The sequence below is a fragment of the Neodiprion fabricii genome, chromosome 1 (genome assembly GCF_021155785.1).
Source record: "Neodiprion fabricii isolate iyNeoFabr1 chromosome 1, iyNeoFabr1.1, whole genome shotgun sequence".
Classification (NCBI taxonomy): domain Eukaryota; kingdom Metazoa; phylum Arthropoda; class Insecta; order Hymenoptera; family Diprionidae; genus Neodiprion; species Neodiprion fabricii.
This window is the reverse complement of record NC_060239.1, coordinates 37,806,054-38,043,091: the sequence shown is the minus strand read 5'-3', so window position 1 is coordinate 38,043,091 and position 237,038 is coordinate 37,806,054. Positions and strand designations below refer to the sequence as shown.

Sequence of the window (237,038 nt, the reverse complement as noted above, 5' to 3'; positions counted from 1 at the left end):
GAACGATCCGAATGTCGACAGATTCAAATTTAAATCCGGCTCGGTTCCGGGCGAAGAAAATACAATAGAAACGCAACTCCGATGTAATCTGTCGTTAGGTATACATTTTATATGCATTATGGTACTTTCGTCATGATGTGTAATCACGAAATCAATATTACATCTTCGACCAGCTACTGTTGAAAATTTTCTTTGATTGTATTTTTACAAGGCAAATCGGCGTCTTGCAGAATTTTATACAAATTTCAAAGTTTGTGATATAAGTATATGTATTATATGTATTAAGTATTTATACAAAGCCTGTGCACCGGTTTTTAAGGCGACATGTTTGAATTTTTTTTCTGATTTCAATGTAAAGTAATGCTGCTTGTTACATAAAAAAAGGCGGCTGAACAGGAACGCGTGTAATTCGCGATCAAGTATAATCGGTCTTCTTTTGTCGCATCGAACAAATAAATAGAATCAACACCTTCTGCAATTCGGATTTCCGGTCATAACCCATGAAAACCGTGAACAAAACTGACTTCCACATAGTTTATTTAAAAGTTTTCTCTATTCCTTGTAAACAATAAACGATCCACTTCCAATTAGTTTAGAAAAAAACCCGTTGAATTTTTAATCTCCACTCGTTCGGCATCGGCTTAACGGTAATACAACGTTTCCAATGCTCCTAATTTCTTCCAGAACTTTCCAAGTGCAACACGAATATTTTAATTTCTTGTTGCTTTATGGTCCATTGTTGTTTCACTTCAAATTATAACTAATAGGATCAATTTCGACCAGCGTATATCATATATATATATATATATATATATATATATATATATATATATATATATATATATATATGTAATATGATGCAATGACGAATAAGCGGATTTGCAGAGCGGATCTGTTGCGAACAATGATATATCCGAGTTGATAATTAAATCAATTCGAATGATGAATAGGATAATAAATATACCTCTAAGTCACGTGCATATGTGTTCAACAATGTACAAGGATAACATATGTATGAGAACACGTTCGTGCGAGATAAAATTAAACGATAAAGAACCAAAAATTGTTAATCATATCTCGCATAATGCGAGTATCATACACGCACTCTTACATAAATTCTGTAATTTGTATGTGAGGTTTACTCTGTATAATTATAAAACGAAAAGTAAACATAATATATAAATACATATATATATATGTATATATATATATACATATATATATATATGTATATATATATATATATATACATATAGTATGTTATATATATAATAAAACTTTCACATCAAGTTTTCGGCCTATGTATAAATATATACGTACAGAGCGCGCATTTTGGGATCGAAATTGAATCCACAATACTGGAGAAGAAATTTAAACATTCGGGGGAATATGTTTATATCGAGTTATAACGTCGTAACTAATATGTATATGTGGCATTACAGCACACATGCATGTATAGCGCGTGTCTATACCAGTCGACGCGTTGAAATAATCTATCAATTTCTATATTACTCGTATATAAATTATATTCAAAGACGGTTTTACATGAATCTTAGTGTGTACGATCACTTACGTGGCGGGTATTCGGTAACGATATACGTATATGAACGAGAAACAGGGGGAGGGGGGAGATACAGCGAGAACGAAAAGATGCAAGAACCATATTTTACCGATGTTGTAATTGTACATGCACGTAAAAACGTACGATATTCCATGCCAAAAATATACCGCATAACACAAAATACACGCGCTATGATAGCGATAGATACGTACATAGAACTGTAACTAATTATCGGTATGTATGCGAATGTATAATAGTCAACGAAACACAAAAACAAAAAAAAGAAAAAAGAAACGTATAATATAAATTAAAATCAAAACGAATCATTTCATACACATGCGATTCAAATCCTCTGCTCCATTTTGTGCGCGCGAAAATTACGTGACACACAACGAGACTGCACAATAAAAGATTAATTCTAATAACATTAGACATGTATTATAATAATTGTTATAATTACGACAGTACATATTAAATATATATGGTGATAATTAATACGATCTTGCCGCGCTTCTCAAGTGCTTTTTGTAATAACGAATTAAACTACACCGAATCGACATTGAACGCTGTTATATATTTTCAATAAAAATACTGCAATTCTGTAATTCGAATATATACAGCTTAATCCACCGATGCTCTATTGTTGATGGAAAATTTTTTCACGGGATGATGGGCAATCCCTTCACACGACGTGTAAAATATACTGTCAATATTTTATGTTCCTTTTAAATTAATTACTCGGGAATGAGAGCGGGCAAGAGAACGATACATCAAATCCGATTTATACATCTTTGTGCACAGAGTGTGTCATTATACGCCTAAGGACGACGTAAATTATATAACCATTTGCGAGTTGTTAATGTAACAACGTTGAAGATAATTGAAATTATAAAGTAATAAAATGAAAATCGTTTGTCGCGTCCTATGAATATATTATTATATAATATACAGACAATGCCGAACAATGTAAAATGTGTATAATTGCGACGGTTGTAATTTTGTTGCACGCATACGTACACACACGTATACATATGTGTGCACATGTACGTACGCGTGTGTGGCTGTAGGTGTATGGATGTGTGTGCGTGAGTGAGCGAGTGTGTACATATATGTACAATATGCTTCCTTCATCGACGAACTACTAATATATCTATACACATTATAGTGCGCAGAATTATAAAATAACAAAAAAAGTTGTCAAGTCATATTAGGTATAAAAGTATGCGAAAATGTGAAGTAGAATATAAGATACGCGGATGAAGATTAGATATAAACATATGCGATTTAAATTGAATTTAATTAAACTTAAATTATATACACGTATGTAATGAATAAATTTTAAACAAAAATTTAGACATGACAAAACCAAAGAAACTCGACTGTAGCACGAAGTGACGTGAAATAAAGATTCGACAGCCGCAGCTGCAGGGGTTATAAGTGTGTTGAGAGAATTAATCAGTCGCGTCCTTAAACGATATAAATAACAATAATATTAATTAACATGATAAATAATTATTAACTAAATGACTATATAGTAGTCTAATCATTATTTATAATTACGCAATTATATAAATATATATATATATATATATATATATATATATATACACACACACATACATACATTGCGCATTTAATAATAACAAAGTTATTATTATTCCATTCTATATATTATGTGTATACTACGTTTATTTAAGAAATTTTTGTTCGCAAAGTCACGCGATTGTTACCCAATTTTTTTTCTCACTTGGTTCAATTAAACTTGCACCAATTTTTGGTGACAAAAATATATACATACATTATACATTATAAATATAAACGTACATCTTACATGTATAGCTATAATGTAACTATATGAAATCCATACCTATTAGTATAACGGTTTTGGTTAATTGGCATCCCTACCTAGTAAATAAGCTATACATATAAATACCAAATACGAACGACATACTGTGTGTACCTACTTGATTATCAATAATGAACTGCAATTCGCAATCGTGTGGTTCATCCATTCGCCTGTCTTTATATATAACATATACGTAAGGAACGTACGTAAGGTATGATGGGTATAAATCGGGTGCTTGGGATTTTCCTAGAGAGCAGCGCACACGGCAGACACAGAAATACATAGGACAGCACTATGTATGATTAAAATTTATATGACAGAGGTGTTTCCTTGGTGTGGTTTATATTACATAATATATATAAACGATGAAAACGAAGATACGGCGGATATCGCACTGTATAAATGCTACCGCGCATTTATGCAACGGTCCTTTCAATGGGTCACACATATTTTAATATATGTAATATAGGTATACTGGTATACATATACATACATATAGCAAATCCAAAGCTTTCGGGTAAAAGCTCAATCGAGACATACTATATATAATATATACGTATATAATTGTCGTCAGGTCTTGTAGAAATAAAAGATTCAACAACTTTTTCCTAACTATCAATTCTGCACCAAGTTGGCATACATATCTAGGTATACGGAATTTCTTGGCTGTTGCATAACGCGTCGTATGAAATTCGAATACTTCGAGGTAATGCGGAAAAAGAATCGACTAGATTGCTTGTTTCTCGGTTAGCCCTAGAACGGTATTTTTTTTTTTACCTGTTCAAGTAACGGAGGGTGAAAAAAACACCCCAATCTTGAGGATTCCAAATCTTTGGTACATCGTATCGTTAAGAGTCCTATAGGGTCTCATTTTCTTCTCTTTTTTTAATAAAGAATCACGCGTGGCGAAAAACTTTTTGCCCAAGTACCAAAAAAGTGACCGAAAATCAGTAAACGAAATATGCAAACATTTACACATACATAAATTTACATTATCGTGAGGTGTTTTTTCACCCGACGTTACCGTTCTAGGGTTAAATTAATTTCTCGAACGCAAGCAAGCAGGTGCAAGTAAAAAGGTCGACAAACTTGTGAATTAGTAGCCGTTTATCCCCCTTCTTATAATTGAAACAATTAATAGAAAATTGTACACATCGTCGACGTTGTCGCGAATATACTCCACGCTTAGTCCAGACTATCCAAGATCCACGCTATGGATACGTCCACTTTGCGGCGACACAGGCTGAATCTCTGTGGGGCGGTCGGCCAGGAGGGCGGAGGGGCGGGGAGGGGGGTGTAGATTTTACCCATTTCTTCATCTCCCCGAGCTGCCATGATCGCGCTTCGCGTCGTATACCTATAAAGAAACACACGCCTATGCCTTTTATACAATCCCACGTACGCACATCGCATGGTGCGTGATCGGATTGCCGATGCATCGACCGTCATACTCGGTGCATGAGTGTAGTAATAAATTCTGCAGCTAGCCGTATACACGCGTAATAGGTATATATACCTATATGTACAGGCGAAAAGGAGTATTGGAAACTGCACTGCAGGAAGGACAAGAAAAAAGGGAGGAGGAAGAAGAAAGTAACGTATAAAAAAAAAAAAAAAAACAAAAAACCAAAAAAAAACCAAACAACGACGACGCTACCTGATATAAAACGAAAGAAAAAAGACGACAGAAAATGTTGGAACTATGAAACGGAAAAATACGCAACGAACGACGAGTGCGCGGTGCAGGACCGGGAATGAAAAGTGTAAAGGAAAAGGAAGAAGAAGAAGAAGAAATAAGTAAAAATGAATATACTCGCTTAAATAAAAATCGATCGAATAAATAAAACCGCTCGCGGTATCACGGCCACGCCCTGCGGTCGCCCTGGATGTTACATATAATGCGGATCTCAGCTCTCGCGTCTTCGCGCTCTCTATACGTGCATATTCTGTACACGCATGTATACGTATACATATGTACACCATGGTGACGCGTGTATGTATAATATACGTATATATACATACCTACATAGGCGAGCCCGGGGATATAACATGTGAGAAGAGATACTTTACAGTCGCTCGGAAGCTGTACGGTGAGGGGAAAATGGGGGGGCAGCTAATTCCTCCCCCCCCCCCCCGCCCACCTCCCCGTGGCTACCTCTTCCTCCACGCCCTCATCGTCTCAATCGCCCCTCTGACCCTAGTCAAAGGGGACGGCGACCCGGTTTCACCGTACACCGCGTATGTGTGTGATATAAATACGAACGACGCGCGATATGCGCTTTTTAAAAACTCAGAAGTTGATTCGTCGACGCGTCGATGGACCGAGGTATCATCTCGCACGCAAATATATACGTTATAACTATGTATTTACATACATGTACTGTATATACATGTGTATATGTAGCTGTACGTACACTTGGGGACAGTGAATCTGAGATTGTTAATTTTTTCCCCTAGACTGTTATGTTGGCAACACGGAGAAACCTGCGGTGCCATAGTCGGCCGAGCGCGAAACAAACTCGATCTCAGTAAACGTAACGTAACCCATACCGTCGAATCTAACCTTAGAATACCGTGGGGATGACGAATTGTTAGAATGACACGTGTTCTAAGGTTAGGTTCGACGGTGATGGGTTACGTTATATTTATTGAGATTGAGTTTGTTTCGCGCTTGGTCCACTGTGGCGCTGTAGGTTTCGCTGTGCTGCCAACATAACTGTCTAGTGTAAAAAATAAGCCGTGTCAGATTCATTGTCCCCAAGTGTACATACATACGTTTGATGTATAATTGATATTGGTAACCATGTGCACGCGCATCTGCACGCGTGCATACCCGTGTGCAGACAGCATTATATGTATACACCTGTACGCAGGTAAGTACAGATTTTATTGAGGCACCGTCCTTCCTTTGCGTGGCATTGCACATGCGTGATGCACCTTGATGATGCGTATGTGGAGAGTAACATCGTTCCACGGGGATGTGCGTTTGTCGAATATGCATATTTTATATGCGTTATGGGTGTGTATTGGTAAGTATCTAAGAAGAATCTGCGGGAGACGTTATTAACGAGAGTAAGAAATCGAATAATATTATATCTGCATGTAGATATTCCTGTACTTACGGCAGACTTGTCGCGTACAGGTCATGCATGCCTGTTGTAATGTGCATGCGTGCTTCGTGCAAGGCAATTATGAGTAACAATTACTTAACTTTTCATTTTTACACTACGATGGGTAAATTTGTTAATAGAAAAAACAAAATAATAAAAAAAAATCACCGACTTATCGATACGATTTTGTTCTATTTACGCAGTTTCTTCGTAATTTGATTTGTAAATATTATATTTAACTTTAAACGTGATTTTTTTCATTTCGTCACAAAATATTAATATTACTTACATCAAAAATCTATAATGGTGCAATCGTGAAATGAGACCCTTGCACCAGTTTATTTTGTGCTAATTTACCATAGTTTAAATTACCCTGTATTCAGGACGTTCAGGGTGCATTCTAGCAATCGTGAACAATGATAGACAAAAATCGAACGGTAAAATGTAATCTCGGTTGCTGTAAACAGGCGTATTTCGGTCATATAACCAGCCGAATTGCATAAATGCAGGCGGATTTAATCTGTATCCTGTGCAGCCCGGTTTTTTTTTTTTTTAGTTTTTTTTTCCCTCTAACGTACCCTTCGAAGACTTAGTTTTTAGTCACAAACGAAGCCTCGTGAAACCGGAACTCGGTGCCAAAATTCTAAAACATGACTCATCCGGTTTGAATTTTTGAAACACTCTAACCGAAATATCTTGAAAACTGTACAAGCTGTGAAACTATTTTTGGTTTCATTTTGTAGATAGTTGAATTATCTTTAAAAAAGGTCGGGACTACCACACACCCTGCTGTTCATCTGGTACTCGATAAAAAAGTTTAAAGTCGATAATCGTCTTCACTCATTTATACGATGTATAATTGTACAATGTATATAAACAATGAACTTGTATAGTTTTCGAGATATCTCGATTAGCGTGTTTGAAAAAATTCAAACCGGATGAGTCATCTTTTAGAATTTTTGTACAGACTTCCGGTTTCACGAGGGCTTTCTTTGAAACTAAAAACAAAGTTTTCGAAGGGTACGTATGAATAAAAAATGAAAAAGTTTTATTATTATTGTCGCCTATTATTGTGGTTCTGACATTAATTCACCGATCAATACCGATTTCACCAACCCGGTGCACGTCAGTCTGGTTTTACATGTTGGGTATACGGTATGTACCAACACGTATTTATGCTACATACATACAAGTGCTGGGCGTAGCTCTTCAATCTGTCGTTGCAGTTTTTCCAAGAGTATTACGCGAGTCAACAACCCTCCGGCAAAACGGCAATCCGTATCAGTTCATCGCTGCCCGGCGTCGAGGAAGCGTCGACATATCCTTCCTCTCTCTCTCTCTTCTCTCGTTATCTTTTCAAGTACGCATCCGCGTATGTGTGATGCGTGTGCATATATATATATATATGTGTGTGTGTGTGAGCCGCATGCAGGTATGCACATACACTGTTGTAGAGAAAGCGATAGAGAAGAAAGAGAGACGAGAGCGCGGAGAAGAGAGAAAGATAGGGCGTGGAAAGTGTGGGTAGAAACTGTGCGATGTGTGAACATTACACATATACACGCTTCCGTCCACACACGGTGGGATACGCGTACGGATACATATGGAGCATTCCCTGAGACTCTGCAAGCTGTACAACTACCGCGGAGAAAAATAATAATTCATTGTTCAACCGTGATTATTCGATTGGGTTAGAGGAAATAATTTTGTTTTATTTGACTCGATGGTAAAATTGTCTGATTATTTATGAGAATCAGTAAGTACAATTACTCTCTGCTGTCGGTAAAAGTTTCATTGATTTTATAAAACAATTTTGTGAAATGGTATTTGTAGATTTATGTAATTTTTTTGGCAACGTTGTATGATGTGACAATTTCATCAAATTACTAACACTAACGCTTCAATTTCATCAGGAAGTTATTCACTATATATGTATATGCGTACTTTGTTGAAGTATAATGAGAAATTTTTTTTCAAGTTGAACGAAGCTTGTTCGATTTCGATAAAATTAAAAATCATTTTATAAAATCGTATTACAATTACGTCTTCGAACGGTTTGAGAAATACTTTTCTCAGGACGTAAACAGAATTGTGACTGGCTGAAAATCATATATTGAATTCTGATTTCAATTTTGTCCAATATCGACTATCGATTATTCCTTTTACAATTTCCTTAAAATACGACTATACAAGGTAAGTATTCCAATTACCGACCCTGTCGCAATTATTGATCGTTTTTTGTTGCATCCGTTTGATCCTCAGTTCTAAAATTACCAAAAAATAAATTTTTAGCGTCTAACCCTCTAGCAATTGGTTTTAACAATAAATAAATTCACAATTTCTTCCGTCAACTTGTAATTTTTAAAAATAAAAGGGTCAATAATCGGCTCTAACCGCGTCGATAACTGGTGCACTCACCTCGACCGTTTTCGTGAAATGTTCAGATTTTTCTCAGAGTGCGGAATCGCCCTTAGCCGATACGCGCAGCGCGAGTATCATAACGCCAAGGAACCGCCGGTGATCTGCAGACGCGTGGACTCTGGAAGCTACTTCGGTGTAACGCGTGCATGTCTGCGAAGGTGCACAAAGAGCCGAGGAAAGATGCAAGCATTCGGTACAGGCATCTTAGGCGACATACGCATGTCGAGGTCCGGCAGTGAAAGAAACGAATGTCAAAGGATGATTGGTCATGGCTGTGGCCAATGGCTCCTCGGCTTCTTGTCGCCGCCTTCCGCTCGTCCAAGCCGATCGCGTATTTCGCTGCAGCGGCGTCGTCGCCGAATGCAACGCGCGTTGCACTCACACACGCCTGTCGCCAACGTCACCTTTCCTACCGCGGATAAATTTCTTTACGCGAGGATCGATTCCAGACGACGAGCCCCGCTCTTTTGGTCCCTCCGGTTCTTCGCAGAGACGCGTTACAAGCCATGCTCTTTACCTAACTATACGTGACCTTCATCCCCGATCGCGAACGATAAACGATTGCCTGTTGCCTTCAGGTTGGAGCGTTTCTTGGAGTAAGTTGCGTCTTCCGCATGTGAGGTTGAGTGTATTTCTGGAGCCTGAAACTTTTTACCGTTTGTTCGTGCATCTGACGATGAGATGATGAGACTGATGGAAAATTTGCGGTCAGGTTGAGGCTTTGAAAATTTTTTCACCGTAGCTAAATCTTGAAATGAAATATTCCATCTTATCACGTAGTTATTTGATATTCGATCATTTTGCGGCGTGGATAAATTACAAAAATAGAATCTTTATTCGTCGACTCGACATTCGCGTGATTGTTAATAATTTGAGACAAGATCGTTCAAGTAATACTGCAAAATCGTACTAAAGTTATGACGAGGTCTGAATAGAGATCGTTGATAAATTTATATCATACGCAAAAATTCTATAAAATAAACGACATTTCTCAACAATAAGCGAATGAATCAACGGTGTTATAAAAAAGAATATTTTCTATACTGCAGTATAAACACGATTGAGATACTGCAGTTTTAATTACAATTTTAAAATTCATATTTCTTCGATTCACCATATATGTATAATTTTAGCGAACCGCTGCAGTTCAAAGGTAATAATCGACCCCCAGTATTTTCCCTATGATCTTAAAGAACCTGTTTGCGAAAACCATAGTGTAAAGACAATCCACATTATCAGGAAATTGAATATTTTCGTTGACTCTGCAGAAATGTGCGTTTCTACAATCAATGTAGCGGACAATATTTGACGTAACGTTTTGCAAAGACCTTGATATCGAAGAACTCTACTGTTAAATCAAATCAACGCTGATAATGCATCGACACGCGTCGGGGGGCGTTCGTTAGGTTCGCATTTCATGGGCGGCCACGTGTGTAAACCATTTCATGATTTCCTCTGGTTCCGATCACTCTTAATTATACGACTCCGTGTTACCGTCCAAGATTTTCCCGTCATGTTGACGAAACGGCTGTTTTTGGGGATCGTTATTTTCGCCGTACACACGGCAAAAATTTCGGGTGAGTTCCACAAGCGATAATTATACGATTATGCTTTCTGATATCTGAATAATTTGTTTATGATGTTAACTATGACGACGTCGTCTTTGTTTCGAACACCTTTCGACTTCATCCGGAATCCACGCATCTCAGTCGACGCCTCTTCGGACTGTAGCAGTGTTAGAAAGGGTGAACCGGCTACTGTGCAATTGAAAAGATGTCTGCTGCGTAATTACGATCCGTTTATTCGTCCTTCCGGAGTTTCAACCAACGGAACTACGGTGGTGTCGATTGCTTTGACTCCAAAACACATTGATTTCGTGAGCTTTCCCTGCGGTCAACTACTTTATACGAAATAACTAAAAGTTTGAGTGCAGTCGTCGTTACACATCGCGATTATATCACACAGTTTGTTATATATTCCAGGTGGATCGTAAAAATATTCTAATATTTCATACTTGGATAAGACTAGTAAGTTGTTAAAGTCTAACGAGAATTTAATACCTAAAATCAACATAAAAAGTACGTCGAGGTCTGTTCGTAATCTTTCAGAGTTGGTCTGACGGCAATTTAAGTTGGACAAGTGGAAAGCGAGGCATCGACAGACTTCACATTGACAGCGATGAAATTTGGATGCCACCCTTAACTATGTACTCCTCGTAGGTTGACGAGTAACAATCAGACTTAGCACTAACTCAACGAGTATGTATTAACGTACGGTTAATTCTTCATCCGTCGTTTTTCAACACAGGGCGGAAGTTGGTTACGAGCACATGGAAATACCACCAACGGATTGTGTGCTGTTGTCCAGTGGAGATTTCCACTGTGTAGTAGAGATGAATTACGTGTCGCACTGTGTCGCGGACTATCGGCACTGGCCCTTCGACAAACACAACTGCTCAATTATACTTGGTTCGTGGTTTGAAAGCCATGATGAAATAAAGTATCACGTCAAGGACAAAAAGGTATAAGATCGACACATTTTTAATTCTTTAATTCGGTCATTTCATAATTCAAAATCGCTGAATACCTGTAAAAAGTTCAGTTCATATGGGTAACAAATTGATAATACACTTTCAGAATTGCCGGGAAAATTCTCAATGCGTTCATTCTCGACGTAAAATTAGGTTAGTTAGTGTAGTAAATTAGGTTAATAAATATTTTCATTCCACTTTTGGCAGACAGTTTTTGGCGGACTGATGACTTTAGATTTCACCCCGAACCCCGAGTGGAAACTTGTGTCCTTTGGTATTATCGAAAATATGACGCCACGCATATCTCATGATATAACGATTCCTTCGATCGTGTACAATGTCATCATCGAACGATACTCAGCCTACATGCAGACCACCATCCTCGCCCCTGCAGTTCGTGAGTATAAATCGCGCGCGGTTCTGGTTAGAAATATTTCATCTCCAATCACGAAATAAAGCCCAATTCCATTCCAGTCTTAATCATCCTGACCTTGGCGGTACTCTGGTTAGATCCAACGTCCGTCGAACGATTGTTATTGGCAGCTCTCAACTTGATCTGTCATTTATTGTGTATGTTAAACCTGAGTGAGAAAGTGCCCTTCAACGGTTCATCTTTGCCCTCGATATGTAAGCTACAATTTATTACCGCCTCTACTCGCACGCTGAAAATAAGTTTAACTGACTAATTTTCATATTTTTTTTTAAATTTCCCGAGTTTATTGAAATTTAGTGAAAAACAACAAGATTCCTTGCGATTCCGAATAAATATGCTGCGGCGGACACGACAGCGGTTCTAATACAAATCAATTTCAGTGGTATTCCATCAAAATTCGATGATCATCGCAAGCGTGACCCTTTTTCTGACGGTCGTGCTGCGTCAGATGTTGGAAATATCGGGCACCGCTTCAGCGTTGTTGGCATCGACGGAATCGATAATTTTTAAAAGCAGGGCTGCTCGGTTGGCTGAGGCGAAGAATTCGAATCCATCGGACTCTGCGACGGTTGAAGCAGAAAACGATGACGTCGGATTGGTTGACGCGGATGGTCCGCAAGCTGAAAATGATCCCGGAAGCTCCAACGCCTGGCAACGCCTGATCACTTTTATAGATCGGTTGGCGTTTGCCGGTGCTTTTATCACCTACGTTGTTATGATATGGGTTCTCACACCGAGGAATGACATCAATACCGATGCCCCTGATTTTCCTGTACAGTCATAAAAAATTCTTGGAACTAACCCAGCAAGTCATTTTGCTTGACAAGAATCGTATGTAAAGTTTTTAAATAAAAAAGTACACGAAATTTGTATCACGCCAAACTTATTCATTGAAATTTTGATGTGCATAATTCAGAGTGCCGATCGTAAGTAAAGACCTCTACAACACGTTCGCGGAATACTATTCATACAGTAAATAAAATGAAACGAGACAGGTACGTAGATTTGTAAATATTTATTTTTAAATTAAAAGATTACTCGCCTTTGGTGCCCTCTGGTGGCGAAAATGTGTCAAAAGCAAACCTGGTTCGATCCCTTTGTGCAGATCAGCGACAATCCCAAACTACTGTACCAGTAGTCAAGATAGTCGATTTTTGGTGTTTTCGATGACACGTCAGACAACTTTTTTGTTAACAACAAACTTCGGGCTTCAACCGCATAACGGATTTTTGAATTGCGGTTCAGCGAGTTCATGATGATACGGTGAAAATTTACATTACCAATGATAGTGACCGTTGATGCATCTGCACATGGGTGAATGTTGCATATCCAGTTTCACCAACTCAAATTATAAAGCATTCGATGAGCTTATCGTAAGCAACTTTTGGGGGCGTTTGTTTGCGTCAAATTACAAAGGCGTCTGTGTTCGACCATTCGAGGCTTGTGTGTCGCTTTGTTCATTCATCTGATGTCACTATTCTGCTTCGCGCAACTTCCGCGGTCTCCTCTGTCATGGAGCTGAAATTTCTGATCTTGGTGCTCGCCCTTCTCGCCGTTTACACCACGAAATTCTCCGGTGAGTTCCAAACGACGTATCGTTACGTTACAAACCGTGTGTTTTTATGGTGAAACATAAACATTTACTTCGTCGAACCCGTGATTTGTGACAGCTGACGCAGCCCCAGACTACTGTAACAATAGTACGCAGGGTGTTTCGGCCACTTCACGAATTAGGAAAAATTTGCTCTGCAACTACGATCGCACTGTTCGTGCCAGACTTTATGATGACAGAACCAGAGTCGCTCTCTCTCTGTTCCCAAAATTCATCAATTTCGTAAGATATAGTCCCTAAAGTCATCACGTTAATTCATGAGTAGATCTTTGTGGTTTGATAAAGTCCGGCCGTCCCAACTGATACACGTATAATCCCTATTCTTGCAGGACGAAGATTCAAATACTATGATATTTCACGCTTGGTTGGGAATGGTAAGTGTCGATACGTGCATGACGACTGGGTGATAATAATTAGTCCATGTGTTAAAATGGTGTCTAAATTTTGCCACAGATAGGAAAAAAGAACAATATCAATCTAACTGTTTTAGTCATGGCCAAGCCCAAATCTGATGTGGCGCGGTAACAACCCACGCCTACTTCACGTTACGAGCGACGAAATTTGGGTCCCACCAATAGCTCATTACAACTCGTAAGACTCATCTCGCAAAGTTGATATGAATTCGTTTAAATTTCGATTGCAATCTCTTTTTAAACCTTTCGCTTTACGTACTTCTGCAGTGCGGGAGGGAGCAGGAGCCCCAATGGAATACCGAAAACTGACTGTTTTCTGAGTAACTATGGGTACATAGGTTGCGTAGCAGATTTGAAGTACGTTTCTAATTGCGTCACGGATTACCGGAACTGGCCCTTCGACAGGCACAACTGTACAATTGTTCTTGCTTCGTGGACTTACAAAGAGGAGGAAATAAAGTACTTGGCTATTGATCACAAGGTAACATAATTGCATATCCGTAATCGTTGAGTGCTCGTGATTGTTTTCTTCAGTTTTGACTTACGTACATACCGATTATGAATCTCTTCCTCATTTTCTTCGGTTCGAAAAGCATCACTTTCCGGCTATAGGCATGTTCGATTTCACACCCAACGCCCAGTGGAAGATGCTGTCGTTTCAGTACACTCAGAGAGAGGATGGAATCGCCGAGGGGTACACATTTCCAACGATCATATACACCGTCGTTATTGAACGGAACTCAGCTTCCATGGGAACCGCCATTTTCGCTCCTGTAATTCGTGAGTAATTATAATTTATTACCGTTATATATTTAAATTTTATCTCAAATGACGATGGATCGAAACTCGCACGCGTTCTCGTAACATCCAACGCTGCAATGTCTCTAATTCCCACAGTGTTGGTCATCCTGACGTTAACGGTGCTCTGGCTGGACCCAATTTCCGTTGAGCGATCGGTAGTGTCAGTCCTCAACTTGATTTGCAATTTAATCTGTGTCATGAACTTGAACGAGCAGGTCCCATTCAACGGTTCGACGACACCCTCCATATGTAAGCTTTACACACAAATCTTAACATCATTGGTACAATAGACTGAGAAAAACAACGCTGGAACATTGCATTGACACTGTATTTTCAACCGGGTCGACTGTACATACATTTCGTCGTACTAAATTTTAAAAATAGAAGCAGTTACGGTAATGGCTACATTTTTATGGCACTTCCCGTTACCGAAAAACACATAGTCGTCCTGACTACGTTACACGGTCTGTTGTCTTGAATTCTTACCGACACAACGTTTAGATACGAATCGTATAATTATCCCTTTCGTTGTAGTTCACGTTACGAGTATACCTTTCCGACGGAACAGTTAACAATGTAATACTGACGATTTTCAGTGGTATTTCATCAGGGTTCCATAGTTATTGCCAGCGTTGCTCTACTCCTCACGATTCTTCTGCGCCAAATGAAGAAAACGTCGGTTTCCCCTCCTGACTGGTTGACATTCGCTATCGCTTCAATCCTGGCGAGCAGGGCTGGCCAATTGATCGTACTGACAACTTTGGACCCGAAAGCTGTTGCCACTGTCAGAGCAGACGAAGATAATATTGGATTGGCGACCTCGAATGATTCTTCGATTAAAATTGAGACCGGCAATAAAGTTTGGCGGCATTTAGCCGTTCTATTAGACCGACTGGCTTTTGCCACTGTCTTACTTACATATCTCATTATGATAACTGTTCTCATACCTAGGAACGACGTTTTCGAGGTACCCGATGTACCTTCACTTTATTTCATGCCTTAGCGAAGTACCTTGTTTTTTATAATAAGATAGCAGCGAGTCAAACAGGTTTAAATTTTCGCGACAATAAACTTGATCCGAATAATTTTCAATCGACATAATTTCATGATATTTATATTGGGTATCGAAAAAAAAATATACCATTTGATTATTTCTTTAATTAGATGTTATGGATGATAAAATATTCAAGATTTTCAAATTTTTGCTCACGCATTGCTGAAATTGCCGTGACTCTGAGCCGACGATAGGTGATTTTAAAAATCTAATGAGAAGTGTATAAAACATTCACCACCTAAAGTCTAAGACCAACAAGCATGATTTTAATCCTCGTATTGGAAGAAATGTTTCTATACCGGACGAATTGATGCTTGCCAATGCAATACGTCGAGACTGGGAATGTTTGTGAAGGTAATCGTGATGTATTTATTTGTCAGAAGATTCTACAGACCATCGATCACAGAATGTAATTAAAAAAAAAATACATAGACATGTAACAGCTGGTTCTGTACAATTTACCAACGTCGTATCGCCTTACGTATCTTGAGAGAACTCTTGCAGAACGTTAAGAGTTAGATTTAGCTTGTGCGAGGTGATCAATGGAAACGTTGACAAATAATCCATTTAACGTTTTTCTTTGATCTCAAATGACCTACATGTCCAGGAATCTCTACATAAAAACTTGAGGTCAATATCTGTTCTACATATCAATGGAAACCACTGTGTCACTTGGAAATGATTATTTCTTGTTTTTCATCAACGTGTCGTTGTTTGTGAAAAGAGCTGTAATATGGTGTCCCAGCTTCAGATTCATAGACATAAGCGCTGTTTGGCGTTACCGATGAAGTGTAAGTACAACGTTATTCTCGTTGATATTGACTAAAGATTGCATGTACCGATAAACGAACAATTTTGAGGCCATTAAATGAAGTTTAACACACATAGATGTGTGCGATGAAAGTTATCCGCAAAGCACTGCACATGTTGTTCTCACATTAACGCATAATCCCGCGTCTCTGGTTCCAATGAATCAAAACAGCTGTCGATAAGATCAATCGGTGTTCGTCCTTGGGGGCGTTTGTCAGTGTCCGATTTCACCGCACCGTCTGCAACACCATTTTGACGACTGCGCATGGTTCTGTGAATTAAACTATCGTAGTGGTTCAGTCTCGAGTTGCCTGAGCACGCTGGTCTGCCATGCATACAAAACTGCTAGTCTTGGGGCTCACCCTCTTTGCGATTTCCACCACAAAGTTCTCCGGTGAGTTTTGATCATTGGATATTTGCTTACTGTCAATAAGATTCGGTATTTTTTATGATAGATATTTCTTTTGTGTTTCCAATTCATTCCGAACGTGTTTCTCTTTTGCCTAAAACCCCTGCCAGTTGACGCAGCTCTGGACTGTGATAACAAAGTGGACAATGCCCAGGTCACTTTGCGCCTCCGACAAGACTTGTTCTGCAATTACGATCCCGTAATTCGTCCGATATACATGGATGGATTGAAATCGCTGGTGTTAATCAGTTTACATCCAAGATACATCGATTTTGTAAGACATCATATTTATAGATATATATGCGTATAAAAGTGTTGGAAATTATACGCTTGTATATTTAGTGATTGTAGAAGTTTAATGTTTTTATCATATTTGTTACGTTTCAGGATGACAGCACAAATACCTTCACGCTGCAGGCTTGGTTGGAATTGGTATGTTTTTGAAGCGCTTATTCTTCATGCGGGATTTTTGGAACCGATAGGAAATTTAAATTTGCTAATGGCGAGAATAAGTAAAAATAAGAAAGAATATCTTTCAGTATTGGTGGGATGAAAATCTGGCATGGTATTCGAAACGTTATGCCCGTGACGTGACTGCACTGAAGGTTTCTAGCGATGAAATTTGGAAACCGCCGATAAGTCTCTACAATTCGTAAGACTGATTTCGAACGATTAATGTACAAACCAAGATGAATTCAAACTCTATTTTCGTTGTAAGCCTACAACTACCTTATTTTCATACAGTGCAGACGTTGGCTATAACAGAGAGAACATAATACCAAAAACTAGATGTATTCTCAATTTATTTGGGCATATGGTCTGTCGACCGTTGGTGAAGTTCGTCTCACATTGCGCTTCGGACTACCGATACTGGCCGTTTGACAGGCATAATTGTACAATGTTTGTTGGTTCTTGGATCTACAAAGAGAAGGACATCCGGATCATTCAAGGTCTGGATCAGGTAACACTATCGTACATCTTCCATAATTATTCAGGTATGTCCGCACTGAAGCATGTAACAATTTCGCAAGTCTATGGGAGGCGATAAGTATTCGTATTTGATAGTTCGATCCAGAACCACCTTTTCGAAGTACCAGATGCAAGGTTTTTGTGAAATTAGTATTTCTTACATCACGATTTCTGCCTTTTCAGACCTTCAACTTGACGGAATCGACATTCTATGATTTCATACCCAACAACGAGTGGAAGATGCTGTCCATTGACAGTTCATCGAGAGTGGACGGGTTTCCAAAGTTCAATTACACGTTTCCAACGATAGTGTACAGCGTAATAATTGAACGACACTCAACCTTTATGCAGACCACAATCCTTGCCCCTGCAGTTCGTGAGTATATAACACCCTAAACGGTCTATGAGGACGCACAGATCTGGACATGACTCGAAATTTTAATTCTAGTACTGATCATCATGACACTGACTGTGCTCTGGTTAGATCCAGATGCCATTGAACGGTTGGTACTGGCTATCCTCAACTTGATCTGTCATTTGATCTGCGTTATGGACGTGAATTGGAAAGTGCCTAGCAACGGTTTGACGACACCCTTGATATGTAAGCAGAAAATCATTAATCTGTCGTGTACCTGGGTAATCGATGCCTAAAAGAAATGGCATCGAAGAGAAACATTACGAAGTTGATGCGGTCGACTGCTTATACAAAGAAACAAAAATCGCATTCCTCTTTACGTACAGTAGTTTATCACGTTTACGAAACGTTGCTTTCTTTGAACTTGGAACTACACCCGCCTTTCCACCAACCGAATGCCAATTGATTACGAATGATTTTCAGTGGTATTCCATCACAGTTCCATGGTTATCGCCAGTTTCGCCCTTTTCATGACGGTCGCCTTGCGTCAGTTGAAGGAATTCTCGATAACCGCCCCTGATTGGGTGGTATCCGTATCTTCTACAATGACCAAAATTGGCTGGTCCTTCCCGATGACAAGTTTGAACCCGGAAGCTGCCGCACCACTCGAAACAGAGGAAAACGGTGTCGGATCGGAGACCTCGAATGGATCCTCGGTTAAATTTGATTCCAAAAGCTCTGACGCATGGCGATATCTAGCCACCTTACTGAATCGACTGGCTTTTGCCTTCGTGCTTTTAGCGTATATAATCATGATACATGTCCTCGTACCCAAGGACGACATTAACGGGGTCCCCGATGCTCTTCCTCGCTTGAAAAACTTTCCACTCTAGTAACTACGTCTTTGAGTAGAATTAGTATAATTACAAACAACAAACCTATGAAAAATTTCTTCATTTAGTTCTGTATATACAAGAAAGTTAGACGGATGCCTTTTTGCATGTGTACTTTTGGGAATCACGTTATAATAATGGATAATAAATATTTGACCTGAATCAATAAAGCAGAACCTCGATACCCTTTTATTAATTTATCACGGAATCAAGCCGCGACTTTACAAGTTATCGGTCAATTTATTTCAATAATACGATTAATCCAAACCACAGCTACATGCTGTTTCGAGATAATTTATTTCTCACACATTTCCCGTACTTCCGTCTTGTTTTAAAAAAAGTCTAAACGTAGCCTAAGCTTCGGATCACCTTCACGTGTAACGTAAGTCTTGTCGACGTGGTAAATACCAAGTTCTAAAATTATAACGAGCATATTGCGTGACACGTTCGTGATATACATTCATTCGTATCTTCTTATAATTCACGTCACATTACCGCGACGACTGTGATGTTACAACGATGAATCTCTATCGGCAAAGCATTTCCAGATCTGGATATATCCGCGTATCCAGTCTCACGGAATCAAATCGGCGAATAGATAAGCTCGTCGCAGCCAGCCCTGGGGGCGTATATAAGTTTCGTATTTCATGGGCGTCCGCGTGTTACCGTTTCTCTCGTATTTCAGAATCAGTTTATTAAACTATTCTCGCAGTTGAGCTCCGCGCGTTTCTTCCGCCATGAATTCGCCGTTGCCCGTCCTTGGATTCGTCTTCCTCGTCGTTTCTACGTCGAAATTCTGGGGTGAGTTACCAGCGTTGACAAACATTTTCCCTGGTCCGTTAGAGTATTTCAAACGCCTTTTTCTTTCGTCTGGAATCCCTGCCAGTTGAGGCAAACGGCGACTGTAACAGCGAGGCGCCAGGAATCTCGGCCGCTTCGCGTCTACGAAGGCATTTGTTATGCAATTATGACAAAACCGTTCGTCCGATCGTCAATGACAGCTCGACCACCAAGGTGCACGTCACCCTCTTTCCGCAATCCATCGACTTCGTAAGTCGTATTTAATGGCGTTTCAAATTACGCATGATTATTAATTTTCTCCACCGTTAACGAATCTCGCTCATAATACTCACGTTAAATAATCTTTGCCGTTGCAGTACGATCGTGAAAATACCCTGAGGTTTCACGCTTGGATGTCATTGGTGAGTGACGGAACATTTTCCAGAATGTGGAAAACAAAGAATTTGATTTTTATTTGGAAATAATCCTCAACTTCGCTGTTATCGCGGCTCTTGTCGGTGTCCGTAAATTTTACATCTAGTTCAATTTAACAAAGGCTGTTTTACGGACAAAATTTAAAAAAAAAAAATTACGGTAAAATGTCAATTAACAATGCTTTTTTCTCTAGGAATGGAGGGATGAACATCTCAATTGGACGATGAAGGATTATAAAGATATGACATTCGTCCAAGTCACCAGTGATGAAATTTGGGTGCCGCCAATATCGATTTACAACTCGTAAGTTCTAATACCACATAATTTTTCCTCGATCGGTAAAACATGCACCTGTATAACAGTATCCTGTACATGACTCGGCGAACTTCGATTACCTTTGCTAAACCCTTTTATTTATAATTGCATAGCGTCGAGCTTGGCGCCGACGGAATGCAGACAACAAACTGCTTGGTACATTACATGGGTGTGGTAGTATGTGTCCCGATGGTCCAATATTTGACAAGTTGCGTTTCGGACTACCGGGACTGGCCGTTCGACAGGCACAATTGTACAATTCTTCTCGGTTCCTGGACGTACAAAGGAGAGGAAATATCTTATCGCATCTGGGATCCGACGGTATGTACATTTCTTGCATGCACGGCGTTGGCACAATCTCGTCCTATTGTTTGTATTGAAGAGAACACAAAAAGAAAATACCGATTTTCGACAGATGTTCTCCCACCCAGCGGTAGAATTATTTCAATTCGTACCCAACTCTGAGTGGAGATTGCTGTCGATCACCTCTATTACGAGAATCGACGGATTTCCGGAAGTCAATTTCACATTTCCAACGATAAGCTATAGCTTGATCATTGAACGACACTCGACCATGATGCAGACGACTATAATCACACCGGCAGTTCGTAAGTACGAATGGAATTATCGTCGTGTAAATATGCGGTCCAAATAGAATAACCGTACCGGTTTGGGTGACGTTAGTATCTACCAGTTGTGGCTACATTCGTTCTGAGTAATCTCTGTCACAAGTGGTACGGAAGTGTTCAGTTTCATCCACGTAAACACTGATTTTCGAATAACAAAAGTCAAATTAATAAATACTCACAGACTCTTACAAAGATGGCCACAAACGATGCATCTATCTTACGTAACACGTGTGTAATTTCATTCTAGTACTAATCATAGTGACCTTAACGGTACTCTGGTTGCATCCAAACTCCCCGGAACGATTGATAGCGGCAGTCCTCAACCTGATCTGCCATTTAATCTGCATCTGGGACGTGAATGAGCAAGTGCCTTTCAACGGTTCGAGCACGCCCTCGATACGTAAGCATCGAATCAATTTACGTATATTTTCGGTTAAGGATGGATTGGCTATACATTCTCATATCAATATTGAATACTTTAAGATAAGAGGAAAATCGGGAAAACAATAATGCCAACAATAATGCCGAAAAGCGATCAATAACTTGTTTAAACAAAACATTGTTCAGCAAATTTTTTTCGTTGTCGTGTCAAATCAATTCGTTGACTTTTCTAAATACGCATGAATTTTTAAAGAATTTTCTCATTATTTTGAAACTTGCGTTTTCAAAAATTTTCAATTTCGAAAAATGGAGGAAAATCATGAATTTTGGCTACGTCTTCGCAAAAACGTTGTAAATTACAATTAAGAAGTTTCCGGAACATTGAACAAATAGTTTCGTAAATACAGTCTTTATAAATCTTCGAAAACGGAAATTTCAAAATGCTGAAAGAATTCTTTCAAAAATCAAGAAATCCATTTCTCATCGCAAAGAAAAACAAAAAAAAAAAACAGAAAAACATTCGCTCAAAATTTGTTAAACAATGTTTTGTTTTAAACAATTGATTGCTAAATTTTGAGCATTTAATTTCCTTGCCGTCATTATTATTGTTGATTTTGTTCCGATTCTTATCCTATCACAAAGTATTCGATATTATCGTTGATACTCACTTTTCGTTCAGAATGTGTAGCCGGTGCGTCCTTAAGTTGAACGTATCTCAATAACGGACGGAACTATAGCGCCGACAATTTTCAGTCTACTTCCATCAAAGCTCGATGATCATCGCGAGCTTCGCCCTTTTTCTGACCGTCTTCCTGCGCCAGCTTGGAGAAACATCGATCGCCACGCCTGCCTGGTTGGATTCGACGACATCCGCGATCCTGACAAGCAGGACCGGCCAGTTGATCCTGCTGACCGCTTTCAGACCTAAAGCTTCCGGGACACTCGGAGCAGAGGAGGTCAATGTCGGATCGACGGACGCGAAGTTTATCTCGCACAACGTCAACTCCGGGAGGTCAACCGGGTGGCAACAGCTCTCCACTATCCTAGACCGACTGTCTTTTCTAATTGTGTTTTGGACTTACGTCATCATGATATGCGTTCTGGCACCTAAAAACGACATTCTGAGCGTTCCCGAAATCGTACGTTACTGAACATTCTTCAAAACCAGGAAACCATCTTGTTATCCATTCTCGAGGGGTTAACGTATACTGGAAATAAGATGAAGAGAAAAATTTTGTACCGAAGATAACTTGGTAAAATTTACACACCCATGTTTAATCACGACGTCGAAACTGATCCTCTCAATTTATTTATTCGTACTTGTATGATTCGTTATTCGTACCGTTTGTTCAAGAATCATCGTCGGTAGTCTTATCTGAAATATAGGGTGATTGCGAAAATTTGAAAAGGATTTGATCTCGGTGAAAAATTCGTTAAACTTTGTGAAAATTCAATGTAAGCCTGCGACAGAAAAAAAAACTCTCGATTTTCTGCACGCCTGCAGTCAAGGGCTGAAATATTTCACTCACGCATGTTTGTACAATACAATTATACGCAACTATACACAATAAAGTCGTATTCACATAAATTCCGAGGTACTGATAAATGTGATCGGTAGTAAATTTGCACGATGGTAGACCGATCGCCTTCCGGATCTCCGATATCATTGAACCAAACCATCGGAAAATGACCATAATAAAAAAACAATTTTTAGCATTTTTTAAATTTGCAAACATACCGGTAGCATAAAAATAATTAATCTCATCATATTCAAACGATATTTAATTTGCGTATCGACCAATGTATAGACAATGGTACAAAGTTATACATGACGATATTACGCTGATTAGTCTCAGTATTATCCCACTGATATTTCATGGATCTACGTGAACTTCGAAAGTTCTGGCACGAGATCGTTACAAAATTTTGAACAACGTGCTATGTTCGGTTTTGTATCGTGCGTATGCCTGTTACGCGTAACACATGTCCAACGTGAACCAAGAGAAGTGTGCACGTCTGCATAGAAGAAGCAACGACAAAGAGAGGAAGATGAAAGACTCGGGTGAGCTGAAGTGAGCGCACACCTTAACATCCTGTCAACTGAATACTAGAGAGCGAGAGAGAGAGAGGGTGTATAAAGCCTGCAAGTGCGTGGGATAACGTTGATGGCACAGGTCTCGCCCACATACGGTGAACAGCTAACATTAAGCGTGGCACACACGGTGAGTGAATATAAAATTAAGGTGGGTAAGTAAATCTGTGCGAGCGATGCAACCGCGTAAAGTGTCGTATTTGAGACGGGTGTTCAGATTCGACGCGTCTTCAGGTCACCGCTCAGTCCTTAACTATTTTCATTTTTCGCCAGGATCGAAAAATATAGTTCCAGGTAAAAAATGAAAATTAGTTTTCTAGCTGTTACTATAAAGTCTAGTATCAGGTACTATTCTTTCTCATCACGATCGCTGTTGCTATATTTTCTTGCAACTGATGCGAAAATTTAACGATTTTGCAACGATAAATTGACGTTAAAGCCTTGTTTAACTAAAAAAGTAGAATAAACCGAACAAACCGATTTTGCGTTGCAATAACCAAAAAAGGATCGACGGTTAAGCGTACCTCGTTTTTCCTAATTCCAACGATATTCAAACAGCTTTTTTTTAACGATACCTGTTTTACTGAATTTTTCTAGTTACCGTAACAAAATGAAATTTTTCCCAGCGTATATGATTGCCGAGAGATCAATGCCTTTTATAAGTACAGAATAATATTATTACGGGTCGAGCAAACATCGTTATTTTCAATCTCGCATCTACGTATAATAAGATAATTAACACCGTTTGCATTTCATTCGTTTGTATAACGACACCTGGTGTGTGCAACGTTATAATCTAGGTTTATAACAAACTGCGCGTATACATATACACATAGTGGTAAAAGAAAGAAGAAAAAAAAGTTTGTTTACGGTTATAAAAACCAGTCGTATTGTAGAATATATTTATTAAATAGTATACCTATGTATAACTGATACGGGTATTTACTTCCTGGCGGTAGAACGGAAGCTCTTCTGTCCCGTCGTTTAATTTCCCGGATTACACAACGCCGAAACTATCGCCGCGTAGGCGATGCAGGAACATCTCGACAGGTTATATTTGTGTTTAATGACGTGGGAATAATACTCGTACCCGAAGTTTCTCTTCGAATCTCGATTGCGATCGATTTCAAAAAATTTCCAAATCCCCACGCGTCGGCAACGCGCATGTAACAGAGATAAATCAGTCTATTGCGATGTAGAAATGATTACACAATGCAAAAAGTTTCGTTTTACGATTGCCGAGGGGTTTTATTGTACACGTACACGTACCTTGTACGCAAATTTTTTCCACGTCAAGACGACCGTTATACCAAGGCTGTCCATTATACATATAAAGCTTCCCGTGAGAAAAGAAAGAAGATGAATGAAAAAAAAATGCGCAATATCCGTTGGCCAACGATTTTGAATTCCGGTTTTTTCGCACCCCTATCCCGTAACGCGCTGCCTTACCAAGGTGAAACTGGACGTTATAAATCCCCGATCGTACAATGAAATTATGCCCACGGACACGGTGCTTGACAACGCGACTCACGAGGATACGGCGTCGAAGACGTTTCGTCACCGACGTCGCACGCACCCCGTCCTCATGTATAAACATAAAACCACCGTCAACGTCGTAGAAAAACCGTCTTTCCGAGTGACCAGTTGCTGCCGTGCTCACGAGTTACGGACGTCGCGAACGCACACAATTAGGATCGGAACCGTCCGGGGATTCCCCCGATCAGGTTTTCGTTCCCACCGCCTGCGAGAGGATACGCGCGTTTCCGAGACGCACAATGCCGTCGAAGGGGTGGAAAACGCCTGGACAACGGCCGGCGGTGGGACGTCCGATCATCCCCTGCGGGAGGCAGAGGAAATGCGAAAAGCGTCTGGAAGTCGCGAGGTTCACACGAGGCCGTTTCGGACCTCTCGGACCTCCGGACAGCGCGGCTTGTCCTTTTTCGTTTCAAACGACGACGGGGAAAAACCGGATCTCGCGGCCGGCGAGGGGCTGCGGAAGGGTTGACCGCTCGAACCGCCGGTCTCCTCCGGATGACCCCGGAATCCGGAAACTGGCCAAACCGGATCTGTCGGTCACTCGGTCCGGCTGCTACCTCCCTCCCTGTCTCATTATCATTATCGTCCTCATTGTTGTCGCGCATCGGACCCGTTTCGACCGGTCACTGCCGGGCCTAACGAAACATCGAAACACCGACGGGGCGACAGGTCCGCCCTTAAGCTGCGACGCGGTCTCGGACCTTGCGATTCGTGTGAGAACTCCGAGTTAACCGAGCTCTCAGACCGGCTCGAAGATCTGTTATCTAACTTGCGTCGTAGTTTGATTTCGATTTTTTTTTTTTTTTCTTTTCCGACGCAGAACCGATTCGACGTCGTAACGAGCCGATATTTCAAATACGAGAAGCCACTTACGTCGAATAATTTATTTCTCGTAATCGTTATTCGCATTCGTTCGTACGCTAATTAAACTTGACTGTACTTGTGATCTGAAGAATCTGCACTTTTGAAGATTTATTTTATATTTAACTCGATGGGCTGTTTGTGTACTTTACGAAATCCCCTGAAAATTTAACGAAACCGTTCGAAACCCAAATCATTTACAATTCAACCGGAAATCGTTCGAATCACTTGAACATCACGAAAAGTCACGATGGAATTAGTTGTTCGAAATCGTCGAATATCTTCGAAATTGATATGATTTGAAATCGCATGATATCGAGTGAAATTATTGAAACCTCGCAGTCATTTGTCGTGAAAATTGAGTAAAAAAATTGACAACGTGGTTGAAATTTGTTGGTGAAAAAAATATCTGTTCATTTTAGGTAATCAAGCTTGTATGATTCATTGCCTTCTATATCTGGTTGTTAAACCTGTTTTCATATTTGGATTATTTCAATTCGTCATATTTACAGTTTTACAGCCGTACAAACAATTCTTTTTATGCAAATTCTCGAAGGTCGTCCTTAATATTCAGGTTTTATGTTACTCGCTCTTTCACCGGACCCGATCAGGATTTTTCTTTTCTTCTCATTTTCGCAACTTGTATCTTTTGCTTTTTATCATACTACACACACGCATACTTTTTTCGGTTTCTTTTGTTTTATTCAAATCGCGGTGAATCCCGTCGAAGTATCCTTTAAGATCCTAAAAATATCCCAGCGATGACCACAACGCTGTCCCCGGTCAATCCGACCTCCGGCTTATCTCGTCGATCCTTTTTTTTCTTTTTTTTTCTTTCATCTCTCTCGAAGTCCTGCGAACGAGCGCAGCTTTCGCGATCCTCCGCCGTGAAATAAATGCGACACTGCCGTTTTCCCTCCCTGATCGTCCGAGGCGTATATTTATATATCCTCGCCATTCCTTTCGGCATAAACATTCCTAAGTACTCGGATATACCGCGGATTTCAAGCTGCTGCTGGATTATGAATAATAAATTGCCGCTCGCCGTATCAAGGCAAAAATAACCACGCAATCGTTTTTGCAGTTTCTCCTTTGAGCATTGTTTCTTCTGACGTTTTAAAAAATATTCTTTCCGGAATTCGTGCGAAACGTTGGGATATTTTTTTATTTTTTTTTCATTCTCACCGATACTCTTACTTTCCACACAATTATTTTCCCGACATTCCTCCATCGGTGCACCTGTAATTTAATACCCGCATTCGAATGAATCGTCGCGATTATTGAGCGGAACTTCTTCTCGATACAGAAACGCAAAAGAGTCGTATTGATAGTAATGCGAAATAAAAATACAGACGAAACGGAAAAATTAAATTCGACAACGGCTTAGATTTATAAACCGTAATTAAGTCGAACTTACGTCTGATGCCAAATCCCAATCACCCAATAATCTGTTACATTCTTACATGGTATACTATTGCACACATGAATATTATACCTATACACACACACACACACGCACACACACACCTGTGAAGCGGCATAAGAAATAACGGCGAGAAAGTTCGCATCTTTGAATAATCGTTTATTACTTTTCCTCGTCTCGTAGCGTATGTAATATTATTATCTTACCGTTCCATTCTCAACTAGCAAAAAAAAAAAAAAAAATATGGCGATAATTGTGGCACTTTGTAATGATCGACTCACAAAGTTTATTATTCCGTTAACCAATTTACTGTATACCTGCAGACTGACTGTATAAATATAACGTGCAATAATTATTCCTAGCAATTCTACAGTATGGTTGACTCGTCGAAGCAAAAACTGTGCTTATGTGTAAAACAACAAGGTACATTGAATTTTTTTCTTTTCTTCTACCATTTTTCGAATTCCCTTATTCATCTTCTAATTCAAATTCGAACGTAGATAAGCTGTGAAAATTGTATCACAATTATATAAATTTGACAAATTCACATGAAATCAATGCAAAGTATCAATTATGGGGTGATTAGTCGGCCTATCCGGCAATAAATGTGCCTGTCTACGTAACGATGGAATAGTCGGGAATCGCCTGTAGCAATACTAAGCATACCGATCGTTGCGTGCAGGGTTGTTTGAGTTGTGCAGCGGAACTTTGGCATCTTTCAATTGGCACTCGCAGCGTCCTAAACAACGTCTAAACAACGAGCAGTTATTATTCCTGGGGTGAAAACGAACGGACAGAATGGAGGCGGGCGGTCTTTGAAAATGAATGATTTAAACACGAAACAATCATGCTGGATGGTCTGAATAATAGTTATTCATTTCAGTAACGTTCTTTTCGGGAAGCGAATGTTTGTTTATAATGTGTAATATGATGAAATATGTTTCAATTAATGAACCATACAGTGCGGATTTAGATTTCATTCAAGTTTTTTCAAATTTTTATCAGAACCATTACCAATAAATCCATTTCGAGTAATCGTGTGACATGATTTTTTCTTCATGCATTCAGGGAAATCGTTATAAAATCATTTTGCAATTAACACAATCTTTCGGATAATTGCGGTAAACTGGATTTTGTGACAAAATGTGAAAAATATTTGTTCTGTGTGTAAAGTAATTCGAGTCATATCTTATTCTTTTTTCTTTGGGTTTAGAACGTTAACCCTGAACACAATTTTTTTTCTGTCGAAACCAAAAATTCAAGGAGAAAAACATATTTTCCTTATGTTACTGGGGAAAATTTCATTTGTTCCAGTAACTAGGAAAATTCAGTAAAACAGGTCTCGTTAAAAAAACTGTTTGAATATTGTTGGAATTACGAAAAATGAGGTGCGCGTAAACATTTTGCGCTATCGTCGATCCTTTTTTGGTAATTGCAACGCAAAATCAGTTTCTTCGGTTTACTCTACCTTTTTTAGTTAAACAAGGCTTTAACGTTAATTTATCGTTGCACGAGCGTTAAATTTTCGCAACAGTTACAAGAAAATATAGCAACAGCGATCGTAATGAGAAAGAATAGAGTAACGGATACCAGACTTTATAGTAACAGCTATAAAACTAATTTTCATTTTCTACTTGGAACTATATTTTTCGATTCTGGTAAAAAATGAAAATAGTCAAAAACCGAGCGGTAACCGGAACTAAAAATTTCTCTCGGTGTAAAGACACGCAAGATTAACATTCCAATTTCCGTCCCTTCTTGCACCGTTATTTTCCATCCAATATTCACGTATCAATTATTTATTAAAATTCGATTCCTCGGCAGAAGTGTCAAGCTCGTAAGCAGCCGTGGATAATTTACACTTCTGACCGTCGTTGCTGGATTCGTTACAGCGTGCAGGCTTCGTGTCTCTGCACTCTGCATCAGGGTGGAGCTGGGCGAGGTTGGTTATGATTTATGCGAAATCGGATTGGTCCCAACTCTGCGCCGTTCTCCACGGCGAGTCGAATGGGCCCGTTTAGGTGTCGCCGAGCTCCCGCAAGCCGCACGACGACGCCTCGCAGCGTCCATAGAATATGCGCCTGTACCTCCACGAGGATCGTAATTAACGCCGATTAATAACTCTAATAACTCGAGCGCGCGATGCGAGAGCCCGTGTATTATACGTGTAATATTCCGGACGGACGGGAAAATTGTTGTAGGTATGTACCTATAGGTACCTAATCGGGCGCTTCACGCATCGCGGAACACGGGATTCGTGCTTGCAGATACAGAGATATACCAACTGATATGCGATTACAGAGAACCACCGCCATTTTTACCATACGATTACATACGCTCAGGATATTTCATATTCTATTTCTATTATGTACGGGGCATTCCACGCCGACTCACCAAACGGTTGATCGTGACATTTTTTTATTTTACCAAGGATGTTCAAATTTTTTTAATCACTCGTCTTGACCCTGTAAATTTTTGAATCCATTTTAAAAATACCGAAATTGATTGTTACGAAACAAGAACGAAAATTTGTAGTTTCCGAAATTAAGCATTTTCATGCAAGATTCAATGTCAGATCTCATTATTTTTTTCTATTTTTATACCTGTTAAAAATCTATTACAATACACATCGCGTCTCTGATTTCATTATTGATTTTTTAAACTGTTTCTCCAGTTTTGTAAAACACAATCACGATTTGTTTAAAAATTTTATAGTAGATTTTGAACAGGTATGAATATAGAGGAAACGATTAAAAAAGTAGGAAAAATGATTGAAAAAAAAAAATAGATATCAACGAGGTCTCACTGTGAACCTTGCGTGAAAATACTTCATTTTGGAAACCAAATATTTTTTTTTCTTGTTCCATAAAACTGAATTTCCGTGTTTTTCCGATGGGTTTAAAAAATCATAAGGTAAACACGAGCGATTACAAAGGTTTGAAAATTTTTATGGAATCGTTTCAGGGGCCGTACTAACGTAGGGAAAATCCTTGGTGAAATTAAAAAATGTTGTGGTCAACCGTTTATTGAGTCGGTGTGGAATGCCCCATATGCAGAATATACGGAGTGATTACCTACCGGCCGAATGGTTCGTCGTCTGTTAAAATGTAAAGCGCATGCGCTGAAATTCGAGAGCAAATTTTGGCAAGAGCAGCCAACCGTCATGAACGTAACCTCAAAAATTTGCAAGATATTCGCTGGCATCTTAATTTATGACGGTTGGTCGCCCTGACAAAACAACTGCTCTCGAAGTTTAGCGCATGCGCGTTACATTGTAAGGGAATTGCGGATATTACAAAAGTTCAGCTTTTTAACCTCGAATTACTTTGCTTTCTTTATACATGCGGTGACATGTATACTTGGATTATTTTCCCACCATTAAAAATGGGAAAATTTTTTTACTTTCAACGGTATAAATAGTTGTGTATTGTGTACGTGCATCAACGTAATTACGTTCTCACGATATCATCCGTTAGGCGCGCGTTTTTCTGAAAAATTCTGTCTTTGAAATTTTTATCCGCGTATTCTACCATTGATACTGTTGATGTATAATTATTATAATTTCAGCTGCGTCGATTCTTCGTAGTATAATATTATACTATCATTGTTGCGTAACATCTGCCTTATTCCTTACGTTTGCAAATCTACATAAATTGATTTATAATCATGCGTTTATAACGTATAATATTAAAGTTTTACACCCAGGGGCTAAGATAACATATTTCACACTGTTACGTTTTTTTAACAATTTTTTACCTTGCGATTTCTTCTTCGTATTCTTATTTTTTTTTTTTTTTTTGTACAACATACATACGTCTTCCTTCTTTCTCTTAACGTATATCAATACGATGTACGTCTGAAATAATTGTCATATACAATCGTAAACGGTGTACGAGTTCGATAATTTATTTACCGTACTGCCTTTCGATATTATAATCATGTATAATACAATTTGTTTGAGGTCGTGCAGTTGAAACGACGCGTCGTTATAACGCTATCCACACAAGACCGAAAATTATATACTTGTAAAGAATATATGCGTGTAACATACGGACAGATTCCAAAGTCTATGATCACGCTTATTCGTACACACGTATATGTATACACTGGATATATACGCATGATGGATGTATGCAATATCTCGCATACCTTTGTCATTATATTATAGTTTCACTGGAGGCAACTATTAGCGGGTAATTATTACAACCGTGTCCGGAACTTTCGTATGGGGTTATGTAAAATATGTTATATATTTCACCTATACACGTAAGCACTATTTCCGTATAAAGTATACCCCTAAAGTTCAACCTGCGCGTAAAATGCCCGACACGTGAACACGCAGTCTGTGTATGAAAATCCTCCTCCGTCATGTCAGATGCACGGTTCACCATCAACTTTTCCGTACACGTATATCTATGTATAATGTAAATAAAAATATCACGACGCGAATGTATAAACGTGTATTTTCTCTACCGCTCTTATAATGTCGCGGAAATCGGCGGAAGATATCAATTTATAAATTACGTTCATTCGACCAATGAATATCGAAGTTATATAATACTCGATAAGGGTTTGGTAAAAAGAGAAAAGGAAAAAAGGTTTTTTTATCAATTACTTATGGTACAAGGTGCACCGAGATTAAAAAAATTACCGTGTTTGAATTACTAGATCATTGTACCCTAATCTTATTGTTAAACTTGTAAAATATAGGCAGATATTTGTTTAATTCGAGTACAAATACCTGCTGAAATGAAAAATCGGTGAATTCGGTTTTACGAATTGAAATTCTGATTACAGTTTACACGTGTGCTCTAAAATGAATATTTCTCAGACGAAGAGGCACCGTGAATACGGAATTGTTCATTCAATTTTTAAACTACACTTATCTATAAAATTTTTACAATATTACAAACAATATCTATAGATAAAAAAAAGTTTTTCATGAAGGACTTGGGATGGAAATCGGCGAGTGATTTAATTTTGTCGAAAATTTTAAGGATCCATTTACAAGGATGCGATGGGTTGTACAATATTCATTCAATGGGAGAAATTTTTAGTTCCTGTTACCGCTCAGTCCTCGACTATTTTCATTTTTTACCGCAATCGAAAAACATAGTTCTAGGTCGAAAATGAAAATTAGTTTTCCAGCCGTTACCGAAAAGTCTAGTATCCGTTACTATTCTTTCTCATTACGATCGCTGTTGCTATATTTCCTCGTAACTGTTGCGAAAATTTAATGCTCGTGCAACGATAAATTGACGTCAAAGCCTTATTTAACTAAAAAAGTAGAGTAAACCTCGCAAACTGATTTTGCGCTGCAATAACCAAAAAAGGATCGACGATAGCGCAAAATGGTGGGGCGTACCTCGTTTTTCGTCATACCAACAATATTCAAACAGTTTTTTTTAACGATACCTGTTTTACTGAATTTTCCTAGTTACTGTAACGAATGAAATTTGTCTCAGTGTTGTAACATGATACGATATGCAAGCTTCCATGTTGACGCAGCACCGAGAAGTCGATGGGTCAAGGCCAAACCGCTTCAAGCTCGAGTGTGTCGGGTTAGGTTGGGTTAGGTTAGGTTAGAAGTGTACCAAAAAACGGTCCGGTGCAAAGGGCCAAAGAATTAACAGCCGTATGCGAGCATACACGGATGAGGCTTTGCAGGATTTGGAGCAAACATCAACCGGTTTGGCGCCTTTCTACGTACACACGTGCCAATGCATATATATACATGTATACCTACACGTATGCTACGTACCGCGGTGTACGTAATATACGCGAAATTGCGCAACGGTGATCGGTTCGTAAATTGAGGTGAAAAAGAAAAAAAGAAAAAAAGAAAACGCACAACCGAGTGCGTGAATAAAGAAGGGAAAAGTGAGGCGCCGCTCTTACGCCGAATTGAGAATTCAAACGCCAACCCGGACAATAAAAGCTAAGCCGATATAACGGCAATATCTCTTTTCCTCCCCGTCTATGAACATCCATCCCGATTCGGTCCGACTGTCCGTCTGTCTGTCTGTCTGTTTTCTATAGAGCGTTGAACAGGCTGCATTGTGAGAAGGTGTGTAAGGCGTATAATGGTGGGACGAGGAAGATGGCGGGGAAGGGGAGGAGGGTGGGTAGCGTGAAAGGCCTCGGTTTCGAGGAGATCAGACGTTGGCTTTTCGACAAAGCCACGCCGATGCACCTCGGAAGGTGTCGGTCGTCTAGCTTTTAGACGAGATCTATTTCGGCGGTCGGCGCAGCAGCGTTACGCAGGTATAATAACACAGAGAGCGGACGGTTGCGAGGGTGGATTTCGGGGACGTTGCGTGCACCGTTAAACTTCGACAGGTGCAACGCGTTGCCACCCCGCCATGCACCATGGACGAAGAATTTCAATGGGGTGAGGCCTATACACGGCGTTTCGACTCCGCACCGGATCAACGCCGTGACTGTAAGACCGCGCAAGGGGATAGGATCCTGATGCTGCAGGTCCGTTGATCCCCGGGGATTTTTCGGATCTAGGTATGCCGTGAGGCACCTTGTATAACCTACGCGACCATGTGGACCACGGGGGCTGCGGGTAGTATAGCCGACGAAAATAAAGAAACACGCCGACTGCGGCGACGCCGCTGATCTATAGACGCGCACTGACGCAGACCGGGGAATCCGCGCCTGCGTGGTGTTGAGGCCCCTTTCAGGCCCAGGTAACCTCACCCTGTCGAAACCAGGGGTGCGGACCCCGATGACTCTGGGACCGGATAATGCGAACACGGTGCATGATTACGGGTTTTGTAGTTTCGTTGCGAGGCGATCGTGTCGATGGATTCGATCGCTGAAACGATATTGCATTTTCAGTTTTATCGAGAGAGGGTTATTCATGAATACAAGCGTTGGGTTGGGGAGTTTTAGGCAAATCAAGGAAATTTTCGTCACGGTAGTTTCACATCAGCGAGAACGTTTTTCGTTATAGATCAAATTTTTTATCCAACACATTGGGACTTGTTGGAGTGACAATTTTTTTTTCGGCTGGTGAAATTCTTGGTGTGATTTTATTAACGCTACAATTTGCTGGCTAGGGGATTTTTTTTTGTTTTTTAACAATCGGATCGCGAGGAACTAAACGAAGTAATTGAAAATATTATATGTATATACGCGGATATTAGTCCGAGTCTGAATAGTGTGATTTTCATTAATTTTAAATCATTCGTCGTGATTTTTTCCAGTGATTGTGCTTGACCTAAGAATTTCGGTAAAATTGCCTAGAATTCGATGAGAAATTATTGAAAATCGAGAAAAATCACTAAAAATGAATCGTGTGGATGAATTAAAATTCTGCACTTGATTTTAAAGTAAATGGCTCGTCGTTTCTGTTTCATCGTTTTTACGACTCTCCTTCCTCCGACACTTTGAAACAAATACTTTGAGAATACGACACATTGCACGTTATGCGAACCCGCAGCTTTTGGTCGGTTTATTCATCGTGCTTATTTACTTTTTATTTACGTCTTGTCAGACGCGTTTATCAGACAAGCAATTTTGTTAGTCAGTTACAAAAGCTGCAGCCTACCTGTAGCTCGCTTCGCGTGTTACGTCGTGTCATTTAAATCTTTTCCCATACCTTGCACTCTCCGGTCCCCGGAAGAAGAAGAAGAAGAAGAACAAGAAGAATAAGAACAAGACGAAGGTATAAGTATGAAGTGGAGCATCATGGGCGGAGATAAATGAGTGCGTAGGCTGACATTGCGTAATATATTACAGCTCTGCCTCAGAGTGCAGTAGTTGTGTGTTGTACGCACATGTTATAACAGTCGTTGCATTTTTTCCATACAATCGAAACGTGACACGTTACCTAAAGTCGAAATTTGAGAAAATTGAAACGGATCGTTTCACTTGTCTCGTCTTTTACAAGTCGTGCGGATAAACGGTTCTTGTGTCATTGTGTCATTCCACAACAACGGCTTGTCACCATTTCGCTCATTGTCAATACCACGAGGCGTTTCCACAACGAAAGGAGTATACAGTGCAGAGCTGCAACGAACCTTCTTTGACAGATCTCATTCGACACCTGTTTGACACTGAGACACTTGCAATTCGCGTGGTTTCGTATACTTATCCTCATTGCCAGACAAGTAAGAAATAAACTTTTGCCCGATGGTTAATCGTGCTCATACATTTGACCAAGTGGGCGTATAAATTGGCATCCTCAGTTTTGACGTACACTAATAACTACACTTGAATTAATATTAATAGCCCATCGTGTAACTCACCTGTCAGTATATGTATAGTGAATACATTCTTATCCTTGTATAATAATATTAATAATACTACAGCGAAAGGTCAAAACAGTTTGCAGCGAGACGTGTCGTCTTTGGAAGAATACAATACACGTCGAAAGTTCACAAACATACGTACCCACGTAGCAGTTGGTTCAAGTAAACTAATACGCCTGCGTTTAGATGTCATGTTTTTCGACATTAGGCAGCGAGACCAATGAAACAACCGTCGATTTTCCCAATATCAAGTAGGTACCGATGCATCTGCATCCGCGCTATACATCCCGCACATGTTTAGACGTCCTACGCCACTGCAGAAGAGGATAATACGGGTTACATGTGTGTAACTTAGGTCTACATGTGGTGTTCGAATTTCGAAGAGTGAAAAAAATGAAAAAGGAAGCTGGAAAGAGCGATGGGATAGGCCGAGCGAACGGAGAAGAAGAAGAAGAAGAAGAAGAAGAAGAAGAAGAAGAAAGATGTCTGACCGTGTGTCCGTGCACCCATGCACATAGATACCTGCGTTTCATCCAAGCGTATGGTGTGGCATCCACGTGTATGTTCCAGAGTGCTTCCTCCACCTCCCTCTCTGGACCGCGGGGTGAAATACGCGTGTATGGCTGACACCGAGGTCCGGATTCGCGTGAATATCATACGTGTACCGGCCCGTCTCGCAGGTGTGTGAACGGTTAGTCGATGTTTTATAGATGATAAAACCGCGACAGTGTACGGATGTGTGGAAGCATGTGTGTACAGCCATAACCGCAGTCCGCGGAGCCAGCTTATGGCATGTGAGAGAGAAACGCTATCTTTATTGATTTGTTTACGCCAGGCCAAGGCCGAGTCCAAAATTAGAAAGACTTGAAGACTGTTGGACGCGCCGAGGTTTCGGGATCAATATGCAACCATCCTTTACTCAAGTTCTTTGTTTAATATACATATACACGTATAGCAAACGTTGTGTACACAATATCGTGTTCGAGTATCGGTTCACACTTTACATCGATTAGCATTCGCACACTTTTCAATTAGTTACACACTGGGGAAAATTTTACTTGTTAGAGTAACTTGAAAAATTCAGTCAAACGGGTACCGTTAAAAAAACTGATTGAATATTGTTGGAATTACGGAAAGACGAGCGTACGCCTAACCATTTTGCGCCATCGTCGATCCTTTTTTGGCTATTGCAACGCAAAATCAGTTTCTGAGGTGTACTCTACTTTTTTAGTTAAATAAGGCTTTAACGTCAATTTATCCTTGCACGAGCATTAAATTTTCGCATCAGTTGCAAGAAAATATAGCAACAGCGATCGTAATGAGAAATAATAGTAACGGATACTAGTCTTTTCGGTAAAAGCCAGAAAACTAATTTTCCCGCAATGCTGATTGTTACTGTTTGTTTCTTTTTTTTTTTTGTCATGACAGGACATTTTGATCCCAGTGCGCGTACAACGGTCCAAATTACATACCGATCGACGTATGATCGGTTCGTATGTATAACATAGACGTATTTCAGTAGTGTAGTTATAGAAATGACTTTGCCGCGGACTGTTACAATTCCGGCGTTTATACGGCTACCGCACGGACTCTCAGTATCACAATCATAATAATATCTTATCGTCGGACTCTTACATTAGACACGTGACCTGAATGCCCGAGGCCATTATTCGGACTCTAATTTTGACTCGTACAATCTTGAGTTCCATCTGAAGTAGGTGAGTAAATACGTATAAGAATATAGATGCAAAGTCGCACTGTGGTAGGTACGTACATGCACGCGTATAAGATCTATCATTAATGTCATTACAGTGGAGTTATAATACCAATCGATGCAAGCGTAGGTACACAACTGCGGCGGGTCAACGTGTTGAGACGACGCGTACACGTAATTCGCATGCGGGTGTGTACGAGGTACGTACGTATAAGGTACGTGGGTACCTACCGAAATAGGTATAAGGTATGAGAATTAAGAAGGAGCGCGTAGCTAGACGGAAGGAATACGCTTGAATGAAACGGGGCCTCTTCTAACCGGTTGAGAACCATTCAAAGAGCGCGGCTCCGAGTAACGAAGACAGTCTTACAGGTATACCTACCTCGTCTTGATAGTGTGAGGCGGGCGGCCATGAAGAGACTTCGATGCCCGGTTCGGCCGCGTAAGCGAGAGCTCTCCGTATCTCAGCCAACGGCGAAGCCAGAGATCGAGCGTCGAGCTCTCCGAGCCCGCGATGCGACGCGACGCGACGCGACGACTGCGTCCAATTTTCTTTCTTTTATCTCCTTTGCTTTTTATCCCTCTCTCTCTCTCTCTCTCTCTCTCTCTCTCTCTCTCTATCGCGTTTCGTTTCTTTAAGCGTACATACACGCGTTCGTACGTACGTGCAATAAGCGCCATTTCCTTCCCTCCGTCTCTGTCTTTTTTTATTCATCGAAACCCTGCAAGCGTCGGCTTAGCGGCTCTGCAGCCTCTCAGAGTATATATTATACGTATATATAAATATATATATATATATATGTATATTATTATACCTTTACGTACAACTGCGCCAGCTCTCGACGCTGATCGGCGCCGCCTCGGGCTGCCCGATGCAATATATACATATTATTAATATATACATATCAAATATCTGTGCGATAGGCTGCACACACGTGCAGCGTATAACCTCACAAGCAAATTGTTCGCGATTGTAGTTGAGCTACATGTACATATGTACACATATACCGATTATTGCATACGCGTGCAATTGAAAATCTTCTATAAAAATGGAACATACAATTCTACGCGAATTACAACACATCTACAATATCGCGTACCTATACAGGGTTTACGTAGGCATTATAGATATACGTGTGATACGAAGTTGTGTTACAGTCCGCAGCGTCGGATCGGAGGAGCTGTACCTACTCTGCAGCCTCCGGTATTTATCTCTATATCCTCTCTGCCCCTTGGGTGCGCACCTATGTGTAAAAGTGTTTTTATTTGTATGTTTTTTTTTCCTCTTTCCTTCCATCGCGTCGTTTTTGTTTCTCTTATTCAATTTTATTTCTGTTTTAATATTACACGTACACGTGTATATACATACATATATACACATATATATATAGGTATACCGTATACCTCGTATCGTTTACTTTTTTTATATTATACATGTATACGTATTACACGCACACACAGTCGCGAGGCACGGTTGCGCGCGTATTAGGTTATACATCTCGCTTCGTCTTTTAATTTTGTCCGACGTCGTGCGTTCTTATTTTTACTCTTTCGATAACCCTTCCCCCCCCCCCGCCCCCCCTATCGCCCCCGTCCCGCCGTCGTCTCCCCCGCCTTTTTATCCCCCCACTCCGCCTCTCACCCCACCCACTATATAGCTGCTATACGGTGAACGTCTCGCGCGCAAGGAAGAAAATTTCTACCGCCCGCGCGCGCTAGCGTGCGCGTGTGTGTGTCTGTAGTAACGATGTGTAATACACGCGTATAGGTGCGTATTGTAACGCACATGGATTCGAGGTATCTTCGTCTACGGTCGGCGGAGCTGTACCACGCGGTTATCCTCGTCAAGAGATGTGAGCCGCGGTGCCGAGATGAGAGACGGAGGATACAATAAAATAATGCCCCTTTGGTCCCCGCGACGGTCGGTTGTCTTCTCTCCCTCTCCCTCTCTCTCTCTCTCTTTATCTCCTCCTCCTCCTCCTCCTCCTCCTTCAACGATCGGAGCGGACCGACCGTTCGTTCGTTAGCTCGACGACTCTCGACGCCCGCGTCTTTGGATATCCTTACCAGTTTCCTCCTCGATATCCGCACCGCGGCGGCATGCATCGCACGCAGGCGTTTCGTACCCGTCATCTTGCGCCGTTTCACGACCGCCGTCCACCGCCTGCTTCAAGCCCGACCTCAGCGTTTTCGTCCTGCGGCTCACGGGGATCCGCAGCTCTCTGTATTGGTGAACGCGTGAACCTCCGTCTCTCCCGCCACTCCGTTCTGCCCATCGCACGCACTCCTCCGAGTTCCTCTCCTCCTCGTCGGGCGCGGCTGCCGGGCTACCTGAACGCTGCCGCTGCCGCTGCCGCTGCTGTTGCAGCGCGTCGATTCTCGTCTCCGCCGCAGCCTCCGGGCCCGATTCTCTCTCACTCTCCGTTCTCCCTCTCTCTCTCTGTTTTCCTCTTTTTCTCTCTTTCTCCTTCTCGACCTGCGCGGAGGGGTGAGTGGGAGAAACACCGCGACGGGATTAATGCCTAGAGGTAGGAAGGAGGGCGGCGGCGGCGGCGGAGCGAGAGGAGCGAGTCGCGGGGTGGCGGTAGCGGGCGGGGGGGAGGAGGTGGAGAGGAGAGGAGAGGAGAGGAGAGGGCCGGGATGCTGGGCGGCCATATTGCCTCTCCCGAGAGAAGAGACTCCGGCGAGGTCCTCCGAGCAGCGTTCCTTCGGTTATACGTGTTCCCTGTGTAGCCACCAGCTCACGATCAGCGGCCCCAACTTTGGTGTGGAATATACAAGCCCAGGCTGGCCTCCGCAGTCCGGCAGGACGCTGGTAGTCACACATCCACTCATCCAGCCTCTGGATCATCGTCTGACTCGCTCCTCCGTTAACGGGCGAACATTGTTAAAAACGCGCCAGGATTAAATATACGCGTTGTATACACTTGATCGACGCGAAAATACCTAATCACGCGGTTCCCTGCACGTCTAATATACACAGATCGTATATACAACATCATTGTATCGAACCATCCTACGCGTGCAACCGCGCGTGCCTGTGTGTGTGTACGTGTGTATGTGTATGTGCGTGTGTGTGTGTATACATACATATATATGTATATGTATGTAGGTATAATGCCTTGTGTCATCTGTGTACATTTATAACTGTCTCTAAACTTGTCCGCGCGTGCGTCGCCGATCAATCGATGTATAAACACCTCGTCTACGTTATACCGTACGCTGTACGCATCGACGTATCTCGTACATGCAATTCCTGCGGTATGCATACACGTGGACTATAGCTACGCGTGTGTGTGTGTGTGTGTTATTCGTATAAGAACCGCGCGTGCATTATTGTATATATATATATACATGTACGGTTTTAATGCCTGCAGTGGAAGAAAGGAATAAATTATACCTGTGTTAAAAGTGTCGTTTGATTTTGAAGGGGTATAATCGTCGTAACGACGACGACAACAGCAACAACAACAACAACAACAACAGCATCGTTAATAAAGATAACAATAACAATAATAATAATAAAAGAAACGAGGTAACAAAAAAAGAAAAAAAAAAGGAACTAAACTATAATGTTCTTATTGTTCTTGTTGTTCTTTATGCCGCAGCAGTACTGTACCTCGTTCAATTTTGACACGTAAAGAAACAAGAAAAAATAAAAACAAACAAACAAACAACAATCTCGCGGCGGGAGTAATAATTGTGTTGAAGTGACATATGCGTAGAGAGAGAGGGAGAGATAGAGAGAGGAAAGTTGGATCTGCAACGCCTCGTGCAATATACGCGTATTATACATATATAGATGTATACCAGTAAGCGTGCGGCAGAGTTATCGCACGCGTGAAACGCGGACAGCTGATAATAATTGGGCCTTACTGCGAAATTGAACGCGGGGCCGCGAAAGGTGCGCGACGATATTGCACTTGAGTGCAGTGCGGCGGCAGCAGCAGCAGCAGCCTGGATGAACGATTAAGAACGGGCCCGGTATAGCTAAGCGTGAGAGAAGAAACCGCGGAGATGTGATCCAGAGACTGGGAGATAGCCGGTAGTTTGTAGTTCACCTATCCCACGAACATGCAGCCTCCCGTCTGCATCAGCATCCCAGCCGAGAGGAATCACACCTTCGATCTTAACTAAATGCAACCCAAACGAGTGAGTAGCTTTACACCTTGTACCGTACATTGTAATTTTATATTGCATATCCTGCGACGCATTGAAACTAGCGTAGGTAATATTTTAACGAAGATCAGTAATTGTATAGCCGCGGACTTACGGAGCGACGATCCAGCGCCCTCTTCGATTCACATCACACGTTATTATTGTTTCTGTCCATAGCATGTTACAAAAATATGATGCGTAGTTTTACTCTTCCACCTTGTATCCAGATACTAACATCGTACACTGATACCTGCAGCCTCTCGGTCACGTACGTTCATTTTTTTTTTTTTTTTTTTCAAATAAATTCCAACTCTCTATCACCAGCTAATTATCCCGGACTCGGATACACCGCGTCTCTTTATCCGTTCCTCGGTCCGATCACGTGACACCTTTACCATCGCACAACATCGAGGAAGAATCGAACGTACCAGATACGGCTGAAGATCGATCGAATTCCACGCGCGCAATTAGACGACCAGTAGTATGTTTGTACACACATATACGTATACATGCATACATATATGTATATATACATATACATATGACGGTAAATCGCGAGAGGTAGAAAAGTCAGGTCCGAAGGATGCTCGCAAACTTTTTGGCACTGTGCGGTAGTCGTTTTACGCGGGGAGGGTCCGACACTCGGTGGTACCAGGAGCAATTGGTGACACTGCACTGTTGGTAAACGCGAGCGGGCAAGTCCGGAGCTTCTGGTTCTTCGGCACACTGTCCATCCTCCGTTTGTTGAGCTGCCGCTGGTTGAGAGGCAACGACGTCGGCCGCGGTCGCGGTCGCGGTGGCGAGGGCGTACCTGAGCTCCGGTACCTATACTTGAAATACAAACAGGCGCAAGAGGTGGGCCCACAACCTGACGCAGGGTCCCTTTCGGAATCAGGTTAGACCGGCCTAACCTGCTCCTCGCTCGCACGCGGCTTTGTATAATCTATGGTGCTGCAACACCACCCGCCACTCGGTCCCCCTCCGATCTTTTTCTCGTTCTCTCTTCCTCGATCGGTAGCATTTAACAGTTCGCACCGCGATCCTAGGCTCCTCGTCGATCTCGTCTCGCCCTCTCTCTTTCCCTCCGCATCAGCCGATCTTCACCGGCAGTCAATATCCTCCTCGCCTTCCTTCCTCATTGTCCCGATCGGTGGGCCGCAGGTGCATACCTGATTCCCGGTCGACCCACGTCCTCCTCTACCTGCACCGACGGGTCCCCGTGCCCGGTCCCCCCCCGCCCCGCGTGAGTTGTTACCGATTTTCGGAGTAGGCCAAACGAAACCTGCGGAGGTGAAACCTGTTGGGTCCGAGACCAGTTCCGAGGCTGCAGGAAGAAGAAGATCGTGTAACTCGAATTATATGGATCGGGAGGGGAAAAAGACGAGATCGGACGATCGCTGACGAGTCCTTGTAATACCTACGATGTGTCTTGCCAACCGAGTGAACCCAGGTCAATGTCTCTTTTCCTTGTTCTCTTTCCGCAGATCTCTTCCTCCAACGTGCCATACATTCTTCAGCAGCCTGTGATACAAGACTTGAAACGAAAGAAAGAAAAAGAAAAAAAAAACGAAAAAATTACACACCGGACACACGTCTGCGCAGCCTGGTGATCTGCGGGACGGACGTTTCACTGTAGCCGTAAGAAAAGTAACGACATATCGATGCAGCGGAAATTTTGTTAACCAACCACCGAGGCATCGTCACTCCCTGAATTAAATTATATACGTATAGTATACCCGTTGTACCTGAAGGAGTCGAGGAGAAACGAAGACTTGAGAATAAAGGAAATGTCGACGTGCGCGGACGAACCGGACCCGGGCTCCATCCACATCCAGGAGGCCTTGTCTCCGGTCAGTTGAACACTATTTTTACCCTTGTACTATTTTTGAACGACGTCGACCGCGAATCTGAGCCCTCCTCTTATCCTCCGATCTTCACCGACGGCTCTTCGAAAGGAAATATGTTCATTTCGACGATTGGTTGCAGTATAGGTTTGCAGATGAAGTCAGGCACACCGATCGAAAACGGTTTTTTCTGAACTCGGTATGATTAAGAAATTGATAGATGTTAAAACCTCGATCCAAAGAAAGAAACGCTACTCAACGTATCAGCATGACGTTTTGCCTTTTCACGGTTTTCCTCATTATCCAGTGAATACGTAATACGTATAAAAGTACACACGCATGCCACGGGTATGAAGAATATTATTTACATGCAACGCTACTCGGCGCACTGCGTGATTGACGGTTGGTAAGGTGTATGACTATGTACCTATATATATGCATACCAACGTGCATAATAACTTGAGGAATTTTATCAACGGTTGTACATCGCGGTGGAGATAAAGCTTACGCGTATTGAAATAACATACGTATTACAGACCTGTACGATACATCTTATACGTGCAGATATCTCGGGACGAGGATCGTTAAGATCAAAGTTCGATCGGTTTTTTCTTTTTTATCGTCGATTAAAATCTCACAGTTGCAAGTCTAAGAAGCAATTAACATTTAACGCGGAAACTAACGTCAGTTTTATTTACCCTCTGCTCACCTCCCGCTCACACAACGTATATTGCAATATGCTTTCAACGAGCCGCATTATCCATACAATAACTGCAGAGATTAATTACCGCCCCGATGAATCGAAGTAGGATAAAAATTCCGACGATTCAGGACGGCGGCAAACACGCGGCGTTGATCTGGGACAAACACCTTACCCTTACAGTTTAATCCGCAAACCAATGGACTGACCGAACACTTGTCTCTTCCTCAGGTCGAGGGTCCCGTCTCACCGGCATCCTCATCTCTGAGCAACCATAATCAAAACGATAATGACCAAGTACTGCTAGCGACGATGCAGCCGGTGAACGTCCTGGACCTTCACGAGCCGTCGCAGCACCCTCTTCACCACAAGTTTCACCGTCACCATCACCATCACCATCAGCAGCAACAGCAGCATCACCATCCGCACCACGCGCACCACCAGCAGCACCACCACCACAGCCATCATCACCACCAGCACCAGCAGGATCAGGATCAGGACACGCGGGGCGAAGAAGACGATGACCGGGTGACTCCAGAGGCGGCTGGAACGGTAGTAGCGCCGCCATCGAACCTCGGTGAGCACAAGATGATCGACCTGATATACAACGACGGTCAGAAGACCGTCATGTACACCCACGACAAGGAGATCATCTACGAGAACGAGGCGGACAGGGTCCAGGTCGTCGAGTATCCGCCCCCGCCGCCCTCTCCGCCGACGAACTCCAGGTCGCGAGCCGCAGCCCTCCACCTCCATCACTATCCTCAGCTGCAGCTCCAGCAGCACGAGGACGCCATCATGACACGTGGCACACCCTGCACTTCCGCTGCCTCTGGATCAAACTGCGCGACTACAACCACCGTCCTCGTTTTGTCGGAACTCGTTGCCGCCGATCCCGGAGCCGCGCAGCTCGCCCTTGGCAATGCCGCATCCCTTCGCGCAGGGTGAGTAGCATGCTTTGGTTTACATTTACGCTGTCGAAGAGCGAAGAGTAGTTTTATTTATATCGACGATGCATGGAAAGCGGGTCAAGAACCGTTCAACATTTTTTTTCAACATATTATTGTGCGTGGAAGGTCTGGTCTGTGAAATTTCGGACCAAAATGAAAAACCAAACGTAAGAGGACGTTAAAAGTACAGAAAGCTCGAGACGCTTTATATCTGCTTGTATACCTACTTGTGACAATTGTTTATCGACTTTCTACTGACAATGAGAGGGAACTTCGAAACTTGGCAGATTGAGCTTTCGATTGCGCGTGCGCGAGTTATTTCGTCTATTCAAGCACGCTGGCCAACCTAAGATTCAGATGTCAAACTTCGCTGGGTTTTATTGGAGGTTATGTAGGCGATGCGAATGTTTTTTGGTTCAGCAGATGCCAAATCGTTGAATTAGCGATTCGGGAAAGTTTTGCAAACTCTCGCTACGCGTCAATGTAGTGGCATGATTTCGATTCACTACTTAATTGGATTGCGCTCTGTTTCGAGTAAGTTGGCTCCCCTGCCTTGCAGACGAAAATATTATCGCGGTAAGATTTTATCGATCGAGCATCGAGTTCAATTAATTTGTTCATGTGCGTTTCACTATTTCCAATCAGTGGATTTTAACGTTCGCGTTTTCTAAAATTCGATACGGTGGCTCATCGCATTTCTGTAAAGCCGTTCAACTTTTTTACCCCAAACCATTTTATCCAAGTGAAAAATGAGATTGAGCACTGAATTTAGGCAAATCGCAGCTGTTTTTTTTTTCTCTTTTTTGTACCACATCGACTTGTTTCCTTTCAACTTTTATTTTCCTTTGCGTTACGAGGGGGGATGTTGCTTTCGTGAAATTCAACATAATTTATACCAGGTGTATATTTCATGATCGTATTGTATTTATTCGTCCATTTTCTTTTTTTTTTCCGTCACTTTATTTATTTCGCTTTCGTTTGGCACTTAGTCGGCCATACAATAGATGCGGCCCACGCATATAGTATCGGATCAAGCGTACAACAGTTTCTAAATATAGAAAAGGCTCGCAATATTTTCTCTTGAAAAAATATTCCTGTTCGTTCTCTGGGCCTTTCGCAGAATACTGACTTTACAATACAACGGACGCTTGCAATACACGAAGAGCTAAATCATTGTCGAAGTGGAGGAAACTTGATATGAAATTGTTATTGAAAGTCTTTTATCTGTCGGTCAATCCTCAATTAAACCTGCATAACAATGTGTATTCAATCATGGCACAAAAACCGCAATAAACGTCAGACCATTGAGAGGTATAAATAATTGTCAGGGGAATTGGCCCGAGTATTTTTTGACGGTAATTGTGTATATAACGTATATGCGTGTATATGCACCTTGGAATATTTGAATGCAAATTTTTTTGAAATCGGAGAGTGAAGAATAGTCTGCCGGATGGCTGCATGTACGACGGACTTCAATAATTTTTTATCGCCATCGATCGAGACCCATAATATTATGCGCAAAACAGCCCGGCCGGACTCTCTCTTTTCCTCCGAGTCTCTCATGCTCAATTTTTATTCCCCACCTCTTTGTTTCTCTCTTAACCCCCTTCTCTCACTCTCTCCGTCTCGGATTGCGCGTGTAAATGCCTGAATGGCTTTGAGTGAACCGTGATTAATTGAGTGCAAATTAAACTCGGACACGCGCAAGGTCAGAATTATGAAAGCAAAAAGCATAACACCCCGCATGCTCCAACTGTAATACCCAGTTCTCTCGCATAATTAATACCTGTATTTTAATTGGGATCGCGGCCTTCTCAATCTCGAATTTACTAGGAAAAATTTCGCCAACTGTCCCCTATCGCTTTTACGCAATACCATCCGACAGCGAATTCGACGCTTGCGTTATAACGTAAAACGAATTTATACGCGTACCCTAGCTTGCTTATTCGATTATCACCCACTGGAATTACAGTATAAGAGACACACGTGTTTAACGGGATTCTCCAAAAATACAAAAATAAATAAAATGCCAGTCATCGGGTCCTACAGAAATTCGGAAATATTTCATCTTCCGTTCGATCTATAGGCTGCAAAATGCGGTATGATTAATTCCAAGTGTGTAATACATCGGTGCATCGGATGTTTCCATAGCGCGGGAATTTCGGTGAACGTTGTGAATATCACAAGATGAAATTTTTATTGCGTGCGTTAAAGCCGCGACGATGAATTATTACCGTCTGCGCGATGTTATTGAATTATTGCATTATACGTGTTTGTCGTTGAGTCGAGACATTCGCCACATGTACCACATATTACGAACATTCATATATAGGTACAGGTATAATAATCCTGATGCAGCGCGATGCGCGCACTTTATAATGGGTATGAAAATGGAAATCGAGTGATGTAGACGCTGGGTGATAATTGATGTGCGTTTAACCGTTATAAGCTGCTTGACGCGCTACCTTGCTCTTTCGAGTATTGATAAAAATTGGTAATAATTAATCGTGATTTAACACATACGTCCACGGCATCCTGCGCCGTCGAAGGTATGACGCGTACGTATAAAGTGTAAGGTACGCATTCGACTCGCTATCAGTTATAAATACATTCACGTGGGTGTATGTTATACGTATGTATATATGTATATATATATATATATACGTACGAAGTTATAGGTATACGCATACGTGTGTATATGTATATATATATAATTATATACATACGGTATCGCTATGCGTCGATTTATACGTAGGCAGGGAACACACCTTGGTCAAATCTCTGGCTAGGTGATGGTGAATGTCGGTGTAGGGTATAAGCCACAAGAGAGGTACGTAGAATTCCGCCAAGCGATTCCCGATTGCCGATCATTAAAGTGAGACGGAGACACGGCCGATAAAGAGAGAGAAAGAGAGACCTTGGAGTCTCGAAAACAACTGGATTTTATTAATCTCGCTGTTGTTTGCTGTTTGTATTTTAATTGTATACTATATGTATACCATTCGCTTTGTTATTTATTATTACTCATATTTATTTATGCGATTACATAGTCATTATTATTACCTGATACGTGATCTACGGTAAGGTTAGAAATACATTGAAATTGAAACGTGAGAAAACAAAGGTTTGTAAACAGGCGTTAATTGAATGTATAATCAACTTAAACATTGTTGAAAAATTCCTCGTGATTTCTGAAAAAATAGATTAAATAAACAAAAAAACTCATCGAAGCACTAAATTTCAACCGTAAACAACTCTTTGTTACCAACGTCAGAGAAATGAAAATTTATACTGTTTCTTTTTTTTGTTTTTTTTTTTTTACCACATTGTTTAATCTCTTTTATTATCCTTTTCTGGTTAGATGTAACAATATAGAGACTTTTCGACCCGATTACGCGTCCCAGGCCTCCCTGAATCTATAAACGAAACGTATAAAGCATGTGATCCAAGATGGCGCAGAGCCGAAGAGTTCCATCGGATGCGGTGCGCGTCCCGATTGAAAGTATCGGATAAATATCAGCGGGAATGCGCCTTACGCAGTAAATACGTATCAAACGTCCGTCTGTACGCCTTTATACCTATCCGCGATATTGTGGACGCGTGTTTTTCTTTCCCGTCGCAGCGTGCGTTGTTCGCACAAAAGGGGGCAGAGCTGCCTGCCTTTACGTCCCGCAGTGCGTTCTGTATGAGAAAAACCTGCAGCCGAGTGGTGAATTCATTGGAAGAACGCTGAGCTGCGTTAAGACGAAGAACGAGAATGAGAGGGGAAAGAGGAGAGAAGGAAAGAAATAGAGAGAGAGAGATAGAGAGAGAGAGAGAGAGAGACGTGACGATGGCCAGGGAACGGAGAAGTGCAGGACGACTTACGGAGAAGGAAACGGACAATCAATTTGTATTTACCAAGTGATTGGGAAGGCGATCGTCAATTAGACACGTGCGTCGTACCAAGGTATAGTTATGCCTATACCTATACCCTATTCCCCCCTTACTGCAACCATATACTGCACCAAGGTCTAGGGCGATACTTGGGTTAGGTTAGCATCCTGAGCTGCGCCGCTCTTGTTTGATGTGCCCGTAAAGTCAGCGTCGAAGAAAAAAGTCAGTTGATTCGAGTAAAATCAAATCTACTATGTCGAATCGGGTTTCCTTCGGATGGGGGTCAAAACTTGGAAGGATCAATATTTAGAATGGCCGATATGCGAGATAAAATAACGAAGGATGAATTGTTAGAAATCTTGATTTTCGATAGCGTCACTTGTTGGAATGACTACTTACGTTATTTTATTTTCGCATGTTTGAAATTTCGATATATCGTACATTCCGGATATCGATACTTCCAAGTTACAAGTTCAAGTCTTAGCATTAACTTAAACGCAGCTGTTGTAAAAGAGAAGTCTAGTAACACCGAGAATGCCAACAACATCGGGAACTGTTTTTTAGATCGTCTACATTCTTCACACGCATTTCAATTACAAGGGAAATCAAATTGGAGAAGCATTATACATATAGGGTAGATGGACCGGTTTTGGTCACTGCGGTACAACACCAGTTGTGCCCATATTCATTACGTATAATCTGAGGTCATGGTCACGACTGGTTACAGAGAAGTGCTTTGATCTAACTGAACACTAATTTGTAAAAAATAAATTTTTACCAAGTGACAAATACTTCTGGCTAAAACTTTTACGATATAAATTTGATTTTAGTCACGAATCAAATAGTCGAAGTGATTTAAAGGTTTCCACAAATGTTGTGTCCACCCCTGTTTCTTTCCATTTTCGGCGCTCGCATTCATTGGATTATAGAGTAATCGACGTTCTTCCGACTAAGATTTTCTCTCCTTTCCAAACGGGATCGGAGCTCCACGCCCCGAAACTGCAAACCGATTTCCCCTCTTTTCCCGACTGGCGCCTGTCGTTTCGGACATCTCGTTTAAGTACCATGCAAATTCGATAAAGCTGAGGGTTTTCGTTCGAAAGCTGGAGGCAGGATAGCAACGGTTTGTCAGATCCGACGAATACAGCGTAGGTACTTTACACGTATAACGTCGGCGAGACAGAAGGCAAGACAAGATGGCCGCCGGTCCGCAGCCACCGCGGTCCAGCCCAAGGAAGACGCTGGACGCCGTTCGGTTCGGTTCCACGCCTCGTCTCTCCCGTTTCATAATTCCTCCTCTCTCTCTCTCTCTCTGGGTCTGCCTTTTTTTTCCTCTTCGTCTTCCTCTCTGCGTGCACCGCTCCTCGAAGCGTCTGTACACACAACGAGTCGCGGGGTCACACGTTTGGGTCTTCTTCGGTGGAACGTGAGGCGAGCTTTTCGTAATGAGAGACTGTCGGGAAAGTCCAGGATGCACCGAATAGATGGAAAGTATTTTCTACAAGTATGTCGTGAAAATTGTTAAGAGGCACGAGGCCTCACCCGTATAAAATTGTGATTTCGGGTCTGATATAATTTTAATTTAGTTGGTTATAAACACGTTGAACAATATTCCAAAGGGTGTAGGTACTTTGTGAGCCAAACATTCACTTGCTTACAAATAATTAGGTTTAAGCGAACGTATCGGAATTCCATACAATCACTAACATCGGAGCATTGGTTCTTTGATTCAATTGCTTTTACTATCGAATATTTGAGGATCTTTGAATCCCCAAAATATTCGGTTGGTTCGATCAAAGTTCACTCTAGTCGAGAAAGTCTTCTTCGAGTCAGGTGAATATTTGTCCTTATAAAGCGTTTACTGGTTAGAAGAAAAAGAACAATTGAATCAAATAACCCCTGCATTGATCTTGTTGAATTTGTCAGATTCCAGTGTCTTGTATAGTACTTACTTTTAAAATAGCAAAATTCAATTGGCATCTTTGAAAGCTGAATTACTTTGATTTCCATTCGTTTCGTGGTTAATTGATCTAAAAAACTACGCGATGATTGGGGTGTAGAAAAAATGGTGTCTACGATGTACCCTCAAGGCAATATCTACCTGTACCAACTTGCATGGTTCATAAAAGTCAATGTGTACATCGAAAAAAAGTCAGCTGCGTTGCTGCAGACGTTAGAAAAGCCTAATGACGTGATGCATTATACGTAGACACGATACCCGTGTTCACAAGTTAGTAAATGATAATGCATCCTGATGTATGTGGGTACCTTGTACAACAGAGACGAGTCTGGAAGTATAAGCGTTGCATGGTTTATGCATAGAAACTTCTTATTTATAAAACCTTCGTTAAGTCAACGGTATTATTTGATATATCGTGAGAATGTGACTGACATTGTATCGGGACTAGATTCGGTGTTGAGATCCTAGAAATTTCCAGATTCACCTGTCATACACTCCCCGCGTATAAATCGGAGAGCAGTGATCAATCGCTGTGGAAACTCGTCGAACTATTTACGCGTACTTCGACAGCTAATGGTCTGCACTCCGAAGGCGTGTGCAGTTGGCGATAGAAGTCGTTCTAACGTTGTTTCTTTCTATTATGCACACGCCTCGAAGGTACTTACAACCGTGGCTGGCTCTACCTATTTGGAAAAAGAAAGTCGATTGCGAATTCCGTTCCGATTCCACTCCGCGAACCATGCGGAGAGTCAGTCGCGATTTTCACTCGACCGACCGATCGTCTGATTTAATTTTGCCCGAGGGTGATACCTTAATTTATTGTACCGAGTATTACGCCTCGATCGGTCGATCCGATAAGAAGCGTCAAGTCTCCCTGTAATGGGGGAGAAAATGTTCAAGATCTTTTGTTTAAAAAACCATCGATCATTTCGAAACTGCAGCTAATTTTGACAACGCTCGAATGTCGAAGATGACGTGACTCGTCGTTCGATGGGATGAGGCGCTGTTAAAAAGACATAAATATCATACTAATTCGCTTAACCGTAAAACTAGAACTGGAACTTGAACTTGATCGTAAATTGCACAATTATTGTTCTTACAACGCCGAAGGCTCAGACCAATTAGAATCTTACGGAGGGAAAAAGAAACTGTGCCACTCTTTGTTAAATACTGTACCTACTCATTCCACGTGAAATTGTTCGCTTCTTTTTATTCGTTTCGAATGAATGATCACGATGATAAAAAGTTTACTTCACGACAGATGACAGAAACATTCGGAAAAAAGTTTTACAATTCTTTTGTTAACGTAGTCGGGAGAAATTGAGGTAGAAAGAAAAATAAATTTTTGACTTCACACCTCAGGATGCCCCCTGCAACGGAGTTCAGAGTATCTCGGTATGTATTCTCGAGATGCAGTCTTGGCGAAATTAACATGATGTGAATTGATGAATGTAATGAAATGCAAATATCTACGTTACACGTACACGTTTATGATAATACGCAATGTATACAGACAGCGTTCAGTGACTCATCCCAAAGACTGTCGTTATTCTGAAAGGTCGTACTGTTTACGACATTGAAATCTCTCTCTTCCTATTTCCACCAACATTTCTATTTGCAATACGTACGATTCGGCGTTGAATTGAAACACGTAAAATCGACGCATCCGAAACCTTAAGGAAATCAAATCCCGAGTCTGATGAATCGTCGAGTCCGCCGGCTTATCACGAAACTCTCACTGCTCGGTGCCACTGCGCGTCGCTGACCGGGATAAATGAAAGGTGTAAAATCGGTGTCTGCGGTTTCGGTCAAAACAACTCGAGACCCAGACTGCAGAGTTGTCCGCCGGTGGACCAGAACCATTGAAAAACGCTGTGTCACCTGCAGCCAGTCTGTAATACCTGCTCCATGCTCGGTACACGGATACATACACGTTCACACACGACTCCGGAAAGACTTCTTCTCGACACTTGGACCTGCCTCAACCCACGTTTAGGCCGTTGTACACCAGCCTAACCTACGCCAACTCTTGTCCGATGAATTTCGTGCACCTAGACCACGATCGTCGGAGTCTGGACCATTGGACCAAGTCGCCTCAAGTCGAGCATCGTCCACCAACACCGGCTTCGGTGTTACCCCGCAGGACTGGGTCATTCGAGCGTATTACCCACGCCAGAGTTTTTGTCGGCTCGTCTCGGATCTCCTATTATAAAGCGGTCGAAACTATTGCCGCAAAAGAGAGAGAGAGAGAAAGAAAGATGGAAAGAGGATGCTCGGGATGCTGGCTCGTTATGATCGTACTTTTTTCTATAATCTCGACTAAACTCTGTTTAGCCGTGACCGACGCCCACTGCAGGTTTTACAGAGCTGTAGACTCGGGTTTCACTTCTCATCTCTTCTCCGCGTCCGATCCACCATTGTAAGTTGAAATACCGGGCTTGAGGTTATTCCTAAGCTGCTGATGCAGTTGTTATGATTCAACATTCAAGCATCTGCAGTTCAGGGGTCGCACGGATTGCCCTCAAACTTGACATAACGGTGGAGTTAAGCTTCAAAGGTGTCGCGTTGACCGTGAAAATAGTAGAAATACCGTGTTGTGGGTTAGACAAATCGTGGATCAAGGTCGAGGACCCGCGAAATCATGCGTAGGTACCTACCGTGATTATAACATCTTTTTTGGATTTCACTTCCTACATTCCCATCTAAATTCACTAAAGTCATTTCACAATGTCGGATTACTTTGCCGATCGGAAATTTCGTAAGATGCCGTAAGATACGAAAATGTACCGATCAAAAGATAGGTTTGAAATTCAAAGATTCCGAAGATGATGAATACAGCCAGTGTACGTTTTTTCGTGTCACTGTTTCTCGCGATGACAGATTCGTACAGTAATTCCGTGTCACGACTCTCGGATACCTGAGAACACCGTTTTAATGGACCTAGTATAATATATGGTAATTTCGAGAAGGAAACGAAGAGGGAAAAAACATAATAATACGCTCTGTCGTAGCTGTGTTTAATACGTAAAGGCTTCTAATATTTTACGTCTGAATAAAAGCTTTCATTACTTCCTTTACGAGTTCTTATCTAGATATCTCGTGTCCAATCAGTTTCAATTAAATCTAGAAACTCACGGCCGAACGTTCGATCAGGAAGTAATTATACCGAAAGGTCGGACGATATATTTTCGATTTATACGACCCTACGGCTTCGCGCAACCTTGAGCCGGCACTGCGTGCATCTTCTCCGGGGTTACCAAATTATACCTAATCGACAGCACGGTTGTTCCCGGATACGCGAGACTCGACTCCTATTCGTGGATCCTCGTTCCTTGAACATACGGAAACTGGTACCTAGCCCGTGAAAAATGTCCATTTGTCAGTCCGCCCCGCGTGTGTGGCCGTTTAGTAACGCACCTGTAGCTGCAACGGGTGTCGCTGAGTTTATAGATATAATTTATGTATAATACCAGTGTCCAGGTTTGAACGTCTCATTGTAAGTTGCGGTCGTATTCGTGGTCGGGTTCAAACCGGGCTTCAAACAGATCGCCGGCAGTTCAGGGTAGCTACGAGTCTCCGGCACCGGTTGCAGGTCGTCCAGATTCCATGGAAGGTCGTTTGCGTAGCCATGGAACGACGCGAAGGCGGCGGCGGCGGCGGTTCGGCTGCGGTGCCGCGGGGGAGACGCGCACCATAAACGTGAAACGTCTGAACTAAACTAGCCGAGTCGCAGCCGCTCCGCCGATGGAAGGAAGCAGCTTTCTTCCTGCGCCTATATAAGCGCACCCAGGCTTACACGTCTTCGTTGTGAAATGAATTATATATACTCGTACGCGCGTGTCGAGGCTCGGCTGCAGATATAACTCCGGATTCTAGTCTACAGCCCCGCCGGCCAGCTCGGGGAATCCCGTCCACGCGACAAGACTCTTTAAGAAAATAAGGAAAGCCCCTGAATAATTCGTTGACTCCGCGCAGCAGCGGCAGCGGAAAGCAACCGGTTCGATTCTTTTTTACTTTACTTATTCAGTCGCTCATTTTTGCTCCTCTTCTGTTTGTGTAGACGAGCGCGTTTCTAAACAGAAATTCTGATTCGGCGAGTCTTGTTGGAAAATGGAGCGGGAAATCTCACTTCGCGTTTATAAAACTCGCTGCAACTTTTTCACGAGTGAAAATCCCTGCTTTTCTCATCGGATTAGAATCTCGGCTGTTGATAGAGAGACTTGCACTCGTTACTTTATGAAAAAACTCGATACATCCCGCGATTCTTACGTTCAATCGCTGAATACATGTCACGGTGAACAAACATGGCGTCCGCGGTATCGATTGTCTTCTTCGACTTCTACGGAAGTCAAAGTTTGCAAATGGAATTTTAAAAAAATTGTTGCCTGAAAATTACCTAGATTCTTGTCTCTTCCGTATATCATTGTATAAAATCCTTCTCCTGACAGCATGACACATTGGTTTCGAAGAATGAGAGTGGAAACGGGTAGGAGCAAACTTGGCCGAGTGTACGGCTCGTGTACCTATGTAAACAGGCCGGTGTACACAAACGATTATTACAAAGTAGTAAAGTATATACAATAAAGGCGTTCGTAGCGAGCACTGAAGCCATATATCTGTCCCACGATCAGCTTCGAATATAACCCCGTCTCGTGACGGCGACGGAAGGGACGGGGAGCGAGTCGGTCCAGTACATAAGGTACCTATACATACATATATATATATATATACGTATGTATACCCAGCGAGCAGAGATACGGCGAGGTCCGATACCCAGGTAAATGGAGCTGTGCGAGTGGCCAAGAAGCGTGTGTTAGGCTCTCTCGCATGAATGCGGCGGAGCGAGCGACGAGCCGGCGGGAGAGTGTTAATCGTAAAAGACAAATACGCATGCGCGTCGCGCCTCTCGCACCCATGCCTTCTATCCGCGTATACGTGCACGCGATAATGCTCCAAGTCGCGACTTTGTGTGGAGGATTATACGCGTTCACGTTGGAGAACATAAGCCGAAGAGTCAAGAGGAGGCCCACTGATCGGGCTGGGTGACCGCCCGACTGGTTATCCGCGCGACCCGCGCCAGAGAAAGCTCTGTCGAAGCCTCCCATGTGGCCGGGTTCTCCACCTATGTAAACCTTTTCGTGTGTGAGTATGTTCGCGTCTTATACAGGGTGTCTCTCGCGTTGTATTGCGGGTGAAATTTTGCACTTTAGAATACGGTGGGTGAGCGGAACGGAAATTTACTTCTGGCCGCCATGTTTAATCTTTGGTGACTCTTAAAAGCCGGAAATCCCGACCGCGGATGACCGTTGTAGAAAATCGAAGGTTGCATGATTCTCTATCAGTCGCTAATCTACTAATTCGATCGCTAAGTCGGACGGCTTTAGTCGAAAACAGTTTTAATCGAGCGTCAAAGACGCGAGGTGAGACTAGGGAATTTTTCAACAACTGTACTCGTGTCTCTTATAGATTTATTTGTTATTTATTTTGACAAGCCATTTCTACGATTCTTCTACCGAACTTTTCATCTTAGATAATATCGTTACGAGTATCGAGATATTTCTGTCTCCATGTGACTCAAGCCTCGAAAAATAACTTTTTTTTTTAAGGTTAACGGTCAGAACTTGCAATTGGTTAGGCACCATGCAGCTATTGCAAAGTGTTCCTGAATGTTAATGCTTACGGGTCTGCTTGTGGAACTGTCCGCAAACACTCGCGCGTTTTTAACAGACTGTTACATACACGCGGTTTATTCAGATATTTTTATCTCGCACACACCAGTGTAACTACCTTCACTTTTCCGCGAGGAAATTATCGGAGCGCCGTTCCGTACACTTTTCCTTGAATCATTATAATATATGTGGGTAGAAACATTGCACTGCACAAATACGAGGATACGGCCCAATCGTTTGAGGAGCGAGGTACGATTTTAAGAAAAATTCAACACACAAGGAAATTAAGAACGAGAGTAAATTCACACAATGGAGTATAGAAATTACATATATTCCGCGACGATATGTCCGTATCGAATGATTTTCCTTGTATCCGTGACGCATAAAAAATGGGCGAGGCTTTTTCATTTAGAAAAACAAAGATTGACCTCGCTAACCACGGTACGTAAGTATATACAGATACGTATACACGTACAGGAACGATAAAAAAAAAAAAAAAAGTGAAACCCAAGAAAAAAGGAAATCAAGCGAGAAAATCGTTGCGCGAATTTAATTGAAACTGTTTATACAGCCACGTCAACGTGTACATCAATTATACCTGAGAAAAAAGTTCACAGTCAACATTTGGTGAACAAAAACTGTTTAACCGACTCGGCGAAAATAGATTTATATTTTTGTCCCTTCACCTGATAATTGTAACAAGTAATATCAAATCAGCGAGAGGAAGTCACGAATAACTCTAGTGCCGATTAAACAATATTAACACCGTCGTAAAATATTCTCGCATCGCGTCGTCCGGAGAACCGTTCTTTTTTTTTTCTCATATCAATGCCAATGCGGTATTAATGTTTTTCGATACTAGTGCGCGAAGGTGGCAATGCCCGCACAAGCGTGAAGGCGCAGCACGAGCCCTAAGACGAGTCGAAGGGCGAGTGTGGCGCATTTACGCGAGATAGGCATTGCCAACTTTCGCACGTGTATCGAACTCTATTTTTTGCTACACCTGTAATGGAAAGTCCGACATACACGATTATATTTACACGAAACCACGGCACGATGTCTGTTCAGTGACGATGTCGAGCACGGCAAGGAGCGACAAACTATTCCGTTGGTGGCGCTAGTGCAGCTGTTTGCGAAACGCGCAACTGTGGATAAAAGCGCGGCCGTCTTTTTCGCACACCGCTAGCAATGTGCGAAGGTTTTTTTCTCACACCGCTAGCAATGCGCGAAAGTTTTTCCCGCACATGTGTATAAAAGACTACTTTCGGTGCTTGTAAATGGTGCATAAAAATCAACTTTCCATGCAGGTGTTGCAAAAACGAATATGCAATGCATGTGCTTAAACGTCAACCGGTGTTCAGACGTTGTGCCGTACAAACACGCCCACCCGAATCACCGAACGAGACACCCTGTAGACACAAAATTGTCTGTGCGGTATCTCTATCTGCCTACCTACCTACCTTCGTGCTTCTACCTACCTACCTACCTACCTGTCACATCCGGATATCTGAGTACGCACCTACACGACTCCCCCCTCCCCCTTCTTCCCTTCGACAGACACACACACACACACACACGCACACACACGAGCGCGTGCACACGTCTATTTCTAACGTACAAACCCGCTAATGGGCCAACTGAAACGTTAAATATCTCTAATTAATTTAAACTCCAGAAAATCTACAAAAAAAAAAAAAAAGAGAGAAAGAAAAAGCGAAGGAAAAGAAAAAAAAATCACACACACGCACACCATTCGTCGCAGGTGTGTAAGGGCGTAGAAAAAATGACATGGAAAAAAAAGCATATATATATATATGCCGAAATTACCCCCCCCCCCCCCCCGCAGCGTGCATACGACATAAATCATTCCATTAAACACCCCGCGAGAAACTAGAGACATAGTGCGAAAGGAGAATAAGGGGGGGGGGATACGATAATTCGACATATTGTCCCACGCTGCATCCGGCGATTCTATGCTTGACGGTGATTTTTTCCACTCGCTGTTTTTCGTTTTTTAAACATATTTCTTACCTTTTTTTTTTTTTTTTTATCTTACTCGTTCTTCGCCTTCGTTCGATTTTCTCTGTCCTCCTCTTACACGATCCTCGTGTACTCCCGTATATATCAGCGTATTTTTTTGCTCTCTCTCTCTCTCTTTCTCTTTCTCCCTCTCGATTTTTGTTTCTTGCTTGTTGTCTCGAATCACGTCGAGTCCGCGTGTGTCCTCCAGCGATTGGCGCCGCAGGGGGGTGAGGAGGAGGGAGGTGTGGAGGGGAGGAATCTCTCTGGCCTTTCGTCGTGTTCGCATACATACGATACATTTATATCTATATATATATATATACACGTATATTATATACATTATATGGTCAAGAATCGTTATTTTTTATCGTATAATACTTATACACACATGTGTAGATATAATGCAGACATATTATATTATACAGACGTGATGTTGGTGCGTATCAAGGTACTCGAACATTTCGCAATATTACAAGCGATTTTGACGAAAAGTATTAAATTTGTACGGTTTACAGATTGCAATATTATAATTATCCATGCGTCGGTAATGTGGAGATTTTTATTATACTTATATACCTATATTCACAATTAGATAACTTTTGTCTAGGAGTATTGTATTACTAATAACAAGTCGACTCGCGTTTTTTCTGAACATTCGATTAGAAACCTCTTTATGTATAAAAGTTTAATACTTAAACATACGTAATATATCGTAATATATATTAATTAATTTTTATAAACGGTCAAGTCCATCGAGTATGGGGGTGATTCCGTTTATCGATTTTCTGTTTCGGTTTCGAGTAGCGCAGTTCTGATCATTTGTTCGAGCGACTGTATGCAAACCTTGAGATTTTATTAAACCGTTAGGCAACGTTTGAAACTAAATAGACGTGTATCACTATCATCTATAATTGTTTTAGGCAGCTCGATGCTTGTATTCTTCAGAGGTATATTAGGTAACGAGGTAAAAGGCAAATTCGGGGAAAACTGACGTGATTTACAACAGGCCTTAAATTTTTAGAATTATTCAAAGAACGACTCGTATCGTATAAATGCGCATAAATCGGAACATAAATTTAGGATAGGTATATAATTATAACGATCAGACGATATTAGCCGATGAATATTTTTACATAACGAGCAAAAATATTCAACCTGTTTTTTTCTTTACCTCGTGAAACATTGTATACGTATTTGTTTTCACTTGATTATTTATTTAATATTTTTTCGCCACTCTCTTTCAACAATTAGCCAAAAAACGAAACGGAGCTATAACGACTACCGTCGATTCCTCTCTGCGGATGAAAAAAAATTCGGTGCACCGCAGATTCAAGGTTTACAATATAAACATACGCCGCATCGTACAATTCTAAATGATCGGTGTGTTAAATAAATAATCTGTTGAAAAAAAAAAAAAATTTAAAGAAATATAATCACAACAATATCTTCAACTCAAATCAATCTAAATCCTAGCCTGATTAACCAACACCGCGTTGCAATTCCAAAGCTGTTTATCGGTATATAACCGTGGCATCGGAGAGGTCGGAGAGGGACGAGGGGAGGGGCGCGTTTTAAAGCGAGAAACGCGCTACGTATAAACGTCAATCAACATAACCTATCGCACCGTTTCCATACTGCAGAAGTAAAGAGAGTGCGGTAAAAAGCTTCGTTGTATACCGGCTCACGCGGAGCAAAGAGAGGAAGAGAGAGGCGGCAGGGGGGATAAAAAGGGAAAGAGATCGCGGGGCAGACGCAGGGCGTGGTCCAGCCTTGCTCTCTCTCTCTCTTTCTCTCTCTCTCGCTCTCTCTCTCTCTCTTTCTCTCTCTCTGCACCTACGGCGCGACTTGTCTCCTCTCCGGGTGTTGGTGCGTCGGGACTTGTGGTGTACATGAGCATACGTATCGTTAAACGATGCACCAACTAACCAATACAGCAAATCCTTGCTCCACGCGCATCGTTCGAGTGAAATCTGCACGCTTCTATATCACTTCTGCACTGCCGCTTGCCGCAGGAATTATATACGTATGTTGCACATACACTTGTACGTGTATATATGTACCTATGTACGATATTGACGATGCAGAATCCGTTTATTCTACGTACGGGGTGACGGTAAGGTCTAAGACTGTTTTATCTTTCTACACATTGAGAAAAATTTCATTTGTTATAGTAGGTTGAAAAATTCGGTAAAACAGGTATCGTTGAGAAAACTGTTTGACTATTGTTGGAACTACGAACGACGAGGTACGCCTAACTTTTTTGGTTATTGCAACGCAAAATCAGTTTGTGAGGTTTACTCTACTTTTTTAGTTAAATAAGACTTTAACGTCAATTTATTCTTGCAGAAGCGTTAAATTTTCGCAACAGTTGCGAGAAAATATAGCAACAGTGATGGTAATGAGAAAGAATAGTAACGGATACTAGACTTTCTGGTAACAGCTAAAAAACTAATTTTCATTTTCTACATAGAACTATATTTTTCGATTGTGATAAAAAATGAAAATAGCCAAGTACCGAGCGGTAACCGGAACTAAAAATTTCTCTCAGTGTACGTAAAAGCGCTTATTTTACATTGCCAATTTATTATTTTCGAAAATTTATGCCCGTCCTTAACTATTTTCATTTTTCACTGCTGACCGGGAAATAAAATGGTTCACGATACAAAGTGAAAACTAGACTCGTGGCTATCTTTTTCTTACAATTGGTAGCACGAAAGGGTTTCAGTATATTTCAATGCAAAAACGACGGTTTTTTCGCAAATTTATCATTGGTATGTTCTCATTTCGCATGATTATTGCAAGCCAGGACTTCCGTTTAATTTAAGAATATAATGAGTAAAATCGAAACGAAAATCGGCAAGCACGAATCGGAGTTTCGCCGATCGTGAAAGAAGAAGGTCGCTGCAGGCTGTCGTTTCGCTAAAGAAGGTCACACTGGATCTTATGTTGCATTTTGCGAAAGCGACGTTAAGGGATCTTGGTTCGCGTAAAATTTAACTGCTGAAATACCGAACGGCACTGACTAGAATCCCGAGATTTTTATTGCTCAACAATAATAAACCGCGCAATATTGTAGAGAAAAAATTAACTATTCATAGAATTATTCTATCGGATTTCGTGTGCCATAGAATAGTATACTTCGATGAATATATACACAAGCTCTGCTCGAAATTCTTCACTGTAAAAATCGGTTCATTCGTTTCTTCTTTTGCAATGGTTAACTAATTGCATTTTCGACTGACTTCAATAGTAACTAAATTAACAAATCGTCGACAACGAGGAACGAGGCGAGGAATTTGAATTGCCAAAAAAAAAAAAAAAAAATAAAAAGAAAAAAAATCCCAATATTTCTTTCACGCTATGCTTCGAGACGCGATAAGGAGCTCGCTGTGACATTGAGACACGAGCTGTCTCCGAGAAATGCCTTCAGGCGTAATCGCAAATATCAAGACGTGGTCGGGAATCCGCAGCACGAGAAGGTCTCACAAAAGGATCGAAGCCGATGGGAACGTGCGAATTTCTCGAGCTCACTTTCTGCGAAGCGAAATAATCGGGAAAGGCCGGTAAGATCGTATAACAATCAACGGACCCAGCGAACTTTTCCTCTACGTCGGAAAGGTTGTATAAATTTGGTTTAAGAAGGAAAAGCCAAAAATAGCACGGGGAAGAAATATTTAATAAGAATTCGCATCAATTACGACCGAACATCGTCAATCGTATTTCATTGTTTTCTTTTTTTTTTTTTTTTTTTTTTTTTTTACGAACGTATTCACAGCATTCAGGCGTCATGCATTACGCAGATTGAATTTTTCCTGCTTCCCAGTTTCCTGGAACTCGATCGGAATTTAGTAAACTTCTTTCATCACCGTTTGATTTGAGAAGCCTGAAACGACGTTCAGGAATTTGAGGATTAGGGAAGAAATAATGAGCAAAATCAAAACATGAAGTTTGAAGTCAAAATTTAAAGGGATCTTAAACTTTTGAGCTCCACCAATATATTTATCAAATTTTACCATAGACTTAAAAAGTTCGGTAAATTGATGTAATAGTACCAAAAATATTTACAAATTTAGTTATAAGGCAATATGTCGTAACATCAAATCGATTTAGGATCAGCCGTAAGTTTTATTTTCAACGTTCACACGAAAAGAAAACACGTGTAAAATATAAAAAATAAATCAATAAAAAAAAAAAATGACGGTCATTGCAGTGCCAGCAGCATATTCTACGGTAGAACCCGTGCAGAATTTATGGTGAAATTTGGAATGCCAATTGGAAACGGACTCCTAATCTTTTACTGACAACAACTATTCTGTTTCATCTATTTCTGTTTTCAAATAAATTATTGTATATATTATAATCTATTCCAGAGATAAAAACAGATGTGGCATACTTTATAAGGCATATTTCGCATTGACAAAACTTCACAATCAGTTTTACCGTAATCGTTCAAATTGGGGAAGCGAGAAGAATGAAAGAAAAAAAAAATTAGACGTTTCACAGTGATTTTCAAAATATATAAATCTAATTTTATCGCGCGATAAAACGGTTAAATTACGTCCAAAATACACAGCATTCTATAACGTAAAATAATTAAAAATGACAAACGAGAAAACCATCTCGTAAGCCAAGAACAAATATCCGTCAACGACAATTAGTGACATTCATTGTCGGTACGTGTACTCGACGATACTTCCAGCGATATTCAAAGAATTGATTTGTATAAAAATCATAAAAATTAACCCAAAAAAAAAAAAGTATCCTCCGTTTTAACGCTTCTCCCTGATCATTATTACAAGACGACCTTCCCGAGACAAGGAAGGTCAGAAATTCGAGCGTCCCTTCTTCCCATAGAGCTTAAAGCTTAAAGGAGGAGCAGGACGACGGTCAAGGGATGATACATAGGGTCAACCATTGCATGGCCGTCTCATACCTACATACCTATATTCCATTATCGAGCTTCCCCCCCCCCCCCCCCCTCCTCTCTCTTTATTTTTACCATGTAACGGGGTACACCGGCATGTAGATTCTCCCCTTCCGGTGGCGTTGCGGAGGGTAAAAGAGCGGCCCGGTATATGGCATAAGCATGGTGACCATCAGGGGAGGCAGAAGCGCAAATATCATCACATGACGCGGAGTACTTGTGCCCTCCAGGTGCAGCTTTGTGCGTGCGCACATAATGCCACCTAAATTATGCTAATCCGTTCGAGGCCTCGGAAATTTCCGTTGATATTTCTTAGACATTATTTACCATATTGTGCGAATTCAATTTTTGAGTTTAGACGATTTTTCTATAGTCGAAAACTCGTTTCAATTCTTCGGTTCGAGCTTCGATGTATTAGGTGTAATGATGCAGAGTATAATAATTTTGCAAACGTTAAAAAAAATCGTTTGAATATTATTGGAACTGCGAAAAACGAGGTACGCCTAACTTTTTTGGTTATTGCAACGCAAAATCAGTTTCTGAGGTTTACTCTACTTTTTTAGTTAAACAAGGCTTTAACGTCAACAGCAATTGTAATGAGAAAGAACAGTAACGGATACTAGACTTTCCGGTAACAGCTGGAAAACTAATTTTCATTTGTTATCTAGAACGATATTTTGTCGATTGTGGTAAAAAATGAAAATAGTTGAGGACCGAGCGGTAACGGGAACTAAAAATTTTTCTCAGTGGAGTTTCATCCTTTCCGGGGAGTAAAAACTATCCTTATTCGAAAAATCACTTGTCCACGTACGTTGACACGTAACAATCTTTCTTAGGCGGAGAAAATATTGCACGCATCGAGGTACGCCTGGAATATCGGCGTGCAGTTGCTTCAATCATTGCCTCTATCGGATATAAATATAAATAACCTCATGTAACGCTTGTACGTATGAGAGATGCGTGGGTGTTCGTAAGTAATGATTCCTATCGATATATTATACCGTTATACGAGGTAATAAATTTGTGTGATGCGAAGGAAGAAATATATCAAGTTTATTATACGGTATGTTATTCAATATGTATATCCATGAATATGTGTAGGTATATTAAAGAAAGGAAGAAAGAAAAAAAAAAAAACATGAGAATAAATTAGTAATATTCGGACACTCTTTAAAATAAATTTCACCATTAGATATCACCAAATTTTTTTTTCCGTCTTTGATTTATAGAAATCGGTATGTATACATATAATATATGTAGGTACGCTGGTATTCGCCGAGGATTCCATCGTTGCGGATTTTTTTCAAATCTCTCATGATTCTTGTAATCATTCATGCGATATGAATGTCTTATAACCTGTAGTTGTACGGGGTGAAAAAATTTAAAACAGTCAGGTGTTCACTTATATCAATATTTAATATGCGCGTGACAATATATCATTCGATCGAATTACAAATCTGTGATTGAGAGTTAAAAAGCAAACGGAAGAAAAAAAACATCGACGTACATCGGTGTATTTTGTTTTACGTTTTTTGCAAATATACGAACGCAAATATAATCCTTATAGGTATGCATATATCTGTAATAAAAGGATCGAAATATTATACAAGATCGAAAATAAAGTTGGTATGTGAAAAAGACAACTCTTATACTTTGCAATCATACGCGCGCCACAGTCGTTATACAAAAATTGACGGGCAAAAAAAGGTGGAGTAAAAAACTCGTAAGAAATCACGAAGTTGATGGACATAAGCATGTAATAATATTACCGATATACGTACGTTATATCAATGATTTTTTTACCCCAGTTGAATATACTTGTAATAATGATATTACTATTTTATGTATAAATATATAGGTAAAAAGTATAATGTACATAATACATATTTCGCTTATTGATTTATACAAGAATATCATGTAACACGTAATGTGTCGTACATTTTTCAACAATCTTGCATTATTGTGACGTATAGCTCAACATATTTATCCCAAGTGGAAGTCTATTCCACGCTTAGTTGAACATTTGATTTTCTTGGAAAATATTGCGTTTTCATTCATAAATCTTATACCTCTATTACGCTATTATACCTGATAGAATTTTTTCTCCGGAGTTTTATTTACGTTCATCTACGTCCGTTTTGCCATATCTGGCATATTTAACGCTGAACGGGTTTACAAAGCGCATTTTTCACCACGTTATCATCCAGTTCGCTTGGACATACATCCACTTTGTACACACACGTCGTATGTATCACGTATACACGATCGAATAGAATCCACGCAACTAAGAGTGACCAAAAATAAACGATTTTCGATTAAATTGATTAGTTTTTCACGATTAATCGAATATAATCGATTATTTTTCCTCAGAATCGGTATTTGCTTGTTACTCTCACGAACGACGCAATACATCAATTTATGTGATTAAAGTATCAATTATTATCGTTGCCTTACTTACCAAGTACCTATTTGATGTAACGAGTGAAAGATGAATGAATATTTTCACCTAAAATTGAAAAATATTTTCAACGAATCACTGAATTATCAAAAAACTTTTCCGCTGTTAAGACCACATACTGAAATTTATGAAATTTAAAAAAAATACGAAACAATCGATTAATCGATTAATTTTCACCGATTCAATCGAGGCTCGTTCGATTATTTTTTTTTTTTTTTGACACGATTAATCGATGCATCGATTATTTTTAAGTCAATTGGCATTATTAACGCAACAGGTTGCCAATCGACGAATGGATCAGAGTCTGCATTGAGCGCGTCAAGCGCCTGCAGCGAGCTGAAAAGACAGAGAGAATGAACGAGAGAGAGAGAGAGAGGGATTGACAAAGATGTAAAGGGCAAGGTCGTCCAATTGACTTGCCCAGGTTCTCCTACGTCAGGCAAATTGCAATCGTACAGTGTATCGAGATTATTTTGAGAGGATGCCTCACGGCGAAAATACACGGATTCAAGCACGACGTTCGGTATAATTGCCGTCTGAAATGCGTCATTTTCTTTTATGTCCATTTTGTTTTTTATTTTATTTTATTTCATTTTTTTAATGTCATTCAACGATCGACCGCAACTTTAGAGAAATCAAAGATATCCAGTTTTACGGCGAGATGACTAAATTTTTGAAAATTTCTCATCGAAGTCTCCAAAATTCTTTACCAAAATTAAAGATACGTATACTTGAATTCACAGAGACACGAGTTTGAGGTTTATAAAAGAATTTTCACGAAAAATTTTACCGTACAACATTTTTACGTATACATATACAAAATTAAGTATACCGTCAATTTTCAATAATCAATCAAACATAATCAACGTCGTGTAATGTTTATCCGCGCTATTTACGCGTGCACTGAACTTTTTCGAGAGTCGAACGAGAAAAAAAAGGAAGGAAAAAAACCAAAATTTTCGGTTATCAGCAAATAATCACTACATTTTTAACATTGAGTGTCGGCGTTGACGTTCACGTTGTATACCCATTTTGAAAGGAGTTATACGCATAAACATGCCTGATCATATCTGATAATCTAATGGCAAAAATGTTAATCAGCAAATATGTCGGGTTAAGTCGAAATAGGCACTATTAAGAACGCACGGGCCTTGTTTGTATATTCATTGTCAGTGTGTGATGTAAATATATATTGCAAATAGGTTCGGTATTTTTTTTTTTTTTTTTTTCGTCGTTTTTATGTCTCTCACTTTAGAGCGCGTTCAAATCGCGCTGCAGCGTCTATAGTTTTTATATTATCCTAGAATTACGTGGTTCCTCCGAGTATTATTACCATTTTAGAAACATTAAACGCCGAGTTTTATTGAACACTAAGCGGTGACAGTGTATCGTTCGCCTTTCCAGTGAGATTCGAAAATTACAGCAAAAACACGAGTTCTCAAACCGAATTGCGATTCTCGTCGAACTGCAGTCTCGATAAACTATATTATAGCTACGTTTAATAATATCGTTCGACAATTTTAAATCGATTGCACGCGAACGGAAGTGCCGATTGGAGAGGTCGACGTACTTCTTTTGCACATAAAGAAAAAAGAGAGTGTGAGAAAAACAAAAAAAAAAAAAATCACCGTAGTTATTCACCATCGTGAATGTATGTATGTATCAAGCTTGTGCAATTTTTTAAAAATTTTTTTATTTTATTGATACTCAAAACGAGGCGGCTTATCTGATCGGGATAGCGAATTTATTTTGTAATTTATTTCGACATTTAAAATGTTAGATAGACTAAAGTGCCAATTATATTCGCAGTATTTTTTTATTCACTTATAACGTTAGCTTGGTTCGTAACCTCAAAATCAATGCCCCCAGATAATTATTAAATTTTTTTATATGTATGTAGAAAGAAAAAACATGCAAAAGTGAGTAATAAAAATAACACGAACAAAGCACAAAAAGGAGAAAAAATAATTTTCGAACGACTCTTGGTGTAATGATTCCACTCGTATATACACATAAAATGTTAGATATTTTTTCCTGTTTCTGTACTTGGTTAGTTTTGATTTTATCAGTCACTCTTGCATACCCATTTTTTTCAAAGCCAAGTAATTTCCATCGAAAAAATATAAGTCCGATTTGAAATTTCGCTAGAAAATATAATTCGTTCCGTAGATAATGAACGGTGAATTTTCGTTACTTTCTGTCAACAAAAAGAGTCAATCACTCGATGAACCGTTGAAAATTTGAAAAAGCATTCATCCGATCATCACCAATTGTCAAAAATATAAAAAGTTTCGTTGATTAAAGTAAACAAGAATACTTCTGATATCTCAATTGCAAGTGCAATATCAAAATTGCTTACATAAATAACATACAACACGTAGATACCTGTAAAAAAAAAAAAAAAAAAATCACCGCACTGCATCCGTCCCGCAGCTTTTCTCCGGACGCGATGAGATGACGCAGAGAATAAAAAGAAAGGCTAACAGTAATAGAAAAAGGTTATACAGACTAAAAGGTGAAGTAGATGGGGCAGGGCGGAGGGGGGGATTAGATTGGATTGGATATCAAAGCGTTCTAAGAGCACCCGGGCTTGCAGGTAGATGCACGCATAGACGCAGAGCGAAGATAGATTCCTCCTCTATCGATGTATGGAGCGTGTAAATGGGTACGTAGCGCGACAAACGCATTGCGCACACATTCAGCTCAGCGCGGCGCAACGTAACGCAGCGCAGCGTATTGCGCGCACACGCGCGATGCGAGATTCACACAACGAGCGCAGGCGCGCGCGCGCGCGCTGACACGTACGGGCGAAAATGTCGGTGGCGCAGCGCGGAGGGAGGAGGAGGAGGAGGGAGGGGGGGGAGGGGGGGGATTTTGACGGCAGTGGTAGGGGACTGATATGAGGGTTGGCATGGAGGGGGTGAGTAGGGGGGAAAAATGGGCGTGTCTCCGGAACGTACACGCACTTATACACGGTGGCACGTCTCTAATAGGAGCACACGTACCACGACACGTACGATCGGCGATGAAACACGGAGGAACGTCGTGCACGTACATTTACTAAGGTGTGTGTCACGCCGACTACTCACAGTCTCGACCGCGCGCGGACAAGATGTAAGTTCAGAAACTGGAAGGTGCCACTTCTGCACAGTCCAATACAAGACACCGAACCGGAAAGTTCGTCGAAAATATTTAAACCTAAAACACTTTGGAGACGCGACGGTGAGACGCTTGTTTTGTCGCCCCCTCCCCCTCGGGAATTAAACTGGCGATTTTTTACAACGGGTAAGGTATTCGCTCGTAAATGTGGTTTCGTACGGTGTCCAGGACATTAACGGTCGACCGAAATCTCAGTCAACTATTAACAGCAGTGCCGGGTGTTCCATGTCGTGTGCTTGATTTTTGCACAACCCCCGGACCTTGGGTTACAAATCCAAAAAGTGCCTAAATAGCAATGACATTTGACTAAGACGAGGGATGAAACCAATGAGGATTATCGAAGACCTCGAAATTAAACTAAAAACGGATATCGTTCTTTGGCATTTTATTTATTATTAATCCGAGGTTTTATTTTTCTCATTTCTTGGTCGGTTATTGAGATTGGAATCGGTGCCGATGAACGACCGAAACCACGTAACAGGGCGAGTGAAAAAACTATTCACCCCATGTGTTTGCATGTGTCCGATAAGCAAATCCGCAGAGAATAACTAAAGCAGCAAAAACTGATGAACCACTTGCCGTGCAATCCTGCACAAGGATTCGCGAGTGTGTAGTTTGCGTGTTTGAAAAGCGCGGGAGGATATCAACACGGACTGTAAAAATTTTCCCACAACGTGCTGGTGAAGCGGAAAAGCTGTGGCGATAAGAATCTGCAATATCCTGGTGGGTGATAACCCCCGGAGTGCATACTATTCAGGGATCATTTGATTCGGTTTTACATCGTGTTATTTTATTTTTCGCGTCGTTCGAGTGATAGTTTTTCGACTCGAGTTCAGTGCCGCCCCGCAAACCCTTTCCAATCACCCTCCGCTTATCGTACATCGGAAAGGATCAATCACCGGAAGTTCACATGCGTCGACAACAGCATCACCACCAAGAAGGAACTTAGGTAAATTGTCCTTGTATATTTTCCCGCTGGTGCAGATCGGAAGACATAACATTTCAATGTCCGTATATAAATCATAAAGACTTTTCTCTAAAAGCAGGGTGAAAATACATGAAAATTAGAAATTATACGTATGTATAATATTCGGTGATTTGCAGTAGATAAATCTGAAATTCGAATTCCGTCTTTTACGTCGACCGGAACACACCTCATTTCTAGATTTTTACCATCAGGGGGTTAAAGTTTGGGTACATATGGTAAGTGTACCACGTTTAAACCCAATTAGTGACCCTTTTATTTTCCACAATTATAAACTGTCGGCACAAATTGTGAATTTCTCGATCACTAAAACGAATTGCTAGAGAGTTAGACACTACAAATTTATTCTTTGGTGATTCTAAAACTAACTATCGAGCAGATGCATTCAAAAAAGGTCGACAATTGGGACAGGGTCGATATAACTGTTACACTTACCTTAATCAAGCCCTGGTGAAAATCGAAGTCTCGAATCGAAGAGATAAAACAGTCCAATGTCAAATGTCCCACAGTACGAAATAGTCCGCACGTTGTACCCAGTCCAGCATCGGCAGGAGGACGAGTGTTTTACATGCTTGTGCATAAAGCAACCTTACGAGAAGGGACAGACAAACATATTTGACGGGGGGTCAGTCGGAAATATTCCCATGGGCATCCCTCATTACGGGGCAAGGGACACTAGTTCCATTATACGGGGCTATCTTCGCCGAACAACAACCCTTTATGCTAAGTGAGACTTTCCTCCGATGACCCCTTCGGCCATTCGCAAAGACTGGACGGTCAGACACCGAGGGACCTCGACAGACCTGCGAATCGCGCTCTGCATGTGCTCTGGACATATGTAGGTACTCTTCGTATGGGAGATTTCGATGCGCCTAACCGTTATGTCCGTGCTCACTCGCACCCGTCGTCCGAGCCGAATTTCTATAAGTCCAGCTCTTGGGGTGCGAAACGAGGGGTCACTTTCTGCGCTTGGAAGCCTGAAACACTCGGGAAAGAGTCGGCGATCATTACGGGCTCATTTTGCTTCCAGACGAATTTTGAAAACATGGTCAAGGCGAACGGGTTACTGACATGGTCAAGGAGACGAAAACGCATCTGGGAGACCATCAGGTGTCGTCCTGTTAAGTGTATTCAAATGGTCGTTTACCGGTTCGCGAGCGGTCAGTCACTGGTGCATTCACCCTAATCCTTGATCACTCCTGTTGTAAACTCGATGACAGAATTTTTGGTCCGCGTGCGTTGGATTTCGATGGAATTGACCGAACAATTATTCACTCGATCGTTTAGGCCAATCAGAGTTTTGAGTAAGTCTTAAGAGTTTTGTCGGAGGACTCCGAAGCTACGACTCGATCCTGGATATAAATCGAAAAAGCTGTAAGGGGGCTGAAGACGGCGCAAATTTCTAAATGGCTGGATCACGTGGCCGAGGCTGTACCTACCTATAATGTTCGCCATTTGGTACGGTGTAATGATTGTACAGAATGGAAACTCTGAGGCGATAAATAAAAATTGAATGAGCGCGGGAAATAATTGGCTCGCAAATCTCGCGGGCACATTCGACTCCTCTGCACGAATCCAAGCACGCCAATAATGGAGACTCTCTTTCTCTCTTTCTCTCTCTAAGGGCGCGGGGCCACGCCGCAGGGGTTTATTAATTGCTCAAAAGTCAAGTATACAGTGGGTAATGGTCTGGTTCCCCATGGCGCATTGTTCTTGGGGTGTTAATACGAAGTTATATTCGCGTTCGCTGCATGCCCTCCATATTCACCAGCGCTGCAGGTGTTAAAATACGCCCGCGGGTTTTCGTATCGCAAGTTTTCTCGGCCAAGCTTATTACCCAACTTACATAAGCAATTCATGGGAAGAAAAAGGAAGAAGCAGTTGGATTCAGAAATATTTATGTTCACTGTCTTGCAGCGAAAAACCATCCGCTGGAAGTTTTAATCGGACTAGAAGCTTTGAATTAAGTATTATTTATTCCTAATGTGCGGGATTCTTTGTTTCGATTTTGTGTTCATTTTATTCAAGACCAAAAACTTCGAAACACTGTATTTTATATTATATCCAAAGAATCCACGAGGGAGGTTATATATATCCTCTATAAATCATACGTATAATATTCGCGCGTTTCTTTTTTTTCATCTACCATGTCAATTTTTGTTTGGTTGCTATCGGATTTTTCTCATTTTCTTAATTTTAATGCAACATGTATAAATCCTGTTTTGCCTGCTGATTTTTATTATTTATTATGTATATTTACACGGATATATATATATATATATATATATATATATGTGTGTGTGTGTACATGTGCATTTATGAAACAGTGTAAAACGCAATTTAATGTGTTCTTTTTTCTATAGACGTCGGCACGATTGATTTATTTACTAATTATTGTAGACAAAATAAAAGACTGAGACACACCGTGTGTATATTTAATATGTATTCGATGTATCTGCACCAGCTGCGGTGATATTTATTACATATTATTCATTAGGATATAGATATATACGTGTGTGGGCACATTTGATATACATGTTGAAATCAAAATAAAAGGAGACAAAAAACACCACCAAATGTCTGATATCACAGCGATCGGTACGCGGTGATAATGACTATGGTATATATATATATATAAAATACATACACGCTGTATAATAAGATACCGAAACAAAGATGAAAAAAACCACCATCGAATAAACATAAAATGAAAAAAACTACCAAAATACGTATAATTTCTAGACGTGGGATTCGTAAGACGACTTTGGATCCCATCGAAGGCCAGTATTTATGTACCTACTCGTGTTGTACGTGTGTGTAGACGTGTGCACGCGTCGGTGTGATGCCCGAACAACGCGAAGGCCCGAAATCGGTCCCCGATCGAACGGCGCCTGTTAGCCTGTGGACGCCTATCGAACTTGAAAGTTTTAAAGCGGGTAAAAATCTGTAAGCCTAATGTGGAACGCGTGTATCCGTATCCACATGTGTGTGTGTTTGCGTGTGTGGATAGTTGCCACTTAATCGTGTGTAAATAACGTGAAATTTCGTTAGCTGAATCAGTAATTTGATATATGTATAATACATCAATATATATTTACATGCATAGATAGATATACGCTCTCCTACTGACCAAGAAAATCTTCTACATCTCAAACTACTTTTACGTTCGAAACATTATACAAATTTCTTCTTCGCAATTAGAATCTTTAAAGAAAGACGTAATTAATCAGGCGCGAAGAAAATGTCACTCCGTGCTCGATTCTAATTCGAGGTTCGTGGTTCGAGTTTTGTTTGAGGCTGAAAGCTGACCGTTGATTGTGTGTGTGTTTTTTTTTTAGTGTGGACGGTGGAAGAGATACATCATTGATTACGTTTCATTAACTAATTTGGCACGGGTATTTTGAAGAAACCCAAGAATAACGATGTGCCTCAATTAAAAGAAAAAACTTAGGTTACGCGGTGATAAAATGGGGCCGAATACGAGACCCTGACGTCACGGGGACATTTTCCGGGAAAATCCGCATCGTCCGTGGAGTGTAAAACCGCAATTAAGTTGGGGCCCGAGGATGTCGAGACGCCGATTTTGGACCGATCGCCGCATCGCGTCTCTTCGAGTCGGGTCGCGGCTTCGCGGAGACCGGCTGCGCAACTCGCTTGACTAATTACATACGGAAGACGCGTCGCGACGCTCTTCGATCGGCGTGGATCATGGGATCGAGGGGATCGTGGATCGTCGTCCGGTCGCGGCTACCGGTTTTGCGGGGTGAGGTGGGGGGCTGTCGCGATTCGTCGAGGCTCTACGCGTCCCAGGAGGATGCCGTTGCATCGCTGCATCAAGGATGCTGCTGCACCGCAGCTCCGGAATCGGAACCGAATGATCGTCTTGCGGGACGTCGAGAGAATAGCGGAATCGCTGGCGAAGGAACCTTGTACGCGTATAATAATAATAATTTTACATTTTCTCCCTTTTCCCCAACCGCGGGTGTCTTAGCATCTCGTAAATCGAGAATTGTCACTTGATCCTTATCAATTATCCTCCCCCACGGGAAGAAAAATAAGAACAAATGTTACTCAGAACTGCAGAAAAAAGGGACGCGTAAAATTTTTTTAATAAAAACAAATACTTTCGTCAAATATATTTTCTATTATAAATGTAACGGATTTTACTCTGTACAAATTTTGCATTTTACCAATTATGTTTTAACGAAAAATCATGATGGTTCCATATTTTCCGGCGATTTTCAGTCAAGTCTACTATTTTATTATCTCCGTAGCCGTTATGCAAAATGTTCAAGAGTTTCTGCATTCCGAACGACCTCCGACTATAATCCCGGCGCTTGCGCGCAGGTAACGGCTAATGATCGAATGGCGGGAAAATTTTTCACCATTACCCGTCTTCGCAAGCGATGATCCATCGGTTATACGCATGTACGAGGATCTCACGTCATGCATCATCTATGTACCTTACGATTAGCGCATATCCTCGCGTTTTCCTATAAATGGATATTACCAGCGACTTGCACGCGGTCCTTGGTAATAACATAATAAAGAACAAGCGATTTCCGATCCTCGGAAAATTTGAATTATGATACACAAGAACTTGAATCCTTTAATTGTTGCCGCAAGTATATAATATAAGCTCCGTTCAAAGGCAATTAGCTATTTATATTAGTTATTACGCAGACCAAAAACTTTGTCTTTTGAAAAACGTTGCTTTGGCACAATATTTGGTGACCGAAAGAAGCTTTCCGAATCGGGATATCGCGTCCGTTTCATTGAAGCTGCGCCGAGTTGTCACCCGGAGAGCGCCGGCTCCTGTAATCTTGGGATCGGTATTCCAAATGCCGCATCGATAATGAGGAGTAGGTCGCGCATGCCTGAGACGTACAACGTGTACCGACTCTCGAGTCTCGTGTAAGTAACCAAGAGGCTCGTGAACGCTGACTGTATACGTACAGCCGAGCGTCTGTCTGTTCCCTGTAATGGGTATGCAAGCAGAGAAGCAGGTTCCATTCATTCATGCCCAAGCCGAACACGACTGAATGCTAGCCGACGACTCTCTGCCATTTATCCGTTTACCTCGCGCAGACGTGAGCCGCTCGCCACGTGGTTCGTTCTATGCCAACCGCCAAACGCCGTCGCGACGCTCTGACGAGGAAGGTGTCCCAGGTCGGTATCTCCGATTTGATTTCTTCTGCAGTATGCTAAAGCGGACGGAAAACTAAGCGACAACTGTTTTTTTTTTACCTGCCATTAAACACTTTAGGGGGGTGAAATCATCCGCCAGAATAAGGCATGTCAAGGAGCGATTTGGCAGTTTTTTATTTTTATTTTTATTCTTTTATTATTGAAAAGATAACATTTTTCATTTCTCGTTATGAGAAAACTTTTCCAGTCGGATTGGTTAAAAAGTATCGTATTCTTGTGGGTGAAACTGCGAAATCGCTCCTTGATTTCATCCCCTTAAAGATTTGTCATTGTTTGTACGAATAGAAATTTTGGATGTGGAAATATTTATTTTCAATGGAAACTAGGAGATGGCTCCGTTGATTTTGCTCAAAATTTGACCGCTTCTTATTAGTTGGACGAAATCGAAACGGTCGACCAAGTGTCACGGAAATCGGTCCATCTGTTTAAAAAAAGAATTGATCAGAGATTATTCTGTAGACCTTAAAACATCGACAGCTAATGAAAACCGCAGTTTGCATTTTCGGGGTTTTAAAAAATGGTGAGGATATTCCCAGCAGAGAAAATTTTTTCAATGCGTCAAACCAATCAACGTTACGTAAAGTAAACAAGAATAATATCGACAAACTCACACAGAACCTCATGTTTTTTTAAATTTAAATTATAACTGCTCACTCTGTATACAATTTAACCGTATCTGTTTGACGATACGTTACATCGAATTGGCTCGCACGAATAGAAGCGAATAGGTATATAAGTGCAAAGTGTAATTATATATCTTGGTGCTGCCACGCCTGTACTAGATTCGCAGTATAATAATAGACGTGCATTTTTTTTCTGAACTATGCAAGATAACTGCGGTAAGAACGTGCTCGATGAGGGTAAAACATGTGGGTAAAAAAGCACCGTAAATTATCATATATCCCCGTTATAATTTTGCGAATCGAATATGTTGACCACTGTATCTGATTACGTCGTTGTTAATGTTGCCGTTAAATGCGACAGTTGAAGAATTCGATACATCGTCATGTGCGTTAGAAGAATATTTCACAAAATAGCGAATGTTCCGGAAATATTCGAAATTGACCGCAAGTCCTCTTCAAGCTGGAAACTCCAATTCAGCTTCCTGGGATTCCACTGAAATTACTTGGCCCTGATTCGGATGAAATCTGGGTGAACGATCGCGTGCTCGGGACAGCAAATATGCCACGATATTTTACGAGCGTCCATCACTTCCGGTTTAAAATTGGCAAGCACGAATTCTCGTTATAACTTCAGGATTCTTCGTACGTCGTAATTTGGCCGTTCATAACGCATTTTCCCTAACGAGGCTCTCGAAGCTGCAGCGAAACTCTCGTAACCCAGAACCCTTAATCTCATTCCTCTAAAAGTCACTTTCATCTGATGGGAAATTGCGACAGTGATGCAGGAAATCACAATGCGCGGGTAGCTTTTCAAGCACCTCAACGGGTGACCAATTTAATTAGTTACCCCGTCCAAGAGTTCCCTCGACTATTTATACCCATTGGATCGTTTCACGTTCCATCACACATACCATTACACCTGGTGCCCCGACTTCTGATCACGGACACGTATATAACGTGCAGCGCACAAGGTAGACCAAAAATAATTACCAGGCAGTTTGTGCACCCTTTGGGAATCGGAACGATCATACCTGTTGGTATGCTTGGAGAAGTAGCGTTGTAGGTACGTAATAGGAAAACCGTAAAGCCAATCAGTTTGCAACAGTTGCCAACAAATAAAGTTACGATTAGAAAATATATAAGGCTAAAGTTAGTAATTTTAACGTAACGAAACATTGGGGGGGGGATTATTGTTTTACAAGTTTATAGTGACTTTGATGTAGTTGAATCTTCAAACTATGAATAATTTTTGCTTTGTTGTATGATTTACCGCATTTCAGAGACCTTTGCTATTGTGAAGTAACGATTTTTTCGAAAAGTATATCATCGCAATAACGTTACTAACTTCAGCCTCATGAAAACATGACGTGTTTGTAGGATATTTCAGTTCATTGAGTTCAAAATGCTGTTGCTCTTAAAGTTGAATCCGCTGTAATTGTAACAGTGACAGGAAAATCAATCGTGGACTTTTCCAATCTTCAACTTTGTAAGCGTGTCTTTCCGGCTGATCGGAAAAGACAACGAGATTACTAATCCTTCTCCTTTCTCTGTCCAACATACAGCGGGTAGTTACAGTATAACGACATAATAGCGGGTTATTCCATTGGAAACGCCTAGGCGGCCGGTGTGGAGCATCAGCAACATCAGCATCGGCATCGGATGCATCGGCGTGAACACCAGCAGCGTTTTGAGCAGATCGAAAGGGAACAAACGGGACAATGAGACAATGCCGTTTTGTTTATTGTACCAAGGTTTGCGGGGCATACGACGCCCTGCATAGAGAGTCAGGGAGGTGTGAAAAAGGATAATAATATAGAGTTACGCGCGAGTCCCGAGTTGAGAAGACCGGGGGAGCCCGTCGCAGCATCCCTATTAGGCGCACACAGACGGCGTCACCGCATCCATCCCCCGGCTTTCTGATCCTGACCTTTTTATCGCCTCGGCACCTCGCAGCCCTGGAAAAGCTCGCGCCACGGGGGGCCGCCGCCTATTGCCTATTATGGCCATTGTGGATGGCAAGAAACAGTGGAGAAGTCAATGCTGCCGCTTTGCAGGTCGATTCTGTCCGTAACCTGCCTGGTTCTGTCGAAGCGTCGTCTTCCGATGGTTCAGGGCAATTTTTGGTTTTCACGAGTCTGAAGTTGGTAAGGTTGCCGTAACGAGAGTGTGGTTTTGTTTTATTACGGTTTACTGAATTTCATACAGTTCCAAAATCTCGAAATAACGGTTTCTCTAGAGCATGCGAATCGTTACGGTAACTTTCGTTCGATCGGTTTTCGATATAACCTAATTTCCTAATAACGCCCGCGATAGTCGCCGCCATGTTCGTTTCAAAATGCAAAATCATCGATTCGGTGATTCGAAAAAGATTTCTCGCGAATACTGAAGGGTGCAAGTTACTCTATCACTCGATGCGCTTGCTGATCGGTCGGAAAAATTTTGTAATTCCGTCGGAAGCAGGCGGAAGAATAATTCGTAAATGCGAGGTGAGAGTAACCGGCGTCGCAACGTTTAAATCAATCCTATCTTAAATTTTCGCCCTGTTGAAACGCTTATCTATGCAAATATGTTGACGTGTAGTGAGAAACCTGATTTCTAATCTTGCGATAAACAAAAAGGGTGAATAATAATAAATAATGGTTCGACCGCAAGGAATAAAATGTACCGTTTCTTCTTTTTCTCGTAGCCAAGCTAAGATAGAGGTTATCAAGTCAAGTGCAGACGGGCCGTTACTCGGGAAAAATTCAATTGAAATTAGACGTGGGTAGCAAAAATTTGGCCTCTTTCTTTACGCGCATACTCGATAAATAAAATCGCTATACGCATGTAGGAAGCAACGTACTAGATAACCGCTCGGTATACATTCGGAAGTTTTTGAAAGCTGAACATTACCCAGGAAGAGTCCGTCGTATCGCTTCATCTTGGTTTATTTACTTTTTGCACTATCGTCTGAATAATGTATAGGTATAATACAACGCATACCTTGTACAGCTGCAATAATATCTTAAACGCGGCGCTTCGTTACGCCTCATCAATCGGCGATCCGTGAAGAGTTGGAAAGAGGGAAGAGCCTGAACCGGGGATCGACGACAAAGTGAAACGTCGACAATCGTATTTAAACCGTGAACCTCGGTAGGCTCGCTTAGCATTCGGCAAGAGTATTGTCCACGCGACCAGAGTCACACGCGGCTGCACTTCGTGCATACCAATCGGCGAGTTCGGCTTCGGTACCGATCTTCAGACGCCGTGGTGGCCTTTGAGTCATCCGCCGACTCGACGATGATCACTCGACGGCGACTTCTTTACCTCCGTATTTATGCCTCTTCGTAAATGATTTATTTTAGAACAAAGATACGAATCTATCGCATAGCTCGTACTTCTCACGAATCCTTCATTCTTATTCCACGCGGTGAATCAGTGAAACAAATTATTCAAATCAGTCACTCAAAACCGAGCAGCGGATTCACCGGATTTTTATTTTCCTTCACTCGCTCCCAGCGATCGGGACGTGAAAGAAAATTAAGCCTGATCGTTTAACTTTCGGTCCTCAATTTTACGGCTACACCGTTTGCAGGAGTGAACGGAATTTTTATACACAGCGATTATACTGCGTATACGCGATACGCGAATACTGCAATTTGTCTTTCGCGAATAATTTTATTGCCTTATTTTTTGCGCTGCGCCTTCGAACTGCACGCAGGATAATTAATTGCTATGCAAGATTGTGCGACTGAGCAGAGAAGGAAGGTGACGATCAATTATCACATACCTGCAGCTACGCGTTCTCGGCAGAAATACATATTCATTCCGTCGCTATTTACATGCCGCATTATTCTGACCGATAATCAACTACTCTTATTATATTATGAATTTCAATTACAATCTAACGCTAATGGGCATTCACACGTCGTTCGATATGCTATCTCATAACGTCACGATAGTGAAAAAAATTTTTTTTTTCAATCAATCGGTATGCAAGACGACGATAATCTTTGGCATAATTCACTCCAATCTCTCCGATCCCTTCCGATCAAGATCTGGATCGATCTCTGTCCAATTTAAGTCGACGAGGAAGGACGTGTGAAATTTTGCCAAAAGCAATCGATCACTCCGAACGAGGAATAATTTTTCCGTTCCGACTGCGCGTCATCGGCCATCCTGACAGCCAGGATATTCGAATTCCCATGGATGTGCCGTCGCTGACAAAAAGCCGGCGAAATGACGTTCCCGCCAATATCCTCGCAGAGAAGCTCGGATTCCTCCGTCGGTTGTCGCTCTGTTATTCATAATATCTTCAGGCATTTGGGGGGTCGCGCGAAAACCGGATGCGCAGGTGAAGTCTCAAAAAGTATCAAACTCGAAAGAGGAGAAGGGCGAATCCCCTACACCGAGGAAGTGGGAGATCTCAAAGTGGAGGGGCGGAACGTAGTGGAATACATCGCAATTTACATATCTATGGTTTCATTCTGCAGAAATTCACATATACCGTGCTACCGGTAGGCCAAACAATTCCAGCTCCGTAATCTTGTGTCAGTGAAATTACGATTCCTCTTGAAGACCGGTAAAAACGGCAGGTTCAAGTAGAATTATAGACAAAAAAAAAAAAACCCCTAGCATTTGTAAAACGATGCAGAAAACGTAGCTACGTATGACGTTTCTGACCCTGAACTGAAGCATTACGCGAGACGCTTAAAAGTGGCGATCCAGGATCGCGGAGAGATACAAGAGAGGAAGGAGCAGACAGGATTCATGCAGGACCTGTGCAAACAGTGGGATTGAAGAAGAGAAATATTTGCACGGGATAAACTCGGCCGAACTCATTATCGAGTTCACTCCGCGTTTTCAGGCCTGTCTCTCTCTCTCTCTCTCGCAAACGGAGGAAGAGAAAGACAAGGAAAGAGAGAGAAAGAGAGAGAGGGAGAGATGTTCGAGGGCCATCCCGTGGGACGGTTGTCCCGATGTACGCAGGGGAAGAACCCAGGTAGACAATCCCCGTTATACCTACACCTAGGGCCTGCATTCGTAGATCGGCAAAAGGAAGAGGAGATTGATTCGAAATGCATAAATTAGACCGGGACGCGCCTTGATGCGCCAAGGAGGATGAGAGAGAGCATGAGCCGGAGGCGAACAAGAGTATTGATGATTGTAGGCACAAGGGAGGGTCTATAATAATTAATCTTAGCCCGTGGATATGCGTACACGGATACACCGTGTGTGTTACGCGCGCGTAGATGGGGTATTTTTATTATACATACATGGACGACTTACGCGTCGGAGAAGAATCAACAAAAGTTCACCATCTGCCTCCGAAATCCAAATAGAAAAGGCAGACCTATTATGGCCGAGCTGTAGTACGGCACTGTTTACAGAAGCCCGGATTGCCGACGTGTTACTCCCAACGTTCATGAATGTCATTAACTCTTTACACATTTATATTATACCTGCGCGCACATCCCTGTCTCCACTCGACGTTGTCCTAATGTTATATCTCGCCGAACCTTGCCTTGGAAGCTTCGATCTTCGCGGATGACGCGAAAAATAACCTTATAATCGGTGGTCGAAAATCTGTATTATGCATATCGTCGCAGAGAAGGTTAAACTCAATCGTCTCAGTCAGATGTAATTTCTCTTTCACCCGTAACACGTCGAGGATGATTTTGCAGACTTGTGGTGTTTTTTTTTTTTTCTTTTTTTATATCCATACTTTTGAGATGCGAGTGATTTATTAGTTTCCTTGTCCTATACTGCGCGTCTCGGTCGAATAAATATCAGTTGTCTGGGATAAAAAAAAAAATCTCTCCCTCTCTCTCTCTCTCTCTATCTCTCTCGCCGTGCAGTTTGTCTCTGCAGAAGCGAAACTTGTGCTACTCGTTGATATATCTGTACAGTTTATTGGAATTGATCAGTGTACTCGAGCTAATCGTTTGTGTGCCGTATATACATAATATGTTGTACATAAGACGATATAGAAGATATATAATTATACATGCCGAAGCAGGCGAGATTTTTTTCGAAAATTAACAGTTTGTTTTGTTTTATTTTTGTAAACATTGTCCTTCCTCGTTTTGCCATTTTTTTTTTTTTTTTCTTGTGTCTGCCATTGGATAATTATCAGCGCGCATTTATAATATTGCTTATTTCAACGATGCGCTCCGCAGCTTTCAAAAATGTTACGTTGACGAAACGATATTATACATATAATATTAATGAAGTGGTGGTGGCTGCATAAATGATCGGTGATGAAACGTGGGAGATGCAAGTGTATGTGTTTCTTATATTTTTACACCGTATTATAACTGCACGTGTAGCTTTTTCACACTTGTGAAAACACGTTTTAATAAGTGGTTGTCGTACGTCTATAGAATGTCAAGTGTATATGCAAATAACGAATGAGTTAGTAAGTAGAAAATAATTAAACTGAGTAACGATAATAAATCGAAAGAAACGAATTTTAAAAAAGATATAAATAAAGAAGTGCAACGTCACTTTGACGAGGTTTCGAGATCTTTATATACTTATCAATAATGCATAATGCCGTAACGACTTTGAGTACGTACGATTAGTTGATCGAAGAAAAATTTTCACCAATTGTATATAACCTACGTTGAAATACCAGCTGATATAAATGTATAAGAAAATTTAGTGCAAATGATCGCCGAGTCCAGATTCGATCGCTCCGTGCAAGGATCGATGAACATAATATTTCTTAAGATATACGTTTATTACGGATGCTGCTTCGATCCTCCGTGAACGATAATTCTGTACCAGACACGACTAAAATTGAACGATTTGATTAATTGCAGGAGGAGAAGTCGCGCCGAGGAGGATTCCGGTGGCGCGGAAGAGGTTCAAGGTCAAGATCAGAACTTCGGACCCGGTGCATCTGGGAGTCGAGAGGAGGAGGAAGATCTCCAGGGTAGAGAGGAGGCGCAGTCGCTCCAGACTGCGGACGGAGAATCCGCGGAGGAGGACGTGCACAAGAGGGTCGCGGCGGTGCAGGTGCAGGTGCAGGCGATGGAGGGCGACTGGAGGGCCTACTGCGAGCATCCCCTGTCCGTGGCGACCGCAGCCATGCTCAACCTGCAGCAGCAGCATCAGGTGTCCGCCGTTTCCGGTCACGCGGACGATCCCGGCGCCTCCTACGTTTACGAGTACTACAAACTCCCGGACAAGACACAGGACGTCAAACTTCCCCCCACCCATGAACTCTGGTCCACGTGAGTAGTCGCCGCGCGTCGCAGCCATATTTGTTAGGCTCAGAACTTGAGAAGTAAGGACCTACGCTCGCTTTATTGCAAAACACAAATAGTGTAAATCATTCTCTCACTCGCGAGGAAGACGAGACGGTTCGAGAAACGTGAGAATTCAATCAGGGAAAGGCAGGAGTGACTTTTGTAATCCCGAGGTGAGAGCCTCTCGCCGCGTTTTTCGTCTTTCTCCGACATATTTTCTGATTACGGTACTCAGCCGATTCGTAAAGCAGTTTTACACGTTTTCATTATCTTACCAATCGCTGCATCGGGTTTTCAGTCAATCGGGGTTATAGGCCTCAAAGGATTTGACGAAATGCATTTTCAACTAGGTTGCGATTTGAGGATACTTTATGGGTGATAGGCTCCTTGCTGCTAAACGCTCTTGCAGTAATCTTCGAAATTCACAACGAATAACGCAAGTAAATGTGAAAACGTTTTCACTCAAATACGAAAACCTGACTGCCTTTCAGGTTCGGTGAACGTATGTACAACTTTTCAACTATTCGTGCTTCTGAGCATCGAACGGTTGTTTATTCGTTCTAAATATCGTCTGAGTTCAAAAATTCTCTACTGAGTTAGGTTTAACCGCGAAAATACAAGTATTCGCTAATTTTCCAAAACGATCGAGAAACCAGCGAGCCGGCTGAAAATCTAACGCAAAAGACAGATCAGTCTGACGGTGCGTTCCGTACGAGTAAACTCTTCCGAACCATTTATCTGGTTTACAAACTGGCGTTATTCTCACCCCTGCGCACCCCTATAACTCGGAGGCCTTCTTATTTTGGGCCTAACGTCCCCCGGTGGATACACACGTAGCGTCATACCCACTTGGGTCCCCAAAGATCGGCCCGTCGGTCGGTCCCACTTTTGATTTATATCTACCGCTTAGCATATTTTGTAATTTACTGTTGAGAACCATCAACGTACTTACTGCGTTCGTAGAACGCTGTGCACGATCAGAACTCACGCGGTTGATCCGGCACAGTCCCAACCTCAGTAACAACACCGCAGGAGGAGAAAACATCTCCTCCTTCTCCCTCTCTCTCTCTCTCTTTCTCTCTCGCTGCCGACGCCGCTATCTCGATGAAATCTGTCCGATAAAATCTCGGTAATTTGTCGCGCATAATGCGTCCCGGTTCCTCGCCTAGCTTGCAACGCTAGTGCATCGGTGCGTGAACGTTACCGTAATCCAATTTCGAGGTTGCGACCCGTCGGTTCACGGCTCGGCGTCGCATATCCACGACTCCTGGACGTGGGTACGTACAGCAGCGACGCAGCTGACGCGCGTCGTGGCACTTGGTTTGAAAAAAAAAAAAAAAAAAATTAAAAAACAAAAAGCACACACGGCCAAAGCTGCTCGACGAGGAAACTCGCGCAAACGGTGTCGTTTTCCCGCGTCACTTTGAACCGTTCTCCAACCCCGAGGTCGCGGGGTCACACCGGGGTCGCAAATTGAAGCCAACGAGACGACGCGTTTTCACCTCGGCGTAGACATACTGCAAGTTTCGTTTTATGACCGCCGGTTATTGTGTTATACACACACGGCCCGGCTCTTCTCTCCTGCATGCGGTACACCGTGATAAATAAATCTTGGGATATATGACGTCTCCTTACAAGCTTATACCTACCTACTCAAGTTATTCTGTCATTACCGGGATGCGGTGCATGCCGTGCTCGTAACGCTTGTATGCGTCCTGCTTGTGTTGTACCTACTCCGTCACACAAAATACACGTGATTTAATCAAATGGCGCAGTTCGTCTCTTCGCGGATCATTTATTTTATACGTATTGCAGCCATTGGCTGTCTCCTCTGAATTCAACGGACCGACATTTTTTGCTTACCAGTTTCTTCAATATATCGCTCGTCCGCGTAATCTTTACAGATTTATTTTTATTCGACCAAAATTATTTGTGAACATCAATGAGCTGTATTTTTTTATGTTTTTTTTTCATGCAGACATGTAGACAAGATTCGTTTCTAACCGACCGTTCGAATAACATATGGTTAGGAATATATTTCTGGAAACTACTTATAGACATATTATATATATATATACATATATACTAGATTAAATGTCATATGCTATTTGAAAAATTGTTACTGCGTTATCAGTTTTTGATCACTTATTTCATTGATGTGCAATAGATCAAGTAAATTCATCCTGAACTCTCCTCGAGGTTTTGTATATTCCTCTTTTTATTTATTTATTTATTTTTTTTTTTTTTATCGGTTAATCGTTTTTTTTCTTTATCGTCTAATTTAAAAATAGAGAAGCGATGCAAAGACCGGCACTAAAAACAGTTTTAATTGGAACCTGCGGCGTTTAACGTCCCAGCCATTACGCTGTGACCAACATCGTTAGCAGCTGATTCAATTTGGGCAAAATAAACCTGTGCGTTTCACGAGCAATTTCATGCTCACAGATAAATATTTGAAATCGGACCCACAAGAACCAGTGAATCCAAGGAATGATGATTTTCAAAGAAATGTCCTGGCAAAAATGTTCACGAATCGCGATTCCGTGTATCTTGCTGGTAAAAAGTGAGCTTTGGATAGTCGAAGATCGACATTTTTACCGGCAACGAGCTTATGGAGTACAGTCCCATAATTGCAGCCACGATACGTCCCGCGGGTATAATCGTCAGGCGGGTTTCTCGCGTTGTTTTCTAGCTATCTGAGGCGAAGGATCTACGGTTAGGTAAAGGAGTACCTAGGTAAAACTGGCTACTCTCGTGGCCTCTGACCCCGGCATCGTCGTGACGAAGCGCGTTACATGCGCGACACGTACCCGCGATGATCGTCGTCTGGTGGTTCCTTTTTTTGAATACACTATACTGTAATAACAACGACGATGTACCGTCGTCGAGAGGATCGTGCAGGCGTCGACGCCGACCCCTGACCACCTTCGGAGAGTCAAGCGAGGGGTCAACCAGCGAGCTTTTGCCTGGCATCGCGACGTCGAAGCGTCGAGGAAAGCACGTGCTACACAGGTGCGGTTTTAGGCCGCGATCCGTGTCGTTTCATAAAACGGAAGAGGAATGTAGAAAATAGTAAAAGAAATTGTACGCCACACGCTCCGGGGCCACTTTTTTAATACACGTGTATGCGTGGACCAGTATTTCGAGTTTCGGCTTAATTCTTACGTTATACACGTTATGCGCATGAGGTATATACTTAATTTTCTTGCAGAACGCGCGTGGCTCTTGTCGACACGGATATTATACCCACGTATCTACGTTATGTTGTATACACACACGCGCGCGCGTTTCGCATTCGGGTTGCCCGGCTTCCAGCGTACACGGTGTATACCTACATCGTGTATAACCCGCGATTTCCGGTTTGAGAAATGCCGATTCCGGTTGCGCGGCGAACGGGTCGCCGTTTACCGCAAGCCCTAACTGGAATGTCTTGACCTTTAAGACGCGGATATGTGACCTTCGCGCTTCCAGCCTGCAGTTGTAGGTACGCTGTTAAGCGGGACAAGGCATCAAGCGCTTGCTTTGATAAATTGAGAAAATACAGATTCACAGACTCCGCGGTGTGATTATACCCGAGGTATATATCGCGCATGGGAATAATTGGCGATTTTCAACCCAAGTCCGATGAAAGAAACTCATTTTGGTATCTTGGTCAGCACCGCGATTCATGATTATGGTTTCGGCTGTTAAAAGTACACGAAACAAGTCCCGAGTTCTTAGTTATAAACTTCCAATCGCCAAAATTCCGCCACGAATAGTCATCCGGCTTTTCAGAAATACGCTGCAAGTGATCGAAGATTTTTCTATTAATATTTATCCGAGCGAGTGAAGTTAATCTTCTCCGAATGATTTCATGTAATTTTTACTCACGAATCAACCGTAACGTTAATTTTTATGACCTGAAAATCGGGACGAAAGTAACAATCAATCGTTTCCCTCGGGCGTTGAACCCATCCGCGGGAATAATCTTCAACTTTACTCCCTTGTTAGGTAATGCAGTTTTTCAGAAATACGCTGCGAGTAATCAAAGATTTTTGTATCAATATTTATTGAAGCCTCGACACTGCGGACAACGAATCGAAATTGAGTTCCTCGGACGATCTGCAGTCGTGTAAGGTACTTTAAATTCCTCGACGCCGAATGGCGTAGCGAAGTTGGAAAAAAAAAAATAATTTGGATCAAAAAGACTATCCGAAGCATATCCTGCGGGGTTTCCCTTCCTTCCTGCGCGCTTGCAGGATCAATTTCACTTAAGCCGAATTCATGGGGCAACACGTCGTGGGTTACAGAGTGTATTTTAAGCGGCCGAAGGTCCCTTCGAACCAAAGAATTCTTCAGCTTCCTGTCTCGCTGCAGTTTCGACGACACTCGTCCTCTGCACCGGCGTTTCTACCTGCCGTTCTCCTCCTCGTTGCGTCTCTTCTCCTTCTCCCTCTTCTCCTTCTTCTTCCTCTTCTTCTTCCTCCTCCTCCTCCTCCTCCTCCGTACCTGCAGACGGACTCGAGAGCCGGCGGAAAGGGATAGATCGGGTATCACAAGTGAAAAAGGTCCCATTGTGCGGGGCCATCTGACCGTAGGTAGCAGGGAACCCGGTACCGGGTTACATACGCCGTGTAAAAAGGCTAGGCAAGAGAACGAGGAGCGAAAAGAATAGAAAAGAATTGGATATCCAGGGCACGCAGCGGCGTTGAAGCGCGCCCGCCGCACGGCCTAGTTGCAGCTTCTTCTTATAATTCTTCTCCTCGATCCTAGGGGGCTCATGCTTTATTGTAGGTACGCTTTATCATGCTAAATATAACACGTTAACTACATCGAGTGCCGAACGGATCCCCGTTATTCCTTCAGGGTGCGGGGATCGTAACCCCCGAACTGTTACGGGAATAATGCCTGTTCCGTAGAATTTAAGACCCGATGACGTGCAAAATTCGTCTCGCATATTTAGCCGAACCTTGAAAGAATCCGGCTTCGATCCTCCCTCCCTCCCCCCTGCGACCGGATATCCATGAATATTATTACGACGATGCGTGAAAATATTTCGCTCTCAAATCTCGGTGAAATTTGTACGAAAAAAAAAAAAAAAAAAGAAAGCAAGAATTGTTGGCGAACTTCTTCATCGCGTACTAATTATTCCAGTTATATTCATCTCGTCTGCAAATAAGTTTTTTCAATTCAGAATTCTTTTTATTTCGGTAGTTTGTAAAACTTGTAAAACGGAACGTGGACGGTTATAATGTGTTTTTATACCACCCGGTGATACGTTGTTAATAATACGTGCGTTGTAAAATCTTCGCGGATAAGGATAAACGTGTCGTGCGAGTTGACGTTGAAGCATAATTTTCGCCAGTTTTATCGGGAGCGTAAATACGAGATCAGCGTTAGCGTCGCGGCTTGAATGAGAGGTGGAAAAAAATTTCTTCATATTATTGGACACTTTTGAAAACGACGCGAATAGGTGTGCAGTACGGTATGCAATGTATTATACGTTCGTATGGAGTCTGTAAAGTTGACGATTTATGAACTTTTATTCGAGGTTATTTTCAAGCTTACCTGCGCTGAATTTCTTGCGAATTTCATTCTCTGCATACACACGATCAATTTTCTCTCACTTTTCTTATAACTAAACGTGTCAGTTTTTATCCAAAACTTGTACGCGTTGTGCGGTTATTTTTATCCGCGCCCTGCCAGCGTACGTCAAAGGCGCGAAAATCCAGTTGTTATTTTCCTCGTCATTAGTATAATAATAAAATTGTTCGGGAAACGTCGATTCTGTGAATACCTTAATCTGAAACGAGGAAAAAAAATTGTTCTCTCACAAATCAGGTCCTGTTGTAATATAATAAAACGCCTACAGCGTTTCGTATTCGTAGGCTTGGTTTGAAAAAATTATGAGAAATCGTAAACCGCGAATCATTGTAGAAATCGAGATTTGAAGTTGGGTATACATATATACCTGATTCAATTCGGTTTTTCTACTGTAAATTCATTTGCAGTCTCACAAATTAAAGTACCCTGATCGAGTCTATTTAGGTCAGTTTTCACGAGGTTCTTTCAAAGTTGAGTTTCATTCAGAGGAGATAATGTCATGTTTGATTAAAAACCAGAGAGAAACATGCTGTGTTTAACTAACAAGAAAAAATTGAATCGATAAAATCCGAAAACGAAAAATTTGCGTTATATTAAAATATATACACTCAGTACAACATGTAGAATAATTCTACGAAAATCTCTATTTTCTAAATACACGAAACGCTTATAACTGCATCCGTTTCATTATCTAATTTAAATATTTATGAACATGATCGTTAGAGTATCTCCACACCAATAACTTGTTTTGAATTTTCGATTAGACGATTAATTTTTTGCAAACACGACGAAAAAAATATGTTTCAATTATTCAAAGTATACAATATAAAATATGGTTACACTTTATCACTCAAATCAATTTCCATTGAGGCTATCTTTCTTAATTATCTTTTTTTTTCTTATCTTTCAATAGTCGAATCAAATGACGATAAACTTTGAATCAAAAATACATTTCCTTCACTTACGAATCAATCCAAAAAATAGTTATTATACTTCTAATTGATATTCGCTCAGCTCCATTTACACCTATTTGATGAACAAACAACAAGAATTCAATATACTCACAAGAATTTCGGATGAAATCGGAGAAAACTGAAAACCGTTTAGGTTACAGAACGCCAGTCAGCAACCCGGACACGTCCTAAATTCAATGTCCGAGTTAATGACCGAATACATAGAAATGCGGATTTTTTAAGCCGAATTTATAACCTGTTGAAATTAGTAATTAGTCTTAAATTCCTTTGGTCGGTAAGTTAGAAAAGTGCACTTTTATTTGTCGGTTTTGCATTAGCGATACAAAGGAAATAAAGCAATCCATAACCAAATGTCTATCGGAAAATGTCGGATTGTTAATTGATCCTAATGACTTACACGTATGGAAATGTTCGCATTACTTAGATGTTGTTACCGAGACCTTAGCCAATCTTGGAATATTATTACTCTACGCAACATTACCTTACGACTTGAAAAAAATTCTGTGTAAAAATTTAACAATTCAGAAATAGACTGCGATCTTAGTTTTAGCAAAAAACGATAGAGGATGTGGGAGAAATTTTTGAGTCAAAAAAATTAAAACAACATGTAATACATACGCGGGGTCTCTGAGACCCCAAACTTTTTTCAAACATTCCTCATCTTACTCGCACAAACAATCCTGATTCAAGCACGCTCACTTAAAAATTCTACGGTTCTGGGGTCAACTGGACCTCGTGCAAGTGACTAGGGTTAATTGTGACCCGTTCGTCACTCGGGCCATTCACCTTAGCAGTCAACACCGCCAACATCATACATCACACTTAGACTAAACCATGGTATCGTTATGTGTCCGAAGGGGTGTGATGGGCCAGAAGCTGCTGGTGCAGGAGCCGCAGGGTTCGGGATCATCGAACCGCATGGAGACGGGCCCGGAGTCATCCGGCAGCGGAGAACTCCACCACTTCCTCCACCAGTACAACCAGTCCCACAGTCCGGGGGTCCAGAGTATGCCCAGCGGTCTGCCACTGAGTCCGCAGTCGATGCAGCGGCACGATTCCGGCCCCGGGGGCGTTTCCGGTGTGAAACGAGAGCCGGAGGACCTGAGCTCGTCGCGGGGCCAGCAGTCCAGCAACAAACGGCACAAGGCCCAGGACAGCCCGACACCGCCGGCCGACCACTCGGCCATGTACCACCACCAGCACCAGCTCCAGGTCCAGCAATACGGCAGCCCCTACGACCCCTACTCCTCCTGCAGTCCCAGGTTGCAGTCGGCCGCCTACTCCTCCGGGTCTTCGGGGGGTGCGGGACTCCAGCAGGAGGGAACCGCGGTCTACGTCACAGGAGACACCCTTCCGCCGCTTCCCTCCTCGGGTTCCTCGTCGTTACCGACGACGACCGCGTCCTACACCCGGTACGACGTCGTCCCGAGCTCCTACGCCGTCACCCACACGATAAGGTCATCCTCCAGCAGCAGCAAAGCTCTCACCGTCGACCTGCCAAGCCCCGATTCCGGCATTGGTGCCGACGCCGTTACTCCGAGGCAGGATCATCATCCGCCACCGACCGCTCTTCATCAGGTCAGTTTTTCCATAAAAAGAGGCGCTGGGCTGGGCGTTGATCGCAATCCTCGGCGACTACGGTGACGCAACTAAGAAAATTGTCGTTTTTTAGTAGAAGGAAATAACTATGAGCAAATAGTTTTGCATGCTTATGGAAGTTATGTAACCGATGTTGTCTGAGCTGTGACCACCAATTTTTCAACTACAGATATGTCACTTTTCAAGCTTATATAGATTCGAAGTTTGAAAATACAAATATGGTCCCAACTCTAAAGTGCCAATTTTTTAACTGCGTCACCCTTTGCTTGTTGCTATGGATGAAAGATCGTTCAGGGGAGGACGTGAAAGCTTAATGCAGATTTTACATCTGTGAGGTGAATACATGGACAGCACTTTTTCGGAGTATACTCTACATCAATTGCGGTAAATCCACTTGAGCATATTGAAACTCTTACTAACGGTTTTGTAACTATTATTAGCCGACTTGCAGATCTTGCCACAATTGCTGTAGCTTTAAGGCCAAAAAAGTTCTGTGTCCATGTATTTACCACGGCAGGTGTAAAATCTACAATATTTTATTTTTTTTTTCGTTCAATCAACTTACAGAGGTAGACTGGCATGCTTACGAATGTCCAAGTTTACAAATTTGATTGCAAAAAAGAGCGTCACATCTCAATTCGACATGTAACTCTGAACAAATGTATGTGTCGAAATATTCTGCTTTTAATCGAGTATTATAGCATCTCTTTAAGGAGATGTAACACTGTTAGAAAGACGGACGTTGAATGGAAGATCGAAAATATTTAATTAGGATCCAAAGTATAGACGTGATGAACAAAAAGAGATAGGAACTTTTTTGCAATTGACTAATGATTTTCTGTTCACGAACGTTGAGTTAATACCGCGTGAAATATTGTTTGAAGAAGAATGTTTATAATTAATTACTATCCGCTTATAAAAGTGGAGTACATTTTCCTGCCACCAGATGTACTTCGATATTTCGGATCCCAATAGAAATCCACACCGCATTTGGGTGTTGATTTTAAAAAGCGCAGCTTACACCGATGCTGTTGAATTTTATAGAAAATGGCGTTGACTTTTATCGAGACGGTAAATTTTCTAATAGAACAAGTCGGTTATTCGAAAATTGTTACTTCTTATTAACTTCGTTTGTACAAAATATGAAATTTCACTTTCTTTCTCTCACGGGAGTGAAAATCTAGCCACTCAGGCAGAAATTATATTTCACCCAAGAAAATTTAGAGTGCGTGAATATTCTGTAAGACTTTTCTTTCGACATTTTCTGTACAAGAGTGCGATTTTACCCGAGCAGAAATTAAAATGTCCTTCGAAAGATTTTGTTAACTATAATCTGTTCCCAAATTTTTATAACGAAAAACGCGTTAACAATCATAAAAACGCAATATCTCAAGCGGACCCGATTTTTTTCGCTTTCATTTACCTACAATAGTAAACCTCGGATAATTTAACGCTGCAGTTAGTTGTAAAGAAGTACAAGCGCGTAATATCGAGACGGTGGCGGTTAAATTGAACTGCTTCATCGGATCCCACCGCAAGGTAAAGCGAACAGTGAGTCGATAATGATGATAATAAAAGAGCAGAGAGCCAAGGGAGAGAGAAAGAGAGAAGAGACGGTGGAATGGGCCGGAACCGCGGCTCGTAAAGTATTAATAGAGACGCAATCCTTTCATAAACGTCGAAATTGTCGCCAAGTGAGGAGCGCACGCATGAACGCGGTTCGCTTTACGAGACCGCAGAACCTGAAGAAGAGATGCGCGTTAAATCCGCACTCGCTTCAATTTACCATTTTACGAGCCGTACTTGAAGATCCCGCTGCACCGAAGCCGCGCTCGTTTCCTTTTCTTTTATCTTTCATCCGCGTCCAGGCAATCTGATCTGCGAGTACTGCAACAGTTGCAATCCTTCGAAGCGCCGGCTCTTCTTCTTCTTCTTCTTCTTCCTCCTCAGCAGCCAGCTCCTCTCTTGTTTGCCTCAATTTCACCTCCTCTCTTCAGACTATTATATCACTAATGCCGCACTTCGCGGAGCCCGCAAGAAATCGTCAGCGTGATTTAACGGCCTATTTTAACAACCGTGCAGATTGAAATTATCCCCAATAATAGAGCCTGTCTATTATACGCATGCAATTACGATTTTTTCTAACCTTACCGCATTTACACCTTGCAGATCATCTGTACAAGTGAAATTAATCATCCCCGAATGACTTTTTATACTTTTTACTCTCGAATCAATCGTAATGTCAACTTTTCTCACCTGAAAACCGGGACGTATGTCACAATCGATCGCTTCGCTCGGGCGGTAAATCCACCGGCGGGAATAATCTTCAACCTTATTCCCTTGTTACATAAAGTAATATTCTTTTTAGCTGTCTAAGAATACCTGGAACGATTTCTTCACTGCAGCCACTGCATGCGTGGCTCAATTCAGCATCACCCTATCAAATATACATTATACAAGTACTAAGATCGTTGTCTTACTTCTTTTCAGACGTCCTTCGATTACACGGAACTCTGTCCCGGAGGTCCTGTCGCCGGGACAGCCGTGGTCCTCGAAAACGGGGCGGTCGTTCATCACCAGCCCCTTCAACTCCAGCTCCAGCAGGGCCACGGCCAGGTCCAAGTCCAACGGGGTGGGAGCGGAGGCCTCGTAGCATCGGGTGCGAGCAATCCGAACGCATCCCAAAATCCGCCAAGATCGAGACCTTGGCACGACTTTGGCCGACAAAACGACGCTGACAAGATTCAGATACCAAAAATGTGAGTGCGTTAACCGTTGCGAAGGAATTTATTAGCCACGGATGCCTGCCGCTGTTAAAAATAATTTCTTTACTGGATTTCCTACACTATATTGGAAGTTTTATTCGGATACGTATACGCAAATCAAACTTCAACAAATCATAGCTCGTTTTGTTTGCAAATTAAGAATTTACTAATGGGCCGAAGTTACATTTTTAGATAGCTCAGGAAATTACCGTAAAAACGATTTGTGCGAAATCAATACCGGTTGTGAATGTGAGAAACTAACGTTTCAGTTTCAAAAAATAAAAAAAATATGTGTACATCCATAGGTTATTAGATTAGATCAGGTGATTTAGCCAGAATTGATGTAGCCGTTACTCGTCGAAATTGGACAACCTATCAACGAATTTGCAGGAGTTTGTAAAAAAAAGAAAAGTGTTCTATAATTTAAACCGTGCCACAAATTATCGAGTAGGAAATTACTTCGCTAAAATCTTCATCGCATTCATTAGTTTTCTACTGAAACTAATCGCAACTCAATTGAAAATCCTGTTTAATTTCGCAACCTTTCTCGAGAGTTTTAAGACAACCTTACCAAATGGTAAAAATCCAGCTTTAAGATGACGCTGCGGACTTTATTCGGCGGAATTACCGATCGGATGTCAAAAATCCCCGATACGCGGTGCAATGTTACACATATTCGAGGGCGTTAACCCGTCGGAGGGTTTATCGCTCGGCGTGGTCCCATTAAATATTAAATACGAAAGTGTTCCATTTATATTATACCGGGCGTTCATCCGTGTGCGTAAGTTCCTTTAGATTACACATAATACAATATACGCGCGACGTATCGCCGGTCGAAGGAGCTAACGTTAACGTATAATAATACTTACGTCGGGCTTAGGTAGTTAGTCGGTGCAGGCGTTGTTTGTGGCTGTATGCTCGGTATATCGCGAAGCGACGTTATTAAATGTTGGCGGTAGGCTAGACGCGCGATAAGCTAAGTAGAAGCGGTGGTATATGTACGCTTTATACGCTTCTTTATACACGGTTTCACTCAGTGAACAGATATCGACTTCCTTCGGATAACGCGGGCGAAACGCGCCGCTTCGACTTTCTGTTTCTCCTTCCTTCTCTCTCTCTCTTTCTTTTTTCTTCCAGTCTCGCATGTCCTCTCCCTTTGACTGTATTTTATTTATTTTTTTTTTTTTATTCATACCTTTACTGTTTTCGAATATTTCCAATTCCTTTCCTTGTGATCCGTTCGCCCCGTGACGCAATATGGCTGGGAATTATCCCAGCCAGCCGCGTATGCTTGACGTGAAAGCATCGAAATGAAGACTTTTCTCAATACCTCGAGTCTCGTTAATGTAAACCAGTTACTGAACGTGTAACGTATGTACTGAATTTTATCGGAACGAAAAAAGTTTCAGGGGTAAAGAGAAAGAAAAAAGGATAACTATGTTATTCAATAAACATGTCGTCACATCGCACAATCTTTATTGAAAAACCAATACACACGCTGTTCACCGTTTGACTGGAATGCGCTTATACTGTATATCTACATTACGTAGATTTGTATGAATAATCTATCCACCAAATTAATACAAATCTCGACGTATTCGTACAACGTGTGATATACTGGCCCCCATTTGTTCAGAAATACGGCGAACTCATCCAAGTATAATATCGATGATATACCGATTGGTGGCTTCTAACGGTCGGAGTGAAAGATCGAAACTTATGCCGAATTTAGTACCAGCTCAATCTAAAATTATAAATTCGATTTTAGATGCAGCTTTTTCTTCATACATCAAATCTCTAAAAACTTGAAAATCCACCGCGCTTGCGCGAGTTTTATCGGCTAATCATGCAGGCTGGCCATCCCGAGTCTTCAGCTGTCAAACGGTTCCTGGCGACGATGTAGTTGATACAAATTTTCGAGGTTAGAATCTCAAATAATTGAGCTGGCGACTCGGAAAGGTTTGGAAAGCATTCGTTGTCGGTTCGGAAAGTTGACTCTTCAAAGAACGATCGGAATTTAATGCTTACGCTCTTTGAACATTGAACCGTACACATTTTGCGCACGTTGGCACGCCTGCATCGCAGACGAAAATATCGCCGCGGGAAGATTTCGCCGACCAATGAGATCGAATTACTTAGCGCATGCGCGGTTGATTTTGTACGTGCATCTACGTGATTTACGCGATAATTGGAAAATTAGGAGTCGACATTTTCCACGATGCGTATAATTGTGCAATTTTACCAATTGTCACAAGTATTACCGAAGAGTTGCGTCCAACAATCGATGCGGCACAACGACTTCCGGGATACAAGGTGCGAGCAGAGATTGTCTGTTCGTTCTACCGTACGAAGTGCGCAAGGCATCGAACCTTTGAAAGCAGTGACAAAGTAGCTTCAAATTGCCCCGGTTCACCGCTGGCAGAGTTTGATAAACTGTCTCTACTTTCACAAATCGTTTATTACTCGCATAACATAGAAGTAAATGTAATGTTGCATACACGTGTTGAATTGCCACTATCACGCATGCGTGCATGTTATGTTATGACCTGTGCATATCTCGGCACGAAGTAATGTCCATTATACTTCCCTGTAATAAGTTTGAAACGTCAAGGCGCGGTCAATTCATCATTGGACGCGTTACTCGCTCGGCTTATAATATTATCCCTTTATTGGCGTCGATTCTCGATCGGTGTATAACTTGAGTCGAGGTTAGTTACAGGCGTATAGTATACATGCATACCACCGCCGTGAAACTTTATTCAAATTACAAGAAGAAGAAATAATTTATTATTCCAATTGCAATTGCTCAATCCAGGAAATCGAAATAACCGCTGAATGTAAAAAAGAGAAGATAAGAATAACGCGAGAGAAGAAAAACAACCGCGAATAATTCATGAATATGAGCAATTTGTTGACGTGGAATTTTGTGGATTGTATAAAAAATCGATGTAGCTTCTCTCTCGATCCGATCGCGGGAATGTATCAAATAAATATATAAATTTTTTTTTTCCAAGTCGGTGTTCGATCGTCCGACGTACAAGCTTCCGCGTCGGAATAATTAACCAATTTAAATATCTCGAATGATTGTTATTGGCGTAATATATACACATAAATATATTTCCCCGGGTACGAAGTAAATAAATTATCGTTTACGTCCCGCGCGACATGAAAATGAAACAATTCTTTTCCTCGGTTTCCAAACGGTTTTACTTTTTCTTTTCTTTTTTGTTGGTTTGTTTTTTTATTTTCAAACTTTTCTTCTCTGATTCTTTTAATCTTTGATTCCACCCTGTTATTCACCGCCACGTATCGCGTTCGGTCTGGCACCTCTCTGGCAGCCCTTTATACTTACATCCATCCCGACTACCTGCCAGGGGATGATCGTAAAATCTTCCCCAAGAAATAATCTGCCAGCAGGAGTAGTCTTCAGACGCAAGTTTTGATCGATTGTCCTTTTTGTCCGCAGCTACTCGTCCTACGGTTTCAAATATCACCTGGAAGCGCCGATCAGCACCTCGCAGCGTCGGGAGGACGACCGCATCACGTACATCAACAAGGGTCAGTTTTACGGCATCGCTTTGGACTACATACCGGATCCAGACAAGCCGCTCCTCAAGTCCGGTCAGACGGTTAAGGTAGGTGAACACTCCTCGTCCTTGCTGGGAAAACGATTAATCGGCGTGCGATCATCCACCCTAGAAACCTTCTAATTGCTTTGTCAAATGGAAGGCTGAGTTTGAAAATTTGCAGGATTCAATCTACGTTAAAAAAAAATAAATAAAAACACAAAACAATTACACCGTTACCGGAATTCCAGAAGAAGTGAATTTATTTACACAATTATTATAACGGAAGCTCGATGGAAAAGGGGGTAAAAATTATTAAGCAATTGACTTGATTGTCCTTCAGCTTTCATACCATTCGATTGATTTTTCGGTTCAAATTTATTTTTTTTTTGTAAATTTGAAGCTTCCAGCCTTCCTGCATCGGTGCGTGTTAAACTCGCGTGAAATGGAACGTCGGGATAAAGCTGGGTTAATGAATACCGCATAAAATTGTTTTAATCGTCTTGAAGATCTCGTGGAATTATTAAATTAAACCGACTCGCCGCGTGCAACGTGTGTGTTATACACCGATTCGTGTAATAAAGTTTCGTAGAGATTCAATCGAATTCGAGCCGCGTATAAATGCCGCTGCATCTCGACTCGGAAGACTACGTAACATTATAACATGTATACAAGTATACACGGTGCGTATAGTTTGTCGATAAATTATCAAAATTATCTTCGTCCGAGAATAAACCGTCGAAACGTTCCACGGAACCGTTGCAAATGGATTCCGATCTATAGATATAATGAGAACTGTTAGAAGCGTTGACACGATCGAGCGGCGTTTTCTATTGCCGTTTATGAGACGATTCCTCGGATCTCCGGCTTCTCCTAATCACCTTAATTTCAACACGCGTGTCTGAACCTGGCTCTCTTGATTCGGATATAAGTCAGAACATCGCAACGACGACGGTGAGAATTAACGTTGCAGGTACTTAATTAAATACCCGTTCCGGTTGACTCTGAATTTCAAACAGCGAAGCCCTGATATTCCGCCGTCTGGTATGCATAGGTGTACAATATACCAGGGTGGTTAATTTTTCGACGATTTTTTTTTTTTTTTTGTTTTTTAGTATTTGTCACAGTGGCACCCTTAAAAAAAAGAAAAGCAATGTCGAAAAATGAATCACTGGTATATAATTGTAAGTAAGAAACAGTAATTTGCCCGTAATTCTCGACACTGTCAAGTCAGTAACCGCGGTCATCGGCTCAATTATACTCGCTTTACGATTCCCGATAGTTCTCAGTTCTGTCATGGCTTCAAATAATTCAACTAGCACGTCAATCCCGGTGACTTAACGGAGTGACGTTTCACCGTCGGCAGAGACACACTGTCTACTTTATCGCTAACCGCCGTCTGCGCTACCCAAGTAGCACACGGCTTATTTATTGCCGTCTTGTTAGTGTCGGTGTAGAAAATTGAGACAACTGATTTCGTTGAATAGAAAATCGTGCACGTTTTCAAACCAATCGTTACACAATATTGTACAATTGTTATCATTACGAGTGCATTATATCTGGTTAATGTTTAGTAAAAATATAAATTGGCCAATTGGACATCTACGAGGCTACGTTTTATCAAAATCCACCCGTATTCGACAGTTTAGAGTACATTTTCACTATTTACGATACCCTGAATTCCATAATTATAGGAAAGCTGGAGTTGTCCTGCGTTACATTACCCACGCAACGATTTCATTCCGTACGTTCATAATATTTCCTGAAATAAATCGCCAAAAAATCGCGTACCTTCTGTCTTAAAACACGGTGTTTAAATTGCATCCTCGTTGCGAAATTGGCTGTACTTAATGACGACCGTCCGTGAATTAACGCTCGCCAATACTCCGTGTAAAAAAATATTCTCTGATAATACACGCGCGCACATTACGAGCGGTTAAAAAACATTCGCGACAGGATCGTGACAAGTGTGCTACCTGGAACGTATCCACTGATTCATATTTCGAGAGCTCGAGGGCACATGCCTCTTATTCGCGATCCGTGGTACTAAATCCGCAGCACGCATCGATGCACGCAGGCTGTACGTATCTGCAATCGGGGCTTGCACGCGCATATGTGGCACGCATATCGATACGTTTATACATACATATATGTATAAACTTGACGCGGCTGCAGAGGACGTTGATCGTAAAGCTCTGCACCGCAGGAGCATTTCTCCTCGAGCTCTGTACGCTTTAACGCAACGTATCCGCACAGTGTGCGCTTTAATCGTGTGCACACGTAGATACGTGGCGGTATCGGTTATGCTGCAGGAAAACATGGCGCCTTATATTCGTGTGCTGCGGAATCGGGTGCGACGCGTGTCCGTTCGCCCATTCACCCGAATCACGAAAAATCGCTGCCAACCTCTACGTGCGCGCGCCGATTCGATCGCCCTGCACACACGTGCATTCGGTATTACTTTATGCATTTGCAATGGTGCGGTCTCTCTACCCGGCATCCTATATTTTATATAATACGTATAACGCATACGTGTGGAATCGGGCGTGACCAATGACTTTGTTGTCACCGTCGTCGCTCCCTCGGCTCCTTGGAGTCCGAGCTATTTCATTTCGTATCTTGATCGCCTTACCCCACCTTATTATTGTAGGTACCGGTACAAATTCCAGCTTTCGACCCTCTTCGATATCGCACGCGCCGGATACCTTCTTTTTTGGGAGGAGGGGTCAGGAATACTTCCGTTATCAAAGTTAAAGCATCGCGAATACGTAGGTATATGCGCAAAATTTGGAAATTTGTCAGACGGATCGTGGAATTTTTATTTTCTACTCTGTGTCTAGCTGATCACACGCCTTCGGAAATGGGAAAAAAAATTCTGATAATGATAACCGCCCACCTTTTTCATGATACCTGATTTTCATTCATGTTTTACGTCTTATCAATCTTGTAGGAAAGGATGCCTGTAAACCGGCTGCTTCAATACTACTTCACAGCGAGTGGGGGAATCTGTGTGTTAAGGTTTTTCCTGCATTCCACTTCGCGATCTCATTCCGTAAATTTGAGACAGTCGCGAGGCTGCTGAAACTCCTCCTCGCTGCAGAGTGTATACACGTATATGCGTGTGCATGTATATACATACGTATATATTTATTTATACATATACATATATATATATATATATGTATAACAACTGCCGCGGTGTTGAGCTGCAGCCTCGACGAACACAAAAACTGTGTGGCGTAAAAGGGCACGATGCACGTATAAGCATGCAGAGACGCATGAGATGAAACTTGAACGCGCTACCTCAACCAGTGTCTGCGTATAATGCGGTATCATACGTATACATATGCGATGCGTACGACGTACTCTTCGCCTTTGTAACGTCTCACGCGCATGCTTGATGATCAAACTAAACTCTCGTATATGGGGTGGCTCGGTCGAACTGAAAAATTTTGAGAATTTGCTTTGTTTTATGGTTCATAGACTACTCAGGATCAATTGGTCGCAGTTATACGGTAGATTAAATAAAAGACGTCAAGTTACTGGTACGATTATACGGTGTAGTACGTTTCAACTTGTTCTGTTCCATATGGAAATCAACATCCCTGTGATGAATCAATGCGTGCTTGGTAATTATAAATTACAACAGTTCAAACAACTGTAAGAAGTATACACTCGGTGTAATAAACGTGCTTACAGATTTAGTAGACACAAGTTCTTTAAGTTCAACAATATGTAAACTTATTTAGAGTAAATACTTACCTTGCGGTGCATTTACGTGTACATTATGCGTGTACGTAAGACTTGTACTCACAAGTTTACACGCGTGTAGGTGGAACACGGACGCGTACATTTAGAGTATTTTTCTTATACGTACTTGAGGTCCATTCGTCAAGTATAACACGCCCTGTAAATTACACAGGCGTATAAATACGCGGCGTACCGCGAGTTGGTAATACCGATGCACTCTTCTGACGTAGAATCTTTCGTGCTTTCACCGACACACTCTAGTCAAGTAGTCATGCGTGTACCGACGTACGTGTACCGATTGTGCGGAGCGAGGGTTCAGCCAATGGACGTTCTGATCTCTTTGCGTTTAACTCCGCAGAATTACACGTTGCGATATGCCTACCTACCGCACTGGCGGACACACCGGCCCATGTGTACGTACCTACGTATGTACCTCGGTAGGCGCATGTACACCACTTGCGTACAATGTAATATGACGAAGAGATGTATGTAATATAACGTGATATATCAGCCGCGGTGCAACGTACGTCGCACAATATCCAAGCATACGCAGTGAAACTTGAGGTGTTTCCTTGCCTCGCGTTTTTGCCGCAGCTGCATAACCATGCGTATATACCTGCCTTTTTTTTATTTATTTTTTTAAAAATAAATACGGTACGAATATATCATCATTATCGTACGTTCTAGGAATACTGTACGTACTTATTTAAGTCACGATATTGGCGTACAGACAAATTATAGGTTGGACGATCGCATAGCATTCGGATTCATGTTTTTAAACAGTCGTGTAGAAGGGGGAATCATCGCAGTTGAAATACTCTTGCCATAGTTTTGTTTACCCTGAAACAGTCATCGATGACTATTGAATGCGTGAAATGATCTTACGGTGTAAATTGAATTCGAAGCGTGTCAATGGCGGCCATATTGGTTTCGTCCGAGGGTCTGAATTCACCTGTCAAATAAAACTTTGAAAGTACTTATGTAGCTTCCGATTTTCAAGAATCCATCTTCGACAATTCAGTCGTATAACTGTAGTGTATACCTGTGTAGGTACTTGTGTTTCTGCCGAAGATGGGTACGGTTCACTTGAAGCGACCTAAAACTCTTAATGAAACTTACAGAGCGTCGTTATGCTGATGTTCCGAGAGGAGAAAAGCCCTGAGGACGAGATAAAGGCGTGGCAGTTTTGGCACGGCAGACAGCATTCGGTCAAGCAGCGCATACTGGACGCTGGTAAGTCTGTTTACTCATTGTCGATTCTGTTTACCCATACCTGTGTCATCCGCACGCACTCGAATCCAATGATCGCGAGATGAGCGCGTGCTGCATTGTGCGCTTCGTTCCTTCGGACGATAAACCTCGACTGGTTCCCATTTTTTGGTTCATTGTAATGATCTTTGAGTTTGCTATATGCTTCCGGTATGATTTGAAAGTGGTCGTAATGTTGCCACTAAGAAACTGTCCGCCAATTTTCATCACTTTATCACATAACGCTGTGGATGTTGATTGATATGAAGATAGTCGATCATTGAATCGTGGATATATTGTTGTCGTTTCTGCGCAAGCTTTCGGGACCCGTTAAGAACGGCTTACAAGGTTGGTGATACAGACTTTAGACTACAATACGCTCTTTGGACGCTCGCCGGTTCATTTAGCGTTTATTTTTAGTAAACTACTAGTTTTCTCAGTTAACGAATATACCGTGAAATGTTTTTCAGATACGAAGAACAGCGTTGGCTTAGTTGGATGCATCGAGGAGGTCGCGCACAACGCTATCGCCGTTTACTGGAACCCGGTTGAATCTTCTGCCAAGGTAAGCGGAAGGGCTCTTCCTTTTTGCCAATATCTGTTTTTGCAGATGTAAAATTTTGATGAATCGATAATCTCTGTTAAACGAAGTCCATTTATGTACTTGGACGATTTTGTCAACTGTGAAGAATTGAAATACATTCGACGTTATCGATGTACCTTATGTTTTGTAATAAATATTTTTGGTGTTAAATTTTTCGAACCATTACATCTCCACAATGTTTCATTTATTATGAGATCATTCGGAATTCCCATGACGTATCGGGTCATGTATGTCTCGGTACTGACAAGATTCTTAAATACTTCGCAGATAAACGTGGCGGTCCAGTGTCTGAGTACAGACTTTTCGAGTCAAAAGGGCGTGAAAGGTCTGCCTCTCCACATCCAAGTTGACACGTACGAGGAGCCTCCACCCCATCCGCACACTCACACGCCTACGCCACCCTCGCATCGGGGCTACTGTCAGATAAAAGTGTTCTGCGATAAGGTGAGTGATGACGCTGAAGATAAGTCGTGCGATTTTCCGCAGGACGAAAATAGATCAGATTCAGTGATTATTCAGACCGACTGCAGAAAAGAGAGAGAGATGGTGGATGAATGGAATAAATATATCATTCTCTGTCTTGCACAGGGTGCGGAGAGGAAAACAAGGGACGAGGAACGGAGAGCGGCAAAGCGGAAGATGACGGCCACTGGAAGAAAGAAGCTAGACGAGCTCTACCATTCCGTTACGGAACGCAGCGAGTTCTACTCCATGGCGGATCTACATAAGCCCCCGGTCCTCTTCTCACCACCCGCTGAACACACCATCGACAAGGTAAGCGCCGAGAGAGAATTAGCTCATGCCATTCAATTAGAGCGCCGTAGCGTATGGGCGAATCTTGCGGGCTTTATCGTTGCAGTTAGAACCTTCCTCAGAGGTGAAGTAAGACGCGAACAACCCTTGCCATCGTTTTGTTGGAGATGGTATAGCTGTCGGTGAGCATCGACTAATGAAATAAATTTTACAGCCGAAATAAAATTCCAAGTGAGACGACGCGCGCCATGTTGAATTGTGATTTGATCTCCGTATTACGGAAATATAGCTTACTTCACTTCGTATGCGCGAAATATCCCATGTTCTCTTGAATATGAAACGAGTATAAAAACCGTTGGCCAATTGCAGTTCTCGCCGATGGAACTGTCCGGATTTTACGGCGGCGGCGGCGGCGGCACAACCGGCGGAGACACGGACACGTCGTCACTGAGCAACGGGGAAGGTGGCGGAGTAAAAGCGGGGCCGAGCAGTCCGTACCCGACGTGCGTGAGGCCGAGTCTCCCTGCGCTCAAGTTCCACAATCACTTCCCACCGGACAACCTGACCTCCATCCACGACAAGAAGGACTCCCTGCTGATGCAGGTCCAGGAACTCCAGGGCTCGGCGCTCCAGGGGATGCAGCAGACCGGCCTTGGAACCGGCGTGGCGGTCGGCAACCGGCTTCACCTTCAGCAGCAGCATCTTCGCGGCAACGAATCCGAGGAACGCGTTATGCTCTACGTCCGGCAGGAGTCCGAGGACGTTTACACACCACTCCACGTCGCGCCGCCCTCGGTTCAAGGACTCCTCAATGCTGTAAGAGCCCTCCCACCCTTGAGTCCTAGCCTCGCGATCACCTCGCAATGCAGTCAATTCTACTAACTGTGTGCAATCGTTTTCTACTTGTGCTGCTGCTGTGTTGTTGCTGCCCTTTTCGTGTTTCTTTTTCATTGTATCTCACGCTGCCCCGGTGAAAATGATTTCTACAATTTTCCACGAATTTTTACAGAAATTGGGACATTTCATACAATAACGTGCAAACAATTGTTTTCGTAAAAATTGTAAATATGCATAGTTTCTCATAAAAACCTGTAGATTTTCGTGAAAATTCTTATGTCTTCGATTAAACATCTACAACGTACGAAAATTTTTATCGAAAATTAACAATTCTATACGAAAAATTATGCATTTTTTATAATTTTGTACGAATAAATACGAAATGTTCCAATTTCTGTAAAAATTAGAAGTAGTAGAAATTTTTACCAGGGTGATTACGCTTTTCCTCTATCGTACCTTTAATCATTGGCGATCTCACGTGATCACGTCTTGAATTAGCGTTCTCGAATATTGTGGTAAAAATCAAAAATCACCCACCGACTTGTGTATATTTTTTAATTTTAATTTTCACGAAACGCAGGTAATCCTGAAAAATATGGATTCTATTCGTCGTATTACATGCATTGCAAATTTCAACATTGTTTTATTAAATTCGAACTCAGTGACTCTACTTAAATCATTGCCCCGAAAATCTTACATTTACGCAGAAAACAGTCTAAAGGTAACATGGCGTTTTTTCAATAGTTTTTATTCACCAATTCGGAGACGTGATCCAATGTATTGAAACAACCGGCTCCAAGGGATTAATTTGACTACGTTCTGTCAGGACGTTACACGATAATAAAACAAAATTGAAAACAAAAAGTCGACATAAGCTTGTTTTAAAATCGAAACAATCAAGTACAGCGTTATAAAATAAACGCTGCGCTTGGTGTTTGGGCAAGTACTTGACATATTTAAGTCCTGTGTTGTCGAACCTAATGAAACGGCGGAGAATAGTACGGAGACAAAACGTTAACATTTTTAAAATAACCATACTGTAAAAAGCGGATTTTCAATCAATTATTTCTTATCTGTTCAGCATTGCTTTATGTGCTGCATAATGTGTAAATACATACAGATCAATATATCTATAGTACGTTTGTACGATAATATGAGTTAATTTTGGAGAGTAAAATGATTATATTGTAAATTTTAACACCTCTCCATACCTATACATCTATGATAGTTGAATAAAAACCTATTAAATATTCTTTATTCGCATTATTATTATTACTACTACTATTACTATTATTATTAGTATTATTATTATTGTTGTTGTTGTTGTTGTTGTTGTTATTATTGTCTGTACCGTTTCATTGGGTTCAACGGAGGCTACTGTTCGTTTTCGAAACCAACACCTCGCTAAAAATGTCACATACTGGGCTCTTATTCCGCGTCTTATCTTCGACGTGGTAAAGAATATTGGAAAGAAATGAGTTGAGAAATTTGTTCTCAGCAAAACTGGCGTATCCGCATAACCCTTATAATGCTGAAGCTCCCTTTCGCCATATTTACTGAAACACACTGTAAATTAGACGTAACGCATAGGACGCCTTACAAGCATAATATAGTAAATGTATATAATATCATTTTAATATTTGTATTTAATCTGTATCATACACTGATTAATGATTAAAAATAACTCTGCATGCCTTGCCAAAGCCTCGGGTACTTATACATGTTCGTGTAACACGTCAGCACTTAACAAAGCGTATGTAATTAAACCACCGTCTATTACACGAGAAACAGACCGATTCAGCCCTTTTTCGTCGGTACATACCAAGACGACAGGGTGAAACAAATTACGTGCAGAGCGGAACAGTCGCTCAAAGCACTAATTGCTTATTCCCGAGTAGGCCTATTAATTTTTGTTTATTTGCAAAATAACTTCTTACAATTTTTTTTATTTTTTTTTCTTTTACTTTCACGCGTACGCTTAGAATTGCAGTTAGAGAAAAAAGTGGAAGGATACATTGTGCATATTTTGGAAATAAAAAAAAAAGAAATAGAAAACTCAAATCTTTCAATCTGTCTATTCAAATTTGACACGCGTTCTTTCTTTACTTCATTCTCTCATTCTTTCTTTCTCTATAATTTTTCATTTTCGCACAATTTTTCATCACCACGTCAGCCAGCTTCTTTTGGCACGTGCGTATATATTATATACAGATAAAAAGTCGTGGGATCTAGATATCCGGATGTATCACGACTATTAGATTAAAGAGAGAAAAAGAAAAACGTTAAAAAAAAAAAAAAAAAAGAAAAAATGAAACCACTGTCAAAATTCTAATATTCTACTTTTTTCTATTTTACAGATTGAGTCAAAGTACAAAATTGCATCCTCGAGTATTAATAACCTCTATCGCAAAAACACAAAGGGGTAAGTTTAGTAGAGTGTTATCTTTACTTGCATGTTCGACTACAACATTGCACATCACTGCACGCAAGCACGCAAGCACGAACGCACTTTTTTCTCTTTCAAATCACACTAATCATCTGTTTTCCTACATCCGTTTCTCTCCCACCCCGTTACGTTTAACTTCCCACCGCTTAAGTATTTATCGATTGATCGTTTTATCGTTGGTTTTGGCAATGGTTATGGTAAATATAATACCGTTTTGGTTACACAGTCATAATCGTTGGGTGCAAGTCTACCATTTTCACTGCGTGAATTTTACACGTTATACATACAGCATATGGAACAATAATACGCTCTGGCATATAAACGGACAATATGCTTTTTCTCTGCCAATCTCTGCCAATCTCTGCCAATTATCCCGCAACTAAAACCTTGTACTTAAGCCAATCTGTAGGTAGGTAATGCAAATTAGCGATCTTTGAAACTGACGTGTTTCACTGAGGAACGGTATTCGAACGTAATTAAACAAGGTGAAATGAGCCACCGAAATCCGAGATGCCACTTTTGGCAATGAGATATACGAGTTTCCATGATTGTAATACGGTTATCATTTTCGATTGAAGGGATTTCACATTCGTGTGCGAAACTTTCGCACGTGTGATCAAGAGAACGATGACTCGTACGTGCTAATTTTCTCCACTTCAGTGCACATTTTTAACGTAATTTTCATATTTTTGCAGATGTATTCGGAAAAAAAAAACAGAAAAGCATTAAGTCTGGAAGCGATCATACGGACTCTAATAAGAATTTATAAACACAGTCCGAGTATGCGTGTTGAATCTCATAACACATAATCATTGCATCTGAAAGTTCAATTATTATACTACTTATCATTGAGATCCAAGATATTGACACGACTAAATAACAGGGTGCCACAAAAAACAATCGGCTGATTTTTTTAGAAACAATATTAAACGATAATCAAGACGCGAAAATCTTAGAGCAAATTGTTACGCTATTATCTGACATTCAGTTGCCTCAGATTGAACAATTGAATGAAAAACCGCGTTCACAATTAACTACAACTAAATCCCAATATCGTGTATCTAAATTTTGACCATCGAGATCTTCAAAACTTTCGCCTTATTCACTTCTCGACAACCGACTTAAAATTTATATTCACGATAGGGTTTTGTCGATATTATTATTATTATTATTATTATTATTATTATTATTATTACAATTATTATTATTATTTTACCGAGCAAATTTCAGGTGCGAACACAAAGTCCAGGTGATCCGAACCAACGTTTCTCATTCGATGTTTCTCCTGTTTCAGAATTACGGCGAAAATTGACGACGACATGGTGCGATATTACGTCGACGAAGATCTTTTCCTACTCGAGGTTAGTCACACCTCGGTATCGAGTAACTCCGACCCGAATTCCGAGCACGATCCCTCGTCGCCTGGCGACATCAGGAACGGAGCTGGGGCCGGATATGACGTCACTCTCATCGAGCTTTCGACCCCAGCGGTTCAGCCGTCGGTTCCGGTCTCAGTTCCGGGGTCGTTGTCGCCCCACCCCCACTCCCAGCATCAGCACCAACATGGACACCCTCACGAGAGCAACAATACGTGAGCTAGGAACGAGGATCGCCGAGTCAAAAGTTCGAGCTTGGTAGTCGGGTGAGGAGAAGAAGGAGGGAAACGATCGGATAGAGGTACAGAATCGAGTAATGATTCGTAATTATACCGGAACAATCTCTTGAAACTTGTAAATTCAACCGCGCATGCGCGAGTTTTATCGGCTCTTCGCGCAGGCTGGCCATCCCCGAGTTTTCAGCTGTCCACCTCTTTCTGGCGGCAATGTGGTTCGTACGAATTTTCGAGGTTAGAATCTCAAGTAATTAAGGCAGCGACTCGGAAAAGTTTGGGAAGCATTTGTTGTTGGGTCGGAAAGCTCATTCTTCAAAGAACGGTCGGTATTTAATGCTTTATAATCTTTGAAAATTCTAACGTACACATTTTGCGTACGTTGGCACGCCTGCATCGCGGACAAAAATATCGCTTCCGGAAGATTTTGCCGACCAATGAGATTGAATTACTTGGCGCACGCGCGGTTGATTTTCAACTTTCAAGAGATTTTCCCGGTGTGCGTATATGTAGGCTCGCAAGGAAAGTGTCTGGTCTTCGGATCACGGATCGACCGAAACTTCTAGAACAGTTACTTCGGCTCAAAATACGAAGCTTCCGATGTGTAATTTTGTCAAATCGCTCCGTTTACGATGTAGATCAGGTCGTCGAAGATTCGCAGTTTAATGAAAATTGATATCGAAGGCAAAAACACGCTTCTTATCTTGTTAGGTCAGGAAATCAACCACAGAAATTCTGGGAAAATCAATGATCCAGAGACAGGATACACTCCGTGTTAGTTTTATCACGTTATCGTTATGTTTGGGTGATTGTGGCAGTAGAATCGAAGTGACCGTTGCTCGTGTGCACTTTAAGTGAGAACGAGCCTATCCCACCATCTTCTTTTTTTGTTTTTTCTATTATTGTACTGTATACGTAAAGTAACTGCACTGTCTTCCGCTCTCTCGTTATAATCGGATAATTTTCCCGAGAACTCATTATGTACCTATAACAATCGCGTCGATATCACACGATTCTTCATCGTTGTAAATACTTTCATGCTATGTGTTACACCTACCATACATTATTTCGTTATGTCTACTCTATACATCTTATATAAACTCCGAGTATAATTTTCTCCGTTAAGTCACAATTCATTCGCCCAATTTAAATCGTCAAACTATAAAGTGGCCGTTGGTCGTTTTGACAACCATATTCAATACTACTCCGATGTTCTTAACAATTACTTAGGCGCTATAATATTGTTCTCATTATTTCGTAAAATTTTTTTATGGATGTAGAGTAAAAATTCCCAACAGCGGACATCTTCGGGATTAGAAATATTGTCCGTTATTGAGGAGTGGCCGCTATTCAGAACAACATTAACGTGTAAATTGTGCTTCAGAAGATTTTTAGACTGTCCGTTGTAAAAAGGGATCCTTTGTTGAGAGGTGTCCGTTAAGAAAAGTTTCACTGTATTCGCGACACATTATCAACCAAAAGTGAGTCTCGTCGAAAATATTGAATACTTTATGACATGATAGAAATCGGGAAAAAATCAACCACGGTCAAAGACGATAAGAAAATTAAATTTGAATAAAAACAGTACCCAAAAGTTATCAATAAATTGTTTAAACAAAACATTGCTTAAAAAATCCGCAGGGAATGTTTTTTTTTGTCATGTGAAATTCGTTGATTTTTTTGAATACACGTGAATTGTTAAAAATTTTCTTATTATTTTGAAATTTCGAAAGGAGAGATGTAACGCAATGAGATTTGATTTCGGCTTAGCGAACCCACATACATCGTTTCAAAACATGTTTTCTATTCATCGTTGAGCCTTTGTACATGTACAGAGTCAGCTGTGCTCTTCAACATAAATAAATCAAATCCAGTCAAGTAAATCGCAAAAAAATAATTGGCAACCACTAAGCGAACGACAGCTCATGTTTCAGCGAAGATTTCACTATTTTCCGAATGTTTGTTCATTACAAACGAGGTCGAGTCAGATTCCACGAAAAGTTCGAAAGCTTTGACCCACTATTCGATATGACTTAGCTGAATATCGGTACTGCGGGATTGTTTGGAAATTGGTAAAAGATCTGCTATTTCAGCGTCAAAATTATTCAATATGGCCGCCGAGATAGCCGGCAAAGCCATTATAATGAGTAAGCACTTGTTTACCTTACCTGCGTGATTCACTCTTTTCATCTTTCGGCGGCGCCAAGCTCTCAAAATTATTGTAATAATTTAAAAGTAATAATAAAAGAAGGAATAAAAAAAACCGGAATATCGTACGTTCGTGACGCGATGTGTGAATCAGCTTTAGAGATCCACGTGTACATCAACGCTAAAGTTTATAAATTTTTACTCGTAACGCAAAGGTAGATTTACAATACACGGGCATCTTCACCAATCATAAATTTTAACAATGCCGATTACGCAATCAAAGATAAATTAACAAGAGCCAATCTTTGTCCGCCTGTCGTTTTTGTTTTCCCCATTAAACCTTATAACCGATTGTTAACGTTAATTTAGAAGCAAATAAAACATTTTAGACAACTGAAAGAACTCGTCCATTAATCTGGCGTGATTCGTTCGTGGACGGCATGCCACGTTACTATAGAATAGCAGACATTGAACTGATAAAAAACAATCAACAATTGAGTGTAAAGTCTACGTGTGATTGGTTCTAATTACCGGTATAAGCTCGTTTCTGTTTTTATGTAGATACGGTTGGCTGTTCAAAGTTAATCTATAACAGTCGAATAAAAACTTGATTTGCTTACGAAAAAAAGAAAAAAAAAAAACAAAAAAGAACAATGTACGGGTAACAGTTTGTGGATAGCAGAGAAGTTGTGTTATCGCAAAAAAAATAGACACTTATAGAGTCAGAATGAAAATGAGAAAATACGTAGCTTCTTTCTTTTCCGTGACCTTTTTTTTTGACGGCCGTTTCCTTTCTCACCTTTTTTTTTTCTCTTTTACATAATTATACACATAGGTATATATACTATGTTATGATTGTTTTTTTTTTTTTTGTTTTTTTTAATTGTACATCGTGGTCCATTACATATTATTATCGAAGATGGATATGCCACATTTATACATGTATAGGGTTATAAAATGATCGTGCGAAGGACCAGCGATAGTTTATAAGAGAAGTTTACTAATGTAGATCGTATAATAATATAATAGTGATCATATTATATAAACGCAAAGTATAAAGTATGTTAGGAAAAATGGCATATGATGCTAGATGTTGAAAATTCTTATATCGATATTAATTAATATAGTGGGAAGGCCATATATGCAGCGATCATGAGAATATATAGTATATACATATATTTTTTTTTTTTCTTTATATATGAATAGTGGTTAATGGTTATCGATTGATTAATTATATCTATTCCCGGTTATATATATATAAGTACAGACCAAGGCACGGCTTTAAGCCCGGATTCTCTTGTTATTACGAAATCTGCGTAAATTTAAACATAATAATTATACGTTATTAGTATGAATATATATTCATACTATATTATATATTTGAATATTTACCTGCAGAATACCTAGGTTGTATTAGATTTTAAATCAGATACGATTAATAGGATACATTATAATAATACGTTACGTTACTATATATAGTATATATAACGTATATGTTGTTCATAATATATTTGTCATTCAAGAACGATTATCCCATGATTATTATTATTATTATTATTATTACTATTATAATTATCTTTATTATTATGCCATTTATACACTTCTTATGACATACGTTAATCACGCACGTTATACAAACAAACATCGTATTATACCCCCCACATACATCAAAGCAACGATCAAAATACGCTTGTAAAATCAATATGTTATGTTATTATTACTTTTCTGTAAACATTATTATTTTTGTTAAATTTATTACAAGAACATATATGTTATCATCATTATCGTAATTACTATAATAATAATAATTATTATTATATATATTTCCGTAAAATTACTTGAATCAGATGATCATTATTTTTATTATTACCGTTGTCAATAACATTCATACGCATGATATAAATTAATTTTATTCCAACGATATAACATTGCTAGAACTTCGTAGTATGTGTATTATTATTACTATTATTATTGTAGTTCGTAAAATTTTATCAATTATCATTATTAATCGAGTAATTGCAGAAATACTTTGAGGATTTCAACCGATACGTTAATTATACATCTTACATAGATGTATAAAAAACTTGATTGCAGGTTTATAACCGATATAACAGATCTGGGGTTAATGCGGAAATTGAACAGACATCCGACCATGACATATAATTATTGTAAAGAAAACACTGTTCGTAATTAAACATACATATAGCTGTATACGAACGGGGAACAAAGTGAAAAAGAGACGAAAGAAATAGAATAAGAAAATAAATATGACGTTAGAAAAGAAAGCTAAAGTTGACAACGTTGTGTAAAGGAAAATCAAAGTATGTATACGGGGATTCTTATTATTCTTATCGTTATTTTTATCATTAATAGTATTCCTTTTTTTTCGTTTTTTTACGCACCTCAGCACATTAGCATCCAGCCAGCCGTTTTGACTTGCCGTAATATATTATTATATGCTTGTACGCGTACCGTCACGTATAAAATACGCGGCATTGCATTTTGTATTAAAATTGAAATGGTGAATCTCAATTCCGATGAAAAAATTGTGGAAACTCTTACAGGGTTCTACTTGTTAGGTTTTTTTTGTGTTTTTTTTTTTTTTGTTTTTTTTTTTCTCTCGTTTCATTTCCGGCGTAGTTAATAATTTCTATAAATACCTGTACGTGATTAATATGTACCGTTAACAGGTACATAAATATATTAAATAGTTGCGACAGACTGAGTCGATTTGGAAAAATGAATTCCTCGTGATTGCATTGCAGCATGCAAACCGAAGAATTGATATACGTACATTACACCCGTATATATTACGAGATAAATATATACACATATATTCATACATATATATATATATATTATAATAATAATATAAAGTTGACATATGTATATATGAATAGATATATATACATATACACACTTGTAATACATGTGTTTGATTGTCGCGCGACATCTTGCCATCGTGAGATTGTGCCAGAGGTGATATTACACGTTATAATTACTATTATTATAATTAATATTAATATCATCTTTCGTTCTTTTTGTTCTTTTTTTTTTTATTCTCTTTCGCTCATGCAAAAACAAACAGAAAAAACATTTTTAAAAACAATACATATTATATGTTAGTATGTTTTACAAAATACCATTATTATTATTATTATTATTATTATTATTATTATTATTATTATTATCATTGTTATTTGACACATTATTTGTTATGTTAAAATAAGCCTATCTGACCTTATAAACATATATACTATATATATACCTATGTATGTATATATTATATATTCCAATTAAAGTTTGATCGATCATTTACAATTACCATATGCATATAATATACATATAGAAACATATAAGATATGTTACGTCGATGCGAATATATCGCTTCAATAATACACACAATGCCTAATGGAAAATATGTATAAAAATCGAACGATACATATTTACATGAGATATAAGACGTGTAAGACTTTCGTGAAATTTGCGACCCAGCCGGGAATTTCCTAACCAACGTTGTTTGTTGTGCAAAAGAACCGCAGGAAGCATGCATGAGTAATGAGTACGGTAATGATTTATGAAATTTTCACCAGGAATTCTCGCGGCAAATTACACTTATATATGCTAGCTATATACAAGCCGGTATTATCATTGCCTACTATATATATACCTACCTATCTGCTTGCGCCACGGGTTAATATCGAATTTAATTAACAATGTGCTGTATGATGTCGGTCCCGAAATGGTTTGATTTGTTCGATATTGATCCGCAATTTCGAAGGACGTGAAAATCAAGATAGACATACTTAACCGCGGATATATCTGGACATTCTTTTTCTTTTACCGTTATTTAAAGCCTGTTAAAATTGTACCGCAAAATCTCTCAGGGGGTGGTCGAATCGTCCTCAGTCTTTGAGTAGATTATATCGGGTTTCGTATACGTAATAAGATTCTTTGTCTCCTGCTCCAGTTGACGATAATTTTTGATTAATTTTATTATAGTGATGATTATTATTATTTTCATTTTCGTCCAATTAATTACAGACGGATTAACGAATAACGAAGCACAGTCGTTTAGGAGTTTGAATGCGTAAATATGTTTTGTTTGAATTGCGAGAGGCCAAGTTGTGCCAGATGACGATTTAAAGATGCCACAAATATTAATAGGTAATGTTAAGGGGAGAGCGAAGAATGTTTTTGTATCATGAATATTATTGTTGATTGGTTTGTTTCTATGCAAATAAGTACCTGAAATAATCGCTTTATTGATAAGTAAGCAAGGATAGGTAGGCACAATGTTAATAGGTATTAAGTGATATTGATACTATGTAATATACATGAAGAAAATATCTATACAATAATATTATGTACCTACCTACATCATGTCTATTCGTTATACTTGATATTCATACATACGCGCATTATAAAATGGTAACAGCAGTCACAGTTTACACGAGTGGACGAAGATTTTCAAATACCCTGACAGTTGCCATACTCTCCCAAGTTTGAGCACCAGAAAATATTGCGTCGAGGTGCAGAAAAAAAATTAACTTTTTGACTATCTGATTACTGAACTGATAACTTTCAAAATTCACTTTGATTTCTATGATCAAATAGAATGGAGAACTTCAACGAAGTATCGTCGGAAGTGATGGCGCCTGGTTGATGGCGACCCGCATTACGGCCAGCCATCGATAGTTGCCTGCAAATGGGACTTGCAGAATAATTAAGGTATTATTTCACTTTACAAACAATTGGAGAAATCGCACTTGTGTGTTGGAATATTGAACAAAAAAATTGGTGAACAATATCTAATATATTATCGTTGCAACGACAATATCGCTCGGCGTCATTTTAAAAATACAAATGATGCCGAACGATAATTTAGGAGTTAGAATGTTGATTCAAATATTGATAAAATCAGATTTAGGCGAACAACAATTCGCTTATTTTTTACCGTTTTGTTACCTAACTAATATAAAAATCACCGTTTAAATATGAATTTAGGACCAAATTTGCCAATCTTTACGATAATTGGGATCGGTTTTAGCCCGTGTTGATTAAACGAGCCACAGTTAGTCATATTAGCCCTCGAGACTAGAAACGCACCGCACATATAACGTCTAATACGAATCGCAACTATTTGTACTAAGATAATAAAAATTTTGCAGCGGAAATACCAGCGAGACGTTTAGATATGCGGTGCGAATATGAGTAATATAGCCAGTCTTTGCAGGCTATATTCTGTTTGTGAAAAGAAAAAAAAGAAAAAAAGATATGGACAGAAACTACGAGAGGTGAAAAACCGATACGGTATCTGGGGACCATTAATATATGCGAATATGAAAGCAGAGTTCAGTTTCTTGGTGTAGAGGTATGAGAAGGATGTGAAAACTAATTGGCTTGGCGGTACAAGATTTGACTTATGAGCAAACATCTACAATAAGCGGATCATGGGTACCGGGAATCGAAATAGGAATAGCAAAACACGATCCGGTCAAATCAGACCTGAGCGTATCTTTGTGGGCATCCGATTCCGTGGAGTTTGAGAATAGCCTTATGAATATATATTCAAAGTGCTACTTACTATAGCACGCAATCTTAAGGAGCGCTCACACCGTATCCTCTGATTTGAATAAAGGGATCATTCATACGAATGAAAGGATCTTATTCGTAGTAAATAAACGAACGCAATATAAAACGGGTTGCGAGTCCAGAAATTATCAGTTTTATTTGTGTATGAATGTTTTAGACAACGCAACTTGAAGCTCTAACAGTATACGTGTATATCCACTTGTACGCGTCACTGTAATAATAACGAATATTTATTTCTTTCACGTACCTTATATAATGGACATCAATTATCTCCGGAACGTTAATCAAACACAACTACCGAACGGAACTTTAAAAAGGCATTAACGTTGCCGTCACCCGACTAGGGCTCAAAAGTACCGCCGTATAACTTCTTTCAAATCATTAACAGATCGGCAGTCTGTTATATGTATAGCAGAACGGGAAGTCCCGATTTACGGGAGGAAACTTCCTTGGTCTCTTTGATCTTGCTGGAGGAATCGATTATTACCGGTTGGCGAATGACGCAGCGGTTGACCGCAAAGAAAATTATGCTTATCCCTACTTGACACAAATTATCAATTTGGCGAATATCCTTTCACCGCGATCGTACGTACCATAAAACTAGAATAGCAAATATCGCGAGCTTAGCGATTCCCAGAAGTATAATCGAGAATGGGCAGCTCTCCAACAAAACTGCACGATCGCCGTCGTGCGCCTTCCACTTCGCAGTCGATTTCTATCTGCTAGTCGTAATATCGAATGCAGTCGGCGTAGAACTTGGGAACCACGATTCTTCGATCAGAGTGAGTAATCCGGAGCTGCTTGCGTACCCTGAGGTGCATAGTGAACAGCCCAAGCGGACGTGTGGGTTCATGGCGCGTTCAAAGACGAAAACACGTACGAAGACGGGCGTGTGTGGTTGGTCAAATGGCGGGCTCACGTACCCAGTGGGTGTTGCGACCTTGAGGGGGCCGATGGCCCGATCGTAATTTCTAGTTTTGTACTTTAATGTCGTCCACGTTTCAGAGGCTCGTGACACTTCGAGGATCGACACGCCCGCCATTGTGGAGGGGTTCTGCAAATTGCAATGAAATTGGGTTCTTCAGTCCGTTGATCGAGTATTGTGAGAATATCAGGATAAGATCGTCCATTTTTCACGCAACTTTGACACGCTACAAACGATTAAATTACAGGCAATCCTGATCTCCCTTGCAGTTTGTCATCGGCTACGTTTGCTTTACGTGCGGGTTACCCCATGAGACTAGATATATAATAAAGAAGATTGCAATTTCTGAATAGAATGTTTGATGCCAAGCCCGCAGCTTTTACATTCTCTGCTGACATTTTATGGCGCTTTGAGCGAGATTAAGGGCCGTGGTTGTTTCGTTCTCCGGGCAAGTTTTATCTTACCGTTAAATTGCTTGACTTCAGCCGCTAGTTTAGAGTAGCGAATGAAATATTTTAATGAAGAATAAAGTTTATACCTAATAAGTATGAGACAACCTTCCCAAAGAGGTAATCAAATTAATCGAACTATGGTTTTTTATAGGACCGGGATCTTCTGAAAACGTGAGGGTCGTGTTGCCGAAGTGGCTTGACCATTAGATGTCAAATGTACGAGCATGGCTGAAGCGCTGCCTGATCGGTTAGAAGTTTGTGAAGCAAGTTGGTCATGTACGATATCTTAGACGCTGTGGAATTTGCAAATCCGTAAATTTATCTTTCATATTTACCAGCGTAATTAAAAGCCAAAAATAATAGATAGATAACACTTTTTTCCCGTCACGTTACTCGTTCATTTTCCAGACTTGAAATACCAGAGATTTCGTAAGCTTATTCAAAATACATTGCGTCCCGGGTCAACGTCACCTTGCTCCGATTTGCATTTGCGTCGTAATGAATGTAGCGTGTCAGCTACATTGGGTATGATGATGGTCACGGCATAGTGCTAACGGATTCTTTTCACTCACGGGAATGCTTTGCTTTGTAACTGTAGGACATACTGATAGGTTCAATAATGATATTGGTTCACATAAGATTACACCGTAACAGGTAAAGATAATATATGAAAGGCTCTAAGAGCATAACGGAGCTCGACATTGTTCGTCATATCTCAACCTCGGGCCATGGCGTGGGATGCGAAGTTTTAATGGATTCGCAATTTCGCCCAGTTATAGTGTCACTCGCGTCTGCTCGAGTTATCGGATTAACTCCGGTTCGAACGGTACTCTGAAAGCCGAGTGAACCTTGTGTATACCTCTTTGTTATTTTCGACGCTGAACGATCCGAAGATCGATCCGCTGGAGATTACGACTATAACTCGCCGATCGTGCAAGCTTGCCGTAAAGTATTCCAGAGCACTCGGATACTTTTTTTCCCAAGCACATAACTTGTAAATAATGAAAGAAAAACATCGGCCGATCTTTAGACCGGTGCCCAAGGGGTCAACGAACCAAATCAAATCCCAAGTGGATGCAGTAAGGGCAAGCGACTTCCTTCGGCCGAGACCGCGGAATTCAATTTCGGACCTACTCGCTTTCACCGAATAATTTTCGGCGCCCTCAAGTCCGGTTTGACGAGTTGCACCGTAGTCTTGTTTCCCAATCCCTTCCAAGACGTTCGCAAGGTTCGCAACACCTGTGCACCTAAAGGCGAATAACCCTCGCACGTTTGACCTTTGCATGGCGACCAGTTGCAGCGAGACCTTCGGAAAAGCCCTCGCGGGCAAGATTTTATAATTACAGTTGACAGGGTCAAGTTCAGGTTTCTGTAAGGACTGTACACAGGGTATAGGGAGTCTCGGACTCGAGGTGAACGCCATCGACTGGCTAGACGAACCTGCAGGCTATTACCGTGCCTGCACCCTTCGTGCGATCCAGTTCGCAGCTACAAAGGCTAATTGGTTGCACCATCCACCGGGTTGAGACCCGCCTAGCAATGCCGGCGTACAAGTTCATGGCCGCTTCAAGGACAACCGATCACTCTTCTCCTTTATGCTAAAGACAAAACGCATTCCGTTACGGCGTCACTGATGGCCGGCTGCCAAAAGTTAAATTGACACAATAATTCTTCGGCGCCATCCGATTTGCATATCATGCACTTAGCTGACGAATCTCTGTCTAATCCCCAAAGATCGATCGCTGGGATAAAGAATCGCGACACGGCAAAGATATTATGGGAGTGAACTCTACGTGGGTCGGGGAGCCAGTTGCGGCCCGGGGGCCCCGTCCTCTCGGGACCAAGAGGAGGGCGCGCCCGTTATAAGCTCGAGACACGGGTGGTTCCTCAGCTTAGTGACGATCCGTGCGGCACCCGGACCCTAATTCGTATCGTGCTCCTCTGTTGTTACTGTGCTACCAAAGAATTCGTAGGTGACAAATCACGCCTCCCGGTTCCGCATCAGTGTCAGGAACACCGCATTTCAGCCGACGTCTAAGAGGCGGGCGACGATCTGATACCGCAAACATGCGCCAGCGTAGACTGAAATTCTCACTGGCCACTGCGGGGTGTCTTTTTTTCGCACTCCTTTGTCACGCAGATACCGATTATCTCGAGGATGACTCCGTCGTCGTTGAAGGTAAGTGCGATTTACTTGCTCATAGCAAAGTTCGCTGAACGCCGCCATTCCTATTTATCTATGCAACGTGCGTACAAACAGCTCGCGGAATTTGCTGTTAACGACTTTATACGGCGTCGAGCCACGATCGACGATTAACAAAGACTATCTTCGAAGATCTTTCGCTGTTTTGATTGATTGTTATTCCTTGTCCGTGTACTCGGAGGCAAAAATAACACCATGAGTACATCATCGATCGAATGTTCGACGGTTACAACGCCGAATGCCACAAACATTCGTATACGAGAGTCAATCGGGTATCTAGTGGTTTGAACAACCACGTGCGGAGATGTTTATTTCCGTCGATTCAGCGTTAAGTCACTCGGCACAAACCGCAAAGAAGGTGCTGCGCAGTTATCTATCCTTCCGAACACCGTAGGAGTGATTGTGAGATCACTTTGAGGTTCTCGACACTGCCCACTATCAACCAAGCCGTTTTTATTTCCTTTCCTGAGCAGCTGCTCAAGACGGAGACTTGCACACTCGATTGAGCCGTGCGCTGCCCTGGGAGCGCGATGCTGGACCCGGTTCCTACAGCGGAGCCCCTTGCCTAACTTCGAAGGGTGAAGTTGGTCGGTGTACGACGTTTAGAGAGTGTTATCCGTACTTCAAGGTCCCCGACCTAACTGCATTCGACGGTTGGATCCTTGGCGTTTACGAGACATGTAACTACGTGGATCCCGATGGCCGCATGGCGTTCGGTGTTTGCTGCTCGAATCCACCAGTCATACCCATCATTCCACCCGACGCCGGAAATGTCCCCGTCGTTGAAGAGACACAGGTAGGTTACAACGTACGATCATCACACGTTCGCCTCTAGGTCACGGGCACAGAGCATTCCGACACGTTCGTTTTTGCGACGGTGCACCCGGATGGAGTCCGTACACGAACACCGTGTCCGTATTGTTAAACATTAAGAGAGAGTGTTTCGTGTTTCACTTGATTAACAGGCCATGCGGTACGGATCATAAGGTACCGTTTATGGTATTGTGCGCAGTTTGCAAATCGTGTCTCAGGATGTCATAATGCAGTCGGAATACTATTACACTCGCTTTTCAATTCCAGGTTGGTTCTGCAGATTCGGAAAAGGAGAAACCACGTCCCCCCATAGCCTCGTGGCCACCACCGATTCCGACCCATCCACCAGATCACACGATTCCACCTCTTCCGACTCATCCGCCATCGCCAGGATTCCCTGCAGTCACTACTCCAAGGCCGCCAATCACGACGACCAAAAGACCCGGCGCCACAACGTGGCCAACCAAGAGACCATCCTGGTGGCCCACCACACCAGTCGCACCCGTTAAACCACCCTCGTCACCGGCCACAGTTCCTCCAACTCCAGGAGGCGGCGGAGTTCAAGCGTATTGCGGATCCAAGAATGGAAATCAGGACCAGGAACGAATAGTTGGAGGGCACAGCGCGGACGTCGGCGAATGGCCGTGGATAGCTGCTCTTTTCAACATGAACAGACAGTTCTGCGGTGGATCCCTGATCGACGAGTCGCACATTCTGTCCGCCGCCCACTGCGTCGCACAGTAAGTAATTCACTTCTTGATCAGAGTGTAATCCCGAAACGGTAACTCGTTACGTGACAGCAACCTTCATACGGATGATCCGATGATCATTTTCAGAATGAGCTCATGGGACGTTGCTGGATTGACGGTTCGGCTTGGTGATCACAATATAAAAACGAACAACGAGGTGCGCCACGTCGAGAGACGGGTACGTCGCATCGTTCGGCATCGAGGATTCGACTCGCGAACCCTTTATAACGACGTCGCAATTCTTACCCTCGATAAACCCGTAGCTTTCACCGAGCAAATACGACCCGTCTGTTTACCCTCTGGGTCACAGTTGTACTCTGGAAAAACTGCCACCGTAATTGGCTGGGGCTCGTTGCGAGAAAGTGAGTTGGATAGCAATTTCTTAACACCTCATTGCTCATGTTCATGTAGGTATTCATAAAGCATGTAAAAGTTGTGTATGAATATCTTTGACGAATGATCGGGTTGTGCCGGAGTCCGCCTTTCTTAGCATTTCCGTGAGCGTCACTAATCGACAAATATTCCCCACTCTCTACATAATTTCTTAACAATGCAAACAGGTGGTCCTCAGCCAGCTGTTCTTCAGGAAGTCGCTATCCCTGTATGGACTAACTCAGAGTGCAGATCGAAGTATGGGGCAGCAGCACCGGGCGGTATTATCGAAAGTTTCCTGTGCGCAGGAAAAGCTGCAATGGATTCATGCTCCGTGAGTACATTATCACAGATACAAAATCTTTGTTACTTTTTGTGCTGCTTCATTTGTGCGAAAATATGATAATTGTTCGATTCTCACTTGCACAGGGTGACAGTGGCGGTCCTCTCATGATCAACGATGGCAGATGGACCCAAGTTGGTATAGTTAGCTGGGGAATCGGGTGCGGCAAGGGTCAATACCCAGGAGTTTATACTAGAGTAACTCACTTCCTACCCTGGATTCAAAAGAATCTTAAGTAAGCCAGCAGCATATAAAAAATTTATTCCCTGGATTGACGGTGGGGTGGGAGCTTTATCAAAACTAAATACACACACGGTATATCTCGTAGCGAAATATGGAAGCGAATATAATTTTTTTTTTCAATGACAATTCCGTGCTTCGTAAGCGTGTATATACGTAATAGGTATACAGCTCAATTTCATCGCCAAGGCATAACAGTCGTGAAAAAAGGCTAATTTTGTAAGTCGTAATAAAATACTTTTATATCATTATGCATATCTACGTACATAAAGAAAATAAAATAAAATTGTACATCCCGACTGTTGGTTGACTATCGTTCAACCCTTTGTTCTTCTTCTGCAGTGCATGAGCCGCAGCAACACAGTTGCCATTCCAAATATTCTTGGCTACACATCACAACTGCTAACAGTAAGGTGCTGCAGTATATTTCGAGCTGTAAGTTAAAAGACATCAGAATACATGTTACTGAAGCAAAACTTCAAAGAATAAAATTACAAAGAGTTATGTTTTCATTTCAAGACATAACTAAACAGTCACTTTCAATATTAACTAAAGAGTTGTTCCAATCAGATATTATTCTGCAGTTGATCATTCTCAATAAAGAATCGAAATGCATATTGCACAGTACATAACTCGAATGACGTTTTAGAGCACACCACGTGACTGAAGTAAAATAACTAACAAAGACTAACTTATTATCAGTCCTGAAAAACTTTCTGTTGACAAATAGTTGGATTGAAAAAAAAAAAAACCAATAATATGAAATAAAGGACATACCTTGAAAATAACAGGTATCATAATTATCATCTGGCTGTGGTATAAACGGTGGCGTCGCACTATGTGGTTTATCCCATGGAAAATCACTGAATAGAGTCATAGAACGAACCTCGACTGCTGAAGGTCTGGTTAATGGATCGAGAGTTAGCAGAGCATCGATGGCCTCCATTGCGGAAGCTGATAAGGCCTCATCCTCTGTTGGCCATGGAACGTCCCGAGCCAAAATATTGGTAAACACCGCCTGCGGTGTCTCGTCGTTGAAGGGTGGAATTCCAGTGCAGAATTCGTATAGGCAAACCCCAAGTGCCCACCAATCGACAGCTGAGCTGTGACCCTGCCTTAGAAGTAATTCAGGTGCCAAGTAATCTGGTGTGCCGAGAATACGGTCGTCTGACCGCGACGACAACTTTCCACCTCTCCTTACCGACTTTGGAGTTCTGTATGGCGTATGACTACCGGCAGATGTCCCTGGGGTTTTAATAGGTGAGATACCTGGATGGTCGTCATCTGTACCAAGCTGTATGTCAGGTGCAGACCGAGACGTTGATTGTGGCAACTCAAACCTGGTTGTCTTGATTAAAATTGGTTTATCGCTCTCGCTTGCCTGCCGATGTTCCTCCAATTTAGGGTGCCGATGAGTGTGATTATGATTGTGGTTCTGGAGGTGATCCCTGCCATTGCCATTGTCGTTGGATTCGTCATCTTGAGTTCGTCTCTGCTTTATGGAGGAGACTGGAGTACTGAATGCGACGCCTCCTCCGCTGCTGCCCGTCCCTTCGCCATTCGTTACCTTAGCAGTAGTAATTGCTGGATGTGGGGAGACGGCACGGGAAAATGACGTCCCTCGATTCTTCCTTTTGGGTGTCGAGTTGACCTCTAGACCAAGAAGATGAATTTCCTTGGTCAATCCTGTTGCTGCAGTAGCAGTGTTCCTCTTTCGCTTTGTTCCTCGGGTAAACGAGATCTGGCTACTGCTCAAAGGACTTGTGTGACTGAGTTGCTTATTAGGCCAATCCGCCTCCAGCGTTGAATCATCGTCTTCAGTCTCTCCCTTGCTGCTATTCACTTTAACAACCGAACTTGAAGCTTCACAGGTGTGAAAACTGCTGCCAGTGCTGTTATCCTCGCTCTCGCCTAGCCCCTTGGAGCTTGTACTGCTGTCCGTATTATTACCGTTGGCTAACCGAACATCTTCTGCAGATTGAAATAGTGTGATTCCAGAAACTTGGCAGTAATCACCCGATGCCCCAATCGAAGATGTGAATGAACCGCAACATCGTCCACTAGTTTTTGAACTGTTATTACGAAGAATTTGGATAAGGTTGGTGGCTGGATTACTCCTCTGACTCGAATCTGAAATATTTGCCTCAAGGCTCGACTTCTGGCCTGATCCAAACGACAAGTGAGAGGTAAGCGAGAGTAGCTGGCCAGGAGTTCTGGTAAGGAGACTAGGTGTGCAATTGACAAGATCAGATATCTCGAGGTCCCTCTGCATTGCAGGTATTCGACTAAGTCCAAAATCCGTTAGTTTTACATGTCCCTCACGGGACAGCAGCATATTGTCCGGCTTCAGATCTCTGTGCACGATACCATGGGAGTGAAGGTACTCCAGAGCAAGGCAGACTTCTGCCGTGTAAAATGCTGCCATGGATTCTTCCATGTAACCGCAATTCCCCAATAAACTCTTGAGATCTCCACCCACCATGTACTCCATCACCAAATAAACACTGCTGATCGATTGCAGGGAATAAAACAGCTGAACGCAGTATGGGCTGCGTGTCAAAGCCAAAGCGTTTCTCTCAATAACTACCTGTGATGCCATGTTCTTATTTATCATTTCATTTTTCTTCATTACTTTTATGGCATACATTTGCTCTGGATTTGTCTTTTTGTAGCCTAAAAAGACTTTTCCAAATGCACCTCTACTGATTGGCTTGACAATTTTAAAATCCTGTATTTCCGGCACCTGAAATGAAATATTTTTCATAGTAGTTAGTGGTCTGTAATTAATATTTTTCATTGCGTCGAATGGAAATGCATTGAATATTAACTGGACTACAGGATGTACAGCAAACGTTTATAAAGAAAATACTGACAATGATACATAAGGATGTGGGTAATCGCAGAAGCAGTCCGATAAATCATTATCCCAAGTCTAGAGCAGTGGACAGTAGGAAAATAAATAGAGTCAAACGAAAATCAGCAAAAGGACAGCAACAAGCAGATTATATAGCGAAACTAATTTATAATAAGATCCCAATAAATTTAAGATATAGCAGCATTCAGTCTTGGAAAACTAGCATAAAAAAATGAATATTTGATGTGTGATAAAGTATTGACACCTTATACTTAACATATTTACTACAAGATATGCAAATTGAAGATAACTAGACAATAATATAATTTAACAGTGAAGAGGATGAATAAACTCGGAGCTATAAACTATAACAAATTGTTTTCAACAAACTTTAGTTCCAATAATCCCTTAACATTAATTTAGTAACTATTTTTATATGGATACTTATTTAATAAGACCGTATGAGGTTTGATACATTCTTATGAATTTCACCTTGGCTGTGCAATTGACTATTTTTCCGATAGTATTGAAGATTGAATTATCTATTTGCTTGACATCTGACTGCGGCGTGAGCTCTCCAGGCCGTATCACCGATTCTTCGAGGGTACAGGAGCTCGAGGTTTCTGTGGTATCAATTTCGTCGCTGAACGGTTGACCCGGCATCTCTGTCGTCGAGTTTTCCATTTATTTACTCGGAAATGCACCGTAAAATAGGTCCAGCTACTGTTTGAATGACGTTAACTTGGTAATGTAACATATGTGGCATTTCTATGGAAAGAAAGCAAATCCTGACATCCTAACTGTGACAGTCAAGGTTCAATCATGACTAGAAGACACATCAAATTATCAACATAGTTCGGCAACTTGTTGATTTAACATCTGGAATACGCGGGTCAACGCGACGATCGGTCACAACCATAGAAGCATGAGGATAGAGTGTGACAGGCGGCTCTGAACGTACCCGCCCTTACAGAAAGAGATGTCTTGAAACGCTTGAAACCTGCCTCTATCCGTAGACTGGCGCATGCGCAGTCAAGAAATCGTCGTGTCTAACTAGTTAGCTGCGAAGGCAGACCATTTGCTAATGTCTCGTTTTGTGAGACTCATACTTCGGAGGTTCTATTCTTTCGTGAATATAAGATTTCTTACGTCCATGTGTGTGAAATATCCTATGAAGGATGTGTATGAAAACAGCCTTCGGTACGAGGAGCCAACCGAATATCAAATGTAGTCGATCAAGTTATCCATAACGTAGCTAAAAGTGAAAATTTTTATTTGGTAATATTAAACGAAGATATAAATCACGATTTCACAACTAATTACAAGCCATCCATGCATGTCATTGCTATTTGCTAAAAGGACCAACCACGATTACACAGGTCTGCAAGCAAAAAATTGCGCAGGCTTTATTACACCACTTCTTATAGATTTTTACGCTCTGAAACCGGAAAAAACATTCAAAAAAATCCATCACGTCCGGTTTTTTTTTAAACTCGTCTTTGTAGTTTCAATTAGACTGAAACTCTCGTTTAACACGAAATCTAGAGACTAAAGAATAAATATAAACAGGAACGAAGAAAATGAAAAGCGGAAACCTGTTCAGAGAACTATCAAAAAGAAGAAGAAAGGGTTTCATAAGGAAAAAGAATGAACACGGAATGTTAAGTACATTTAAAAGAAGTATTGTTCAGGTGCATTGAAATGAAATGGTGGTTTTTTCATTATTCTTGTATGCTTTTGTATGCTAATACGTTGTATTTTGCAAAGATGGAGTGGAATGGAAGTAACTTTTGGATTTAGCACACTCGAAAACATAACATTTACCAAAAACATCACATGCAGCTGAAATAAACTATCTTTTTGCAGACCTGTGTTATCTGGCTACTTCATCGCCTCCAATGAATTTTTCTTTTCTGTTCAAAGGTGTGTCCTCATTGGTCACGCTGATGTCCGATCTGCGCATAGAAAATGTAGTACCAAGAGGCCAAAGATGATAATGTGAGGCAATGCGTGACGACGGGAATCGTGGACGTCATCTGGCGCTTATCGGTTACCTCAAAATTCCGTCATCTTGTGTAATGTGTCGTACACACGTCCATGCATGTTTATGCATCCATCGTACCCATGCATAGATACGCAGTCTACACACGTATCGTGTCGTAAATAATAAGTTGAGCAATTAGAACAAGTAAAGGCAAAAAAACATTGTGATAAATTCTAGCAGGGTATGGACACTTAGACCTCCCCTCCACTCCTTATTCAAGCGCAGTGGACCAGGGCCATACCACAACAATAAGATGTAAAATTCCCATATATTAAGTTTAAGTGGTATCACTGACATATCGAGGCGTCCTCTGGAGATTTGATAATTGGCTTGTATGAAGTTAATGTTAATGATAAACTGTTTGAAGGAGGTTTGATTATTGTTTGTAAGTATCAACATAGGTCGTCGTAATCAACATGTACCAACTATTGTGGGAAAAAATATGAAATTCCTATAATTTTGTTAGTGAAAACTGTTATTATGTTGGCTATAGCCCAGTCCACACCGACGAATAATTTGCCTCAAAAACTGTTGAGTGTCCATACCCTGAATTCTAGTTGCTTAAAAATTGACGTTGACCAGCGATGGCGGAGGAGTCAAACGGGGAATCTACCTTCGAATTTGTCGAAAAAAAGACCGACGAAATGTCGATATCCGGAGAAACTGCCAAAACTGGTTAGTATCTGCCCACCTTTGATATAAGTATTCGTTCATCTCCTTTCTCGCGCCTGTCAGAGATGCATACAGCCTGTACAGCTACCCACAAATTTCAGACTTGTGCCAGCTCACACTGACATGAAATTTTTTTTACCCGAGTATGCAGAGACCTCATTCATAGATGAGTAAATATATTCATCTTCTCTCGATCTTTCCTTCATTACTTTTTATTTGATTATACCATTGTAGGATCTTTACTGTGATTGATTCAACGAGTAATGACATATTATCCAAAATCTTGTTTTTCAGATTCTTCGAGCAGCATATCGTCTTCCGCGTCTCTCTTGGCACCTCTCGGACTTTCTTCATCTTCTGGAAATTTGCTGTCCAATGTCTCTCCGCCAAGCGCCTTGCCCAGCTTCGTATCAAGCTCTGTTAAACTAATGCCAGATTCAAGTGGTACTAGCACTGGTGGGAACAATGATTCAATTAATAAACAACCACAGTCTCAGTCTGGTATAACGGTGAAGCAACCTCATCAGGAAACTTATTACTCTGCCAGTTTTTCACCAGCTATTCCATCCAATGAAAGCACCGAAATACCACAAGCAACTCAGAGTCAAGATTTCAACTTATTTTCATGGGTAAAAGAAAATGTTGCGGCAAGTAAAGTTGTGAAAAAAGTCACTGAGACAGCTAAAAGTAGTGTTAACTACATGCTAACTACCCTGGACCCACAGATGCAGCAATTTATGTGTAAGTAAACATTTTCCAAATTTTTAATCTACAGATTGGAGTTGTCTGCTACTAATGCTCTGGAGCTTCACTCAAGCTACACGCTGTACAGTTTTCACTAAAGTTTCTTAGTATGATCAACGAATCTGCATTGGAGATACCAGAGGTTCAACATCAGTTAATCACAGATGAATCTTGAAATTATCGACAAAAATTTGTTGATAACTATAGTTATCAACCGAGTATCACAAGTGTTTTCATTTGTTATGTCAAACTAATACCGATCTATTGGTGTAAATTCTTTCAGTTACATTTTCATACTCCGAAATGATCAGAAACAATTTCCACACCATGTTTTTTTGCCCTCTGTTAGATATAGCTAGGGCACAGAAGTACATACTTATGCTATCTATATACACGTACATCCCATTGCATCACGTTGGCGCTGAGTTTATACTGCAGTTTATTTTTTGCCAATGCTTAGCCCAGTTTTGAATTAACGAACAAATCACATTGACATTCATCTTCAAAATACAGTGAATCTGGTTTTTTTTAAATGGAATTTCAAAAAAATTTACCTGCCAATGTTATTTTTATTGACAAAAAAAAAGCGTAAATGTCCCGTGATCGACATGTTACTTAATCATGTGAGAACTTATGTGCAAATTTTTTTTCAAATGTACGTTTTAGATCCATACGATGAAATTGAGGTTGTAGTTGCCTCTGATAAAGACATTAAAGTTGGTCCCATCCAAGATGCTTTTGAATCTGTTTTTGGCCAAGTAAAAGTATCGTAAGTACAGTTTTCAAGATCAAAATACAAACCACTTCATCTGTAAATTCTTAAGTGTCCACTGAGCTCAGAAATTGACTATGCGTAGACACACTTTGTTTTCTAGTTTACTCTTCAGTTTAATAATCCCTCAGATGTGAACTTGCACTATTTTCTTCAAGGGGTGTAGCAGCGAATTGTTCAAAAGTCGCAGTACAGCCAGTTGGATTTGCTGCCGGGATACGTGGTGCTGAGGAGCGGATTAATGTTGTACGCAGTAATCCTTCAGTTGGAAGTGATGTACCTGTTGTGGCGATCGAGAACTTTTTACTAGAAGTTAGCCAAGGACAGTGGTACGACTTGGGCGTAATTGTTTTGAGTGATCCGAAAAACAATGTAAACCTTCAAACATTCACGCAAATGACACCAGTTCCCAGTCACATTGTCGCATCCGCTCAACAAGCAACTCCACCAGATTACCTTTTCAGATCTTCAGGATTAGCCGTTACCATTGGCAGCTTGATAGCGGATAATTTACAGGTATGACATAATTTCCACTTTTAGAATTCCTGTATTGATCTAACAATGTCACTCCCACATTGTGTAATTTGCCAAGTGAATGATATAAATCAGATTTTTTTAAAGTGTATAATATAATTTGAAGAAATTCATTTTGTTATCAGGTACCTCATAATGAATGGCATCATTCGCTGTCCGGAGTTTCTCGACGAGACATTATTCAGCTCGCAGCGCAGTCATTGGTTGGAATATATGTTAAGGCAGTCCCAAGAACTGAAAAATCGTCGTCAGGATCGCTACAGTCACTGTGAATACAATTATATTATTCTGTAAATTAATTTTATATTATGTACCAGTCAATCTACAATCTGAAGATGAATAATTTTTTGGTATACATATATATATATATATATATATATATATATATATATATATAGGTACTTTTCATGTACGGAATTATTATTTATCTAGACCGGCACACCCAACATTCACATAAAAGCAACATATGCTGAACCGTTTTGATTTTTATTTAAAAGACGGCATCTTGTAATATACTACATATTAGACAACTTATTATCAAATGCCTCCCACGGACTGAAAAAAGCGACCAACAACGGCAAATAGCTCTTTGTTGACTTACCCAGTATCCGCCGCTTCGTCAAACTTTGTCGGTATGTATTACCGTTTAATTAAGCTATGCCTATTTGCATTTCAAACGTACCTAAAATCTCGTTACAAAATTTTAATACAAACTTTCGTAATGTGATTATTTAAAATTTGTATGATACATAGGCAACGTAGGTCTCACGATTAATGGGGTTCCATAAATCTGCGACACTACTAGAATTATAAATAAAAGTAATATTATTGACTGATCCGAGGTCAACGAGTCAGAAATATGTGGAGTTATGTATGATCCAGTGGATTTGAAATATGACATGCATATGTTACGGCAGAAATTGTTTAGTTTGTAAAGAAATTATTGTATCACTAATACGAATATATATTTTATCTAATCGAAATTGCCCGTTCATCCCTGTTACCTACCTAATCAGCTTACACGCGCAAAATTCATCGTTGTGTAACAAATACATCAAAATGAAAATTGTTTTGATAATTCCACCGGCAGTCTACTTTCCAAGCTGTCATCTATTATTTAATAGTTTGCAGAGGAAATTAATGATTAGAAATTGTATACATAGTAGGGGGGCCAAGATACGACCAATTCGATATTTCATTTATATCCCTTAATATACCGGAAATCTTGAGGTGGGTGTGTGTGTATCATACATCTTGTTCAAGCATACGCATTTCTCAGTCATTAAGTTTTCGTTTTTATTGAATAAATGGAATCAACTGGAAAACTTAACAGAGTAATAACAAAGAAGCTAAATCAGAGTAGAAAAGAGCTGCGTAAAAAATCTACAGAACAGTTGATACATATGTATATACGTTTAAACTTTAAAACGGTATTATACGGGAAAAAAATTAAAGAACGAAATAGGTTTTACTGTGATTTGTCACTGCTATTAAAGTAAAGTATCCAGCGAAGACCATCTTCGATTAATATTTCAAAGGGTTCCATAGGTAATATATTATTAAAAAAACAGCTTTCACACATTTCAGTAATAGGTACCACGGGGAGTTGGTATGGCGTACATGTCTTTAAATAAATGTATAAAATAATCGTCCATTTTCCATATTAACATGGTTTTTTCCGACATAATTACAATTTCTTTATTCTTACTTCCGTTTTCCCTTTATTTTTCGTTTTTATTTTCTCATTACTTTTTATAATATTTTGTTTTTATCACCTTTGCCATATATACCTGCGGTTGCTCTATGCTCATGCGTAAGATAAGTTTTGCGCAAAACAAGATTGATAGAGGACCGATTTTATGATTCGAGTAGTAGCAGCAGGTTCCAAAATGATATCATATTGAATTACAATATTTAAATAGATATTTAAATACACGGCACAAGCTTCGTTGAACTTGTTACAATTTGTCAAGATACGAAGTCAGGTCGGGAAGGCCTTCCTTCAACCCCTTCCTCTTTCGGGTATCCTGAAAATGAATTATTTTATAGTAGACGATGATAATCTCTTTCACTAATCTGTCAACACAAAATTAATTAACTAATTTTAATCGATATTTTGTTCGACTTCCTATTCCGGTTCACCAGATGAGACTGGAAACCCAAACTAAAAGACGGTTACTGTCTCACGAATTTAAAAATGTCAATGCTTAGAGTAACATTGCCATTAGTTATGATCGTGAATGAGTTTTATATAAAAGGTAAATAACGCTGATTGTTTAAACCATTCCCGACATCTAGTACCAAAAAGCTATTCGTAAACAGAATAATAAATTAAAAGACGAATCTGAAGCACGCTCACCTGTACAACCTGGAATGGGCGAGTACCAGATTCAGTTGGGTCACCAGGAAGAATTTGCCAGTGATCAAACACGCACTGTGGGAACGCCTGCCCTCCGGTGTTAGACCGAAGGTCAGCGGTGAACCCGAACGATTCGTTGACAGGTAAGTAAGCCTTGACTACGAACATGGGTGTTCCTGCAACTTGTAATTCTTCGAAAACGTGTCCACGTCTACGATTGAGTACTCCGTAAATTCCACCAACGGCAACTTCAGGGCACTAAAAATAAAGATATGTATAAATTTAGACCAAGACTCGAATGGAGATGTACGTAGTCAGACTTTAAAACGTCAGTTGGCCGTTCTTAAATGTCTCTCATAATATTTCAGAACAGGTCTGTGAAGAACAATCATCATGTAAAATAGGCATCTCTTTCGTGAATTACGAAAAGGATAAAACAACTGCTACACACCTGGATTTCGCAAAGATATACGGGCTCCATAAGTCGTGGGGCAGCGGTGAGCAGACAGGCGTACAGACACCGTCTCGTGGTAGGAATTATCTGTCCACCACCTCTATGAATAGCATCAGCGTGTAGTGTGACGTCGTAAATGTTGAAACGAACGCCTCTCAAGTTTTCTTCGGACAGAACACCCTGTTAACAGATGGGATAGTATCCAAAATTATTTCGTATGCACGTTGTTTAGAGATAAAATGAATTTTTTAAATATTATATCAGTGTGTCAACGATAATCACGGTTTCTCATAACCCAGTGCTCAAACGAGTTTTTTCATCATTTAATAAGTTAGTCATTTGAATATCTAAATTTACACATCGAATCCTATCTTCATTGAAAAATCACAGAACGATTGATTACCTCTTTGGCGGCCCACTGGAAACCAGCGACTACGGAATCCTTGATTTCGTTAAGATATTGTACTCCCTTTGTACAGTCAAGTAGAATATTTGGTCCAGTTCCATCAGGACCAAAGCACCAGATTTTTCTTGCTTCGGTGATGTCATAATCGTACTTGTCGCACAAGTAACGCGCACGAACTTTAAAATCGTCTCTTGGATTGACATCTCCCTATGAAAATCCATGCCAATTTGATGTAATTAAGAAGGATAAGCCGAAAGATTATTTCATTTGGAATGGAATGAAGCTATGCTACAAAACTCCTCAATTTGAACGCAATTACAAAGATACAAAGAATTGAAACAAAAAAAATTACATCGGAACTGTACTATTCGAGAAAATTGTTACATTCCAATAACAAAAACCCTACGGCAAAATATTTCAAATTCTTCCGATTGAAATGAAATTATGTATTTCAAACGATCACTTACGTTGTCAATATCTTCGGCAAGGCCATCTGGCATAGGTTGAGCTTTCATGAAAAGACGATTGTGTTTGTTGGGCGATTTGGACAGACACATCTGGTCTGATTCCTCTGACACTGTTTCACGGTAGGATACAACAGGATCGGATTTCTTGATGGGAATGCAAGCATGGTCATCTTCAAGATCCTTTAGACAAATTTCAAGATGGAGTTCACCAGCACCAGCAATGATGTGCTCTCCAGATTCCTCAATGATACACTGGACCATGGGATCGGATTTGGCCAAACGCTTCAATCCTGTGAATCAATTCTTCGTTTACTTTGTTGATCGCAGACAATTTTCCTAGCATGAAAATACGGTCCGTCTCACAAATTGTAAATTTATCATAATTGGTATAATTTATTATCACAAATTAATCAGTATGTACAGACCTTCGACGAGTTTGGGCAAATCAGCAGGATTCTTGGGCTCAACAGCAACGCGAACGACGGGCGATACTGAGAATTTCATGACCTTCATGTTGTGCGCGTCTTTGAAGGTGGTGATGGTTCCAGTCTTGACCAAGAATTGATCAACACCGACGAGTCCACAAATGTTACCTATGGTTGAACAAGCGGTGATTAAATGATGTATTCATTGAACAAAAAACGTTATCATAACTGTACATCGTTACTGTCAGTTGGCCGTTCTTTCTGTCTTTCATTTAATTTCAGAACAGGTCTGTGAAGAACATTCATCATTCGTTTACAAATCAATCAATGAACAACCTCGAAGAATATTTTATTTTTAGTCAAGTACTACATCAGCTGCAAAAGCTGGAAGAAAGTTGAATGCCTTCGGACACTCACCAGATGGCACATCTTCAATAGCCTCTACGTAACGTCCCATCATCAAAATAGTACGTTGGATGGCCTTTTCGTACAAATCTTCCTTCTTTCCTGGAGTGAAGTTGGGTCCCATGATGCGAGCCTTCATTCCGGTGCATACTTTTCCTGAGAAAACTCGTCCGAAAGCGTAGAAACGTCCTTTGTCAGAGGTTGGTACCATTTTCGAAACATACATCATGAGGGGAGCATTAGGGTCACAGTTCTGCAAAATCGAATTAACCCCTATTACTGATTTTGTTACAATAAAAGGAGCGAGATTCTGTTTGTATGTAACAAGTCAGTTGGCCGTTCTTAATGTCATTCACTAGAAATCAGAACAGGTCTGTGAAGAACAATCATCACGTAGAGACAGAAAATGATAATGTCTACACGGAAGGTAGAGGAGTTTTACCTTGATGCCAAGAGCAGCTTCATCATCATGAGGACCTTCGTACAACATCTCCATACGATATTTCTGAGCTACAACGGGAGATGGCAAGTGGATAGCTATCATCTGAAGCAGTGCTTCTCCGGCAGGCAGCCAAGTTCTCATAACGACCTGGAAAATAATAATTTTTCGTGAAGAAAATCAAAACAACATTTCTTGTGAGCAACGTTTGAATGCGCTTATTCACGCGATGTCAGATTTAACTTATAGATTACCTCACAACGGTTCAGAAGAGGTGTCAGAAATTAATATAGTATTCATCATATAAGCAACAAATTATTGCCGTTTCTTTGTGGTATTTCACAAAACTATTGAATATAACTATATATGAAGTGTTGATAGGCTCACCTTAAGGAGGGCCTTGCCATCCTTGTCCTTGTCTTCAGGCTTCAAAGTGATGCCCAACTTTTGCAATAGACTCTCAGCTTCGTCTTTCTTGTAGTTCATGATGCAGTCGAATACCTGAAAAAAAAAAATATTTCATAAGTAAACATGTACTTCGTGTAACGAATACTAAAATAGCCATAGAACTGAATCACACTGACATACTCACACAGACATTATACTTGCAGTTTGTTAGTCACTTTAGACTACACAAAAGAATAAAAATGCATTCTAAATGTGCATAATACTCTAGAAATATCAATTGATAGTACAGTGAAAACTTTGTTGTTTCAATGCATTGTCTTTCGTTCAGTAATCAATAAACTTGAGACACAATATACATAATATGTTTTAGAAATACCTTGTAGATGGGATCAAGGACATACATGCAGAAGGACCGCTTGTTGTCAGCTTCCTTTTGCTTGCTCCACTTCTTGGTCTTTGGGTTGAAAAAGGATTCACCCCAGAGTCGATTCATCAGTTTCACAACATCAATCTTGAATTTCTCAGCATACATTTCGGAAAACTGTTTCAATGTAAATGCCCATCCATGGAGTCCAGACCCGAAGCCCACAGATCCCTTGCTAGGGTCAACCTTTAGAAGGGAAAAATTAATTTTAATTGGTTCAATCTACAAATTATTAATTGACAGTGATGAATTGTGGAATTTGTTAGGGTATTATTCACACAGCACGGATAACTTACACGAACTTCTCCCATGGGACCATCATCGTCGGAGTAAGTGGCAATGATGACATTCACATTTTCAACAATACGCTGGAAAGTCTGGTACAAATCTTCACTTTCCAACTGCAGCTCAAGCAAAGCACGGTCCATTTTGTTCATGAACAATACAGGCTTGATACGTTCGGCAATAGCTTGACGAAGTACTGTTTCGGTCTGTACGCACACACCTGCAGAAAAGTAGCCGATTGAAATCCAACACAACTTGGTCATCGTGATTTTTATCAAACACAATTCAAAGGAATTAATTTGTTTTGTGGGAACAAGGTCGTAGCATGCCAGTATCGGACATAAAGATAGAGGTCCACTGACAGCGTTTAAACAAAGTGACATATTTGATCTTCTTCCATAAATGCACTGCAAACACTGTCAAAGTGCACGGAACAGCTTTTCAAGAAAAATTGTTCGGCACACTACAGAGTTGCCCTGGTGTGCTGGAAGGTGTACAGAAAATTATATACAATCCAGCTTACCAGAAACACAGTCGACAACGACAAGAGCTCCGTCAGTAACACGCAGAGCAGCCGTTACCTCACTTGAGAAATCTACGTGCCCAGGAGAGTCAATCAAATTAATCAAGAATCCTTTCTCTTCTTTGTCACGTTGGTCTGGATTCGTGATGAAAACGCAGTCCTTCTCGTCAAGTTCAAAGTACATAGAGATGGCACTAAAGAATAGTATTGTAAAATGAATGTAATATCAGTAGCAGTTTTGAGCTATCCGAATATTTAAATAAATCATTTTCTGTTATCAAATGCTGTAATAGCGATATTTGAAAAAATAAACTAAATACTCACGTTGATTTGATGGTAATGCAACGTTCCTGTTCATCTTTGCGAGTGTCTGTGAATCGGGTCTCACCAGCTTTAGCACCGGCAATAATACCGGCCTTAGAAACAAGGGAGTCAGTCAATGTTGACTTTCCGTGATCGACGTGGGCGATGACGGACATGTTTCGGATGTTTTTCTTTTTGTCCATCATCCCACGGATCTCGTCTACTGTGAAGTTCACCTAAAGTATAATCATAAATTTTCTTAAATACACATAAGCCAAGTTTATTTTTCAATTAATTTAAACTCTGCTAGTAATGATTGGCAACTTTGTTCAGGTAATTGCAAAACAAAATGTTTCTCATAGCAATATAAAGTTATGGTAGAAAAAATAAATTATGAAATTGAAAATAGCCTATAGTCAGTGGACAATGAAGGAGTTTTCTTAGCCTGTTCATAAGCATGATTAGATAAATAGATATTTCCACAGTAAATAAAAACTAATTGGTTTGAAGGTCATACTGCAATCCTAACTGTTAGGATTAAAAATATTTTCCAGACAACCATTAATTATCAACGGTTGCCTCCTTTGGTCAACTATTTGGAAAAGCTTGGATATCCCTAGTATGCTTTTGTCAGATATAGTACATATTACCTAGTAAGATTCCAAACATATTGTTTAATTTGGAGACGGGTATCCTAATCTAAGATTAGTATCTGAATAGATATGATTAAGTTTGGTAGTTGGTCGTCCATTAAACAAATATATCCATATGTAGCTTCAGTTAAATTTTTTCCGCTTCTACTTTCATTCCTCTTCCGGAATATTGATACTCTCTCTTCCATATTGGTAAATTAATCGCCTAGAATTTCGAAAAGTAGGAGTCCGTGGGAAAAGCTATAAATAATAAAGCGTATAAGCAAGGCTCGACCAATATTGTGAGAGCATGTAAACTCGAGAAAACTGGTGAATATGGCAAGAGGATCGTCATGTTGGCTTGTGACACGTTGTCGGGCAATGTCTGTGAGGGATGCGATCGACATATTCTACAGATTTGCATCGTTCAGTTCGGATTCGACATACGAAATTTGGAAGCATATAGCCGTTAAGAATATGGAAGAGGGTTCGGCGTAATTCTTATTAGGGTAGGTCCTTGTCGAGGATGGTAATTCATTCTCAAGCAATGACGTTCGGAGGGTTGCGCAATCCAGAGCAATCCTGGAGTTTTTAATTTCTTTCATTACTCCCCGACGCTCGGGTGTAAAAAATAAACACGTTATTTCACTCTCCGATTCATGCGGAATTCGATTTATCCATTATCATGCTAAAATTCTACTTACCATTTTGGATGTTGTCCGATTTTCGTTAGCCTGGTCAGAAATATACGTGCGCCAACAATGGCGGACTCCCTGGGAAAGAATAGTCAAGCGGACCAGAGTGCAGCAAGAGGGCTATCTCTGTCACTATCTCTGTTCGTACGTCCTAGATGGCGCGCGCGTAGCAATACACACACTCTCCACACTAAATCCGACCAATCAGAGCTCTGATTTTCACGCATGCACAAAAAATATAACGGCGTCGCAAAACTGCTGCCACCTGACGGATGCCGACGCTGTGAAATAACCAAACCAATCTCTAAATGAGCTTGTATGCTATCATTGGAGGATTAGGGTTGCGTTATCCGCGATTAATTAACATAAGAAAAATAAATTAATGTTAGTTTTTTTTCTCACTAGTTTTATTATTCTTTTTTCAAACAACAACCGACTCTACCCAACCAAAAATATTCGTCTCACGTTCAATGCGTCACTCGTCGTCGCGTCGCAGTTACTATCTTCCGGCTTTGCTTACATTGCATTTACTCGTCAATCTGCATGATCTGCGTGCAACACACCAGGTTTTGTAATATTGTGCAACAATATTCTTAACTCTATTTACTATGTTTGGTTTGCTTCGACGTACAGGATGATCTCAATGGATCCTGTATTCTTACGACTCTCTTATATATAGTATAAACGTTTATCGTCTTCGATTAACATGATTACATATATTTGTCTAAAACGTATTATGTACTATTGTACTAGCATAAATATTCAAATTCTGATATTAGTTGTAAGTATATAATCGTATTAGTGAACTGAAGTGAATGTAATATGCATCTCTTCTTCATTTCCTTCTTGTTTTTACTCCTACAGAACGTCTGATCCTCTTTTTATAGTAGGAGCCATTGCAGTGCGGTTCGTGTTTGAGCAAAGCGTCATTTCTGAAGGTTCTTCCACAAGTTCGACAAGGCTTCAACGAATTAAGATGATTTTCCCATATCCTATGAAATGTTGCGATAAAATCGCAATCACCTTCGGCTGAAAATAAAAATATTCATCTGTAGCCTACACAAAATAACGTCAGGAATTCTTATAGAAATAACAAATAGTTATTCAAACAAATAATTTTTTTTTTCTGCAAAGATATATGTTATATATTTTTTCAATTCAATACATTATGCGTGTGTACATAAGCGGTTAATAAATATTCATATAATTGTGATTGAATTTAAAAAATCAGAGGTAAAACAAAATATCTTAAACACATTCAAAAGGTGGAAATGGTAAAGATTTATTCCCGTCGAGTTTTGCGAATTCGCATGATTGCGCACGCATATAATGTACACTTTACGTGAAGTTACTATTTCTGTTTATCCTCTTACGTTAATGATTTTTCAATTTTTTTTTTCTCGTTATTTTTTTTTTTTTAATATTGCTTCTCCTTTTTCACTGTGCACAGTTGTGTGTATTAAACTCTGTGTTCTATACCGCTATGTGCGTATCACTCAAAACACCGTGATCATCACGCTTATCCATTCGTGGACTCATTAACATCCAAACGATCCGATCATTGCAAATGTAAAATAAAATAACACAGGACCAATTCTGACCGTGTACTTGGATGCCAGATATTTATTTCGATGCAGTGACATTCCTTTATTGCTGCATCACAACACGGCATGGTCATGGGTATAACAAAAAAGGTGCCTACACTGATAACTATTGAATGTAACAGCTAATTCTCGAGCGTGTTCAAGTGCCTGATTTGAAAAACTTAAGGTAACCGCAATTATTTTCGGAGGCGTTGTACGGTCGAAGGGTTATTTATATATTTGCAGCGAAAGTTATATTCTTCGGTGTTTTGAATTTTCCCGCCTCAGCCTTCCTCGTGTCATGCGGTTGGGAAGTGTTACGCCTATGCCGAGGTGTTTATGTATGTACAATTGTACGGTAAACAATAGCAGATTTAGTGAAGAAATTCAACGGGTTCCTTTGCAGCCACGTTCGTGAATGGCGACACGGTCAGGATTAAAGGTCCGTCCGCACCGTTTACAAGGAACCAGCTGTCCCAGGTGGGATCGCCAGTTCGCTTCCGCTGTAGCTGCGTAATCGATCATCTTTACCCCGGCTTCATCATCTGGAAATAAAAATTCAACCCTACTTACATCCCCGCTTGCGGTTTAATTTTCTGCGTATTTCACCATTCCCAATTGTCCCAGCCTGACGGTTAGAGCTCCACACGCTAAAAAATCTGTATATGCTATACGAACGTTCAAATAATGAACTCTGCAGCTACGACAGGAATTTCAAATCAATAGGATCAATGTTGGATTGGGTATCGGGGAGTGAAACTCGTTTAACGACGACTATAAAATGCTCGAATATTATATGGTTACTAGAGAGATGCGTGTGAGATGGGAAGAATTTAAAGTTAAAACAAAGAATCTATAACGTACGGTTAACGAGGGTTATCAGATATTTTTCGATTTCCAAGAAAATAACTGCCACTCAACAGCGATTTAAAAGCAAATAAGCCTGCCTAGAGGCAACGCGACGATCTGAAACAGGGGACGGCTGCTTTTGGGGTAAATAATCGATCCCGCAGGTAATGGGCAATGGTCGAAGCGGAATGAAAGAGAGAGAGGAGAATGTCGTTGACCCTGGGATATATCGTTGTACCTGCGAGTGAACTCCACTGATATTTACCTGGGGCGTTACTTCTTATTTTCTTCTAAGAGGGGACTCTTCCGAAATATCGATAACACCGAATTTTTCGTTTTCGAAATAGCTAAAAAATATGTGATCATTTTTTCATGATTTCAGATGAATCAATTTTTTTCGTCAGAACATATATTACCGTGATATAAATCCTGTTGGAAAGAATTCTTGATCACATCTTTTTTTGTCATTTCAAAAACGAACAACTCGATATTATCAAAATTTCACTGGTGTTCCCTCTTAATGGTATACAATTTATATTGTCAAAAATTATGCTGCCTGGTAGCGATTACAGTATCACGCGGACAGGCCTTTATTAACGACCTGTGATAGGATTTGAGCAAACTTTAATCAAAGACGTTTTAAAAAACTGGAATTTCCCAAATGAAATTTGTTAACGCCATGCTATCCTTACGATCCTGTCCATAAACCACGTAGCAAGTTTGATGGGGCGGGGGGGTTGATAAAGTTACGCTAGGTTGCATAGGGTGTCTTATTGTTGGTCTACGGTACATGGTTTTACAATTGACGCACTCTAATTGATTTCTCCTCGCGTAATATATTATCTTTTTTACAGTCACCGATTTCAATGACGTATCCACGCAATAGGTACACTTGAAACTTGGCTTTATTATCACGAAAAGACGAGTACAATTCTTTACCTACGTTCAAAAATGATTTGCATGCATGACTAGTCTCGCAATTTTCTCCTTCGGTTGTTTTAGAATAATATAAATTAAAAAAAAAAAATAATTGCTTCTTTTTCAATTTTTTAATGTATGACTTTTTTAAAAAAACCAAGTGCCTTTCAGTAGAGGAAAGGGGGAAAGGGGGGAGGAGGCTGAGAAATGTATTCACGATAGACGACATGAGGTGAGGGGGAAAGTTCAAAAGTATCCAAAATAGAGCTACGTAGTTTATGAACATCATCTTGAAGATTTTGGAAATAAAAACAAGACCTTCGTAAGCGAAGTATGTATTATCGACTGCTAGGCTTGAATCCCATTAACGATCAAAAGAAAGCACTCGAATCGTTGTAACCTTGACTTATTTGCGGAACCATAAGAATTAGACTTACAAGTAAATACGATATCCGGTTTTTCTGGTTGCTCTCGGCGCTGACTAGGGGGTAGCTTATCGTTTTCTATGTTCCATTTCCTAAGGCACTGTGGTTCATGGATGGCGATACTGGTAGAGCCGAAGTCTCTGCCGCATATGTAACACGTGACAGTTTTCTTCTGCGATATAAGAGTATCCTGCGACATAATGAAAAAATATATTATATAGTTGATTTTTCACTATTAGCTGGAGTTACACCGATCGTGAGCAGAGGAGAGAGTTATCGTTCTACCGCCCGTGTTGTTCTCTGGTTTAATTGACACTGCAGCAGGTTCCCATTCGCATGAAACTGTGCATGGGGTAATCGATAAACATATATGAATCATTAAACCAGGAAATAATACAGCTGCTATTACAACCTTAAAAAATCAATAAATATCATGTCCACAGTGCTTACTGGCTTTGTCCATACACGTTCTTTTACTACGCAGAGCTGTGATCGGAAATCGATTTTCTTTCTTCTTTTCCTTTCTTTCATTGTACCGCGACTCGTAATTATTATTTTTCCTCAAATCAGGCCTTTGCTTAAAATCAGGAGAAGAAGTAAAAAAAAAACTGGCCGAAAGTCGTGTCCTCGAAATAATTTGCCAAGTCTGTTTGAAATTAAAAAATTGACATACTCTTCCCTGCTCATCCTTGCATTATAAGTGTTGAACTCTTAATTGTCCCATACTAACATAAGCTTGTTGGCTTTCACATGTCGGAAGCCTCCTTGTTTATTTTCATTCTCGTATCTATCAAAGGCGAAATACGCTGGCTATACACAATTGTTTACATACAGGACAAATCACAGACAACACAACAAAGTTCATATTAATTGTACATACATCATACGACATACAATGTGTGATTTCACAGGTGTAAGGGAAATATAAACGTCGTCTTTTCTTAGTGTTTCAGCGGAAACTGGGACCAAAATTAGCGATTCGAATTGTTCCTGCAGCGTCGTTGACTCACCGGGGATGAGCTTGAAGAATTAGTTGGAGTTTTCTCCTTCTTGCGCTGCGGTGGAGGTCGGCCTTCGTTTTCCACCTGCCAACGCTTCAGGCACTGAGGTTCGTGGATCTTTATGCTCCTGGTTCCGAAACTTCGACCGCATATGTGACAATATACCATCGGTGACTCCCTCGGGAGCGATCCACCCTGAGGCCCTGCAGGCTGTCGATCCTGGCGAATTCGTTCCTCAGGTTCGTCTTTTTGCGTCGAAGACTGCTGGACAAAAGGATGTGTTTCAATTTTGGAATGCAAAATACATATAACACTCGGTGTATACCTTCTTTTGCACTTTGCAGCTCTTCTCGTGTACCGGCAAACGGTCTGGTAAAAATGTTCGTCCGCAACGGGAACAGGGAAGCAGCTGAGCCTACAAAAGTATGTTTATGACGATATGCACGTGAGTTAACAACAATTATGAAATTGTAAACCTGAATAACCCCGTGAAACCACCGCAGAGAGTGATCACCATACCTGGCTCTGTTCCCATGCGACTTTGTTCCAATCCTGATGACCCGGTTGAGTTTGGGGTCTTTTGGGGGGTCCGGAACGTCTTTGCCACGGTGGTAAGGCATTGTTCTCTCTTTCCCATTTCTGAAAGGCAAATTCGGATGTGAGATATCGCCTGTACTTGTAGTTGACGATCTTAAAGGGTAGGCAATAAACTTTGTCATTGCGTGATCACAGTTTAAGCAGATCGCGCATTCGTCATGCATCCCTTTCGAGACCAAGAATGTAGAACAGTTATGATACGAGAATAGCCCAACGGCGGGTATAATGTATGAATTAGCATGACCATTAATTCTGACCAACTGTTGCTCGCAAACTCGTATGGGATAATTATACGGGCTACTGACGATGGATTTATCATCGAATATCTATCTACCGAGCACCGTACTTCGGGTATATCATCGGACGATGTCCTGTACCGCCGTACTGACCATGGTCCGTCCATGAATTTACATGACTAAACTTGGCACCCTAGACCTTTGGATTCAGGTTAAATAGGAACGTAATAGGAATTAATACCAAAGCCTCGACAGGCACCTTGAGCTCCTTGTCAAGCGAGTACGCCAAGCTCTGTAAGCTCGGCACTGGTTACATTCCCTACTGAAAATGACCATGTCTTAAATCATATGGTTAACTGTAACATCCTCTAGAAGAAAATGACGTTCGCCGATTTCGTGAAGAGGAACTTTATACTCCGAATTTCCGAAAACTAAGTATTCCCACGCTTTTTCAACTTCGGTTATTTACCTTTGTGACCATTTTCAGGACCCAAGAGGTCCTGAACAGACTCCGTCTTCGGCTGTAAATCCCTACAAGATTTTATTGTTAAATTTGATGAGCCGGCGCTGATTAAGCTCTTGCAGATGTTGAAACTTCCGCCTTTCTCACTATCGGTCGCGAGCTTTTTTCGGGGTCTGATAAGCGACGCACGTGATTGGCGAAATGAAAATACAAAAATGAACAACGTACGTCAATCATCTATTAGCCTGCAGAGAAATTAGAACCGTGATTTCTTTGTGTGCTCCATTTTTAAAGGTAATTATTATTATGATAAGCATTCATTTCGCAATGAATGACTGCAGGTCGTGCAGTATTTCCAACCTTGAGACCTTTGCCACACGCAAAGCGGTGAATTAACGAGTGATCGCTGATACCCGGTCGTTTAATCTTATCTTCGTATTCATTTTATCGAATTTCCTGGTGCGTCCGATGCTTCCTGACTCAAAATTGCTTTTCATGTCATTTTAATTTCCATGGTATCAATTGTGTCTTTGTATTTCGCGTTAGGCTGTGTAGTATCTTTGTAAAATGTAGGATTTTTACGACTCCAAGTTATCAAAGTCAAAGCTACTTGACTGTACATATTTAGTCTGTATCAGAGGTCCACCTGATACCCATATATTTATAAATAAAAGTCCCAGCACTTTTCTTACGTGTATACAAAATCGATATACACCGCTACGGCTTTCGTGCGAATTAACGCAAGTATTAAGCAAACTGTACACTATTTGGTACAATGTGGTTATACGCTAGCGTTGTTGTACGCGTATAGTAGAAGTTTAAAAAAATGTCGTTCCATGGTCTCAAGTAATTATGGTGACTTAGGTTTACAATGATCCTACGATTTGAATTACACCAATCGTAACACAGTGATCCTTCGTTTATTATAAGTACCATTTTCTCAATACTTATACATATACTTATTACTTATTATGGTGAACTGTTTTTTTAACTCTATTTTTTAAGTACCCTTCGAAAAGTTAGTTTTTAGCCTCAAACGATGCCACGTGAAACCGGACCTCGGCAGCAAAATTCTAAAAGCTTCCTTATCCGGTTTGAATTTTTCAAATAATCTAACCGGAAATATCTCGAAAACTATACAAATTGGGAAATTGTTTTTAGTTTCGTTTTGTAGAAAATCAAATTTTCTATAAAAAAAACGTCTGGATTACTGTACAACTAAATGTTCATCTTGTATTCGATACGAACGTTTAAATTTGAGTGCATTGAATAAATGAATGAAGATGTTTATTACCTTGAAAATTTTTATCTCACCCCTGTTCTAGGATGATAAAAATAATGTCACGTAGTAGTCACGACATTTTCAAAGACCGTTTGATATATCTACAAAATGAAACCAAGCAAAGCTTCCCAGCTTGTACAGTTTTCGAGATATTTCGGTTAGAGTGTTTGAAAAATTCAAACCGGATGAGGTACCTCTTAGAATTTTGCTACCGAGTTCCGGTTTCACAAGACTTCGTTTGAGGCTAAGAACTAACTTTTCGAAGGGTTCGTAAAGAAAAAAAAAGGCGACAAATAAAACCACTTTAATACTTATAATACAGACCTACAATGATCTAACGAAAATATTGATCGCTAAATAGCGTCGCGTCGCATACGCGCGAGTAAAGTAGACCATATATTATTCATGGTCCGTTATCAGGCGAGGAAAAATTGACAAGGGTTAATGTAGAGAGATAGGATATTTTTTTTTTTTTTTTTTGTTGTTTCGGTGAAGGAAAATAATGCACGCGAATCATAATGTACCGCGAACTGTCTGCAAACGATCCATAGGTATAAATACGTACAATATCTGTGGCCACGTGAAACCGAGCGGAGTTTGCTGTTGAACGAATAAGGCGCGGTTTCAATGCCACGGTTGGCAAATTACCGTAATCACAATCTAACGCCCGACCCAGTGGATATTTCGAGTAGTATTCGTCATTCGTTACATCTTACATCGTTATGAATCCGATTAACTTTATATACCGGAGACAGAAGTCTACATCTGTACGTCTCTGACTTATGCATGTAGTAATGCCTATTTATAATCCTGCGGACATATGTTAGCATCGATTTTTCTGTTGTACAATATTCGCATCGTCAATAAAAGTGACGCAATACGAGGATTGAAACAAAAAGTTGTTTGCTTAAATATATGCGCTGTATAAGTAGCGTGGAGGAAGAGTGGATGAATTTTAGCCTTTGGCAATATTCCGCGTTTTTGAATCCGAAATTTCATTTCAACTTATTTCAGCATGCTTCGCTTTTATTTTATTTTAAATTCGTTGAATTGATTTATTATAAATTTTTGATTTTGTAACAGTTATTGCATTAAAATCCATGTCTTCTACTCATGAATGTTTTGAAATTTCCTATACGTCATAATTCACACCTTCTCAAGTTCATGGTCACTTTCAGCTCTGTTGGTCGTTTGTAGATATGTATTCGTGATTAGTAACGGGTTATCATTCTTATCACCTTCAATCCAACGGTGCATGTCGTATCAATATTTACATGTAGCGTACACGAGTATTTGCTGCTATATATATCGTATAATCTATAGTCCCGATATTTTAACAAGAACATAAAAAGTATGCATACTTTATCTGAAACGGCGAACTCATTTTTATCAAGATATTTTTGCAACTGATATTGTTAATTTTTAAATATATGAGTAATGTCCAACAGCTGCGAACCATTCCCAGATGCATACACCACTACTGAGTCTAGGTAAGTATTTTGTTGTTTCAACTTATGTAGAGTTATTTTCTTACATTTGTATCTCAAATTACAACTAATTAAGAAAGTTGATCGAGAATTTGATACAACACGACAATCACGATATGAGACACGAAAGGGTGGAGTAAAGTTCTCAAGTCACACCTCGCGTTTTCAAGAATTTCTTTCGGCTCCGTTCTCAGACGAATCCCTATTTATTTTATCATTTTACCAGGCCACTGACTGATAAAGTCATTTTCACTATTCAGTTTTTGCAATAATTACAGCTGCCATCACGTGCGATGCTTTGTCATAATTGAATCGTAGGATAATAAAAATGGCGGCCGAATGTCTGTTGCTCATCTCACGAAGAATCAGAAAAAGCTGCTTTCGTATACAAATGCGGAACTAGTAATCGATCAAGTCACAATAAGTTGGAAAAATGTTTGGTCGAAAATTGATTACCTGATTGATAAATGAATAATAATATTAACCCTTCGTTCGCCGCACCTAGGTATATTTCTACTAACGCCGTTGGCCAACTAGCAAGAATTCGTCCGGGACTGTTTTTTACTTACTTGGGGATGAGCAAAAGTTTAAAAAAAATTGAGATAACTAGTTTGAAGTTTTTTTTTGATATTCGGATAGTCAGAATAATAAAATATTAAATCACGCAATAAATAAAAATTAATAAACAATAAGAAGTCGAGTCGAGAGATCATTCCAGAGGAAGTACGACTGGAAGAATTCTTCCTGAGCGTCCAACGAAAGATTAAGAAATTGACTCGTTCACTATTACTTTTAACTCTTACCTCCAGGCATTTCGGTTCGTGAATGGGAAAGCTAGCGGTGCCAAATTCCCGGCTGCAAATGTAACACGTAACGGATCTCGGTCCTCGTTTAGGCGAGAGCTGAGCTGCAGCGGTTGTAGATTGCAAAGGCAAGGAGACGTTGCCCTGGGAGTCTTTCTGTTCCTGACTGGATTGCCGCGAGTTCTTTGTCGTCTCGCCCTTCCGTTTCTCGCTTCGAAAATTTAGAGCAACGGGCTTTTGAACGCTCTTCGGCACGGCGTTGACCTTGGCCTTGTGGTTGGCGTTACCATCGCGAACCTTGACCGTGGCGATGGCGGGTTTCGTCGGGTGGCTGTGAAACCGTTCGGGTTGATCCGATCGGCCGCAGGTTTTGCAGGGTTCCGGGGCCGTGCGGGTGGGGCCCGTAAAAAGCTCGACGTCCGACTTGATCGACGTCTTCGACGACTTCCGCTTCGATATCGGCAGAGCGGGGATCTTCGGCGCGATGTTTCCGGGGGCGGCAGTCCGCCGATTGTTGTTGTCGTCGGCGCTGATCCGTTTGCCGTTCGCCAATTGGCTCCGTTTCTTCATCGCGTCGATCAGCGACGTGTCTCGACCGTCGCAAGCCTCGGAGTCCGTCAGGGGCTCGAAGCTCCTCCGCTTCTGTCTGACCAGCGATATTATCCCGGAGTTCGAGGGCGTCGCGACGCTCGATCTGTCCGATCGGTACTCCCTCCTCGATCCGGACGGATTGACGTTCAGACTCTGCCTGCGCCGCTCGACTCCCACGCCGGCGTGCATAAGCTGAATGTGCGTCATCGAGTCGCAGAGTAGCTCCTTGCTCAGCATCGACATATCGAGCTTGTCGATCAGCCGAGGGTCCAGAAAGCTCGGCTCGTCGAGGTTCGCCGTCTTGGGCCGTTCGAGGGAGGAGCTTGAGCCCGTCGACGAGCTTTTCTTGAGCTTGGGTGGCCAGGTGTTGGCGTTGCTTCCGGTAGACTTGAGCTTCGAACGGGGGGCGGGTCGCGTGCTCGCCTCATTTCCGGAGTAACCGTCGAATACGTGAAGGTCGTCCTTTGTCACGAGGAAGGTTTTTTCCGAAATGAATTCGGACTCTTTGTTCCGGTTCTTCCACCGCATTTTTTCCCCGTGCGGTAAATATCCGAGATTACCGTTCTCCGAGCAGATCGAGGTCTCCGAATTCTTTCCCCGTGTTACAGAACCGGAGTTAAAATCCGCCGGCTCCAGCTTAGCGGTGGATCCGGCATTCAGACCTCTTATCAAGAAGTCACGTGCATTGCGCAGATTTTCCCGCTGCGTCGACGGCGATGATCGTTTCTCGTTTCGGGAATTCGTGGTTACAAAGGTTCGATATTATCCCCTCTGGGCCCCGTTAATCTACCTTCATCCTCATCGGTTGACACTCGCCGGCCCCAAACTCTCTCGTATTTTCCTCCCGCTCTCCTCCTCACCCTGCGGTTATTTCTACCGAGATTTATCAGGCAAATACATTCGTGGTCTTGTATTTTAATTTATGGATTGACAGTTTCTCACACTCGTGTCTTTTGTCGCTCAATTATTGTACGAGCCTCAACGAATCGGTGGCAATGACTTTACTGTATTTGCATGCGTAAGGAAACCGGCGCGGGATCTAATTGCTATTATATCGACTTGACACTTTTCTTCGGTTCTACATCACCTCCGGTAACATTTCGATCAGTTCAATTATCCCGATTCTTTTTCACTACGATTTAATTTCAGATGCGGCCGGATATTATGATTCGTTAACAGGGAAACGTTCAAGCCTTACTTTCACTCATTTGATAATATAATCTTCGTAGTTTCGGCGTGTCCCTTAAAAGTGATCGAATTTTCTTCACTACTTTTACGTCGTGTATTATTGTTGAGCATGTGTACATATATTTTTCTCTCTCTTAAAATTAAGCGAGAACTTGGAATGGATGAACAAAAGTGTGAACAAGGAAGTATAACAGTTGGAATATAATCCGAGGCTTCCTTAGAGGTAAAATTGTGCGCTTGGCGCGACTGTTGGGCAGGTGCGTCACGCGTGGACTGAGGTCCGTCGCTTTTACTTGGGGCGTTGGAGCTGCTTGATGTGGGGAAAATTGATGCGGTCGCTCCGAGACCCCTGGTACACACCTTCGCGTCGCGATTGTGTTTGTGTAGGCGTTGATCGATCCAACGGCGACTGTTAACAAACGTTTTTATCGTTCGTGTGCTGAATTTGACACTCGGTGTGTAAACGTGAGTATATTTGGAATAGCCGCCGCGCTTTTGCTTCGGCAAGCTGTTTAACAAAGCCTTCCATTCGATCACACGACCTCGGCCCAAATTTTTCCGTCAAATAATATAAAAGTTGAAAAGAAACGTATCATTGATTGATACGTCAGGTATTGTTGAGACGGCCGAATTTCGGAAAAGAATAATATTTGTTTTACACAAAGTATAGGTCCCGTTCCTGCAGTTTCAATAGAAGGAACACGAAAACAATTAACGAGATGTTGTTCGTTTATTTATGTTTCAACATTTAGATATTTCTAATCGACGATGTAAACATTATTATCCTCGTAAATATGGGTCAAATTCTCGAAGTACACTTTTTCATTCAGGTGTCTTTGATTTATGAATATTCATTACTGTTACCAAACATCCCGTTCGAGTTGAGCATCGAAGTTTGCGTAGCTAGTGAGTGGTGATAACATTTCTGAATGCGGGTATGTCGTACAATATAAATCAAATGGGTCAACAGGTCGGCATGAAAATACGAGGGTTTAAACCTAACTTTTCACAATATGCACAATTAATATCCTGAATACTAAGATATATTATGTGGCTATGTACAATGTGTTCGAAAACACGGAACTGAAATTTTAGATCTTCAAAATTATCAATCAAAAGACTTTTGCTGTGAATTTTTCATCTTCGGTAACGGTATCTCTTGAAGTGGAACCACAGCTGGAATATGTTGTTGTGAAATTGGCAGCGAAATCCGCGCTTGTAAGAATACTCCCACTCTCTGTTCACTATCTTGAAAGCTATGTCTTCGTAAGGTGGCCCAGCGTGAAACCTCAGATTTGCAAAGTCCTTGTTGTCTGTGCACGGCGTCTGTAAAGCACGGCAAATCATTCCGTTAGTCCATGATTAAAACAGAGGAGTTCATTAATTTATTTCCCTTAAAAAAATAAATAATCACCAAGAAATATTCCGGCGTTGTGTTCTTGTCGATCAGATCTGGATAAAAAATATTGAATTTGTAACCCTGGACGATCTTCGGTGGCGGATTGTCCATGTCGTAGTGCGTTTGGTTGTATTTGTTCCATTCGAAACCGGTGTGGACCCTGTTGAAATACCTCGGCTTCCTGGGTCTGTATTTGTCGGACCAAAGGTAGATTTGCGCTTCGAGGGAAGATTCAACGCTGAACTGGGCCTCGTCAGCTCCCATGTTCTTCCGAGCCTCTCTGTGCATCGCCTGCTCTTCCGCACTAATTACGTTCTGAACCTTCCGTCCGGTGTTGAGAACTTGACTCCTGGCATACTCTAAACGTTGACTGTCTTCTTCCTCCAGAGTTATCAACGTCCCTGGTTCTAGTTGAGATTGTGTCATATACTTTGGAGAGTAGCCACCTGACTCGTAATCATTAAAAGACTCGGACAGCATATCGTCAGCAGCACTTTGGTTCTCAGCTTCAGCTCTGTAAACATGGAAAATAGAGTTCAGGATTTGATTTATCGATCAATCAGGGAATTGCAAATAGCTAGCTGGTTAAAATCACTTACTCAGATTCACTTTCATCGCTATTTTCTGCAGCTGCAGTCACACTTGTCGAAGGCTGCTCATCCTGTTTGATGGAATGTTCGCTGGGGGCTACGGAATCGTCAGCTTCACTTTCGGTCTTTACTACTCCTTGCTCTGCCTTCAGGACCTCCAACTTCTTCCGCAAATTCTCCTGATGACGATCCCGCAACCTTGCTCTAGCCATGTGAGCTGTTATTTATGTATGAAAGTTAGTACAGAGTTTTATTGTTATAATGAATACGGAATAGCAGGACAATAAATAGAAACTGACCTTTAAGCTGCGAAAGAAGACTTTCCCAATAACCGATATCAACGCCCTCAGGCTTTCCGATAATTTTGGATTCTATTTGAAGCTGCAAGGCTTCTAGTTGCGTTGCAGTTTTTCCTTTGAACACAGCTGTCACATCCTTAGCAACCGATGCATGAATGCCTTCTCTTCTGCCGACAGCTGTAAGAATTTAAGAATAAATGTTTTGGAGGAAGTTTGAAAAAGGAAATAGATATATGGAATAAGTGTGAAGTGTATTCATGTGTCTCCATAGAGTACTTAAGAACACAACTTACCAGCTTCGTACTCCGATCTGTCCATTTTTCTGAGTTTGTGCAGCTCGTCTTCCACGATTACCGTTATATCGTTCCAGTAATCAAGGTTTTTCCCTCTTTCCAGTTCTTTGTATACCTTAATATCTTCAATAAGGTCTTCCAAGTCCTTAATTTGGAGTCCTCTCAGATACGTGTAAGGCTCGTGCATTTCAACAGCGTCGACTTCCTCTTCGGCGCTAATGTACTTGGCCAGGAGATCGATCGGCTTAGCCCGACCGTCTTGAATTCTAATTCTAGACCTGAGTCTTGCTTGCTCTAAGTGAAACTGGTCCTCTTGCCTGGCCCACTGTTCTAGTTGCGCAGCCTCTTTTCCTCTCTGAAGCAGAGCCATTTCTTCTTCACGTTGCTGCCTCTCCAGCTCCCTTTCTTGTCTCCTCTTCTTTACTTTCTCCAACTCCCGTTTGTTCTCCTCCTGCTTGTGTCGGTTTCGGGTCTCCAGTTCTTCTCTGCTGACCCCAATTAAGCCTTCTTTTTCGAGTTTCTTGGACCACACGAACGTGGATAATAAGTTCCCATCTCCAAACGGATTATCGGTATTCGTATAGTGAAGGTAATCGTTGTCCCACCCCATCCGCTCTTTTCTCTTGCGCTCTTTTGCTTCTTTTTTCCTTAAACGACGTAGTCTCTTTTCTTCTGGAGTCTCTGTTGCTTTCAACATTTCCTTCTGATTTCTCCGCTCCTCATCCTGCTTTTGTCGTTGCTTTTGTAGTTTTTCCAACAGCTTTGTTGAGTCTGCCGAAGAGGTTGACGCATCTGACGAGTCGCTCGACGACGAGGATGGTGTTCTGGAAACAAATGAAAATATAAAAATATTAGTGAAATAACATACGGCAATCTAATATTTGGGTAAGGTCAGAGACGTCACGAAAACAATGTTGGTAACTAAGAGGAGAGTGAAGTGAGTTTGGAAGCGATGAGAGACCATTGAAAATAAAAATGAGGTAACCTCGAAATTTTATCAACATATTATTACCTCTTGCGATTTTTGTGTTTCGCCGACTTTTTTCGCTTAGGAGACTCGGACCGTTTCTTTTTTTTCGATTTCTTTTTTGAAGCATCGTCTTTTTTCACAGATTTATGCCTGGATTTCGATGCCTTTCTCGAACTACGTTCCCCATCACTAGTGTATTCATTTCGCCTGAATCTTTCTACAGACCTTTTTCGTGATCTGTCACTCGATTTTGAATCGTGATGATTATTTCTGTTCATTTCAGTCGATAATAGTAATAATTAAACAATTTATGAATAATGAATCATAAAACAGGTTAGAGCCAGTATTTGAGGTTAAGTTAGGACTACGACACAATCACGGCCAGCCCCCTGCAACTAGATCGAGCGAAAAAGTAAAAAGAGTAACCTAGTATGTCACATAATTTTAGTTCTTATTGAAGGCGCTAGTAGTGCAGTTGCACGCGTTGCACCACTGTATCAGTGGGTTGCACTCTGTAAAGGCCGTAAAGGTAATCGCGCAAACCGTGCAACTGTACTACTAACGCTCTCTACCGAGTGTGACAACATAGACTCGTTTTCTGAAACACGGAGTGACAGGGGGCTGATCACGGCACACACTGACTGTAGGTATGCGTTCGTAAACTATAACGAATGTTAGTGAGCAGATCAGCTGAACAAAAATCTGAAGTTTACGGACGCAATCAGGAAGAATTGAAAGCCGAGACGCTTGTTCCTGGCGTCGCAGCTGCGGCTTAAAGTTTACAGACAGCTGATTCCGGTCAAATTAAAATTTCAAATAAGGTTTGATAAGGTTTTTTTGAATAAACACGATAACTTTGCGGGGTCAAATAACTGTCGAAAATATTGTACGGGTTAAAAATTGGAATTTTTCAACTTAAATAAATCACTTTAAACAGTCAATGTCGAACAAGTCCTCCCCACCATTCGCCTCGCCTGTCGACAATCCGACATCCGTTAAATTTCAAATGAAACAGCATACACGCCGTCAAGCAAGGTTTTCGAGTGAGTCGCAGTCCGAGCGAGATTTGCGTTGAATTTAATAGTCAGTAAAGCGGGAATCTGTGCGTAATTGTAAGTGAATAATAATGGCGCGCAACAATATCTACTATTCGGACAAATATTACGACGACAAATACGAGTACAGGTTGGTTTCATTTCTCATCGATTCGCCGTCCGTTTATCCTTTTGTTTGGGTTTCGTTTGGCTGGACCACTCGACGTTGGTAGATACATACGGACGTTTAATTCTCTCCCACTCCCGTCCGATGCATTCTCCGAATTATCCGTCACTCTTGACGCTTGTTGTGCTCAGATCATTGCCGAATATTCTAGACTCCTGCCGTATCTACATTTCTTTCCTTTTTTTTAGGCACGTCGTCCTGTCCAAGGAGCTCGTGAAATTGGTGCCAAGGACCCATCTCATGTCAGAGCAGGAGTGGAGGGCCATTGGAGTCCAGCAGAGCCAGGGCTGGGTGCATTACATGACTCATCAACCTGGTATGAGACCAAAAAACCACTTTTTGTTCCTCTTCATCTTATTCTCCTTTTTGTAACACGTGAGCATAGCCCATGTCGTCACATCTCCAAGACAGATTCCTGCTCAGTCTTCACTATTATCGATCTATTCAAGTGTGTTTTACAAAGTCATTGGATTTAAGTTCTCCAATTTATGGATTGATGATACGTGTATCATTTATACGTAGTGAGCACACATTTTATGGTCTTTGTACTTCGGCAATTAATTTTACATGATGTAATTTAGTAGAAGACTCGCGGTCTCATTACAGCTGCTTAAATTATTTTTTGGACTATACTCAGGTGAAAACTAAAGTTTACAGAAATTCCCGGTTCACAACAATCGTTGAAACTTCTTTATTTTTCACATTAACTGGGGAAATTTGAATTGTCATCGTATTTTAATAGGAGATAAATTAATTTTGGGGATTTCCAATGTATGATCTAGTCCTCTGCTGCATCTAGATTCATTTATAAATAATGCTGATCGTGACTCATTTTCATTATTGAAATCTCGAGTGACACATATAATTATGGATAATCACTTATTGTCGTACAATACGTATACAAAATTGAATATAAATATTGAAGAACCTTGCAAAATAATTATCAGTTTTTTTTTTTTTTTTTTATTAGTTGTCCAGTCTGGTCAACTGGCCTAAATTGAACTATTATTTTTTATACATTGAAATATTGAACTGGGATCCTTGGAAATCTTGGATATTTCAAACACTGATGAAGAGGATAGTGACATAATCCAAGAGATGAATAAACTGTTGTAACAACACAGTGTCATTAAAAAATTCTTTCTTCACAGATCAGTCCTTTAGAAAAGACCTATTTTTAGATATAAGTGTCCAATTAGCTGTACGACTACTTTGATTTCTTTTTTTTTTTTTGTAGTTTAGTGAACACAATTCGTAAGCTGCTAATGAATGAGACTAATTCCAACAAGAAACGTGTTTTTCCAGAGCCACACATCTTGTTATTCAAAAGAAAAATAACTTCACCACCACCGGAGCAGTAATCCGATCGAATTCAGTGTGCCGAGCTTGATGTATGGAAACGGGATCATTGTTGTTGTTCAAAATAGCTTACTTCTAGTGAATTCATAGATGGCGTCTACTTTAACTGCACATGGCAAATGAAAATGCGCAGCAGCACGTTAGTGACATTGATAACAATCAGAATATATTAAAACAAGCAAAAACGAAAACAAAATGCAAAACAATACTACGGCTAAAAATGTCAATGAACAAAAGTAAATGAACGGCACGTTTTGAAATGTACTTCTAGGATCCCCTCTTAATTTGCAAATAACTACGTCAATAACAATCCTTGCAAGCAAGCTCTTCTTACTCTTTTATTTTACTTCTAATTTTGTCATTCCTCGCAACGACAAAAGAAGTATATTGTAAATATGTCTATAGTGTGTTCTAGTTTGTAATTCTCCGTTCTCAGCATTAACATTTAACTAATATGAAAGCCAAGAACAAACGAAGAAAAAACGAAAAAAGATAGCATCAACTAAAAACATCTCTTGCTCGGTCCTGACGATTTGAATCGATATCTCAGAAAATCTAATCATTACTGCCATTTGCCAGAATGCGACATCTGGATTCACGAGTTCAACATTATTGGTTGAGTTGTTTTTAATTATTCGAATATTTTTTTTTTATTCCGGCGAGTAATTATCAAGTTCTCGGGTATAATTATTATTCAATTTAAAAGTCACTCAATTTTGTGACTTAAGTGCCTTATTGTTGTTAATCTATTTTTTTATCGTATAATTGTCCTTGAACTGCAACTGTTTCAATCGACTCGATTTAGAATACATGTATAATTACGTTCATTTAGTTGTTTTTTTTTCAATCTCCTTATAACTAATTACTTATAATTTGGTCAAGCTAATTAGACTAATAATAAACTATATGTACCTAACTTTTGTCGAATAGATTATTTCTTCAAATATCGAATCGACGTACCTCCGTTTCGGATATAGATGATAATAATATTTTATTCGTAAGATTAAGTGTCACTTAACGTAAGAAATTCGAGTGTAACTGCGGAAATCGATTTGAAAGATAGAAAATTATCGTGAATTGTTTTGTGCAGATGTAATTCACGGTATTTTTCTACATTAATTTCAAATCGTCTGGAATGCTTTTGAATTTCCAATGTGTTATTATGGTGTTTGACTAACTTCTGAATAATACTTGTTCTTTTTTCTACCAACCGAAAAATTGTAACTATTAATTCAAACTAAATAAATTTGTAGTTTTTATAAGATTATCACCTGTTCACTTTTTCTTCCTTCACCTTACCAGATCAAACTGAAGCATGATGAGGAGTAAGGGTAAAAATGTCAGCATTCCGGCTGATCTGTTTATTTTGTTGAAATATCGCACGTCCGATGCGCCTGACGACAGACAACCGGTTCAGCATTACTCCATGCATGTTGCATCTAGTCAGGCGTATAATACGCGAGCAATTGTAAACGTAGGATCACAGAACTTTTTGTTATTCTTATTTCGTACTTCTGGGCGAAGCCTTCATTCCTCTTTGTTGATTTTTTGTGGATCACGGCCGGCGGAATACAATGAACTATTATTATTCGTTGGGTGATTCGCGTTCTATGGAAGATTATCATATTGATGTTAGTCATGTTTTCGCAACGATTTGTGTTAAGGCAAAATCGTTATTTTGCGGTTTTGGAATTCTCTGAAATTCAATAAACCGTAATGAAACAAACTCACTCATACTTCGAAATCTTAGTACCTTAAAAATCATTGTAAAATTAAAAAAATAACGATTTTTCTCCTATGCTTCGTTACGATAACGGTACTAACTTCAACGTAGAAGATTGACTGCAACTATTTTTAGACTATTTGTACATTACGTACAAGATACGCGTAATAAATTATTTGAATTGTACAAACATGGCGTGAAATTGTCTTACATCTATAGCGATTAGAATTCTATGGATTTATTCCCACCTCCCATGGGAAAAATTTAATTTAAACATTTCACGGTTCAAATATATAAGCCTATTTTTCTCTAGACAAACCGTGTAAAAATTTTACCTCTCCACAGGACGGAAGTAATGATAAAACTCCAATCGTACTAATTTGCGACACACGTCATATGCGGATCAAATATCTCGGCTACTTGAATTCATTAATTTTATCCGTTCGTAAACGTCGAGCAAGGCAAAAAATGAATAGTAAACGGGACGCAGAAGGAAGTTGGAGTCTAATGCAGATGCATAAGGTATGTATATCTGTATCACTCGTATTGAAATCACCTTGAAAATTTCGTCCCGTCATGGCGCTAAAATTATGCGCCGCAAGTGTAAATTCGAAAAAAAACGTTTAATGCTAATCTAAAATACAGTCTGAGAAATTTCACCAAATTATTTCTGAAAATAGAGCAATTCTGTCCCAGCGATGGTTTTTTACACATCATTTTCCCACTATCTACCAATCAGCTGCAGGGTGGGGGAGGAATATTTATGGTTGTTATCTTACGAGTACAGCGTTACATGTCGACGGTGAATTCAACGCGAGTATTCAATGTGTTAATCACGTGTTTACTATGCACCGTGGAGGCTGGAAAGATTCAAATATGTATGTACACATGATGATCGTCATGGCCACGCGAGTCGCGCGCGATTAACTTGCACGGCCGGAGGAGGGTGAACAAATAACGTAGAAAATTTGAATTCATGCATAGCGAGTATGATATTTCCCTCGCAGCTCGCAGATCATCGCCATTGATTTACAACCATTTAAACAATACCTAATTTAAATAATTTCCTGCAACTAAACAGCCCCTACCAAAATTTCAATTCATTCAACTCTAATTCTAAGATGAACCAATGCGCTCCTCTTTTACGTACACTGTGAATAAATGCCAACGAATTGGGCTGAGAACTGTATATATATATATTTATATTTCTATAGTGTACCGTTCGTGTGGGAGCTGGATTGTTTGTTGCATTCTACATAACCCGTTTGGTCACGTGTCTTCCACACGTTTAACACTGCCCTGCAGAAAGTACGCCGATGTACGTGCGTACGGATATGGATTGGGAAACTTGTATCATACACCGAGTGACCAAGATAAAAAAAAATCACCGATGCATATGCTTATTATTCGCTGCAGGTCTTTTTTCCGTTTTTTTTTTTTTTTATTTACCAAATTAATCGGCAACGCGTCGAGAATTATCGTCTTTCAATCAGGGGAATCACAGTGAAGAGTTTTGACGTGAAAACGTTACTCGGTATTACAGAAACACGCTGTAACATGCATCAAACTTCGTCCAACCTGTTTCACAGTATAATTGGGCCGCGGCTGAAGTTGCGTTTGGATTTGTTTTTTCTTCGATTCATTCGGAAGGTTCACTTTTTGCAATGAGCTCCTCAGTTTCTGGGTGATTTTTGAAAGTTGTTGGCGCATTTTTACGGGCGTGGCTCGAAACGAATTGCTTATTCTTCTCACTACCAAGTGTCGACTGGGATTATACGCTCTTGGCAACTGCAGATGTTTATCTGCTAATAATTAATCACGCGTGGTTTAATCGATTTTCAAGCGCGTTGTTTCCCTCATCTCTGTCAGTAATTCATTCACCATGAGTGCGTCTCGCTTGGCGTGATTATTAATTAATTAATCTGCATGAATTGTTTCAATCGATTCTGAGATATCGTTGTACAATAAGTCTTCGAGCACATTTCATTAGCTTGGTGGAATGGAGAAAACCGATCGAAATGTCGAATTGATTAACCATCTTTTCTTGTTCTCTGGGGGAAAAAAGAATAAACAATCAAAAAGATAACACAATGTTAATTGGCGGGAAAAAATGTATGTCCTTATCGCGAGTGTACGCAACTACGATGCTCAGATAAGATGGATGAACTGTATTTCATGTTACCTAATACAGTATTCGCATACATAATTCGGTTAACATGACTTCCTGCACCAACGTGGGCCGGAACTGTAACCTTGGGTTTCTAAACATAGCGCGTAATTAATTGATATTATAGCTGTGTTTCTCCATATGGGTAATAAAAGTCACGTTAAACTCTATAATTAAGAGAGTAGATCTCAGCCAGCTTCTGCAGGTACGTATAATAATGGAATATCGAACCTCTCTGGATGTTTAGATAAATATTGATGAAAATTTTTCATCGCTGTAAAGGTGAAAAAACGACAGCAAGTTATGTATTCTTTGAATTTGAAATCGCAGACGCTATTCAGAGGCGCCATAGGCGTGACGTCATCCGCCTCAAGCAAATTATCGCTGTTCTTTCTCGGAATATCGCGAACAAGGCGGAAAAATTTGAATCAGAATGAAAACAATGTTCGAGGTCTCTAGTTGGCGTATCGATGAAAAAAGCCATTGTTTAAAAGGTCGTCATACCTGTGTACCGTGTACATACTTTTCAAAGTTCAGAAAGCCATTGAAGTTTTGCAAATGTTTGTAAACAGGTTTCATTTGATTATACCCGCCTTTGGAGCGGTATAGAATTAAAACGCACAATACACGGTATATCCATGGATTTTGCTGGTGAACATATTTTTTAACAACGGACGAGATTTTCACGCAAATATCATTCCTTGACTATCCTACTTGTCTCTGGTTCTGGCAGACAGGAAGTTACACTCACAGCTAACTGTAACAGTCGCCGTTTGGTTCAATCACGTGGTTTGTTTGATGCAGCAGATTACTTTCACAATGTTGACCGCAGGACTTCAACAAAATAGGTGCTGATTAAAACGGTGGGTGACGAGTCGCATCCCAGTAAAGTGATATGCGATAAATTTTTCTTGGTATTATGAAAGAAAAGCTGGCACGTGAGTGTTGCGTATAATTCAGACAATTACGTTATAATTGGTACGGAAATACGCAGAAATTCAATCGAATATCTTGAAAACTAAAATGCAAAGCAGTTTGAAATTTGTAAGAAGAGTTAATCAAATTGGGGGAAATTAATTTTATTATCACCAGATTAATTGGCAATCTACAGATAAGTTTGACTTCATTATAATTGGACGTTTGCATACACCGATTAACGTACGTCACGCGTATTAAATTGAAGATTATCTGGTAGTCTTACATTTTGATTTTCATTACGTTTTTTTTTTTCATACTGGTTCTGTTTTTAAGCTTTTAATTAACGAAACATGTGTGCTGTTTTTTTCTTGTACATCTGTGCCCCAAATTTGCGGTAAAATAATGTCTCTGCAGGACAAGGATAAAAAGAGAAAGCTAAGTTGACTCGGCTGTTTCGTATAAAAACTTCTCAACGTGACCGAGTGAAGTCATCCTTGCGGATGGTTTATTCTGAAGGGCTTACATGTATAAAACATAAGGTACAGAACGTGTTTAATGTGATAACTTTTAGTCTTGTAGACCGACTTGCGAAGATTACTGCGAAATGATTGATAAGAAATGACGTACATACGGATGAAAACAGATTCACGATGAAAAATAAAGGCTAAATAATTGAGGATATGCAAGTAGGTACAGATTGTTGTTTTCTTCGAATCGGAGAGTTTGCGTCAATTCGTTAAAAGAAATATCACTCATACAAATATATAAATCACTGATAGCGTATTGAAAGTTTCTTCTGTTTATTAATTTTTATTCTTCTTTAAAGGCAATATCATTTTTCTTCAAATTCTGCAATCAGTTTACCGGAATTTCTTGTCCAACTGGCATCTATACTTTTGATAACTGTAGACATTTTAATTTCGACTTTGATTAAGATCTCTAGAATTGAATGGTATAACATGTAGGGTAAGGTAAATTTCAAAAATCACAGTGATTCGAATTTGATTTAATATTTACTGCCCCTATAAGCTATTAAACTTGTTAAAATATGCCGAAGGTGCGCGGAACGACTATTCCTAGAATTGTGTTAGCTCGCATTACCTTGACACTGACATTTGTTATTTATAGGCAATATCTTTTTACCAATGCCTTATTGCCATTTAGCGAAATCACAGTGCAATGGAATTTGGACTTTGAAAACTTTCATTTAACCTATCGGCCGGTGTTTCATCTGTAGTTGAGATAAAGTGTTACCTAATTCGAAATAGTTTTAAGTCATTCAAGTGTAACGATATTACATGCGAGTCACATAGAATATAAAGTAATTCGTATGTACGCGCCTTAAGCACATACAACGTTTCAAAATAAAGGGCAAACGCTTAACTCTAGGTGTCACGTCGGTCAAGATCACCTATCCGGTGAAATAAGTGTAACTCTCTCTCTCTGCGAGCCGGGGTCGAAGCGAACGGTCGATATAAAGTCTAGTCCTGTCATATTCACATTCTTATAATTTCGTTAACATTTGGGAAAACAAAACAAGTAAAAAAAAAAAAAAATTTGAGACGACGATTCATACAAGAAGTGTAACCCAACGGAATCCCAATCTTTCGGAGCCTGTGAGCCTAAAGAACAAATCCAAATATCTGATCGACGAACGACCACGCAGTATAATCGGTGAAGACCGATTCTATAAAAGGAATATCCAAGAACTTCAACATCCATGATCATCTACGGAGCCGTTAGGCCACCTCTCTTCATCAGAGATATTCCGAGCTAAGTCATCGTTTCATTACTGATTTGTAGGTGGATTGTGCCACAAATCTGTAATAGCCTTCTTAAGTCAGTATTTTATATCTTCGTCTGTTAACTTTATTGTAATCTCACCATAATTTAGAGTCCTTTGTCAGTAGATTCATTCTTTCACTAGAATCATTTTTAAATTTGAAGCATAAAGGAAAAGAGAGCCAGTCTTTCGTTAATATGGTACAAAAATTTTACCAGAATAATTATATACAAAACGTCGGTAATCGCATTGAGTAATTTTAACGTGTGAATGAAAGAGTGAATGAGATTTTCTATGATTGCCTGTTCTTTTAAAAGGTTATACCAAAACTCAATAAATCTGTGTTCTACATTGTTTCCTCCTGATTTAATGTATTTTGTTTATTGAATATATCTAGATTTCTAATATAACATAAAATCAAAACGTATCGGTTGAACCTCAAAAAAAAAAAACCGTTACACAAGAATGAATCGGCTGGACAGTCAGAATAAAAAGTTAGGCGAAGAAAACTAACTGTTTAAAAATGTGTAATAATATTTCACGCCATTATAAGGAAGACGAATAAAACAAAATTTATAAAATATTGTAACAGAAACGAATCCGAGCAAATTGAAATATTAGTTGCTAAGTGAATCAATTGATCCTTCTTGTAACCATTTTCAAATTTCTAATATTATAAAGCCTCGTCTGAAATCGTAGATGCCTTAGCTTGTGTTATTCGAATTAGCTCAGACACATTTCGATTACATCACAGGAACGTCGTTTCATTCGTGTTCACCATCATTTGATCATACAAAATTCGTGAGGTTTTTTCATAAATCGTTTTCTCCGACCCCAACTCTTGTTTCAGACTGTCAGGCCGATTCATTATTAAATTCTTATGCCAATAACGTCGTTATTCATTCGAAGCGGACCCAGCCGTGCTGAACACGGACACAGGCGCAAAATGACGTAATAAATTGCAAACACGTCGGTACATACCGGGAAATAATTGTTGACTCCGAATTTTTATCATCTTCGTATGAGAGACTGACGATAGAGATGGACGGGCAGTTAAATATACGCTATAAGAACAAAGCGGGAGCGAATTAGGTAAATTCAGACGCGTAAAAGAGAAACGAGACATGAACGCCTACGCGGATTCAATGCTTTAGGAGTCATAAATACTTCAAAAGTCAACAACAAATTACGCATACGACTAGCAAAAGCGAACGAAGACACACTTCAAGTTATTCAAGATTCGATTCTCGCTTCTGCAAAGGACTTAGAAAGAGTTGAGATTTCGGTGACTTCCCTGCCACCTGGCGGTAGTATAAAACATACACACCGTGTCAACAGCCTCGTATTTAATTTTAAAAGTATCTTTTTATCGCATTTTCTAACGAATATGACTGCATTGTACTGAAATAGAAGCTGTACGGCTTGCACGAAGTTATCCGTGTCATGGTCGTCATGCAATTAGTCCAAAACGATCGGCTTATTAATCTTCGTTCGGCGCCATATTGTCTCGCTTTCAGCTAATCGGCATTGATGTTTACCATTTTTATCAAGCAATTTTAGGTGTCGATATTTCTACGTCTGTAAACAAACTTGTTATTCATTTTTCGCGTATTAAATCAGACATCAATAAAACGGCACGGTTAAATCTGTTGACTTCAGTTTGATTGTGCAGAAATGAGCTTATTTTAGACGCTAGTAAAAAACATTGAACCAATTTAAAAATAGTGCCGTTAATTCGATTTAACGTAAAACATTTTAACTCGGACACGTGAAAAACTGACTACTTGGACAAATTGTTACACCGCGGAAGGTTGTGCACGTGATACGTTGGGTAGAAATTCTCACGTCTGCTGAGAGGTGGGGAAATTGTAATAGCGCGATCCGGTCAGCTGTCAGCGAATCGCGTTACTGACATTGCGACAATTAGCTAAATGACAATTAGAGTCTCGGTTGGCACCCCGCAAAGCGACCTGACCTGCCATGCCACGTTCTCACACTAATTACGACGAATTTTTTCCATAAATTAACCATGAGCACTACCGCAGCCAGCCTTCTCGTTCCGTACGGATGTTTGTCGTTATCCCGCGTATGAATTGTGAGCGTAAATTCGCACATCGTGGCGCCTCGGATCGTCCGGTTTGATCACGCCCAGCGAAAAGGGCCATTCCACGAAACCTGACGTTAAAAAATATTGTCACACATTGAAAGGTTAACACATTTCCTTTTTTGTACACTACACATTTTCGTTTTTTATTACTTTCTCGATGTATACTGCGTATGAAATATCTATCAAGTATGTGAAATAAGGGTAAAATTTTCTGACAAATCGATTGCCGCTATTTATTTTTTAAGATTTTGCTTCGAATTACAGATCGCTAGAGGAACAGAAGGTTTATTTATAAGGGCTATTATTTATAATCCCGTCGCTGCCAGACGCTTGCAGTTTGGTTTTAGGTTATCGGAGGTCTGTGCTTCTTAGTACGAGTTGCACGTTTATCTACACTGAGTTAGCGGGAAGATAGAAAGCACATTGGTTTTATCGAAATGGAAAGCAAATACGATTGAGTGTAATTGAACACAATTTGCTTCTGCATTTATCATCGACGAATATAAATCACCGTGCAGTTAACGTAATAATGCCGATAGGTATCTCGATTCGTTACGGGTAATTTCTGAACGTGTATGATTCTCTTTATGCGTTGATTTACATCACCGTGGAATTGAGTGCGTGTGCGTAAATGCCAGAACATTATGAGTATGCACAGTAAAGTGCATAAACGGCTTAACTTTCCACCTAACTGTTGTTTCGGTCCGAAACGAAATGTGAGTTCAAATCCATACAAATTATGCGACAATGACTGACAATGACGTGAGAGAATGGGATGTTTGAATGGGATGCGCGTCAGCTGCAACCAATAACAAATAAATGTTATAGAACTGAACTCGCATTGTGTTTCGGATCGAAACAAGTTAGACGGACGGTTAAAGCATTTGTGCATTTTACTATGCCTATGTATTATAGGTTCAGCTTTGTCTGCATTTTCGAGAACAATGCAACGTTACTTATTCAGTGTTGGCACAATCACAGCGGTTGTTGTTTGTTAAACTCCAGGTAACTTGACAGGTAAAAATTTCGGATAAAATGCACTATCGTTTATATACTTGGTGTACACTATATCGTTGACATTTCGCAATCAACTGTAATATGCATTGTGGAATGATTCGGGGAGAGAAACCCGTTGGAGAAATATAGGCTCAACAGCCGTGCCAGCAGTTAATACCAAAACGGTGAACTGCGTATTTCAACTGTTACGTAATTATCGTGTCACTCATTTTAATGCCCAACACTCGCAACAATTATGCTGGTCAATTAGAATTCTCTCCAAAAATTTATGCAGGAGACACATTTTTTGTAACAATCGGAGAAAATATGTATGTAGGTAACGCATTTAAATGTTATACCGCATAATAAATGATACCCATTTTTTCATACACACATTTCGTTAGCAATAGTTGTTCCCAGATTTCGATAACATTGCATCGGTTATCGATGGTCAAGAAACTGAAATGAACTTGAAAAAACCGGAAATTTCTTCGTCGCGTTCCCGAAAATAATGAGAACCTGACTATATTGAAAGAAATTTCATTTTCATATATATTTGTGTTAGGAATTGTAGGCTTAAATATCGTTGGAAAGACAGAACCAAAAAAAATTGGTATTGTCTAACTATATATAATGTGATTACAGCTTTGTCTATAGTATATTCTCTGGTAATTCCAGCCTTGTTAATCTATTTGTTTAGTTAAATACATTTTTTCAGCTGAACAAGGTCTTAGGATAACTTTATTGCTGCATCAACATCGAATCAGTTATCGTAACAGTCACAAGAAAATATAATTATACGCGTGATTATCTGGTTGGAGCGACGTAACTAATTTTTATTATATGTATATTCAGAACTGTACTCATCGTTTATAGTAAAAAATGCTAACAGTTCGAAGATCATTGTAACGTAATCACAGCTATAAATTTATCTTGTTATAAACCCGCACTTCTACCTTATCTCAAAGTTAACTGTCAAGCTGTTCTTCTCAGCACCTAAGCTGCGGCAAATACCTGATCAGGTTTCTGTATACACAACAGCAGTTTTCGTTTCTCATCTATACTGCAACTCTTGTCTGAAATTTTCTTCAACCAATTATATAGAGAAGCCGATGATTCGGAGTCTAGTTTTTCAGAAACAGCAGATCAAATGCGATTACTGAAAATACAGGGGGTATCTTTACAGGGACGGCCACTAAGCGAAAATAATCGATGCATCGATTAATCGAGTCCAAAAAAATAACCGAACACGACTCGATTGAATCGGTAGAAGTTAATTTCGTAAATTTCAGCATGTAGTCTTAATACCGAGAAAGTTTTTTGATAAATTCTAGTGTTATTCGTAGTATTTTTCAATTTTAGGTAAAAATATTCATTTATCTTTCATTGGTAAGTAAGACAATGATAATAATCGGTACTTTAACCACACAAATTGATACTGTGTTATGTCGTTGATGAGAGTAACAAACCAAAACCGATTTTGAGAAAAGATATTCGAAAATCGATTATTTTTAGTCATTTTTACCATCCTACCGCTGAAAAGCTCCGGCATCGGAGTAACAACAAGTGAGCTTTGAACACACATGGAATGTCCGTCCGCACAAATATCACAAGGATTTCGTCCTCCTTCCTTTGTTTCTGCCCCTTTCGCCGTATTTGGAATTCTTTTTTTTTTTTTTTTCATCTTTGTACGCGGTCAAACAAGCGTGGTGCTTCTGTCCGGCGAATATTAGCCTCGAGGCGACTGAAACGGTCCGGGGAATCCAAACGAAACAAGCGCAACAAGAAGCGAAGAGGCGAGGAGGCATCGCAGAAACGCCGAAGGGCTTCATCAGAGAGCACTCCAAGCTGCTGTTCAGTCCGAGAGGAACAGCCGAGGAGGAACGAGGTGCGCGCGTGATCCACGTACACCGTTCGACTCGAATTCGTTTATCACATTAACGGGAAATTACATTCCCGGGGTTCAAACATTCATCCCTGAGGAATCGTTCGCCCGGCGTTGTGCACCACCTTGTGGATTATTACCTCGGTTTCCTTCCGGCCGAAAGAGGGTAAGGGATCCAACAAATCTGGGATAAACATCGCTTTTCGGAAATAAGTCTTATATATATATATATATATATATATATATATATATATACACACATACTGTGGGCCTCTGGAACTCACATTATTCAATTTTCGCTGATTTCTCATCTCGTACTCATGTATGCTGAGCTTTGCGACAAATATCGCTCAGGGACTTGTGCGATAAGATCTTTGCATGTGCGATCGAATCGAAAGAGTGATTTATGGATCTTTCTGCGTAATGCAGGGCGTTTTTACTCTTTCTGACGCCTCGTTCACAACCGTCATTCGCTGTCGGGATCGCAGGATATAAGGATCCGAATCTAGTGCTCGGTACTTCATCTCATGTACGAGAGAAAAAACTTTAACAAATTGTTCGAGGATTGGCTACGTTATAGTTGTCACGTGTCTGGGAGAAAATGACGAGCATGTAACGTAGATACAGAAGACGTGTTTGAATCAAGAGTTTTTTAAAGCTTTCGTGAAACCTAAACGGCAAAAAATATAAGCTTCTCTCAAAATTAACACCGAATTTCAGGTTCTCGTGATCTAAAGTATAGATCGCATTACCTCAAAATCCGCGTTATTATTGGATGCGTTTCGTTTGTCACGTTTTGAAATCAAAGGGTTCGAAAAAAGCTGCAGCTTCAGATTGGCTGATTCTGGATTTTTTGAAACAACGTTGTACGCATTGTGGCTTAAGGATAAACGACGAATTCACGGTGGCCGATATTCTGGGGATAAACGTTACAGAGAAAAAGCGCGCGTCTTTCAAATTTGAATTACAACGCGTTCGCGCAGCGATTTTAAATTGCAGTTTTAAATAACGAATGCAGAAGAGCTGTTTGACCGCTTTATGGTTACACGATCGGATTGCGCAAGTTACGCACACTAATGCGTAAGTATCAAGAGAGGAGAGTGCAGGGCCGCGTTTATCTATGTTGGACTGGATCCCGGCGTTTCTTGAACCGGCAAGGCGACCAGATTTGGACATTACGGTGACACGTGCTCGATTCATTTCGAGGGACTCCGAAGAACATGTGTAACTTGTAGCTTCGGTTTATTGTATCGACCGATGGGGTTGTAGTTTGTTTAGTTTCTTTTAGAATCTAATTAAAGATGGATACCCGATGTAAAAACTAGCGTAAATAGTTTTACCCGAGAATGTCAGTGCGTTTTTTTATTTCTTTCTCAAATCATCTCATCAATCAATTTCATATGCCGAAAAAATGATTAGAGACTCGGAGAATTATGTGTGGAAATTTTTACGAAAAGACGACCACTTAATTCTTATCGTTATCGTATTATTATTTATTTATTAACTCGTCGAGTTTTTCGTAAACTTTAATATTGTCTCAAGTTTATCGTGTAATGAGACTCGGATTGCGCAAAGTTCGTGGCAAAGATTTCGCACAGAATTCATTACACGTGCAACGTATTTTGAGCCAAACCACATTGACGTGAAATAATTAACTCCTTCGGAGAATTTGACGATAATTTTGTCTGTAACTTGTATATATATTGACCTGTTTTCACTTAATTCGCAAAATTTCGCTGAAGCCAGTTTCGGTCTTTTAATAAAATTACGAAAACTTGGTGCATTCGTAAGGAAGGGTGGAACATTCGCTAGACAATGGCTGCACATAAATCGTTCATCGAAACAGAACTTTTTCGAATATTTACTTATGGAGCGCTGCAGATAGAAAATAAAAACGTTTTCGACGAGCACGTGCGATTTGTTAAGGTTGTTGGCTTCGGCGAAGGAGCGCGTAAAAAGCGAAAGTCTTACGCAAGAGAGGAATCAATTAACGAACGATTCGTTGTCATTCAGAATTTCAAGTAAATCGTTTAATCGTGATGCGGGCAATTATCCCGAAGTGAGTCACGTTAACGTAACGAAACGTGAGGAAAAAATTCATTGCATTGAAATTTTTTAATAAATTAAAGGAGTTGACTTTTTAACATATCAAGATAATGTACTAAATTTCAGACAGTCCGAAAGACGCGAAGTAACGACTTTTCCTCATCATACAACGTTACTAACTTCAATCTCGTGAATTCGTTGTGTAAGAAAAGCGGGTGCTTGCCACTTGTCTTATATCTTATCGCTTCAAGATAATCGACGGATATAGAATAACATGCGGGTAGATAGGTCTATAATTTTTTATTAATGTCCATTCGCAGCTATCAGACAATTCTTTCATCGCTACTGCGATTTTTGACTTAGTTCAATTTTCATTTCTTTCACTTGCAATGATCGAGGAAAAAATGTATCACGTTAATTGGGCAACTGCTCTAAAATAAAATGCTTTTATTACGTAATTTCTGTCTGCAGTCTGAGTATGCTTTAGTTGCGATTGTGTATCATTCATCGAAATCTCGATTTCTCAAGCTCCAAGCTTGTTGTAATTCAAAGCATCGTCCTACATTATTAATATACTTGCTTAAAATTACTGGAATTTCTTCTTCCTCAGAAATGCCTGCAACATCTCACACGTTACTTTCGAATCGTTATATTCTCCGAGTGAAGTTGTCTCAAAGTAAGCAATCCCCATTATTTATACGGGTAAAGCTTGAAATAAAATGCGCATACAGAAGTCGAGACTCTCTCTTCAGTGAAAAACATTCTACGATTAAAGCCGTAACGTAAATTTTCCGCAAAAATAATTCCAGGTGTTGAGTAAAATTTAGAAAATCATTGAAACAATGCAGACTAGGATAATTTGCAAAAGTTTTAAATGACACCAAATTTCCGAAGGATTCACGTATAGAACTGGCGAGAGATGTTTGCTCCAAAAAACTGTTCCACAGTTTGATGCTTACACAAGGCAATGAGCACGAGTTACATTTCTGTCAAGATACAACGGCCTCGCTGTCATCTTTCTTTAACCCCAATCTCGCGAGCTGCGTTTAAGTCAGACACACACGCGATGTCGCATACAATGCGATATGTGCAGCGGTGAAACATATAAGAATGAAAGAAAGAGCATGCATTAATTGGATACGGTCCGTGATCAAATGGCGCTGACAATTCAGCAACAACAACACTGCCCACCAAGTGGTTCTCAAATCGATGCGGACGTATGGTAATTCAACATGTTCTCCTGCAACTCTTGGATGCGATGAATCGATCAAATCCCATGTGTAATGATTCAAATATAACCGCTCAATGAACACGGCTAGAGTGGATTAGGTTAGACCCAGGGAGTGGGGCACCTGGTGACAAATTTGAGGAGAAAGGTGACTTGGTCTACGTCTCTCCAGGAGGAAGGAGGTGCGGAGGTTTTCCTGTCTGAAAAGAAATCGTAATCGATCCAAAATCGACAAATTAAAAGTAATAAAGTAAATCTAAACTACGAGGACAAACATTTCAAATTAAAAATGAAACACTCCAAAAGCCAAGCCCAAATTTAAAAAGAGACGATATAGAACGAGGAAACGATAAAAGTGCAATAAAAAAATATAGCGTCTTGACGAAAGACGGTTATTGACAATTATTTACAATCTCATAAATATCCACCAGTTTTAACCATATACACTATTTTAAACAATATACACATGGCATGAATGAATCGTGGAATGGATGAATGAATGAATTTTAAACCTAATGACGGCTCATGTGTGGATATATTTATAAATAAATTAAAATTTTCACTCTACTATTCGTAGTTTATACAAGATTTTTAATATTGATTTCGCATAATTTTTAATCTTCAAATAATCTTATACATGATAATACCTACCTTGGGTCCATGCCACAGTGAGAGAAATTTTTAATTCCGGTTACCGCTCAGTCCTTAACTATTTTCATTTTTTACCAGAATCGAAAAATATAGTTCTAGGTAGAAAATGAAAATTAGTTTCGTAGCTGTTACCGGAAAGTCTGGTATCCGTGACTATTCTTTCTGATTGCAATCATTGTTACTAGATTTTCTTGCAACTGTTACGAAAATTTAATGCTTGTGCAAGAATAAATTGACGTTAAAGCCTATTTAAGTAAAAAAGTAGAGTAAACCTCACAAACTGATTTTGCGTTACAGTTACCAAAAAAGGATTGACAATAGCGTAAAATAGTTAGGCGCACCTCGTTTTTCGTGATTCCAACGATATTCAAACAGTTTTTTTTCAATAGCTGTTTTACTGAATTTTTCTAGTTATCATAACAAATGAACTTTTTCATTGAGTGCCTGCATAAGGGTGAAGGAATCTCTTTTACTCCTGGGTCACGGTGAAGTTCGTATGCAACTATAATGTTGGAAGACGCATCGCGAGTCTTGTGCAAGCGTCAATTTTTTCCATTATTATTCACACAATGGCGTCAAACTTGTTTTCTGCACTACTGCTTTAATATGTTCCTATACGCATGTACAGGGGGCATTCCACGTCGAGTTAGCAGCCTACGCACCTCACCCTCTTGTATTCCAATAATTTTTTAGCATGACGTTATTACCGACCCAAAACGGTCTCGGGATTTTATTCAGATTTTTTTACGCGACCGGTGAAATTTGGAGAAAAATCGATTTGAAATGTGATTTTTAAGTACCATGCGATAATTGGATCTCAATATTTACTTTTTTTCCGCACTTTTTAGTTTTTTCTGAATCTGCAATCCATTCAGATCGAGTCGTATAAAAAAAAAAAAGAATAGAAAATTTCCGGCATGGAAAAACTAGAAACTTACAAAAAAAAAAAATAAATAAAATAGTAAATATTGACATCCTGCTATCACGTGGTGCTCAAAAATGAATCTGAAACAATTCCCGACACCCTTTCGGATCGGTAAGAACATCACACTAAAAATTGATCAAAATCGAAGAGGGAGATCTACACGAGTTGCGAATTCGACGTGGAATGCCCCATAGATATGTAGTTATACGCAATGAGGAACTAATTGCAAGCCTTCCTCGATTCCTTTTCTCAACGGACAAACACTGTCACGACTTACCCATGCGGCCGCACCTTCCTCACGTTTTCCCGTCATCGCTTCACCCGTTCTTCTCTTTTCTCATTTTACACTTATTGTCACTACTCAGTCTGCCATCTGCATGTAACAGACTTCAATTGCGCGATAAGAATTAATTCTTTCGATCCGATTGAAGATACGGAGTAGCTTGGTATTGGTACATGAAATTTAATTGCACCGACGAAAATGCGAGAGAAGATATCCAACCGCGGAATACATTTGTCGTAATCAAGTTCGCGGTTAGTTCGGTGGTTTCGAGTGTGGGAATGGAGATAAGAGATAAATGGACAAGCAGACTTAAATTGATGTACAAATTTGCTTCGCATGTTCGCGCAACTTGAACAATATCTGATATCTGTTTCAGACACCTGCAGCAATCATGGCGCCGCGAAGACTGAAGAGTTGCATGTCGGAAAATCTCCTCACGATTTTGACGGTCATGGGAGTCGTAGGAGGAACGGTCCTTGGACTCATCTTAAGGAACGTCAGGGACTCCGGAGACTGGTCGAAACGTGAAATTATGTACGTCCAGTTCATGGGAGATTTGTTCCTCCGGATGCTGAAGGCTCTGATTCTGCCCCTCATCGTCTCGAGCATTGTCAGTGCAATCGGAAGTCTGGATCTCTCGTTGTCAGGTATACCAAGGAATTTATCCTTTTCCGTGGTTCCGTCATTGCGGAAAGATCGTGCTTGAATTTACCGAATCGAGAACAGAGCAGTCAATTATAATGGTTTAAACGCACTCCGATATCTCGAGTGATGTCATAAGCAGACCAAGTTTACACTGTGCGGTAACATTGCCAACACATGCCGCGGTAATAATCGCGTAGATGATTACAATTCCAAGCTTTTAAAGTTAACAGGGATACGTCCAGCTCTGCCACACGATGTGCAAATCACTCTGGGCGTCGATGCAGAGCCTCTCGGCCACGTCGTAGATCAAATGTGGTGGCAAATTCCCCTCATGAAATTATACCAAACCACTGTCAATACCTTGTCATGAATCGTAATTATACATACCGTAACCGTTTGTGCTGAACGAACAGCTTCTTAGCAGCAGGTAATAAATAATAAATCATGGACGAGCGTGAATTGCAATTACATAACAAATGATACCGTGAATTTTTTACCCGGATGAATCTTCCCGCTTCACAGCTCACAATTAGCGTCTTTATTCCACCTTCAATATTACCCCGAAATGTATTTCCGGATTCACACATCGAGTCTTGACTTGACTGTGAATCCACGACTATCGTCAATAAAATATTAATAAAATCGCGGCGGTCGATGTAGGCGCGAAATCCTTTAGCTTGGGTATGAAATAATCGCTTGTTTCGTGACTTCAAATTGTCGGCGTGAAGCGATAAGCCTAATCTTTCCAATGATAACCATGTAAGGATTCACTGCATGCAATTTCAAGAATCATTCTGCATTCACGCGAAAATAATAAGTAATTATACGCGTCGACGGGACCTTGAACCACATTCAGATATGATAATGTAGCACGAGCTTCGGCGATTCTTACATGCGGAGAAAGTATGTAAGTCACATTTTTGCATATCAATTTTTAATCCTTTACGATCAGTGTGTCTCACCCTTTTTATAGCACCTTTTTGTTTATTAAACTACTTTCTTGGTAACAACTGCTGAGTTTTTTCATTCCCCAATGGCCCTAAAATATTGCTACATGTAAAAAAAAATATAAAATTTATTTATTTATCTATTGGATAAATAGCACATGTAAACAAATGATCGAAATTCGTATTTTTCCACAAAAAAAAAGCATCTTCTGCTATTCTAATATAATCATCCGAATGCCAATTTTTACACTAACTTAATACATAGCAGATAATTTTACAGACTTTTTTCAACATTTTTCTCATTGTTGTTTTTGTTTGTCCGTCATATTTGATCCGCCATTTTGAATTTCATAATTTCGAATTCAGATTCATTATCAGAGACCCCAAAAATCATGCAACATAAAGTTTTATCAGAATCAAATAACTTTTTGAATATACGACCTCCATATTGGATCCGCCATTATGAAATTTTCGAATTTCGAATTCAGATTCGTAATCAGCGACCCCAAAAACCCTTTATATACAAAATTTCAAGTGAATCTCGAGAGAAAAACGTGAGCATGAAAGAGTTAAAAGAGAAATGACTGGAATTCGATTTCCGTTGTAGGGTGTAAGGAAATCGCAGAATGTCTCAGACTTGCACTCGCGTGGTTTTCATAATTATCTAACCCCGTTTCGAATTAACAGCTTAGTTTTTCGAAGATGAGGGGGGAGTAGCGTATAGCGGAATGGTGGGAACGTGGCTTTGCTTCCTTTGTGATCACTATCATGCAGAACGCCGTTGAAGAGAAAGGCAATAGTTTTGCATAGTATAACGGTACGCAGTACTTGACCTCTGTGCAACAGCCAACACGGGTAGCTGAAGTTTTGCAACATACCTCTTCGGTATAATGGGACAAGGAGAATTAACCAGCCTCCGATTATCGTATCGACAAATGGTTTACGATCTTGAGAGACGCTTGATTCAAGCGAAACCAAACATTTGTAATAGATAAAGGGTCACAAGAATTTTGGAATTAAGCACTCGGTCAGCTCAAGGTGGTCCACATCTTGTTCACGGACAGTATTTTTATGCAGCAGAAAAACGGAATCGCTAATAATTTCATTCACAGATTTATCGGTAGGAAGATTCACTCGACGATTATCATTGTTTCAACGGACATGTAAAACGTGTGAATAAATTTTCAGGAAAAATTGGAAGCCGCTCGATTTATTATTACGCTACGACGACGGTGTGCGCTGTCATTCTGGGTATCATTTTGGTCCTCGTAATTCGTCCCGGGGAGATTGGATCGGCTGAATACGAAGCCGACAAATCAAAGGTTCCCACGAGAAATGTTACGACGGAGGATACGTTGCTCGATTTGATCAGGTAATGATCCACCCTCTGCGATTCTTGTTTTCAACGATCTTCTTTTCAGCTAGAAATTAACGCGTTGCTTTTTTCATTCCGCAGGAACATCTTCCCGCCGAATCTAATCCAGGCCTGCATTAGCCAGGTGAGTGACACGGAACGTTTGTTAGGTTAAAAGAAGAAAATATTTTTCATGGTTCTAGACGTGCAGCTTCGAAAAGGTTGCCTTGTGCCTTCATTGTGTCCTTGTCATGTTCAGATTAATAATTAAGCATACATCTGTAAATCGTTTTTCACGTTTCAGTATCGAACCGAGCTGGTGGACCCTCACAATGAATCCAGTGAGTATAAGTCTTGTATAAACAAATTTCTAACCGTGACACAACGCTGTTTATTCATCGCTCAAGGTGTTGCTGGGATCGCGGTCATGACATTGAGTTGCTACCGGTATTATTCTAGCCGTTGAATTAACATGCGTTGGCTGAATCGACTCTAAAATTGCCTACAAATCATGATCGTTGATCGCAGTTGCGCGCGGATTAATGTATAAGATCGTTCTTCCAAATGGTGATTAATCAGACCGAGAGGATGAAGTTTTTATCAATTTAGGTCAACGACATGCACAAAGATTAGCCAACTGAAGGCTCTTGAACTTTGAACCATGGAACCCGCGATACGGAGGCACGACGATTACCTCCACATTCATACACTCGATTCTTCTTCATAAGTCGCTGGTTACCATCCTCGCGCGAAAATGATCTAGCTTTACTTTTAACTCTTGGTCATTTCAGAAGATCAACTGTTTATCATCGTTTTACCAATAGTCGCGGAGTCAAATTCGTATGAAAAGATGATCATGAATCGTGTCGTCAGTGATGTAAACAAAAATGAACCGACGTGTTTCATACCTTTTCTTGCAATTCGCCAGTTCCTTTGAAATCCTGGAAAATCGAACACACCTACGCCGATGGAACAAACACCCTGGGTCTCGTGATATTTGCAATCGTGATGGGAATAACTCTGGCCAAGATGGGGGAGGTCGGTAAACCACTATTTGACTTCTTCCACTCGCTCTCCGAAGCGATGATGATCATCACTAACTGGGTGATCTGGTAGGTCGATACTTCGGACTTTTGATATCCGATTCATGCTGCGAGTTGCCGTCAATGTTGTTTTACCCTCCAGGATCTCGCCTATCGGTGTCCTTTTCCTGGTCAGCTCGAAGATCTTGGAAATCGAAGATCTCGGGGAGATAGTCGGTAAGCTAGGCATCTACTTCGCCGTTGTCCTCCTGGGTCTCTTCCTCCACGGTTTCGGCACCCTGACAATAATCTACTACGTCTGCACTCGGGAGCTGCCCTTCAAGGCGATCGGTCAGATGGGTCAGGTTTTGGTAACGGCGTTCGGAACAGCTTCAAGGTAAATCCTCGGGCACTCCGCACTTCCAAGGCTTTATCGTTAGCGTTTGCTCGGGAGGTAAGACGGAAGATTTCACTCGTTTTTCTTACAGTTCCGCCACCCTGCCCATCAGCCTTCAATGCCTCGACCAAATGGGACTCGATCCCAGAATCACAAGGTTCGTCGTCCCCATCGGAGCCACCATCAACATGGACGGTACCGCTTTGTACGAGGCGGTTGCCGCCATTTTCATCGCTCAGATCAGGGAAGTGCAGCTGAGTATTGGAAGTGTCATTGCCATAAGGTGAGCACCGAAGCCTAACCGAAGAACATGACTTGAAATTAGATGCCCAATGTTCTGGGTGTCCGTTTGTTGTGTTTGGCTTTTTAAAAATGCGCCGCAATTACTTGCAAATACTCTGAGAATCCTTCATCTCGTTTATAACTGGTAGAATCGTTCCTACAATGAAACGATTGGTTCTTTAGCGTGACTGCGACTGCGGCTAGCATCGGAGCTGCTGGCATTCCCCAGGCTGGTCTTGTCACGATGGTCATGGTACTGGACACCGTTGGCTTACCCTCAGAAGACGTCAGTGTGATCATCGCTGTCGATTGGTTGCTGTGAGTACATACCGTAAAATGATTATTGTTGCACCAATTGTCAGCTCAAACGATTTGAACTGGAGCTACATCAATTATCGCTTCTTTCTCAAATGGAAATATCTTGCTCACCCTTTTTTATTTTCTAAAATTTCTCCCTCTTGTTTTTAACTATTCAAGGTCGTGGTAGTCAGTGCGAACGAAATTTTAATGAGGATGTTTCGATTTTAGCGACCGATTCCGTACAACGATAAACGTGATGTGCGACCTTCTGGGAGCTTGCATAATAGAGAAAATGAGTAAAGGAGAGCTTGCAGCGGCGGAGTTGCGTCAGCAGGAGGAGAGCGTCGAGCTTACCCATCTAAGGAAATCAGAAGCGTGAAAAAGTGATTATATGTACATGATACTCGGCCATGCATATAACCTTCGCATTAGTATGTATATAATTATTATACATTATGAATACGTAAATGGCGACTGTTGCATGTGTCAGTAGCCACGCGCCGATAATATCGCCAACATTTTTTGTCTCATCAATCGGCGTTTATACATTATATACCTTTCAAGGTTCGCCATATATTTCTTGCCGTGTTATATAAGTTTAAAATAAGTCTAATCACAGCGGCTGCTCCACCTAACAATTGATCAGGCCTCCGAAATATAACGGGACTTGCAATTTTATTTTTCAGACTGCAGCTGACACACGTTTCAAACGTTGAAATCGCGAATGTATATATTTTGTTGTTGCTGAAATTACATATGCTATATATAGTCACACTACACACATTACCTATATATATATACATATACACACAGATAATTGTTTACCCTCGTCGATCATGTGTTAGATTGCTTCGTCCATTCCAGATTATATCGAATATTCGCCTGCAACATCAAACTGTGAGTCTAGAATTGAATGTCGATAAAAAAACGTGTGTAAAACAATCTCACTCATTACCGACGACGTATAACTTGACAATCGCTTGTGCCTGACAATAATTAGTATATCTATTATTATATCCGTTATAATCGACATCGCAGAACGTGGGACTCAAGAACTATACATATATTATAACTACCTATAAATAATACGATACATTTTCCAAGTCAATAAATTAAGTGCCATTTCTTTTTCTCATCTTGACGCGGTACTGGAATTATTATTCTTACTATGTTTTTTTTTTTTCCTTCAACCATACGTACATACGTATAATATGGAATAGCAAACCTTTGATACTTAAATTGTATACTTAATAAATGTACCTCGATTTATATGACTGTAATAACGTGCTACACACCTACTCACGCTTTATTTAAACTAGGTACGTTTATACAGGTGTACCTTTTTATTTATATATGCATACTTTCAGAGGCACATATCCGCAAATCGCTGCCGACGTGTTCGTTCTTGTCTTAGAAATGTAGACAACGTAACTCAAATGTCAACGATATTAGTAATAATAATAATAATAACAATAATAATAATAATAATGATAATAATAATAATTGTGGTAGTAATGATAATAATGAATTGATGAATACTTAATATGGCTGAATACTAGGTGCTTTTAAGAAACGTAATATTGTGTAGTTACATATAGACATACCATACATGCATATGTAATTCTTGGCGAAGATGATATAGTTAGTATAAATGTATGGAACGCAGCGCGTTCCGATTGTTCGTTGGTAATAATTATATCGTAAATTGACTGCGAAAAAATCATCGTAATCCTATGCTAGAAAAACATAGATCTTACGCAGATCGATGGATCTTCATTGATATTACGTCGTTGGCTCGTTATAAATGATATTTGTGCTACTGTACTTACCGTATAAGGAAAGCTAACGATAAAAGTAGTCATCTTGCTTTACATATTTGTTATACTTATAGTATATATATATATATATATATCTCGGTAAATAGATAAAATTCCCGAGAAAAATTATCTGCACTGGTGCTGAATTAAAAAATATTACGTTCATGTGACAAATTTGAGGAACGAAAAAAAAAAGCACAGATTACATATTGATAGTACATTGTTAGCTCTCGCCACACGCTGTCAGAAGTCTTATATAGGTATATATTTACACATATATATAATTATATTATATACACGTTTATTTTCAACGTCATTTAATTCAATTACGATTGTTAATCTTGATATAAACTTTAGATTTGATTGGAGATCATCTATAAAAATCGGATACGTTAACAAAATATATCATGTATGGATATACACGCTAAATACTACTCGGTCACTTTATTCAAACGTCGTTTATGCTCACGATGTTTCCGATGTCACCTTGTCTGTAAAAAAAAAACTCCGAACCTAATCCCTTACTCAGTTTTATGATTTTGTTTCTTCAACACCTGGAAGTCCAATATTACATTTGTAAATTGTAGTATCGATAATTTCCTTCAACATTTACAGGTAAGCTTGAATGACGAAACGCCTCGAGTGTTTATGATTCGAACTGGATTATTCACGAACGCTCAATAACGTGAAAACTATGGTTACTTTTAGTAAGTAGAATATATTATATCTTTATTCATTGTAACTATCACTTTTTACATTAAAAGTAACGATATAAAAATTCTAGTCCGTGCCTCGCAGGTTTTGACATTACAATACGTAATTGTTATTGTATAATTACTACGACTTTATCTCAGAGCCACTGAAAATAGTGCGGGGTTTCGTATAACTGTGTCAATCCAGATGGCAGTAAAATTTTTTCCACACCTTCGGCATCGTGACTTTTATAACAATGGTCAACCGTATACGAAATTTTGATTTGTGCAGTCGATCTGATCTCCGGACATGATTAGTCATACTTGTATGTTTAATAATTGTAAGCATTGGCGTATTGATTCACCTCTTAATCCGACGAGCATATCATCCCTAAAACGTTGAACTACAAGTCAAACTCTATCATCCGCGGTTTGTAGCCACCCCTCCAAAGTGAGCCTTGCTACGATCAATGTGCACAGCTCGTTGAAGCTGTGGCGGTAAATCTCTGTGCACGATTTCCGGCACGTGTTCTGAAAACCAACATAGACCAGTGAAATTTGGCTCGAATCATGCGGTGAGATGCGATTAAGATTCGGATTAATTTTAAGCTCACCGTTGCATCGATAGACGAGGTCCGACCATATGATAGCTTCCTGGGAGAAGCAGAAGACCCCGAGACTTCCGCCCTTCAACGTCGAGTCGAATATGTTTCCGGAATCAGCGACCATGTGCCTTCCCTCGTATATCCTGAGCCTGATCAGTCCTATCGATGGCCTATGGAGGAGCAGCCAGCGGTAGGAGGTGTGATCCTTCCACCCGACGTTCCTGGGATCCTTCCACAGCAGCTTGACCTGGTCCTCGGTGTCACCGGTGTGCCAAATGCTGTTCCTCAACATTTCACCCGGTCCAGTGACCGAGTTCACCAGCTTTATCTGGATCCCAGGTTCGGCGACTGCTCGGAACGGCGTCGACTGCCAGTATGTCTGGCTCTTCTTCTTCCACATGACCACGTAGAACTTCTGATTGCTTTGATAGGAGAATATGAAGCCCGCGTAATCGTCGTCGATGGTGGTGTCGACGTAGAACGTACCCTCGAAATCCACACCGTTAAACGTGTCGAGGCCTAGAGTCCAAGATAATTGCCAATGAAGTTAGAGATTGAGAAGAAAAAAAAAAGAAAAAAACAACCAAGGTGGGAAAATTTTAAGCAGTTCAAACTGACCGACGGCGATACCAGGATCACTGTTCACCGTCTGCAGGATTTCCGACCCGTTATTCTGGATCACCCAGTTCGGATCCATCTGGGCCTCGCCGACGGGGTCGAGTACGATGGTCTCGAACGCCCGGAAGTCAGTCGCCCATATCAAGCTGTTGTTCGGACAGTTGTCGAAGTTGTTTGGCACCCTGTCGTTGTCCGCGTCCGTCTTGCATTTGTCCTTGCGGAAATCATCTTCGGGAGAAGCGGTTTCGAATGTTATACACCTACCGAAGACGATCGTCGCGTCGTCGTCAAAATACTTAAAAATCGATCACTCACAGCCGGGTCTTAGTTGCTCGGGGTTATAGGAGTACGGACAGTTGTCCCTGTCGTCCGGAATGCCGTCGCCATCCTTGTCGTCGTCGCAGGCATCACCTATGCCATCCTTGTCCGTGTCAGCTTGGTCTCCGTTCGGCACGTCCGGACAGTTGTCCCTGTCGTCCTGAAACCCGTCACCATCCCTGTCTGCACCGGTGTCACAGGCATCGCCGACGTTGTCTCTGTCACTGTCCCTCTGATCGGCGTTCGACGAGTACGGACAGTTGTCGCAGACGTCGCCGAGACCGTCACGATCACGGTCAGACTGGTCGACGTTCGCCTTCCACGGGCAATTGTCATGGTTGTTTATAATTCCTGAAAAAGTACAGTGTAGGTACCATTGAATTAACTACCAGAGTGATGTCAACAGTAGGCCTGATCCATCGGTACTATCTCCGATATTCCTCATAATCACCGTCGTTATCGATGTCATCGTCGCACAAGTCCCCCAACTTGTCACCATCGAAGTCACGCTGTCCTGGATTGTAAATGTACGGACAATTGTCACAGGCGTCTCCCACACCGTCTAGTCTATCACCATCGTTGTCCTCCTGTTCAGGGTTGTAAACGGTTGGGCAGTTGTCCGCCACATTCGGGATGTTGTCGTTATCCTTGTCCAAATCGCAGGCGTCTCCCTGCCCATCTCTGTCCGTATCCTCCTGCCCTCCGTTCGGAGTGCGAGGACAGTTGTCGGCCATGCAGGTTCGCTCGGAGCAGGCCAACTTGCTGTCTGGAAAACCGTCCTGGTCGACGTCGATCCCGCAGAGTTTACCGTTTCCAGCCCAGCCGATTTTACACTGCGAATAACCATTGGTACCGTTCATTATCACTAACGTATGACAACAATCGAGAGGAAGTAAATATTGGGTTCCGGTATGGTGGGAGACGTGATATACGTGTAATTGCAATGATGTCGGGATGCGGGCAAGTTGTTTCTTTCTGTTTTTGCATTTTACGATTGAGCCGTGTTGTAGTCGACTTGATAACGGTTTTAATAATTTTTAATTCAAATCATAATTATACAATCAAGGGCAACAGACGATGTCAGTAAATTGTTACACTGAGTGAGTGAGTAAAGCCTGCTTGGCATAGAATACGACTGTCCAAGACTATCCCATGATTCTTCATGGAATATACCTAACTATAACCATAGTAGGATGCTTAATTGGAAGCTTACAAAAATATGTATAATGTTTTAGTGCGTATAATGTTTCGTCGCAGGAGCGACTGTGCCGTGATTGGGTTGTGACAGGGGATACAGGTGAAGCTCTCTGAGTTGCCTCCACGTTCCATTCTCCGGAGAATGAAAAACCTACAAGAAGTGAATCGGGTTGAAAAGCACCAACGGATGTAACTCTTCTAGACAAAAGGCTCGGCTATAAGTAACAAGGATCGAAAGAGAAGGCATGACTTAGAGAGGTCTCACTGTGCCATGTCGAATGTATCTTCGTGTTTGCCTAGTGTCCGATGACCTTATACGATTACTACATGGTATAGGTATGGGCATTTATTTTTTAAGTATTTCGTCCGCGTGCCAAAAGATCCGTGAAAATTATTGAGGTTCAACGTGTTTCGACTGCAGACGTGGTCAATAGTTCCAAAGGACTTATTTTACCATGCAGGCGTATTCGTTGTTTCCGTAGTACTTGCAGTTGGCGTTATCGTCGCATACGGTTTCTCCGTCATCGCAGACTACATTCGCTGGCCTGCACCCTGTGGCCTGATTACCAACGTAGCCTGGCCTGCACGGACCGCACCTGACAGTACCCTGAAAATGCAGTAAACAATACGGTTTAGTAGTTTCTACCTCATTGTTAGTCGGAAAAAATATCTGCTTGACGTTCAATTGTTCGTTCTATCCACGAATAAGGGCATGGTTCAAGATCCAATTTTGAAAAAAGTCAAAGTTTGATGTCTTTACTTCGATTTGGTGCTTTGGTAACTTGTCTAAATTCTTGATTTCAACCCCACGAATATATAATCGTCTCTCCGTAACTCAAGCACAGGAATCATGCACCCTCGGCCTCACGATGGTTACAAGAAGTTACGGAAAGTAACGATTGCCAAGAAATCTCATTGAGCTCTTCCCCAATCGGACCAACGAAAATCGACACTCACGCCGGCACTGAAGCACTGAGAATTTGGAACACATCCCCCGTTTCTCCCGTCATTACACCTGTCGATGACTGTGCATCGCTGCCTCCTTCTTCGAGCGTCTTCGCTGTTCAGACCGGAAACGGCGCGTCCTTCGTACCCGGGTGGGCAGGGGCCACACCTGTATCCGGGAGATAGATTCGTGCAGCGAACCATGGGGTCGCATGGCTGATCGAGATCGCACTCGTCGACGTCGTGACAGTCCGTTCCATTCCCGGTGAATCCCGCGGGACAAGCTCCGCACCGATAATATGGCGGGCTGTCCATTGACATGCATTGCACCCCTCTGTGACACAGATTCAGCTGGCAGCCCTTCAGCCGTTCGCATCTTTCCCCGTCCCCTGTGTATCCTGAGGGACACGGACCGCACCTGAAAGTTACACATGGATTTGACATTGTGGAGCTTCTTTTGCCTTAATCGAAGGAAGGGTTTCACATTCTCTAATGTCAAGTACCAACGATTTGTGCATTCGGAATGTTTCGCGTAAGTGAACTATAACGAAGTCATACTTAAACTTCGTATCGTGACTTCAAGTGACTCTATCCAACCCCAACCGACTTCGAGTAACCTTGAACGGATCGACATAACTTCACGTAGTGACCTCAAGTGACTTTTTATCAAGTCTACACAGGTTCCTGATCAGAGAATGGTTTACCCCACGGGTAGAATATTAGTTCTTTTAGTCAGACGAAAGACAGGGATCATAATGGAAATTCTCACCTGTAGCCATCATCCCTATCGTAGCACGTGACGCCAGGGAAACAGCGCCGATCGGCGCAAGTGTAACCTCGACGACATGATATTCCATCTCCCACGTAGCCGCGGGGGCAAGATCCACATTGTGGACCAGAGATTGTGTCCCGACATTGTGCTCCCGGGTAACATGGCGAGTTCATCGAACATGACGGGACTAAGATAAAATTTGCCGAGCAAAAACCAATTTTTTATTAATTCTATGCAATGTGCGATGTAGGGATTGGGAACAATGGAGTTCGGAGGTCTCTTTGAGAGCTGGGAAGTTTTGAGAGGGCGACCTTAATATCTCTCGCAAAAATAACTTCAGACAGAAGTAACTCGTGACAAAAATAACCTCAACCAACAACATTAATTCAAAAAAACGGACCGAAACTACGCCATTCTTTACGAAAAATACGTAAGGTGACTGTCGCAGTCCAAAGGATAGAATAAGTTCGGCCTCCGAAAATTATTTTTCAATATAATAAGCTAAGTAATGATCACACATACGTGTATACAACAATACAAAAATGGAATATGAATTATCTTTGTGATGAATTATTTTTTTCGAGAGTTATTGTTGTCATAAGTTATTTTCATCTCAGTTATAATTTAGCCCTAGTACTAGCAAAAGGTTCCGCAGCATATGTACATACTGTTAGTCAATCTTGAGAACAAAAAACCGAGGGATTTCGATTATTTTCAAAGTTACAAAGAGAATTTTAGATTTGACGATTTTACGACAACAAGCGGAGGGTGAGAGACGAGGGTTGCTAAAGCGGCTCGTACTGCAAAATTTAATTACCAATAAGCTTATCTTGTCGTTTGCATCCCTCGCAGTTTTCAATCAAGCTTCTCAAATGTTGGGTTTCTTGTTTCTGAAAAAACCATATCAATCAACAAGTAATCAAACTCCGTATTTCCAAGTAAGTTGAGTATGATCGATTGAAAATGGTGCGTATGATAATTTCTGCCGCTATATTTAGGAGCGTTCAGACAAACTGGCCGCTTCACTCACGTTAAATTCAACCTCATCCCTTATCCGACGAATGGATTCTATCAGCGAATTCAGAGTTTTTACGAGCAGAGCTTCCGTTAAACATCCTGAAACAAGCATGTGAGCAAGTTAGAAAAGGATCCACGCGTACTTCATACTTCGATAATTCGATGCTTACGTTCGGTGTCCCAATCGGGAATAATCTGGATGTCACCCCGTCTTCGAACATTTGGCTGGTCCGCCTGTGGCTCAGTTCCCTGCATCGTTTCAACGTCGAGGAACTCCGAACGGCAATTTTCCCGCACCAAGATGTCGCTCATTTTCATACTCGAGTACACTTTAGCCTTGTGTTTTTTCTCCTTGTACTAAAATCCGAATAAATTAATCAATATTCCTCGGGGAAAACAAGCATCCGAACATTCTTTGACTTTATAGGATGCACGCGAGATTCGAGACTCGCGATAAGTCAAAGCTCCCATGATCCCTCGGGAAGTAAAGTTATCAGAATCGCATTGCAGGCTCAAAACGCGTGCTGAAAGGCACGTATATATATATATGGGCTATTCCACGTAAAATTTGCAACTCATGTATTTGCAGTATGATGTTGCAGCCGACCCAAACGGGTCTCGAAATCATTTCAGATTTTTTTTACCACCTGTGAAACGTGAAAAAAAATCCAAAAACCAATTCCGCAAACACCATTTTTAAAAATCTGAAAAAATTCACACTAACTTTATTATTTGAAATATGATTTTTAAGCATGACACGATAATGGGATCTCAATATTTACTATTTTTTTTCGCAAGTTTTTAGTTTTTTCGTAACAGAATTTTTTTCGTTTTCTTATTTTTTATATGTCTTGATTTGAATAGATTGCAGAAACACATTATTTTCACGATTCCGTGATCTATTTAGATCGGGGGATATAAAAATAAACACCTCTAATTCCGACATGACAAAGCTAAAAAAGTGCGAAAAAAAAGTAAATATTGAGACAAAATTATCGTGTCATGCTTAAAAATCACATTTTGAATCATAAACTCGGTGTGAATATTTTCAGATTTATAAAAATGGTATTTTTGCAATTCGTTTTCCAATTATTTCAAACTCCATGGACGGCTAAAAAAATCTGAAAAAAATTCCGAGACCCTTTTGGGTTGGTTGGAACATAACGCTAAAAAATGATGAAAATCGAAAGGGATGACGTACAAGGGTACAAAGTTTGACGTGGAATGCCCCATATACATATACATATATGCTGCGGTTAAGAGGATCGAGACGTTGTGCAAGTCGTTTGCACGGCGAAGCGCCACTCTCGCCCATATTTGGAAGACCCTCCGCCTACGATCCTCGTCTACAGCCTACGAGTCTTTTGCGGCCCTTGGGAGTATAGGTATACCTACTTAGAAAGGCACAACGCGGTTGTGTTACGCTTGAGTGGGTTCGGCGTTCATCGCCATAATATTTGCGCGTGGGCCATTCATTCAGCTGCCGATTACACTTTCGAGCACAACAAGCTCGGATAAACTGGTATATTTTCACCGGCTGTTTAACATTTCGAATGAGTTGGCTCCGTCAAAAAGTACCGAGTATAAGGATCGCGCGGAAAAAGACTGGACACGGATGTATCGAGGTGTGATGTATGAAATGTATCAGTCGTTTACCGATGTCAGTTATCCTGAACGTGAAACCCTGGCCTTGAGCATTTCTCTTAAGATCCGAGCTAAGACATGTTGAACATGTTGATGCACACGATTAGTTTGAAGATTACCGTTCCTTGGCTGCTTCCTCAGAAGGTAGGTGGTTCAAACTGTAGATGATAATTGTAGGCGAACGTATTGCAATAATGGAAAGCCTGGGTTACGTCGCAAGGCTGGGTGGCACCTCCTCGTGATCGGTTAAAGGAATTCAGGCGTGGGCCAGAAGCGGCAACAAGAATGATGCATTCTAGTGTCGGAGGTCTGTTGTCCAAGACTAGCAGGCCAAGGTACGGCTTGTGTTTATTATTCATCAATCAAGCTGCGATCGTGTTATACATACCCACCCGTACATGGATACGTATAATGGATATGTATCTGGATGTAGGACAGGGTGTAGGACAGGCTTGGTGCCAAAACCCCGTCGAGGGTGAAGCGATTGGAAGCGAATCGACGGCTCTGCGCATCCGATTGTAAACAGCGAGAATGTCACCAGGAAAATTTCAATTGTTTGTACTTGTAATTGTACGGTGGCTTTGCTGGAATCGAATGAAAACCCGTATCGAGATTCACGTACAAATAGATACAGTAGCTGGCGGGAAATTGGCTGTTGTTGCAAAGCACTCACTTCGAAACAAGCAACGTACGTTCATTGATCGCGTCGTTAGGACCGAACAAGTTCCGCTGACTCTTAAGTCGCCTCATACTGTTCCTCTTACACCATACTCACCACCTCGAGGCGTACCGTACGCAGAATTCCTGCCATTTCCTTGAGGGTCTTATTCGTCGGCACGTTTCCATAGTGGACGCAATTCAGGTACAACTCGATGCTGGCGTCTGGTTGAGCCTGGTGGACATGGAGAAGCAGATTCTTGATCACCGTCGAGTCGTCGAGGCCTTTGACGTCGAAGCGTTCGATGTGGACACTTCCATGGTGGACGGTCTCGATGACAACTGGAGCAGAATTAGATTGGTAATGAAAACATGTTCATGGTACACACAATTCATGGTGTTTCAAGGTGTTTTCAATGATTTTGATATTGGAATTGGTCTGCGTGCGGGAGTCGCGGTTCTACCGCCTAGCGGAACTTTCTTCAATTTATAAGTTTCCAAGTTGCATAATGCGATCAGAGATACGGAAAACGCTTCTCTGTCTCGGGTACAACATCTGGTGCCACGAAGCGGCGAGTGAGAAATTGGTTCAATCTCGAGGCCTCGAACTTCTCGTTTCTGACAAACACACCAGTTGCAGTATTCTTCTGATACGTATACATGTGAGTGTCAAACGTGTGCGTGGTTCCACAGACGTGATCACAGGGTCTTTTTAGAGAAGCGACGCGGGGAAGCTTTTTTCTTTCAAACTTTTTACGATTCGTTTCTTTTTTCCAGTCCCCATGAGGATCGTTTTAGCAGATCACGCGACAAATGCGATGACACAGTTTTGTATCAGGCCTCTTACTTAACACATGATCCGATCGGCGGTATTGCCACTTTGGAATTTTCACACACGAGTCGTATAATAAGTGACACTGTGCGCAGACTCTTTTTTGTCACTTGTCAACTGTGCTATCAAGATTTATTCTTCTCATTTCTTTTTCTCTGTTATTCTGCCGCACGTTTCTCTTCTCTTCGCTTTTTTTTCTCTTTAGAAGTTCAATACGAGATTCCTCGAGGATTTCGTCACTCCGTAATAGCTGCTGTTGGGGAATTAGATTCGCGGTGAAAAATTGTGACAGATGTTGACGCTCGATAATCGAGTTACGATAAATGGGACAAACTCTCTGTGTAAGAAGACTAACTTGTATGGAGACAAACTCCATAAACCGAGACAGAAATTCACCATATTTGGTGACGGACTCTGTATCCCGGGATAAGATTATAGATGGAATTGCGTCATAGGTGGGAACCGAACGAGTGTAGGTGCAAAACTGTTCGACATGTGGATTCGAATTCAAGTCTTGTTTCAATTTTTTATACCTGCATCATTTGAACTCTTTCCAAGGCCGTTTCACAATTTATCATCGATTTAACCGTTGGTTTAATTTTCTCGAATCTTAAGCTTTTCTAATGTTAAATGTTAAACTATAGCTTTTACGAAAAATCGTAATTACCGTGTTTTGTGCGTCTGTCCAATATCACTATGAACTTTTCCTTTGATCCGGAAAAATCTGCAATGAGTAGCGTCTCGGGGCCCCGACGCTTCCTTGGCTTGACATTCTTCACGGCGATGACAAAATCGTCTTTACCCAACGCCTCTTCCAGCTCCTTTGTCAGTGCTGTAAACAAAAAAAAAATAATAATAAAAATTGAACTCAATAAGACTCGTAACAAGAATCTCAAACTTCCGGATCATGGAGACGGCTGAAATTTCTAGGGGTGTTTCTGTGATCCAGAGTTCTGATCATAAATATTGTAAATATTGTCGACTTATTCATCGTGCAATACCAAAAATTTTGTATTATTTCACAAAAATTTTTCGCCTGTTCAAGTGTTCTCTAACTCCTGAATCTTGATACGTAGGTACGTATTTAACAAGCTTACGACGGAGCCTCAACTTGCGGGGGCTGAACAAGTTCCGTTATGTGTTTCACCGATTTCTACAAAGGTGCGATAAATAACACGGGGCTGCCTCATGCAAGTGAAATACTCATTTCCAAAATAGGATGTGCCAAAAACTTGTACAATCAAATACGATTTATTGCCGTACCTTTCATGTTCGTCTAATTTTTTGTTTTTTCAACGTCAGTAAAAATTGACAAAGTATATTGAATTGAAAAGATTTGACCAACGCCAGGGGCTTAAAATAAATTCAGACTCATCTTTCGAGTGATGCGTGTATACCTAAATTAATAATATGTCCACATATCAGCTCCGCTCCATCTGGTATCAAAATTAATTCTTGAATGACGTAAAATTTTGAATAACAAACAAGCGACAGAGATGTGTATGTATATATTTATGTATGCAATATTACTATACACATTACACGTGATGTATATGCGAGAAAGAGAGCGAAGCGGAGTTTTCATAATCACTTTATTGTTTGCTTGAAGCGCGAGGCAATCGAAAGAGTTCAATCGAATCCCTGAATAACAAATAGACACGTAGCCCCGATAATCCGAATCCACGGGATGATTATTCGCACGGAATAGATGCAGAGCTGTGGGCTCGGTCTGCTCGACAGGATTACACCTCGTAAACAGCGTGACTTATTCGATTTCCTGATGCGTGGGTGGGCGAACCAACGTCCGACAGTTTAACCGTTTTTTACCCAACCAATTATAGCCAAGAACCCGAAGATCGACGCTCGCACAATCCAATATTCTCAGATCTTTTTGGACTATCATCATTCATCCGGTGTCAGCCGCAGATCGCGTCGACATTGTATATGGGTATCGATTACTCTCTCTGCCTCTCTGCCTCTCTCTCTCTCTCTCTCCCTATCCATCTACCCACAAACGTCTCTAGTACTGTCTCAAAATTATGCCACCGAGACTCTGCATGAGCGATTTCCATCAGACTGGTGAAGTTTTTATTTATTTTATTTTTTTTAGATTTATATTCTTATCGTCGATCGTTTGTGACTGAGTCTGTTCTTTCGGTATACGAGTTTGCACTCATCGGGGAAAAAGCGTTGGTTAAATTTCGTCGAATGATTTTTAAACACCGGAGAAAATACCGGAATTTTAAAAGAGAGCTTGCAGATGATCGCTTTGCAAATGGTAAAAAATCAGGTAGACTCGTCCAATTTCATTATTCGACGCGGGCTCGATTTATTCGCAAGAACATTTTCTATAAATTTATACACTGATCGTGAAACAGGGTTCCTTTCTTTTTGCAGCGGTCAGTTCAACTTTGTCATATCGTGGTTATAAACAATATCGGCGCAAAATTGAAAACTTCGGTATTCAACGATACCACATGATTAAAAAAAATCTATAAAAATTTGAATCGATATATATTACGAGCTTTTGTTTCCCGTATTACAAATCTAGAATCTTCTATCTTTATATTTTCAAAAAGCTCTCCAGAGCTGATAGGAGATGTAATAATTTTATAAATACTTAATGAAGGACTATGTCTCGTAAAAAAACTTGGTAAAATAAAATGTGTCCATACATAGAACACCTGTAATCTCTTTAATCTCGTACGAGACGATTTTGTTACCGAAATGTAATTTTCAATCACAGTTCTGAACAGTAAACAGAATTGCCGGTTCGTGAAATCCAGTTAATAAAGATACCGTATCAAGCCGGTCGAACATCAAAAACTTCCCACCTTTTAAATCTCACTCACTGAAAGCTCTAGGGCGAATTTGATCAACTAAGCATGCTGTCGACGGTTCGGTACACGGAACGTTACGTACAAATTCCGAGCTTTCGCAGTTCCTTACACGTGCACATATTTGTTTTCATTCTAGAATAAAATGCGCAAACGTAAAAAAATCCTGCCCCATTTATTTATCCATTTATTCATTTATTTATTTCGCTCGAATCGCGAGTTTTGATTTCGTGCAAAAATGGCAGGCTGATCAAGGATCCCGTTAGTCACGAGCAGCATTCAAATTTCCAATACGTGTCTCATTTTTCAATTTTTTTACACAAGCTAGTCACATTTCGGTCGCAAAATATACGTAATACATTGTAATAAGTTACATAAAAGCGCAGACGTGCAGCATCGTGTGTCATAATGACATCATCCTGTAGCGCATCGTAGAGGACACTTGATGAACGATATCATGATGTTGTAACCAGAACCTCCAAATGCGTTCTTCGTCACCTTTTTATGCCACCGTCATGCATATAATTGCGGTCGTTTTCGTTTCTTGTCGAATTTTAATCCGAAGTCGTGGTGAGAGATTAAGGGAGCTTTCCAGTGTGAAATTTTCAAAAAATCGATTTTTTTTTTTTTGCTTTATCGAATAGTATACACTCTTCCGAATATTCCCTGAAATTTTCATGCCGAAATTCAGATTATTTCGGTTACTGTACAGCATTTTTTGGAAGAAGGCAACGGAGCGCTACAGCTGCCGCGTCGGCCGTCTGCCCGTGCGACTGTTATTTCTATTGTCTCGTTCCTACCTGCACGTACATGAACTTGGCTCGCCAATTGTCGAAAATGTGAATTCGGACTATTGCATAATTTGCCGTTAATTAGCCGTAAATTAGTCGCGCGACTTATTTTTTTGTCGCACTCAATTTTCAAAAAAAAAGCGGATGGCGTGCTAAATTCTTGAAAATCAATCAATCACTGCGTGTGGCAACTAGCCCCAAAGGACGTATTCTGCGGCAAGCAGATAGTAGAAATCGCTACGCAGTGTGCTGTGTGCACCTTCAATGAAGGTTACGACCCAATTTTAAAAATTTGGAAGACGATGGGATGCACGATAGGGCCGAGCGCCGCAGATTTCGCCGCTAAGTACAAGAATGCGCGCATCATCCAAGCAAACCGCCAGGCGTCCCTGGATAGCAAAGAGGCGAGGACAGCTCGTCGGACTGAACAATCCATTGAGCACGATCTTTTCGAAGAAGCAGAAGGGATATTGTACGGACCTGGCATCGCTGATTGACCGTAAGTAAACGATTTACCTAAAATTTCCTCACTTGAAACTTTGAACGCGTTTTTCTCGAAACAGCATTTTTCAAAACGGTGTCCAACTTGGAGGGCAGAGTTTTAAAGCTATCGAGTTGAATTTTTTACACAATATTCTTAACGTCATTGTTTATCGTGCTATGGAAGCTTTTTTTTTTTTTTTGACATCTTCCTATTTTTTTGTAAAAAAAACTGCCAAAAAAAATGCTAAAATCGATACTTTTTGTTCAAACCGGCGCCATTTTTGCAAAAAAAAAAAAAAAGAAAAAAGCCTCCATAGCACGAAAGCCAATTATATACCGATCAATAATCTTTTTGTGTTTTTTGTTTCAGATCAAAATTGTGACCCCCAACGTGGACACCACATCCAAGTGCATTTTCTGCAACAATTGTTTCATCATTTTTATAGATATTAATTAATAAATAAATCGATCTTTAAAAAATTGTTTAGTATTCTTCAATACCCAATTAATATACAAAAAAAAAACCAGACCGATTAGATTATTTTTTCTTTAAAAAAAAAAATCGCGAAAAACAGCGATTTTTCGGGCTGTCACACTGGAAAGCTCCCTTAATTGACAAGTCAGCATGTTTTTTTTTTTATTCTCTCAATCAGCGCAGATCTGAAGAACGTATCAAAATTTACTTGATACGCCATAAATGCTGTGTGTTTTTCTCGAATTCATCCAGTTTGTCTTTCCATCTGCTTCCAGGTTTACGCTCCAGCTTCTTCAACGGCGATCTTGGAGTTGAGTGACCCTCTTCCGGGTTTCTTGCTCGACGACGGGAATCTTGAGCGGATTGTGGAACGGGTTCCCGATAAATCCACCCAGCTGTAAGTGCACCAACTCTGGAAACTGTCGTCGCGCAGATCGCAACTTATGGAAGTGCAATTTGTACCGGTCTTTCCGCCCGATGACCTCGACCCACCTCTGAACTTACCGACCGTCGGTAAGTCGATGCTTACGTCACTAATTTTATACAACGCGAGCATATTTTACGCGCTTTTCCGCGCGTCTTTTCCGTGGACAAAGTAATCGTTTCTATGATGGTAGAGTGAGTCTGCAAATGGGAATGCGCGGAGTACTGGAAAGACCAATTTTAAGTACTAGGAGTGAAAGGCGGTCTTTTCTGTACAGCGCGCATGCGCTGTAGCGAACAAATCTGACGTTACGCGACCCTAACCTCAATTTCGTGCTACTCTTGTTATATAAAGAATCGTGCGCAACAAGGAAGCAACGGTCTTTTCGCTTCGCGTGTTTGCAATATTCGACTTTGACTTCACCTACGACTCATATTGCAAACTTACGCTCGGCCGGAAAAAAAAAACGGGTTTGCCTTCTTGTTGCACAATATAACATTCCAGCCTTGGACCGCCAATCGTGCAACCACTGCAAGGAGAAACACGCGAAGGTCTGTTTTTTTTTTTTGTTCGACGGCAGATACAGAATGAGAACGTGCTGTAGAGGAGAAATTTAAAGAAGCGTATGGATTAGTTCATCACTTAAATGATCGTGAATATACGATATGAGCTTGTTGAAAATTATTTGAAATTCTGCATGTACCGTAACATGTGTTGCATATTTAATTCATTCAACAGTTGTTAACGACCTTCGTATCGGTCGTTCGTCACAGTTGTTCAGTCATTGTTATCCGAATGAAATGCATGGTTGATGAAAAAATTAAAACGTTACATCGAGTCGATTATCGAGTCGATAAGGCTTCCAGAGTCATAAAATGAGTCCGAATGATTATTGTTCTCATAAATATAGAACCCCAAACATCGGAATCGGAATCATTCAAGAATACAATTTTGATCCTTTTTTTCTCAGGACTCTCCTGTTTAAGTACATCCGAGAATCGAAATTTTCTCAAGGTCCGAACGATGTCTGAAATCGGAGAGCGGAGAGCGCTAAGAGTGACGAAAAGTAATCGATTTTCGACTAAATCGATTATTTTTTCCCGATTAATCGAGTATAATCGATTATTATTCAAACTCGACGAATCGACCGCATCGATTATTAATTCCTCACAATCGGTTTTTGTTTTCTACTCCCACGAACGAGGCAATATAATATCAATTTACGCGATTAAAGTATCAATTATTATCGCTGTCTTACACGCTAATACACCTATATTTGATATAACGAGTGATGGATAAATGAATATTTTCACTTGATGAAGAATAAATATTTCTAACGAAACTATAAATGACGAAAAAAACTATTCCGCTATTAAGTCTACATACCGATATTTGCTAAATTTTGGTTTCGAACTCACCGTTTAAAATAACTAAAATCTTTACCGATCAATCGACGCGTCGTTTATCTTCCCCCAGAGCGCGAACCTTGAACTCACCTTCGTCCGGCGCGACGCTGCGAACGGAGCACTGCGAGAGGGCGAAAAGGGCGGCAAGGACGAGCAGCGCCGCGACGCAGCGCATCTCGAAGGATCTTCAAGCTTCCGGTGAAGAGAGAGTTAAGTAACGGAAGTAACCAACGTAATGAGGGTAGCACCGGCAGCACGTGTCGCCGTCTCGGCACGCGACTCGCACTCTACTGACACACGCGAAGCTGCGGGAAGCTAATCGCTGCCACTGGAGCGCGGAATCGGTTCCGCTTCACTTTTATACGGCGCCCACGGTATTTACCGGCGTGTCCTTTGCCGCGTCCCGACGCCAGCCGGCATGTCAGCGACTCGATTCCCGGCGGCCCACGAGATTGGTTCGCCGTTTCCTTACCGGCGCCGAAATATTGCGAGAGCCTCGGAGAACAACCCAAATAACGCCGGATGCAGGAGTGCCGGTCGCCCACAATCCGGACGACCGTCGAATCTCGATCTGAACGTGTTGGAAAAGAAATTTATACCGTACCTGTGTTGTACGGTTGATCGTTTCTCCATTTCGAAACTCTCCGCGTCGCGTCGGTAGGGAAAAAGTGCTGCGATGGTTTTCCCCTGACAAAAATCAGTAGTGATTTCGGTGGGTGTTGGGCACGGAACTATGAAAAAAATATTTTAAGTATTCTGTCACGTTAATTTTCTGAGAAATTTTTTTGTTTTCTTAGTACCGCTGGAGTTTACTTTCAATTTCTGCGTTAATTGTATGTATTAATGGTGGTGTTGATATTTAAATATTCATCTGCCGTCACTCGTTGTTGTTTACTGTGATTTAAAGCATATTTAGAACTACGCGAGCAGAAGAGAAAAATATTGAACGGGAGTTTTGAAGAAAGTAGAAAAACATATCACAGATCCTTTTCATTTATCTAGTCTCTCAAGTCTTCTTTAAAACTAATGCTGTTCATTTTATGACTAAACATTCGGTTTCATATTCATTATATTTTATTTCTTCATAAAAATTGTTAAAAAATCTGCAAATATGCATATCTTATGTAAAAATAAATCTCGATGTTCTGTAAAAAAAAACTAGCGCTGTATTTTAATTTAACGTACCTAAATACCTAAGAAAAAGCATTATTATTTTTATGGGAAATTAAAAGTTATATTTCGCAGGCCTGTGTTATCAGTACACACATCAGAAACATAATATATCTACGTCTAGACACAAATATTATTATTCGTTTCCATTATATTATTCTATACATTGTTATTAAATAGAGGTATATTAATACGATTGGGTCGGAAAATTTTTTAAATCCGTTGGCAGAAATTTAGGAACTCAATAAAGATTTAAAGCAGAAGATTGAGAGAAAATTATTTTCGGCCGTGGGCTGCAATGATAATTAACAATTCGCATCAAAAGAGCAGGATCAGTGGAAATTAACGACTAGCTTACTGCAGAGAATTAGCTTAAAGTCAGAAGTTGGGGAATTAGAACCAGGATCAAGGTAGTTGGAAAAATTTCTCGCTGAGCCGTAAAAGGATCTGAAACGTTAATTCTCTAATTTAACTTACGTTACGCACAAACGTTCTAAGCCGACGATAAATTCTCTGAACCCAGCCGATCTGATTATTACAATATTATAAATATGGATCTCGCGTTTGAAACGATGCTTAATAAAAAACGAGGGATATTACTGACTGAAATGAAACGACCAATTAAAAGATCTCTTACGATCAAACAGTCGTTAAAAATTCACTCCAAGTGTTATAGATAGGTATAACATATAGTTACGTATAATTGAAAAAAGGGGATGAATCGTATCTACTTTTCTATACCGAATACTTTTCATCTGTATTCTTTTTTTTTTTTTTATCAAAAACGATCGAATTTCCGTCTGCTCTCGCGTTCCGCAAATGAATACGGCACGTGTCTGTTTCAATACCGTTCATAATTCTATAACCAAGTGTACGAACCGAAAAGCCGTTCGCAGCCGGTAGCCGTGATGATACAAAGGGTTACGTGTCGCTGCATATTCGTCGCAAATACGTACCTTGAATTTTGAACAGGAACGATCGATCGTGGCGTGAGATGATCCGTCACCAGATCAAATGCAGATCGCGTGCAAAACGACGGTTCGCGGCCTCGAGCTTGCGGTAATTTCACCCAGGATGAATTTCTTACACCAACACGACATAATGCGATATTCGTGTTCATCGATGTCGGTCCCCATCCCGGTTTTCCGATCAGCTTCCTGATCCCGCCGAACTCATCAGTCGAAGCATCAATTTTCTTCAAACATGAAGGGTTCTCCGGAGGGTAATTCATTCGGTTCACGTACGCAAGCTCCGCTTTTGGTGAGCATTTTATAAAAGCAAAGCTCGGTAAACGGAAAATGATCGATCCGTGGTATTAAATGGAATCGTTTTTAATCTATTTTTCACGGAGCCGTTGAACATGTGGTACAAGTGAATAGTTGTCGCTTGGAATAAAGAAGATTGGCGTCAGAGCTTCGGGGTGAAATTGCGCGAAAGCTCTTTGATCAGGAAAGTCGTTATTAGGAGTGTGAAACTCGGTCGCCGTTATCCCACTTCAGTCGAAAGCTACGACGATATTTCGGATCTCAACCGCACCTCAAAAGCTACCGTTAAAGCTTTTGCCACGTTTGGAGGGAATCTTATACGGGTAAGCATCGGTTTGGAGAATAATTATTGAACCCTTTCAGTACGTCGACACGGCTATTTCTCTTTATTGTCGCTTTGTTGCGGCGGACATTTATTTCACCCCTCGTCCTTCGGGACTCGCCGGCGTTTATACAAATCGAGTTGAGCTACATAATAACACGTATTATAGTGTACAGCAATAATTGGTTTGGAAAATATATGAAATTACTGTTTGTCGGGCGTTCCACGCCATTTCGTACCTGATCGTGGATCGCACGATTTCAAATTCCATTTCCCTGTTAAAAGCACGTGAAATTCACGGGGAATCATTGAATGCACGACTTCAAAGCTTTTCGAGACGTGTAAAAATTGCTAAATCGATTCAAAGTGCATAAAAATCTAACGAAACAGAGAAATGAAGGAACAAAATGAGCCTGGAACGCCTGTTTTAAATACACTCAGAATTGTACGCTTGAAACAACCATCGAATATTTAATTATATATTCAGTCGCTTATCATATTGACTATAATTTTACAAGAAAACAACGATATTTCCCTATCACATATTAATTTTAACAGCAGAATATATTTCTCAATCACTTTTCCATTTCCGATGATAAAAGAGGAAAAAGAATCCTCTCGCAATTTCTTTCTACACTGAGAGAAATTTTTAGTTCCGGTTACCGCTCAGTTCTTATCTATTTTCATTTTTTATCTGAGCCGTTACCAGAAAGTCTACTATCCGTTAATATTCTTTCTCATTACTTTCTTCTCAGTGTATGTAAGTGTATGTAAGTTACTTCTCTTCGTTTCGTCATTGATACACTATACGGTAGACCATAAAACACCATTGACTACACCTGTATCGTAAATCTGATCAATTCAGAAATAATAATCTCATTAACGGGTTGTGATAATTGTATAATTATAAATCACGTCGTTGCACGTCTGCGATAAAACAGCCGATTTTCAGCTGCAGCAGGTTTCAATTTTGCAGAACCTGCGCGAGTTGCGAAAAAAAAAAAAAAAAAAAAAAAAAACACAATTACAGAACGAAGTGTTTTCGTTGAGCCAAACCTCCCGAATTGCATTGACTTCGGGAATCGTGTCGTAGTTGCGAGCTTCAGAATATCGTGGTTCGGAGCTTCGACGTGTCGGTAAAACAATGCCTGTCGCTTTCGGAATTGACCTGCTCGACGGTGACGGTGGTCATCTGACTCTCGTTCTGACGCTTCTCTTTCCGGTTGTAACGGGAGGAGAAAAGCTCGAAAGCTTCGCGCGCCACAGCGCTTGGCTTGAGTTGCTGACGCTGGGACCCTTTCGCATTTCCGCGCCAGGAAACGCGGCACACAACTTCCGTCGTACCCTGACCGAGGACCCCTCGACTCGTGCTGGAGGCCACCCTTTGCGACGTCGTCGCATCCTGCTTTTCATGGAAAAGATATCGAGTTGGAGGCGTGTCCGGTTCCGCTCGTAATTTAGGGGGTTTCAAGCGAACCGTTTAGCGTTGCAATTTTCGGTCTCATTTCCCGTCACGCAATCGCTGTCGGGTTTAATTTTTTTTTTTTTTTTTTTTTTTCATTTTTCTCAAAGAGATTTGAATTTCCTCGATTCCGATGGAAGGAACCGAATTTACCGGCTCGGACACTCCGCTGTCTCGAGAGTGAAAAGCGAGATGTATAGTATAATGACACTATGGGGTGGTCCTTGATAGGCTTGTTTTTTAATTCTTATGCTACCAGGGGCTTGAATGCTTTCAAATTGATGAAACAAAAAAAAAAAAAAAGAAAACACAAAGATCGAAGTGGCTTGCGGCGATAACGTTGAAAAAACTTTTTTTCCTCTTTGAAAGTTTATACGAGTCGTTGACGAATGCACCGAGAATAGTGAAAGATACATATTTTTTTTAGAGAATTGTTACGGAGCTCCAAGTTTTAGGGAATTTTTTTTTTTTTTTTTTTTTTCATCAACTCGAAAGCGTTTAGGCCATGTTAAGAATCACCCTAATAATGCCATAATGGACAGAAGTGCATGGTCAAAGTATAAGGCATATGTTAGGTGAAAATGAATCGATTGGAAAGGCGGAATTAAAAGATAGAAAGACGAGAAAAAACCGATTAAACAACCTCCAGAGCTGTTATTTACTCGACGGAAATAAATCCTGACCAATTCCATCAATTTGAGAGAAAATATTTCGTAATAAGAAAGGTTCAAAATGTATAAACTGAAATTTTAATCACCGTTAAAATCTGGAAAAATTTCCTGAAATTTGATATTTATCGAATACTTCTTCGACAATTCGTGGAGATTTTATCAGCGATCGAAATGAGCCTGAAAACGTTAAAATCGGATCGAAAATATCAGAGTGTGATTATTTTGAACATCTGAATTACAACTGTTCGTTAAATTGTTTACATTTTAGCATGCGTTATTCTAATTTTTTCAAATTTACGCTGTATCGTGTTAACTATCGCTGAAACAATTAATAACATTGCTGGAGAATTGTTAATCGGTTTTTCTTGTTTCCTAACTTGCGATTCAGACGTTTCGTTATTGAACGAAACAGAAGAATTTTAAACTTCCTCTACGTAATTCCAGTGCTTTGAGGATTAGGAATGATCAATTTAATAATATATTACACACAATAGATAAAATATACAGAGAGGAATATAGTAACAGTTATGGAATAGTACGACTGATTATTCTACACACTAGGTGACATATACATATATACCCTATGAGTAAATGTATTTGAAAAAGTACATTATAAAATTAAAGTTTATAAAAAATAATAAACAATGACGTAACAAACTTTTTTTTTATCAATATATCAAACATACAGCTTTGTCAGAAGAAAAACTGACTTGTCTAATCGATTAATATCTTTTCTTTCCCTCCATCTCCTTTTTACAAACTCATCGTTACAAGTGAATATTTTGATCAAGTAACGCAAGCTTGAATATTTTTTAGTAAAAAAATATCTCATTACCGACAAGCATTTCTGTTTCAGTTACAGCCAATTGTTGTTCGACGGATAAAATGTTTACTATTAAATCGCTTCTGCTTAAATTTAAGAAGAGAACCGTGCTTCTGTTTTTATTATTTACAGTAGGACAGCAGACTGGAAGAAAAATTGTATAATGTTTGCGTGTGTGTGTGTTTGCGTTTGTGTTTTGTGCAGGTTGCGGTAGAGCGTGCAGAACCCGTCGCATCAGGTCCATCATGCAATTCTCCGGTCTTTCGGTAAAGATCCCACGTCTAGATCCGCTACAATTGTTTCGTTCTCTCTCTCTCTCTCTCTCTCTCTCTCACAGACTTTTCTTTTCACTTTGCTTTTCTTGGTTTTCAACTGAGCAGCTTTACCGAGAGAAACAGCGGAGTGACTCGAGTTTCTATCGTCGGAGCCCGCGCCGGTTTTCGATCCTACAAACCAAATTCGTAATTCTCTTGAAATCGATGTGAAGCAGGGCGAGATTTCAATGAAAACAAAGAGAAAACCCGGGACCCAAGAAAATCGGCGTCTATCGCTTTTCTCCGAGGTCTTAGACGCGCAGGTGTTGAAAATCTCCTTATATCAATCGTATTTGTTACACCGTCTTTGGTTGAATCGGTAATAATAGGATATCAAACAAGGCGGTTAGATTTGGAAATGATATTGTTCAATGGGTGGAACGATCCGATACTCCGAAGAAATTATCGCGAGAAGTTTCGAAAGTTATACAGGCACCGGAAATAATCGCGGAAAGTTTTTAAAACTCACCCTTTTTCTGCTGCGGATATTGAAGACCCCGTAAACTATCGGATTCATGCAGGAATTGGTGCAGGCGAACAAAAAGAGGCACTTTTGTATACGCAGGTCGACTTTTTCGGCCGATTCTCGATCTATCCAGTACCTAAAAGGTTCGTCGTGCGACGGAAAAAGGTGAGAAAACGTACGAGGTGGCGAAATTCAACGCCGTATCAACTTACCACAAGCTCATCACGTAGTAAGGAGTCCAGCAAACGAAGAAGACCAGAACAATGATGATGGTCATTTTGAGGGTGCGGATTTTTGCCCGGCCCAAAAATCCGAGAGACGATCGTCGCATTTTGTCTGTAAAAGAGAGCGGTAATATCGGCATTTTGTGGGTACAATTATCAATTATAGAGACTTGAAAATTAGACAGGCCTGCGATGGCTTTCCCCTGAAGAAAATCAGTAGTAATTTCGGTAGGTGTTAGGCACGGATCTATGAAAAAAATATTTTAAGTATTCTGTCACGTTAATTTTCTGAGAAATTTTTTTGTTTTCTTAGTACCGCTAGAGTTTACTTTCAATTTCTGCGATAATTGTATGTATTAATGGTGGTGTTGATATTTAAATATTCATCTGCCGTCACTCGTTGTTGTTTACTGTGATTTTAAGCATATTTAGAACCACGCGAGCAGAAGAGAAAAACATTGAACGGGAGTTTTGAATAAAGTAGAAAAACATATCACAGATCCTTTTCATTTATCTAGTCTCTCGAGTCTTCTTTAAAACTAATGCTGTTCATTTTATAAGTAAACATTCGGTTTTATATTCATTACGTTTTATTCTTTCATAAAAATTGTTCGAAAATCTCCCAATACGCATATCTTGCATAAAAATAAATGTCGATGTGCTGTAAAAAAACTACCGCTATATTTTAATTTAACATACCCAAATACCTAAAAAAAAGCATTGTTATTTTCAGGGAAAAATCAATATCATATTTCGCAGGCCTGTGTTATCAGAGATTATATTTTGTCAAATTGAGAATCGCCAACGTTTCGAAAGAGATTCTTTTTTATTTTTGGTCGTTCTTATTACGCGTGTAATGACTTGCCTGTAAAAGATTCCCTCGATCTCTTGTATATCTCAATGATGATGCTCGCGTAGCTGAATATTATGACGATCAGGGGCAAGGCGTACATCGTAATCATACCGAATAAGGAATAGGTCAGCTCGTGCGTGTAGCTTGGGAATGTGTTGTAGGTAATGCACTGCTCGTACCAGGTGAAAACCGGATGATTATCGACGTGGAAAACGACCATCTACGATCAAAATCAATCAGAGCAGGTACCTCGTTGAAAATTTGTTTCAATGTGTTTCTGCCTTTCTGCTCGTGATTCCCATTGTTAATTTTTATTTATAATCTTCCGTATATATTATCGACAATATGGTTGTCGAGAATTATGGGCAAGCAATTGTGTGATCAATGTCACGGTTCATCGAATAAGTTGTTACAAGTCGATTTGACGATTTTTACAAGCAGCAATACCTTTTCGTACATTAAATTCATTTTACATAATTAACACATACTTTATATCCATTATTTTTGTATAGTTTGGGAACTTTGAAAACATATTTCTTTGCCGTTTTTTACTATTTCTGATTGCGTACTAACAGGTTTTAAATACTCGAGAGTAATTAAGGCGATATATTGTAAATTATTGTTGTTGGAAACAAATTGATTGAAGAAAACAATCGAGAAAAGTGAAGGAACAATTCATTTTCGAGAAAGTTACCCCTCTACACATATACATGTTTTACATGAATTATGAGTCTTTGGGGTTACTGATTACGAATCTGAAATCGGATATTGAAAATTCAAGATGGCGGGTCCAATATGGCGGATGAAAATTTCAAATTCAATCGAATCTGGACGAAAAAACTCTGTTCAAGGGTTTTTGGGGCTGCTGATTACGAATCTGAAATCAGATTTTGACAATTCGGTACGGCGAATCCAGTCAGCGACGCCGAAAACCCCCGTGTAAAGTTTTTTGACCCCATTCGATGAAATTTGAAATTTTTGTTCGCCATATTGAATCCGCCATCCTGAATTTTTTAAATCTGATTTCACATTCGTTATCAGCGACCTTAAAATCCATGGAACACCATCTTGTTACAAAAGTTGACCCAGCACAATAATGTGTGACTCAAAGAATCAAAAAGCATGGTAAGAATTTCGCGATGATAATCGTAATTAATTTGCTAAAATACGAGGGTCGCGCATCCGAAACTCTAAGAGGGGACGCTTTATAGGCTAGCGAATGAAATATTACTGGATTTTTGTTCATTTTGTTGCGAGTATAAAAATGCGAAACCAAGTGGGAAATCAGTGGCGAATTCGACACCGTCTCGTGACGGTAGTGGCGGAAATTTTTAAAGGAAGGACGGCCCGAGTGAACATTCGTAACAAATTCTAGGACATTTCAAGGACATTTTAAGGCTATTCAAGGACATTGAAAATAGAATATTTCCAGGATACAAGAAAAATTCACGGACAGTTTCCAGATAATTTAAAAGACAAACAATATTCAAGAATATTTTCAGGATGTTTTCAGGATATCCAAGGACGTTAAAAATAAATTCGCAAAAAAAAAAAAGGAAGAAAAAAAAGAAACTTGCAACGAACTTACCTGTGGCAGGGAGCAAATTGTCGAGCCGGCCCAAGCGATAGTCAGCATGACTTTTCCTCTCCTGTCGACGTTCATCAGATGCAGAGGCTTTAATACCGCGTAGTATCTGTGAATTCAACTGATAATTATGACGAAAAAATAAAATGTAACTTGGCAAAAAAAAAAAAAAAAAAATATAGCCGCGTATAATTATATCTTGTTATTCGTGTAAGATGTTCCGGTCGTTTTGAAGAATGCCTCGGTTCAAAAATTCTTACACGCGATGGATTTTCTCGGGCAGAGAATATAGCAGCTTGTTCGGCAATCGCATGATTCGAGAAAAATGATTGAGTCAATTTCGAGGAGATGGTTTATTCGTGCCGTAATTTGTACAGCATAACGTATAATGTGTAAGGAATCGTTTGGACGTGATAATCTATCACAGCAGGTGTTGAACAGCGAGCTTTCAAGTAAGAGCGGCGTTAGAATTGTCTGAATAATTTAGACGTAGCGATCGATCATTTAGTCTTTGCAACGCGGAATTCTTTTCGGTTTGAAATATGCCACTTTCAAACAACGCTTCGTCACCCGACGCTGGATCGAGAAATCCATTTCACGTTCGTTAAACTGCGATTAATATGTTATGGATTTTGGTTGAAAGAGATAATTTTTCCCTAATGAAATTCTGTCGAGCCGTTTTTATTATAAGAAAATACTAACCGCTGCCGTTAACAATTATTCATTCATATCCGAGGGAAAAGAAACGTAATAAATACTTGAGATTACAAAAATATGCAAAGCGGTAAAATCAACAGCGTATAAAGCAAATTTTCCACTTTATGAAACCATTCAGTGTTTATAATATGTTTTAAGATGACGCTATAAAAAAAAAAAAAAAAAATATCGTGGTGAAGGCTAAAACTTTAAAAGTTGATAAATCATTTACGGTGTGTGGAAAATAAAAAAAAATCGATAAAAACAGATTTAAGTACGTTTGTCACTCGGTGAGTCAATTACGTGGAAAAAAATAACGAGGGGTGAAATTTGACAAGGAATGCCCCATGTCTATACGGTGTAGAAACGTCTCACCTGTCGACGCTAATGCAGACGAGAACAAAGGATGATAGATAAAGCCCGAACATTCTGAAGAAAGCCATGATCCTGCACATCGCGTCTCCAGCATTCCACGTCACAGTGGCAGCCCATCCGATCTCCGTGGGCATCATAATGAAGGTGACCTATCGGGTCGAAGGAAATACGAGGATTTTGATAGGCGAAATAAAAGTCAGAGGTCTAAGAGCAGATGAGTCGTTGCGCAGCTTGCCGGTCGATTCCGTCGCTTTTAAATTAATTATCGAAAAAGAATCAAAGCGAAGAGATGAAAAATGCCACAAAGAAAGGAAAGAATATTGGCTGTAAGAAACTCACGAGCAGATCCGCGATCGCGAGATGCATCAACATCGTGTTGATCCGGGATCTGGTGTTTCCTTTTCTCCGTCGAATCAGGACGAGAACTGTCGAATTTCCGATGGCGGAAATTACCATCAGTATACTGTAGGTAACGATGGCTATCACGTGGCCTTCGTTGAATTTCATGTCGGGTTCAAGCTCGGGTTCCGTTCCATTCCCAGTGATGTTTTCCCAGGTGCTGTTGTTTGCCATTGTGAATCCAGGGCAGGTACTCGCAGTCAATCGTTCCGCTGGATATCTTCGATCGTATCCTGTGCCAGAGGTAAATTTCATCAGTTGTTGATAAAATATGAGGAATCGAATCCGAACGTCGAGTTTCACCTTCGGAGTGCTAATCATAGTTGGGCTGTGGGCTAGAAAAAAGCTTGCATTGTTTTTAGACGAAATTTTCTCTGGGAAGTCGTTGAGTGACGTAATTTGAATAGTTGTAAGAATCAACTTTCTTATACTCCCAACTCGTCAAGCTGTTCGCAAAAGTTCTCGAATTACTTTGCAATCAAGTTTACGTGCGGATTGTTCTCCTACGGCACGGTGCGAAAGATTACTTTTCAAGCTGTTTGCGCAAACTTGGACAATATTCGATGCTGTGCGAAGAATAATTGTTATTATATTTGTCAAATAGTTATTCTTTAAGTAACGTTTAAGAATTGCGACGGGAATGATAGAATCGTGTGTTCTTAAGATTCAACGTCGGCAATAGTCAACAATTGGGCCAATAATTCTATAGTTCTTGGGATAAACTCTGATCAAATAAGGGCAGATCCCAGCGGGGGGCAATAATACTAATGGAAAAAAGAAGCAGGGGATGATCCGCGGCGTGGACACAATACGAGCGAATCGAAAGATGGGTTCAATGTATCAGAGAATAGCCAAATCTCCTTCAAGATCAAGTACCGACTTAAGATAAAGCTGCGCGGATTCCTAAGTACAGTAACGTGATCTTGTTAAACTTTTTCAGATTTTCCTCAAGATCTTGCGTAAAAACAGTTGTTGTTAGGTTTGTTCGATACTAGCAGACGGCAAGTGTCTAAACTTGGTTACAAAATTCCAGTGGTTTTGTTAATAACATTTACAATGTCGAACATTAATCAACCTCTGTGAAATTTGGTGATCGATATTCGGTCTTTTCAACAACGATCCAATTGCATATAAGAAACGCGACTTCTCGAACCCCTGGATTTATAGGTTATACACAACAGCTGAAAATCGCGATCCTTCACCTTTTTCAAATCCGCTAACTTCCGCGCTTCGAATAAGCCTTTTTCCAATTTCTCCCTCTGGTTTAACCCGTGGCCAAAAACTCGACAACGGCAAGTAAATCCCCTCCCCGTAATCGTTCGTCAAAGTCCTGAGGTGAGAAATCGCAGGCTTGTCGTAGTTTATAATAAACCGCTCTCAAGGGGCTGCGTCGATCCAAAGACACATGGGCACCTCGAAATCTGAGCGCTAACGAGATCGAAAGTACTGGGAAAATGATCGACGTGTACTTTTATTCCCAGGCAACATCCTAACCCCTAATTTCGACTCTGCGCTTTACGCGAGCGCTCAGGGTGAAAATGTTTCCGGATGAGAAAAAATCGCTGACGGAAAGGCTGCTCCGATAAGCCTACTTTCGCATATCGAAAATATCGATCCTTCCGCGCGAAATTGACTCAAGTGTATCAAGTAATAGACATCTCAGATGGAGTCGTGCGAAGTTGGCAAGTGATCAATATCAAATCAAGTCCCAGAGGGCTCGTTTTACGGAGAGACGTAGAATTTGTCAATCGAGAACCGCCGCCTAGACGCCACGGTGGACGACTCACGTTTCTTTAACGGATATCGCAACCCGAGTGAATCGCCGCCGTTTCAATCCGTGGTAATTTGGTTGAGCCAGAGTCGAATCAGCTGATTGAATTGAAAGGGTTCAAAACCGCGGGTCGGAAAAGCGTCAATTCCGTAAAGAGAGCTGCCCTCGAATTAGGTGTAGGTATCGAATACTTTTCGAGCATTTTCGCCGATAAGGATCATCTTCTGTCCAGCTGATCTCGCTTATAACCGTCTTTTCGGTGATCGATGCAGTAGACCGAGCGATCGATAATCGGCCAAATATTTATCCGAGCTGCTTCTTCTTCTTCTTCTTCTTCTTCTTCCTCGGTTTGTTTGAACCTCCGTAATGGAATTTCGCTAATTTTTACGTGACACACTCAAAGCCTGCACTTGTTTCACTAAAAGTCACTCGATTCATCCTGCCGAAATAAAATATGTAACACTTTCATTCCATAACATTGCCGGTCACCTCGCGGTTGGTTTTGCTTTTGTTTATCCGATTTTAATCATCCTTCGGTTTATACGCTTCAATTCGCACGTTCAACGGAGTACAAGAATATAATTGAATTTTTAAGGTTTGAGCTTATTTACACAAGGGCAGGAAGGTCGGTCAAGTGCACTACAAGTTTGTTTGAACGCTGAGTCTGATCGTCGGACCTTATTTCATCCGCTGGAGGTGCTGGGCCTATTCCCAAATCTCCGACTAGTCTATAACTCGAGAGGAACGCTTCGGCAACTAATCGCCTTTTCGTAATACGCTGCAAGAGGCGCGCTTCTTGGTTTACTTTGGCAGAAATAACCGCCACGCGATTTACCTCGTGTCGATTACGCACACATTAATGAGCCAAGCGTTATACGCGAAGTAAAACATACGCAGCGGGAAGTGTATAAGTGAAAATTTGAAACGATTCGTTTCCGCCTCGTCCTTAATCAAACTCCACTAATTGTAACGAAGGTCGGTAAGCCGGAGATCGTCGATTAATTTCTCCATAATAATTAAGTATTCCCCGAATTTCTGTAATTTTATACTCTTACGATCCACGAAGATCTCCGTAAAAATACAAAAATGGAAATACTTCCCCGACGTGTCAACAAAAGTCTAGATCTCTCGTTCTAGGTTAATTCATATAGTTCTTCCAGAGACTTTCCTGGCTAGAAACGATAATGCCATTTGTGCTCTTTTCCCAGAATATAATGCATCTCAGACAAATTCCTGTTCATCTGACGCACCTATAATGTGAGACCTAGATTTACAAAGGATAGATTCTACGGTGAAAAAATTATTCTTTGTCAAACTCTGCGCGTATTTTCACGGTTTTTACACTATTTATACACACGTCTTTGTGTCGAGAGCTTGTATTATGCGTATAATTGTATTTGGGATGTAAACTCCGGAGTCAAGTGAAAGCTGATAACTGAGTGACAGCAATTATACACGGTTCTCGAAACAATAAGAGCCGATCAACGTTGTTCAAACTTTGCACTAAATTCCGACGGAAATTGCCAAATTTCATGAATTTCAATTAGAAACGTCATATAGTATGAACTTGATCACAATCCTCGATCATGGTAAGTTCTCAAGATCAAAGACGTTCAACGTACCTATCAATTTACGTTTCTATTTGGCTATAGATGATTATACGAGACGTGAAATTCGAGTATCATCAGATCAGCCGACGATATTCAGCTTTTAATAAAAAGAAAGTTTTATTTTCTCGCTCAACGCTAAATCTCACCGAATTCAATCGATCCTGATTCTGTGTCGATGAGTGAGTATCACTACCTCCTTTTCACCAGGGGAAATAAAACCACCCGAATCGATACGAGGACCCTAAATTTTGACCGTTTTGTGTGCACAGGTGCTTTTTATTGGCCGGAACGTTGCATTGTGTTCGTAGGAGAACAAACGGGTTCGATAAGTAAACAGGTATATGTTTACGATTGAAAACCGCGGCACGTGTTTGCGAAAATCGATATTACGCAGGTTGATATTGAAACTGCGGTAATTTACCTTAAAGTTTAGACAAGCACGGATCTTCGTTTACATGTTAGTCTCTCTCCTCTTCTCTATAATTCTTCACAGCCACCACTGTCCCATTTATAACACTCTGGTTCAAGTCTTAACGTTCTTCGGATAAATATTGTCCAAGAAATTTGACTGGCGTTGAGTTTATATTTTAATTTATTTGCTTCGTTGGTCTAATTTGAGAAAAAAAAAATATTTAATTTTTTTTTTTTTATCAGGCGATCTACCCTTAATTAAATTATCCAAATCGCACACTTGTTTTTAATATTATATATCATATCCGGATAAAGGTAAACAAATTAATGAAAAATTGCCTCCGCCGATATTGATTAACATCATCTCTTTGAAAATCTCGGATTACATCACTTTTGCATTCTCAATAGAAATTGTTTAAATTTGATACAGGATTGCTTACGTATACATACACATATATATATATGTATGTATACGTAAGTATATACACCTACATCGATTGGATGAAATTTATATTTTCCTGTGCCGTATAATGCAATAACTCGATGCGTGAGTAAATAAAGTCGAACGATTGCTTATGTTACTTTTCTTTGCCATTGAGTTTATTATAAGTGTGAGATTCGTCTTCCGGTTTTCCTGGGCAGTAACACACGTTTTTGTATACGAAAAACAAAAATTGGGAAAAGAAAAAAAAAAAAAAGGTAAGAAAAACTAAAACGAGAATAATCTCTGCATGATAATTATAATTCCGAGAGCCGAATTGAATTTTCTACAAGCGAAATTTTCAACAAACAATTATATACTTATGGCAAAGTAATTTGAATAAGATATTAAAATGCGACAATGACTCTGGATAAAAAGTTTGAGGACAAATAATGTAATGCTACACAATTATACGTATATATACATACGATTTTATCTTATGCCAAACGTTAAAAAACAACCGTAAAAAATCATCAGAAACCAATTACTTGGGAAAGTGAGAATATATATATGTATATGTAAAAAAAGAAAAATAATTTAGGAAATCGCTCGAAGATTTCTATTTCCTGCACTTATTACATTTTATTAATGCATTTTCCATTCTCGATAAAAAAAAAATTGATAAAAAAAAAAACCATTTACAATGAAATTTATGAAAAGTTATGCAAACAAGACGAAAGTACGCATGTTACAAATAATCGTACATATGAACATATATTAGACTGCATGAAAAAAATCAACTATTTCTTTTCAAAATTCGAGTCGAAAATATTATTCCAAATGACGAAAAAAAGATGCTATCCGAGTTTTAGATGTTAATATTAATATTTGGAGGTGCTTCATCGCAATTTTTTATTTCCCATTTAAATAACATGGGTTATAAAATTTAAGAGTGAAAAAAAAATGTCCCGTATAATTCAAATGAGAAATATAAAATTGCGATGAAGTACCTCTAAATATTAATATTAATATCTGAAACTTGGTCAGCATATTTCTTTCGTCATTTGGAACAATGTTTTCGACTTGAATTTTGAATAAAAAAAAAAAATAACAAATTTTTTTTATACAGTCTATTATATGTAATGATAATTGATTAAAGAATTTCGAACATTGCGTATCCATTTATTTATACATATACATGTACATATTATATACACTCCCATTGAACGACGATGCGTTCTATACAATGTCGGCCAGTTGTCAATGGTTCGGTACGACAATATAACAACAACCTGTTCCGAACTGGTTGGGCTGCGTGACACAACTGAGGCTATTATACTTATGCCTCTGGTTCAGAATCCGAGCGAGTTCCCCGTTTTCAGCGCCAGCGCAAAACCGCGGAATCACGACGCGCGCCTGACGTGCCTCGTAGTTTTTCTTTTTTCCTACTTCACTTTTTTCCACCCCTTAATCATTTTCCATTCCCTTCAACAAATATGCAATTTTCAAACGATCCGACATTCTCTCGCCGCAAACAAAGAAGAAACGTAAGCGATGATCGATATTAAGTGACAATAATAATACCTGCACCTTGTGTGTATAATTATAGGTATATAATCAGTATTCAAAACTAGATCAGTAAAAAATTACAAACATTTGTACAATCTTCGCTTTGCCGACAAGGGAATGAATCTAATATAATGTAAGAAAAAAAAGAGTGAAAGATAATTAATTTACTCTTTCAATTCGTGGTGAAAATTCGTTGGGCCTTGATCTTCGACTTCATCGATGGCAATTCATTGTCTACTTACATTATATTACACATGTGTAATAAATAATTGCAGTTAGAAATTGAAGAATTACATGCTTCGATAAAAATAAAAAATAAAAAAAAAAACATAAAGTTAAAGATAATAATGACTGATTTGCAGTAGTAAATCGTTCTGTTGATTTTATGAAAAATAATTTGATAAATGAATCAAAGATATGACGAGTGCAACGGGGATGGATTCCTACTAGTGTTTACTTTTCGAGTACTTGTCACGATCTCTGGAGGATATGCGATGATAGGATAGGCGAAGCCGCGGATCTCGGAAATGGACATGACGCTGTGAATATCGTAAACCGCTTTTCAATATGAATGCTATATTCTTTGCTTGCTTATTTTTGTTAGCGGTGTAAGAAAGTTTTTACTACTTTTATTGTCATTCTCGCTAAAACTTCTGCGCAGAATTTTTGCAAATATATGTTACATACGACATTGAATCAACTTTAACGTGCGTCAGATGTGTTCAACGTTGATTAAACCCTGAATTATACCTAGGATAAAATTGAAACAGATAAAACAGAAATCTTCTTTGTGTTTTTCCATGTTATTGGGAAAAAATTTGAACACCATCGAGATTTGCGAGAGAAACACGCGAAGGTGAAATAATGCGAAGACAAAAAAGCGACCCTTCGTCAAATCGTACAAATTTCCGCGCGTCCGGTATTCTTCTTCGCAATAATTTTGTTAACGCGGCAATCGCGATTCGCCGCGATTGGTCAAGTTCGCGCTTTATCTAGATTCTCGTTATTGCGGTCTAACCAGCTCGATGCTTATCGCTCTTTTTCCAACGGTTGCTCCTCGTACGTTTTATCCGACTTCGGCACAAGTCTGACTGTTATTAGGGTGAAAGGAATGAAACGGCGCCGAATTCTCAAGGTCCTAGAAATGCAAATGGCCGAGGTTTTCGGATCGCTCCAGGTTAACCCTCAGCGTTCCGATTCAAGAATTTCCATGCCCCAGCCTTGTCACAGTTTATTTACAACTTCAAATGATCTGCGTTACTTCGTACAACACCAAAAACCCCCGAGTAACGAGTTTCGGCCAGAGTTATCGAATTTTCATAGTTTCTTCGATTTTACATCCGCCATATTCGACCCGCCATCTTGGATTTAGAAACTATTAAATTCAGGCTTCAGATTAGCGATCACAGACTCTAAAAACCTCCGAGTAACAAGATTCAGGTAAAAATCTTGAGTTGAAAAATATGAAACTGAAAGGGTTAAAGCGCTTCAAGCGTAGCGTCCCGTGACCGATTTAAGAATTGTTACGGAAATCCATCTCTTTCTTTGGTAAAACTTTGAATCGATTCGCAATTTTTAGTAAAATGATCTTGCTATTCTCGAGAAGTGTGCTCTGGTCAGCTAGGGCTGAAAAAATATCGTACAGGTTTGTAATCTATTTATTTCGCCGCGAGACGGACTTTTAGGTTATATTTTGCATGTAATTGTTCAGCTATTAAATGGTATGATAACTTATCGGCCCTAGATGACCAGAACACACTTCCTTACACCAAAAGGATGACATCGCAAAAAATTTCACATCGAATCGACGATTTAAGAAACGAAGGAATGAGATGGATTCCCGTATTACATCTTGAATCGGTCACGTGACACTGCGCTTGGTACACCTTTTGCAGAGCAGCGTTTCATACATGAGACAACTTTTTTGAATCGGTTATTCAAGATTTATGTACAATTTTTGAGATATCACTGTCATATTTTTTTGCCTAATTCGACTCCCAAGGTGTCAATGTTGATGTTTTAAGAGTGATTACGATAATTCCGCGAATATAGTGAGCGCTATAGATAAACAAAATGTTGAAAATCCCTGTTTTCACAGAATAAATGTAATTGTGAGAAGGTTATGGGGACTAGAAAAGTGGAACGCGATAACCTGAGAAATTTGGAGTCGCTAAAAACCAACCTGACAACAGAATTTAAAAATTCAAGATGGCGGACTGAAAATATAAAATATATCGATCCGATTCGCTTGAAATTTGTTACTCGGGGGGGTTTTCGGGGTCGCTGAAAACGAATCTGACGTCAGAATTTCAAAATTCAACATGGCTGATCCAATACGGCGGACTGAAAGTATAAAAATTGATCCTATTCGCTCATATTAGATCCACCATTATGAGACTTGGAAATTTCTCAAATCTGACTCCATTTTTGAAATCCGCGATCTCGAGAGTCCTTATATACCCTGTTTCAAGAAATTTCACTGCAAGGAAAATGCGTGCTTTAAAGGGTTATTTAACCACATTTCGCGGAAATTAGGCGTCCTGCGAATTTGGTAGTCGGATTGTTCGCTGCAATCACCAGGATAATTACGCTCCTAATAATTATTACGTACCGGGAACTTTTCACTCTCGCGGCAAGAAAGTTTGCTGCTCATTAAGAGGATGTATAAGGTGACTTCTGACCTGGTTCGTCGTTCGGTGTCGCCTTACGCGCAAACCTCTTCGTGATTCCCCTCAGTGCCGGCAAGAATTTAAGGACCCTGTAAATCTGCTCTAGGAACTAAGAATGATGAGGTCAGAAGCCGGCCGAATACAACAACACACACAGAGTGAAATGATTGCCATAGGCAATATTCCACCCGGTGATAATTAATTGAATTTTAACCAAGCTCTCGTTGTCTTGTTCGGCTTTTGATCGTTACTTTCGACCACTTTGCGGGAAGTCTTTATTAATCCTGAGCAGAGTTGAAGTTGAAGATGAATAAATCGGTATAATTGTAAGCGTCTGAGGCAAAAATTGGGAAAAGCGGATAAACCGTGGGAAAATGTTTCAGCCATTTTATTATCCCTGAGGATAGTGAAAATCAATGAAACAACATCTCTGCCATTGTGGAAAATAATGTCGAGAAAATTCGAATAACACAATAAGTTGAGGTACGAATAATTTGAGAAAAGCTTTTGCAATTAAAACGATCAAAATTATTGGACTCTGGTGTTTTGATACGATTCTAATGTGTTTGGGCTCAATCGATTCGTCGACCGAATCTCTACAATTCGTCTGCAAAACATTAATGAAATATTAGCACGCAAATGAAAATGAGTGTTTGTAAAATATTTTTCAGACGAATTATGGAGATTTTATTGTTAAAAAAATAAACCAAGAAATATTAGAATCGAATCGAAAACACTAAAGTTTAATTACTTCAAACGTTCTGATTACAAAACCTCTTATCAAATTCATGATGTCTCAGCTTGAATCATTTGAATTTCCTCAGATTCATCTCTGTTACACAATAAAGACGTCGTTTTATGCCCGTTGATCATTATTGGCGCAAATAACATGAATAGAGATTTTTTCGAACCGTTTTTTCCACCCTTACAATGTCTTTGAACATTTAATCGTTGCTCCAATTTTTCTGGAAGAAGGTAAAAAGACCTGGGTATTACTTTTACCAGACAAACACGACGTTCCGGATTAAATTATCCGGTAGACAATAATTCTAATCACTTGATACGTTATCCTCACAGTTCGCACAAGGCTGTAGGGTTCAGATAATAAAACAAACCTACCCAACCGTGAAACGGGGTGAAAAATTATCCATGGTATAATTTTATTCGCTTTCTACACGAACGCTTGATAGATGAACTGCACTGATTTGATTAAAGATTCCTGTCCGTGAAGCTAATCAGCAGAACGTCCAATGAAGAAAATAATTGACAATGAACCATGGAAAATTATCTGCTGCAAAACGAACTAACGATACAAAGGAAAAATTGGTCGATGTGAAACTGTATAGCTTTTTAATATACTACGAATCGTTTTCGAATATCGATAAAATTCTACGAAACGCGGGATTTGCAGTTCGTTTGATGCGAATCGCTGCATGAACTGCTTTGATAAAGTAAAGTGCATAAAAATCGAGAAGGGAATTCGACAGAATCGATCGTGGGAAAACGGCGTGAAATCGGTGCGTTGAAAAATTCCAATTACGAATTTATTTTTTCTTATAAAGCTTGCGTGGAAAGTCACAAACTTGGAACGATCTCCGGCAGGTAAAATATTGGAATATAACCACCGATGAATTTTAACAACCTTGTAAACAAGTCTTGGATAATCAGTGTTCAATATTGAGAATCACGCCGAGAAATTACTTCTGAAATGAATAACATTTCAAAAATTCTACTACCCTCTCCGATTTTTACCGAACAAATTTCTAGCAAATCCAATAAGGTTGTATCGTTGTAAGACACAGGCCGCGATCTAATACCCGAAAATCAATTCCGCGTTTGATTCTCCAGCGGAATAACGGTCGAGCTTGTGCAAGCTCCGAAAGCACTTATATTCGAAAGCTCTCGCGTGACTGGGAAGCGGAAAGGGAGACGTGACAAGAACGGTGAAATAGGGTTAAATCGATGCTTGTTTATGTCCGACGAACTCGATATCGTACGTATACGTCATACACACACGACGGTTGTATGTATGCATATGTATTTTTGTACATACGTATTAACGTATAAACACAATACACACGCACACACACACACACACGCTGTTCTGCAGGAGAATTATTGTTTGTTTCACGTAGATTTTACGTATGCGTTATATTTCGCGGCCATTCGTACATGCGTATATGTATATTTTATGTATACCTATATATATATATTTTATAAAACCACGAGGCGGTTTTATCTAATCGGTTAGAAACACCGACGAGCCGCGTGCAACGTCGACTTATACTTGGACAAAAAACGTGTCTCGTAAAATGTGTCGGTGAGCCAATAATCAACGAGCCGCTCTTATTTATATGTATTTAGAAGACGATTGTGTACGATTATTAAACGTAAACATTTTTTTCTTTTTCTTTCTTTTTTTTTTTTTTTTATTCCTACGAAACAACGCGCGATATTGGCCCCAGAGCGACGAGGCAAGGACACGTATAATAGATCGGTTGCGTAGTTAGACAAGTGCCAAAAAATCATGGCAATTAACGCAGTCTTTTCCCTGCTTCCAGAATGAAGGAAGAAAAAAAAATTGATCACGATTATTTTTACGCAGATTAAATTAACATTTTTTTCGTCGTTTAGCAATGAGGACAAGAAACAGTAGACTGAAAACTGTGGATCCCAAAAATTTGCGATTTGTTGACCGCAATCGATGTCGGTGCAATGTTGTCGAATTCAATATTCAACGACATCAACATGATGGGGAAAATGTGTTTCAGTGATTTTGTAGAAAGTAACGTGTTCTGAATAAAATTAATCGTTTCGAAGTGAAATCGAACGAGTCTGCTGGAATTTTAACCATTTTGGTAGTTGATAGTTTTGATATTGTAGATAAACTTTTGGTTATAATTCCGGTATTTTTCAGCTTTTGTATTCTTAAATTTATGTATCGGTAACTTGCCAGCGTAATAATTTGATAAATACTCGATGTACGATCATTTCGTGATGAATTTAAAATACACAATATAACGATTATTGGCCAACCAGCCTCTTCAATGCGAAATTATAATATTGTCAAACGGAGCTCGGAACGAACTTGCAACAAGTTTTTGCGAGGGTTGCGCAACTGTACGTTAGATTTTTGCAGCATACGTGCGAAATGATTATTCAGAAACGGTATCTACTGAAAGGATCGACACATTGTTAGCGCCGAGCTGTCAGTAATAATGGAAATCCGTCGATTCTTCAGCTCTTCGTCGTTACGAGTGCGAAGATTTATTTATCGCGTTTTTATTAAGTTTGGAAACGGAGATTTGATCTCGTTCAACTTATTCCCCAAGGTTTAGAATAATAATTTCAATGGATCAAGATCGTGCAACGATTTTAATCCCGTATTTCTACACAAAGAGAAAAAATCCTTTCTTTTCTTTTTTCATTTTTTTTTTTTTTATTGGCTTCCAAAATCATACCGTTTTCAATTTGATAATTTAATCGGATTGTATCCCTGTGTTTTATAAAAAAAAAAAATCCTCTTCGTGCCAACGCAATTTAATTGGAGAACATTTTTTATTCATATTTGCCCGAGGCCAGCTTTGAACCAATTTTGTCCGATTTAATTTCAATCTGTTTTTATCTATACTTGTGTCATTCTGCGAATTCCTCCCTTCACTTTCCATTGGTCATACAACTTATTTTCAGTCGAGTGAGGCTGGGCTTTTTTCCTCGCTTTTAATTCCTTGTATGTATCAATCAAAGGGATAGATTCGATACATTACCAAGTACACTCGAAAGGGATTTTTACCTGCTCGTTTTATTTGCAAACACAGCGCCTTCTCTAATTGCTCATTAAGTGTGAAACAGCGCTTGAAGCTTTTCACGTAGGTGAAACGAAACGGCCGACAATCCATTTAGAACTGAATTTACAATATAACGGTTGTGCAAGCATTTTGTTACCCCTTATCTATAATCACTGACAAGAAGAGCGATTGATGTTATTTTTCTTTCATTCAATTCCAAAAACAAACAAGACCGTGCATATAAGCTAGTCACTTTGTTCTGTGCTATTATTACAATTTCCTTGGAATTAAATTCGAAGTCTCTCTATTAATTGCAAATTACTTTTCCGTTTAGTATTTTAGATTGTAAGGACCGTTCAGTTAATTTCGATAAATCATACAACATGAAGGTTCGTTTCAATAAAAATGTTGCGAAACAAATGTTATTCACTGTGAAAACATTGGCAGATATTTTTGTTTATTGCATGATTAGCAGGTCAATTTTATTAAAAACCGATATATCAAATTACGCAGCTGTATCGTTGTAAGTACCTGCAAAAAATCTCCGAATCCAATTTCTGTATCTAGGAACCACCAGGAATACCGATGACGCACTTTCTGATTAGCCACGTGTTGGTGGAAGCTCGACGGAAAGCAAGCTTTTTTCCGTTGTATCTCACCGCAGGAATATAATAGGCTGTAAATTCACTCCGGTGTAAAAAGTTCACGTTTCATAATCCGGGTCGTTATTATACCAAACCTGCGTTCAAATCTTCATACTGTAATTTCCCATAAGGCATTGGAATATCACGATTTCCGCTTTAACTATCATCGCTGCAGATGCGGTACCGGATCGAAAAAAGGGTAAATTGATCGGTAACTGTTGGCACCGGGATTTCCGATTATGCAATAATACAGGGAAACGGAAGCGGGGTAAAGTCGTTGGTTACTCCGATCGCGTAAACAAAACGCGCCGTTCTCTATCCGTTCACAAAATTTTCATCCGTTTAACGCAAGCCCGACTTGTTTTCAGAATTGTATAAACATTATTGTATGTTATTGAAAATAGTTGATCGACGCGGAACCGAGCTTTTTTGACAAAATCAAATGCAGCGTCGAAAGCTCGCGGCGGACGGTTTTTTTTAATTGCACGAACGGAGCGGACGACAAAGCGCAACTGCGGAATCCGCTCGAAGAGCTATTACTCCGATGGGCACATAGGCCACCGTCAAGGGTCAAGAGTCAAATGGCCACTGATATCTATCTGTCTCTCTGCTACGTGTGTTTACGACCTGGACTATGCGCCTTCGGGGTTACGGGGTGTTCGAGCGCCAACTTTACGTTGCAGGGTTTGAAAGGCTTGTCCGAAAAACCGACGAAAGAATTACGCAATTGTTCTCGAAATTTCGTAATTTTTTTTTTTTTTTTTTTTCAATTTTTAATTTTTTTTCTTATCCTCAATTTCCCCCACCGAATTACATCTCCTAAAGTATATACGTACATAATATACGTTATCTATATACCTGTGTATGTATATATATATATATATGTATATACGTGAATACGTCGAGTCAAGTTTAGGATGAAGAATTGATTGAGACCGTTGAACAAAATCTTCGGCAATGTTATTCGCACCAGTGATAGTGAACTTGAATGAAACAACATACATAGTATGTCTTGTTAGAAGTAATGAATCTGAGCAAAGTCGAACTAAGCTAAAAGCTGAGATGTCGGTAATTTGATAAAAGGTTTTTTCGAAATGTTTTTAGGCTCATTTCTCGCGCTGAGAGAGAGATTTGCACATTTTACGAGGAAAAAAAATTCAAGAAATCTTACGTTAAAGTATAGTTATAACACGCAAATGTATAATTATTGACAAACATATTTTGTACTAAAGAAATCTTATACACTCCGGAGATAACTTGCTGTCAAATTTTTCTCGAACAATCTCCGATGAACAAAATCAGCCCAAAAACATCAGTGTATCATCATTTAGTTTATTGTTAAAATTGTAAAACATTTTCTTCATTTGTTGACATCTTCATAGCTTGGCTGTTGTTTCAGTCGAGTTCACTGTCATTCCCATCAATTTTCTAAACGTTTTTTTCACGATAAGGTAGAATTGTGTTTTCGTTTTGTTTACAGAATTTTCTACAAATTGAATACATCTAACCACAGAAATAAATAAATGATGCAACATATCGTACATCACGATATTAATTTTTAGTGGTTCATTTCGGTTTTATTCGCTACAAATATGCTTGTGACGTCTAATTAAGATATCTGTAAACCTTCATTTCCGTTTCCGGCGTTTTTTTCTATTCTTAGGATGCAAACGAGGGGTAAGAAGAAGGATGTCGAAGCGTGGGTATTATATCCGTCTCGTAAATTTTACGGTCGGGAATTTTTTTCCAAGCGATTTCTGGAATTCTGCAAGGAATTCGAATCTCTTGACTGAAGACACGACGTTCGACACTTTACACAACGCAATATCGAAAGATTGCGAACCATCCACCCTATCGACAAAGCCATATCGACCGGAAGCGAGACATCGGTATACAAATACATCGAATACCTACGTTGTTACCTAGGTTACGTAGGTTATGTAGGTAGGTAGGTACGTACGATACGTGTGATAATGTATTTTCCTTCTGCTGCGCCGTTTGTTCGCAAACGAAACACGAAGGTCAACGGAATTAGATCCAATGCTTTGATCGTAATTCGTATGGGTGTGGGTGTTTATTTGTCTAGTTGTCAGTTATAATAGCGCCTACTTGATGATAATAAATTAAAGATTAATCGTCCGATGTCAATTCCCGTATTTACGCGCATGTCGTGGATGCTAATGATCATTTGAAATCACCGCCGGTTTCATGTTTTTCACATTATTTATATCATTCGTGACTTCTTCGATATTATCTTTCCATCATAAACGGAGAACAGGATTTACGAAGAAAGAACAATGAGCTATAGGTAACCCTGCAGGAAACAAAAGAAAATAAATAAGTAAATAGCAATGGAAAACATTCAAGCCATGTTAAATGTTTCCATGAAGCGAAATGTCTGTCTTTTTCCTTCTTCTCGGATCTTGAATTATTGTTATACTTCAGGGAGATCAGATTTAAATTAGAACTCCAGATCGAGAATTAATAAATCGTAAACTTTATCCTCGTTGCGTGTAACGATTTAATGTGATTCTTCACGACAATCAGATCCATTTTTCTTTGCACGAAGTGATTTCCTAACGGATTGTAGTGCATGCGCGTTAAATTTTAGCAGACGACGGACCATGCGGTCGTTAGAAATTCACTTTGTACATCATGTAGAGTTTTATTACGAAATAACAACCGTCTATATTTTCGTATACACGTCCTGAACGAGAATTCCGTCCACGCAAATGTTTCCATTGAAAAAACAGCATGGACGTGCGTTACCTGGTAAAGAATCGAGGATCATCGACATCAAAAGTTCATCTCGTATTACTCCGCGTAATTATGTACAAAACCAAAAGACTTTTCCAAAAGAAAATAATTATCCCTAGAACGGTAATGTTATTATTGTTTGTTTATTTTTTTCTAACCTATTCCGGTAACGGGGGGTGAAAAAACGCCCCAATCTGGTAAATTTCATCTTTCAGGTACATCGTTTCCTTCGTTTTCTACTAAAGAATCAACAAAAAAAAAAAAGAATCGAAAAACTTTTTTCATAAGTTTCAAAAAAGTGATAAAAAAATTAATAAGCGGAACACGAAAACGTGAGCTGTTTTGTTGAGGCGGGAAATTTAAATTCGCTTGGTATGTTTTTTTACTCCCCCGTTTCCGTGCTGAAGCACGGAATTAATACACAGGTAATTGATTGTAAAATTGCGTTGCTTAAACAAACTTCAACTGCACAAGAATTTTTCAATTCGTTGCAAAATATATAATTTGGCACGTGCCGCCTAAATTACATTGAGATAATTTATAACCAATTCGGCGCAGATGTAACGTATCGCGATTATTCGTGCCATTGACTTTGGCGGCCTTGACCTGCACCTGAACTGTCTGAATTTGTCCCATTCCATGTTCAATCTCTGCTGCACGTGTATTTCGACAGTGGGAGATGGTCGGTTTGGCAAGAGATTTCTACATCAATCAGGGCTGCTCGCTGGCCGACACGATAGATAATAATAATTCGCGACTAACCGATGCCCCGAGGGAAATTGGAATTTGCCTCGAAACTCACGCCGATTTCACGTGCTTCGAGGAATTCCGCTTTTGGAGTTACTTACCCGACGTCCAATGAAAGAAAACAAGACGAAGAATCCCCAGAAGAAGCAAGAAAACAAGCTTTATCTCGCTACGCGATAATTCGAAAGGCTGAAATACGTCTAATTGGACTGGCTATTTCGAGATTTTGCGTATTTTCTTGTTAATCCTCGCGTCCGAACGCACGAATTGTGTCGTGATGCAAATCATTTTGTATAATAATAGTATTATAGATTAGAATATCAAGTTCATGTTGTTCTAAAGTCTATCAGAATTAGATTATACATATTAAATTAAGAATGCCGATGTTTATTCATACACTCGGGCTTTAATCTTCAATCTTGAACCTACACACTCGTCAAAGTTCGTGAATAAATATTTGTGGATCATATTCGTCCAAAAATACTTGGTGCCAATTCTGGTGATAAAATAATTAGCCCCGTGCTCCAGTTTATCGTTAAGAGCAAAATATGATAAAATAATTAATAGTCTCTAAGACTTGTAAAACCGCTAAAAGTTTTAACAATCGGAAACGAATGAAACAAATCCACCAGAATATTAGGTAGATTTTCTGTGATGATCGGTTGACTTTTGTGCAAGTTAATTAGGCCCAAGTTTTTACTAATAGGTTTCGGTTTTCGAGTTAAGATCAGTTTCTGTAACTTGAGCTTGATTCCCGGCTTATCTGTAGACTAAACTAACATCTCCGATGGGTGATTTTCACCATTAATGAACGTGACTTTGTGAGACAAGAAACAAAGTTGAAATTATAATTTCAGACTACAATGAAAATAAAAATTCGGGTATGTGGCCTCTTCTTGAAAAGTAAACGCAGCTCAAATACATATATTCGTGAAAAGGCTGTAAACTTCCAATCTCTAGATGATATGAATTCGATGTCTGCAGACGATACTGCGCCACAAGATTACTCACTATGTTTACAGACCCGATTGATTTTTAATCAGCCAATGCTTCAAGATTTTTCATTTCATTTTAAGACTGTATGGGTGTACTTATCATATTACGTACAGATAATTTTCAATGGAATGAATGAAACGTGGTAAACGGAGCATAGAATAGAGGAATTTATTTTTACAATTCATGAAACGTTATGTACAGAACCAAGCTTTTATACAATAGTATTTATTTTTTAGGAAATTCGCTCTACATTTTCACTATTTCTGTTCCACTTCCTTTATCTTACCGAACAGAGAACTGTACAATTCGTTTTTAGCCAAATCGGTCCAATTATCATCAACCGTTATGGGAGCCATGAAATTCACAAGCTTAGAATGAACACCGAACCGAATTCTCCTTCCCTTCGTCGCTTTTGTATCGATTTTTCTCTTCATTTTACTCCTCATATTTTGAAGCTGTATCCACTGTTTGCTAAGCTGTATCGGATCAGTGATGTCGGCAGATTTAAATTCGATCAACTCTCGCAAAAGCTGATGGTAGAAATCGTCGTCGTCATAAATTTCACCGTCGTATTCTTGCTCTCTTCTGCCATCTTGAGCTGCCTCGTTGCTTTGTTGCTTACCGACAATTTCGTACTCCGATCTTTTCAACTGAGCTCGCTTTCTCAGCTTTGACTTGTCGCTTAGGATAAATTCAATCTGTTTAACCACCGGCTGTGTCGATCCCTTAGTATTTACATTGCCGACCGCGATACGAGTCTTGTCATTCCATTTTTGTATCACTGAATTCCTATAGTTTGTATACAAGTTGTGATTCTTCGCTAAAAGCGACTCGTAATCATTTACTTTTCTTTTCTTCCTCGGGACTCTCTCCTCCTCTTCTTCGTCCTTCTTTTCTTCTTCTGCTTCCTTTTCTTCCTCAGTATCGGAAGGAATTTCTTCATCGTTGTCATCTCTGCTTTCTTCTTTGTCACTCGCGTTATTGCTCGCCTCTTTATTTTTTACCAACAGCTTCGTCTCTGGATATTTTATTAAAAGAGAACTCTGAAGGTTGAGCAAATTGTCCAAGAGTTTGGTCAAATTCTTTTGAGATTCATTTGTACTTTTCACAAAAGTTTTGTCCGCCCTGAGATCCTTGTGAATGTCATACTGTGGCATTTTGTTACTGGATATCAGACACTTCTGTAACTTTATCCTCATTTCCAACAGGTTTTCCCAAATCCCAAGCTGACTTCGCACGCACCTGCCCTTTTCAATTTCAGCCCTAGAGTCTGTCAGCGACATGTGTTTGAAGTTGGACTCCATTTCGCTTTTACCTCGCCTGCGTAAAGGGTTTGAATTGTCTATTTCAAGCTCCGGTTCGTTGTCAGAATCAGTTTCAACCTCTTCATCACTTTCGTCGCTATCACCACCTCCGGAATCTGATGTTTCAGCGTCATCTTCCTCAAAACTCCCATTTTCTAACTCCGAATCTTCCAGCGACTCGACAACAGGACTGGCTTCTCGTTGCAGTGATTTTCTGCTCACCTTTTTGCCCTCGTATCTCTTATCTACTTCGTCTAATAAATCAACGTTCTGCGTTCGGAAGTTTGACTTTCTAACCTCGAGATCGGAGTTTTCCTCCTCGGTGTCGCGTTCCACCAGCTTGGCCTTCGTCACGTCGTACTCATCATCTGAATCGAAACTAGTCGGAGCACTTGAGACCAGGCTGCTTATTTTATCTGCTAGGCTTAATCGCTTTCCTTTTAGTGCCATGTTTCAACGGTGAGAAGAAAGTTCTTAGACTCTGAAGGAATGTCTTTCGCACGTGTATAAACAAAGGCATAACCTCAATTGGCTTCCAATTCCTGTCCCCTCTTTGTTCTGTCCATTCGCTCCGCATTCCGCAGTTTCCTTGTCCAGCTTTAATTAGTTGACCAATCCGCTAAGGCAGTTCGATTGTGTGATGAGCTGCAATCCGACTCAAGTGCGCGTTTTATTTACTCTTGATCTCCAGAATCGAATTTATACGGTCAATTTTTTTGGCTAACGCGAATAAAAGGTAAACAGTTGATTAATCAAGATTAATCTGATCATCGACTTTCTCGATATGTGAAAACGATAGACAAATTGATATTTGAACATCAAAAAAATTCTAGCTAATTGGGTGATTTCCATTCTAACTGCACGACGTAATCTTATCATTAATATTCTACTGCAAAATTAAATATCGCCCACAGAAGGATTCATTCGACGCAATAGTTTTCGTAAAATCGAAATTCGAATTTTACAATTAATCGTCGACGATTGATCGTCGAGATATCAAATGCGATGGGCATGACGTTTGAATTCCATCGTTCCTATTGTTACGCTCCGAGAGGAACGTTTCGAGTCGATTCTGATTCGCTACGTGATTTAAATTGTTCTCCTGACTTACGTAGTTGGTATATGTAAATCTCGGGAATCCGCTGATCAGCTCCTTAGATCTTCTCGTTCAACTCGCCTACAATTCTGAGAGTTTGTTCGGTAAGGCTCGTGCCAACCATCACTATGCGTGATTAAAATAATTATTTATGACAACGCTTGGGTTAATTACACATTTACTAACAATCTCCTTCTAGTTCTCAATGGTAGGTTTACAATTGTCGTACAGATTGGTGTTAATCACTATCGCAGTGACAGACTGTTAATAAGTCTCGGAGGTTCTGAATTAATTATAATGTGATTTGATTCTAAGATTTCGGTAGAGTTCTGATCTGTTCTCTATGATGTCTGAAGTTCTTCTCTTCTATTCTGTTTTCTGGGAAGGTTGGATTAGAGGGAAAGTAGGAGGAGTTCAAAGGGAGTCGCGGTTTCTCGTGGGTCTCGGATGATTGGTTAAGGATGATGGAATAATTAGGGGTAAGGTTTCTGGTTCGTGCATGAGATCTCGGTGGTGGATTAGCGCGAAGTGGTTGGTTTAGAGAAGCAAGCGGCGAAGCGCTAATTGATATTATCTTCGTTAAAATGAGGGCGTTATCCTGAATTCTGAGAGTTAGAATTTCTTTCTCTGCGAGCTATCCGTGATTTCTCTTCCCACGTTTCCGGTGTTTTAGTCTTTTCGGTTATCTTAACTGTTGCAGGTTTTTATTACTTTGGGTTATTACGGTTGAGATCGTAAATCAAAGGTTTTATGTGAAAGCTAATGTTGAAAGGTATAACGGTTAGATGGGAAAAAATATATATACCATGTATGTTATGAATTTGACTGATGAAATAACGGCTAATCTAGCGTATGAGAACTATCGATATAAGAATTATATTGTTATGATGGTAACTATGTGCGTTGGTATCAATCTACGACTATTGGTAAGAGCACGTAAGGCTCTCTTATGGTAACTGCACGCTGGTCAGGTAGGGCGCAGAGAGGGCGCTGCCGTGGATACCGGCTGGCACGTAACACTATGTTCACACGAAAGTTACCGCTAAAAACAAAATACATGCGTGTGCTGTTATGAAAGGTTACTGCACTGGCTGATTTGTGGAACTCTTCGTTCGTAATTTTACCTCATTTATGAATATCATGGGAACTCAGTAAGCTCAGGCGGCACTTTCCACATAAGTTCATGATGTGCGTGATACGGATCAAAATCCAGATCGTTTCAGTGCGTAAGGTGAACGTTTTTCTTTTTCATTTTAACTAGGTTCTTATATTTTACAATTTCTTATTCTTCATAACATTGTCATTTAGCTTTATCCAATACCTAACTGCACAAGATATACTTTTCGCATTTACAAATGTTCTCAAGTTTTCAATTTTATCTTTAAACCCAAGTTGTACGCTTATGAAAAAAAATATTTTGAACAAGAAACAATCATTGTTTATATCTGTGTACGTCATACATAGGTTGCTGAAGTTTTTATACACATTCCACTTACATGCTATTACATAGCTTACATCCATACATGAAATATTGTTTGGCTATACATTAAATCAAATATCGACACTGCATCAATTCTTGTTCCACGTCGTATTTTGTTTGTCGACATGGTGTACAGTCTTGAAAAAATGTGTTTTGACGAAAACACCAGCCATTCACTTCTATGTCTATCAAGTCTCAAAGCTCGTAGCTCGGTAAACTCAATCAGATTTGTCTGTCTCATTTTTCACTAAAATCAAACTTACCCAATTACTTTCATTCGTTTGGATCTTAATCACTCGATACAATACAATTAGACCAATTTGGTTTTGTTCATGGGGAGAAAAGACGTCTATATTAAAAGTTACACATTAGAATGTTCCTGAATTTTTTACAACATAAATATATATAACAATTATTGATTGCACTGTTTATCGCTGGCTAGTTTATTCATACAACGCTTCATGTATGAATTCATATCTGAATAGTCAATCAAAGTATCGCGAACGATTTCTTTCAAAATATTCGGCCATTCTTTTTCCAACATTTGCAATTTATGTACAGCATCGATTGTTAAATCTACCATATTAGATAAGTGAACTTTACCCTTGTGCCTCCAGATCAAATCGTCCTGAAAAAGAGTAATGGCGTTATTAGTCTCTGAAATCCAAGAATTACTGTGCACTATAAGTCACCTAATTTACCTGCGTAACGTTACCGCGACGCCATTGTAGAGCCTCCTTAGCAACAACATTTCGCAACGCTGGATCGCTGTTGAATAAAAATTGTTTGGCAGTTATTTGTTCCCCATTTTGTTTCTGCGCTTTGTCGAGTTGCAGTCTCTGCAACAATGGCTGCAACAGTGATTCTGGCAGTGACCACATTACGATATCTGTCAATCCTGCATACTCTTGATTCGCTTGCTCAATTTTTTCGTCCGGTATCTAAGAGTAGAGACAAAATTGTTACATTTTCAATAGAAATTTTGCTACTCAAAATCATCATAATGAAATTCAAAAATATTTATTATCGATCGTAGCAATAGTTGCAATACCTCTTCTCCATTAATCACCTTCAGGCCCCAATGAGCCAATCGAAAGATAGCGTAAACCTTCCAATCTTTCGATATGATTGGGTTACCTTCGGCGTCGATATGAATGCTACTTAAACCCTGCACTTCGGCAAGGGCGTTGAGTTGACCAAGATGACAGATATTTGTTTCTTTGAAGATGAAATGTTCAGCGTTAGAAAATCTGTTTTTAAGCTTATTCAAAATTGTCGCTATTCCGTTGAATTGAACATAGTTAAATTTAATTATGTTCACTTCGCTCGCTTTCGTCGCATCCCACGGACGGTCGATAAATCGCAACGCACCTTGACCATAGACATTCAAACAGCGACCTGTTATTTCAATCAAATAATCACCACCTGTAAAAAAAGCATGTATTGCAATATTATTACCATTACGCGACTCTTATCCCCAATTTTGATCACCATTACTTAACCGACCTTGCTCTCTTTCCTTTGGCGGACTCGGTTGAGGAGGCGGACTAGCAGGAGGTAGTGCTCTGTGCTTGGCTCGAGCAGTCGCAGCTCTGTTGCTTTTATAATGAACGATTTTTCTCATCTGCGCACTCCTTACTCTGCTCTTCTCGCTTTCAAATTCCTGCGATTTGTCCAGCAAAATTTTTGGTACTGACGATCCACTGGAATCGCTTAGTACAGATTTGCAGATTTCTATGCTGTTTGCCTTCAGGCTCGCCGACTGAAAGATGGATTTGTTGATCGCAGCCTTTCTGTGAGATTCATTCTGACTGTCGTGAGTATAGTAAGGTCTAGAATTCTTTGTTGATCCTTGATTATGAGGGCTTTGCCCTTCACTTAAGTGAGAATCTTCGCTGTTATGTGGTTTTAGGGTTTTTGTGAAGAGGACATTGTTCACTGTCAAATCTTCTAATTTTGTATCTTGTTGATTTTTATCACGATCTAATTGTAGAGTAGATTTGACCAAATGATTTCTTAGTCCGCTCTTCAGGCTTTCGTGGCTCTCACAGCTCTCCACGTCGCTCTCAGTTGGCGTATCTGTAGTGTCGACTTGAGTCAAGCCGTTCCTAGTTTCTAAGCTCTGCACATTTTCTATTGTCTTGTTGCTTGTCAAATTATTTATAATAGGAAGAAGAATAGGAGGGAGTTTAAAATCCAGAGCATTTACTCTTTCTACACCGTTCGTTCTTAGCATATTATCGCTGGAATTACTTCTTCTTTTGAAGTGAATTTTCTTTGATTCTATATTTTCATTTATAGAAGTCAGGCTTCCAAATGCCTTCGATTTTGCTTTGTCCAATCCCTTCAGTCTTACAGTATCTATCTGTGATGAATTCTGCAGATGCAGACCACGCACCTGATCGTTCTTCGTCGTACCAAGTTTACTCACTCCGCTAGTTATGCATTTTGTCTGCGATCTGAGCAATTCCCAGTTCGTCTTGGCGTTCGTTATAACTTCCTCTCTTCTCACATTTACGCAGACTTGAGTGCTGAGGTCCAAAAAGGCGGAATTTGATTGTTCTTTCGTAGTCCTCCAGGCCATAGCTGCCCTTCGAACTTGTTCATTAACTTGCATCGTCGACAGAACTTGTAGATTCGGTAAATAAGAAACGAGGAACGACACGCAGTCTGCATTCATCGTCACAGGGTTACCGTCTATAGTTACCTCCTTAACTTGCAAAGCCTTAGCAAGACTTCCCATATCTTCAATTCTGAAATATTTCGTCAACTTGTGAATTCGAAGAAACTTTAATTAAATAATTTCCGATACAATTGCCATATTTTTGAAAAAATTCAATTGATAATGTGTTCGTACGGGCTCACTTCACTTACTTCTGTATCTCATTGTTGCTCAGGTACAATTTTTGCAGCTGCGGCGTCTCCCCAAAACCTGCCAACTTCTTGATTTTGTTTCTTTTCAAGTTCAATTCTTTCAACGAACACAAACCTTGAAAATCGTTACATCCAACATTCTTGATGTTGTTCCCAGCCAAGTTCAACACTTTCAATGAAACTAATTCACTCAAGCCAGATACTTGTACAATTTGGTTACCATGCAAGTCTAGAACTTCTAATTTGTTCAATTTTTCTAATCCCTCGATTCTTTTAATTCTATTCTTTCCTACAAGTAATACTCTTAAATTTTCCAACGGATCTAAATTACATATTTTCTCTATTTGATTATCATACAGATCTAAAAATACAAGTTTTCTCAACTGCGTCAGACGATCGGTGTTGATTTTTGTCAACAAATTATGCTGCAACGACAACAATCTGAGTCTAGTTTCACCGACGATATTTGGAAATGTTGTCAGACCTCGTCTGTCTAAACATATTCTATCTGGATTCTTGTCGCGTTGGGAGGGCGCGCGCGACGCCACCACTGTTCTACCTTCTTCAGCCTGCTGCAGGGTGACAACGTCACAGCCCCCAACTTCAGCATCTTCTACGTTGAAAGTGGAGCTCGATGAACTGCAATCATGTTCCATTATTGTTGAATGAGTTGTACTTTTTTCTTACCTTTTCTTTGTCGAATGATCAAGATAATTTCAGGCCCATAAAAACTTTCTCTCCTCATCAATTTCAACAAATCTGTAAATTTAACCCACCTTAAAGTACTGTAGGATCGTTTGTTTAGTTTTGGAGGTATCGGAGCACCTGGTAATATTGGAAGCGCTGGAGCTATGGTCAAAAATTCATTTCCATCTTCATCAGGCTCGGCATGTGTCGTTGCTGACTTGCCTCTTACGTTAAATGACAACTTTTTATTCTGAAATGAAAGTTCGATTTCCGTCACAGCTTATGCAGTAATTAATATACAATAAAAAGTGTCGTTTTTCTTCTCAACCACACTTCACTTATCAGAAAGCAAAAATCCTCAGCATATGTAACAAATTTTTTATCAATTTCATTCATCCGAATATACCTTTCAAATCGACCTCAGCTTAACTACACGTCGAAGAACGGAGTCTCACGCATTACTTTTTTCAGATAAAAAATAATCGTCCAATAGTTATATTGAAATTAAGAGAGGCGAAGATAAAGAGGGAGGCAGAGATAAAGGGAGGGAGAATTAGTCCGTGTGAAAGTTGTGCTTACCGATGTGCCACTATGACCGTTACTGCTTATTGGCATCACATAACAAAACGAACCGAGTATCAACGATATGTGAAAATAGAATGTAATAAATCTTGCTCCGGTCATTAGAATATCGACATATCGCCGCCGTGGCTGACACACGGGACTCGTCCCTGTTTGTTTGTTCCTGCGCGCTTATGTGGCTCCGTTATCTCTGCCTAATATACATGTGGTACCGATATACCTGTACATGGAGTGGCTAAGGGGTGCGGGCATGTTTTTGCACGCGACGAGTTCCTGCCGAAAAAGTCTCCGACGTAAGCTCCCGAGCAATGTCCTGGAGGTCGGTTATGTGAGTCCACTTTTCCCATTTCCCACCATCCAAGCATTCTGATTGTTTGACTAAACTTTGCAAACCAATCGGAATGCTTGTGAATATTGAATTGCGTAATCTCGACCCTAGACCTTTGAATTAAGGGACGCTTAGAAAATTTCAAAAATGAGTAGCGGTCACCTAAAATTATAAAATCAACATTACCTACTTCTGGTTTGGTACCATTCTTCCCGCGTGGAATTAAATTTTTCAAAATCTTCGTCTGGCATTATATCGAACTTTCCGTTTGTTGATCGTTTTCGAAGGTGTTGACTTTTCACTGTAGAAATGGTTCCTGTGAATTCTCCGTCCTGATTTACATTTTTTAATGACCTTTTGGACTAGAGCAAAACTGTACTGCATACTGTGGATAATTTATCTAGCAATGGTGATACACTTCACTGCCGCTGATAAAAAGCTAGTGAAGGATGGATAAAGCTGGTCGCTCTTGTAACCTGAGGATGGTCACACAGTAGCCAGTTTTACCCGTAAAGCGTTTGAGCATGAGCTTTCAGCGCGTGATCAGTACTTGGATGATTTCAGTGGGGAATACTGTCCAGGATACCTTTGAATTCTCTCGGTAGATAAAATGGTTTTATTCACCTAGGCTTGACCAATCTTCGATAGACTAAATTTGGATTTATTTCCTTCTACAAGAAAGTGAACAAGGACTCAAAAAAAAAAAAAAATCGTGTAAGCTACCGTCAGTTTTTGAAAAATAGTTATAGTCTGAATTTATAATCAACGAAGTAGGAAAACTTGTAATGAGAACGGACATTGGTTAAACAAACGCATTCCTTTTGATTTATAATGTTGGCGTATCTTTCTTATGGAAGTTGAAAACCTCTGAAAATACGTAAATGCTTCATTAATCGTTTTTTTTTTTTTTGCGTGTGGAAACTGGAGCCGCTAATCTTATCCATAACTTATTATTAAAACCTCATATTCCGTCTATTAACGTCTTAGGCGTTGCATAAGTGTGGGGTCTTTGACCGACTATGTAGTTCCACTGAAAAGTGTTTCCTCCTCACTGCGTTTCTTTTTACAGTGTTGTTGTAGAAAAATTTGATTCTTTCTCCGATAAAAACGATAGTTGAAAGAAGTAGTCCGCAACCTAAGGTAATGAAGGAGATCTGCAAGTTCTCGAACTTGAAAGCCAGCAACTTGCTTCTAGTTTCAATCCGTTTTGCCATGGCGTAATGGTGCTTCATGATCAACGAATCCACGGTGGAATTGTACCAGTAGGTCGTTAAGCCAGAATCAAACATCCTGCGAAGAAGGACGTTCATCCGTTTTAGAAAGAAGGCATCTCGCTGCACCATGTAGGCGAGATGATAAGTCCTCGGGCACTCGTTGACTACGTGGAGAATCGGTTCACCGTGTTCATCGAGAAACTTGGTTTTGGTACTGAGCATTAAGTCGTTCCTTCGCTCGATCGCAGCGATGTTTCTGCCCGAGGCGGCTTTGTCGATGGTCCTGACTTTGGACTTCGCAAATATTTTAATCTTCTGACGCAGGTGTGTCAACGTCGGCGAGTTGTCATCCTCGCCAAAAATGTCCCCCAAGTTTGGAGACGTTGTGCCGATAAGCAGACCCGACTGGTCGAGCTCCGCTAGTGTATTCAAGTTTCTGTAGTACCTAGGATTGGTGAATTCCTGGTAAAGCGATCCCTGGAAAGTACCGACAATGATGATGCTGAAGAGAAGACAGACTCCCACGAATATTCGCTCTGAGTTACTGACGGGCATTTTTTCTGGAGAATTGGCAAATATCATTGCAGTGATAATGAGAATTTCCATCAGACCACTGGGCCTGCGTTTCTCATCCTGAAGCGTAGAGTGCAGGCAGTACCTGATCATGCCGCATACTAAAACGTTGCAAAACAGCAAGATCCACACGAGGGGCGAGAAACATTGAAAGATTTGCAGCCACTGGGGTATCATTTTTGACCGCGGGACCACGATACACATGCTTTCGCAGTTCGTTGGACTTGTGAACTCTATCAAATTGTTCGCACCATAGTCCTTCAAGAATGCCCCATTCGCGGCAAAGTCTATCCTGCCGTAAGCAACGTCGCCAATCATGCCGACCCAAGTGCCATTACCAATTTGGTATCCATACTCGGCGCCGTTGCTCGGTGGGTAAACGTCGACGCTGAAGTTCATCCATAATGACAGAGTCTTCAAAACCATAATATCCAAGCCCGTGGCTCGGTCTAAGTCTGATCGGCCATGGATTTCCCCGGTGCGGTCCAACTCGGGCGTTAGGAGAACCGTAGGCGTGCGTTGGAATATGGTCACCTTCAAGGGATACATATTCATGTTCTTCGCTGTGTTAACAAACTCAGACAACGCTTCGTAGACTTGGGGGTCGTCCATGTTCACCTTCACCCTTTTCAGCCTGCCGAGGGTTTTGTTGGTCCCCAGAGCGAACGGATCCCAGGCGAAAACATAGTCCTTAATGCATGCCGAGGTCGGTGCAGTCAAGAAGACGTTTGTCACTTTATTCTCAGTCCATATTCTTTGCAGCATCATCTTCAGCGTTGTTTTCCAGTCCTTCTTCTCCGACGTTCCTTCGCAACTCAGGTCTGGATCCGAAACGATGATTATCAGCGTCAATTCAAACGCGTTCCTCTGCCATGGTCCTGCATTGTCTAGAAAGGTGTTGAAGGTTTTTGCATCCGGTACCAAGAGGATCGTTGTAACGTCGCGAGGATTATTTTCATTGGCAATTTTGTTCCCACTTGGCCATGACCAAGCGTAAGTTGATGAGTCCAGGCCACTGTTGTTCCTTTCTTGATCCCCATTTTCTACCGGAATTGAATAGCGTCTCACGAGGACTGCAGTATCGGTTTCTTGACACACCGCGGTTATCAGTCTAGCCGAGCAGCAATGGATCGACTCCGACTCTTTCCCATTGAAAATTCGTACGGTGACCGAACCTGCGCGTTTCAAGTACCATGACATGACGATCCGAAATGGATTCTGCCTCGCCCAGTCATCCTCGTGGTTTTCGTACTCCATACGCGCTATCGACGAGCCAAAAACTACCGCGAGAGTGATGAGGATATTTCTTTGCATCGTCTGGAAGCTTGAATAGTGAAATAAACGAGTGTCAAGATGTCAGTAATCACGGAGGCTTTTGGTCTGTTGATCATTCATATAGAGGTTTTGATCGCGGGGTTAACCATGCTTCAATTAGTGAGGTGCAAAGTTGGCGAACTTCAGATAAAGTTATTTTAATGTTATGCATGAAATTTCTATTTAAGTCTTTTCAATTCGTTCGTGGTATCGTGTCTTGCAATCAAAAAATCTAAAGACGAGGGAAAAATATGAAGGGACCATTGAAGTCTGACGAAATTTTTTAAGCCCCTTTGACCAGTCTGCGTCTCTACCGAAATGCCGAGTTCTTCCACGTATTTTTGATAAGAAGAATGTTCCCACGGCATTGCAGCTTTGAGAATTCAATATCTGAAAGAGCCCTCAACTCGTGCGTAAAGAATATTCGATGGCCGAAAGGTTTATTACTGAATTTCCAAGATCCTCGACGGTGTTTGCAATATTCGATTCGTCGGAAGCTTTGATGTCGAGGACAAAAATATGGTTATCATAACCTACCTCTACACCCGTGTAGAATTATACTTGTGTCGCGTCGTGCTTTACCCAGAAAGAATTTTACACATACCGATCGTCGAAAAGTGCCTAAGACAAAGTCAGGGCGTCTATAGCAGATAATGTTTTATTCCTTCTCCCTATGAAAGCATTCTACCCTGTTTTTGATCTTATACAGACTTGAAAACTTCACCGTGTCGAAATTCTTTCAGCCATTTATCCAAAACACAAGTGTCAAGCTATCAATTTTTACAAATCAAGTCCAGGGCTGCACTTTCACGTAGTGCCTCATCCAATATACCACCTATATAGTCGAATACATCGATCAAACCGACATATTAGCCTGGAATGGCGAACTGAAATTCTCGAGGAAGTCTGAAACCGAGTGGTTTAAGCGATGCGATAACCGCAGCGTAAGCTGATCCCGGTGCGTGAGTATGATAAAAGTGAAAAGTTTTCTCAGGGAGCATCTTATACCTAATGCTGGTCATTAATAAAGCTGAACTGAGCAATTAACGGTAAGACGTTAGCTTGCAGCTTTCTACCGTTAAAAATAACGGGTATCGTAAATTTAGTTTTACGGGTAAAATGAGCCCTACCAGAGGCAAGTGCTGCAGCCATAAACCTGCACAATAAGGGCAACTATTGAACGGACTGTTAGGCGTCGTTATAGTCGATGCTGCAGTCCGCGTGATCAGCGATACTCTGTACGAAATCCTGGGCCAAACGGGAACTGTATCCGATCTGGGCTCTGGATGAATAATGTAATGTTACACAGGGTGAAATCACCGGTTTTGCCCCCTTTTCTGGTCTAGTAGTCGTCATAGATAAAACAACATTATTGTAAAAACAGTCTTATTTCAGACTTTAAAGTGTAAGCATGCATTGCCATTAAAGCATCTTTCCTTATCTGTTAATTTTGCTGCCTGTTTATTAGCTTCCTAAGCTCACGAACCTGTTTTATTTAATCTGTAACGCTTAGTTCGTTGCAATAAACAACCTCCTTGATCTTCAAAGTCAATTCACGAGCAGTAGTTTACGTCAAATTTTATATACTCGACACTGAATGTCGCGTTTCCTTAACTGCATGTGGATTTTCAGAGATTTTCGATAATTATCGCCCTTTGAAGTTTTCTTTTCTTACAACCTTGTAGAAAAGATAACGAAGATTATTCAATGGTGAGTTCCTCACTTTCGGTACAGTTTTGACAATGCAACGCGAATGACAAAAATTTACCGACGCTTCTTGCAGAAAAGTACGGCGTAGTTTTCAAATTTGGTCGGCTTGGTGCCAACGGAAGTTCTCCAAATGTGTACAAAATAGTGGTGGAGCCAAAATCCTACCACCGTGTGATTTACCTTACGTGAATTTTATGAAAATGAGCAATTCATTTTTTCAATATCCGTGCGAATACCAAGTCGACGTGAAAATGTAGATCGAAATTTTATGATCGCTTTCAGAAGATTGCATCG

General features: G+C 40.4%; 17 protein-coding genes, 2 long non-coding RNA genes and 1 other non-coding gene across 33 annotated transcripts; 10 read left to right on the top strand and 10 right to left on the bottom strand.

The window, feature by feature from the left end:
• Window positions 1-10,347: 10,347 nt before the first annotated feature.
• On the top strand, window positions 10,348-12,760 carry LOC124187245 (neuronal acetylcholine receptor subunit beta-4-like). The gene is made up of 8 exons (XM_046579657.1): window positions 10,348-10,515; window positions 10,648-10,814; window positions 10,921-10,965; window positions 11,047-11,153; window positions 11,246-11,459; window positions 11,676-11,865; window positions 11,943-12,095; window positions 12,282-12,760. The coding sequence occupies exons 1-8, from the start codon at window positions 10,356-10,358 to the stop codon at window positions 12,683-12,685; spliced, it is 1,440 nt and encodes a 479-aa protein (XP_046435613.1). The 5' UTR covers window positions 10,348-10,355; the 3' UTR covers window positions 12,686-12,760.
• Window positions 12,761-13,331: 571 nt separating this feature from the next.
• Window positions 13,332-16,627, top strand: LOC124187278 (neuronal acetylcholine receptor subunit beta-2-like). 2 transcript variants are annotated; one of them, XM_046579670.1, is made up of 8 exons: window positions 13,332-13,477; window positions 13,572-13,735; window positions 13,843-13,887; window positions 14,004-14,104; window positions 14,194-14,407; window positions 14,520-14,706; window positions 14,824-14,976; window positions 15,324-16,627. In XM_046579670.1, exons 1-8 carry the CDS (start codon window positions 13,414-13,416, stop codon window positions 15,728-15,730), a joined length of 1,335 nt encoding a protein of 444 aa, XP_046435626.1. In that variant the 5' UTR covers window positions 13,332-13,413; the 3' UTR covers window positions 15,731-16,627. The 2 variants fall into 2 exon arrangements, with proteins under 2 accessions (XP_046435626.1, XP_046435627.1); XM_046579671.1 differs by lacking the exon at window positions 13,572-13,735 and having other exon boundaries at window positions 13,392-13,477; window positions 15,324-16,626.
• A 258-nt stretch (window positions 16,628-16,885) lies between these two features.
• Window positions 16,886-19,387, top strand: LOC124187260 (neuronal acetylcholine receptor subunit alpha-7-like). The gene is made up of 8 exons (XM_046579658.1): window positions 16,886-16,985; window positions 17,111-17,274; window positions 17,388-17,432; window positions 17,540-17,652; window positions 17,745-17,961; window positions 18,153-18,345; window positions 18,418-18,570; window positions 18,808-19,387. Exons 1-8 carry the CDS (start codon window positions 16,922-16,924, stop codon window positions 19,215-19,217), a joined length of 1,359 nt encoding a protein of 452 aa, XP_046435614.1. The 5' UTR covers window positions 16,886-16,921; the 3' UTR covers window positions 19,218-19,387.
• A 407-nt stretch (window positions 19,388-19,794) lies between these two features.
• On the top strand, window positions 19,795-23,473 carry LOC124187274 (neuronal acetylcholine receptor subunit beta-3-like). Its single transcript, XM_046579665.1, has 8 exons — window positions 19,795-20,018; window positions 20,104-20,267; window positions 20,375-20,419; window positions 20,626-20,735; window positions 20,861-21,068; window positions 21,163-21,355; window positions 21,624-21,776; window positions 22,511-23,473. The coding sequence occupies exons 1-8, from the start codon at window positions 19,955-19,957 to the stop codon at window positions 22,906-22,908; spliced, it is 1,335 nt and encodes a 444-aa protein (XP_046435621.1). The 5' UTR covers window positions 19,795-19,954; the 3' UTR covers window positions 22,909-23,473.
• A 16,834-nt stretch (window positions 23,474-40,307) lies between these two features.
• LOC124187228 (protein grainyhead) lies at window positions 40,308-114,827 on the top strand. 2 transcript variants are annotated; one of them, XM_046579629.1, is made up of 14 exons: window positions 40,308-41,796; window positions 43,287-43,652; window positions 44,578-45,290; window positions 82,984-83,397; window positions 90,827-91,547; window positions 94,059-94,327; window positions 97,800-97,968; window positions 102,771-102,882; window positions 103,368-103,462; window positions 103,769-103,945; window positions 104,090-104,275; window positions 104,624-105,070; window positions 107,449-107,513; window positions 108,832-114,827. In XM_046579629.1, the coding sequence occupies exons 2-14, from the start codon at window positions 43,590-43,592 to the stop codon at window positions 109,130-109,132; spliced, it is 3,732 nt and encodes a 1,243-aa protein (XP_046435585.1). In that variant the 5' UTR covers window positions 40,308-41,796; window positions 43,287-43,589; the 3' UTR covers window positions 109,133-114,827. The 2 variants fall into 2 exon arrangements, with proteins under 2 accessions (XP_046435585.1, XP_046435593.1); XM_046579637.1 differs by lacking the exon at window positions 107,449-107,513 and having other exon boundaries at window positions 108,832-108,993.
• Window positions 50,108-58,087, bottom strand: LOC124187328. Its single transcript, XR_006871873.1, has 3 exons — window positions 57,948-58,087; window positions 54,442-54,443; window positions 50,108-50,121 (listed from the first exon to the last, which is right to left on the bottom strand). It is a non-coding gene; the product is annotated as an uncharacterized LOC124187328 (long non-coding RNA).
• A 2,794-nt stretch (window positions 114,828-117,621) lies between the features above and the next one.
• LOC124187317 lies at window positions 117,622-118,257 on the top strand. Its single transcript, XR_006871862.1, has 3 exons — window positions 117,622-117,671; window positions 117,895-117,991; window positions 118,084-118,257. It is a non-coding gene; the product is annotated as an uncharacterized LOC124187317 (long non-coding RNA).
• Window positions 118,258-120,154: 1,897 nt separating this feature from the next.
• LOC124187239 (proclotting enzyme-like) lies at window positions 120,155-123,285 on the top strand. The gene is made up of 6 exons (XM_046579645.1): window positions 120,155-120,445; window positions 120,943-121,265; window positions 121,550-122,022; window positions 122,119-122,393; window positions 122,592-122,737; window positions 122,833-123,285. The coding sequence occupies exons 1-6, from the start codon at window positions 120,334-120,336 to the stop codon at window positions 122,983-122,985; spliced, it is 1,482 nt and encodes a 493-aa protein (XP_046435601.1). The 5' UTR covers window positions 120,155-120,333; the 3' UTR covers window positions 122,986-123,285.
• A 32-nt stretch (window positions 123,286-123,317) lies between these two features.
• Window positions 123,318-126,711, bottom strand: LOC124187301 (serine/threonine-protein kinase greatwall). The gene is made up of 4 exons (XM_046579672.1): window positions 126,333-126,711; window positions 124,460-125,729; window positions 123,764-124,375; window positions 123,318-123,419 (listed from the first exon to the last, which is right to left on the bottom strand). The coding sequence occupies exons 1-4, from the start codon at window positions 126,522-126,524 to the stop codon at window positions 123,373-123,375; spliced, it is 2,121 nt and encodes a 706-aa protein (XP_046435628.1). The 5' UTR covers window positions 126,525-126,711; the 3' UTR covers window positions 123,318-123,372.
• Window positions 126,712-127,879: 1,168 nt separating this feature from the next.
• On the top strand, window positions 127,880-132,481 carry LOC124178404 (protein PRRC1-like). 2 transcript variants are annotated; one of them, XM_046561694.1, is made up of 7 exons: window positions 127,880-128,053; window positions 128,434-128,559; window positions 128,851-129,297; window positions 129,967-130,069; window positions 130,231-130,588; window positions 130,732-130,874; window positions 131,039-132,481. In XM_046561694.1, the coding sequence occupies exons 2-7, from the start codon at window positions 128,469-128,471 to the stop codon at window positions 131,061-131,063; spliced, it is 1,167 nt and encodes a 388-aa protein (XP_046417650.1). In that variant the 5' UTR covers window positions 127,880-128,053; window positions 128,434-128,468; the 3' UTR covers window positions 131,064-132,481. The 2 variants fall into 2 exon arrangements, with proteins under 2 accessions (XP_046417650.1, XP_046417659.1); XM_046561703.1 differs by lacking the exons at window positions 127,880-128,053; window positions 128,434-128,559 and adding an exon at window positions 128,589-128,726.
• LOC124178342 (translation elongation factor 2) lies at window positions 132,337-138,995 on the bottom strand. The gene is made up of 14 exons (XM_046561604.1): window positions 138,841-138,995; window positions 137,526-137,740; window positions 137,202-137,395; window positions 136,690-136,898; window positions 136,346-136,579; window positions 135,949-136,062; window positions 135,565-135,711; window positions 135,135-135,375; window positions 134,718-134,885; window positions 134,293-134,582; window positions 133,823-134,032; window positions 133,417-133,599; window positions 132,966-133,223; window positions 132,337-132,633 (listed from the first exon to the last, which is right to left on the bottom strand). Exons 1-14 carry the CDS (start codon window positions 138,841-138,843, stop codon window positions 132,565-132,567), a joined length of 2,535 nt encoding a protein of 844 aa, XP_046417560.1. The 5' UTR covers window positions 138,844-138,995; the 3' UTR covers window positions 132,337-132,564.
• Window positions 135,790-135,870, bottom strand: LOC124174518. The gene has a single exon (XR_006868950.1). It is a non-coding gene; the product is annotated as a small nucleolar RNA Me28S-Gm3255 (small nucleolar RNA).
• A 221-nt stretch (window positions 138,996-139,216) lies between the features above and the next one.
• Window positions 139,217-154,569, bottom strand: LOC124187923. Its single transcript, XM_046580101.1, is given in 14 exon segments — window positions 139,217-139,860; window positions 142,619-142,796; window positions 143,617-143,871; window positions 143,933-144,022; window positions 144,127-144,246; window positions 148,476-149,819; window positions 151,376-151,462; window positions 151,464-151,580; window positions 151,669-152,167; window positions 152,253-152,460; window positions 152,543-152,719; window positions 152,836-153,659; window positions 153,848-154,187; window positions 154,438-154,569. Coding segments are annotated over 13 exon segments (4,329 nt in total). The 5' UTR covers window positions 154,084-154,187; window positions 154,438-154,569; the 3' UTR covers window positions 139,217-139,666.
• A 225-nt stretch (window positions 154,570-154,794) lies between these two features.
• LOC124178414 (cyclin-dependent kinases regulatory subunit-like) lies at window positions 154,795-156,934 on the top strand. Its single transcript, XM_046561716.1, has 3 exons — window positions 154,795-154,990; window positions 155,215-155,342; window positions 156,332-156,934. The coding sequence occupies exons 1-3, from the start codon at window positions 154,932-154,934 to the stop codon at window positions 156,385-156,387; spliced, it is 243 nt and encodes an 80-aa protein (XP_046417672.1). The 5' UTR covers window positions 154,795-154,931; the 3' UTR covers window positions 156,388-156,934.
• An 11,008-nt stretch (window positions 156,935-167,942) lies between these two features.
• Window positions 167,943-180,385, top strand: LOC124178350 (excitatory amino acid transporter 1-like). Of its 3 annotated transcripts, XR_006869784.1 has the most exons (11): window positions 167,943-168,130; window positions 173,474-173,744; window positions 175,878-176,061; window positions 176,146-176,188; window positions 176,348-176,384; window positions 176,972-177,155; window positions 177,229-177,462; window positions 177,554-177,745; window positions 177,928-178,062; window positions 178,273-178,475; window positions 178,731-180,385. XR_006869784.1 is itself a non-coding variant. In XM_046561616.1 (10 exons), the coding sequence occupies exons 2-10, from the start codon at window positions 173,489-173,491 to the stop codon at window positions 178,421-178,423; spliced, it is 1,416 nt and encodes a 471-aa protein (XP_046417572.1). In that variant the 5' UTR covers window positions 167,943-168,130; window positions 173,474-173,488; the 3' UTR covers window positions 178,424-180,385. The 3 variants fall into 3 exon arrangements, 2 of the variants coding, with proteins under 2 accessions (XP_046417572.1, XP_046417577.1); XM_046561616.1 differs by having other exon boundaries at window positions 178,273-180,385; XM_046561621.1 differs by lacking the exon at window positions 167,943-168,130 and adding an exon at window positions 168,163-168,182 and having other exon boundaries at window positions 178,273-180,385.
• On the bottom strand, window positions 172,269-219,593 carry LOC124178363 (adipokinetic hormone/corazonin-related peptide receptor variant I). Of its 7 annotated transcripts, none has more exons than XM_046561662.1 (10): window positions 218,970-219,593; window positions 214,593-214,747; window positions 206,140-206,432; window positions 205,801-205,949; window positions 204,733-204,838; window positions 203,157-203,364; window positions 202,280-202,403; window positions 202,071-202,203; window positions 199,076-199,736; window positions 172,269-172,317 (listed from the first exon to the last, which is right to left on the bottom strand). In XM_046561662.1, exons 3-9 carry the CDS (start codon window positions 206,371-206,373, stop codon window positions 199,434-199,436), a joined length of 1,257 nt encoding a protein of 418 aa, XP_046417618.1. In that variant the 5' UTR covers window positions 206,374-206,432; window positions 214,593-214,747; window positions 218,970-219,593; the 3' UTR covers window positions 172,269-172,317; window positions 199,076-199,433. The 7 variants fall into 7 exon arrangements, with proteins under 7 accessions (XP_046417618.1, XP_046417602.1, XP_046417594.1 ...); XM_046561646.1 differs by lacking the exon at window positions 214,593-214,747 and adding an exon at window positions 206,503-206,534; XM_046561638.1 differs by lacking the exon at window positions 214,593-214,747.
• LOC124178337 (cartilage oligomeric matrix protein) lies at window positions 178,579-195,911 on the bottom strand. 2 transcript variants are annotated; one of them, XM_046561580.1, is made up of 14 exons: window positions 195,665-195,911; window positions 189,826-189,990; window positions 188,445-188,668; window positions 186,196-186,382; window positions 186,039-186,124; window positions 185,826-185,898; window positions 185,006-185,195; window positions 184,249-184,654; window positions 183,746-183,898; window positions 182,546-182,927; window positions 182,092-182,445; window positions 181,777-182,004; window positions 181,168-181,677; window positions 178,579-181,084 (listed from the first exon to the last, which is right to left on the bottom strand). In XM_046561580.1, the coding sequence occupies exons 1-14, from the start codon at window positions 195,747-195,749 to the stop codon at window positions 180,975-180,977; spliced, it is 3,153 nt and encodes a 1,050-aa protein (XP_046417536.1). In that variant the 5' UTR covers window positions 195,750-195,911; the 3' UTR covers window positions 178,579-180,974. The 2 variants fall into 2 exon arrangements, with proteins under 2 accessions (XP_046417536.1, XP_046417547.1); XM_046561591.1 differs by having other exon boundaries at window positions 185,838-185,898; window positions 195,665-195,910.
• Window positions 219,594-223,727: 4,134 nt separating the features above from the next.
• Window positions 223,728-225,445, bottom strand: LOC124182008 (protein AATF). Its single transcript, XM_046568787.1, has one exon. It carries the CDS (start codon window positions 225,334-225,336, stop codon window positions 223,840-223,842), a length of 1,497 nt encoding a protein of 498 aa, XP_046424743.1. The 5' UTR covers window positions 225,337-225,445; the 3' UTR covers window positions 223,728-223,839.
• Window positions 225,446-227,299: 1,854 nt separating this feature from the next.
• On the bottom strand, window positions 227,300-231,807 carry LOC124182531 (leucine-rich repeat-containing protein 49). 2 transcript variants are annotated; one of them, XM_046569958.1, is made up of 8 exons: window positions 231,603-231,807; window positions 231,113-231,273; window positions 230,337-230,975; window positions 229,401-230,215; window positions 228,969-229,322; window positions 228,514-228,887; window positions 228,164-228,403; window positions 227,300-228,090 (listed from the first exon to the last, which is right to left on the bottom strand). In XM_046569958.1, exons 1-8 carry the CDS (start codon window positions 231,705-231,707, stop codon window positions 227,875-227,877), a joined length of 2,904 nt encoding a protein of 967 aa, XP_046425914.1. In that variant the 5' UTR covers window positions 231,708-231,807; the 3' UTR covers window positions 227,300-227,874. The 2 variants fall into 2 exon arrangements, with proteins under 2 accessions (XP_046425914.1, XP_046425904.1); XM_046569948.1 differs by having other exon boundaries at window positions 228,969-230,215.
• A 1,109-nt stretch (window positions 231,808-232,916) lies between these two features.
• Window positions 232,917-234,977, bottom strand: LOC124187921. The gene has a single exon (XM_046580100.1). It carries the CDS (start codon window positions 234,975-234,977, stop codon window positions 232,917-232,919), a length of 2,061 nt encoding a protein of 686 aa, XP_046436056.1.
• Between the last annotated feature and the right edge of the window lie 2,061 nt (window positions 234,978-237,038).

Excerpts from the sequence above, each read along its gene's own strand:
- LOC124178350 (XM_046561616.1), top strand. The coding sequence starts at position 173,489 with ATGGCGCCGCGAAGACTGAAGAGTTGCATGTCGGAAAATCTCCTCACG. Across the intron at positions 173,745-175,877 it reads TCTGGATCTCTCGTTGTCAG|GAAAAATTGGAAGCCGCTCG; the intron begins GTATACCAAGGA and ends ATAAATTTTCAG. Across the intron at positions 178,063-178,272 it reads ATCGCTGTCGATTGGTTGCT|CGACCGATTCCGTACAACGA; the intron begins GTGAGTACATAC and ends TTTCGATTTTAG.
- LOC124187228 (XM_046579629.1), top strand. The coding sequence starts at position 43,590 with ATGTCGACGTGCGCGGACGAACCGGACCCGGGCTCCATCCACATCCAG. Across the intron at positions 103,946-104,089 it reads TAAAAGTGTTCTGCGATAAG|GGTGCGGAGAGGAAAACAAG; the intron begins GTGAGTGATGAC and ends TGTCTTGCACAG. Across the intron at positions 107,514-108,831 it reads TATCGCAAAAACACAAAGGG|AATTACGGCGAAAATTGACG; the intron begins GTAAGTTTAGTA and ends CTCCTGTTTCAG.
- LOC124182531 (XM_046569948.1), bottom strand. The coding sequence starts at position 231,707 with ATGACCGGAGCAAGATTTATTACATTCTATTTTCACATATCGTTGATA. Across the intron at positions 230,976-231,112 it reads CGATCCTACAGTACTTTAAG|TTCATCGAGCTCCACTTTCA; the intron begins GTGGGTTAAATT and ends ACATGATTGCAG. Across the intron at positions 228,404-228,513 it reads AGGTGATTAATGGAGAAGAG|ATACCGGACGAAAAAATTGA; the intron begins GTATTGCAACTA and ends CTCTACTCTTAG.
- LOC124187274 (XM_046579665.1), top strand. The coding sequence starts at position 19,955 with ATGAATTCGCCGTTGCCCGTCCTTGGATTCGTCTTCCTCGTCGTTTCT. Across the intron at positions 20,736-20,860 it reads CCAATATCGATTTACAACTC|CGTCGAGCTTGGCGCCGACG; the intron begins GTAAGTTCTAAT and ends ATAATTGCATAG. Across the intron at positions 21,777-22,510 it reads TTCGAGCACGCCCTCGATAC|TCTACTTCCATCAAAGCTCG; the intron begins GTAAGCATCGAA and ends GACAATTTTCAG.
- LOC124187301 (XM_046579672.1), bottom strand. The coding sequence starts at position 126,524 with ATGGAAAACTCGACGACAGAGATGCCGGGTCAACCGTTCAGCGACGAA. Across the intron at positions 125,730-126,332 it reads TAGTCAATTGCACAGCCAAG|GTGCCGGAAATACAGGATTT; the intron begins GTGAAATTCATA and ends ATTTCATTTCAG. Across the intron at positions 124,376-124,459 it reads GAGACGAACTCAAGATGACG|ATCGGCAGGCAAGCGAGAGC; the intron begins AATCCAACGACA and ends AATTGGAGGAAC.
- LOC124178363 (XM_046561662.1), bottom strand. The coding sequence starts at position 206,373 with ATGGCAAACAACAGCACCTGGGAAAACATCACTGGGAATGGAACGGAA. Across the intron at positions 205,950-206,139 it reads TCGCGATCGCGGATCTGCTC|GTCACCTTCATTATGATGCC; the intron begins GTGAGTTTCTTA and ends TCGACCCGATAG. Across the intron at positions 204,839-205,800 it reads GTCTGCATTAGCGTCGACAG|ATACTACGCGGTATTAAAGC; the intron begins GTGAGACGTTTC and ends TTGAATTCACAG.
- LOC124182008 (XM_046568787.1), bottom strand. The coding sequence starts at position 225,336 with ATGGCACTAAAAGGAAAGCGATTAAGCCTAGCAGATAAAATAAGCAGC.
- LOC124187260 (XM_046579658.1), top strand. The coding sequence starts at position 16,922 with ATGCATACAAAACTGCTAGTCTTGGGGCTCACCCTCTTTGCGATTTCC. Across the intron at positions 17,275-17,387 it reads ATCCAAGATACATCGATTTT|GATGACAGCACAAATACCTT; the intron begins GTAAGACATCAT and ends GTTACGTTTCAG. Across the intron at positions 18,571-18,807 it reads TTTGACGACACCCTTGATAT|TGGTATTCCATCACAGTTCC; the intron begins GTAAGCAGAAAA and ends AATGATTTTCAG.
- LOC124187239 (XM_046579645.1), top strand. The coding sequence starts at position 120,334 with ATGCGCCAGCGTAGACTGAAATTCTCACTGGCCACTGCGGGGTGTCTT. Across the intron at positions 122,023-122,118 it reads GCCGCCCACTGCGTCGCACA|AATGAGCTCATGGGACGTTG; the intron begins GTAAGTAATTCA and ends GATCATTTTCAG. Across the intron at positions 122,738-122,832 it reads CTGCAATGGATTCATGCTCC|GGTGACAGTGGCGGTCCTCT; the intron begins GTGAGTACATTA and ends TCACTTGCACAG.
- LOC124187245 (XM_046579657.1), top strand. The coding sequence starts at position 10,356 with ATGGGCGGCCACGTGTGTAAACCATTTCATGATTTCCTCTGGTTCCGA. Across the intron at positions 10,516-10,647 it reads ACACACGGCAAAAATTTCGG|TCGACGCCTCTTCGGACTGT; the intron begins GTGAGTTCCACA and ends CACGCATCTCAG. Across the intron at positions 10,966-11,046 it reads TTCATACTTGGATAAGACTA|AGTTGGTCTGACGGCAATTT; the intron begins GTAAGTTGTTAA and ends GTAATCTTTCAG.
- LOC124187278 (XM_046579670.1), top strand. The coding sequence starts at position 13,414 with ATGGAGCTGAAATTTCTGATCTTGGTGCTCGCCCTTCTCGCCGTTTAC. Across the intron at positions 13,478-13,571 it reads TTACACCACGAAATTCTCCG|CTGACGCAGCCCCAGACTAC; the intron begins GTGAGTTCCAAA and ends GATTTGTGACAG. Across the intron at positions 14,977-15,323 it reads TTCGACGACACCCTCCATAT|TGGTATTTCATCAGGGTTCC; the intron begins GTAAGCTTTACA and ends GACGATTTTCAG.
- LOC124178337 (XM_046561580.1), bottom strand. The coding sequence starts at position 195,749 with ATGCGCTGCGTCGCGGCGCTGCTCGTCCTTGCCGCCCTTTTCGCCCTC. Across the intron at positions 186,125-186,195 it reads TCCCGATTGGGACACCGAAC|GATGTTTAACGGAAGCTCTG; the intron begins GTAAGCATCGAA and ends TGCTTGTTTCAG. Across the intron at positions 182,928-183,745 it reads ACAACGAATACGCCTGCATG|TGTAAAATCGGCTGGGCTGG; the intron begins GTAAAATAAGTC and ends GGTTATTCGCAG.
- LOC124178414 (XM_046561716.1), top strand. The coding sequence starts at position 154,932 with ATGGCGCGCAACAATATCTACTATTCGGACAAATATTACGACGACAAA. Across the intron at positions 154,991-155,214 it reads GACGACAAATACGAGTACAG|GCACGTCGTCCTGTCCAAGG; the intron begins GTTGGTTTCATT and ends CCTTTTTTTTAG. Across the intron at positions 155,343-156,331 it reads TTACATGACTCATCAACCTG|AGCCACACATCTTGTTATTC; the intron begins GTATGAGACCAA and ends GTGTTTTTCCAG.
- LOC124178404 (XM_046561694.1), top strand. The coding sequence starts at position 128,469 with ATGGCGGAGGAGTCAAACGGGGAATCTACCTTCGAATTTGTCGAAAAA. Across the intron at positions 128,560-128,850 it reads CGGAGAAACTGCCAAAACTG|ATTCTTCGAGCAGCATATCG; the intron begins GTTAGTATCTGC and ends CTTGTTTTTCAG. Across the intron at positions 130,875-131,038 it reads TCAGGATCGCTACAGTCACT|ACCGGCACACCCAACATTCA; the intron begins GTGAATACAATT and ends TTATTTATCTAG.
- LOC124178342 (XM_046561604.1), bottom strand. Across the intron at positions 137,396-137,525 it reads TGCATTACCATCAAATCAAC|TGCCATCTCTATGTACTTTG; the intron begins GTGAGTATTTAG and ends ACTATTCTTTAG. Across the intron at positions 135,376-135,564 it reads AAGCTGCTCTTGGCATCAAG|AACTGTGACCCTAATGCTCC; the intron begins GTAAAACTCCTC and ends TCGATTTTGCAG.
- LOC124187921 (XM_046580100.1), bottom strand. The coding sequence starts at position 234,977 with ATGGAGTACGAAAACCACGAGGATGACTGGGCGAGGCAGAATCCATTT.